Source organism: Canis lupus, chromosome 15, assembly GCF_011100685.1.
Source record: "Canis lupus familiaris isolate Mischka breed German Shepherd chromosome 15, alternate assembly UU_Cfam_GSD_1.0, whole genome shotgun sequence".
In the NCBI taxonomy this organism is placed as follows: Eukaryota; Metazoa; Chordata; class Mammalia; order Carnivora; family Canidae; genus Canis; species Canis lupus.
Genome location: NC_049236.1, coordinates 2920782 through 3160577, shown reverse-complemented (window position 1 = coordinate 3160577; position 239796 = coordinate 2920782). Strand labels below are relative to the sequence as shown.

Genomic DNA, 239796 nt, shown 5'->3' with positions numbered 1-239796 from the left:
GGGGTGTCCTGATTGAGTGGAGACTGGCAGTGGAGGTGGTGATAGAATTTACCCAACACAGAACAAAGGAGAAGTTTATCAATACACTGCAAAGAAGCAGTGGGCAGGCCAGCAAAGGAAAGACTGTCTGCCACAAGGCAGCGGTGAGGGGCCTCGGAGACAGGACAGAGTGAGGAAGTATTTTCCCTTTTTTGGTAACCTTAGGAACTGTGCCCAGTTTTTATTTATTCATGAGACACACAGAGTGAGAGGCAGAGACACAGGCAGAGGGAGAAGCAGGCTCCCTGTGGGGAGCCCAATGTGGGACTCGATCCCAGGACCCCGGGGTCACGCCCTGAGCCAAAGGCAGACGCTCAACCACTGAGCCACCCAGGCGCCCTGGAACTGTGCCTGGTTGTAAATGGTCAGTTAGGGCCTATGGCTATTTAGAGATGGGTCGCTTCATGAGCCTGTTTGCATTGCCTGTCGGCGTTGAGCTCCGGGGCCGCTGTGGGCTTGCTCTACAGTCACAAAAGAAGGGAAGGGTTGCAGAAAGGGTGGGGGATGACAGCCAGGCTCTTGGCTTGGGTAACAGGGTTGGTGGTGGGAGCACTACAATCAGAATTGAGACTTAGCAAGGAAAGGGCAGTTTGGGGACAGTGGAAGAAGGGTGGCATGTTCGGTCTTGCAAGTATTTTTTAAGTGCCCTTGGGACACCCTGGCAAGACGGCCAGAGGAAGGTCTGGAGCCTCGGATAGAGCTGAGAGCAGTCAGCGTGCACAGGCTCTGGTCTGACACTTTTAGGGAGACCCTTGCAAGCCACAGACCTGGGTTTCCTTTTCCAGCTCATACGCTGTGCTGTGGAGTTGAAAGTCACTCCTAAATGCAGCTGTTAAGCCCCGACGCACCTGTCCTCACATCCTGGTTTGGACTGGGTGGCAGACTGACTCCAGATGGGAGAAGCCAAACAGCCTCTTCCAAGGAAGTGCCCAGTGTGGCTTCACAGGCAGCAGGGCCTTTCAAGGCAGCCACGGGGCCAAGGTCCAAGCAGGTCAGCCTGAGGGGGTGCTTCTGGGGGAGCTCTGTTGGCTCCTGAAGGGCCCTCCTGTCCCACTGTCCATTTGAAGATGCAGTTTAGGGGCGCCTGGGAGGCTTAGTCACCTAAGGGTCTGCCTTAGGCTCAGGTCATGATCTGGGGTCTTGGGTTCGAGCCCCACATTGGGCTCCCTGCTCAGCAGGGAGCCTGCTTCTCCATCTCCCTCTGCCACTCCCTCTGCTTGTGCTCTCTTCCTCTCTTTCAAATAAATAAAATCTTTAAAAAATATATTTTAAAAAACGGAGATGCCGTTTAGTGTACAAACCAGTTTAACTCAAGGTATACCTGTGGACAGCACCAACATGTTTCTGGCAGTGACAGATATATCTCAGTGGAGTTTCCCATGGGTCAAACTAAACATGCAAACACTGAGTACAAAGTGCAAGGGGTAGAAATCACATATCAGTTAAAAAAGAAAAAAAAAAAAAGCCTGCTCATCTTGCAGAACAGGTGTGAGCTAAGGCCTGAGAGCAGATGAGATCATTCAGGGAGGGCTGGTGGCCTGAGAGAGGAGGGCCAGGGAACCCAAGTTCTAGCAGGTAGGCAAAGGAAGGGCAGGGGACAGCCTGACATTTATATACCTATATAGTGGGAATTCAGCGGATGCTTGAAGAATGGATTAATTTGTATTTTCACCTCCATAGGCTATAAAAGGGAAAGGGAAAATATGTATGCCCAAACCAAGCACACAAACACACATTTAGTATCTGAATAACTGAGTAACTAAATTAACTGTAAAACTTGTTTCCGGGGCACCTGGGGGGGCTCAGTCAGTTGAGTGCCTTCATCTCAGGTCATGATCCCAGAGTCCTGGGATGGAGCCCTGCGTGGGCTCCTTGCTCAGCCCAGAGTCTCCTTCTCCCTCTCCCCCTGCCTGTGCTCTCTCTGTCAAGTAAATAAATAAAATCTTAAAAAACAAAAACACCACTTGTTTCCAGTCAGAAAGACCTTACTATGGAAACAATATGACTATGAAGTTATCCCAGGAAAACGTTGGGTCTTACCAGTGAATAAAAGAGAAGCAAATTCAGTTACCTTAAGGTAACCTGATGGGCCCATAAAACTAGAAAAAGCAGAACTAGGCTTCCAAGCACTGAGTGGGTGAGGCTGTGAGACCTGGGGCAAGCACTGGGCACAAATGAGACCAATGCCACCGTGGAGGACAGGCACTTTAATGACATGCTCATCCCGGACTGGGGGGGTCATTGAGTTGCACATAAAAGAAACCCACGGAAGCAAAAATAAAACTCTCATCTTGCTAAGGGAACAGTGATCCCTCAGGAGCCCAAGGAAGCATGTTAGGCCTCAGGAGGATCAGAAACCAGGAACTGAACTGGAACCTGGGAGGCAGAAGGGACTTCCCTCTCCTCGCTGGGCTTCCCTCCTACACCTGCATCTTCTCTCCTTCTCTGCAGATCTTTTTGGCCATGTACCCGTTCACACAACAAATATTGATTTTGTGTATGTGCCCAAACATTACATTTCCGTGTCCAAGGGTACCCGGCAGAGACCGAGTTGCGGTTTGAAATTCTCAGGAGTCTGATTGGCCCAGCTTAGGGACCTCCACTGGGCTGTTGCTGCTGGTTAAGGGGGTTTGGAGGTTTCTGATCTTTTTTTCCACAGGAGGATCCTTCATCTCTAAGTTAGTGAATGTGATTAGATAAATTGGGGAGGGGATACCCCAGGGCAGAGAGACAGCTAGCATTAACCATTAACATACCCAAAACTTCTGACCTCCAGGCCCTGCTTCCAGCCAGAACATCCGGTTAAACTTTTTCCTGCTTCCTCATTCCACATTCTTATCACCTTACAGCCCGTCCTCCACAGAGCAGCCAAACTAATCTTTTATCATGTGCATCAGGCTATATTCTTCCTCTGCTAAAAATAGGCCAAAAACCCCACATACAAAACCCCCAAACCGGAAACACCACCACCATAGCAAAAACCCTCTTTGATTCCTACAGTTGCAATTAAAATAAAATCCCAAATCTGTACCGTGGCCTTCCCTGATCTAGCCCTTGGCCATCTCTCTCTCTTCTACACATGTCCCACTCATCCACTGTGCTATAGGTACGATACACTGGCCTTTTTGCTAGTCTTAGAATATGCCAAATCCAGTTCTACCTCAGGACCTTTGCACTTGCTGCTCCCTCTTGCTCCATTGCTGACTCCACATCATACTGGACTCAAGTGATGTCCTCTCTTCAGAGGGTCTTCCCTGGTCACCTCACCTAAAGTAGTAACACCTACCTCAATGCACATGTAACTGGTGACTCTCTACCTAGTGTTTCAGTTTTTTCTTCATAGGAGTTAATACTTGTTGACATTCTCCTAATTGTTTACTAGCATATTTTCTTCTCTCTTCAGAACATAAGCTCTAGTTGAGCAGGGATCTGCTCTGTCTTGCTCTTTGATATTTTTCCCAGCAGCAAAAAAAATCCTGAATTATTTGGTTTCAGTGATCTGCCTTGTGGGCTTGTAGCTCAGCACTTCGGAGTGAAGGCTCTGAAGCTGGACGGCCTCACTTCCTCCCCGTGTAAACTTGCACCAGCGGTTGAACCTACCGGGGCACCAGGGTCCCCATATGCATAATGAGGAGGATGATAGTCCCCATGGTGTTGAAGAGTGAATTTGTTCACATGCGTGAAAGGCTTACAAAGTGCTTGTCACAGAAATTAGCACTCGGCACGTCCTCATTTATTTTATTCATTATTAATCATTAGTCCAATCATTTGAATTCTTAAAATTCATCTTTAATTGTTCTGCCCTCCGGATCTCATCTTTTATTTTCCTATCTTCATCAGTTTTGTCCGTGTTCTCGGAGATCATCTGAAGTCTGTTTCTGGGATTTAGTAGACCTACTGTGCTCAACCTGGTGTGTGTTGCTTCTGTGAGATTTTTAGTTCAAGAGCCAGTGTTAATCTCCTCCTTCCTTATCTCAGATTATTCCACTTGCAGGATCACTATTTCTAAGTTCATGGTGGACTTTCTGACTGAAATACCAGTCAGGTACTACCTACCTACCTTCTGACCTTCTGTTCCTTGCAACAGGTCTTTTTCTAAGGTAGGTAGCTCTTCTAAATCTTCAGAGAAATGATAGATCACTCTCTCTGCAACTGCAGGATATTTCTTTTTTAAAAATACATTATTTATTGGAGAGAGAGAGAGAGAGAATGAGCAAGTACCAGTAGGGGGAGAGGCAGTGGGAGAGGAAGAAACAGGCTCTCCACTGAGCAAGGAGTCAGACGTGGGGCTTGTTCCCAGGACCCCAGGATCACCACCTGAGCAGAAGGCAGATGCTTAATCAGCTGAGCCACCCAGGTGCCCCAGAATATTTCTTATTTATCCTTATGAAGCATCCTGGTTTGCCTAGATTGAGGCATTTTTCCAGGACACGGGGCCTTCAGTGGTAACACCAGGAAAGTCCCAGACACACCGGCCCAGTAGGTTACCCTACCTGCAGCTGTAGAGAGCATCAAGAAGGAGCTCTGTTGTATCGGTACCGACATTCCTCCAAATCTATTTTACTTATTTATTTATTTACTTACTTATTTTGAGATTTTATTTTTTGAAGTAATCTCTACACCCAGGGTGGGGTTCAAACTCGTGATCCTGAGATCAAGAATTGCACACTCTATGGATGAGCCAGCCAGGTGTCCCCACCCCAACCCCTGTCCCCAATCTTTCAAAAAGGGAGGAAACCTTTTCTAGTACTTGGAACTGCTAATCCCTTTCAAGTAGCATTTAAGCATGCAAAAGTCTCTCAGCAATAAAGGAAAACAATTTCCTTCAACCCTTCAACCTCCAGCAGCCACCCTCTCTCCTTCCATTCACTACTTAAGCAGCAGACCACCCTCACGACGGCCACTCTCCTCCCACTCACTCTTCAAAGCACTGAGATGTGGCTTCCACGTTCTAACCATCGGCTGAGTCTTCTCTTACCAAGGTTACCACGATGTCCTCATCACTTAAAAACCGCTGAATACTTCTTATTCCTTATCAGACACGGCTTCTCTACACATTCTTGCCTGCTGACTGCTCCCCTCTCTCGGCTCTTTCTACTCGGCCTCTGGGATCCCAGCCTCCTGGTTTCTCCTTGCTCTTGCGATGCCTCCCTTCCTGATACAAGCTCCCCTCTCCCAATTGTCCGTGTCCCACAAGCTCTGTTCTAGACCTTTCCCTTCTCACTACGCACCCAGTGGCTTCATGTTCCACAGCTTCAAATACTATCCACACTGATGACTTAGAGATCTCTATCTCCAGCCCAGAATTCTCACTGGGCTCAACCTGAATATCCAGTTCCTTACTACTTTCCATTAGGCTTCTCCGTAGACACTTCAATCTCAAGTCCCAAAGTGAACTCTGCCCAGGGCCCAATCCTGCTCGTCCTCCAGTGCACCAGTGCACTCCATTTTTTTTTTTTTTAAGATTTTATTTGTTTGAGAGAGAGATCACAAGGGGGGTGGGGCAACAGAGGGGGAGGGAGAAGCAGTCTCTCTGCCAAGCAGCTCAATCCCAAGACCCCCAGATCATGACCTGAGCCTAAGGCAGATGCCTAACCGACTGAGCCACCAAGCACCACCAGAACACTCCATCTCAGCCAAAGGAACCACCATCAATCAATTGCTTGGGTGAGAAAGCCTTCTCCCTGGCCCCTTCCCATCCTTCACTATTGATGCTTAAGCAGCCATCAAGTCCTATGAATTCAACCCACTTTACCATCCCCCTGCCTCTTGGCTGTCTCCAACCAATTCATTCTCTGAATTGCACCAGCATCATCTCTCCAGTGAACACACATGATGTTGTTATCTTGGGGTGAAAGGTTTACAGGCCCTTCTCCCCCACCTGGCTCACTCCCATGACTTTCCTGGTGTTTTCTTAGATGCCATTTCCTCAGAAAGCCTTCCCAGATGCCCCTGAACCAGGTCAGGTACAATCGTGTGTGTTTCCTGAACCTCTCTAGAATAGTATTTAGCGCATCCTTGGAAACAGCACGGGAGACTCGAACTCTCTGAAGATAGGAATTATCTCATCCACTGATACATCTCTAGCACCTGGAACAGTAATTAGTAAGCACTCAGTAAGTCTGTTGAACCAACTAACAAACAAAAGTTCCTAATTATAAAGCTCTTATCTATTTGTTAGATTAGGGTCCCAAAGTCCTCTACTTGCCTTCGTGTCAGACCAGTTCCTGCCCCTGAAGAAAGTATTGTGCACCTGAAGAAAAATACAAGTACTTCCATTGGAGAGCTGTCATGAAATAGCTAGAAGCAGCATGATTCAGTGGAAAGAGTCCGACTCCTAAGCAAGGAGACTGGGATGCTGATGTAGGAACGAGTTAGGGGCCGACGGGGTAGGCAGAAAGAGGTAAGGGGAAGTCCCAGAGTCAGGCTCCTACCCATCCCAAGAAAACAGAGATAAGACAGTAAAATCAGAAAAATAAACCTGGCTCACTAGCTCCAAAATGTTAGGGAGTATCCCCCTTTAATGGCTACTAAGTAATCACAGAAATCCCAGATATAAAGAAACGTTATGGAGGAGATACTAACCTGGGAGAAGGGAAGGCCTTGTTTGTGCTCAGGATATTTATAAAGACACATCTTGGGCAGTCCAGCTGGCTCAGCGATTTAGCGCTGCCTTCAGCCCAGGGCCTGATCCTGGAGACCCAGGATCGAGTCCCACATCCAGCTCCCTGCGTGGAGCCTGCTTTTCCCTCTGCCTGTGTCTCTGCCTCTCTCTCTTTCTCTCTCTCTCTCTCTCATGAATAAATAAATAAAATCTTTAAAAAAAAAGAGACACATATTGTTTCTTAGGAGTCCACCAGGTTTGTTCTAAATAGAGATATGATATTTATAAATCTACTTTGATATTGACAAGAAATTTACCAAGTTCCCTGGTCAGTTTCCTATAAAAGACCATAAAATGCCCAGTGGCAAACCCATAGGGACCCCTCTCACTTTTGAGAGCTTTCTCTGTATCTCTGCTTGATAAACTTCTATTGCTTTGCTCACTCTCTGTCGTCCAGGAGATTCATTCTTCATTCTTTGACTCAATGAGACAAGAACAGAGCTCTCCCCTGTGGATGCCAGTCAGCTCTGCTAACTGTTGGTGCTCTTGTGGGTGACCCACTTAACCTTTCTGGGCCTTAATTTCTCCATCTGCAAAATAAGATGGCTAATCTAGATCAGTGATTTTCAGAGTGTGTTCTGCAGGGGGAGAGACCAGAATCAGAGGGTCCAGAGGTCCCTGTGAGCCGCCAAGACTCCAAGCCACTCTGCTTATATCTAGATTGTGTATTAGGAGTTTGGGTAAGGTTTTACTTGGGCGGTGGGAGGAAGGATCCATAGCCACAGCTAGTTTGAAAACAACCGAACCAGATGATTGTTGAATTCTGTGCATCCTTTACATGCTGACATTTAAAACCATCGAAAGTTATGAGTGTCAGTAGCAAGAAGGTAGTTTCTAGGGACGCCTGGGTGGCTCAGGCTCAGGGCGTGATCCCGGGGTCCTGCGATCAAGTCCCACATTGGGCTCCCCATGGGGAGCATGCTTCTCCCTCTGTCTCTTCCTCTCTCTCTTTGTGTCTCTCATGAATAAATAAACAAAATCTTAAAAAAAAAAAAAGAAAAGAAAGAAAAGGTAGATTCTAAAAGCATGTGAAGATTCTGTGAAAGGTTGGAGAGGGTGGGCTGGCCCTTCCAGCTGCTAAGAAATACTGGTTTTCATGCAACTCTACTTCATCGTGTGCTTCTAGGAGGACTCAGAGGTGTTTCTGAATCCACAAAAATAAGTTATATGAAGGTCTTTTCTCCCTCAATCCCCTGGTACTAACGAGGAAGCTCAGGTGGGAGGCATCGGCCTAAATGGTTTCCTTTAAATCTTACATCAGGTGGCCCATCACCCCAAGTCTGGTGACTCAGAGGCTGATGCAGCCTCACACCTGAGAATGCATTGGCCCCAGGACCTGCAAAGATAGGCCCTTCCTTGTGTGGGGGAAGTACTGAGTAGTTAGCGAGTGCCACTGAGGCTATTGCCCATTCAGGCCTGGGGTCCCCTAATATGCACTTGCTTGCTCTGAGGCTCAGTGGGGGACACCCATTGTTTGGTCTATCAGCATCAATCCCACAGCCACCCTCTTAAAAAGTGTTTTCCCCATTGTCCCATTCTTTCTAATCACATTGTTCTTTTTTTAAAGAGTTTATTTTTAATAACCTCTACACCCAACATGGGGCTCAAACTTACAACCCCAAGATCAAGAGTCCCGTCCTCCACCGACTGAGCCCATGAGGCACCCCACTAGTCACGTAGTTCCACAGGGGGTTGCCGTGTTCCTAGGTGACTGGTTCTCCTGCTTCATGCTGTGGGAACAACAGGATCCAGTGCTACCAGGAGTCCTTCCTTGGGATTTTTAAGCTTGCGAGTCAGGTGTACTTCGTTGCAAGGGGACAAAGCTAGAAGATGGGAGATGTGAAGCTTCCAGTGACCATTTGAAGAAAAGTTGTTTGCATGGAGAAAAAAGTGAAGTCAGTATGCACAGAAGAGAAAGGGGCAGAGACGGTGCTGGTCATGTGGGGTCCCTGATGGCAGATGCTCCCGATGCCCAACTATATCTTACCTGCTTACCCCGCTGCTTACCCTACTTCAGAGGGACTCAGCTGTTCAACTTGTCCTTGGGTTCCATGAGCCAATAAATCTTTCTTTATATCTAAATTAATTCAGATTGCCTTTAGTTGCTCACAAATGAACTGACCTCAACTCTACGTTAAGTCACTTAAATAGTGTGAGTCTGTTGCCTCGTTTGTAGAACCTTCTTGAGAGATTTTTGGCAAGGACTAAGGAGATATGTAACTTTGTTAAAACTGTACTAAGTTGAGGCACCCGGGTGGCTCAGTGGCTGCACGTCTGCCTTTGGCTCAGGTCATGATCCCGGGGTCCTGAGATCGAGTCCTGAATCGGGTTCCCAGCAAGGAGCCTGCTTCTCCCTCTGCCTGTGTCTTTGCTTCTCTCTGTGTGTCTCTCATGAATAATAAATAAAATCTTAAAAAAAAAAAAACTGTACTAAGCTATAAATATGTCAGGAGTGACTATGGCATGTCCAATGATAAATATGATGGCAAGTGCTCCCCAGTGGAGTTAGCACTTATCACCCTTGCTCTACAAAAACAACTGTCCTGCTGACTAGAAGGCAGGAACTCCGCAGTGGATACCCACTGCTTGTCTGTCCACTTGCCCTGCCCTTCCAACTCACACACCCTACTTCTGGGAATTGCTTCACCTCTGCTCCATCCATTTGGTTTCCATGGGAACTGCCCTACTCTTTCAAAACTCTGTCCCTAGCCTGGTTGATCAATGGGCCTCAGGATAAGCACCAGATCCAATCTAAGCTAATGAATCCCTTTCCTGGGACTCTTTTTTAAAATTGTGGTAAAATATACATAACATAAAATCTATAATTTTTTAAAAACACTTTATTAGGGAGAGAGAGCAGGGGGAGGGGCAGAGGGAGAGACAGAATCTCAAGCAGATTCCCCAATGAGCATAGAACCCTATGTGGGGCTTGACCCCAAGACTCAGAGATCATGACCTGAGCCAAAACCAAGAGTAGGGCGCTTAACTGACTGAGCCACCTAGGCACCCCTAAAATCTATGATCTTCAATCATTTTCAAGTATATATTGAAATTGAAGTTGGATATTTCACACTGTTGCACAACCCAATCTCCAGAACCTTTTCCTCTTGCAAACTTGCAACTCTATACTCATTAAACAACTCCCCATTTCCTCTGATCTCCAGGCTTTGGCAATCCATTCTACTTTCTATCTCTATTAATTTGACTACTTTAGATCCCTCATATAAGTGGAATCACACGCTATTTGTCCTTCGGTGACTGGCTTATTTTATTTAGCTTAATATCCTCAAGGTTCATCCATGTTGGACCATGTGTCAGAATGTCCTTCCCACTGGGTGTTATACTATATGTTGGCCAATTGAATTTAAATAAAACATTAAAAAAAAGAATTTCCTTCCTTTTTAAGGCTGAATAATATTCCATTGTATGTATATACCACATTTGTTTTATCCATTCATCTGTCCAGGGACATTTGAGGGTTATTTCCATTTTTTTTGGTGACTGTGAATAAGGCTGCTATGAACATGGGTGTACGAAAATCTCTTCAAGACCCTGCTTTCAGTTCTTTTGGATACATACCCAGAAGTGGAATTCTTGGATCATTAGGTGATTCCATTTTTTAAATTTCTTGAGGAACTGCCACCATACTGTTTTCAATAGCAGCTATACCATTTTGCATTCCCATCAACAATGCACAAGGGTTTCAATTTCTCCACATCCTCACCAATGTGTTATTTCCTGATTTTTGATAGGAGTCATCCTGATGGGTGTAATATGTCCCAGCACTTTTGAACTTAGAGAAAGAATCAGCATAACCTCTCCGATGTAAGAGCTCTAAGAGATAAAGCAGCCTTATCTCCCACCATGTAGAAAAAGTCTGCTTGCAAGGAGAGAAGAGACAGGAGTCACCACAGCATCAGATTAGGTAGTATTGGTTACACCTGGGGCTTTTCTGTCCTTGATACTGGTGAGACACCCAAGTAATCCTATCATAAATTCACCTTTTCGCATCCATTAGTTTGGCTTATTTCATTTTTTTAAAGTAGGCTCCATGCTGCATGCCCCAAGGTGGGGCTCAATCTCATGACCCTGAGATCAAGACCTGAGCTGAAATCAAGAGTTGGTTGCTTAACAAACTGAGCCACCCAAGTGCCCCAGAGTTTAGCTTATTGGTAACCATTAGTCTTAACTAAAATAAATATCTTAGAAGGGTTAGATCTTCGGGAATCTTTTTTTCTTTTTCTTTTTCTTGATTCCTTCTTATAAGTAGTTGGGATGTAAATAATTTGTACATTTAAAAAACCTGTGGGTGCCTGGGTGGCTCAGTTAGTTAAGCATCTGCCTTTGGCTCAGGTCATGATCCCAGGGTCCTGGGATAGAACCCTGTATAGAGCTCCCTGTTCAGCAGAGTTTGTTTTTCCCTTTCCCAATCCTCCCTGCTTGTTCTCTCTCTCTCTCTCTCTCTCTCTCTCTCTCTGTCAAATAAATAAATATAATCTTAAAAACAAAAAACAAAAACATTAAACACACACACAGACTTTGGAGGCACCTGCTTAGTTTCAAACCCCAGCTTGCCTAAGGAAAATCACTTCATTCTATTCAGTTTCCTCAGTTGAAAAATAGGGATAATGATGATATTACCTCACAGAGCTGTTGTGAGAACTAAATCAGTTATTACATGTAAAGTACTTAAGACCACTCTGGCACATACTGCTATATAATAAGTATATCCTAATGTTTCATATAAAACCACTGTGGAGGGGCACGTAGCTGGCTCAATGTGAGACTTCATCTTGGGGTTGCGAGTTCAAGCCCCATGTTGGCCAGAGATTACTTAAAAAAACAAAACAACAAAACTGCTACAGGAACACACAGGAGGAGACACCAAGCCTCTAAGAGGTGCCAGTGAGCCTTTGTTTAAGGAGAGGACATAAAATTTGGGCCTTTAAGGATGTATAGGGCTTCACTGGGTAAAAAGTAGCAGAAAACATTTCAGGTGAAGAACAAACACAGTTTAAGGAAATGAACTAAACCATGAAGAAATCATATGCATTAAAAAACAATAGGGGTCCTGGCTGGTTCATTTGATGGAGCATTAGACTCTTGATCTCAGGGTCATGAATTTGAGCCCCACATTGGGTGTAAAGTTTACTTTAAAATTTTTGGGGGGGAGACACCTGGGTGGCTCAGTGGTTGAGCACCTGCCTTCGGCCCAGGGCGTGATCCTAGAGTCCCGGGATCCAGTCCCACATCGGGATCCCTGCATGGAGCCTGCTTCTCCCTCTGCCTGTGTCTCTGCCTCTCTCTCTCTCTCTCTCTCTCTCTCTCTCTCTCTGTCTCTCATGAATAAATAAATAAAATCTTTAAAACAATGTTTTTAAATTAAAAAAAAAACAATAACATCTAATAGGTGGTAGATAATGCAGGAGGCATTCTTTTTAGCCATTAGCACTGTGGACAACCAAACTAATCAGTTTTAAGTCAGAGCTTGACCTGATAACTTCTGGGAACTGACACTACACCATAAACCAACACTTCGGTGGCATTAACAGTTTTTCCACAATGAAGCAAATAAATCCAATTTATACCTATCATTTACGGGGCACTGCCTTGCCAGTAAATGGCAACAACTATGCTGTTTTCCAAAGGACCTCATTTAATCCTTACAATGTTCCCCAGAATGGAGGCAATAACTCCATTTTATATATGAGGAAACTCAGGACGCTTGAGCAATTTTCTCAAGGTCACCAAGGAAGTGTGCTAGATAGGAAAGTGTTCAGCTGCAAGTACAAAGAGCAGATGTTGTTTTTTTCCACACAAAAAAGTGTGCAGGTAAGTGGTCCCAGCCCCTAGCCCAGTTATTCCACAAGGCCACCAAAATACCCATCATCCCTCCCCACCATCTTTAGGGGGTTAGCCCCTGGCCCCAAGCCTCCTTCAGTCTCTATGCCTTCTAATATTCTTTTTAACCTATCTTTAAAAACCTTGCCAGCCTGGGATGCCTGGGTGGCTCAGTGGTTGAGCATCTGCCTTTGCCTCAGGCCATGATCCCAGGGTCTGGGATCGAGTCCCACATCAGGCTCCCCACAGGGAACCTGCTTTCTCCCTCTGCCTGTGTCTCTGCTTCTCTCTGTGTCCTCATGAATAAACAAAATCTTAAAAAAAAATAAAAATCTTTCCAGCCAAGATCTTGTCCAGCTTTACTTTTTGAAATATTTCAGCAGTCAGCTCATACAGCTCACTGATTTCACAGATGGGGATATAGATTTGCCCCCAGCGAGATATCAGAGCTAATTAGTTACAGCAGCCTGGAGTCCAGTGCTCCTTTCCATGACACAAGTGTTTAGTGGAGGCGGCAAAGTGCCCACCAAAATCCGTTCTCCCATTTTATCTTGGTCTGTGACTTGCCTACATTTCTCAGCCTCCTTTGCAGGTAGGTGTGGACGGCCACAGGACTAAGTTCTTGCCAATGAGAAGCATGAAGTAGGGACGCCACTGCGGGCTGCCTTCTGGGTGCCGGTTCCCCTTCCCCTTGGCTGGAACCAGCGGTGATCCAGCCTCGTTCATGCAGGTGATAAAATGACAGTGTCCCCTGGATTGTGGAAAAGCAACATGATATTAGGAACCCATGTCTCTGAGTGGCTGCTTGGAGCACAGCTGTCCCGCAGACCTGGACCACTGGCTTCAGAAATGTTAACTCCCCCTCAAAGTTGCTATGTGAGAAAGAAACAAAGTTCTTTGTCCCTTAAGCCACTTTATTGTTGAGCCTCTTTGTTATAGCAGCTTAGCCTTTTATCCTAACTGATACAACCATGCAGCTTCCTTTGTACATATTCAGAATAGCTTGACAAATGACCAGTTAGCTATCTTTTTAGAAAATGGCCCTAACTGCCCAAGCAGGTGATGATCAAATAATGAAATTCCTTCCTGTGGCTACTATCTCAAGATTTCGTCATCCTGGTTATTTAATGATATTTTAAAAAAGATTTTATTTATTTATTCATGAGGGACACAGAGAGAAGGAGAGGCAGAGAGACACAGGCAGAGGGAGAATCAGGCTCCACGCAGGGAGCCCGATGTGGGACTCGATCCCGGGTCTCCAGGATCAGGCCCTGGGCTGAAGGCGGCGCTAAACCACTGAGCCACCCGGGCTGCCCCTTATTTGATGATTTTAAAACATCTTTATGTAGAGACCCACTTAGCTTCTATGCTTTTGTGTAATTATTTCAACAAGTATTTGACTTTCTAGATGTTGGGGATATATAGACAGGTTACAAGCTTGCCTTCTAGTGTTTTCTGTCGTTTTTAATGTAGTATCTTAAGCAGAAAAAACACTTTGTAGGAACTGAGGCTAAGAATACAGTTACTGACAGTTACAAAGGAACAAACCATGGACCTAGACTATAAATGAACTGTTTCCCTACTTAGCTCTAAAAATCAAGCAATATATTTTGTGGGCTTTTAAGAATGTTTTATTTATTTGAGAGAGAGAGCAAGAGAGCGAAAAAAAAAAAAAAAGAGAGCGAGGGTATGGGCAGGGGGTAGGGGGAGCATAGCAGTGGGAGAGGGACAAGTAGACTCCCCACTGAGCAGGGAGCCCAACTCAGGGCTCAATCCCAGGACCCTGGGATCATGACCCGAGCCTAAGGCAGACATGTAACCGACTGAGCCACCCAGATGCCCCAAGCAAAATATTTTAAAGACGAAGAATCCAGCTCTCTGATTTTCAAAGTATTTCCTACCGTCTTGAAAACAGCATTGCCTGAGCTACAAGAAGTGTAAAGCCTAGTCAGGATTTTTACTTTATATGTCAACTTTATCTCAATAAAACTGGGGCAAAAATTTTTTACTGACAGAGGTAGACGGACCTAAATAGCTTGCTGAGTGTTGGAATTAATTACCAGAGCCATTTAGATAGCACTGCTGTGGCCTGGAGACTCTGAGCACCTGGACCAAAGGGCTCTGCTTGTCTGGGGATTAGCTGAGGCCAGATGGTACAAAATGGCACTCCTCATCCTCCCTCCAGGCTGAACAAATAGCCCAGAGCTGGTCTCCATGGTCCTTCCCAGTTCTCAAATGAGATTTGGAATGAGGTATTTAGTAGTAGTTAACAGAGGGAAGCTGAGATTTGTCCTGACTTTGCCACAACTTGCTCTATGGTTATGGAACAGCCATGTTTTGGGTCTCAATTTCCCCAACTGCACAAAAAGGTGCTGAGGATCCTTCCAGGTCTACATTATGACAATTACTGGGAAGAACTTACACTCAAGAGCAAGGTCATTCAGCAGGCAGCAGGCAGCAGGCAGAGAAGGGGAAATCTACCTCAGTGCAATGCCTCAGACTGGGGTACCAAGCTGATTTCTGGTGAGTGTTCCTCTTCCCTAGGCTCTCTGCTGACGGTGAAGGAATTCCATCTTGCTGAACTTACAGTTTCTAAGAATAGGGGCAGTGGGCACAACCACAGGGCCTTATACTTCGTAGGTACTTCATGAATATTAGGCGCTTGGCTTGTCTCTTTCAGGAAATTCCTGATTTCCAATTGCCATAGAGATAGCAGTGGGTTCAAAGAGAAGGTGCTGCTCCAGGTATTTCAGATGAAAGGATTAAAGGCTTTTTGAGGTAGGATTATTAAAACTAGTTTTTCCTGCTTATCCACCAAAACTTTATTGCTTTAAAATATATTTAGTGGCTGGAGTGAAGAGCGTTTCAGACTAAGGCTCCTCCTAAAATTACAGCCAGCTTCATAGTGCCTCAACTCCAGGCGGCTGCTCACTAGCTGTGGTCCTGTGTGGAGCCCTTTCCCCGCCGGTTAGCGGGAAGAGGAACAGCATCTCCCTCCCAGGAGTATGTGGGAAGGGAAAGAACAGTACAAAGCGCTTGTTTGACTCACAGTTAAGTATTCATCCCCACTTCCAGTGGGAAGATGTGACTTTCTGCTCTGTTAGCTCCTGAAGTAGTTAATAATAATAATAAACAAACAAACAAACAGACAAACCCTGATTGGGAAATGTGTTATGTTTAATACTAGGAACAGCTTGGGGTGGATAGAGACTTGACTTTAGAAAAATTTATTCTTGAAATCCAAAGTCGTTAAAAATGGGTAAAGGTCAATAAAACTCAAGGGGTCCAGGACATACGAGTGGGGAAGGAGGGAGGAGAAGCCACTGCAGTCATATTGAGAAACCGAGTTTTCCAGGTCACGTGGTCCCTTATCTGCAGATTTGGCTCCTAACTCCCGCCCTGGCGTCATGCTGTGCCATGCCACAAATGCCCTCCCCCAACTCATGCACACACTCCCACACACCAACATGGGGGGCAGGTCCTCGGGTTACTTGCTCTTACAGCAATGTCCTTTATTTGCAGCCATTATCACAGCTATAATTCTGTAATTAATTTTTTTTTAAATTCTGTAATTATTTAATCAGTGTGAACTTTCTGGATCACCACTGTATCCACTGAGTCTAGCAATGCACCAAGAACGTGTTAAGTTCTAAGGTATCTGCTGGCTGAATTTGTCAGAGACTGGTTTTGGCCTCAACCCCGGCATCTGAATGAAGTTCAGTATATAAGATAAATGAACCCTGTTGAGGTTAACTGGGGAAGTCTAGGGTAGATGGTTAAGGCCCAAAACAAGAGACCTGACAGATGTGACAGGAGAAATCATGCACATCCAGATATTGCTAACCAGGTTTACCTGTCACAAGGTAAGGGGACATATTAAAGACTGTATGTGCTAAATGCTATATTTTGGGTAATGGAAAATTTGTTCATTTTTGCATTAAAAACAATTAGAGAGTTCTAAAAAACTAGTAAATAATTATTTCGAGAGGAGGGGATAGGGATGGGAGTGAGATTTCTCAATGAACATCTTTTTTTTTTTTTTTTTTTCCAAGATTTATTCATTCATGAGAGACACACAAACAGAAAGAGAGGCAAAGACACAAGCAGAGGGAGAAGCAGGCTCCATGCAGGGAGCCTGACGCGGGGCTCGATCTCGGGTCTCCAGGCCCTAGGCTGAAGGCGGCGCTAAACCGCTGAGCCACCCGGGCTGCCCTTTTTTAAAAATATTTTATTTAGAGGTGCCTGGGTGGCTCAGTTGATTGGGCTTTGGCCCTCCACTCAGGTCATGATCTTAGGGTCCTGGGATGGAGCCCGTGCCAGGCTCCTTGCTGGGTGGGGAGTGTGCTTCACCTTCTGCCTCTGCCCCCGTCTCCCACTCATGATCTTTCTCTCAAATAAATAAAATCATTGGAAGAAAGAAAGATTTTTGGGAGCGAGAGAGCCACCTAGATGCCCCTCAGTGAATGTCTTTTTGTATTATTTTGATTTTTGAAGTATGTAAACTAGTGGAAAAAATTAAACTTTTTTTATTTTTATTTTTTTATTTTTTAAAAGATTTTTATTTATTTGTGATAGTCACAGAGAGAGAGAGAGAATGAGGCAGAGACACAGGCAGAGGGAGAAGCAGGCTCCATGCACCGGGAGCCCGACGTGGGATTCGATCCCGGGTCTCCAGGATCGCGCCCTGGGCCAAAGGCAGGCGCCAAACCGCTGCGCCACCCAGGGATCCCAAATTAAACTTTTTTTAAATTAAACTTTAAAAAAATGTTAGAAGAAAGAAAAAGGTAAAGCTATGGAATTCACACTGTTTAAAAAAGGACAACCAAGTTTGATAGTTCTTTACCCTCTCCTCCTACAGAGAGCTAACCAAGAATTGCTTTTAAAGGTCCAGGAGAGGGGGCTCCTGGTGGCTCAGCGGTTGAGCATCTGCCTTCAGCTCAGGTCGTGATCCCGGGGTCCTGGGATCGAGTCTCACATGGGGCTTACTGCAGGGAGCCTGCTTCTCCCTCTGCCTATGTCCCTGCCTTTCTCTCTGAGTCTCTCATGAATGAATAAATAAAATATTTAAAGGTCCAGGAGAAATGCTCCTTCTTCTATGATCCTCTCCCTCCCCGGCCCTCCCCTCTAAAGTACCATGCTACGCACCTCTTATGACCTTTAGATATTCTTCCCTAGACTGGCTATTTGTAGAGTATGAACAAAGCTCCCTGAAAACAAGAACAGCATCTCATTTTATCTCTGTATTCCCTCTAGCCTCTTACCTAGTAGATTCTGAACAAATAAAATACTACTTGAGTGGGGTTATGGCTTAATGGATACACCGTGTTTGGGGTGATGAAAAAGTGTTGGAAATAGAGGTGATGGTCACAAAGCACTATGGATGTAATTGATGCTGAACTGTAAACATAAAAATACTTAATTTTATGCTAAATGCATACCTACATATACTCAATATTGCTGGAAATCACACATCTCCAATAACCTGTCTTCCAGGAATATAAGAAGTGCTTAGTAAACATTTTCTAAATAATGAACGGACAGCATGATCATATGAAGAATGTGGAGTTTCAGAAAAAGCTATGATATTTTTGTTTTGTGTGTGTGTGTGTGTGTGTTAAGTAGGCTCCACACCCAGCATGGAGCCCAATGCACAGCTTGAACTCACGACCCTAAGATTAAGACCTAAGCTGAGGGGATCCCTGGGTGGTTCAGTGGTTTAGTGCCCGCCTTTGGCCCAGGGTGTGATCCTGGAGTCCCGGGATCAAGTCCCACATCAGGCTGTCTATATGGAGCCTGCTTCTCTCTCTGCCTGTGTATCTGCCTCTCTCTCTCACTGTCTCTCATTAATAAATAAATAAAATCTTAAAAAAAAAAAAAAGACCTAAGCTGAGATCAAGAGTAGGATGCTTAAACGAATGAGCCACCCAAGTGCCCCAAGGCTGTATGTTGACAACAGAGCCTACAGTGTATAAACTAGACATGGAATATACATTGCTTTAAGGACTAAAGAGACTCTTAGGGGCAGCCCTGGTGGCCTAGTGATTTAGCGCCGCTTTTGGCCCAGGGCCTGATCCTGGAGACCCGGGATCGAGTCCCACATCAGGCTCCCTGCACAGAGCCTGCTGCTCCATCTGTCTGTGTTTCTGCCTCTCTGTCTGTTGTAAATAAAAAAATCTTAAAAAATAAAAATAAAATAAAAAATTAAAAAAATAAAGAGACTCTTGGAAACTTTCTTTTTTTTTAATTTAACTTTCAATAAAAATATAGGCTCCTAACTTAATGTAAAGACAGCAGTGAGAGTAATTATCACACAGGAAGAACTCAACAAAATGTCAAAGTCTTTAGTTTTCAAGTGCCATGTCATGACCACGTTCTTCTCTCCTTCTCAGTGGAATTCCAAGAACTGGTGGTTGAGTTCACTTAATCTTCTCGCTGGGGCTGGTCCTTTCCTGCCATTCACCCAAATCCAGAACTCCCGATTTGTGGCCCATAATACTTCAGTCATCTATAAAAGTATCTGGAAATGAGATAATTTTAGCCAGAGTCAGGGACATAAAACTTCTTTTTTAAAGGCTATAGGGAATTCAGGTATTCATTACCAAAAAGATCTTCACAAGTATTAAAAAGTAAAATCTGTGCTTCTTTCAAAAATAGAACTTTAAGGTTAAAAGAAAAAAAATTCCTTCCCCAAATTATCATTAACAGGCACATCAGCCAAACAAGGAGCTAACAAGCCCTGCTGTTTCCATGACAGAGAACATTAAAACTACACCACTGAAGGCAGAAAATGGTGGGCGCTTTCTGCAGAGCACTCCCAAGTCCAGACAGGGACAAAGACATAACCCTCCCTCCTAAACTGGGTCTCTACCTGTGCAAAGGCTACTGGACATGTCTCTTTAAACACTAGATTCCAGCTCTTTCTCATTCTGCCCTAGGGATCCTTTCTCTTTAAGCTCTTTCTCATGGTCTGAAGAAATACTCGGACTTTCTATGGTAGTGACAGCATCCGAGTCCAATCTTCTTCTCTTCTTTAGTCGGTGCAAGTGGGATTTGGATTTTATGTGTGCTAAGACAAAACAAAACAAAAACAACTCATTAGAACTTTCTAGAATCAATCCTAGAAGCATAAAAATTAACTATATAATCCTTTTTTTAAAAAAATAATAACAGGATCAACACATTCACTGGTATAGCTGCTTAGCATTTTTAAAAGAAGGATAAGTTACATGGCCAGCAAGCTACCATGCATTAAGTGTACCCTGCTGGGTGCTTTACATCACTAATCCTCACAGCAATCTTGCAGGACAGTATTATTCAGCTCATTTTTTTTTTTTTCTTCAGCTCATTTTATACAGAAGGAAACTGAAGTTCACTGAGGACTTAGATTCTGTCCAAGTACACACAGTAGGTAAGTACTTTGGCTCATCTATAGCTCAAAAGAGACCAAATTTTCCAGAATCAGAGCTCCAGACTCCATTTTTGTAACAGAACAGAGCTGTTTCAGAGAGATTACCTTTCAACTCAGTCAGCTAAAAAGTTACAAACCCAAATCCTTGTCTATATTGCCAGACAGATGCTCTGTCCCACATCAAACCCAGAGCTGTCCTTTCCTCTTCTTCCCCGCTCACACAGGTGGCCCCTCCTGATCCAACATCCCCTATGCCTAGGCTAGATAAGCCATTTGAATGACTAACCCACAAGGTTCACATTCTTCAAGCACACAATGCTCCAGGCAGATAACAGGAAGCATTCTTCTCTGTTGATCCTTTTTGAGGGTCCACAGAATCAGTAAAGCTGAAAGGCCACTGTTGCCTAATAACGATTTCTGACTTCTCACCCCAAAGAGTGTTCCCACCCTCTGACCAACTCATATTAGCCTCTTTTTACTTATTCTTTTTCAAGGAAATTTTCTTTGGAAGCCTCTAAAGAGAGAGATGACTAGATTAAATGATCTTTGATATATATTTAAAAAAAACAAACATCATTTTAAGGGTTTCACAGCAAAAATAATTTTTAAAAAAGGAAGAGGTTAGAAGAAAAGTTTACTTGGGGGGAAAAAGTCAGCTTTATTCTCCAGCTAGAGCCTAAGGCAAAAAAAAAAAAGGGCTTCTGGCCTGGCTCTCCACGGCAGCAGGAGATGGGAGCAGGGACCTGACAGATGGCACTATAGAAGGGCTCACACAAGCTAAGCTCACAAAGGCTCACAAATGTTGTTTCTTTAAGGCTATCCCTGAAGGACATTCGACAAATCGAACCACTAAGTTTCCTTTAGAAAAAACAATCAGACACTCTCTTTCTCTTCCCCTTTCATCATTATAAACCAGTGACAATCGAGGCTTCTTCTGCCGTTAAGGCAAATCACAGCCATTCCCAGCCTCTGACAATGGAGTTCATTTTGCCAGTGTTACCAGTTAATAGAACTAATCATTCTATTGGTTGGTATGGGGAGAAAATTCTATTTCTAGGAGAATCTCATGAAAGGCAGTACTCTGAACAGAACGATTCCAGCTACTGGGTATCCTACAAGCCCTACTGTGCTCAAAAGGAGTAACCTTTTAAGAAGTCTCCAAATACAGCGTAAACTCAAGACTTGTAGGCCCTGGCCCTTTCTGGGCTTTGACCAGAGGACTACAAGAATCTGACAGGGGGGATCCCTGGGGGATGCTTCAGTGGTTTGACGCCTGCCTTCGGCCCAGGGTGTGGTCCTAGAGTGGTCCAGGATCGAGCCCCACATCGGGCTCCCTGCATGGAGCCTGCTTCTCCCTCTGCCTGCGCCTCTCTCTCTTTGTGTGTCTCTCATGGATAAATAAATAAAATCGAAAGAAAGAAAAGAAAAGAAAAGAAAAGGGAAGGGAAGGGAAGGGAAGGGAAGGGAAGGGAAGGGAAGGGAAGGGAAAAAAGAAAGAAAAGAAAAGAAAAGAAAAGAAAAGAAAAGAAAAGAAAAGAAAAGAAAGAAGGAAGGAAGGAAGGAAGGAAGAAGGAAGGAAGGAAGGAAGGAAGGAAGAAAGAAAGAAAAGAAAGAAAGAAAGAAAGAAGAAAGAAAGAAAGAAAAGAGCCCCTCCCCATCCTCACTACCCTCCTCACTCCCTCCCTCCCTCCCCTCCATCCAGAAAGAAAGAAAAAAGCTGACAGGGGAGTGCAGTGTGACTATGGCAGAGCAGACCCAGGCTCTAAAAGACAGAGAGCCTTAGGTCAGTGCCCATGCTGGTTGGTCAGGAGTACCTTTAAAGACATCACCCTCTGACCACTTTCTCTATATAAGTCTTGCTTTCACAGCTTCTCTCTCTCTTTTTAAAGATTTATTTATTTACTTGAAAGAGGGAGTGTGTGTACGTATGTGGGGGGTAGAGCAGGCAGAGGGAGAGAATTCCCAAGCAGACTTTCCTCTGAGTGCTGAGCTCAATACAAGGGGGTGGAGGTGGTGTGGGGTTTTGCTTGCTGGATCCCAAGACCCTGAGATCATAACCTGAACTGAAACCAAGAGTCGGATGCTTAACCAACTGAGCCACCCAGATGCTCCTGCTCTCACAGGTTCTCTTAATGCTTTTTATCACAACTTTAGCAATCACCACCATTTCAATATATTACATTAAAGATTACCAGAGACCCCACTTTCAAAGAATGTACTCAGGAGGAGTAATTGCACTTCCTCCTCCCCTCTCAGCTGTTTCTGCTTCTCTGGTCTCTTGGGTGAGTTGGCTAGTTTCCCTTACAATCCCACCTCACCTGCACTGAGTTCTAAACATGAGGGGCCAAGAAACTCCTATAAGGTAGGATCAGGAAAGTCAAAGGGGCTCTGGAAACTTAACTACAGACCTGTCAGTATAAAATATCTACTCTAGCTGAAATTGGAGGGCAGATGATCTTCCTTTGAGATTCAGAATATAAAGATAACTCTTCAAAATGGGAACGTTGCCATGAAATGTGAGTACTTAGGGGCTCTTGGAGGAATCTGGCCATCCCTTTACAAGTAAGCAGACTCCAGCATTTAACCTACCGAAGACCTTAAATTTCACAAAGTCACTGTGAGTCACCCTCACAAATGTCTCCGTGCCCCTCCCCAGATCCTACCTGCCCATTCACGGTCCCCAATGATGATTCGATCACAGAGGTCACACATGTGATGACTTCTCCTGTTCTCTGTTTCATTGCATGGCATCTTTACTGGAGCAGCTGCAGGCTGGTGGCCCTGAAAGAACAAGGAGGGGGAGGGGAGAGAAGCAATCAACTCAAAAGAGATTTGGATCTCATTCTCTGATATTAAGGGGAGTGGGATTTTCCCAAGATTCCTTTTTCTCATCCCTGTTCTGGTGGACTACGGACAGATTTTAGCAACAACCTTTCTAAATGTGAAAGCAGAAACACAGCCTCCAGGGATCTAAGGGCAGCCAGCTCTTCTGCTCTATTCCATGGAAAAGAAAGCTTGGTTCCCTGACATGCCAACAAAGGTGCCAGCTAAGGAAAACTCTCTGAAAGCCAGACAACACACAGCACTGTGATTAATAATCACCTGGATGAAACTTTGCACGATTTCAAGAGCAGGTTCAAGAACACACTCTTCCCACTTCGAGACATCAGACACTTCTAAGCCATATACTGGGGGGACTCTGGGACCAGGTCCTAATGATGACAAAGAGAAGTTGTGAGAGGTCAGCCTCAAAGACCCAATCCATTCTGCTCCCAGGAGTCCAAAATCCTCAACGGAAATATATGGGGCCAAAGAATAAACATTCTGATCATGCCATTCATTCTAACCAGAAACATGAACCAAACAACTACATACAATCCAAGAATGATCTAGAAGGTTCACTGATCTGTAGCAAACAAGTCTAGCTGTATAATCCAGAGACCTCCAGAGACAGGATCTTCCAGATCAGTCAAAAAAACAGAACAGAGTAACAGCTCTAGTGACTACTGCGTGCGCAACCATATGAAGACAGCATACCATAGGAGTAAATAAACTAACAGCTCTAAGTAAATGCCTATTCTAAGTTGCCTATGATCTTAACAGTGATACTGCTCTTCTGGCAAGAGAGTTCGCAGCTTTCTTTAGGAGCAGACACTAGTCTCAGGTTTGTATATATCCCTTCAGCAGCACGGCCCTCATGAAACTTGTTGATACCATACCCATGATCAGGGACTGGGAACAGAAGAGTATCAGTCAATGAGCCACTAAATCTGAGAACTTTTAGAAAGAAGCCATGAAATTAAACTAGTTGAGCCCCTTCTTTTAGGAACAAGATCTAGAGGAGTATTCAAGAAACATCTTTTGGTAAATACTTCTGAGTGGAGAGACGACTAGAGACAGCCTAGAATACAGCTACAGGCATTCTGTCCCCTGGATCCAACCCTGTTTTGTCTCTGTTGGTAGCCTCCCCTGTCTATGGACACACTAAATTGCCTTCCACAGCTAGGTCAAGTCAGTTGCCTAAAGGCAAAAAGCATCTCCCCATGGACAAAAACATCAAAGTCCTTAGGATGCCAACGGCTGGCAGGTGCTGGCCTTTTGATTGTGCCAACCACAAGTAAGATTTTTCATAAAATGGACTGGGCCGCACCTGCCACCACACGGAAAGGTGAGACCGGGAGGGTGCAGGCAGCATCCACAGCACACCTGGCCTTGGCTAAGCTCTGCACCTGTTTCCAGGCCACTCTATATTTTCCTTTCCCCTCTGAGTCCTTTGTTGGGCTTCTGTGCCCTGTCTAAGCACCTTTCAACAAGTTCTCGGCTCCCAGCTGCTATTTCTGGCTTGGGTCCAAGGCCAAGTTGGGGCGGGGAAGTCCCCCTGGCTTCTTGCCAGAACCATGTCCCAGCAGACTAGCCCTGGCCAATCACACACGGCTCCTGGTTTACAAGGCAGCTGTGCCTTTCACTCTAGCACCAGGACTGTGCCGGCATACACATGAATGAGGAATGGGCAGATGATGCACTGTGCCATCAATCCCTCCTGACTCAGAGATGGGGGAGTTATTGTGGCTTTACCACAGGAGGAAGTTTCAAATCATTACAAAAAACAGCTTTTGTTGCAGACTAATTGTTAGCCCTGGAGAGAAGAGAAGCTGCATTAGAAATCTATAGTGAATTTCAGTTGATGCAATTCAATTTTGATTTTAGCTGAAGTAGAGAATTCTCCTATTTGACAGGACATGCAGAGAAACCAGGGTGAGTAGAAAGAAGTATAAAGAGCCTCTTGGTGCCAGAACTACCCTGGAGAGGTCTGGCAGAGAGTGAGAGCAGGAGAGAGAAATGCAACAATCCGTGGTCACAACATGGATTGAGGTGTTTCTGTTCAGAGACCCTGAAGAGCAGACAGTGGAGGCCTCAGCTGTCCTGATCTATAACTGAAAGCAGAAGTCTAACAGCAAAAGGCAAACAGGAAGATTCAGAAACATATTTAAAGAGTGCCTATAAGATAAAGTTGGTGTTTCATTTAATCTCCTTTAAATTAATCTCCTTTTAGCTCATAACCAGAAAATTTCTTACCCAAGGCCCAATACCAATGCTGTCTAGCTGAAATTATAGCTACAGGAAACAAGAAGCATGCTATAGAATACATTGCGGGGGGCGGGGGGAGTGGGTAGGGGGACAGGCCTGCTTTCAATACTGCTTATTCAGCTGGCAGATATTTGGCAAGATTTTTAACGTCTTGAAGCCTCCGTTGCCTTATCTGCAAAAATGAAAGAATAGCACCTATCTCACAGGCTTAGTAATATATGTATGGCACCAAATTTACTGTCAAGGACACAGAACAGGGTCAAGTGAAGGAGAATTTCTTTCCCTGTTGCTTAAAAGTGCTGTTCAATTGAAGGCAAACCTGCAGCAACTCTAAAGCACCACATACCTAAATGTGAAGGCAACACTGAGAGAACTGGTGAAGGTTTGGCTTTTTATACTGCTCATGTATCCTAAGAACGATTTTCTTTCTTTAAGCTTTCTTTTGTTGTTAGAAATCTCTACACCCAACATGGGGCCCAAACTCACAACACTGAGATCAAGAGTCACATGCTCTTCTAACTGAGCCAGTCGGGTACCCCAGAACCACTTTAATTAGGAAAGCCTACCTACAGAAATCTGACTGCACTCAAGGTACAAAATTTGAAGCTAAAATCAACCTTGAACACCGACCCTACGACGATGTTGCTGTTATGTTCTTATGTGTTTGTAGCCAACACCCATGTGTTCAACTTCTCATTGGAAAGATTTCATTTGTTTTCTGACACATTACAAAAAAGCATGGTCATTTATGCAGTAGACCCTCTCCCAGATCAGGTCCTCAAAGCTCAGGACAGGTCCAGAAACTAAAGTTCCTTTTCGCGGTGAGTTGAGGACAATCTATACTCTACTGGAAACAAACCCAGGGGTAAGGAAAAACATGAGACTTACTGCTCAAAAACCGATTTTTAACCCATCGGTTTTGCTTCCGGGCATATCTCTTAGTCACTTGTTTCAAAGACTCGATACCTGAAAGACATAGTAGGTCTAGTAACCTCTAAGTTCTGACCCAGGCAAAATGCAAGCCCTCCCAGCCCAGGAAAAGAGAAAATCAGCCATAGCAGCACCCTGGAGTACACTTGGTAGACAAAAATCTCAATTCTGAGCTGAAGGCCACTTGGGACTCTTTGGCCTCAGCTCTTTCTCAGATCATACCAGTAGGTACTCTGCCACCCAAGGATGTCCAAGTCTAGGTAAGATGGAGGAATTCACACCTTTCTTTAGGAGCTGGTTACTAGTCTCTGGTGTGCATTTTCCCTCAGTGACCAGGTACTCGTGAAATTCCTTGAAGCCAATGGATTGGAAGATACCATGTTGATAGTCCTGGCTGGGAATAGGAGAGCATCAGCGATGAGCCACTGCATCTGAGAGCTAGCAGGGGCTTTAGAGAGGATCTAGCTAAGCCACTTCATCTCATAGATGAGAAACTGAGATCCAGAGCAACTACTGTCTCTCTAAATTCTTCCTCCACCCCCCACCCCAACAGTTCCCTGGTTAGTTCCCTTGAAAATGAACTCCTGGGAATGTCTGACATATTAGAAAAGTGCAACTGTAACAAGTACACCAGACCTCCTTGCAACAAGCCTTGCCAACGCCAAGGACAAAGGCTAATAAACAAGTAGGTCCAAAGCCAGTACTCTATTTATGGCCTTTGGGCCATATGCAAGGGAGGGAGAGTAGGTTGAAGAAACGGCCAAATCCTCACCTGTTTTCTGCAACTTTCTTCTGATTATAGCGTCGGTGAAAATCTCTTAGTTCATCCAAGAGCCCAGCAGCTAGCATGTCATCCACCCTCTTATCCAAGCGCTCATCTAGAACTTCAATCACATTAGCCCATCAACCATCTAGTCTGTCATAGGTGCCCACTAGACACTTACACAGTGAGTGAATGGACAGGCTGCCACAAAGAGGAGCATTTATTCAAATGGAAGAAGGCATTTAAAGTCCAAGGATTATAGAATAATTCATATTATATTTGTCATACTTAAGACCAAACTTCAATACAAAACAGCCAAAATGAAGCACATGTCTTATTACATAAAGAGAAAGCAACTACAATTATAGCAACTAAGAAGGACAAATATTTTATTATGGAACATATATTCATTGTTTACTTTAGAGGCAGCTGAGACCCCTGCTTTACCTTTATTTATTCCCATCATATTTGTTACTTTAACTTTGTGTTCTTTTACATTTAAGAACTGACAGATGACACCTTGGACAGGAATAAGAAACATTAATACAAAGCCACCCTAGGTATCTCTTGAACTACTGAGCCAAACAAAGGAGAAAAGCAGAGTCAGGGGTCATAATCATTCAGATGTGGTGGTCAAAAACTTTACTATGATCAAAGGTAGTGGTCAGCTTTATTATGAATCAGATTCCATTATTTTATGCTAAATTGCAATACATGTTTTTATTTACAGAAATTTCATTTAAAAAATTAACTTTTTCTATAAACTTGTACCTGAGATTAATTTAACAGTAATTTTTCACCATTTCAACCATATTCTACATTATCTGCCATTGCTACTTCTCAGCCTGCAGTAACAGTAACCTTTTTTCCTATCTTCCTAGAAAGTTTGTATTTATTAAGGACTCACCACGTGTAACGCACAACTGAGCACTTTGTATGTTCTAATTAATCTAATCCTCAATCCATATATATATATATTACTATTATTATCATTAATTCCATTTTATAGAAGAGAAAATTGGGGCACAGGAAGGTTAACTAATTTGTCTTAAGTGGGTCTCTGATTGCCCTCAAGAGAATGCTCATCATCCTTTCTCTGTGGCCTTACAGCACTTTTTGGCCCAGAATTTATCACAAAGTAGTATCTATCTTTGCTGCCCCACTAGACTGGGAGCTCCTAAAAAGCAGGCACTGTCTCATATTCATCTCTGAAATCCAAGGACTATGCAGCATATCTAGCACTTTATTAGAGATGCTTACTAAATGTTAGCTGGATGAAAAAGTTAGTACTATCACAGGGCATTACCATACTTTACAAAAAAAAAACCCAAAAAATATCATCAGGCTAGCTAATTAACCATCATATCCATTTCTGAGGCCTGCTGCTTCTAGAATAATCAGTGATACAGCCTCCATCTCATCAATCCAGGGAGGCAGACCTCCTTTCACAAAGCCTTCCTTCTCTTTCTCTTCAGACCTTCCCTGGATGGCAGTCTCTTACCCACCCTACCCATTTCATGTTATCCCACCCTTGGTATTTTATCCTAGTGCCAGGGCTACCCTTCTTCCCTTTCCAGACAGATACCTAGGGGAAGGGCACTGTGCCTTACTAAGTTAATGAAGAACAATAATTATAAAATTAATAGCTAACACTTGTTTAGTGCTTATTATGAGCCACTTGTGGTTCTGGGCATCTTATGCGTGTATATATACATATAATCACATATTATAACAAGCTCTATCTCAGATGGACTCTAAGGCATCAAAGGGCTTTTACCTGTCTGGTCAGCATGAAGCCAGAGGATGCAAAGATTAGGGAACTTCAGAGGGCCTCCGAGAGGACCACCACCTTCCTCCGCATGTTGACGATGAAGAAATTCACTATGAGAGATTCCTGTTTCTTCAAACACCTGCAAGCTCCTAAGCCATTTAAGGGGACAGCGGGGGGGAATACCCATAAAAACCATTAGAAAATATTCATTCTCAAATGAGACAAGGAGAAAGGTTATTTATTACAAACACCTCTTTCTCATTTTCACTGATAAGCCCCCAAAGCCATGAAGGCCTGGAGTCACTCCAATCCTATAGCTACCCAGAAAATAGTTCCAAAGAAAATTTTAGATAAAGTAAGACTAATACTATTCTTGTAAACATATATTAATTTTTCTGAACTCAGGTTCAGAAACAACAGGCTTCTTCTACACAAATAGAATGGGACACACTCACCTTCAGGTAAGCAATAAAAGAGCTTATTTGGAAGACTGTTACAAGCCAGCAAGTCCAGTCTTGCTGGAATGTCTTTCCCACAGTACAAAAGTATGTTGTATATCCAGCTCATCAACCTTTTTTTTTTTTTTTTTTAACATAGGTCTAGAATTAATGAAGAGCACTTCTGACTGATTTGGTACTCTACTAGCACAAAGACCACTGAAGAAAGAACTCAGATACTTATTCTTCAGCCACCATCCACTCTGTCTGCCTCTATTAGATTATGCAGGTAATATAACTCTCATACCTACACTACACCACTCTGAGTGGTGGCAACTTATCAGCTTGAAAGTGATCTTTCCCTCCCTGACCCAATTCTACTTCCTGAATCCCTAACACGAGAGTAGAGACCCCCTGTTTCTGTACCAATGCTCACTCAAAGAGGACCTGTGAGGAAAAATTGTAATAGATAATCTCATTTATCTGGAGGTTAGAATATAGTCTCAAACTAAAAGAAAGATGAACAAAGTCCTCCAGTCCTCTCTAAAGAAGAGACTAGAGCTCTTGCTTAGAACCTATTGACTTGGGGTTCCTGGGTGGCTCAGCGGTTGATCATATGCCTTTGGTTGAGGGCGTGATCCAGATCCTGGATCCCAGGATCATGTCCCACATTGGGTTCCTTGCATCGAGCCTGCTTCTCCCTCTGCCTCTGTGTCTCTCATGAATAAACAGAATCTTAAAAAAAAAAAAAAAAAAAAAAAAAGAACCTATTGACTCTTACTAGGACACAATTCTTGGCTCTAGTTTAGAAATAGCAAAATGAGGAGAGGTGATAAAAAAGAACTCATTAATAAAAGGAGAAGATAATAAAGACCAAGCTCTAGAATCACATCATAAAACAATATAAAAATGAATGTTCATCATTAAGTTTCTGTTTTCTAAAAACTTTTGAAAGATCTCTATTAAAATGTTTTAAAATAAATGTTTAGATACTGAAGGTATAAACTTCATTTATCTAGAACATGCATTATCACCCGGGGTGATACTGCTCTCAAGGGGGCAAAAAAACTTAGATATTACAGTGGTATGACCCTCTGAGGGCAATCATACCCAAAGAAATATTATTCTTTAGTACTAAACTTCATGGAGAACAGGGAGGGAGGGAAGTACAATTAGGAAAAAATTTCTAAAAAGGCACTGGGTACATGTAGGGTGGTGGGGGATAATGAAAAAGGATTAAGAAACACTGATCTAAAACATTCATTTAAGTGGACTATTTCACAATCCCTATCAATACCAGGTGGTTCTATAATATTTAATCTGCATAATCAACCATCCTTCATTAGACCCTCTACTTTGCTAGATATGGTATCACTCCCAACACTGCAGAAAAATAAACCTAACACACAAGACTGCGATTTCAAAGCAACCTAAGAGGGATTGGCTCAGTGGTTGAGTGTCTGCCTTTGGCTCAAGGCATAATCCCCGAGTCCCGGGATTGAGTCCTGCATCAGGCTCCCCGCAGGAAGCCTGCTTCTCCCTCTGCCTGTGTCTCTGTGTCTCTCATGAATAAATAAATAAAATCTTAAAAAAAAAACACTAAGAAAACATGACCTTATGAGTTCATTCACCACCTCTTCAAGAAAACCTCCATATGTGAAGATGAGCAGGTCTACGAGACAGGTTCATAAAATCTACCTCCCACTGGGAAAGCTGCTGGGGCAGAACTCAGCATTACACCATCAATTATGAAACTCAAATCACAATGTAAACCAACTGCATGCCAGAAAAAATTTATATGAAAACTGTTATACAAGCAAAGATCAAATAGAAAATGAAGCACAATTACCTAGGCCCTAGGGAAAACTCTATTGTATTATACATTTTAAATTAACAACAAAGTTGGATGCAATTATTTATTGAGGGAGTTGGACTGAGGCAGTACCTCAGGGCCTCATGACCTGTGGGCTGGGAACACACCAATCTCCACTTCCTGCTATTACCAAACCCCTCTCATTACCCAGGTGCACTGAAGAACTGGCTCCCCAACTCCAGAGGGACTCGGCTCAGTAGGCCCAGGCTTTCTTACCTGGCTACTTTGCGCTTGTCATGCGGGTGCAGCTTGGCAGCCATTTCTGGGTCCACTTGGCTTAGGCGTTTGTGGAGTGCATGGCCATCCTCCTTTTCAAGCTCTACCTTCCGGTCAATCACTTTCTCAGTGCCCATCTCCTGGGGCTATTAAAAGAAGGTTTAGAAGTAAATTTAATTCAACGGTTCAACAAGCATTGCAACAGTATATATGCCAGGTGCTTTGCTGGGAGTTAGAAATACAGAACAGAGAGAAATCAGAAGGTCTTGCCATATAGTGAGAGACAGATCATAGAAAATTCCAATACACCGTGGTAGTGTTGTGAGACCACAGCACACAAAGGACTTACTGCTGAGCGAAGTACTCAGGTACCTGCTTCCTTGTCAGAAGTACAAACAGGAACCAGGGCTAACACATCTGTATGAACATATCTAGGAGCCCAGTCTTCTCAGTAAGTGACCAGAGTGGATCAGGATTGCCTGCACAATACAGTTTGCAAAGCCTCCCCCTAGGCAATAGCATCTCCATACGAAAGGTTAGTGTTGGGCATCTCACTGATGTACAGATTGTTACAGCCAGGAAATGCTGAGTCAGACTGATGTACTGTTAACTTACATGGAGATGCTAATTAATTCACAGAGGAGCATTTTTCCCACACACAGCCCCTGCCCTCAGGCCACCCTGCAGGAGCACACTTCACATATGGAGGTGGCATTTGCTTCAGAATATTAAGTAAGAAAATTACACTTGCTGAGTTTAAGAAATAGACAAGAGTCAACTTTCCTCCCACTAAAATTAGCTGGCAAGAAAGAGGACCCATTTCCTCAGTGACTTATAAAGGAACTAAACATACCTTAGTATTGACAAGAACTTTCCAGAGCAGAGACTCAATGTAGTAATTGGTTCCTCCCACGACAATAGGAATTTTGTCTCGGGCAAATATATCTTCAATGTGAATGTTAAGAAAGACATCACAATATTTAATATCAAGAAGAGCATCCTGACTCACTTGGGAAGGAGGATATTAGCAAGAAACCACACTCATTTATTCGTCTGGAGAACAGAGAAGAAAGGGTGGAAACCAAGATGAACTGATACCAGTCTTCACCCTCTCCCATGAGTTCCCAGAAGCATTTCCCATTAGTTCTGGAGGGACTTGCATAAACCAGATACAAACACATGATGGTAATTCCTTTCAGTTCTAGAAGTTTCTAGGCCTCGCTGCTACAATTCAAAGCTTGCTTGGTATTCCAAATCAGTTTAATGAGCACAAGCCCAAGGGCTCTCAGAGAAACAAGTGTCAGCTGCTCAGGAAGCCACCAAGGTGACATCCATTCTGTGACTGCCTTCTACAATAAAATACAAGCTGGTTTCCCTACACCACGGTTCCTAGACTCAGTCAGTCCCCACCATTACATAGTAATACTGCACATTTCAGCCCCACTTGAGACTCCACCAGTAAACTGGGAAGCACAGGTTCTGAAGACAAATAGATCTCAACTACCAGCTCCAACTCTGACAAGTTATTCAGCCTGAGCTTCAGTTTTCTCACCTGTAAAATTCTCTTGAAGTCTAAGGAGCATTAAATGTGATGAGGCATATAAATCCCCTACCATGATGCCCGAAATATTTGCTTTCAATTGAGTAAGCACTGAATTTACTTGAGCCACTATTGTTTTTATATCCCCACTACTTTAAATTCTTCTCTTTAGAATCTCTGTTGAACAGATAATTATCTGCTTTATGGAGGGCTTTGCTTCTGAGGATAATTGATAAAAAGAGACTTTCGACCTAGACAAAGACTGACTCATTTATACCTTTCTTCCCCTTGCCAGCCTGTCTGTGCACCCAGAGATAGATGACCTCTTTTCTATCAGAAGCCCACTAACCCCAGAGAGGCTGGGTGGGGTGGGAAGAAAGCTGTTACAAATCAAGGATCTTAAAGAAGAAACATTGTTTCTTTTGTTTTGTTTTGTTTTAAAAATTTTATTTATTTATTCATGAGAGACAGAGAAGACAGAGACATAGGCAGAGGAAGAAGCAGGCTCCATGCAAGGAGCCCAATGTGGGACTCCATCCCGGAACTCCAGTATCATGCCCTGGACCAAAGGCTCAACCTGGACTCAACTGCTGAGCCACCCAAGTATCCCTTTCTATTTGTTTTTTTAAAAAAGAAATACTGGGGTGTCTGGGTGGCTCAGTTGGTTGAGCATCTGCCTTCAGCTCAGGTCGTGATCCCTGGGTCCTGGGATTGGCCCCTTGTCAGGCTCCCTGCTCACTGGGGAGCCTGCTTCTCTCTCTCTCCCCCACACTTGTGCTCTCTCTGTCTCTCTCAAATAAATAAAATCTTTAAAAAAGAGAGAGAGGGACGCCTGGGTGGCTCAGCGGTTGAGCGTCTGCCTTTGGCTCAGGGCATGATCCCAGGATCTGGGATCAAGTCCCACATCAGGCTCCCTGCATGGAGCCTGCTTCTCCCTCTGCCTGTGTCTCTGCCTCTCTCTCTCTCTCATGAATAAATAAATACATAAAATCTTTAAAAAAAATAAAAATAAAAAAATAAGAGAGAGAGAGAGAGGAAATACTATATTCCCCCTATTAAGTATAAGGAGCATACACAATTACAATAATTATAATAAACATTCAAGTATATACTATGAGTGACAAAGGGAGAAGGACCAAAGAAAGTAAAAAGGGAAGGGGTAAATGGTGAGATGCCAAAGAGAGAGAGTGGAAAAGAGAGAAGGAGAATGGGATAGGAGATATTTGGTGGGAAAAGGTTTAACTTGTTTGCCCAAGCCATGAAACAACTGGACAAAATCCTTCTCTCTGGGCCTCAGTATCTAATACCTTACCTAGCCTGTCAAAACAAGGTTAATTGGATATTTCTTAAGGTACTTTCAGTTTTGACATTCTGATTTTAGATTCTTACCTAAGCTCAAAAATATCCGATCCTGTAAGTGATGATTAAGTCATCCCCTGCTGCCCTCTGAAAACTCCACTTTCTCTAAGTTCTTTCTGAATAACCAAACTGTCTTAAAGCAACAACATACATTCAGTGTTATGTTTTAATTTGTCAAGGGCATTCATATATATTATTTCATCTGATACAACTGTCTCGTATAGCAGGTAGGGCAAGAATTATCTACATTTTAATATCTGCCTATTTGATAGGCAAAAAAAATATGATCTCACTATTTTGATCTGCATGGCCTTAACAGCAAGGATAAAACCCTTTTCTCCATTTACCATCATTTCTATTTCTTCCTTTGTGAATTATTATTACTCAAGCCCTTTAAGAATTTTTCATATTGGGGATCCCTGGGTGGCGCAGCGGTTTGGCGCCTGCCTTTGGCCCAGGGCGCGATCCTGGAGACCCGGGATCGAATCCCACATCAGGCTCCCAGTGCATGGAGCCTGCTTCTCCCTCTGTCTGTGTCTCTGCCTCTCTCTCTCTCTCTCTCTGTGACTATCATAAATAAATAAAAAAAAAAATTAAAAAAAAAAAAAAAGAATTTTTCATATTGATTCATATGAGTTCTTCATATATTAAGGATATGAACTATTCACTTTTCCTAGGTTACAAGTATTTTTCCTCTGGCTTATAGTCTGTTTTTTAATTTTGTTTATAGCAGGCTAATTTTTTAAAAATTATAAAATATTTAATATACACAAAAGAACATCCATACATTATGAAGCCTAATAATAAACACTCATGAACTCAAGGTAAGAAAAGGAATATTATTAATTCTTTTGAAGCTTCTTTTTTTTTAAATTTTTTTTTTATTTATTTATGATAGTCACAGAGAGAGAGAGAGAGAGGCAGAGACATAGGCAGAGGGAGTAGCAGGCTCCATGCACCAGGAGCCTGATGTGGGATTCAATCCCAGGTCTCCAGGATCACGCCCTGGGCCAAAGGCAGGCACCAAACCGCTGTGCCACCCAGGGATCCCTCTTTTGAAGCTTCTTGTGTATTCATTCCCACTCCAACCCCCTACACTTCCCCTCTCTGCAGGGAAACCTGAGATTCGCTATCCTGAATTGTTTGGTTTTCTTGTTATCATTCCATTGCTTTTCTTTATGTTATTCCTTATGTATATATAACCCCCTAAAAAATACATTGGTTAGTTTTGCTTGCTTTTTAACTTTTATAATAAATGGTATGAGTGTATATGCATCCTTCTAGAATTTCTCATATTTTATAATGTTTCTGAAATTCTCCCACATTAATTGCTGCACGCAGCTACAATGTATTCACTTTCACTGCTGAAAAAGCACTTTTATGAACAAAGCAAATTTTACACATTCTTCTGTAAGTAAGAATCTAGGTGTTTGTTTTTGCCATTAAGAGCAATGCTGCTATGAATGAGATCTACCATCTATCTCCAGTTATACTCGTGGCAAGGTTACTCTAGGGTGGACACACATTCTTGCCAATACAAATTCTTAATTCGTACATACTCAAAGCTAGCTACTTTCCTTTAAAGAATCCTCTTTTTTTTTTTTTAATTTATTTATGATAGTCACACACAGAGATAGAGAGGCAAAGACACAAGCAGAGGGAAAAGCAGGCTCCATGCACCGGGAGCCCGACGTGGGATTCGATCCCGGGTCTCCAGGATCATGCCCTGGGCCAAAGGCAGGAGCCAAACCGCTGCAACACCCAGGGATCCCTTCCTTTAAAAACGGAGAAGGTGGTACCTGGGTGGTATAGTTGGTTGAGCACCTGACACTTGGTTTTGACTCAGGTCATGATCTCAGGGTCCTAGGATGGAGCCCCACATCAGGCAGGGAGTCTGCTTGAGATTCTTGCTATCTCTCCCTTTGCCCCTCCCACTTGTGCTCTAATAAATAAATCTTAAAAAAAAAAAAAAAAGGTTATATGGAAGGATGGTGGTGATGGTTGCACTATAATGTGAATGTATTCAACACAACTGAAATGTACATTTTAAAATGGTTAAGTGGTAGGCAGCCTGGGTGGCTCAGCGGTTTAGCGCTGCCTTCGGCCCAGGGCCTGATCCTGGAGACCCAGGATCGAGTCCCACGTCGGGCTTCCTGCATGGAACCTGCTTCTCCCTCTGCCTGTGTCTCTGCCTCTCTCTCTCGCTGTCTCTCATGAATAAATAAATAAAATCTTGGAAAAATAGGGGATCCCTGGGTGATTCAGTGGTTTAGCACCTGCCTTTGGCCCAGGGCGTGATCCTGGAGTCCTAGGATTGAGTCCCGCGTCAGGCTCCCGGCGGAGAGCCTGCTTCTCCCTCTGCCTGTGTCTCTGCCTCTCTCTCTCTCTCTCTCTATCATGAATAAATAAATAAATTAATCTTAAAAAAAAAAAGAAAATCTTGAAAAAATAAAATAATATAAAATAAAATAGTTAAGTGGTAAATTCTGTATTTTAACATAGTAAAATAAAGAAAAACTGAGTTTAAAAATCCATTTAAAAACCCTTTACCAAAAAAAAAAAAAACTTTTCCCTACTCTAAATCATAGAACTACTCAATTCTATATTATCCCATTTGTTTCAAAGTTTCATTAAAAATACACGTATTTAACTCTGAGATCCATCTGCAATGTCATATATGAGATTGTGATTTTATTTTTTCCCAAAAAATTAGCTATTCCAGGAATAATTATTAACTACTATATTATTTCTCTACTGTTTCAAATGCCATCTTTTTAAAAAATATTTTATTTATTTATTCATGAGAGACACATAGAGAGAGAGAGGCAGAGACACAGGCAGAGGAAGAAGCAGGCTCCAAGCAGGAAGCCCAATGTGAGATTCGATCCCAGGACTTCAGGATCACGCCCTGAGCCAAACGCAGATGCTCAACCGCTGAGCCACCCCGGCGTTCCTCAAATGCCACCTTGATCATTAGGTAAATATATATATCCATTTGAATTTGTACCTGAGTTTTCTATTCTGTGTCATATATTTATCTAGTATAAGTTCCATGTTATTATAACTATTATGAATTTTCCTTATATTTTAATATCTGGCAGTCCAATTTTTTTTTTTTTTTTTAAGTAATCTCTAACCCAATGTGGGGCTTGGACTCACAACCTGGAAATTAAGAGTTGCATGCTCTACCAACAGAGCCAGCCAGGCACCCCACCTGGAAGTCTGGACAATTAAAATATAAGGACAGTCTCCCTTATAGTATTCTTTTTTCAAAATTTATTGGTGTTGAAACTAACACTATATGTTAACTGTACTGGAATTAATTTTAAAATAAACAAGGGGCACCTTGGGTGGCTCAGCTGGTTAAGCATCCGACTCTTGATCTCAGCTCAGGTCTTCAATACAGGGTTGTAAGTTCAAGTCTCATGTTGGGCTCCATGCTGGGTATAGAGCCTAATCAATCAATCAAAGATCACTGATCATAGGAAAAAAAATTTTTTTTTATTGTTTTGCAGTCCTCACCCAACAATCCCTATTCAATTCTAAATGTAAGTAACTCCATTATATCTATAAATTGATTTTGCATCCCCATTTAAAGGATGAGAAACTGGAACTGAGTGGGGTAAATGCTCTACTCAATAAAATTCACTTGGTCCAAAGGTTCTGGAACTAGAGAACAGATTTTCTAATTCCTAAATCAGTGCTGTCTTCACTAAAACTGCTTCTGAAATTGTAATATGTATATGAATCACCTGGGACTCTTGTGAAATGTAGATTCTGATTCAGTAGTTTTGGAGTGAGGCCCAAATTCAGCATTTCTAATAAGCACCTAAGGGATGGCTGATGCTGCAGTCTGATGACTCTGAGAAGCAAGAGCATTCTATTTTTGATCCATATAGTTCTGATGGGGGTGCTATCTATTGGTTGTTATGTCTTGGGTGCCCCTGGTTTTAAGAAACTCACTGAAAAGAAAACTTCTCTTGGCTTGGGCTGCCTTGTACCCACCAAATCTAGTTGCTCTTTCATAAGGATATTAGAGCTGTTGCTTTGTTCCTGAAGTCCACAACTGTGTAATTTGTCACGAGAGGATCCACAAAGCTGATCATGTGGTGCTGGCACATTCTCTGCTCTTGGGCAGTAACCTTGTTCGTGATGATGTCCAGGCCTTCATAAACCTAGGGAGGGGAAAGAAAATTAGCATGAGAAAGTAAGTCACCTGCCTCCATAAAACGCAAACTTCATAAGTAGCAATGGTGATCTGTTCCTCCCTCTAGCCAAACACGGGACTGACCCAAAGCACCAGAATAGATGTGTTTCTAAGCACATGTGTTGAGAGAATAGCAGACCTACAAACACCCAAGATAAAGGAAGCAAAAGAAAACAGAACACTGGCTTTCTTATCAAACAGTGGCTATTAGCTTAGACTTAAAGATAAAAAGTGTATGTAAATCAATGGTCAAGTAAGAACTAATTCCGCAGGATTAACTGGACGTTCTTTAGGTTCTGTAAGCATTTAAAAATGGGCAGGTTGTTTTATTTATTTTACTTATCACAAGTCTCCAGAAAGGTAACATTTGCATTGCTCATAGTTCTACTTCAAATGCTTAGATATTTCTTGGATTTAAATGGCTCTGAAAGATTTTTAGAATCTTGGCTCCATTTGTAGAGAAGTGGCCTATTTACAAAGATACATATAAAACACACACAGACACACTTTGAAGTCAGAACCCCTAATACTGCTGTACTCTAATGGAAACATTGTGATCTAACCAAATTACTGCTTCAGGGGGTCAGCACATACAGTCTAAATACTCAAAGGCAATATCCTGTCTGTAAGCTCTTGATCTGCCAATTCAACTAAAAAGTTCAAATGTACTTTTTCTAAATGCAAGGTCTCAGATGGAGAACAGATCTGAAAATACTAGTTTGAAAATAGGGATGAATGCTTTGAGATTAAATGTTCTCTCTGTAATCACTGATTCTACAGGGAGCATTGAATGAACAAATAATAAGTTCCATAGAGCCCACAAAGATGTTAAAAGCATTTTTTATCTCACATTTCCCTTTACTTACATGGGTGTCGATTAAGTACAGTACAGTATAATGGTTTAGGAGGAAGGACGCTGGCGCCAGGCTGCCTCAGATCAATTCCTAGCTCTGCCACTTACCAGTTATTTGTACTTGTGGAGTAGTCAGTTACTAACCTCTCTCTGCCTCAATCCCTCATCAGTAAAATGAGGATAACAGTATCTATCTCATGGGGTTGTTGTGTGGATTAAGTGAGTTAATACACGTAAAAGCACTTCGTTTTTCCCTAACACTTTGTATATGATATACAGGGTCATTATATTACTACCTATATTACAACCACTACTACTACTATCACAATGCAAGAGAAATGGGAAGTAAGTTTAGTGTCACTAGCACTCTGAAGCTTCTGTGCTCTTAACTACTGAGGTTGTTTACCCAACAAGGATATACGCTATCTTCAAGGAACAAAAAAAATGTTAATTAGTAAACCCCCCCCCCCCCCCCCCCCCCGCACAGAAGAAATATAAAGAGCCATAGGAAAGAACCAGCTCTGTCTTTAATTCACAACAGACATCCATTCTTACACCTGAATACTGATGGAATCTTAAATCATCGGGTGTGCTTTTCTGTGTATCTTGAACAAGATGGCCTTCTGACATCAGAAGGTGCCACAGCATATACTATACACAGCAGTCTTCTGCATGAATTAAGAAAACTATAGGAGGGACAGGAGTTAATAACTCTGTGTTCTGTGTTCTTCTCCCTCTTCCCCACAAACTTTAGAAAACTATAGGAGGGACAGGAGTTAATAACTCTGTGTTCTGTGTTCTTCTCCCTCTTCCCCACAACCCTGTAAATGGATTCTCATTTTTAACACTGAGATTAATGTTAAGGAAAGGCATAGTTGTACATGCACAATTATCACCCCCACCTCCAAAAAAGCCAAAATGTAAACATATATAGATAAATTTTCATCCTGAGTCCTGCCTTTATGTGTATGTTCTAGAACTCCTTTTTTAAAAAAAAATTTTAAGCTTTTATTTATTTATTTATTTATTTATTTATTTATTTATTTAAAGATTTTATTTATTTATTCATGAGACACACAGAGAGAGAGGCAGAGACACAGGCAGAGGTAGAAGCAGGCTCCATGCAGGGAGCCTGATGTGGGACTCGATCCTGGGACTCCAGGGTCACGAACTGGTCCAAAGGCAGGCATTCAACTGCTGAGCCACCCAGGCGTCCCTGTTCTAGAACTCCTTAAAATGGTAAGTTTATTTTATTTATTTTTTATTTTTATTTTTTGTTTAAACAAAAACATCAACAAATACTAAAGGCAACCCCAGAACGAGGCTCACCTTATTTATTAAAGGAAGTGGTCTGTTGTACTGTTTATGGTATATATAAATGTCAACAAATATCAGAAAGAAACGAGTATTAGTGATTTAAGGAAAGTAGATGTCTTGCTTATAGAGTTAACAAACTAAAAACTGTAAATCACACAAAAGTACATCTTGGTTACCAGTGTAAATTGTCATCTTTGAGTGATTTGTCAACTTTTCATTTCCTGTACCACTAGATTAAAAGAAACTGGGCATAAAGACATAGGTGATACTAACTGGATATCTGATGATAAAAGGATTATTTTTAGGTATCAGTTTTATGGTTATGTTTTTTTAAAAAAAAGGAGTCCTTAACTTTGAGGTATACAACATATTGAGGTACAAATGAATGAAAGTATACCTTTTTTTAAAAAAAGAAATTAGAGCTGATCCAAAGTTACATCTATAACAACGTTGCTTCAGTCTTCCATTCTAATATGACTTCTTTCAACAATTACAGTTGAGCTTACAAATAACTGTGTAACTTGTGACCACAGCTACTGTGTATTTTTTCATTTTACCCATGAATAAATTTTTAACAAGCAAGAAGGCAAGGGTAGATGAAGGGCATATGTAAAGTACATCTATATGTGCATTGCATGAGAGAAAGAATGATGCTGAAAAGATATTTGTTAATAATGACATGAGAATTATGATCACTGGGGCACCTGGCTGGTTCAGCTAATTGAGTGACCGACTCTGAATTTTGGCTCAGGTCATCATGATCTCAGGGTCCTGGGATCGAGCCCTGCTTTGGGTTCTGGACTCTGTAGGGATTCTGCTTGAGGGTTTTTTAAAATTTTATTTTTTACATTTTTTAAAAGATTTTACTTATTATTTGAGAGAAAGCACGAGCAGGGGGAGGGGCAGAGGGAGAAGCAGGCTCACCACTGAGCAAGGAACCCAATGTGGCTCAATCCAAGGACCCTGGGATGATGACCTGAGCTAAAGGCAGACACTTAGCCAACTGAGCCACCCCAGTGCCCCTCTGCTTGAGGATTCTATCCTTCCCTCTTCCTTTGCCCCTCCCCTGCTTGCACATACTCTCTCTCGCTCTCACATAAATAAATAAATAAATTTAAAAAAAATTTTAAGTTTATTTGCTGCTTTTAACAACAGGAAAAAAAAAAGTATATCATGACTGGGATCTGGGTTCCAGTAACAGGGTAGGAGGGGCAGACTAATAACTGAAACAAGATTGGCCAAGTGTTCTTAACTGCTGAAGGGAGGTGAGACACACAGCAGTTCAACTGGTATTCACTCTACTTTTTTATATGTTGGAAAATTTCCCTAACAAAAAGTTTCTTTTAAAAAATGTGGATGCAGGCACCTGATCAGGTCACAATCTGAGCCCTCTCCCTTTGTCTGCTGTCCCTCCTGCTGTGCTCTGTCAAATAAATGAATAAAATCTTTAAAAAATAATAACAATAGTAATAATAAATAATAATAAAAAAATGGGTACAGAATTTCAGTTTGGGCTGAAAAAGTTCTGAAGATGGAGGGTGATGAAGTTTGCAGAACAATATGAATATGCTTAACATATGGCAAAACAGTAAATTTTATGTCATGTATATTTTACAATAACAAAAAACTTGGATGACAGATTTTTTGGTAGAATGACAAACCAGTGAATATTAGCAATGAAGTGAAATTTTCAAAAATTTGAAATTTTCAATTCTTTTAAATATGTACCTAGAAGTGGAATTGCTAGATCATACCATAACTTTTAAAATTATTGAGAAGACTGGTAATGTTCTATTTCTTGAACTGAGTTTTGGTTACACAGGGATTTTCACTTTTTTGATAACTTACTGAATTGTACAGTTATGAATTATGCATTTTTAAAGATTTTATTTTTAAGTAATCTCTACACCCAACATGGGGCTTGAACCTATATTTCCAAGATCGAGAGCTGTACCCTCCACCAACTGAACCAGCAAGAAGCCCCAAGAATTATGCATTTTAAGACATATATTATTTACCAATTAAAATCATACCACCCAGCCAAAAAGCAAAAACACAACACATTTTACACATTTGTACTAAGGATAAATATCTAATCAAATTTAGAAACCAATCAATTTTGTAAATGTCACATTTGGCCCATACAGATATTTATATTATAAATCCCACAACTGTGCTTATTTTATTACCTGCCCAGAAAACATCATCCTACCAGAGTAAGTTAGGTTTGTAGCTGATTGCCTTATATTTCACCTATTTTCCAGCTTCAATTATAGTTGCAGTGAGACTCTACCTATAGAATAGACAGCCCTGGGTGCTAGGAAGAACTTAAAGGATCTGTTACCTTCCAAAGGCAGCAGGTCACTCTGTTCCATTTCCTATTCTCCTAGAGGACACCTATGATCTGTGGACATAGAAATGACTGGATAAAATGCTTCTCTCTGTACAATTCAGATTTTGTCAATATTAAGGGAGTTCTGGTCTCTTTGTGAGGTCTGATAACTGAAATACTCTGAAAAATTACAAGTTTAACCTACTTAGCCAATTATCAACATAATTGACTGATCTTAGCAAACATTTATTGAGAGTCTACTATGTGCCAGGTATTCTGCAAGATGTTAGGGCATGCAAAGATTTAAAAAGGGTCCCTGTCCTCAAGGAGTCCAGGCTAGCAAGAGATACAGATACAAATAACTATACTACAAAGAGATAAACAGTATAAAACTTTCTGAGACATTAAAGTTTGACTGTAACCATCTTCTATAAATCTCATAAGCACTAACCATTTAATGAATGTTCTAGGTATTTATCTGTACTAGAAGGAAATATGCTTCTGTCTCACTTCTAATCAGAGTTTATTTCCAGATTGAAAATGTCTTGGGAAAAGGCCACAAAACTAAAATAACCCGAACTCTCCAAACCAACAAAGCTAAAGTGCCCAGAGGCGCTAATGAAGGTGAGTAAAATTTACAGCAGAGACCTAGAGGAAAACCAGCAGAATCGAGAGGTGTGTTATCAACTGAAAGTAAATTGTCCCCTAGGGGACATTTGGCAATGTCTAGAAATATTTTTGGCTGTCACAACTGCGGGAGTGGACGTGCTGCTGTTATCTAGTGGGTAGGTCAGGGATGCTGCTAAACATACTACAATGCAAGGACAACTCCCCCCTCTCCCCATACACACACACAACAAAAAAATTATCCAGCTCAAAAATGTCAATAATCCTGAGGATAAACCCTGATCCAAAGAAATTTTACCTTGGAGAAACTCCCCAAAATCTTTAAGTGTACTGCTAAAGATCCTACTCATTTAAGTCTCCATCCCTTTAGTCTGTTATTCTGTAGGGTAGTCCTACTGAGTATGTTCATCAGCAAGATCCTGAGCACTAGGCAGATCATGGAGCTCTGAGTGCAGATTGATTCCCCAACAGTGCTGTCTACAAGCATGAGGAAAAGCTGCCCCCCCTCCCTTGTTTGTTTTTCTTTCCTTCTTTCTTTGGACTTCATTTCCTTCCTAATCCAAATTAGATCCTGAAGTCCTTCAATCACTTTCTTGCCTCTATGGATTGCATATGCTTTGAAAACCACAATCATGGATTATGAATCAGTACAATCACCCTACCTTCTCTGCTGGCTGCCCCTGTACTGCTCCATGGATACCACTCTCTGAGATCACTAATGAACCCTGGCTGCCAAATCAACACTTTTCTACTAAACTTTCAAAACACATGATGGAAAAAGCAACAATCTGATACTACTAGTCTCTCTCCATAATCCATTCTCCTTTGGAGTTTCAATGGCAGCAATCTCTCCCACTTTTCTTCCAATCTCACTGGCCCTTCCTCAGTTTCCTTACTGAAGCCAACCCCTGATCTGTTAGCAATATCTTTCATGGTAACAATATTGAGAAATGGCTGTCTTTAGGGCATCTACCTGTCATTCCTATACTATGAACTGTCTGACACTCATGGCTTCTATAACCATTTTTGTGCTAACTCCTAAAATCCATATCTGCAATCTAGTTCTCTCTTGATGCCAGACCTGTATATTTAACTGCCTAGTGGACATTTTCATCATCAATGAGAGGCATATAATATAGTGAAGTTGTTAACAGTAAGGACTCTGGAGCCAGGTTGCCTGGATTTAAGTCCTGGCTCCACTATTACTGGCTATGTAACCTTGGACAAGTTATTTAACCTCTCTGTGCCTCAGATTTCTTACTTATAAAGTGAGGATAATCTTAAAGCTAACCTCAAAAGGTTATGGTTAGAATTAAATAATTAATATGAGCAAAGCATATGGAATAGGGCCTGCCTTTTGGAAGCAGTCAATAAATGTTAGCTATCATCCTTAGCAGCAGCAGCAACATCACCCCAGACACCTGTAACCTGATATATCCAAAACTGAACTCCTTATTGTCCCAGTCATACTTGAGTGAACCATGAGATAATCAAACCAAAACCCTCGAAGTGATCCTAGTACCTCTGTATCCATCTCTCTCCCCACATTTCCAATCTCTCACTTTTATCCAAACTAGTTCCTAAAATGCTCACTATCATCACACCAATTGAAGGCTTTATGACTTCCCAACCAGACTGCTCATTCCATCGGGTTCCTCACTGATCTTTCTATCCTCACAGTATAAGTCCTCCAATTTATGTCCACACCCAGGCAGCTCAGCAGGCTCCCTGCATGGAGGCTGCTTCTCCCTCTGCCTCTGTCTCTGCCTCTCTCTCTCTCTCTCTCTCTCATGAATAAATAAAATCTTAAAAAATTTCACACCCTATGAAATTATGTTGGCTTCCACTTTAACAATGAGGGAATGAAAACTTAGACATGTTAGGTAACCTGACCAAAGTCACACAGCAAGTTAGCAGCAGAGGCAAACTTTGAATCCACATCTTCTGACTTCGTATTGTTCTCTTCCCACCATGTTGCTAATCTCTGTTCTATACACATTAGCTCTGTGACTTTGGGGAAGTGAGCTTTCTTTCCTGGAACCTCAAGTTCCTCATTCCCAACATCCTCTTTAATTCTAACAGTCCAAACTTCAGAAAAAAAGACTTTTGGCATGGAAGCTAAAAGGAAAAAAAAATTTTAAAGGATGTTGACACACACCAGAAAGTTGATTTTCCTTTCTGATTAAAGGAGTTTGGATTTGATTATTCAACTGAAGAGAAAGGACAGAGTAGGGAAAAGGTCAACCTCTTGCCTAACTTTTCTTTCTTAATAAAAAGATGACTTTTTAAAAATTTTACACTTTATTAAGAAAGAATGAGCAAGCTACAGGAACATTGTATCAGGCAACTACTCCTTTTAGCTTTGTTTGGCAGACGTTCAACTGCAGGCATACTGACTAAATCAGATAGACTAAGATGCTCAGAAAGTGGGAGAAAGTCGGTCTGGTGAGAGGAGTGCTTTGGAATTTGCAGTGCAGATCATGACTTTTCTTCTTCCAATGGCTATCTGTATATAAGAAAAAAAGGTGGGTGGGGGGAACACCTGGCTGGCTTAGTCAATGGAGCATGGGACTCTTGATCCCAAGGTTGTAAGTTCGAGTCCCATGTAGGGTGTAGAGATTACTTAAAAATTAAATCTTAAAAAAAAAAAAAAAAAAAAGGGAAAGGGACTAGAATCTTAATATAAAGCCATGCTTCTCAAACTAAGAGGCGCATACATAGTAAGTATGCATTCCTGGAGAGCATCAATCTAACTAAATGGTAAAAAGAATTTGAAACATTTTTATATCTAAATAAATACAGACAGGGGATCCCTGGGTGGCTCAGCGGTTTCCCGCCTGCCTTTGGCCCAGGGCGCGATCCTGGAGTCCCGGGATCGAGTCCTGAGTCGGACTCCCAGCATGGAGCCTGCTTCTCCCTCTCCTCTGCCTGTGTCTCTGCCTCTCTCTCTCTTTCTCTATGTCTATCATAAATAAATAAAAATAAATTAAAATAAATAAATAAATAAATACAGACAGACAGATCAGGGTAGAGAATGCAAAACTGGCACATAATGGGGCAGCCAGGGTGGCTCAGCGGTTTAGCACTGCCTTCATCCCAGGGCCTGATCCTGGAGACCCGGGAACGAGGCCCATGTCCGGCTCCCTTCATGGAGCTTGCTTCTGCCTCTGCCTGTGTCTCTGCCTCTCTCTTTCTCTCTCCCTCTCTGTGTCTCTTATTAATAAATGAATAAAATCTTTTTAAAAAATGGCACATAACTTTTAAGTTAAAGCCTGAGAAACTCTGCAATGGAGAGCCTCTGCAGTGGCTGCTTAGAGGTCCACCTGTAAACTCTGGGGAAGCATGGATTTAAGGAAATTCAGAGATCATCCACCTAGTCCAATCACCTGAAATTTTATACTTGAGAATATGGAGGCTCAGAAAGCTTCCCTAGACATATAACTGACTGGCAGTAGAGATACAACTAAAGCCTGGATACTCTGCTTATAGCACAAGCTGTTTCTGCTGTCTCTTACCAGTAGAATTTTTATCCCCATTTGACTCTGATCTGTTTGCTTGCTTGAAGTAATAAACTCTTATTAAGGTGAAATTAAATTCCAGAAACCGAGGAGAAGACTGCTTCCATTCAGTGAACCCCCTCATGGTTCTGAAAAGTAAATGATAAGAATACTAAAAATAACTAAAAAGACAATGCCATGTGACTATAATGCTGGGACAGAAACAAGGGCTCTTTTAAGAAAATAAAATTATTAATAAAGTTCCTCTCATGGCCACTTTTATAGCCTCAATATTGGCCCACTTTTGAGGGTTTCAATAACATTTTACTTAAGATCCTTATGATAGGGGATCCCTGGGTGGCGCAGCGGTTTGGCGCCTGCCTTTGGCCCAGGGCGCGATCTTGGAGACCCGGGATCGAATCCCACATCGGGCTCCCGGTGCATGGAGCCTGCTTCTCCCTCTGCCTATGTCTCTGCCTCTCTCTCTCTCTCTCTCTCTCTCTGTGACTATCATAAATAAATAAAAATTTAAAAAAAAATAGAAAAAAAAGATCCTTATGATAGAGTATATATTATTTGGAGGTCTATGTCTAAGTTAGGGAGAGGCAATAAAGTATAATGGAGCTATGCCTGGGTTCAAATTCTGGCTTTACTATCCAACTTCATTTTGCAGTTAATTAAGTATTTAATTTTTCGTTGTGTCTCGTTTTCTAATCTATAAAATGGGGATGATAATAGCACCTACACTCCTCACTGGGTTATTCTGAAGATTAGAGTTAATATAGGTGAAATATTTAGAAGAGTAGCAGGCAAACTGTAAGCACTATATAAGGCTTGGTATTACCTATATTTAACTGGTGGTAGTTAAACAAGACTTTCCTTGGTTCTTCTAGGTGAGACCCCTTGCTAGGGTTTGAAAGAAGAGAACCACAAAATGCCAGAACTAAAAGGAGCTTTAGACACTGTGACAGACAGACACCATATGACCCACAGAGCCTATCTGGACCTTAATAGAAAAAAGCTGCCCATCCCTGATCTAATCTAATCAGTTCCCCTCCCTAATATACCCAAAGAGGAAACTAAAGCCCAGAGAGGACAGTACCTTGTCCCAGGTTATAGATACAGTGAGTTAGTGGCAAAGCTAGGACTAAAACCCAGTTTTCCCAGTAAATAAAACTGTCTACCAGGCTCAAGAGGCTAAATGAAGACCTCAGAATAAGACTGTAAATTATGAAGAATATCAGCACCTGAAAAGTTAGGCAAATCATCTAATTCTAATCAATAGACACTTACCAAATACTATAAATCTGTTTTTTTCATGCTCTCCAGGTGACTGGAATGTGCACTTGAGAGTGAGAACCAATGTTGTAAGTATTGTGTGAGGCACTAGCAAGATGTAAACCCCAGAAAAGGAGAGTAAAGTTGCTGATTGGGTAGCTGGGTAGCTACCAGCCTGGACAATGCAGAATCCCATACTTCAGCTGCAGTTACATTATGTATAGGGGACTGCAAGGGAAGAGCAACAGACACAGCAAAGGCAAAGAGGCCTTGGGTATACCTTCATTTACGCTAGAGCATCAACATTTTTTACACACATCTGTAAGTTCCAATAGTTCAATAAATTATAAATCTATTATATCATTCTCATCATTTTTTTTTTTACATTCTCATCTTTTAAAGCAAGTTCTACACCCAACGTGAGGCTCAAAGTCACAACCCAAGATCAAGAGTCACAGGCTTTACCAACTGAGACAGCCAGACACCGCTATAGCATTCTCTAAAAGAATATTAAATTTTTATACTCCTAAAACGTATATAAGAATATACAAATTTAAAACATTTATATTGGGACACCTGGATGGCTTGGTGGTTTAGTGTCTCAGAGTGTGATCCCTCTGACTCAGAGTGTGATCCCGGTGAGGGAATCTAGTCCATCTCGCTCCCTGTGGGGAGCCTGTTTCTCCCTCATTCTGTGACTCTGCCTCTTTCTGTGTTCCTATCATGAATAAATAAATAAAAATCTTCAAAAAAAATATAACATTTATATGACAAAAAAAGTCATATAAATCAAAAGACAGATGACCAACTGAAAAAATACTTCCAACACATGAGACTGCACCAAGGATTAAAACTTACAATACAGGGATCCCTGGGTGGCGCAGCGGTTTAGCACCTGCCGTTGGCCCAGGGCGCGATCCTGGAGACCCGGGAAAGAATCCCACCTCGGGCTCCTGGTGCATGGAGCCTGCTTCTCCCTCTGCCTGTGTCTCTGCCTCTCTCTCTCTGTGACTATCATAAAAAAAAAAAAAAAAAAAAACTTACAATACATAAAACCTCTTAGAAATCAATAAACACAAAATGAAAAATTAAAAGGAGTATATAGGGGACACCTGGGTGGCTCAGCGGTTTAGTGCCTGCCTTTGGCCCAGGGCATGATCCTGGAGTCCCAGGATCAAGTCCCACATCGGGCTCCCTGCATGGAGCCTGCTTCTCTCCCTGCCTAGGTGTCTGCCTCTCTCATGAATAAATAAATAAAATCTTAAAAAAAAAAAAAAAAGAAAAGGATTATATAGAAGTAGACACAACACAGGACATTCAAAAAAGAAAAACACAAATAGCTAATGCACCCTTGAAAAGACAACCTAAGAAATGAAATTAAGATGAAATTCACTTCTCATTTACCAAACTGACAACAACAAAAAGATAGGTAATACATAGAATTGCAAGAGTGAAGGAAAACAGACTTACCACTGGTACAAACTTTCTTGAAAGCAGTCTGGCAATACATATCAAAATGTAATGTGCAGGGGCACCTTGGGTAGCTCAGTTGGTTAAGCATCTGACTTTGGCTCTGGTCCTGGGATAGAGCCCTTGTGGGGCTCCCTGCTCAGTGGGGAGTCTACTTGTCTCTTTTGCCCCTCCCCCTGTTTGTGTGCTCTCTTGCACTCTTCCTCAAATAAAATCTTTAAAAAAATAAAAATGAGCACAGGACTTAAATAGGTATTTCTCCAAAGATATACAAATGGCCACTAGGAAAACGTAAATCAAAACTCTAAAACCATACCATACCATTTTTACACCTACTAGGATGGCTATATTAAGGAAACAAAAACAAAAAAAAAGGAAAATGATAAACATTGGAGAAGAGGTAAAGAAATTGGTACCCTTATATATCACTGGTAAGAATGTAAAATAGGGGGCACCTGGGTGGCTCAGTAGTTGAATGTCTGCCTTCGGCTAAGGTCGGGATTCTGAGGTCCTAGGATAGAGTCCCACATTAGGCTCCCCACAGGGAGCCTGCTTCTCCCTCTGCTTGTGTCTCTGCCCCTCTCTCTCTGTCTCTCATGAATAAATAAATAAAATCTTTTAAAAAAGAAAGAATGTAAAATAGTATAGCCATTGTGTAAAAACAGTTTGGCAATTCCCTAAAAAGTTAGACACAGAATTATCATATGACCCAACAATTCTACTCCTATATATGCCCAAAATAAATGAAAACAGATAAACAAGTAGATGTACATGTTCAGAGCAACACTATTTATAACAGCCTAAGGTTCTAATGCCCATCAACAGATGGGACAAATTGTGATCTATACATACAATGGAAAATTACTCAACCATAAAAAGAAATAAAGTACCAATACATGCCTACAATAAATGTGAGAGAAGCCAGACACAAAGGTCACAAATTATATGATTCCATTTATATGAAATATCCAGAATAGGTACAATCCCTAGAGACAGAAAGCAAACTAGTGGTTGCCAGGGGCTTGGGATGGGGGGGGGGGGGGGGCGGAGAATGGGGGGAATGAGGGGAATGAAGGAGTAAATGCTTAGAGAAATGCAGAATAAATGCTTAATGGGGATAGGGTTTTCTTTTGGGGTAGTGGAAATATTTTGGAACTAGAAAGAGGTAGTGGTTGTACCACCATGAACATACTAAATGCCACTGAATCACTTCGCCTTTTTTTTTTTTTTTTAAAGATTGTATTTATTCATTTGAGAGCGAGACAGAGTATAAGCAGGGGGTGCCGCAGGGTGGGTGGGTGGAGGGGAAGCAGGCTACCCCCTGAGCAGGGCCCCAATGCAGGGCTCCACACGACCCCGGGATCATGACCTGAGCTGAAGGCAGACACTTAACCAACTGAGCCATTCAGGTGCTCCTGGATTGTTCTACTTTAAAGATTTTAAGTAATCTCTACACCCAACATGGGGCTCAAACTAATAACCTTGAAATCAGCAGTCGCATGCACTACTGATCAAGCCAACCAGATACTCCTGAATCCTTCACCTTAAAATGGCCGATGCTGGAGCACCTGGGGGCTCACTCAGTTAAGCATCTGCCTTCAACTCAGGTCATGATCCTAGCATCCTGGAATTGAGCCCCTCATCAGGCTCCCTGCTCAGCTTGGAGTCTGCTTCTCCCTCTCCCTCGCTCTCTCTCAAATAAATAAATGAATCTTTATAAAAATAAAGTGGCTGATGTTATGTGAATTTCATCTCAGTAGGAAAAACAATATAAAATAAGTATAACCTCTAATAATCTTAGAAAATTGGAAGAAGGGAGAAAAAAAGGTGCTATGTGCATCTTTTTTATCCAGTGTTTCCATCCTACGAATTTAACTTTTTTTTTTTTTTTAAGGCAGGGAGATTTCTTTTCTTTCTTTCTTTTTTTTTTTTTAAAGATTTTATTTATTCATGAGACACACACAAAGAGAGGCAGAGACACAGGCAAAGGGAGAAACAGGCTCCATGCAGGGAGCACAACATGGGACTCAATCCTGGGACTCCAGGATCACGCTCTGAGCCAAAGGCAGAGGCTCAACCACTGAGCAACCCAGGTGTCCCCCTAGGCATTTATCCTGGAGAGAGAATCACACAGTTCAAATAGATGTATGTGTGAAGATGTTCATCTCAGCATCATTTATTATAGCAAAAAACAACCCTCTAAATGTCCTTCAGTAGAAATCTAGCTAATTACGATATGCCTATAAAATAGACTACACAGGGATTAAAAACAACAAAGCAGAAAGTTGGAGAGCTTACACTATCCAATTCTAAGACTTATTATAAAGCCACAGTAATCAAGACAATGCAATATTGGCAAAAGACTAGACACAGATCAATGGAACAAAATGTAGCCCAGAAATAGACCTGCACAAACATAAACTAGCTTTTGACAAAAGTACGAATGCAATTTAATGGAGAAAGGATAGCCTCTCTAAAACAGTGTTGGCATAACTGGACATCTATATCTCATACCTTATACAAAAATTAATTCAAACCAGCTCACAGACCTAAATGTAAAATGCAACATAAATGTAAACTGCAGTATAAAACTTTTCTTTTTTGGGGCAGCCCCCGTGGCTCAGCGGTTTAGTGCCACCTTCAGTCCACGGCATGATCCTGGAGACCTGGGATCGAGTCTCACATCAGGCTCACTGCATGGAGCTTGCTTCTCCCTCTGCCTGTTTCTCTCTCTCTTTCTCTCTGATCCTAATAAATAAAAAATCTTAAAAAAAAAAAAAAAAAAACAGAAAAAAAAACTTTTTAAAAATAAAACTTCTTTTAAAAAAATGGTGAAAAAATCTGCATGACCTTGGGTTTGGCAAATTTAGGATAGGAAACCAAAGACACAATCCATAAAAGAAAAAAACCGATAAATTGGACTTTATGAAAACTTAAAACTTTTGTTCCGTGAAAGACACTGTGAAGGAAATGAAGAAAAAAAAAAAAAAAAAAAACACAGAGCAGAAGATATTTGCAGGGGATCCCTGGGTGGCGCAGAGGTTTAGCGCCTGCCTTTGGCCCAGGGCGCGATCCTGGAGACCCGGGATCGAATCCCACGTCGGGCTCCCGGTGCATGGAGCCTGTTTCTCCCTCTGCCTGTGTCTCTGCCTCTCTCTCTCTCTCTCTCTCTGTGTGACCATCATAAATAAATAAAAATAAAAAAAAAATTAAAAAAAAGAAGAAGATATTTGCAAATAACATATCTGAGGGCAGCCCGGGTGGCTCAGCAGTTTAGCGCCTGCCTTTGGCCCAGGGCATGATCCTGGAGACCTGGGATCGAGTCCCATGTTGGGCTCCCTGCATGGAGCCTGCTTCTCCGCCTCTCTCTATGTGTCTCTCATGAATAAATAAAATCTTAAAAAAATAATAATAATAACGTAACTGGTAAAGGATTTGTATCGAGGATATATAAAGAACTCTTAAAAGTCAAGAATGAGACAAACACACCCCCAAAAGATCCAACAGACACTTCAAAGATACACAGATGGCAAATAAGCATATGAAAAGATGCTCAACATCATTAGCCTTTAGAGAAATGTAAATTGACCACCATGAGATACCAGTACACACCTATCAGAATTGCTTTAAAAAAAAAAAAAAAAAAAAAAGAGTACCAAATCCTGGAGAGAATGCAGAGGAACAGAAATTCTCATTCACTGAATAGCCATTTTGGAAAAACTTTATAGTTTTTAAAGTTAAATCATCAGCACATGAATGTCTACAGCAGCAAAAAGTGCTAAAAACTGGAAACCCCCCCAAAAAAAATTAAAAAAAAAAAAAAAAAAAACAACACTGGAAACCCCGATTGTCCTCTCATTGGTGAATGGGCATACTACAGTACATCCAAACAATGGCAGGACACTCAGCAATAAAGATTAATGGACTCATGCAACAACATGGGAGAATTTAAAATGTACTTTGCTAGTGAAAAAGTCAGTTCCCAACGGGTGCATATTGTATGACTCCATGTACATTACATTCTGGAAAAGGCAAAACCATGGGGATGGAAAACAGTGGTTGCTGAAAGTTGAGGCAGGTAGAAAAGAGCTGACTACAGAGGCCACACAAGGCAATTTTTAGAGTGATGGAGCTGTTCACTTTGGTACTGTACTGGTAGACACCTGACTCTGTATTTGTCAAAACCCATAAAAACATACTCAACAAAGAATGCACTTTACTGTATGCAATTCTTAAAAAAATAACCAGAATGTCTGGGGAACCCAGGATAGAATGCAGACTGCAACAAATGAATCTACCTGTATTACAAATGTATATGGCATAACCTCACCAAAGGTCAGTGGAGGGGAAAAAAGCTTACCTAAGTAACTGTAATTGTTACATTGTTATGACTGGATACTCTAAGGCTAATATGAACAAAATGACTGCACACAATTATACCTAGTTGGTAAATCTGTTTCTCACACAAGTAACTAATGAAACTACAATACAGGTTGCACATATAAGTAAATATACACAATGAGAGCCAAACTTCTTACTCTCTGAGAAAGAAGTCACAAATAGGCAAGGAAGGGAACACTAAAATGAGAATAATTTTCTGAAATGCCAGAATAGAGTCAGAGATATTATAAGCCCATGGATGCCAGAAATGCCAGAATAGAGTCAGAGATATCCATATAAGCCCATGTTTATTTTCACATATATGCAGATACAGATATAAACATAGATACTATGTATACATGGAATAAGTGTGCATATTCATGTCCTAGCTTTTTCCACTGAAGGGACAAGAAGCAATGATATCCCAGTTGCAACAAGCATACCCAGCATCCAGATTTTGGTTCCTAAATACCATTCACCAAAACCCAAAATAAAGCAAAATAAACAAACAAAAAGACATTCACCAATTAAAAACAAAACAAAACAAAAACCAGGGCTCCTTGGAGAAATGGCTGATTCTGGGGTGGGGCAGGACAAATACAAGCTGAGAGCGTCTTGTAGTTCCAGAAAGAAAGTGCTAAAAAACAAAGATGGGAGCATGCCAAAAGGACACAAGAGTTAATGTGAAAGAGCACCCAATAATCAAAGTTTGAAATAATTTGAGCAATAAAATAAATAACATAGTATTGAACTATAACCCAAAGAATATCCATATGGATATAAGTAAATGATGTAAATAGTGAAGAAAGGACAAATTATTCCAGAATAATTATAATTCATAAATGTAGAAGGAATAAAGGAAATTATCATAGTAATTGCAGCAGGAATAATGCACTGATAAATGCTAAAATTAGTGAGTGAAACTTTAAGACACTGGATATCTACACTGTCTCAAAGTATCTCCCCTAAAATACTTATTAATCATTGGAGATGCTTTTAATGTTTGTCCACACATTCTTTGATATCCCTCCCTCCAGGATATAAAGGTTAAATCCCCTCCCCTTCAAAATTGGCTGGACTTAGCAACTCATTTTTTTTTTCCTCTCAAAGATTTTGTTTATTCATTTGACAGAGACAAAGAGAGCACAAGCAGGGGGAGCTGCAGGCAGAGGGAGAAGCCGGCTCCCCTCAGAGCAGGGAGCCCGATGTGAAGCTCAATTCTGGGATCCTGGGATCCTGCCTGACCTGAGCCAAAGGCAGACATTTAACTGACTGAGCCACCCAGGGCCCCTAACAACTCATTTCTAACAAACAGAGTATAGAAAAGGACTTTACAGTGGCAAAATCTGGCAGACACAACCCAAATCAAATGATCAAGATTAATTAACATCACCAGAATTAAGTCATGTTGACATCATACCCTGATACAATGTAATGAAAAGGGTACTTCACCTCTGTGCTGTGCTTTCCTAAAATCTGTAATGCCAGTGTAATAATGAGAAACCATTAGACAAACTCAAATTAAGTAACATTCTACAGAATATCTGACCAGTACCCTTCAAAAGTATCAAAGTCATATACTGGAAAAGCCTGAGAAACTTACAGATTGGAGAAGCCCAAGGATACAAGATGACTAAAGGCAATGTGGGACCCTAGATGGGATCCTGAAACAGAAGATATTAGTAGAAAAACTGATGAAATCCAAACAAATCTACAGTTAACAATACTATACCTATGTCAATTTATTAATTTTGACAAACGTACCAAGATGATAGAAGCTGCTAATTTTATTTTATTTTTTTTAATTTTTATTTATTTATGATAGTCACACAGAGAGAGAGAGACACAGGCAGAGGGAGAAGCAGGCTCCATGCACCGGGAGCCCGACGTGGGATTCGATCCCGGGTCTCCAGGATCGCGCCCTGGGCCAAAGGCAGGCGCCAAACCACTGTGCCACCCAGGGATCCCTAATTTTATTTTTTTTAAAGATCTTATTTATTTATTTATTATTTATTCATGAGAGATAAAGAGAGAAGCAGAGGGAGAAGCAGACTCCACACAATGAACCCAATGTGGGACTCAATCCCGAGACTCCGGGATCATGCCCTGAGGCAAACAAAGGCAAACACTCAACCGCTGAGCCACCCAGGCATCCCTAAGATGCTAATTTTAGAAGCTAGGTGAAGGATATACAAGAACTTTCTGTACTATCTTTGAAACTCTTGTATAAATCTATAATACTTCAACAATTACTATTACAATTACCTCCTCCCCAGTTTTTACAACCAAAAATGTCTCCAGAAATTGCAAATGTGCCCTGGGGGGGGGCAAAATGACCCCAGATTGAGACCACTGATGTACATACATTAACACATAAAGATATCCATAACATATTGTTGGGGGGGGAGCGGATACAGAATAATATGAAATGTAAACAAATAATAATAATATGAAATATGAGTCAATTTATGTAAAAACATACACACGTGGATGAACCTTGAGGACATTATGCTAAGTAAAATAAGCCAGTCACAAAAGAGACAGATATTGTATGATTCTACTTATGTGCGGTACTTAAGAACAGTCAAAATCATAGACATAGAAAGTAGAATGGTGGTTACCAAGGGCTGGGAAAAAGGAGGAACGGGGAGGTATTGTTTAATGAGTATAGAGTTTCAATTTTACAAGACGAAAAGAATTACGGACATAAAAAAAAAAGAATTATGGACGTAGATGGTGATGATGGTTACAACGGCATTACAAATGTATTTAATACCACTGAACTGTACACTTAAAAATGGTTAAGATAGAAGTGCCTGGCTGGCTCAGTCAGTACAGCATGTAACTCTTGATTTCAGGGTCTGAATTTGAGCCTAACATCAGCTGTAGAGTTCACTTTAAAAAATGGTTAAGGTGGTAAATTTTATGTGTATTTTACCAAAATAAAATCGGAGGAAAAAAAACACGTAAACAGATGTTCATAAATACACAGACAAATGTGTGAAAGAATGTACACCAACATGTTAAAATGTTTATCTCTGGATGCTAAGACTATGGTGATATTTCCTTTGTACTTTTCTGTGTTAATTTGCATTTTTTTCAGGAAGCATGTCTTTCTTTCTTTTTTTTTTTTTTCATGTCTTTCTTTCTAAACATCAAAAGGCTTTGTTCTCTATCATTTTTTCTCATAAAAACTTCCATTTCGGGATCCCTGGGTGGCGCAGCGGTTTAGCGCCTGCCTTTGGCCCAGGGCGCGATCCTGGAGACCCGGGATCGAGTCCCACGTCGGGCTCCCGGTGCATGGAGCCTGCTTCTCCCTCTGCCTGTGTCTCTGCCTCTCTCTCTCTCTCTCTCTGTGTGTGTGTGTGACTATCATAAATAAAAATAAATAAATAAATAAATAAAAATTAAAAAAATAAAAATGTTAAAAAAATAAAAAAACTTCCATTTCAATAACCAAAATCCTATTGATTCTGTCTCCAAAATGTCAAAATGGTTCCTCTTCTTCTCAGCCACAGTTCAACTCCAGCCCCTCTCACCCAGGCCAATGTAACTGAATCCTAAGCTGTTTATCCCTCTCTAACCCATTCTCTAACCAGAGTTACCCAATGAAACACATTTACTAACACTCCCATAGTTAACACACACACACACACACCCGCATTCCTTTCAAAGGCCTCTACAGTTTGTTCACAGGGTCCTTTATTTTTAGTTTCACCTCCTACTACTGTCCCTCAAGTATCCTCTATACCAGATAATTGCTGGTCACTCCTTGAAAACACACCATACACTTTTATTTTTCCATTACTTTGTTCATGCTATTCTTTTGTCAGGCAGGAATAGTCTTCCTCCTCTGCCAAATAAAATGTATACAGTGGTACAGAGGAAAAACTGGGATGCAGAATGAATGGACAAATAAGTAAGAGGAGGTGGAGGAAAAAAGCATAGAATAGTACAGAGGTGAGGGTTCAAGAAAGTAATTTTCTGTAGGGCTGAGATAATAGTGCCTACCTCACAAGGCGGTGGTGAAGGGATTAAATGAGATAATACGTGTCAAACTTTTAGAACAGTACCTGGCATATATACTATTATTGTTTTCTATGCTGTTATTATGATGACGAGGATTATTCATGGTATAATGGTTAACAGCTTGAACTCTGGATGCCACAATGAGGAAGGGGCAGAACCAGTGCCCCAAAGGTAAGTAATGAGGCAAACAGGACTCCAGTTTGATTCAAATTTATCTAAAAAATTCAAACTACACAAGAAAACAAAACCAATTTGGTTAAGCCACATACAAGTACATACAAATCACATAGGGCAATTCCTGTATATCCCAAATAACATTTACCCCTTGAACGTATATTCCCTTTATTTTTTAAAGATTATTTATTTATTTATTCATGAGACACAGAGAGAGAGAGAGAGAGGCAGAGAGAGAAGCAGGCTCCATGCAGGGAGCCTGGTGTGGGACTCGATCCCGGAACTCCAGGATCACGCCCTGGGCTGAAGGCAGTGCTAAACCACTGAGCCACCTGGGCTCCCCCAAATATATTCCTTTTAAAGAAGAGCTGTGGGATCCCTGGGTGGCGCAGCGGTTTAGTGCCTGCCTTTGGCCCAGGGCATGATCCTGGAGACCCGGGATCGAATCCCACGTCGGGCTCCCGGTGCATGGAGCCTGCTTCTCCCTCTGCCTGTGTCTCTGCCTCTCTCTCTCTCTCACTGTGTGGCTATCATAAATAAATAAAATAAAATAAAAAATTTAAAAAAAATAATAAAATAAAAAATAAAGAAGAGCTGTTTCAACACCCTGCCCCAGGCACTGAAGCATCAGAGCACCATCTTCTCCTCACACATGTGAACCTACAAGTCCCATCTGTGCTCTCCTATGGTTTCTCATTTGGCCAGTAGTGACTTCTCTTTCCTCACATAACATAGGATGTTTGATTCCACAGTTCTTTCCACAGCTGCGAGAAAGTGAATATACACATATATGAATAACCCACCCAGGCTTATTACCATAGCCTAAGGAAAACTAAACTCAGTGACAATGGAGGTGAACTAAGAGATCTAGAAATTCATAGTTTTTTTAAATATTTTATTTATTCATGAGAAACACAGAGAGAGAGGCAAGGCAGAGACACAGGCAGAGGGAGAAGCAGGCTCCATGGAGGAAGCCTGATGTAGGACTCAATCCCCGGACTCCAGAATCACACGCTGAGCCAAAGGCAGATGCTCAACCACTGAGCCACCCAGGCGTCCCGAAACCCATAGATTTTTTAGATGAGTCAAAAATTTTGAGATTTCCTTCTTAGCCTCTTGTCGGCCTCAGTCTTTTTTTTTTTTTTTTTTTTTTAAGATCTCCTCTGTCAGTCATGGCAAATAGCCTCCAGATAGCTCCCATCTCTCCTGGTTAACAAGGTTTTTATGACTTTTATTTCATGTCCTAGTAAGCCACTGTGATCCACTCTCCCATCTCTCCTTTCATATCCCTCCCCCAAGCATCCCAGATCTCCCTTGAGCACTATCAGACAAACAAACAGTCCTTTGGTTTATATATTAATTAATTAATTAGATACTGCTGCTAAATTATATCCCAAAGCAGACAAAAAGAACCCAGAACTCCACATCTATTAGATGACACATAGCCTGCTCATAGCCAGACTGCCAAAAATCATTTGCTTCTCCTCTTGTAGGTTTAGACAAACACAAAGGGAACTGTGCTCCTATGTATGACTACTGCTTCTCCACAGGACTTGAAGAACTAAGGCATTAGAGATACTTCCTCTCTATAAACCCAAATAGAACACTTTGTTTATTTTTCTCTTGGCATATAGTTGGCAGTCTGTATTTCCAGGCAGTCATTGTACATCTTTTGGCAAGTGCCTTCATGTTTCTCAGTACAATGTTTCATCCAATGACTGAAGGCAATGCATTGTACCTTGAATTTACATGCCAAGAAAAAGACTCAGACTGAAAAGAAGACCTTCAGTATCATCTTCCTGCAATATATCAGACACTACACAGGAGTCACAAGACCCAGATCCAATTCCCAGGTGTACCAGTGTCTTGCATTGCGATCTCTAGCTTGCTCTTTAATCTTCTGGGCCTCAGTTTTTCCATCCTGGAAAACAGGGATTGCATTACCTGTCCCTCCTTAAATTTAGACTCTTACTGCTAACAATAGTTTCTATAATTTGTGAAATTGGGGTTTGGAAAAACTCAGAAAATTATTATTTTTTTAAAGATTGTATTTATTTATTCATGAGACACACACACAGAGGCAGAGACATAGGCAGAGGGAGAAGTAGGCTTCCTCTGGGGAGCCCATGTGGGACTCAATTCCAGGACCCCGGGATCATGACCTCAGCTGAAGGCAGACGCTCAACCACTGAGCCACCCAGGTGCCCCAAACTCAAATTAAATATTTGTATTTAATTTCTCACATTTGTCACAACTGCCATGCAGAAATTCAAAGCAGAATCCAGCAAGAGTCCCTAAACAAGTAATTCCTCAGAAAGTGTTTCTGATATCCCACTCAACAAATTAAGTGCTTGAGAATGGGAAGCAAGAAGCCAGGCAGGACCTTCGGATGCCACATGGCTACAAGAGCAAGTCATTATCTATCAGGCTCCATGACAATGTATTCACCCTAGACATCCTACCCTTAATACTCCACTGTGATTTTCCCTCAAAGAAGCTACCTCAATATTTAAAGCACTTACTTATTCAATGTTTACAAAAATAATCACTTTCCCTGGATGGGAACTGCCTCAACAGGGCTTGCCTTGAAATCACCCTACAGTCAAGGTAAGACAAAGATATAACAAAACAAGTACAAAGTGCAAGACAATTTAAGATTTAAAACAGTGTTTTATGAACTAGGGGTGGTGGAAGGGGAGGAGGGCAGGGGGTGGGGGTGAATGGGTGACAGGCACTGAGGGGGGCACTTGATGGGATGAGCACTGGGTGTTATTCTGTATGTTGGTAAACTGAACACCAATAAAAAATAAATTTATTTAAAAAATAATAATAAAACAGTGTTTTAGAATCCCTTTTGAGTTACTAATACACTTATGAAATACAAAATTCTGGACATCACCCAAAAGGGATTATTAAAATGCAAATACTTTTTTTAAAAGATCGACCTGGAACCTTGAAAGAACTAATTATCACACTTTGCATTTGGTCACTCCTTGTGTGGCTGTACAACAAAGTTTACTGCTCCAAGTAGGCTCTCCACAAGGCCAAGTTTCCCCTTTGTTTCAGTACACATTCTCTCCAGGTATCATTAAATTACTGACATTAAATATTTCTCTTAGCTGCAGCAAGTTTTATTCTCCTAAGCAATGCATCATGTAGCCACATTCACACTATGAATATTCACACTATGATTCACAATATGAATCCTAAAATACATTTTATATCCTACTCAAAATGTAGCACTCCTGTGAAAGAAGAGTCATACATATTAAATTAAGAAATACTCTCTAATGCCTGAACACTACTGCTCCTGCCCCATCTAAAGGGCAAGGCTTTGTGGGGATAAGGCAGCAAGCATGGAAAGTAAACACATATATTCAACTCCAGGTTTGCTACTTACTGGAAGACCTTACTGCAAAGCCTGTTTCCTTACCTGTGAAATGACAATATCTACCTTACAAGGTTGTTGTGAAAATAAAAAGCATCTGTAACTATTTTATAAACAAATTTGCTCTACAAATTTATTATTATCATTCTGCCTCTGTATTTATTCGAAATGGTTTCAAGGAGCTGGTAATACAACATTAAGAATGTCATTTTGTACACGTGAAACTAATATAACGCGTGTCATCCACTATACTTCAATTCTTTTTTTAAATGTCATTTTGTTCACATGGTTACCAAAAATTTTGAGTTAACCTCAAGTCAATGAAAAGCACCATCTCGCTCCTTCGGATAAAAAACAAGCAAAGCAGGTTAACAGGCATGTAAGCAAAGGTAGAAATGAAGAACTGTGTACAACCACATAAATGGGGCATAAGTACTTTATATCATTATTTGGACTGAAAACTAAAATCAAAGGTCAAAGTTTTCCAATGGAGACCAAGAGGTCAAATAGCCATGGTATAATCAAAACTAAACACAATCCATAGCCAGTTCAGAAAGCTCAATGATCTTCAAAGTGTTTTCCTACATTAATTCTCAAGGCATCCCTAAGATGAAAGAAATTTAAGTCTCTGAGTGCCTGGGTAGCTCACTGGTTGAGCCTCTGCCTTGGGCCCAGGGTGTGATCCTGGAGTCCTGGGATCGAGTCCCAAGTCAGGCTCCCCTGCTTCTCCCTCTGCCTGTGTGTCTGCCTCTCTCTCTCTGTCTCTCATGAATAAATAAATAAAAACTTAAAAAAAAAAAATTAAGTCTCATATTCCAGTTACTTACATAACCACAGGAAAAATCTGAATGGATCAAGATCTTTCTTCCTTCCTTTCCTTCCTTCCTTTCCTTCCTTCCTTCCTTTCCTTTCCTTTCCTTCCTTCCTTCCTTCCTTCCTTCCTTCCTTCCTTCCTTCCTTCCTTCCTTCCTTCCTTCCTTTCTTTCCTTCCTTCCTTTCCTTCCTTCCCTTCTTTCTTTCCTTCTTTCTTTCCTTCTTTCTTTCCTTCTTTCCTTCTTTCCTTCTTTCTTTCTTTCTTTCTTTCTTTCTTTCTTTCTTTCTTTCTTTCTTTCTTTCTTTCTTTCTTTCTTTCTTTTTTTTTTTTTTTTAGATTTTAAAGCAGAGAGAGAAGCAGGCTCCATGCAGGGAGCCCAATGTGGGACTCGATCCCAGGACTGGGATCATGCCCTGGGCTGAAGGCGGCGCTAAACCGCTGAGGCACCCAGGCTACCCTGGATCAAGATTTCAATAAGGCAAGTCAACAAATCTTTCATCAAATGTTAAGTAAGGTCCACCATATCACCAGTATGGCACAGTGTCCCACTGCCATGACCTATTTTACAGCCAACAAAACCTCTAGCAACCTCAACCTTATAGTACACAAACTACAAGTAAAGAAACACTTCTGAGAAATGAATAATAGCTATTACAACACTGTATACAACACTCATGATCAGAACCCACTAACTTACTTAAAAATAAATGTAAAACTAAGATGATTTACTGAGAACACTCTCCTGACATGGACGATATTTGGTATATGAGGAAAATGGGGAACAGGGAATAGTGGTGTGTTATTTTAAATAGGATGATCGGAGAAGGCCTCAGTAAGGTGACATGTGAATAAAGAAAGTGAGCCACATGGTTAAACAAGTTCCACCAGGCAAAGGTAGTAAGTGCAAGAATCCTGAAGCAGGGTCACATCTGTGGCACTCTCCACCCACCCAGTAGACTTTCCCCTTGAATGTCCTGCTGCCACTCCCACTGTGCTCTACAAAATCTTCCTGATGTCCAGGCTCACTATACTCTCCCAGGCATGTAAACCTGAATCCCAAGTCACATTGTGTGTATTCTTTCAGGAATCAGTGACCAACTCACTTTAACATAATAATACCTTCGAAAATATTACATCTTGGGGCGCCTGGGTGGCTCAGTCACTTAAGTGTCTGACTCTTGATTTCACCTCAGGTCATGATCTCAGGGTCCTGGGATCAAGCACCACAGTGGGCTCCGCACTCAGTGAGCAGTCTACTTGAGATTCTCTCTCTCCCTCCCACCCCCACTCAAGAGTGTGTGCTCTCTTTCTCAAATAAATAAGTCTTTAAAAAAAAAAAGTTACGGGGACAGCCCAGGTAGCTCAGCGGTTTAGCGCCGCCTTCAGTCCAGGCGGGATCCTGGAGACCCGGGATCGAGTCCCACATCAGGCTCCCTGCATGGAGCCTGCTTCTCCCTCTGCCTCTCTCTCTCTCTCTCTCATAAATAAATAAAAATCTTAAAAAAAAAAGTTACATCTTTCCCTTCCCCTGCATTCCTAACACCCACTCCCAAATCCAATTCATTATGCATACTGTTCACAAAGGAATGCTTCTTACAGTCTTCATCACATTACTCATCCCCGATTCCATCCACAGTATCTACAATACCTAATGAACACCCTTCTTTTACTACCCTACATACACACTATGCCCACTTCACCTTCTAAATCTTCATTTGTGTTCCTTTCACATAACGCCTTTTCCTTCTCTCTTATCCGTCCAAACTTCTCACCCATCTTTCAAGTCCCTTTTCAGAGAGCTTTCCATGACTGACTACACCAGTCTTCACTGATTTCTCCCATCTCAGAAATTGTATGGCTTGCTATAAAATCTGACTTGTAGGGCAGCCTGGGTGGCTCAGCGGTTTAGTGCCTGCCTTCGGCCCAGGGCATAATCCTGGAGTCCCAGGATCGAGTCCCACGTCGGGCTCCCTGCATGGAGCCTGCTTCTCCCTCTGCCTGTGTCTCTGCCTCTCTCTCTCTCTCTCTCTCTCTGTGTGTCTCATTAATAAGTAAGTAAAATCTTAAAAAAAAAAAAAAAAAAAGAGGGATCCCTGGGTGGCTCAGTGGTTTAGCACCCGCCTTTGGGCCTGGGCATGATCCTGGAGTCCTGGGATCAAATCCCACATCGGGCTTCCTGCATGGAGCCTGCTTCTCCCTCTGTCTTTGTCTCTGCCTCTCAATCTCTCACTCTCTGTCTCTCATGAATAAATAAAATCTTTTAAAAATTTTAAAAATTAAAAAAAAAAAAAAAAACTAATAAAGGTAGAAACCATGCCGCGGAGGTTTACAGGGTGTATAGCGTGAGGGGAAGGAATGCCCCTCCTCGCTTTAATACCCATCAGGTAGGTGCCGGACTCAGGGTCAGGCATTTCATATCAAGCACCTATATACTCTGTAAAAACCCATTAACTGAAAACTATCTTTAACAAATAGGGTTCCTCCATCAACGAGTTACCCAAAATGTCACCCACTCTCACCGCGAGCACAAATGCACCCAGGTGCTGCGGGTACTACACTCCCTTCTCGGCTTCCCTCTAACTCAAGGAAGAGGACAAAGCGGCCTGACTCCCAGCGGCCAACAGGTTAAACATCTCAATAAACCATTTACCAAGTGCCTGGCCCTGGCCTTCCTCAGGACCCTGCTCTTCATTTGAAAACTCCTGCTCTCACCTATCGAGCCCCAAGCCCTGTGAAGGAGGTGGCATTCCCCTTCCCACTTTACAGAGGCGCTTAAGCTCACGTGGCCGGCGGCAGATTCGGAACTAGAACGCAGGTCTCCTGAACATCCATGCACCCTGTTCCATTTCCCGCACGAGTCACTCACAGATGGGCCCCGACTGACACCCGCGTCGCCGAGTACCCTAAACAGCAAAAGCTCTGCAATGATTTTCATTCAACAGGTTACTTCCTGGACGCCCGTCAGCCTTGTAGGTTCAAGCGCCACCTCCTCGCGTACTCGCTCTGCGCCACGGGGAACGCCGGTCCCTCTCCCTAGGCGAATTCCCTCAAGCCGTCAACGGAGACAGTTACCTTCCAACAGCAACGTCGTGAGGCGTGAGGGGGAGGAGGGCTGACTCGATCGCCGGGCACTACGTCTGGCACATGGTGGGCATCTCCAGTCATGACGGGTTCCCTTCACTTAACCACTCCGCCCCACAAGCCTCGGGGTTCACCCACTCCCACCAGGCGACAGGGCATCCGCTCGACCTGAGGCGCCCGCAAATGGCCTCCGGGTTCCTCAGGCCCGGCGCTCGCCGCACCGTCATACCTGCATGGAGTCGGCGCTGACGATTTCGCCGCCGAGCCGCTGGCCTAGCTGCAACGCCAGGGTGGATTTGCCGGTGCCGGTGGCCCCGAGAATCACTACGAGAGGCAGCGTCCGCGGCAAGCCCCGGAGCCCAGAGCCCACAGAAACCGCTCGTGCAGCCGCCGCCGCCGCCATCTTGAAGACATCTGCGCTTGCGCGGAGCAGCTGTCCCCATGGCAACCGATAGTGCGCCGGCGCATCCCTAAGGCTCTGTGGGGGAGGGGAGGAGAGGCGAGGTGGGGGGAGCGAGACCTAGGTTTCCAAACTTGAGAGATTCCCGACTAGCTGGTGTCAGAGCCTCAGCTGTCACCTCTCTCTCTCTCTCTCTCTCTCTGTGAAGCAACTAATAATCAATGTATTCAAAAGATTGATTTTTTTCTTAAGATTTTATTTATTTATTCATGAGAGACAGAGAGAGAGAGAGAGGTAGAGACCCAGGCAGAGGGAGAAGCAGGCTCCATGCAGGGAGCCCGATGCGGGACTCGATCCCAGGTCTCCAGGATCACGCCCTGGGCTGAAGGCAGGGGCTACACCGCTGAGCCACCTGGGCTGCCCGAAAAGATTTTTAAGCTATGTCCTCTTAAATGCGGAACGGCAATTCTATCTCAAATCACTCTCAGTTCTTTTCTTCATGCCATTAATTACAATATAAAATTATATACTGATTTCTTGTGCATTGTCTGACTTCCGCCCCAGGCTGGTAGTTCCATAAAGGCAAGGAACAGGTTCTACCCAGCCATTGCTGAATCTCCAGTGCCTAGCAGAGCGTCTGATGGGGAAAAGACACCCAATAATTGTTAAACGGAGAGGAGAATGGTTTCCCTACCTAGCGCTGGAGCCAGTGAGCTAGAGGCGTGGTGTTTTCCAGGATCAGATCTGCCCAGTTCTCAGGCAAGGGCAGCCGCTCTAATGTTTTTATCCCAAAACGCAAACCCAGACATAATCAGAAGGCAGGACAAAATCTTCCATCTCTTTAGTGAAAGGATGCAAGAGATGGGTTGAGAACAGAGAAAAGTAAACAACCCTCAAAATAAGAGGGAAAATAAGGAAGGCAGAAAGGATAAAGGAGTGGTAACCCTCAGATTAAAGTACAGATCAGAGGCCTGAAATTCAGGAAACCCCACAACCTTTAAGAAAGGGCTTTGAAATCAGAGACCTGGGTTCAAATCCTAGATCTGCTACTTATCAGCTGCTGCATGACCTCACATAATTAACTTTACCTCTTAGCCTCACTTTTATCATTAATACCTCTCAGGATCGTCATAAGGATAAAATTCAAAAAAAGTACCTGTAGGGCACCTGGGTGGCTCAGTGGTTGAGCATCTGCCTTTGGCTCAGGGCGTGATCCCGGGATCCCACATCAGGTTCCCTGCATGGAGCCTGCTTCTCCCTCTGCCTATGTCTCTGCCTTTCTCTGTGTCTCTCATGAATAAATAAAATCTTAAAAAAAAAAAAAATAGTACCTGCTACAATACACTAGCACAGAACGACTACCATTTGTTGAACACGTATTATTATAATGGTAACACCCCATCTGCCTCCCTAAAGAGGTAAGAACAGCAGCCTAAGGGCAGAGAAATCTTCAGTACTGTGTAAAAGTACCCAAACATCTATTCTAGTAACCCCTTGTTAGCCAATTTAAGGGTTAATTTATTTCTCCCTGAGATTACTTGGCTGTGCCCAGCTCTCAGGTCATATCACCAGGATCCCTTGGGCCAGAGGAATTACCGCTGGAAGTTTAGAGCATATGTAGGCCTGCCTGGAATAACTGCCAATACATTTCTCAATCGCTTGGATCACTGCTGGCATAATGGCCACTTCTGCAGCCTGAACCTTGTAGCCACATGTATTGTTTGGAGTACATCAGAACCCAGAGTACCCTGTACCTCCTTTTCTCAATCCAGTCTGCTTTGATCAAAAGCCTGTTCTCGCCAATTTGTGGTACCCGCCTGGGGCTGGTTTTAAAATCAAGATGTGTGGCCATATATTGGCAGACACTCTCACATGATGGTTGTTAACTGTAGAGCCTTTGCCTGGAGACTTTCAGAGGGTACGGTTACCATGACAACCACTAGAAAGATGGCAGGCAGGAGAAATGATGCAAATAAAGCAAAAGGGAGCTAATTTCATGATGACAATCTGACCATGACAGAGTATGCTCACTCACAGATAGGAAAGCACTGTCCAAGTCATGACCAGGTGACTGTTACTAGAGAGAGCAAAAAAGAGGGGAGTGGAATTTACCACTGAGAGACCCAAAGAGGGAGAAGCTGGTTACCAAGGCAACTGGGGAGAAAGGAATGAAAAAATGGGGCTTCACCACAGCAGCAGAAAATTGCTTCTAGCCAAGCAACACGGGACTGTTGCTATAGAAACAAAGAGAACAGGGATCCTATAGACCATGGGGAGAATTATCACTGAAATGCTGAGCAGGAAAGACTCCTAAATCAGAATGGAGCCCATGGTCCAAAACAAGTCGGAGAAGTGAGAAAAACATCGTACCATTTCCATTTGTTTTAATTCTACCAATCCTGCCAAAAGAGAATGGGACCATATTTTTTAAATACCTTTAGGCTATTTCATTTGTACCTGTTTGTCTCCTAATGGTCTTCTGAACTCTAAATTATACTAATAGTTCCATTCAAGATAATTTGTAACTTGAAATCCTAATTGGTGAGTTTAAATTCAAGGGAAAATTGGGAAATGGAAGACTATGATCAAGAATTAATAAGAATTTATTTTAAAACAATATAAAACTCTCAGATGGGAAGCTTTTCAGGGCAATAAGGAGACAAAAGTTGAAAAAAATTGTTGAGAAAGATATTTGGAGGCACCTGGGTGGCTCAGTTGGTTGAGTGTCCCACTCTTGATTTCAGCTTATGTGATGATCTCAGGGTTGTGGGTTCAAGCCCCAGATCAGGTTCCTTGTTCAGCAGGGAGTCTGCTGGAGATTCTCCGTGACCCTCCCACCTTCCCTCCCTCTCTCTCTCTCTCAAATAAATAAATAAATCATAAGAAAAAAAAGAAAAGAAAGCTATTTGTAGTCATGCCCAGATATTAGCCCTGACCTCACTTCCCGCCCGCTTTTTAAGATTTTATTTATTTATTCATTCGTGAAACAAACACACACACACACACACACACACACACACACACACACACAGAGGCAGAGACACAGGCAGAGGCAGAAGCAGGCTCCATGCAGGGAGCCCGATGTGAGACTTGATCCCGGGTCTTCGGGATCATGCCCTGAGCCAAAGGCAGGCGCCAAACCGCTGAGCCACCCAGGGATCCCCCCACTTCCCCTTTTGTGAAGCCAAATAGCAAACAGCTTTCAGTTATTCTGAAAGATAACTCAAGAAGAAAGGGAGTCTTTTACTTAAATTGTATATCTAGAGGTGGAAGATGAAGAAGCCCATTTCCCATACTCCACTGCTTATAGATTATTCGGGGTAAAGAAATTCTAATTGAAAAGGCAAAAATGCTGAGACAACTTCAGTTTCAGAAGAACATATCTAAAATGTAAGAATAAGGAACTAGGGATATTCAAATTACTTGGAGGGTAATAATCCTTGGTCTCCCCTACTAAAGTCCCCAGCCAGCCACCTCATCATTATCCCCCGTGTGTGCATGTGTTGTACGGTGTCTGTCTGTAGGACGGATGTATAGTCAGGCTGGACAACCTCTGCACCTGCCTCACCTTCTTTAGAAAATTGAGAGCAAAAAAAGAAAAAGAAAAAGAAAAGAAAATTGAGAGCATGGGACACCTGGGGGGCTCAGCAGTTAAGCATCTGCCTTCAGCCCAGGGCATGATCCTGGAATCCTGGGCTCGAGTCCTGCATCAGGCTCTCTGCATGGAGCCTGCTTCTCCCTCTGCCTGTGTCTTTGCCTCTCTGTGTCTCACATGAATAAATAAATAAAATCTTAAAAAAAAATTGAGAGCAATACAGGGGGTGAAATAGGCATGGGAGCACGTCAAAAAAAGAGAAAGAGGGAAGTGCAGAGAGGCAAAGGTGATATCTGGGTGATAACCCAGTGTTCATTCTATTATTTCCTGTCCTCTATTTTAAATAATTTATATTTAAAAATTTTAGGGGCGCCTGGGTGGCTCAGTGGTTGAACGTCTGCCTTTGGCTCAAGTTGTGATTCCGGGGTCCTGGAATCGAGTCCCGCAGGATTCCCTGCAGGGAGTCTGCTTCTTCCTCTCCTGCTCCCCCAACTTGTGCTCTCTCTATCAAATAAATAAATCTCTGTCAAATAAATAAATAAAATCTTTTTTTTTTTAGATTTTATTTATTCATGAGAGACACACAGAGAGAGGCAGAGACAGACAGAGGGAGAAGCAGGGCCCCTGTGGGGAGCCCGATCCGGGACTCGATCCCAGGATCCCAGGATCATGACCTGAGCCAAAAGCAGATGCTCAACCACTGAGCCACCCAGGTGCCCCAGTAAATAAAATCTTTTTTAAAATGTTTAAAATATTTTTAGAAAAAAGGAGTATAGGGAGAAGGCTAAAGGTGAAGCCATTAGAGTGGAAGGGCCATCCACAGTGAAGCATCCAGAAAGCTCAAATGTTCAACATGGAAATCTAGAGGATGTTTTGATAGGACAGGAGGAGGAACATGCCACGGGAGGTCTGAAGCATGTTTCCCAGGCAAGAGAAGAAAGTTGAATTGAAGACAAACACTAGCTTTTTATGCAACCCTAGGTGCCTTTGCAGCCTGACCCCCATACTAATTACATATTCCAAATAGAATATATCCTGTGGGATTATCTCATGGTAAACTCGGAGCCTGCATCGATCTCCTAGGGCTGCCATAACACATTACCACAAACTGTGGGGCTTAAAACAACAGAAGTTTATTCTCCCACAGTTCTGGACCTCAGAAGCCCCAAATCCAGGGCTTGGCAGGGCCCCAGTCCCAAGCTTCCCTCTATGGAAGGATGCTTCGAGTGCCTCTTCTGGCTTCGAGTGGTTGCTGGCATCCCTTGGTTTGTGGCAGCATGACTCCAGTTCTGTCTCTGTCTTCAAATGGCCGTCTTCTCTGTGTGTGCCTCTGTCCAAATTTTTCCCTCCCTGGGACACCAGTCACTGGATTAGAATCCACCTTAATCCAGTATGACATCATCTTGATGACATCTGCAAATATCCTATTTCCAAATAAGGTCACATTCATGGGTTCTGGATAGACATGAGTTGGGTGAGGGACAAAATATGACCCAGCAGAGTGCCTGGGAGTAATCAGAATACTTTTTCATTGGTTGCTGTTTCCATTGGCGATTTGTCGATTCAAATTTGGGAGCTCAGAATTGCTCAAAACAAGTGAAGCTCCCCTCTCAAGGGAGTGGAGCTCATCATGTTATATGGTTTGTGTTACGCCCAAAGTAAAGTTATAGGGTTTTCTCCAGAGTCCATCAGAATGTTCTCAGAGGGAGCTCACTTCCCGTCTTCTCAGCTGTCTAAGAGGGCCTGCACACCCACAGCGAAGCCCTGAAGGCTATAAGGTCAGAGTGGGGGTCCTCTGTGTCCCTGTCCCTTCCCTTTCTCATGGCATGGCATGGCTGGTTGGGCCTTCATCATCTTTATATCCTCATGAGTCTCAAATCTGTACCTTCACTGCAAACCCCTTCCTAAAGCTTTAGTATCACATCCTCAACTTCCTGTTGGGTGCTCTGTTTTGTATGACCCCATCACCTCAAACCTCACGGTGTCCCAAACCACAGCCAGTTTCCTCCCCTGACTTCCCTATTTCAAAGGATCTCTGAGGATGTTTGCCAACCCAAGGGTCCTCTTAGAAATCCAGCTCAACTCCTGTTTTGCAAAAAATGAGACACCCAGAAGACAGCACATCAAACTGGATTCTTCCCCATTCCCAGATTCCATACAAACCTTCCCAGTTCCCCCATCCCGCACCCAAACTATTCCCTCAGCCTAGAATACCTTCCTCTTCTCCACTTAGCTAGATGCTGCAGGGACTTCTAGTTCCAGTTACAGTCACACTATCCCCAACAAGAACTTTCTTAATGACTCCAAACAAAGTGCTCTCTTCCCCTTTGAGGCTTGTAGCCCTTGCCTGAGACATATAGTGTCTTATCTCGTGATTGTGTTCACACGCTTATAAACTTCCACGAGGAACCTAGCTTCATATATCACTGCTCTCACGCTGTGGCGGGCACCATGCTAAGTGTTTTACATATAATTACCTGCTTAATCTTTACAACAGTGCTATGTGGTAGGTATTAATATTATACCCATTTCAGGGAAGGAAACTACTAGGACTCAGGGAGGTTGAGTGATTTGCCCAACGTCACACAGGTAGTAACTCCAAGTCCCCATTCTTTTTTTTTTTTTTAATTAATGAGAGACACACAGAGAGAGGCAGAGACACAGGCAGAGGGAGAAGCAGGCTCCATGCAGGGAGCCCGACTTGGGACTCGATCCCAGGACTCCAGGATCACACCCTGGGCCAAAGGTAGACACTCAACTGCTGAGCCACCCAAGGATCCCCAAAATCCCCGTTCTTAACCATTATACTATGCCATCAAACCACCTTCTGTGGCTATTCTTCTTTAATCTCCAAAGGACCTGGCCCCAACTTCTCATTCCAAAGTTCTTCTAAGTGTGACCTCAGGATTCCCCTCCCTGCTTGCTTGTAGATTCCTGGCTCTGACCTACTGTATCAGGTTGGGGCGGGTAGATTCTCAATGCACACTCATGTTTAAGAGTCACTGCCTGAACAAAACAGGCATTTGAAAAAAAAAACAAAAACAAACAAACAAAAAAAAAAACCAGGCATTTGAGGGTTTAACTGGCTAAATGGGATCAGTTGACTCTGGCTCAGTTTGACGTTACCACACTGCCCAGTAAGGACACATGGAAGGCCCATCCATGCAACACCATCACAGACTCATGGCTCCTGCCTGCTGTGGGTCATGGGATGCTGTGGGCCAGCCAGAAGCTCAGGTCGTGCCCACCATTCCCCCTGTGCCCTAGCTCGGGCTCCCCAGATGACTAAGTACTCATGCTCAGAAGATTCCTTATTTCACCAACCACTTCTATCACTTTTCAAATATGACTAATCTGTATTAGCAAGGTGTGGCTTGCTACATGGTTTGAATTACACTAATCATTTACTGAGCACTTACTATTGCTCATAACAACCCCACAACACCCCAGCTATTATTTAGAGCTGTTTTACAGAGAAGGTAATAATTTGCCCAAGGTGGTGGCAAAGGTGCAGCTGGGAAATGTGGAGCCAGATTTGGAACTCAGATCTGCTGGGTGTGGGAGACCAGTTATCCATACCACCTCTCACAAGTTTAAAGGCAATCCAACACTTCCTGGGCACCTACCGGGCCCCTGGCACTGGGGCTAATTATTTAATAATAACTCATCTGATTAGTGACTTTAAGAACATATTTACATTTCCCGGTCCAAAGAATGGAAACGTGAATACAGTTGATCCCTTTGGCAGTAGTTCCAAATAAAGACATTAATAAGAGCTGCCCACCAGGCTTAAAGTAGAAATGCTCACACCCCGCTGGAGCTTCGCTGACACATTTAGACACCTCGCCTCTCCTCCCCAGTCACCCACTCATCAATCATCTTCCAACTTGCTAGCTTATCCTCAGAAAGGAACTTCTTTCTCACTCCCTCCTATCACCTTCCAGAGCAATAAAGTCATCCCCATCCTCTCCTCCTCCTTCCAAAAGTGAGTATTCTGGAATATCCTCATCCCGGGAGCACTTTAGACAAATTCAGCACATCTAAAATAGTTCAACCTGTCTCAGTGCCCCCAAAATAGCTTCCCACAGGGGTGGGAATTAGCACACGCATTGGTCTTTTATTGTTTAACCTTTCTTTCCTACACTAAGGGTGGCTTTGCAGCTGACCCTTATTGTCCATACGTGTGTCCTGGAGTCGGGTTCGTGGTTCCTTAGGTGTACTCTTCCGAGTCAAATCTAATTTGTAGGAATTGTTCTCCGAAATCCAGGAATAAACTCCCTGACTATTTTCAGACAAAGATAGAGGTAGGAGTCTGTAAGAAATGAGCTAGGAAGGAGCTTAAAATACTTCACATTCCAGAAACACCCTCCCTTCCCCCCAGGAGATGGCTTTATTCCCACTCCTTTCTCAGCAGAGTTGGACGAGGAGGAGCTGAAGCTTGGAGACAGCCGGCTGGCACTAGCAGGTGTGGGCTTAGACAAATGATTTCAATGTCTCTGAGCTTCAGTTTGCTCATCTGTGAAATGGGGCCGATGCCACCCGGTTCTCTAGGTTATCATGAGAATTAAGATACGTAAAACAATTAACACCAGTACCCCTACCTAGGAGTCCCTACTATTTTACCGAGGGCCTAGGGATTCATCCCAGACTAGGAAAGGGAGAGAAGTCCTACGTGTTCATCTCTTGATAAATGGCTGGGGATGGGGATGACTTTATTGCTCTGGAAGGTGATAGGAGGGAGTGAGAAAGAAGAAGGAGGAGTATCCTGGGCACAGAGTGACTAGCACTAGAAGAGGGAATTGGGAGTTTTCAGATTCCCAGCAATGCACATCTCTACACTAGGTTTGGTGACTGAGAGAGGTAGTGGGGATGGAGTGGAAAGCTTACCTGCCGGGAGAATGGGTTTGGGACTCTGATTTTGTTCTGGGACCTTGAGCAAAAATCCGCTCTGGTCCCTGTGGCAGAGGTGGTGTACTTACACAGTGTGATGAGGCTCCCTCTGCCAACGTGAGGGCTTTAGGGTAGCTTTTGGACTCTACTCAGGCTCCCCGATGACAGAGGGAGAACAGGCAGGCGTTACCAACCAAGTCTGAGCTGTAAGGAAGAATTGGCTGAGGCAAAGTGGCCTCCCTCCGCCATGATGCTCATGGCCTTTCCCAACAGCAACTGTTGGCCTGTCCCAGTCCCAGAGGGGCCTCTCTGGCCTAACCAGGACTGACCCACCCAGCCCACAGACGTGGCCCAGTGACTGGTCATGGAACATTGGCTCCACTTCATCCCAATAAGTGGCCGGCACCATGGTCCCGAGGAGGGACGATTGCAACAGGCAGTTAAGTGCTGGAATTTCATGCTTACCTCCTCCACACACCCCATGCTAACAAAGGCTGGCATTACTAGGCCGTGATGAAGACCTGTGGCTGTGGAGATAGGCAAAAGGGGGTTTCAATCCTAACTCATTTACTAGTGGAGTAACTTTGGGCTGTTTTGTTTTCACTCTTAGAACCTCAGTCTCGGGGAACCTGGATGGTTCAGCATCTGCCTTCGGCTCAGGGCATGATCCTGGGGTCCTATGATGAAGCCCCATGTCAAGGTCCCTGCTCAGTAGGGAGTCTGCTTCTCCCTTTCCCCTTGCCCCTCCTCACTGCTATGCTCACACTCTCTCTTTCTCTCTCTCAAATAAATAAATATCTAAAAAAAAAAAAAGAGGTCTACTACTTCATTAATACCTGCCAACCTCCTGTGTAGTAGTGTTTATCCCCATTTTATGACAAGGAAACTAGGGGTCAGAGAGGTAAAGCTAAAAGGCACAGAAGAAGTTAAGTAGTGGAACTGGGATTTCAAACCTTCTGAAGTACAAATTCAGCACTCTGTGCAATTCACAAAAGAATTTCATGTTCACCAAGTACACAACCTACATTGTTTAGACATGTCTGAAATGGCATTTCAGGAACCCAAAGTGGAATGACCTGGTTGGCAACATGGTTAGAAAAATGCAACCCTCCGGATCACTGGTGGTTACCCTGAAATAGTTTTCCTTGGCTTAGGGGGACTTGGCATAAGGTGCCCCCACTCTGACATGTTTGAGGAATCTTTTATTAGAAGTCCCAGAAGGCAACATTTTAAAATCAGGCAATTGATAATCACAACAAATTCAAAATTTCAGGTAAACTTGCCTTTCAAAATAAATCAGACTCTTGCAACATGAGAATTGCCCAAGAGTTTTTTTCTTGTACAAAAACAACACCACTTTGCAAAAGGCATACAAAAATACAGTATTAAAAAAAAAAAAACCCACAAATAAAACAAACCATTGCTCCCAATCTAAGACCCAACAGCAGCTTATAAAACACAAGCTATTCGGGTGATACATCAGTAACCTACATCCCACCTGTTCTCCAAAGACAGTTCCAGAAGTCAGTTGGCTCCCGAAAACCATACTCCAGAAGGTAGAGAGGTTTTTTCCAAACTTCCGCTGGGGTTCTCCGAGGCGAGGAAGCAACCTCAGAAACAGACCATTGTGCCTAAGTTTGGAAGTAGCAGCTGGCTCTCCAGACCCCCCAAGAGTGCTCCACCATCCTCCCCTCCTCCACTTATAAAACCACAGCCAGTAGGCACCTGCTGCCCTGGGCAGAGTTCTGGAGGGGCTGATCTTTCTTCCAGGCCAGGCTTAGGGGCTGCTGAGCTTGGCCCATAGGACACCTGTTGGGTTGGATGCCTTTCCAGACTGGAGGCGGCACCTGGAATCCACTTGGAGGTACCAGGTTCACCTGGGGCAAAATCCATGGTCAGCTAAGCAGAGCTTCTGGAAGCTCCTTTAAAACCCACCAGGAAACCAGTCCACCTTCTGGAGCCCTGGATGAGTCCCAGCAACTCTCCTAGCAAGAACTCCAGTAAGGCCCAGACTCTGGGAAAGAGATCTGACTCATGTCAGGCTGGCAAGGGGCCAGAGGGTGGCTGCAAAGCCAGCAAGCAAGCTCCTTGGAGTTGCCCTAGAAGGACAGCCTGCATGGTTCTAGTAGAACTTCAAACTTACCAGTCAGGTTCTGAGATGAGAGGGAAGTGGGAAAGAGGAAGTGGTATAGTTCTCCCTCTGAGGTGCCTGACATCTGCCTGGAGGAAAGATTCCAAACTGGAAAACACCTGGGCAGATAACAAGTTCACAGCCAGGACTCCAAGCCTTCCCCAGGCCACAGTCTAGTAGGACCCATTTCCCAGTGTCTTGGGGAAATATTTCTGACCTTGGGAAAGGGGTGCTGGAGAGCCCATTGCATAACAAAGGCAGAAGGAAACAAAAAAGTCCCTTGTGAGGACAGAATGCTTTCTCCCTCAGAGGAAAGGGCCCAGAGGGCTTCAGGAGACAAAGAATTTAGAGGTCAAGCTCTTTTAAATGTTCTCAAGGTCGCAGCATTGAGAGTGGGAGGAGGGGTGTTGGCTAACATCATTATATATATATTAAAGGTTTCCAACTCCTCAGCTACTGTAAAGTGTCTGTCAGTGAGGTAACGGTCCATGTTGATCAAGTCTGTGAGCTTGTCTTCACCCCAGATAGCTCGTGTGTCTCCTGGAAAGAAGAGCCTCAGGGAGGACGTCCGGGCCCAGCTGTCCTAGCGTCACCCCAGAGACACCAGCGGGAGCATCCTTTCCCAGCCTCAAGCTCATCCGGAGTGTGAGATTTCATGCAGGCTGGAGCCCCCCGACAACGTCCACCACCTGTTGCATAGCATCTGTCAGGCTTTTCTTCCGAGCTAGTGAGCTAGGCCGACCCCAAGTCTCCTCGGTCAGCTGCCTGCCTGAGAAGCCAAAGGCGCCAGAGAAGACCCAGTGCTCCTGGGAGTCAGGGAGGAGGGAGAGCTGGGTTTCAGGGTTCCCAAGAACGCGAGCCCTGCCTTGGAGGGCATGCCCTGCCTCCCCTAAGGCCGCACCACCTTCTGGAATGTACAGTTCCGACTGTCCCTCCATAATCCAAATGTGCAAATTACTAAGGGGGAGAAGGAAGGTTAGAAAATAAACTCAGGTCTCTGTAAGACAGAGCAGTCAGGCTTTTTGGTCACCTAGTAGCCACTGAGGTAGGCAATTCTCTTCTGCAGTTGCTGCTGCCGGCATCGGAGCTGCCTTTTTTCCGTGGCCATCCTCTTCTCGGCCCCCACCAGGGCTTGCAAGTACTCCAAGGCCTTGCTCAGGATCACCACCTTGGGGGCCTTGGAGCAGCTGGCCAGGGTGGGGACCTGGTCCCTCAAGGCCAGGAACCTAGAACGGAGGTCATTCCGCCTTTTGCGCTCCAGGAAGTTGTGGTTCTTCCTCTTGGTCACATCCTCGGTGTCAGAACTGCCAGGTTTGGGGTGGCAGGACTGGGGAGCCTCGCTTTCTACGGGGGGGCGACTCACAGTCTCTTCATCCACTTCTTCCTTTTCCTCTGGGGCGTCTCTCTCCAGAGCCTCTTCTTGGGGACCTCTCTCTGGAGCCCCCCCTTGGGAACAGCTTTCTGGAGGAAAGCGGGCGGCGTAGTTGTGCTGTTGCTGGTGGATGGAGATGTGGAAGTGCTTCATGCAGGGGTCCAAAGGGTCCGCCCGCACCGTGATGGTGACCGGCTTCCGTACACCCAGGGACTGTCTCTTCTCCACTGTCACGACGTCTATTTCTTCACCCTCTGTCCAAGAAGAGAGATCCAGAGAAGAAACACACCCCATGAGAAACACACACCCGCACACGCACACACACACACCCTATGCTGGGGCTTGGGAAAGGAGATGACATTTCGCTCACTTAGTTATAAACGGATCCAAGTGAGGAGCAAGACAACGGATTCATTTGTAACGGGGTAAGGGCAGCGGGAAGGAAAGAAGGGGGAAGAAGCAAGAAGGAAAATATTCTCCAATTTCCTTTTGCACAGCAAGGCTTAGATAAGAACAAAAGGCAGACCCAAGCCAACAGCCCCCAGTCCGCCCAGGAGCTCCCCTCCCCCACGGAGGGGATGGAGAGAAAGAGCTACCGGCCTGGGACAAAGTTTAGCTGTAAAGATCTTCCCCCGTCGGGCTCTTTCATGCCCCATCAGAATTGTAAATGAGGGGTCTGTGGGCAGAGCTGCCCTTTGTTCCGGCCCAGCACAGTCTGCACTTGGGGAATTGTTACTTTTCACAAGTTATAAATCCTATTATTCCCCTACCTCTCTATTCTGCTATCCTTTCAGCTGAGGACTCCGAGAAGGGAGGGCAACAAGCCATCCCTCCTCACCCACGGGGGTGGGGGACGGGTCTCCCTCAGGAGCATTTTGCTCCTGGTTTCAATGGGTTTCTAGTCATCCATCATTTATAGGTCGCCTGCCCCACCCCCTTCCCTGGACCAGAAGGGGGTTGGATTTTGCAATCGCCTGTCTGCAAAAGCTGCTGGAACTTCACAAAGATACAAGCGACCATTTCCTAGCGACCTGTGCCGGGGGAGGGGGAGGGGCAGGGAACTGAGCAGCAACAGAACGTCCTGGTGGGAGGGCCAAGACACCAGAGGCCTGGGGACGCCTGGAAATGCCCCCCGTCATCCCTTGGCTCAAAGGTGTCTCAGGCTACTCAACCCCGGAGAGGGGCGGTTAGGGGAAAGCCTTCCTGATTCGCACATATTGCAGCCCCCACATAGAAGGAGGCCACCCGAATGCATCGCGGCCTGACCACAGAAGCGCCCAGTTCTGGGCCTCTTTTGCATATCAGGATGGTTGAGCCCCTTTGTCAGGAAGGCTTCCATTGTGTGGACAATCGCATTATTTCTCCATTAATAAAACCTGACCATTCAGCCCTCCTGACCACGAGGCCCGGGATTGGCTGGCTGAGCTGTGTTTGGAATGCCGTCTCACCCGGCCCCTGGCCCCCATTGGCTGAGCCCCGCCGTCAGTCACTCTCCCCGCCCCCCCCCCTCATTGTTTGCAATCTGTTGCATTTTGTTCTGGGCCATGTGGCCTGTGAGTGAACCAGGAGCTTGCGAACAGGTTCAGGTTAAAGGGCAAGTCAGAAAATGATTCAGGAGGCTTCCCCACATCCCAAACCTTTTAATAGTTCAGTGTTAAAACCTCATAGCCCGTAAGGTTCTGCCTAAGGAAGCAATAACGGAAGATACCATTCTTTTCAGAGATGGTCTAACTCTACCCAGACAAGGAAATGGCCTCAGCTGGATAATCAAGTTCAACCCTCTCGTGTGCAGAAGGGGAAACTGAGATCCAGATCAGCCATGTCCGCATATCACCTTTGTAATGTTCTGGATCTCAAACTAAAGATCTCCAAACTCCCCCAAACAATGCTCTTTGCACTCTACCACTCCACCAAGCTTTTGTAGAGATACATCTTTATTGGTTTCTTGATCTCAAAACTCCCGTTGCAGCCATTAAACAAACACAAGCTCTTGGTGTTGAAAGCAGGCAGGTTAAAAATGACCTTAACACAGTGGACCGAAAAAATTGACTTTTAATTTCTTGTTATCCTTATTTTTCCCCTCAAGTGTATGACAACTTCCATACCCACTCCCAGTTCCCTCTCAAACAGTCACGTAAAAGTGATTCTTAAAAGCTACGGTGAGTTTTCTAGGTCCTGATTTACCTGATGCTAGTCAGTGGCACGCTATTAAAGCACCCTCTCCGGTCTCTCTCATGGGTAGAGATTTAAGAGGCTAGGCTAAGAACGACATAGTTTGGTGGCACAGGATGCTCAAAGTCGGCCCTTAGGTTTAAATTTGCATCCAAGGGTGGAGGAGGAGGCTGGAGTTTCAGATCTGGGACCCCAGCATCTGGCTCAGAGCTTGGTACCAAGTAGGGACCAGTGAACATTTGTTGAATGCAAGGAAGCCGCTACACAGAACCACAGGTCAAATTAGGAAGGTACTAGAGGTTGCTCTTCCTACTCGGGCCAAAGCAACAAAGCAAGATGTAGCCCTTTTCGGATAAGCTACCATGAAGACCCTGGAAACATGGAGGAAATGCCTGGTTGCAAATGGACCCTTGGGCCAAAGAAGATGGGGCTCACTTCTGGTGATTTCCCGTTTCTAAGCCTCAGTTTTTCCAGCTGTTAATGGGGAGCGTTCGTTGCTCTGCTGCCTGTCTGGTGGGTGATTGTGTGGGGCACTGGTGGTAAAGGGTGGGAGGTGCAAGTGTGTGTGTGTGGGGGGGGCATTATTGTAATTTTAAAGCAAAGCAGACAGGAAACTAGATTTTTCAGAGGGCGAAGGCTCTGGTTTTGCACAAAAGGCTCCTCAGCTTCCTCTCTCCCTGGGGGAGTGTGAGCTTCCCCCCGGAAAGTGGCAGCAACAAAAAACTTCAAGCTTGGAATGACCCTTAAGGGACCCCTTCCAGCCTCCGAAGGCCAGAAATCCCCTACAGTCCAATCCTAGGATCGTCCTCTCTAAGCGCTAAGCCTCACCCCGTCTCCCTTGTCCCCTGGGGCTCCGATCATCATCCAAAGGACGCTGGCTCCCACGCCACTTCTTCAAACTGTTTACTAACACACCCACGTGCCAGACAGACACCGCTGGGGGCTACACCGGCAGCTTCAGCCAGAGAAAAGGGGAGGTGGCCGAAGGGCTTGCGAAGACCCAATGCCAGACCTCAGACAGCGGCAGAGTTTTGGCCACCCTTGGGGTGCCCCCCTCTTGGATGGCCCGGGGCGGTCCTTACCCGAGTCGCTTGGGCTCTCGGACCCCGAGCAGGCCTGGGTCTTGGGCTCGCCCAGCGGGCAGGGGGCAGCGGGAGCCGGGTTGCCGGCTTCGAGGCTGGGAGCGCAGTCCGGGGCGGCGGGCGCCTTGGGCGGGTTCCCCCGGGGGGCGCCGGCGGCGAGCCGGTCGCTCACCGCTCTCTCCAGCCGCTCCCGGGCGGAGAAGCCGCTCCACATGCAGTCACGACGGATGATGGAGGCGTAGTTCCTGCCCCAAGCTTTCGAATGGCCCCGGGACTCCGCCTCTTCCCCGGCGCCCCCTCCGGGCCACGGCTCCGGGGGACCAACGCCAGGGGCTGCGTCCCCGGCGCCTGGACCCGAGCCCCAGGGCGGCGACGTGGGGGGCGACGGCACCAGCTCGAATTTCTTCCAGATGTCCTCACTGGGCGCCGTGGAGCGGTAGAAATCCTCCCCGCAGTCATAGTCGTAGAAATAGTGCTGGTACGAGTCGAAGTCCATGTCCGCTCCCTGCGGGAGGGAAGGGGGACCGGCTGACGGGGGTGCGGGCCGGCCCGGGAGGCGCCCCCGGGTCCCCCGGCACGGCCGGCCGCGCTCTCGTCCCTCCCCGACCTCCCGGCGGGCAGCCCGCGCCCTTCCCTCGCGTCCGGGGCGGCGTGCCCGGGGCAGCGGCTCGCGGCGCGCGGACGGGGCTGCGGGGAGCGAGTTCAAAGCAAACTTTGCCAGCGCCGCCCGGAGCGCAGCTCCCAGGGCCCGGCCGGGCCGGGCGGGGGCGCTCGGAGCCCGGGACGCAGCCCGCAGCCCGCCCCGGGGCCGCCCGCCACCTGGAGCGGACCGGCTCCCCGCCGGCTCGGGGCAGCCCGGCAGCCCGCACACAGGCACATGCGCGCCCCCGAGCGCGCGGCCCGCACCCTAGAGCGCGCCCCCCCGCGCGCGCCCCCGCCCTCGCCCGCGCACCGCGGCCCGGACGCTCCCGGGATCGGCGCGGGAGCGCGAGATGCAGGCGCATTGTTTCCGGCCGCCTTATATCTGGTCGTGCGCCGCGGGCTCGGGAGCGGGGGCGGGGCCTACGGGACAGGCCACGCCCCCGACCCGCCCCCGCCACGCCCCCCGCCAGACCCGCGCCCGACAGGTGGGGGCGGTCGAGGGTCGGTCCAGCCGGCTGCTCGGTTCCCTGGACCCCCAGCCCGGAGGGGGTGCACGCTGGGTGGCGCGGGGCAGGCCGCGAGCTGACACAGTTCAGGGTCGTCTAGCGAAGGCGTGACTCTTAGCTGGGCCGGGACGGTCCCAGCACGCAACCTAAAACCTCACCCTTTGCCCACCCCGGGCTGGGGAATGGGGCTACTCCCTGCCCCGCCCCTCGAGCCCGTGGGCGGGCTTATTTCAGGTGCTCCTGCAGGGCGGTCGGCGTGAAGGTGGGGGGCCCGGTGCACCTTCACCGCGCCACCTGGCGGCCCGCCGCCCTGAACTGGCGCTGGTCCCGGGTATCCATCCTCTTTATCACCTGTTGGCCCGTTAATTCACTGCGGTTGGTGCAAACCCGGACCTCGGAGAAGCGAGGTAGGAAGATGCTGGACTTCGGAGCGTCAGATTTAACCTTCCTGAACTTCAGTTTCATCTATAAAATAAAGGGATGGTAATACTTACCTTATAGGGTTGCTGCGAGCGTTTCTTTAACAAGATAGCGAAGGTACTAGGCCAAGAAGAGAGGCAAGTAAAACTAACTTAGCCCCTGGTGTGCTGGTGGTAAGGAGAATTTTTCCCCGGAATCTACGTGTGGGCTACTCTCCCCTCACACCACACACACACAAAATAGCTCTGTAGGAACTGTAGTACTAGAGGAAAGAAAATGGGGTTTGGAGTCAAGAAACTTCATTGCAGCCTTCGTTTTGCTATTTGCTAGCTATAGGGCCAAGTCGCCCAAAGCTTCTGTTTGCTTATCTGTAAAATGGGACCATTGCTTGCAGTTGCATGTGTGGCCAAGATAATAGACATAGAAGCCCTTTGCGTCATCCATCTTCTATGTCTTCAGTGGGAGAAGAAAAGCCAAACTATATGGTCATTCTGTTTAGGCCAAGTAATTTGGGATAGCAGCCAATACATATAGAATGTTCTACATGGCATTCAAAGTCTGGTCGCTGTCTACAGTCAGCAACCAGATTGCCTGCTCTCTTTTCCTCCCACTCCTGTGGTCTAAGAACACCCAAGTACTCACTGTTGGCATCCAGGCATAGGGAAATGAGAAGTGCAAGCGGTTCATTGTGGTTGGAGCATCCAAAAGTGTGAGTTGGGAGAAAAGGCAGGGAGGATGACACCATCAGTCTTGAATATATTGGGTCTAAAATGCATGTGGGACATCTTTGAAGGCAGCAAGTCGTTCTCACTAGCTTGGGAACCTCAGTGCCTAGAACAGCTTCTGGCAGATATTTGTGGACTCAGTGAGTGATTCAGCCAACCAGAGTTTACTGAGACAGGCTGTGTGCTCTGCTTTGTGCTGAATGAAGGTGCAGGTCAGAAAGGTTCTAGGTTTGGTTGCAGTCCTAAAGCAGAAGGCTTGGAACTGCCTTTTGGTAACTTCCTCTCTGGTCCACAGATGTCTGAGATGGTTGCAGTACCAGTCAGGATGCTTGGTTATACATGACAGAAACCAAACCTAGATAAATTTAAGCATGAAATAACATTATTGGAAGGATTTGGGATATAGAAACCACAAGGGGCTGGGATTCTATGCTTGGAAAATGGATCTTTTTTCTCTTTTTAGATGAAAGTTCTTACTCAACAGCCCTTCCCCATGATTCATTTTTCTTTTTAACTTTAAGACTTTTATTTTTTTCTAAGATGTTATCTATTTATTCATGAGAGACACAGAAGAGAGAGAGAGAGAGAGAGAGAGAGAGAAGCAGACACAGGCAGAGGGAGAAGCAGGCTCCATGCAAGGAGCCTGATATGGGACTCGATCCTGGATCCCGGGATCATGCTCTGAGCCAAAGGCAGATGCTCACCCACTGAGCGTCCCTCCATGATTCACTGTAGTTGGTGATATCTAGGGGCACCCATGAGGTGACCCCACCTCAAGAACTAAGATAAAGGAAATTGTCTCTGAGAGTTGGGTTGCTCCTTCACTTTGCACACTTCTTTTGTGGGGGGAGGAATCAAACCATTTTATTGAGGGGCTTTGGGGAAAGGTCAAAGGGAAGGAGGGCAAGGAGATCCGATGTCCCCAGCCCAGCTGAGATCTTACCTTTCCAGCTTCATGGTGGCTGAAAGATGTACACTTTGGTTAATGTCTGTCTTCCTTACTAGACTTTAAGCTTAATGAGGGCAGGGACAAATGTCAGTCTTATTGGCCACTGTAACTCCAGGGCTTAGAGCCTAGCACATCATGGGTGCTTTATAAAGGTGTTGCCTGTTTGACTGGATATAAGCTTCTAATGCTGTGAGGTAGAGATGTGCCAACCTACCTGATGGAGAGAGAGTAACTGTCAGGCCCAGTCTAGACTGTAACCTGAATAAAAGGTACTGTTTTTTAAAGATTTTATTTATTTATTTGACAGGGAGAGGGAGAGCAAGCACAAGCAGATGGAGTGGCAGATGGAGAGGGAGAAGCAGACTCCCCGCTGAGCAGGGAGCCCGACATGGGGCTTGATCCCAGGACCCTGGGATCATTGACCTGAGCCAAAGGCAGACACTTAACCGACTGAGCCACCCAGGCACCTCAAAGGTGTTTTTAAAAATATTTTATTTATTTGAAAGAGAGAGAGAGCGAGCAAGCCGGAGTGGGGGCATTGACAGAGGGAGAGGGAGAAACAGACTCTCCGCTGAGCATAGAGCCCAATATGGGGCTTGATACGGGGGGTTTCCATCCAGAACCCCAAGATCATGACGTGGGCTGAAGGCAGACTCTTAATCGATTGAGCCACCCAGGCACCTCCTGAGTAAAGGTATTAAAGCAGCTGAAGAAAGAAGGTGCCAGTGAGGAGCAGTGTGGATAGCCAATGAAGCAGAGAGCAATGAGTTGTCAAGGCAAGCACCAGAGTGTCTATCTGGGGACAAAGATGCTGGTCCAGGAACAAGGGAGATGGAGGCCTCATTCTTTGAAATCTTACCCAGTTCACCCCCCCCCCCCGCCCCGCCCCACCTCACTTGTGCTTTGGATCACCAAGCAACCTGCTAAAAATCACTCTATTCCCTATGTAGATCCGCCCACTGGGAGAGAATGCACTCACCAGTGAACAAGAAGATCTATCTAGTTGGCTTCGAAGCCCTGCTTCCCCTTATAAATTAATGAATTGGCATCTGATTTGAAATATTGGTCTCATGAGCCTGGTTAATGTGTGTCTGTTCCATAGAGATGCTCCTGCTTTTAGGGCTAACAGCTTTGTTTTCTGAGGTGATATCCGGACCCAGGCTGGTGATATGAATTCTCCAAGATAACAAATGCTACCCTAGGGACATTCAATTTTTTACTTTATTTTTCTTAAAACATTTTAAATCAAACTAGTACGTGTACACGGTCTTAAAAAAATCAAATAGGTGGGTGATAAGGTTAAAAAAAAAAAAGGCAGTCTTCTGCCCTGCCCTCACCACCCCTGATTCGCAGTCTCCAAAGGCAACTACTCTTTTAGCTGTTTTTTATTCCTAATATTTACTTCCATATTTTGACCAATATGATCTATTTTTTCCTGATTTTTAAATTCCTATTGACATTCTACAATAGAAGATGTAGCTCTTGTATTTCCCCTCCCACCTCCACATACTTGGCCTTCCCTTATTCTCCAGTTAGATTTTTAAATATTAAATATTTACAGTATTTTGACTATGTGACTATGGAGCACCTATGACTACATTTCCTTTCTTGCACATTTTTTTTCAGAGTTAAATTGTTTCATTTTTTTCTTTTGTGCAGATTTCTCTTTACATATTATGAATTCGACCCTACACATTTTTTACTTGAGCTACAAAGATCACTTCATGTGGTCAAACCCATCCAGTAATCAATCTATCAGTTCCATTTTTTTCTTGGAAACTTACCTCTTAGAACCCTTTAGCTTCCTGTTCTAATCTGAATTTACTGGTTGAGTCTAGGCCTACTTCACAATTTTTATTCAGCAACTTCCCTTCACCATTATCCTGGAAATCCCCTTTGCTTCTCTCCTGTGTTGGCTTCCCTGTTTTCTGGTACTCATTGCTTTCTCTCTCTCTTTTTTTTTTTTTAATTTTTATTTATTTATGATAGTCACAGAGAGAGAGAGAGAGAGAGAGAGAGAGAGATGCAGAGACATAGGCAGAGGGAGAAGCAGGCTCCATGCACCGGGAGCCCGACGTGGGATTCGATCCCGGGTCTCCAGGATCGCGCCCTGGGCCAAAGGCAGGCGCTAAACCGCTGTGCCACCCAGGGATCCCTGCTTTTTCTTTCTTGATTTACTTCCTCACGTTGTTGGAACACACCCTACTGCAGCTGCCTGAGAAAAGGTCCTTGGGAAGTAAAATTTTTGAGACTTTGCATTTCTGAAATTGTCTTCACTATACCTTCGTCTTTGGTTTTGATAGTATGGTTGGGTATAGAATACCAAACTAGAAATAATTTTCCCTCAAAAATTTAAATGTACTGCTTTCCTGTTTCTTAGCAACCAGTGTTGCCATCGAGGTTGAGATCATTCGAAATTTATTTTTACGTAATTTCTACACGCAATGTGGGGCTTGAACTCACAAACCCAAGATCAAGAATCACATACATGCTCTTCTGACTGAGCCACTAGGCACCCAAGGTTGATATCATTTGAAATGTAAACCTTTACAGATGGCTTGTTTCTCTCTCTGGAGGCTTTTAGGGTACACTCTTCGTCTCTGACAGTCTAAATTTTTTCACTGATATGCCTTGGTGTGGGTCTGTCGTATAATAAACCGGTTGATTGGCCCTTGTCTCCAGTCCCTGGAAAGTAGCCTCTAAATCCTTGGAATTTGCCAAGCAATAGGACTTTGTTTATTATTCATAATGGGCCCTGATAGTTTTTGCTAATGGATTACTCATGGTGGGCCTCCAGATAGTTTAAGATATGTTAAATTAGATAAGTTGGATAGCCAGATAGTTAAGAGACCCAAGATAGTAATTGACAAGCAAGAAAGGCCAACCATGTAATTAAAGGGTTGGGGCTTTGGGTCAAGTGATATCAGTCTGACCTCTGGGAAGGGGAAAGGGGGCTGGAGACCAAGTTCAATCACATTCAACCAGTCTTATTTACCTAATGGAAGCCCAATAAAAACTAGACACTGAAGTTCAGGTGAACTTTCCTGGTTAACAATGCTTTGTATATGTTATTACACACACATGCATTGGGAGGGTGACTCATTCTGACTCCACAGGAAGAAGACATTGGAAGTTTCACGTTTGGGACCCTCCAAGACCTTGTCTCTTCTTTTTGCTAGTCCTGATTTGTATCCTGTTGCTACAATAAATCTATAACCATTAGTATACCATTTTCCTAAGATCTATGAGTTGTTCTAGTGAGTTATCAAACCTGAAACGGTAGTGGGAACCCATAAATTTGTAGCCAGTTGCTCACGAGTGTTGGTGGCCTGGGAAACCCTGAGCTTGCAGCTGCTGTCTCAAATGAGGGCAGTCTTATGGAGAACCGTGCCTGTGAAGTTTGGCCTAACTCTGAAAGTTAGTGTCAGAATTGCATTGCAGGATCTTTTTGCATTTTTTGCCATAAGCTTTTTAATCTGAAAACCCATTTGCTCTGTAATTACATATATTTTTTCTATAATTATATATATAACATATATAATTATATATAATTTATAGTATATATTTATATATTTTATTACATATAATATATATTTAATTATATATATATTTAGATTTCATTTATTTATTTGACAGAAAGATAGAGACCACAAGCAGGGTGAGCAGCAGACAGAGGGAGAGGAAGAAGCAGGCTCCCTGAGGAGCAGGAAGCCCTATGCAGGGCTTGATCCCAGGGCGCCAGGATTAAGAACTGAGCCAAAGGCAGATGCTCAACCGACTGAGCCACCCAGGCACCTCTTTAATTATATTTTTGAAAAATTTCCCCCTTCCACTTTTTCCTTCTCTTTCTGAAACTCCTGCTACCGTTTTCTTATCTTGTCTCTCATTTCTATCTCTGTGTGTTTCATTTCACCTTTTGGGAGATTTCCTAAACTTCCAATCCTTCTATTGATTTAAAAAAAAAAAAAAACAAAAAACCTTGATGTCATGCCTGGGTGGCTCAGTGGTTGAGCGTCTGCTTTTAGATCAGGGTGTGATCCTAGAGTCCCAGGATCTAGTCCCACGTCGGGCTCCCTGCATGGAGCCTGCTTCTCCCTCTGCCTGTGTTTCTGCCTCTCTCTCTTTCTCTCTGCCTCTCATGAATAAATAAATAAAAACTTAAATAAATAAATAAAATCTTTTTAAAAATCTAAAAAATTTGACTATTACATATTTTTAAATTTTTTTGTTAAAGATTTATTTATTTATTTATTTATTTATTTATTTATTTATTTATTTAGAGGGGCAGAGGGTGAGAATCCCAAGCAGACTCCCCTGAGCATAGAGCCCAATGCAGGGCTCCATCCCATGACCCTGAGATCATGATCTGAGCCAAAATCAAGAGTTGGACACAACCAACTGAGCCACCCAGGTGCCCCTCTTGGGCATATTCCAGTAGCAGAATTGCTGGGTCATATGGCAACTTTATGTTTAACTTTTTGAGGAACTGCCAAACTGTTTTCCACGGTGGCTGCACCATTTTACCTTCTTATCTGGTAAAGCATAAGGTGACAATTTTTCCTCATTCTTACCAACACTTGTTATTTTCAGTTATTATTATTATAGCCATCTTCATGGGTGTGAAGTAGTATTTCATTGTGGTTTTGATTTACATTCCTCTAACAACTAATAATATTGAGCATCTTTTTCATGTGTTTATTGGCCATTAGTATATCTTCTTTCCAGAATGTCTATTCAAATCCTTTACCTATTTTTTCTTTTCTTTTTTCTTTAAGATTTTATTTATTTATTCATGAGAGATACACAGAGAGAGAAAGAGAGAGAGAGAGAGAGGCAGAGACACAGGCAGAGGGAGAAGCAGGCTTCATGCAGGGAGCCCGACGTGGGACTTGACCCCAGGTGTCTAGGATCACACCCTGGGCTGAAGGCAGCACTAAACCGCTGAGCCACCCGGGCTGCCCCCATTTTTTTCTTTTAAAGAGAGAGAGAGAATGAGGGATGGGGGACAGAGAGAATTTCAAGCAGGTTCCACACCCAAGCACAGAGCCCAACAAAGGGCTTCATCTCATGACCCTGAGATCATGACCTGAACTGAAATCAAGAGCTAGATACTTAATCAATTAAGCCACCCAGGAGCCCCCCACCCTTGGCCCATTTTTAAAATCAGGTTATCTTTTTTGTCATTGAGTGTAAGAGGTCCTTAGAGTGTCTTGGATTCTAGACCATTATCAGATACATGATTTGCAAATATTTTCTCCCATTCTGTGAATTGTGTTTTCACTGTCTTCACAATGTCCTTTAAAGCACAAGTTTTTAATTTGATGAAATTAATCTATTTTCTCTTTTGCTGCTGTACTTTTTGGCATCATACCTAAGAATCCATTGCTAAATCCAAGGTTATGTAGATTTACTCCTGTTTTCTCCCAAGAGTTTTATAGTTTTAGCTCTTACATTTAGGTCTGTGATCCATTTGAGTTCATTTTGTTTATGGTGTGAGGCAGGGGTCCAGATTCTCCCATTTCTTTATTTCTTTTCTTTTATATGCAACCATCACCACTAATTGTAGAACATTTTCATCATCCCCAAAGGAAACCCTGTGATCATTAAAATACAGTCATTCCCTTCCTTGGTGAGTTTATACTTTTTCCCCCCAATCCACTTACTACTATTTTAATGAAGTTTCAGGACTGAGTCAAGATAAACACGTGTGATCAATCCTCATGTTTAGCCAGAAATCTCCTCTTCCTTACAAGCTGCAACAACTCTCACTTTCATTAGGCAGATTCCTGAGCCAGATGCTCTGAGAGAGTTTTCTGGAGAAAGGAAATTGGATCTGAACCTTAGAGATGTCTAGAATTCCAGGTGAAGTTAAGGAGATAAAGGTGAGAGAGGTTGAGAAGGGAGAGTTGGGGAGAAGGTAGGGGAAGGAAGGAGAGGAAAGACCTTGGCACCAGCACCGGAAGAATTTAATCAGATAAAAATCTGGTTTCTTATCCCTTGTCTGTGGCTCTATTACCTCTGCTTGAGTTTCAATGAAAAGCAGTCCTTTTCTTAGAACCCTAAGGAATGTGGCCTTATTTTGAGTGTGGTGAGAAAATGGTTCTGGAGATTTGGGACCTCACTCTGCAAGCCATCCTGGGGAGCGGGCCAGGCCTAAAATGACAAGAGCAGCTTTCAAGTAGAAAGAGAAGTAGGCTGAATATAAAATTTCTCTGTTTGCAAGCTGTGTCACACCAAGTCAGCTGGTACTGACACTCAGTTTTCTCATCCATAAGATGCCCTATCTAGCAGCATTACTGGAGAAATAAGATACTACAAGGTATCCCTCACTTTTTGAAAGTATATTTGTATTTGTTTTTGCTAACAGAAAGAAATCAGAAGAGGATTTAGTTTTTTTTTAAGTCTCTACTGTACTAATATAAATTTTTGATAAAAGCAAAGAGTATAATGTGAACTTTCAGAACATGGGGATTATTTTCACTTTATGCTAGTTGGGCTTATGAAGGATTTCATAGCTACCCTCAACTTTCAGATAGCAGGAGAAACCTGTATTTACAGTGTTTAGCAAAGTGCATGGCCCAGAGGAGAATTTTTAAAAGATCAGCTTTCTTCTCTTTCCTTCTTTGGCAATTTAAGGTAAACAACACAGATGAGTTCTCAACCAAGGGCTTGAGTGCCTGAGCTTGGGCTGAAGATATGAGCAATGAAAATTATAGGAGATTTGTGAGTGGAAAAGTGACAGATACAGCTATGCTTTGGAAAGATCACTTCGGGAAGAAGAGAGACCAAGCATAATGCAAGAGAGGGAGTCCTGAGCCCCAGCTCTATATCTAAGTGACTCTATTTTCTCATGTGCCCAACACATATGTTTCCCTGTCGGCTATGAGTTATGTGAAAGCTTACTTCCTCATGCAAACAGAAAAAGCAGTTCGCCTCCTTAGAGATAGACCTGATGGAGGGTGTTCTCCAAACTTGAATGAAGCGCTAGTGTACTAGCTGCCACCTGGGGGATGAGCTGGGACTTGGGAAAAACTCTAGAGACTGTGATAATGGCTGAAGCCCAAAGGGCCTCCCTGGTGCTACCTCTCAGAGAAGAGGGATGCCAAGTGTCTAGTGCTTGAGGACAATTTTGAAACCATATGGACCCCCATTAGGAAACTTTTCCCATGAGGGACGATCAGCCTCATCCACACCCTCTGGGCCATGAACTCTGGATACAGGTAGGAGAGAATCACCTAGAATGACTCTTCTGTCCACTAGAGGGAAACCCAGGCTAGAGATGGGGAATCCTGTGTGTAGGAGCCCTGAGGCTGGAGGAAGGCCTGGAGCTGCTGGCGTGGGGACCTGGGTGACCTTGGCTCAATGTTGCACTGGAGTCAGCAAGTATCCGCTCTTGAGATCCAATTGTTGCACTTACGGGAATCCTGTGAGCTGGTTGTTAAACACGGTCATTAAATTAAATTCTGGGCAGCCTGGGTGGCTCAGCGGTTTGGCGCCACCTTCAGCCCAGGGCGTGACCCTGGAGTCCAGGGATCGAGTCCCATGTGGGGCTTCCTGTGTGGAGCCTGCTTCTCCCTCTCCCTGTGTCTCTGCCTCTCTGTCTCAATCTGTGTCTCTCAGGAATAAATAAAATCTTAAAAAAAAAAAAAAGAATTAAAGTCTATAAATTGACACTTATATTAAAAACAAAAGTAGTAAAGACTCCAAACTCATCATTGCTTACTGGTTTTCCTATCATCTATCAGATCTGTTATGGTGTGTTACTGTCCAGTTTCAACTGCAGTAGCTTGATATTGACCATGGTGGAATATTTGCTCCATGGAAACTCGCAAATGCTACAAATCGGGGTACCCACCCCCCATCGTGTGCCAGTTGCTAAATATTTGCCAGGACATCACTGCCCAGCCTCTCCCACATCAGGCCTTGTGGGGAGGAGATGGGCTTTTCCGGTGGGCTTGCCAACACAGATACACTCAGAGGTGTCCCCATGAATGAAACACCTGATTTCAGCAGGCAGAGAAGGGGTACAGTGGCAGAAAGTTGTGTTGTGGTGGCTGCTGGGCCCGGAGCTCCTCACCCAGTCTCAGCCCAGTCTTTGTGCAGGGTTCCCCCTCCACCTAAAACCTGTTTATGCTTTAGTGCTCAGGCTGGCCTTTCTGTCTGCAGAGAAACAAAGTGAGTTTCTTTCTTCTTTTTATTTTTTTTTAAGATTTTATTTATTTATTCATGATAGAGAGAGAGGCAGAGACACAGGTAGAGGGAGAAGCAGGCTCCATGCAGGGAGCCCGATGTCACCTCGATCCTGGGTCTCCAAGATCATGCCCTGGGCCTGAAGGCAGGGGCTCAACGGCTGAGCCACCCAGGGATCCCGACGAAGTGAGTTTCTAGATCATCCAGCACTAGAAAGCATTCCCCATCAGATGGGGAGCTGCCTGAGGGCCAGGGAAACACCCACCCTGGTTGGTGTCCCCAGGACAGGTGCAGGTCCCTGGGCCGGAACCTTGGAGCGGTTTCGCGCAGCCCCGCAGCAGCACCAAGTCTAGACCCGCTGGAGTCCAATAGATCCGGGCTCCGCTACCCCGTCGCCAGGCGGCCTGAGGACAGAGGCCTTTGACCAACCTGGTCTGCAGGCTCCTCACCTGTGAAATAGGGATGAGAGCAATCATCCCGCTGGGCTCCCGTGAAGATCGCATGAGACTATCCATGCAAAGGCCTCCGCCCCTGACTCAGTCACCTGGAAGGTGCTCCGCGGCGCAGGAGCTATTGTTCCCACCGGACTTGCAGAGGGACGGCGTGGGGGGCAGGATTTAAATTGGCTCCGAGCGTGTCAAGGAGGGAGGGCGGGCCAAGGCCGGACCAGGAGGCACCAAACCCGTGGTGGCGCGGGGGGTGGACTGGGGGCCTGCAAACCGGCCCTGCGGCCTGGACGCCAAGCCCTGGCTGCGGGGCAAGGGGGGCAAGGGCGCCTCCTCCGTGCCCCCATCCCCCCGGCTCCCGGGCTGGGACTTCGGGGGCGGGAGGGCCGGCAGCCGGACGTCGAAGGCCCGGGCTGTGCGCAGGAAGCGGCGGCCCGGCTGTCCCGGAGCCTCAAAGCGGCGGAAGGGAGGGGGCGGCGGCACCTGCATTGTGCGAGCCCCGCTCCCCGCTGGCCCGCCCGGCCCCCCGGCGCGCGGTCCCGGCGTGGGCGCAGGGCCAGGGGGTAACCCGGCACACACGAGAGCTGCGCCTGCCTTCATGTCTCTATGCATCCTCGGTTATTAAGCTGGGGCAGGAGCTGGGGCGCAAAAACAGGCCAGGGTCCCAAGCAGCCGGAGGACTGGGCTGGAATCCTGGCTCCTTCCCTCCCTAGCTGTGTAACTGGGGCAAATTACTCGACCCAGCACGGGCCTCAGCATGCAGACGGTGGCATTAAGTGAGTTGCATGTGATGCATTTGGTGTATTAAGTGTAGGAATTTTTTTTTTTTTTTTTTAAGATTTTACTTTTAAGTAATCTCTCTGCCCAGTGTGGGGTTTGAACTGAGCTCAAGAGTCGCATCATCTTCCTATGAAGCCAGCCAGGTGCCCCCAAGTGTAGGATTTTTTTTTTAAAGATAATTTTTATTATTGCAGAAGATCATTTCAAGAGCAGTGTGGAGGACACACTTGGAGGGGCCCAGAGTTGCATGCTGGAGGCTGAACGCTGGTTTCAAAATTTTTTAAAAACTGATTGCTAACATTTAAACTTGTGAGATTTTTACTGAAACTCAGATTTTTGGCTTCTTTAAAAAAGACTGAAGGTCTGGAGAGCTTGTGTGTTTCCTTCTTTCTTTTCTTTTCTTTTTTTTTTTTTTGAAACTTGTGTTTCATAAGCTGTTATTGTATTATGCTAGAGGCAGTCTCGTTTTTTTTATAGTGTATTTTTGTATTCCTTTTGCAAAGTGGTGTTAATTATTGCACCAGAAGGGGGAAAAAAAACCTCTTGGGCAATCCCCCTGTTGCAAAGGTCTGCAAGACAAGTTTATTTTGAAAGGCAGATATTGTATTTAAGCTGTGATTATTGATTGTCAGATTTTAAAATGCTGCCTCCCGGAACATGTTCTTCTAAAAGAGTTCTCAGGGACACCTGGGTGGCTCATCGGTTGAGCGTCTGCCTTTGGCTTAGGGTGTGATCTGGGGGTCTGGGATTGAGTCCCACATCGGGCTCCTTGTGGAGAGCCTGCTTCTCCCTCTGCCTATGTCTCTGCCTCTCTCTCTCTCTCTCTCTCTCTCTCTCTCTCTGTGTGTGTGTGTCTCATGAGTAAATAAATAAATCAATCTTAAAAAAAAAATTCTCAAACATATCGGAATGAGGCAGTTTATGCCTTTGGAGTCCCCTGAAGCAAGGAAAAGATCTGACTTTCCCCAGCTGGGCTAGAGGCCAGAAGTGATGGGGTGCAAGATGTGGAGACCTCAGCAGGAAGTAGGGTATAGATGGAGAGGAGGTGCAGAAATGTTGGGATGTGGGGTGCAGAGGAGGAAAAGGAGACAAAGCCTGGGCGAATGGGTAGGAGGAAGACCCATTCATTGACCTGAGGGTCCAGAGGAGAAGAATGAGCTCCGTTTAGCCATGTGGGGTCTGAGAGTCTGGGTCAGTGATGAGAGTGGGATATAGGGGGTCTGGTGCTCAGGAGAAAGAGTTGCCTTCGGAGGCACAGTTGGTGACACAAGAGGCCTGTATGTGGAGAGAGTGAGAGGCCCAGGATGGCCCCTGAGGACCTGTTAACATAAGGGATTCAGGATGCTTAAGGGACTAGAAGGATGTTAAAGGAAAAGGAGAGGAGCCTGGAAGACTCTGCAAATGCCTCCCCAGGTGGCCTTGGCCTCTGTCCTGCAGGACTGGCCCCCTCCTCAAGACCTCCTTGCACAGGTAGACTGAGGAATAGGTGGGGAGGGGGTTTCTGACTGGAGCCTGTGATAGGCCCCCATAGTGGGCAAGGGGGGGGGGGGGCCAGACTCCAGTCTGGTTCAGGACATCTAAGCATCCCTCATAAGTTCCCTCCTTCCCCCAGGGTCACTTGATGGGCCTCTGGGGCACTATTGGGAAGATTTGCTCAGAGGAGGAGGGCACCTGGGCCTCACTGGCCAGAGAATAAGCAAACAGGGCACCCAGAACATTCTCCTCAGCTACAGGGCCATTGGAAGACAGGAGGTACCTGGAGCTGCCTGCCACATGGTAGGATACTTGCAAGTCACGCTAGGTCACCCCTTGTGACCAGCAGGTATTATGATGGTCACTGATAGAGGCCAGCAATCTTTCTTGGAAGCCTGAGGTCTGGGCTGGGGCACATGGCTGAACTTGGAACAATGAACAGACTCTTAACATGTGCCAGATACCATCATACACGTTTTGTCTAGTCTTCATAAAAACTCCATGAAGGAAATAAACATTTCCCCATTCTGCAGAAGGAAAAAACCCGAGGCTCAGAAGCCCTCATAAATAACATGCCAGGGACACGCTGCTCGTGAGAGGCCAAGTTGGGAGGACAGGCTGGAGCACGGGCTCTGTCCCTGTAGTTTCTCCGGGGGTGACCCCACCTCTGCAATGGCCTCTCAACCTCCCTGGTGTTCGAGCTCTGCCCTGGGTGTCCTCTTAGGCTTTACCCTTGCCCTCACACTCAAACAAAAAGTGATCACCAAATCCTGTCGATCATACCCCCTCTATAGATCTGGCATCCGTCCCCTTCCCTCCGGTCCTGGGTGACTGCCCAGCATCAGCCTCACAATCTCCCACCCTATGACATCAGCCTCCTCCTAGGTCCCCCTGACTTCCAGCTCCCCTTCCCACCCTGAGCTCCTCACCCACACCAGCAGCCCAAGGGCTTTTGTCATCGTCCTTCTTAAAACTTGCCAATGATGTCCTGTTGCCCTCTAGATAAAGTCCAAATTCCCAAGCAGGACATCAAGTCCTGTGGGCTCTGGTCACCAACCTTGCCAGCCTGATGCTTACTGTTCCCTGGTCTGTTCCAGTGAAATAAGATGCTAGCTCACTTGCCTCCGGGCCTCTGTTCCCAGTGCCAACCTGGCCTACCCCAATCTCCCTCATCTATCTCTGGATCCTGGTGCTTGAAGTCCTGGCCACCCTTGAAGGCCTAGATGCATGGAGAGTCTGTTAGCAAAGTCTAGTGTGCCTTGGATTAAAGTTCTTTGTGTCCCTGTCTCTCTTTCCTGAGCGATGTGAGCTTCTGTGCATCCCATCTCAGGGCCCAGCAATTACCTGAGCCAGTGGGGGAGATTCTGTAAGCATGAGGTGGGAGCACCTTAGCCTCCATCTCCCGTCCCTCTGTTCTGGCTCAGGGCTGACCTGGATCCACTCCAGTGACAGTAGCAGCTCCAGGTCTAGCCTCCTGGCTCAGACTCATATCTGATTCTCATTCTGACCTGCTTCAAGCTGTAGCTCCGGCTCATGTCTAACACCAGCTTTGGCTCAATATCCAGGACTAATATGGGCTTAGTCTATGGCATTGGGTCCAAACTCACAACCCATTCATCTGTTTCCTACCCCACCCCCTTTAAAATTTTTTCTTTCTTTTTTTAAAAAAAACTATTATTTTTAAAAATTTTTTTAAGTAAACTCTATCCCCAATGTGGGGCTCAAACTCATGACCCTGAGATCAAGAGCTGCATGCTCTACCAACTGAGCCAGGCAGGTGCCCCATGTTTCCTACCTTCCCAATCCCCAGCTCCACTTTTCTGGGCTGAGGTCTCCTACCTCAGTTACAGGTTTGCCCTGCATTCCTATGAAACCTCTCATAAGCTGAAATGGCATAAAGAAGCAAGTGCCATTAATTTATATGGAAAAAAATCTTCAGCATTCCCAGACCCCGAAAGTAGCCTCTGTTAGGCTTTTCTGATATGCTTTTCGATACGTTATGACACGTCTTGCTAATGGGTGTGCAAGATAAATCGAGAGAAAGCACAGATGCCTACAGACACAGTTCAGATCTCTGGTGGCTTGATGCTGGGATGCTGAGCGTGGTTCCCGGGGAAGGAGTCTGGCAATGCCACTCTCACTGTCAGGGGTGCGTACTCCTTCTATGACAGCTTGACGCAAAACAAGCACTGGGTGCTCTTTTTGCCATTCGCTATCTTTTTTAAAAAAGCGAAAATCCTCTTCAGATTTCTTCAGTTAGCAAAAAAAGGTACTAATATAGGTCTTTTGTAAAAGCAAAAATCGTGTTTAATGCAAACTTTTGAAAAGCAGGGGGTATCTGTACCTCCAGTGAGAAGGGAGAGAGATGGCAAAAAGACCAGAATAGAGCCCCACGTGGCCTATCTGCTGCTGGGATCACTCCTGCCCTGGAGCTGCCTCGCTGTGGCACCCCAACCTAAGCTGGGGGCCCTGGCGCTGTAGGGACAGAGTCCCAGGTTCAGTGTAAGACCTTACCACTTACTGGCTGTGAGGCTTTGAGCACCAACGTGGGCCCCAATTCTCTTTATCTATAAACTGGGATGACAGATGATGTGCAGATGATAGGAGACAATGCTGTGGAGGTCTAGACATGGCACCTGGCACCGAGTAGATGTCAATAACCGCCAGGGCCTTTCCTCTCCACTGGTTCCCCAGGTCCACTGGATCAGCTCCCACAGGCACCCTGCACATTCCACAGTGCCCATTGCATAAGGGCTATCCTGCCACTATGACATTCGTGGGCCTGGCACAGCCTTGCTTCCAGGCTTCTGGCTAGGGCTGTTGTCCCTAGGGCATCTTGGACAGTGGGGGCAGAGCCAGGGCACCATACTGGATCCCCTGCCCAGAACTCCATGTCCCTGACGTCAGGGGCAAACATGGGTCCATAGGGTACTGGGGGAAAGGCTAGTCTTCCTTCTTTGCTGTGGACTGAATATATGTATTTGGGTTGGGGAGGTAGGGGCACTCCCTTCTCCTCTCTGATTGCCTCCTGAGCTCTGTCCATCAAAGCTCAGAAGGCAAGGGTTCCTATGGATGAAGGAACCTGGGGGGTCCTATACCTCAAACACAGGAACCAACATCAAAGGGGGTCTGGGTATGATGTGTAAATAGGTAAGTGAATGTGTAGGGATGGATGTATTTGTGGCATGCTGTATGGTAAGAATAGGTGTGTTAGCGTATCATGTGTAACATGTATATGTCTGTGTGTGATATGTGCAGGTCTGTAAGTGATGTGGGTAGTTGGAGGGCTGTATCTACACGTAGCATGTGTGTCGTGTGTACATGTGACTTTTGTGTGTGAATTCCTGTATGCGGGGCAATAGATGTAGATCTGGGTACCTGGTGTGAGCAACGTGTGTTGGTGGGTCTATTTGACGTGTGTGTCAAATAGAATAGAATAGGGGGAGTGTGAACTGGAGAGCTCTGTTAGGGAGTGGGGGGGTGCTGGTGCATTTAGGATTCCCTGCTGAACTCTCTGAGGTGGCCCGGCCAAGGTCACTTGTCTACTTGCTGCAAGAGCAGAGAAGGGCAACAAGGTCAGCGTCAAGGGGGTTGGGTCTATTCTCTAGAGAGCCAGACGCTCCTCTCCCAGCTGATTATCTTGCCCTGATGTCTGAAAAAAAAAAAAAAAAAAAAAAAAAAAAAAAAAAAAAAAAGCCAGAGAAATAAACACAACCTTTGGAAGTCCTGGTGATGTGTCTGGGGAGGATGCTACAGCTGGTAGTTCATGTGGCAATATCCTGCCTTTGACCAGCAGTGGAGGCTCGTGAGGCCAATGGCCTTGTGGCCACTGCTGGCTCCTCAATGATTACTTCAGTACTGCAGCCCCACTCCAGAACTTCCAGAGTCTTCCTGCCAAATCTCTGTCCATCGAAGCTTACAAGGCACAGGTTCCTAAGGCTAAAACAACTCTGCCCTCCAAACACAGGAACCACACAACCTGGGTGTGATGTATAAGTGAGTGACCGTGAGTATCTGTGGCATGGTGTGCCACAGTTGCAAATTGGCATCTCTTGGAACTCCAGGCCTGGGAAGGAAAGTCAAAGGACTTCTAAAGCCAAGCCACACCTAGGCTGTTAATCTCTGGAGAAAACTAATTTTAACACAGGTTGGCTCCTCCCCACCACACCTCCAGGTGTGTCTCTTTCCTCAGAATGAGCCACAACTCCCCCCACCCCCCAAAAATGACTTAGATGATGTGATCTTGTCTGTATTTTTCCATTACTCCCCAAGGTGCACTCCATGCTGGAGACACCTTGAACCGCTTGCATTTCCAAGAATACGCTCTGCAGCCTGGCTAACTGATTCATCCCCCAAAATTCAAGTGAAGTGTTGGGTCCTTTGGGTACTTTCTGAGGTTGAAACGACTAGTGGACCCCTAATATCCATTATTCTGCTTGCCCTCAGTCATACAACCCTGATTTTCAGCTGGGCCCATGGGCTGGCTCAGAGCAAAAACGGTATTTGTCAGAATTCTTTATGGCTAGGTGTGACTCTGTGACGAAGTGCTTGGTCAATAGCTTCTGGGCAGAAGTATTTTGTACAATTTCCAGGAACTATTTATAAAGGGAGAGTGTGCTCTTTTTCACATCTTCCTTCTTCCAACTGACTGGAACGCAAATGCGATGACCAGAGCTTCAGCAGCTATGCCGGCCAATGAGAAGCAAGCACCATGTTCAGGATGACAGGACAGTGGAACGGAAAGCACCGGGCTCTGCTCTGATGATCACGGAGCTACCACACCAGCTCTGGACTGAGTATTTCCAGGTGACGTGGTCGTGATTTGTGGCTTTTGTACCAACAGCCAAACCCAGACCTAACTGATCCACTTTCCTGGTATCAGCTCTCTCTGCCAACACACTCCATTCCACTCGCCTAGCTCTATCTGCTCGCCTGACTCTGAGCTCACGAGGGCAGGGTCCACATCATCTATCAAGCCCGGTGCCGAACAAACTAGAAAATATCGGTTGTGTTAAGGACGGTGTGAAATACACAGGCAGGCATTCAGACTGGGTGAAGCTGCAGACCGGGAAGTTGTTGGTACAGAGTCACTGATGGGGTGGGAGAAGATGGGGTAAGGAGAACAGAAGGTCAAGGGAAGAGGTCCTCAGAGCTCTGACATCTAAGGTCATACCAAGGAGGAGAAGCCCTGGGACGAGGCTGAGAAGAGCTGACCTGGGTCGGTACCAGATGACCTGGGTCACCTCTGCCCAAAGTTAAGGGCGCCGGTGTTGTAGGAAAAGCAGTGATCAAGGGCTCAGGGTTCCAGAGTCCAGGACAGGGTTCCGCCCTGGCTCTGCCATTCTCTCTGCCCTTGAGCAAGTCAACTAACTTTTCCTGGGCCTCAGTTTCCTTATCTGTAGACAGCAGGATAATAAAGAACTTCCCTCATGGGGCTGTTGTAAAGTTAAAATTAGAGAATTCACATAAACCACCCCGCACAGTGCTTGGCGTAGAGTGAGTAGCTAACAAATGTGGGTGATTATGATTTTTGTTATTATAGTCTTTCTTGCATTCATTAACTCACTTTAACAAACAAGCTTTAGGCATTCCTCCACATGTGCCCAGGGCTTCAGCCAAAATGTATTTCCTGCTATTTCCTAACACTTCGCATGTTCCCTCACCCCCTTTGGCTTCACACATGCTGTTTGCTCTGCCTCAAGTGCCCTTCACTCCTCATCTACCTGGTAAACTTGCCCTTCGGGCCTCTGCTAATAGCTCATATCCTTAAGGGACTTGTTGAGACCGCCAACGCCGGGTTAGATGCCTCCTCTGGGCTTGCACATGACCAGGGCCATCTCGTTGCATTATCTCTAGTGAGCGACCAGTTATGACTGGCAGGCCCCTGGCGTTGTGCAACGTGGCAGCTGTGCCCATATCACTCCTCTGTTTACCTTTAGCATAATTTTTTTCTTTATCAGACTTCTACTGTAATGATTTATTTACCTGTTGATCTCTCCCTCTAGACTCTGAACTCCTCGAGGACTGCCCGACACCGAGTCAGGGCTCAGAGAATGGTCATCCTGTATCCTGGGGTTCCCAATCTGGCTGGGGAGACAGAATGAACAAACATGAAACGTGTCAAGAACTGAGCATGCCCCTGTGCGTTTCAGATAGGGGCTTTCCCGGGGTGGGCGAACAGAGCCCTGAGAATGCAGTGGTCAGAGCAGGGGACAGGAGCTCAGATGGAAAGCATGAGTATATACTGGGAAACCAAATGCCCTACATTTCTGGATTGTTCTTCTCGGGCATGGGAAGAATTCTAGGGCTCCCCCTCCCACGATTTGGGAGGACAAATGTAATGTCTTACAAGGACATTACATATCCAAGAGGGACTAGGATAGGCTGATGCTCTTGGCCAGGCCCTTTGTTATGCTGGGTCACAGCCCGAAGCAAGATGAGGTACCCAGAGGGTCTGACATTGCCCCAAAACACAATATGAGCTACCTCCACCATGCACAGGGACCAGATTATGGGGCTTTTAGGAAAGTGTTTCTCCTCCTCAACATGGATTTAGACTAAGTTGCTGCTGAGAAGAAACACTTGTGTTTTGTAGGAGTGTGTATGTGTTTGATCTGCATTTAACCACTCTCCTGCCGTTCCCACTCACCTCAAAAGGCCAAATCTGAACAATGAGGAGGAGGCATAGCTCGTCACTTCTCACCGGTGGCAAGATTTTAAAGAGACGGGAGACTGAGGGTCAAAATTTCCAAGCCCATCCTGGGCTGTTTGGTGAAGGCTATTTGCCTGAGCCCTTCCATGTTTCTGCTGAAATATTTTTTTTTTTTTAAAGATTTTATTTATTTGACAGAGAGAGAGAGCGAGAGAGAGAAAGAGAGCACAAGCAGGGGGAGCTTGCGGGCAGAGGCAGAAGCAGGCTCCCAGTCGGGCAAGCTCTATACTTTATTCCCCTTCAGGGAAGGTCCTCTTCCTCCCATGACTGCTCCGGAGCCTCCCACCCTGCAGGACTCCTCCCTAGCCCTGGGATCATGACCTGAGCCAAAGGCAGATGCTTAACCAACTGAGCCACCCAGGTGCCCCTGTAATATTCTTTTAGACTGAATAACTCAGACTTTGGGAAGTGTTCTGCTAAGTGTTTCTTATCCTGTTGATCCTGTCCCATGTGGCTTAGGGGGTGAGGTTTCCTGAACAGAGCCTAATGGAGATTTTTGTCCAGGAGAGAATTGAAAAGGTGGTCTCTTTCAGTGGGTGTAAGGGAAGGAAGATCTGAGACAAGAGAATAAAGTTAGGAACTCAGTGTACTCACGAGGGGACATCCTGTTAACAGGTTTTGGTTGTTTTTCCCTTGGGCAGTCATGTGACATGCAGAATTTAAAATGATCTCTTCTAGTTGTATTTCCCCACAGGAATTCCTGCCCCTTCAGTGAAGTCTGTCACATGTATGTGGACCTTGCCTTCATGGCAGCCCTTGGAGTGAGCATATCCAGCAGGGGGCTAGGGAGGAGTCCTGCAGGGTGGGAGGCTCCGGAGCAGTCATGGGAGGAAGAGGACCTTCCCTGAAGGGGAATAAAGTATAGAGCAGCCCATCATAAAGGACAATGCAGTCAGGGTACAGGTCAGGGCTTTGAGTAAAGGCTTAGGGTGAACCCTTGGAATGACTTCTGGGGACTGAGGGAGCTTCAAGCCCAACTCCTGGCCAGGGCAGAGGGTGGGGTGAAGTCTCGGGAGTGAGGTGGGGAAAGGTGAGGGTGGAAGCCCCTCAGTCAGTCCCAGCCCGTTGTGGCCGGTTTTCCCACAAGGTGCTGGGCTATGAGCTGCGCCTGTGTGTTGTCACTGCTCTCTGCTCCTTGGGAACGTCCTTGAGAGTGAGCAGGATGGTTTGTGGCCAGGTGAGGACACTTCCACATGCTCCCATCCCCATCCTTCACCTCTCATTTCTTACTGATGGGGAGAGAAGTCCTTAGAAAGCTCAGGGAAAGCCACTACCACCTTCACTTTGGCCCTATTAGAAGGAGGGAGCAAAGCTGAAAGTCTCCAGAAAGGAGTGGGGTGAGGAGAGAGGCTTAAGAACTTGCTACTTTCCCTTCTAAGGTCTCTTGCTCCCACCCAACATAAACCCCAGCGCCTGGAGTTCAGAGGAGAAATCAGTTTCCTGCCTGGGGTTTAGAATACAGTCTAGGGGCACCTGGGTGGGTCAGTGGTTGAGCATCTGCCTTTGGCTCAGGGCGTGATCCTGAAGTCCTGGGATTGAGTTCTGCATTGGGCTCCCCGCAGGGAGCCTGCTTCTCCCTCTTCCTGTGTCTCTGCTTCTCTCTGTATCTCTCATGAATAAATAAATAAAATCTGAAAAAAAAAAAAAAAAAGATTACAGTCCAGCCCAGCCCCAAAGTCCAGCTCAAAGCCTAGAACCCAGAGCCCAAACAAGCCCAGCCCAGTTCCAAAGTCCCACACTAAAGCCCAGAACCCAGAACTCAGACCACAGAGATCAGAACTCACTCAGTTCAGGCCCAAAATCTAGCCAGAGCTATAAAGACCAGAGCTCAGAACTTAGAACCAAGTCTTGGACCAGGAACCCAGTTCACAGCCTAGAACCCAGAGCCAGAGGGCTGGAAGCCCAGAAACTAGAATTCAGAGTAAAGCTAGGTCCAAAGTCTGGAGCACAGAGCAGCCCGGAGTCCAGTGAGAAGCTACCCAAAAGGGGCACCTGGGTGGCTCAGTCGGTTGAGTGTCTGCCTTTGACTCAGATCATGATCCCAGGATCCTGGGATCGAGCCCTGCATTGAGCTCCCTGCTCAGTGGGGGCCTTCTTCTCCCTCTCCCTAGGCTGCTCCCCCTGCTTATACTCTGTCAAATAAATTTAAAAAAATATTTTTTTTTTAAAGAAGTAGGACATCTGGTGGCTCAGCGGTTGAGTGTCTGCCTTGGGTCAGGGTGTGATCCCAGGATCCAGGATCGAGTCCCTCATTGGGCTCCCTGCATGGAGCCTGCTTCTCCCTCTGCCTTTGTCTCTGCCTCTCTCTCTCTCTCTCTCTCTCTCTCTCTCTCTGTGTGTGTCTCTCATGAATAAATAAACAAAATCTTAAAAAAAAAAAAAAAAAAAAAAGGAAGCAGCAGCAGCTACCCAAAAGCCTAGAACCCAACACAGACCCATCTTAGCTCCAGGACACAGACCCCAGCCTAACGGGGGGCTTAGAACCCCACACCCAGCCCAGATCCTAGCAGACCCTGATGTTCTTCCTAGTGGCAGCACCAAAGGGAGAGATCAAGATTGCAAGGTGAGAAGGAGGAATTCCGGATTCCAACCCTACTCCTGGCAGGAGAGGACGAGGAGATGCTGTTGCGTGGTGACAGGTGGAGTGTTCTGTGGGCTAAGAGGCCCTGCGCTGGGAGGTCCATCCTGGGGACTCAGATACCAGGCAAAACAGGGCCCGGGGCTTTCTCGGCAAGGATAACCCTTCAGAATCCCAATGGGATAGGAAGCAGAGCCACTGCTGCTGACTTGCTGTGTGACTTTGAGCAAGTCCCTTCCCTCCTCTGATCTTACTGTCCCAGAAAGGAAGTCAGGAAGTGTTTAACTTAGACCCACAGACCCAGAAACATAGAAGAAGGGCCATTACAGATACCCCTTTCATTCATTTCATCTTTCATTCATCAAATATTTATTGAACACGTATAAAAAGTTGATGTTAAACAGGGGGATGAAATGGTCAGATTTGTTTTTATCTGTCATTGAAGATTGGATTAGAGAGGGCCCATTAGGGCATTGTTGCGACAGTCCAGGAGTTGGCAAGTGGCAATGCCATCCTTATAAAGTACAGACCTGGTCGTTTTACTCCTCTGCTCAGAATCCTTGTAATGGTTCCCCACTGTCTTCAGGATGAGGATCCAAGGCCTCTTCCCATCTTTTCAGTTTCAGGCCTTATCAATTTCCCATCCAGCAAATGCCCAGCCCCGGCTCATTTCTTCTACAACCACCATCCTCCATCACTCTTCCATCTGTGGTGTTCCCTTTGCCTGGCATGCCCTTTCCTATCTCAGGAACTCTTATTTATCCTTCAGGATTTGGCTCCATCATCACCTCCTCTGTGAAGCCTTCCCGGACTTTCATCCCTCAATCTGGTATTTTCAAGTCTGTGCCTTCTGACAGATGTCCATTAAGCCCTTGGCCCATTTTGTAACTTAGTCTGCTTATGTTTGTCCCCATGACTAGATGTGACTCCCTCAAATGACAAGATCATCCATGCCTCATCCACCTCTGTGTTGCCGGGGGTGGGGGGCCCAGAATAGGCTCAGTGAACCACTGACAAGCCTACTCTAATACTACCTCCAAGTAGCTTTCATTTAAAAAAAAACAAAAAACTTTTTAAAAATTTTAAGTAAACTCTACACTACACATGGGGCTTTAACTCATGACCCTGAGACCAAGAGTTGCCATTCTACCAACTAACCCAGCCAGGCACCCCTAAATAATTTTTAAAATTTAAGGCCCTGGGGTGCCTGGGTGGCTCAACTGGTTGAGTGACCACTCTTGATTTTGGCTTGGACCATGATCTCAGGGTTGTGGGATTGAGCCCTGTGTTGGGCTCCATGCTCAGCATGGAGTCTTCTGGAGATTCTCTTTCTCTCCCTCTCCCTCTGCTCCTCTCCCTGTGCTTTCTCTCTCTCTCTCAAATAAATAAAGTCTTTTAAAAAAAATTAAGGCCCTCATGCTTTAAGTATTTATATTTATTTATTTATTTATTTATTCATTTATTTATTAATTAATTATTCATGATTGAGGGAAGGAGCAGAGGGAGAGTGATAAACAGACTCTCTCCAATGAGTGGGGAGTCCTACCTGACCGAGGTCTCGATCCCAGGACCCCGGGATCACTACTCGAGCCGAAGTCAGTCAGACAGGTTACCATGAGTCTGAAGGTAGCCACCAAAAGCCAGTTCTCCATATGCCATAGTGAAAGCAGAAACAGCCATTACTTGGTGTTAGGTTGTCCAATCTGCTTTTTTGTGCAGATGGTAAAAGAAGGCCTAGAGGTGGGGCAGGACCTAGGGCTTCCCAAGGCAGGCTCTGCTTCTGCCGTGCTGGCCTTAGTCCGGCAAGTTACTTACTCTGAGAATCTTACTGAGAGAGTCAAAGCCAGCAAACCAAAGCAGGGCCTCCACGCAGGAACGTGGTGTGAGCATAAGGAGAGCCAGAGCAGAGTCCTAACCAGCCAGGAAGGGCAAGGTATTGCTCTGTCTTCAGCCCCTACCCCATCTTTGGAGGCCAGACTCTAAGCTTCTGCTCAGAGAGCACTTTGCTTGATTTGCAAATCCTGAGGTTACCTGGTAGGTGGGTCCAACCACTGGGGCCATCTCAGCACTATGCCATGCCCTCAGATGGTATAGCTCTCAGCTCAGAAAGGCTCTCTGGCCTACTCAACTTCTTCTACTCCTTCATACCTCTCCTTGCCAGAGTCCTCTTGAAGAGTAGGGATGTCTCTTCTGGGAAGAATCTTCAAGTGACGGGAGTCCAGGATGAGAAGATCCAGGGATGCTGGCTGGTTGGTTGGGAGAGGCACTGGGGGTCCCAGGGAATCTCTGGGCCCTCTCCAGTGCCCCTCACCTTCTGACACCTGAGGCTCAGAAGTCAGACCCATCACCTAGCCTGGTCTGAAAGTGCAGGATAGGGGGCCTCCCCATGGAGTAGTCTGGAGCCTCTTGTGGTCAGATGGATCGGTCTTGAGGCCTCTCTTCTCCTACAATTGCCCAAACAACATCCAGGCAGGAACTAGCAGCCTCCCTGGTGCCTTCAAGGGCCCTCAGACACTTCCTACCCAAAGGACTCTCCTGGGACTATCAAGAGTCCCTCCTTCCTACTCTCTGCCCTGCCTCCTCCCCACAAGACAAACAATAGGGGCTACATGGAGAGCGGCCTGGGACATCCCCATCAGCTGCTGTTTTAGGGAACACTTGCTCCAGGGCCCGCTCAGTCCTTACCTCTAGCTATTCCCTGGCCTCAGAGCACCACCCCCCAGAATGTAAACTTACTAGTGGCTCTTGAGCTAAGTATATTTTAAAGTCCGGGCTGATCTCTTTTTTCCAGAAGTCAGGGTGGTGAGTCTGCTGAGTAGCCACTGAAGAGATCTTCCATTGTAGAAGTAGAAGCTATCATACTTGACAACTCCTTCCCTTGGCACCACAACCTCAACAGCTCCACCTGGCAATCATGGCCTGATAGCATCCAGTAGTGGTAGAAACACCACCTTGTATAACCAGACAGAAACCTAGCCTCTAGCTACAAACGGCAAAATCTCTCCCCTCTGACTGAAGTGGTCTTGCTTAGTGAGGTTTTGCCAAGGGTACTAATAAGGGTAATCACCACCACCATCACCATCCTTTTAAAAGTGCTCGCTCTGTGCCAAGCACTATTTTAAACACCCCACTTAATCCTCATTCCAACCCTATAAGATAGGTACGATTATTATTCCTATTTGACAGTTGGGGAAGGTGAGGTCTAGAGATTTGGTAATTTGCCTAAGAGTAAACTGTCATGGTAGAGATACGAAGCCAGGTAACCTGTCCCTGGGATCTCTGCACTTAACTCTGCTGCTCTGCCTTCCAAGAAACTCTGGGGACCTGCTGGCCTCCCCCAAACATTCTCAGGGGATTATGCTAGGGCATACAAGAAGCCGATTGGGCTGGACATGATGCCCATGAGGGCACAGACAGGTGGAGAGCCACAAGGAGGGGGATGCTCTGAAATTCAGTTGCCCTAGCCTGTGAGGTCGGGCTAGACTCAAAAGTGGTCAAGGACAGCTGGGAGGGTAGTCCTACCAGAATGGGGAGCTGTCTGTCTGCCCTTTAGGGAGAAGCGCTTGTCCTCACTGCTGTCCTAGATGGAAAGAATGTTGCTATGATCAATGGGCCCAGGCCTCTGCTCCAGGCTCCTGAGGCTAGTAAAGCCCTCTGCTCATCATGGACAAGAGCCTCAGCACAGCCCCTTGGACTCCAGGCCTGGTGGTGTGGGGGCAGAGGGGAAAGGAGAGTGGCCAAGAGGGCCAATGGAGACACGTGGTCAAGATTGGAGGACATCTCTAAGTGACAAGTCTATAACCACACTCCTCACCATCAGAAGGGGCCTCACTCTGGGTTTATAAAACTAGTCCTTCCCCTCTCTTGGCCTCAGGTTCATCATCTATAAAATGGGGAGGGATAAAAACTACCTCAACTACCCCCCCGCCCAGTGGTGTTGTGAGGAGTAAATGAGATGGTGTTACACAAAGCACTTAGCATGGTGCTTGCCTGGCATACAGTGGGTGCTCAATAATTGGGAGCTTTTGTATTAAGGGTGCTCTGCTTCTATTGCTGGTGAATGTCTCTGGAGGAATGTTGTGGGGCTCTGTTCCCATCGACAGTATGGATGGTGGAGTTGAAGTTGCAAGGAGCAGCCTGCATCTAAACTTAGGGAGAGAAAGCAGCGAGCAACAGAAACAGCATTCAAAATAATTTCTACAGGCTGGAATGAGCAAGATGACATTGTCCTTCTGGGAGCTTCAAGACATTCACACAAAGCCGAGGATGGGAGAGACCTGACTTGACCCCAGCTCTGGTGAAAGGGTCTGAATGATTTAGTTGATCACAACCTGATGGGAACTAATCATGGGAGAGAAAGGCTCTGGAGCCCTGCAGTCTTAGGCTGCATTAACAGTGTGTCACGTCCAGACTGGGGGAAATAATAGGCCTATTGTGCTGGCGTGGTCAGGCCATATCTGGAATCTTGCATTGCTACACTGACAGGCTGGAATCAGGCCAGGAGGGGGACCAGCCCAGCTTCGGCTCCCAGGTACTTGTCCTAAGCACTTCCTGTGCATTTTTTTGGTTTCATACCCCAAGCAACCCTACTAGGTAGTCACCATTAATATCTCCACTTTACATATGGGGAGGGTAACTGAGCTGCTCAGGACCCACCACACAACTAGTAAATGAAGGAGCCTGGGGCTTTTCCAAATGGGCTCCTCTTGTGCTTGTACCGGAGGAAGACAGAGCATGCATCACTGAACACATATTTATTAGGTTCCTACTAGGAGTCAGGTCCCAGCTAGTCTGTGGGGACAGCAGTGAAATAGATGTGGTCCTGTCTTCCTGGAGTTCATGGTGGTAGGGGAGAGGGGGGGGGATGGAAATCACTGGCGTGGTGATATGGGAGTAAAGGATTTAGGGCTGGAGGGATCACAGACTAATACAGCCGACTCAAGCCCAGAGAAGGGAAGAGACAGAAGGGCAACACACCGCTTGCGTGGAGCCATGGGGGCCAGTATGCAGCTGCTGCACCCTGGCCTTCTCTGCTCAGCAGTGACCAAGAGCTGTGTGCCAAAATGGGAGCAGCTAGGGCACGTGAGGAGGCTTGGTGTGGCCATCCTGGGGTAGCCAGATCTCATCTCTCCTCCCTGAGATCGGAAATCTTAAGAAAGAAAAAAGGAGCCGGAAGCTGAGCAATCACAGGAACAGGGCTGAGTGGCCTTTGAGAATCCCAGCAGCCCCTTCGCTAATTAGAACAAAAGGGCCCCCACCTGGCCTCTTGAGTGTCTGGGAAGCCCGGGATGATGCTGGCATGAGGGACCCCCGGGGTGGTAGAAAAGCATATTTTAAGGATCTGGGTCTGGCGTCTGTTCCAGACTAATGCCCACCTTCTTTCAAGGGTTAGATTGCTCAGTCCTCTCTTTTTCAAATCTTTCCTTGATTGTTGCAAACCAGAGGGCCCCCGCAGCTCTGGGTCTCCCTGGGCTTTTAGTTGGGGAGATACATATAACCCCATTTAGCCTTCTGGTCTTTTTTTTTTTTCTGAGAGGGACAGAGCAGGGCTGTTAAGAGAAAGAAGGCTCTGGAAACGGGCAAAACCTGCCAGGCCTGGCTCTGCTGCATAACAGCTGGTTCACTTCTCTTAAGTTTGCATTTCCTCAGCTATAAAATGGGGATGATGGTCCCACACTCAGGTCGTTGCCGGGAGGACCGAATGAGATCACGTCAAGCATGGAGGAAAGCATAAAGCCCCCCCATAACAGGCCACTGTGATTACCACGGTGTACAGTGGCTGTGGCCCCGTCTCCTCCCCACACCTGGGAGCACCCCTGCCAGCAGGGGCAGCCTGCCTCGTCGGTCCCCCCATCGCCCAGAGGAGCCAGTGTTGGAAAGGGGGACGGGGGTCTCGGGGGATGACAGAGGGCCAGGGGCACTGGGAGTGCCGGCCTGCATCCTCCCTGCAGGCCTGGAGGCCAGGGGGGCTCCCGCTCCCCAAGGGGGCGTGTGGAGGGGTGGAGGGGGCGGTCAGGGCCTGGGCTGCAGGCCAGCCTCGGGGAGAACTCACTCCGGGGGACCTCGGGCAGCTCCCCTCCAGCCTTAGGCCTCAGTTTCCTCGCGCGCGTCAGATGAGCGTCCGGGTCTCCTCCCGGGGCCGCGGGGAGCAAGCTCAGCCGGATGCGGCTTTTGAGAACGTGGCCGTAGCGGCGGAGCTGCCGGGAGCTCGGCGGGCGGAGGGCGGCGCGGGGCTCAGAGATTGGCTGCGGGCGGGGCGGCGCGGGATTGGCCTGGGAGGCCCGGGCGAGCCTTTAAGAGGCGCGAGGGGCGCGCCGGGGAGCGTGCGCCTCGCCCGCCCGCCGGGGTAGCAGCGCGCGGCCGAGCGGCGGCCACGACGGGAGCCCGGGCGGCGCGGAGGCCGGCGGAGCGGAGGAGCGACCCGGCGTCCCGGTCCCGGTCCCGGTCCCGGGCGGCGGGGCCCGCGGGTCATGGCCAAGGGAGAGGGCGCCGAGAGCGGCTCCGCGGCGGGGCTGCTGCCCACCGGCATCCTCCCAGCCGCCGAACGGCCGGCGCAGGTCAAGGTGAGCCCCCCCGGCCCCCCCGGCCCCCCCGGCCCCGGGCGGAGGGCTGGGGGTGAGGGCGAGCCGAGGCGGGGACGTCTGGGGTACAGGCTCGGTTCCGGGACGCCCGGGGCGGGCGGGGTGGGGGGCGGTGTCCTGGGGACGGGGGCTGATGCTGATGGAGGTTTGGGGGCCCCGCGCCCCCTTTTGCGCACCCCCTACCCCGCCCCTCCGCCGGGCGGCCCAGCCAGAAGCTTCACGTGGTGTCTGGCTCTTTGAATCGTTTTTGCGTTCTTCCGTGATGAGTGGCTTAGGTTTGCTGCCCTGGAAGCCAGAAAGACCTCCGAGCCCCGGGGAAATCCCGTTAGTTCCCCAACTCGCAGCCCCTGCTCCCCACCCCCACAGGCCCACGCTCGCGGCTCGGCTCTGCGGTGAGCCGTGAGCGCCGCTCAAGTTCATTCATAAGAACCGGAGCCACTTCCGAGGCATTCCGAGGTGGGAGTGTGGGTGTTGGCGCTTGCGCGGGTACTTTGTGCCTCCTGACCTTAGACCCCGTCCCCAGCTCCCTTGGAACTCATGAAGGACCACACGAAGCCTGGCGGCTCCAGGGGGTGTGGGTCTCAGGCAGGAGAGAACTGCCTTTTCCTTTTGGTTTTATTAACTGATCCTTGCAAAGAGCCAGGGTGAGCAGTTAGGCTCCTACCTCATCTGAGTAATCTCCACTTTCCCTGGGCAACCTCAGTCTTCCTAGTGCCCCACCCAGATAGGGACCGGCACCCAGAGGCCGCTCCTCCCCTCTCCAAGGTTCCCTAGGAGCTGGAGATGGGGGACAGACAGCAAGAGGGAGGGTAGGACAGCTCCTGGGTTTGCCTGAAGCTCTGGCTGTCTACAGGGGCCACGGTGGCTCAGGGACAGATGAAGGAACAGCTGTGCCCGCAGCCAGCTGGGCTGGGCCCCTACAGCTCTCTAGAGTCCTCACCCAGTAGGCAGGTGGGTCTCGGCCTCTGAACTAGGGCGGGAGCAAGGGCTGGGCTTAGGCGGCTCTTGGCAAGAGGATTTTCAGGTTGTGGCGGTTGGTGCTGGGTGGGGACGAGTCCACTGCTGGCGCATGCTCCCCCCTGCAACTTGACAGGAGCATGGCTGAGACCCTGGGGGAGTCTTTTAGGGATGGCGGGCTGCTAAATTAACTCAGAATCTGGGAGTGGGGTGGCTTAGGGGCAACTTCCTCAGTATGGAAGTTTCCTAAGACAGAGAATACCTTTCTTTTCTTGTGGGAAGTGAGATCTCTGGGTGGGAACAGGGCAAGGCAGTCTTGTTCCTCCTGGCAGAGTTGGCTGGAGGGATGGTCCCGCCTTTAGAACATTCTAGGTTGGAAGCCAGGATCTTGGGTCTTTTTTCATCCTTTCCTCTTCTTCCCAGAAGGAACCGAAGAAGAAACAACAGTTGTCCATTTGTAACAAGCTTTGCTATGCAGTTGGAGGAGCCCCCTACCAGGTGACGGGCTGTGCCCTGGGGTTCTTCCTGCAGATCTACCTGTTGGATGTGGCTCAGGTAAGTTGGCTGAGCCTGCCAGGGCTCCTCCACCATCCTGAGGTGGGAAGGACTAGGGACTTGGGGTAGGTTCATTCAGTTTTCCTCATCTGTGAAATGGGACTGGAACCCTTACTTTGCTGCCTCTCAGAGTCAGCAGTGGGTGAGAAATAAGAAGGCTTTGGAAAGTATCCAGCAGAGAAATCTGTCTGCCCCAGGAATCTTAGGTGGTGAGGTCAGGCAACTTCTCCTTGCCTGGCAGGAGCAACAGAGCCTGGAGGGGTAGGTGGTGGCGTGAGGGAGAATGGAGCCTGCTGGTGACACTGTTCTAAGAAGAGACTGGTACACCATGGTACACCATGTCTCCATTTGGACAACAGTCAGATGGCCCAACTCAGGGGTTGCTAGATGTCACCAGGCTTAACTCACCTTCACCTAAGAAGCAGAAGCATAGCAGGGGGCAGAGGGGCCCCCCAGGGCTGGGCTCAGGCAAGGTGCACAGTACACAGGGTCTTTGACTGGGAGAGGTACTTAGGGTGAAGCAGGGCTCCTCTGTGTTTTGAGAAGCTTTGGCCAGGAGTATAGCATCCTGAGAATTCATCTTGCTTGGATGGGAGAGAGGGAAGCTCCCCAGCGGTGGATCTTAGGGCCGCACGCCGCACTGGCTGGCTTTTCTGTGTAGCATCTGACTCTGCAAGCAAAGCACCTTAGTTGTATCCATTTCCAGGTGGGGACCGCTGAGCCGCAGCAAGGGCAAGTAGCCTCATTCAAGCAGCTTGTTTTTGAGCAGATCCCACGGGCTGGGGTCCTAAGTGGGGTACAAACACGAGGAAGCTGCAAAGTGTAGAGCTGTTGTCAGGAGTGGGAGGGTAGGGAAAGTCAGATGGGGAAGCTACGGTGTGGGGAGGCCGCTAGCTTCCTGACTTCCTGGGGCAAAAGCAGTAAGAGCTGTGATGGATATAAGGAAGAGTGTTCTCCTTTGGAGAAGCTGTCTCTTTGGGCCTAAAAGTTTGAGTGGATAGTGACCGGCCACTTTTTAAAAGCATCTAAAGATTCCTCTTTGCACAGCCAAGACAGACCTTAACCCGTAAGACAGGGATTTGAACTCCAGTCCTATAAGCTAGAGATCCTAACTCCCATTGTACAGATGGGGAAATTGAGGCCCACTGTGGTCACCCAGCATATGCCCATTCTGACAGCAGGTGGCTGGAGCTTGGGGCTGTGAGAGCGAAGCATGGAAAGGATTCTGGATTCATTCGAATGGGTGGGAGTGTTTTCAAGGGCAGTGGAAGGGAGGACATATGGGAGCAGATCTGGGAAAACTTCTGAGGCACACAGTGCTACTGACTGCTATCAGAGAACTGTTATTATCGCTATTAACAGGCAAGTGAGGATGCTTAAGGCCTGGGTGAGAGCAGCACAGAGGCCCAAGGGCCTGGCTGAGACGGGGAGGGGGCCCCCCTGCTTTTGCCTACCTTTGAGGGTTGAGATGAGTAGAAGGATGAAGGGGTCATCTTGTACCTGTTCCCCATTCCAGGTGGAACCTTTCTTTGCCTCCATCATCCTATTTGTGGGCCGAGCGTGGGATGCCTTCACAGACCCCCTGGTGGGCTTCTGCATTAGCAAATCTTCCTGGACCCGCCTGGGCCGCCTCATGCCCTGGTGAGTAGAAGAGACGCCTTCCAGGTGGCAGAAGGCAGGGCTTCCAGCACGTCTACTAATTCTCGATTCTTCCATCTGGCTTGTCACAGACTGGGGGGTGAGGAGAAGAAATGATGCAAAAACCAGTGTTGAAACCCTGGCTGAGGCCTCAGTTGCCCCAGGCCCGGGCACTGGGATGCCCTGCCAATTCATTCCCAGGCTGGCCAAACCACTCACCCGAGCAGCCTCCCCTCCACCAGGCCCCATTGCTCCCCGAGGTCCGTTCCCTTCGGTGAAGCTGGCATTCTAACTTCTCCCATTCAGTCATTTCCCATGGTGGCAGAGACAGTGCTGCATAGTGGTGGAGGGGTTGCCCTCTGCAGCCAGCCTGCCTCAGTCTCACCAGCCGCAGCTGTGCAACCTTGGGCAAGTCACTTAACATCTCTGAGCCTCAAGTTTCTTCATCTGCGAAATGGAGCTAATAATTATGCCTATCACATGGGTTTAAGGTGAGGATTACATTTTTTTTTTGACACGTAAAGGACTTAGAACAGTGCTTGGCATGTAGTAAGTAGTATGTAATCGGACGCTGTTTCAGAGTGGCTCCCGGTAGGGCAGGGGCGGAGGGCAATGCCCAGAATGGGACAGCAGACCATAACCTCTGGCCCATCGGATGATGTAAACTACCCTTTCCCTTGATGCGGAGCCTACGCTCCCTCTGCAGCCTCAGGCTATAGGGCAAGGTGGGGGGAGGTCGCACCACAGAAGAGACAGCCGAGGGAGACACAGGGGCAGGCTGACAGGCTGGAGCTCTGGTTCCCTCCAGGACATCCTGCCTGCTGGGGGGAGGGGGTGGACATGCCCCTTTCATCTCCAGCCCATCCAGGCTCAAGTGGGCGCCTTCCTGCCCCAGGGGTGCCCATACCTGGTCTCCGGCCTTCAAAGCTCTTCCCACAGCCCCCCTCTACCCCCACAACTTCCTTTCCCACGAGGCCCCCCTCCCACCACAATCCCGCCAGCTTCTGGCTAAGGCCCAAAGTGGGGCCTTTGATCCAGGCTTCACTGCAGGGGGGGGCAGTGGGAAGGTGGCAGGCGGGGCATGGGGGGTGCGGTGACAGGAAGGCAGGGAAGCCTGCCTTACCTGGCCAGGCTGCCCAGGTAGGAGCCAGCGGCAAGTCTCTGGCCAGGGCCTGAGGCCCTGGCAGCCGGTGGGAGGTGGGGCCAGGCTGCCACATCTCCTCATGAGGCCCAGCCAATGGGAGGCGGCTACCCTAGACAGCCCCTTGCGGTGGCGGCAGCCGCTGGGTTACTTCCAGTCACATTCAGTTTCTCAGCCCAGAGGAGAGAAGGAGTGACGAAGGCTGACGGAAGGAGCCCTTGTTCTCTGAGGAGACACGTGGAGTCAAGAGGGAGGAGGAGGGCGGGGAGGGAGAGCGGAGGAGGCCCTCGCTGTGGAAAGTAGGGTCTGAGGGCCTCACGCTAGGCAGGTGTGGCAGCCAGCTTGGTGCAGCTGCTGGGGGCCCTCCAGGCTAGTTTTGGACTTTGCAACAATGTCTGTGTGCATGTCTTCACCTGTCTGGGTGGTAAGTCCCACTGGTACCTCCTGACTGGTACCTCCACCCCGGTGTCTGAGTGCACGCTGGGTCTCCCGTGGATGGAGGGGCTGCCGTGTAGGGTGTGGGGCCTCTGCCTGCGCATGCCACAATAAGGGCCTAGGTCCCTCAGGCCTGGGACCCGGCACCTTCTTTGAGCATAGGAAGAGGCTGGGCCTCTCAGGGTTTATCAGCCCCCATGGCCCGCTTTCCTTCCAGGCCTCAGAGCAGCCTCTGCCCCCAGCGAGCATTTAAATCTACGCTTCAGACCAGGAAGACTTTGACAGACACTTTCCCTGGAGTTCCCAAAGCCACCTGGCGAGAGGCAGGGTGTCCCCAGGCTCCCGTGGGCAGGCAAGTGGGGATGGCGCAGGGCTGGGCCTGAGGTCTGATTCCCTGGCTGTGGACCTGTGCTCTCCTGCTGAGCTTTCCTGGCGCGATCATCACAGCAAGTACTTACTGTGTCCCAAGCACTGTTCTACACTTTAATATCAACTCAAAAGTACTTCCACTCTAGGAAATAGAACCAGAGTCCTTCCAGCGGCTGGTAAGGCCTTCCATGACCGGGTACCCTGTGTCCTCCAACCCCGGGCCCTAATCCCATCTCCTATGCTCACTCCACTCCAGCCCCAGTGGCCTCCCTGCTACTCCTCAGACCTGCCTGAGCACCTCTGTGCTGACTCTTCTTGCACGGCACACTTCGGCCTCAGACAACTGCAAGGCCAACTGTCTCCTCTCAGTCAAGTCTTGGCACAGATGTCGGCTCCTCAGAGCTCCCCCGTCTACCCTGTTATCAATTGTAGCCTCATACTCCTAATCCCCTTGAGCCTGCTTTCTTTTCTTTGTAGCCCTTAATCACCTTCTAATGTGTTAAAGAACTTTAAAAAAAATTGTGGTAAAATATACATAACATAAATTTTGCCATTTCAACCATTTTTTTTTTAAAAGATGCATTTGTTTATTTGAGAGAGAGTGCGGGGGAGGGACAGAGGGAGAGGCTGAGCACAGAGCCTGTTGCAGGGGCTCCATCCCAGGATCCTAAGATCATCACCTGAACCGAAATCAAGAATCGGCCACTTAACCAACTGAGCCACCCAGGCACCCTGCCATTTTTTGTAACCATTTTTTTTTTAAGATTTTATTTTTATTTATGTGTGTGTGTGAGAGAGAGTACGAGTGAGGCAAGTGAGAGGTAGAGAGAGAGGGAGACCAACGCAGGGCTTCATCCCAGTATGGACAGAGATCGTGACCTGAGCCAAAGGCAGACACTTAACCGACTGAGCCACCCAGGCGCCCCGATCATTTTTAACTTACTATTTAGAGTCATTGAGTATATTCTCATTGTTGTGCAGCCATCACCACCATCCATCTCCACACCTTCTTCATCTTCCCAAACTGAAACTCTGTACCCGGAAAAAATACCTCCCCACACCTCCTTCCGCACAGTGCCTGGAAACCACCATTCTACTCTCGGTTTCTGAATTCAACTGATGTAGGTATCCTGTAGGTGGGATCATGTAATACTGGTCCCTCCATGACTGGCTTATTTCACTTAGCGTAATGCCTCAAGGTTCATCTGTGTTGTAAAATGTGTCAGCCTTTCATTCCTTTTTAAGGCTGAACCATTTATAGATAACTTTTTAGTTATGTCTATTTTTCATTTGCCAACTAGAATATGAGTTCCACTGGAGCGATAACTTCTGTTTCATTCACTGATCCATCCTGAGTCATAAGAATATCGTTAAGAATAGTGCTTAGCACATAGCCAGCACTTGAATATTTCTTGAGTACATATTGAATATAATTAGGTGCTATTACTATTCTCTCACTCTGTTTTAAGAATCTTATTTATTTATTTGGGAGAAAGAGAAAGGGAGAGGGAGAGCACAGAGGGAGAAGCCGGCTCCCCATTGAGCAGGGAGCCCAATGTAGGGCTTGATCCCAGGACCGATCATGACCTGAGCTGAAGACAGATACCTAGGCGACTGAGCCACCCAGGCACCCCTACTATTACCCCCCCCCCTTTTTAAGTTGTATTTATTTATTCATGAGAGACACACAGAGAGAGGCAGAGACAAGGGCAGAAGGAGAAACAGGCTCCCTGAGGGAAGCCTGATGCAGGACTTGATCCCAGGACACTGGGACCAAGCCCTGAGCCAAAGGCAGACGCTCAACCACGGAGCCACCCAGGTGTCCCCCTACTATTCTCTATTTACAGATGAGAAAATGAGCCTCAGAGAAGTTAAATAACTTGCTCAAGACCAAGTTATCTATAGTTATTGGTAGAGCCAGAATTGGATTCCTGAACTATGGCTCCGAAGGCCTTTCTTTTAGCGACTGCTCTCTGCTGCCTTTCTATGCTGATGACCTGAAGTCAGTCCATCCTGATGTCTAACCACATTTGCAATGGTGTGAGATGCACCAGTGGGAAGGCAGACATTCCCCCTCCCTTATGTGATTTCATTAGGCCTGGTCCTTCACCTGGAGTTGGCCTCTGCTACCCATGTGTGTGCCACGGTATGTGTGTGTGTGTGTGTGTGTGTGCGCACGCGTGCGCGCACACACACATATAAGAATACCAGTGTTGGGGTTGCTCCTGCTTCCTGCCTCCCTGCCCTGCCACCTGAGGTTTAGCTGTCATCCTCCAGTCCCCCAGCCCATAGGAAGCTCCCGCCCATGGAGCCCTCTCCATGGAGGCAGACGTAGGCAAGACTCAGTGTCTGACCTCATGCTCCATGCTCAGGATTTCGGTCCAGGGGCCCTGTTGCTGTCTGGGCTCCAGGCTTGGCCATCAGCCTCCACCCAGAGACCCTGGGGTGGGTGTATTGGAGTGGAGGGTGGGGGGAGGAATCTCCTTCCTCGGCAGGCACCCTGTGGGAATACAGAGCAGTCCAGGCTAACCCCAGATCCTGGGGTTTGGCCTCCAGCCCCCACTCAGACCCTCCCTTTCCCCAGGATCATCTTCTCCACACCCCTGGCCATCATTGCTTACTTCCTCATCTGGTTCGTGCCTGATTTCCCACGGGGCCAGGCCCTGTGGTACCTGCTTTTCTACTGCCTGTTTGAAACGCTGGTCACGGTGAGTGTGGGCCCCTCCCCTGGGTGCCAGTGGGGAGGCATGAGGGTGGTCCCAGGGCCTGTAGGGTTGGTGCAGGAAGCCACATGGGCTTGTCCATCATCTGACTGGCTGACGGCCTCTCTTCCATGCCAGTGTTTCCACGTTCCCTACTCAGCTCTCACGATGTTCATCAGCACAGAGCAGAGTGAGCGGGATTCCGCTACTGCATATCGTAAGTCTCCCTCCAGTCCCGCTGGCCCCTCCGCCAGGGACCCTGACCTTCGTGCCACATTTCTTCCCTTGCTGGGAGTGGGTTTGAAGCCATCTCAAATATAACTTGATCCCTTTATCACTCTGGTGAGAACAGGGAGGCGCAGGGATGCCAGAGGTCAGGCCAAGTCTAGGCCAAGGTGCTGGGTGCCCCACCATGTACCACCACCATGTACCTACCCTCCTGGAGTGGCTCCCATCACCGGGGGCCACACCTGGGTATCTGTCCACCTGACCTTCCTCCCTGGAGGCCTACAAGCCACGAAGCCCCTCCAAAGGACCTCTTTACTGTTCAGGGATGACTGTGGAGGTGCTGGGCACAGTGTTGGGCACAGCGATCCAGGGGCAAATCGTGGGCCAAGCAGACACGCCTTGCCTCCAGGACCCCAGTGACTCTGCACTGGCCATGGAAGGTGCCAATCACACACAGAGCACCACATCACTCAAAGAAACGGTGAGGCCCTTGGTTGTGCGGGGATTTGGGGAGATGACGCACAGAGGGGTGGTTTGTCATCATCCTCAACCTTGTAAATGTTTATTTAATGTTGGGCCGTTGATCTACAAACTATTAATACGCCCACTTTCCAGATGAGGAACCTGTAGCATAGAAAGTCTAAATAATTTGGCCAGGGTCATAAAACTAGTTATTTACAGAACCCAGATTTGGGGGAATTTGAGTGGTGGCCTCTCACACTCCACAGCCTGGCTTCTTAACATTCTGTTCCTCTGGACTTTGCTGTCGGAACAGCAGCCGGCCCAGGATGATTCTCCCGTTTCATGGGTGGAGACAGTGAGGCTCCACAGAAGGGACTGGCCTGTGGAACTGCCGAGAGCTGGGATGAGATCACGCTGACTGTCTGTCACCTTTATCCTCTTTGTAGCAAAACGCATACCTGCTGGCAGCAGGGGTCATTGCCTCCATCTATGTCATCTGTGCTGTCATCCTAACCCTGGGTGTGCGGGAGCAGAGAGGTGAGGGGCCCCTGGGGAGCGGTGTAGGCCCTAGCACCGCATGCCTTTTCCCTCTGCCTGGGCCTCAGGCTTTGAGAGGGGCCTCTGCTCCTTCCTCACTGTCCCCTCTGGCCTCTAGAACCCTATGAGACTCAGCAGGCTGAGCCGATGTCCTTTTTTCGGGGCCTGCGGCTGGTCATGAGCCATGGCCCATACGTCAAGCTTATTGCTGGCTTCCTCTTCACCTCCCTGGCTTTTATGGTGAGTGGGGGGGGGGGGGGGCTCCGACATGCTCAGCCTGAGAGTAGGGCGGGTACAAGAGGGGTGGGCTAAAACATGGACTCGGGATGTGACAACGCCTGAGGGACAGATGGAACGGGGTTGGGGTGAGCAGAGGTCCCAGGAGCATGGGGAAACATGGGCACTGACATCACCTCTTTCCTTGCATTTCCTTCCCCCCTACCCTGCCCGTCTCCCAGCTGGTGGAGGGGAACTTCGCCTTGTTTTGCACCTACACCTTGGGCTTCCGAAATGAATTCCAGAATCTGCTCCTGGCCATCATGGTGTGTGTGGGACCCTGAGGGTGGGTAGGCAGCCTGGGCTTCCAGATGGTTCTTTGGATAGTCAGAGGATGTTTCCCAGACTGGCTACGGTGAGGAGGGAGGAGTCTCAGAATCACTGGTTGGATCTGACCTCCAATTGCTTAGGCAAGACTGAAAGATATTCCAGTAGGAAACATAGCAAAAGCTAAGGCATGGAGGCCAGGAACTTAGAGATTTTGTGCTCGGTCGTGCTCAGAGAAAGTAGGAGAAGCGACTGGAACTAGCTCTCAGCTCCCCTGGGGAGCCATCAAAGGTGACACTGCCTAGATGGTGTCATCTGGCGGCTCTCAGGCAAGGCTAGGGGTATCTTTGAGTGCCTGGGAAGGGCAGCAGGGGTTCATGACTAATCCCGTTCCCTCACCCCACTGTGTATCCACAGCTCTCGGCCACATTCACCATTCCCATCTGGCAGTGGTTTCTAACCCGATTTGGCAAGAAGACGGCTGTATACGTTGGGATCTCAGTGAGTGGGGCTGAAGGGGTACGGCCCCGGCTGGGTTGCGTGTCGCTGGTGGGCGTCTCCAGGCTGACTCATCTCCCGTACCCACCCCTTCCACTAGTCAGCAGTGCCATTTCTCATCTTGGTGGCCTTCATGGAGAGTAACCTGATTGTCACCTATGTGGTAGCTGTGGCAGCTGGCATCAGTGTAGCAGCGGCCTTCTTACTACCCTGGTGAGTATACAGGCCCACCTGGCTATGTTCCCCAGCCCCCTGCCTCCTCCCTACTTCTGAAGCTCCTTGCAGGGAATTCTGCAAGGAGCAGAATTCACAGGCTTCTCCTGCAGACCATTCTGTGGGTCCGTGTAGGGGGCAGGATAGGTCTTTCCTATACAGTTCTACAGGTTGTGAACTGTGCAAAAAGACCTGATTAATCAAGGTGTGACATGGGGGGCTTAAGTCTGGTCTGTGCTCTGTTCACCAAGCTGCAAACCTAGAGTGGGGCTCTACCTTGGAGGAAGCGGCCTTCTTATTACCATGAAGTTGCCGTGTCTTCACAGAGCTGTGCACCCTGGGGCTACAGAGTCCCAGAGGGCTACCTCTTCTAACTGACACAGAGATGCCACACGGGCTAGTGGGGGCCCCGGGGTGGGGGTGGGGGGTCCTCATGGCTGCCACCACTCTGCAGGTCCATGCTGCCTGATGTCATTGACGACTTCCACTTGAAGCAGCCCCAGTCTCACGGCACTGAGCCCATCTTCTTCTCCTTCTATGTCTTTTTCACCAAGTTTGCTTCCGGAGTCTCACTGGGCATCTCCACCCTGAGTCTTGAGTGAGTGGGGGGGGGGGGGGTCCTGGGGCAGCGCGGGGCGGGGCGAGCCCTGGGTGTCCTGCCCTCACCACTCCCCTGACCACTGGGTCCCACAGCTTCGCCGGGTACCAGACCCGTGGCTGCTCACAGCCGGCACGTGTCAAGTTCACCCTGAAGTTGCTGGTGACCATAGCTCCCATAGTCCTCATCCTGCTAGGCCTGCTGCTCTTCAAGCTGTACCCCATTGACGAGGAGAAGCGGCGGCAGAACAAGAAGGCCCTGCAGGCTCTGAGGTGAGAGCGGGGAGACAGAGGAGGGGGCTTCGTCCAGCCTAAGCCCTCCACTACTGCCTCTTGGGGCCAAGTCCTGGCTTACCTCCTGCACACCTTCCCTCGAGGGCCCCTCCTCACTCCCCTGCCCACTGCTGATCCATGGTAATGGCAGCTGACCTCTCTCGGATACTCAGCTGCATGCCAGGCAGTGTGCTGGGTGGTCTTACATTTATTCATTCAACAAACACTTACTGGAAACCTACTATGTGCCAGGCACTGCTCCAGTGAGACCAACAGAATCCCTGCCCTCATGGAATTTACATTTTGGGGAATGTGCACTCACGTTCTCTTACAGTCCTTCCACAACCCGAGGTGTCAGGAGGGTCCTACGATTCCCACTCTGCAGATAAAGAAATCGAGCCTTAGCCCAGAAGAGTGACTGGCCCAGCTGATAGGGAGGAGAACTGGGCTTTGAGCCCTGGCATTGTCACTCCAGAGCTTGTATTCTTCACAGCTCTCTTGGCATGCAGGACCTCAGGTGTGGCCTGAGTCTGCCTTTCTGGAGACCGGGAGGCATGGTGAAGTGAATCATGCCAGACCATCAGCCAGCCCAGGTCAAAGCATAGTCTTGGGGCTTGTGGTGCAGACAAACCAACTGGCAGTTTCTGAGTGAGAGAGGGAGTGAGCAAACTGAATACATCCTATAGGTTAGACTCCCCTGACAGCCGGCTAAGACTGTTGGGCCAGGGGCCTGTGAGGAACAAGGCAGCAGGGGACAGGGGAGGGGTAAGGATGCTTTTTCCAACCCATCTCCTCTGGTTCTTGCAGGGAAGAGGCCAGCAGCTCCGGCTGCTCTGACACAGACTCTACAGAGCTGGCCAGCATCCTCTAGGGCCTGCTGTGTTGCCCGAAGCCACTACCCACAGGGCCTGGGTACCAGACCACAGGAGAAATCAGGGCCTGCTTGCCTGTTTGCTGATTAGCTGGTCTCCAGGTGCCAGAAAGGGAGCCAAAAGACTCGAGAGTAAGTGGCCCAGGATACCTCCTGTGCCTACCATGGGGAGGGCTGTTCATACAGCCACCTGCCTCATGTCTGCCTGCCCACGGGGCCAAGCCCAGGGGCTGCTACTGTGAATATGCCAAGGACTGATGGGGCCTAGCCCAGAACACTAATGTAGAAACGTTTTATACAGAGACTAATTAATAACTTAATGACCATGTACATAGCAATGTGTGTGTATGTATGTGTCTGTGAGCTATTAATGTTATTAATTTTCATAAAAGCTGAAAACCAGAGGTGCTTGCTTCTGTCTTTGCCCTGAGAACCCTGTGTGCCAAGACAGGAAAGTAAGCGGCAGGTGCCCTGGGGAGCAAGAGTGTGTCTGGAGGTGTGATAAGAGCATCAGCTAACATTTACTAAACACCTATCTGTATCAGGCACAGTGCGGAGGCTTTATAGTTCCCTCTGCTAGTGTTCAAATTTAATCATTGAAACCGTCTTGGTCTGTCAGGACTACTCCACTTTTTTTTTTTTTTTTTTAATTCTTCTTATTTTTTTAAGGAGGCTCCACACCTAGCACAGGGCTTGAACTCATGACCCTGAGATCAAGACCTGAGCTGAGATCATGAGTTGGGTGATCAACCCACTGAGCCCCTCCCCTCCACCCCAGGCGCCCCAGGACTATTCCACTTTAAAGTTGAGGAAACCGAGCTCCAGTGTAGAGGGGGACCTGGCTAAGGTCGCACGGCTAAGAGCTGCCGAACTGGAATCCCCACCCCAGGTCTGTGACACTCCACCCTTCTGCTCCCCTGAATCTGAGTGACCCACTGACTGGCAGACGGCCGCTCTGCCCAGGCCTGCGTGCTGTTTCCTGGCCCATGCATGCTCAAGCGTGTGGAGCTGGCACATCCTCTATGTGACTGGGGCTGGGTGAGGTCCTAGAGACCTGTGATTCTTTGCCCACAGCTGTTAATGATGGTGTTGGAAGCTGAGAATGTACCTGGCTGGGTGGGTGGGTGTGGGCTGAGGAGGGAGTCTTGCCACTGGTGTGCTGGTGAAAACCCAGCGCTGGCGGGGAGGAGGTTGCTGGGGAAGACCTTTGTGTATAGCACTTGTCCATCTGCATGGTGTAATTGCTTCCACTATAGCCAATTTCAAGTTACCAGTGGTTGTACTCGGGCCAAATTCCTGAAAATTTGACAGTTGGCTCTCACAAGCTGGTAGGAGCTTGCCCCGGCACATTACTGGGTCTCACACACTTAGGCCAAGCTCCAAATATTGGGAAAGCGAAGCTGGCAGGATCAGGGGCTATGGGTCCAACTTCCCTATTTTACAGCTGGATAAATGGAGGGCAGAGAAGAGAAGTGCATAGACTATTCAGCCGTGGTTTTTACTCTGGGTATAGGGCTCCATTTTCGCTCTAAAGTTCTACCAAAGTATTTTCATAAATTTATCAAGTGTCACCAACAGGCACGGTTTAGGCATAATTCCCCTATGAGGTAAGTACATCATCATCCCTGTTTCACAGATAAAGAAACTGAGGCACAGAAAAGGAACTTGTCCAAGGTCATCAGGCAGTAAGTGGAGGAGCTGATGTTTGAACCTGAGCTGTCTGGCTACAGGACCGGTGGTCTTACTCACTACTTTAGGCCATTATGTGAACCAGTAGTCTGTCACCACCAAGCCAGGTTCTGTTGCCTTTACAGCTGCCATCTCAGGGTCAGGCTGCCTGGGCTGGGCAGGAGCCCTGGGCTCTGGGCTGGCCTTTGTAGCTGGAATACTCAGGAGCTCAGATAATGTTTGCAGAGGCCCACTCCTACCTCCCCCTCCCTCTACTCCAATAACCATGCAATCCTGTCTTTAAAAAATAAAAATTTTAAATTTCCTAAGCCACTCAGTCTTGCTTCTTTCCCATCCCTATAGTCACTTACTAGGTCTCTCACCGGATGATCATACCAGCATCCTTGCTGGTCTCTATCTCTGATTTGATCTCCTGACATTCCTCTGCAAACTCTCCAAGATAACCAAAGTAGCCCTATTTAGAAACCCTTCGATGAGTCCCCATTACCTTCAGGAGGAAGTCTCAGACCCCTGCCAATCTCCCTATTCCCACAGGTCACCTGCCCAGCCCTGGAATATACCTCTGGCCCCTGGTCCATCTGGCAGACACTGCTCCAATGTGCCTTGTTTCCAGAATGCCTCTCTAAAGCCATTCCTGCCCCTGTGTTCTTTGGGGATAGCTCTTGAGAGGCCATGCTTCCTCCACTGTAGTTTCCTATACTGAGCCCAGGGCCAGGCACAGTGGGCTGGGATAGGGTGGGGCTCATGCTGCAGAGTTTTTAAACATGAGCTAGAACAAGAAGGCTTTGTGAGCCACTCCCAACTGGCACTGACCCACCATGAAGCTTCTCTCTCCTCAGTTTCCCCCAACTGTACAATGGGGATTTGTAATGGAACACCCTCTCTTCAGTTTCATACTCACAGAAAATTGTTCTCCTCAAAGATCCCCTGCCTATTTCTGGGGGGAAGATATGGTAGGGGGTGGGATGGGTAGGAATACAACCTGGGATCCCAGAAACTCCTTGGGTTGCTGGTGACTCCATGTGCCTTCTGGGCAGCTCATACCTATTCCTCCTTTGGGAGAAGTGCCATCCTGACCTCCTCTATGCTTGAATCCAGCATTACTACAAAAACCCCGCCTCCCTCTTGAATCTGACCTGCTGTCCCCAGCCGCCAATCGCACCCTCCACCGGGACTCCTGCTAAAGAACAGGTGTGGCTTTGGCTCCACCTGCTGGAAGAAGGGAGCAATACCTTTCAACGTTGCAAAGAAGGAACTCCCGACCTGTCATTGACATTGACTCTAGGAGGTTGGCTATCCACTTGGGAAACAAATATTTATTTGTATTGGGCCTTTTTTTTTTTTAATTTTTATTTATCTATGATAGTCACATCAGAGAGAGAGAGACAGAGGCAGAGACACAGGCAGATGGAGAAGCAGGCAGGCTCCATGCACCGGGAGCCCGACGTGGGATTCAATCCCAGGTCTCCAGGATCGCGCCCTGGGCCAAAGGCAGGTGCTAAACCGCTGAGCCACCCAGGGATCCCATGTATTGGGCCTTCTCTATGTCATGTATTAGCTAGGCTCTGAGGATAGAGGGGTGGATAAAATAGAACTTACATGCTCAGTGAGGACCAACGACAAATATATGGGCAAATAAATAAGATAGTTTGGGATTGTAATAAGCACCATGAAAGAAGCAGGGTGATAATGTGGAGAATTGGTGTGGAGACTATTTTTTTAAAAAGATTTTAATTTATCATTTTTTAAAGATTGTATTTATTTATTTATTTGAGAGAGAAGAATGAGAGAGGGAGAGCACGAAAGGGAGGAGTCTCAGAGGGAGAAGAAGGGCTCCATCCTGGAACTCCAGGATCATGACCTGAGTTGAAGGCAGACACTCAACTGACTGAGCTACCCAGATGCCCCTAAAGATTTTATTTTTATTTCGTTTATTTATTTTTAAAGATTGTATTTATTTATTCAGGAGAGGCACAGAGAGAGAGGCAGAGACACAAGCAGAGGGAGAAGCAGGTTCCATGCAGGGAGCCCGATGTGGGACTCCATCCCAGGACTCCGGGATCACACTCAACCGCTGAGCCACCCAGGGACGTTCAACCACTCCTTGTGTGGAGCCTGCTTCTCCCTCTGCCTGTGTCTCTGCCTCTCTCTCTCTCTCTCTGTCTGTCATGAATAAATAAATAAAATCTTTAAAATAAATAAATAAACTCTGTACCCAACATAGGGCTTGAATTTATAATCCCAAGATCCAGAGTCACATGCTCTACCAACTAAGCCAGGCACCCCTGTGGAAACTATTTTAAATTGAGTGCTCAGGAAATAATATTCTGAAAAAAATGTCTTTTGACTTGAATCACAAAGGAGGAGAATTAGCAGATTCAAAGAGCTTGGGGGGAAATACTGTAGATAGAGGAATCAGCTAGTGCAAAGACTCCAGGATAGGAAAGAGCTTCATGTATTTGGAATATTGAAAGGAACAAAGTGTAGCGAATGAGCGGGCAGGTGGTATGAGGTGAGTTTGGAGAGGTCTACAGGAACTAAACCATCCAGGGCCCTGTAGTAGCCCACAGTAAAAGTTTGAGTTTTATTTTGAGAAAAGCCAAAAAGCCAATTGACAAGTTTTAAGTAGGGAAGCCATATGATAGATCAAGAGTTTAGAAAGACCATATCATCTGCTTTGTGGAGAAAATACTGAAGAAAGTGAAAGTGGAAACAGGGTGACCAACATAGTGGGTGCTCTCAAAACATTTCTTTCTTTCTCCTTCCTTACTACCTTCCTACCCTCCCTCCCTCCCTTCATTTTCTTTTTCTTTCTCTTTCTTTCTTTTTTCCTTTTTTCCTTTCTTCCTTTCTTTCTTTCTCTTGAGAGAAAGAGAACACATGCATGTGTGTGCATGTGTGTGCATGTGTGCACGCAGGGGAGGGACAGAGGGAGAGGGAGAGGGAGAAGAGAAGCAGACTTCCTGCCGACCACGGAGCCTGATCCAGTGACCCTGAGATCACGATCTGAGCTGAAATCAAGAGTCTAACACTCAACTGACTGAGCCACCCAGGCACCTCTCTTCTAATGTTTCTAGGCAATGAAAAGTACCAGATGGGTAAGTGGCAGTGCAAATGGAAAGAATATGGATTTGACAGCTGGCTGGCCTGGATAATAGAGAGAAGGAAGGAGGGAGAAGGAGAGAAAAAAGGAAGGGAGAGGAGGAGACGGAAATGAAAATGATGCCGAGATTTCTAACTTAGAAAACTGGTACCTCAACTCAGTAGCACAGGGAGCAGGGGAGGAGGAGCAAGCTAGAGGGACAGAACAATTCATTTGTTACCTGTTGGTATCATTTTTACATAAATAAAGCACTTAGAAATTCCATTAAGTCAAGAACAAGAATACACACTTTCTCCAATATCATTATATAACCTTTATTTGGAGGTATTAGCTGATGGAATTAGATAAGAAAAAGAAATAAGGGGCAGCCCGGGTGGCTCAGCGGTTTAGCTCCTGCCTTTGGCCCAGGGCGTGATCCTGGAGACCCAGGATTGAGTCCCACATCGGGCTCCCTGTGTGGAGCCTGCTTCTCCCTCTGCCTGTGTCTCTGCCCCTCTCTCTCTTTCTGTGTCTCTCATGAATAAAAAAATAAAACCTTTTAAAAATAATAAAAATAAAATAGCTAAAAGTATGTAAAATTTAAAATTCTCTTTCTTAATCATACTAGTCACACTTTAAGTCCTTAATAGCTACATCTGATTAGTGGCTACTGTATTAGTGTTGTTATAGAACAAGTAGATCATTACAGAAAGTTCTATTGTTCAGTACTGAGTTAGAAGGTATGGTGAAAGAGAAGACCACATTTACGAGAGCAACAAAATACCTATGAATGAATAGGAAAGAAATAATTCTTTGTCAAACCACATGAATTAGTTTGTGGTCATGAGCCCCCTGTCTGGACCTCTCTGTATTACAGGAATAGCCAAAGTAACATCTCTTTGCAAATCTTCCCCGACTCTTCTGAGTCAGAGTTTCCTCCAGTCTCCCCCGGGGAAAAATATAGTTGATCTTCACTATTTGAAGGTTCTGTATCTGCAAATTTTCCTACTTGCTAAAATTTATTTTTAACTCCAGGGAGGGAGGCAGGACAGGGAGGGGGGAAGAAAGAAGTAGTATGCCAGAGGAGGCAGAGAGCGAGGGAAAGCTTAGGTCTGGGTGTTTTGAATTAGATTCAGACCTTCCCCTTTCCTTCAGGGCAGCTGGGCAGAGCTGAGTGTGCCTCACATCTCCAGGGCAATCAAGGAAGTCCCTGATTGCTGTGGCCTAAGGCCCTTTCCGGGGTGAGGCCCAAGCCCTAAAGAGGCCAAGCCCAGAATGAACTCTGATTGCTCATCATCCATGAAATTGCCTTCTGTCTGGCAGAGATCCTGCTGAAACTGGCCTAGAGGGGGTAGACTGGGCACCCACTTCTGGGTGATCTAACAGTGGGCTGGATGGCTTGTGGGGGAGGCTGGAATGTCCTGCAGGTGACCTAGGGCCAATGAAGCAGGGAGGGGGCAGGACTATCTGCTTTAACAGTAGTTTAAGAGATGGGGAATGAGACCTAGAATCTCTCTGATTCTTGTTTCCCACTATAGTCACAGCAGTCTCTCACCAGTACCTTCCCCTTTAGGACTCCCATGTAGCCTCAAATGAGGTCTATACTGGGGATGGCAGGGGAATCGCCTAGCCTGGCCCCCAGGCTCAGAGATGGCAAAGAAGTTGCATAAGGTCACATAGCCAGCCAGAAGCAGAAGCAAGATGGACTTATTAGAAGGGGTGGGAATTTTACTCTATCCTTTGGGGTTCTTCTGGCTGGTCTAAGAATTAAATTGACATGAGAGATTAACAGGAGAAAAACAAATATAATTCATACTTATGGGATCTCATAGAAATATGAATCTCAGAGAATTGACCAAAGCAGGCAGCTTTTATACTTTTTAGACAAAGAAACATAAACCTGTGAAGAATTGGCAGGACAAAGAAAACTTATGTTTGGGAGCTTCAGTTAGTAAGGAATTCTAAACAGAATTTGGGCTGGGTAGTAAAATAGTAAAAGTAACAAGGTGTGTTTATATAGGCTGTGGCCCTGAATTCCCATCTCTGGTGATAAGAATGTCTCTTTACTTCCTGGTAATCTTTCACATAAGAGATTTATTTCCTGCCCTTATGAGTACAAAGGAGGGTCAGAGTGTCCTTTTTGCACTGACTGTTTCTTAAATAAATTTAATTCAAAATAATCAGTATGCCAAAGTAGCATATTTTGGGGCAGGCCTGCTCAGAGTTATTTTTGTTTTCCCACCAAATTGTCAGTTTCTTGAGGACCAACACTAAAAAAAAAAAAAAAAAAAAAAAAAAGATTTAATTTATTTGAGAGAGAGAGAGAAAGCGTGCTTGCAAGTGGAAGGAAGGGCAAAGGGAGAGGGAAAAGAAAAGAATCTCGAACAGACCCCACTGAGCATGGAATCCTCAGTTGTGTTCAATCTCACAACCCTGAGACCATGACCTGAGCTGAAACTAAGAGCTGGGCACTTAACTGACTGCACCACCAAGGCGCCCTAACAACCAATATTCTTGCTCTGTGTCCTTGCCTGCCCTTCCATTTCCAACAGGGCCCAGACTCCAGAGCTAGTTCCCCAGCGGTCTAGGGCTGCCAGCAGACAGGCTAGGTCATCTCTAATAACAGTAGGGGCAATTCAGTGTGTGGGAGGAGCTGTTCCACTCACTGCTATTTCTTAAAGGGGCCCAGCAACAGAGGCCACAAGAGACCTAGGTTGTCTAATCCAACCCCCACCTGTTGGATGCCCTCTACAATATCCCTGCCTTGTGGCCCGCTGGCAGCCTTCTGTTTTCACACATTACCATTGGCTTACTGTTTCAAATCTGCCTGTTTCATTTCTGGAGTAAGTTGTAAAAAAGATCTTCATCTCCAATGGAAACTATGTCCCTGTGGCTTGCCCCCACAGATTCTGGATCTGCCCTTTGTCATTTGCACAAAACATGCCCTCCCTCTATTCCAACTTAGACCTGCAGGGAGTTGAAGATAGACTCGTGTCCCCAGAAATGGATTCAAGTCTTGGTTTCATTCTAGTTATATTTGATTTAATTTCCTGTAAAAAGTGTGTATCTATTTTGCTTTTCTTTTTTTTTCTATTTTGCTTTTCTAATTAAAAAAGAAACTCCTTAAATTAAAGCTTTGTATTAAAGTATAATTTCATATAGGAAAATGGACAAATTCTAATTGTATTGCTCAATTTTCCCATACACTCATATAACCTCTACCCAGTTCAAGATATAAAACATTTCTATCTCCCTGGAAGGTTCCCTCTGCCCTGTTCAATCAAAATCCAATCCCTCAGAAGTAACTGCTATTTTTATTTCTATCATCATAGATTAGTTTTGCTTATTCTTAAACTTCTTATGAAGGGAATCATATAGTATGTATTCTTTTGTTTCTGGATTCTTTGTCTTAGCACAATGTTTTTGAGATTCATCTAGGTTGTTCTGTGTATTACCTTTTTTTTTTCATTTTGACTATTGCTGGTAAAATTCCATTTTATGAATATCTCACAAATTGTTGTATTCTCCTTTTGTATATTTGGATTTTGCCCAATTGTTGGCTGTTATGAATAAAGTTGCTTGTACAAGTATTCTGACCACCATTTGAACTAATCTTTCTCGGGTACATGTCTGGATTCTGGATGTAGAATTGGTAGATCACAGTATAGGTTTATATTTGAAACTGCCAAATAGCAACATGTGAGAGTTCCAATTACTCCACATCTTCAGCAATCCTTGATAATGACAGTACTTTAAAAAGTCATTCTGCTGAATATATTAACTATATTCTGGTTTTAGTTTGCATATTTTAGATGAGATACTATTTTAGGCACTCTTTCATATATTTATTGGCCACTTGAATGTGTTCTTTTGTGAAATACTTGTTTATATCTTTTGTTCATTTTTTAATTGAATGGGGTTTTTTTGTATTGGTTTGTGGGAGATCTTTGTATGTTCTGGATACTTTGTCAGTCTATACCTTTCCTAGTTGTTTTCTTTTTTTTCTTAACATTTTATCTATTCATGAGAGACACACAGAGAGAGGCAGAGACACAGGCAGAGGGAGAAGCAGGCTCCCCACAAGGAGCCTGATGTGGGACTTGATCCCAGGACCCCGGGATAACAACCCAAGCCAAAGGCAGCCACACAGGGATCCCCCTCCTAGTGCTTTCTTAGTGAAAGCTTTTGATGATCAGATATTTTAAAATTTTAATTAAGAAAAATTTATGAGTTTTTTAATGGTTTCATGCATTTTGTGGTCCGATTAAGAAATCTTATCTACCCTAATTTATTTATTTATTTACTTATTTATTTTAAAGATTTTATTTATTTATTCATGAGAGACACAGAGAGAGAGGCAGAGACACAGGCAGAGGGAGAATCAGGCTCCACTCAGGGAGCCTGATGCAGGACTCGATCCCGGGTCTGCAGGATCACGCCCTGGGCCGAAGGCAGGGGCTAAACCGCTGAGCCACCCAGGGATCCCCTTATCTACCTTAATTTAAAAGAAATTCTCCTATGTTTTTATTTCGAAGTTTGTTGAAATTTTAATGTTTCAGTCTATGATCCACCTAAAATTAATTTTTGTTATAGTTTTTTTTAAAGATTTATTTATTTATTTATGATAGACAGAGAGAGAGAGAGAGAGAGAGAGAGAGAGAGAGGCAGAGACACAAGCAGAGGGAGAAGCAGGCTCCATGTCTGGAGCCTGATGCGGGACTCGATCCCGGGACTCCAGGATCGCGCCCTGGGCCAAAGGCAGGCGCCAAACCGCTGAGCCACCCAGGGATTCCCCAATTGTTTTTTTTTTATAAGATTTATTTATTTATTTATTCAGAGAGAGCGAAGAGAGAGGCAGAGACACAGGCAGAGGGAGAAGCAGGCTCCATGCAGGAAGCCGGATGTGGGACTCGATCCTGGGTCTCCAGGATCACACCCCGGGCTGCAGGCGGCGCTAAACCGCTGCACCACCAGGGCTGCCCAATTTTTGTTAAGTTTTAAGTCAAGGGCCCAAGTTCTTTTCTCTCCACAAAATCTAATTGTTCCAGCATTGTTTATTAAAAGATCATTCTAAAAAATAAAAGATCAAAAAAAAAAGAAAAAAAATAAAAAAATAAAAAATAAAAAATAAAAGATCATTCTTCCCCTATTTAATTAGAGTGACACTTCTGATATATATCAAAGAGAGTATATATACTCTCTTTGTCTATGGTTGATCCCAAAATGCCTTATATTAATTAATTACTATAGCTTTATAGTAAATCTTGAAATCTGATAATGTAAGTTCTCCAACTTTCTTCATCAAGAACTGTGGATACTCTAGATCCTTTGATTATCATGTAAATCTTAGAATTAGCTTACATGCACACACACACACATGCACACACACAGCTTGTTGGAATTTTGATTGGATTGCATTGAACCCATAGTCCAATTTTGAAAAAATTGACATCTTAACAGTACTGAGTCTTTCAATTCATGAACACGGAATATCTATTTACTGAGGTCACCTTTAATTTCTCAAGAATGTTTTGTAGTGGGCAGCCCTGGTGGCCCAGGGTTTAACGCTGCCTTCAGTCCAGGGCCTGATCCTGGGGACCCAGGATCCAGTCCTGCATTGGGCTCCCTGCATGGAGCCTGCTTCTTCTGCCTGTGTCTCTGCCTCTCTGTGTGTGTGTCTGTCATGAATAAATAAATAAAATCTTTTAAAAAAAGAATATTTTGTAGTTTTCAGTGTCTAGGTCTTAAGCATCTTTCAATAGATTTATCCCTAGGTATTTGATATTTTCCATGCAGTTATACATGGTATCATTTTGTAACAATTGTCCAATTGTATCTTGCCAGTATATAGAAATACATTTTTTAAAATATTTTATTTATTTATTCATAAGAGACACACACAGAGAGAGGCAGAGGCACAGGCAGTGGGAGAAGCAGGCTCCACTCAGGGAGCCTGATTCGGGACTCGATCCTGGGACTCCGGGACCACACCCTGGGCCGAAGGTAGGCACTAAACCGCTGAGCCACTCAGGGATCCCTAGAAATACATTTTTAAAAACATTTTATTTATTCATTTGAGAGAGAGACAGAGAGACTGCATACATGAGCATGAGTAGGGGGAGGGGCAGAGGGAGGAGAAGCAGACTCCCTGCTGAGTGGGGAGCCTGACTAGCAGCTGGATCCCAGGACCCTGACACTTAACCAACTAAGCCACCCAGGCGTCCCTAGAAATACATTTGTTTGTATGTTGACCTTGTATCCAGTAGTCTCATCAAATTCATTAATTCTATGAAACTTCTACATATGTATTTTTTTAAAACCTTTTTAAAGAAAGATTTTACTAATTTATTTGAAAGAGAGAGAGAGCACGAGCAGGAGGAGGGACAGAAAAAATAAATAAATAAATAAATAAATAAATAAATAAATAAATAAATAAATAAATAAAATAAAATAAAATAAAATAAAATAAAATAAAGGAGGAGGGGCAGAGGGAGAAGACTCCTGCCGAGCAGAGAGCCTGATTTGGGGTTTGATCCCAGGGCTCTGAGATCATGACCTGAGCAGAAGGCAGATGCTCAAATGACTGAGCCACCCAGGCACCCTGAGATTTCTACATATTTAACTTAAAAACATTTTCATTGATCTTAAAGTTAAAGCTAGTATTTTGGGGCACCTGGGTGGCTCAATCAGTTAATAAGCTCTCCTATCCCCTACCCTCCCACCCTCAAGATCTCTCTCTCTCTCTCTCTCTCAAAAAAAAGTTAAAGCTAGTATTTTGATTATTAGTAATTTTTTTTTGTAGACAGGAATGGGGAAGTGAGGTTTTATTTTTATTTATTTTTTTAAGTGGGGGAGAGGGAGAGAGAGAATGTTAAACAGGCTCCACACCCAGCACAGAGCCAGACATGAGGCTTGAGTGCACAATCCTGAGATCATAACCTGAGCCAAAATCAAAAGTCAGATGCTTAACTGACTGAGCCACCCAGGAGCCCCAGTATTTTTATTATTTTTAAGTATTCCATTCTTTGACCATTACCACTTTTCTTTGTGGCTCACTCTATTTGGTATTCAGAATCTAGTAACTTTTCAACTTCTTCAGGATCCAGCCCATTGACCCTACTACCTTTTTGTTACCCTTTACCTTGTCTATTTATCTACCTTAGGGTCCATGGTCTCATTATTATCATTTTCCTGCCCCCTTTCTACTGTATAGAACTTGCCTATTTCAATCCAAATCTCTTCTTGTCTTTACTTCCTGCTTTGGTTGATGCCCCCTATTAGACAAAATGTCCCTTTTTTTAAAATTAATTTTTAAAGATTTTATTTATTTATTTGAGAGAAAGAGAGAGCACAAGAGGAGTGAGGAGCAGAAAGAGAAGCAGACTCCCAGCTGAGCAGGGAGCCTGAGGTTGGGCCCAATCATGACCTGAGCTGAAGGCAGGCGTTTAACTGACTGAACCACCCAGGTGTCCCAAAATGTCCCTTTTCAATTTAATCTAATTTAGTATTGAAATGGTTTACCATAAAGAATGTCAAATATAGGGATCCCTGGATGGCGCAGCGGTTTGGCGCCTGCCTTTGGCCCAGGGCGCGATCCTGGAGACCCCGGATCGAATCCCACGTCGGGCTCCCGGTGCATGGAGCCTGCTTCTCCCTCTGCCTGTGTCTCTGCCTCTCTCTCTCTCTGTGACTATCACAAATAAATAAATAAATACCTTAAAAAAAAATTTAAGAATGTCAAATATACAAACAAATAGAGAGAACAGTACAATGCATCCCCATATATCTATTACCTGGATGCAGCATTTAATAATATTGAATTTGGTTTATCTATCCCCTTTCCCCCAAGTGCTTTATCCCTCTTTCTCTTTTTCATCTTTCCTTGCAGGAGTATTTTATTTATCTTTTTTAAAGATCTTGTTTATTTATTAATGAAAGACAGAGAGAGAGAGAGAGAGAGAGAGAGACAGAGACATAGGTAGAGAGAGAAGCAGGCTCCATGCAGGGAGCCCGATGTGGGACTCGATCCTCGGTGTCCAGGATCACACCCCGGGCTGAAGGCGGCGCTAAACCGCTAAGCCACTGGGGCTGCCCTCAAAAGTATTTTAAAACAAATCACAGGGGCAACCCCGGTGGCTTAGCGGTTTAGCGCCGCCTTCAGCCCGGGGTGTGATGCTGGACACCTAGGATAGAATCCCACATCGGGCTCCCTGCATGGAGCCTGCTTCTACCTCTGCCACTCCCCTCTGCCACTCTCTCTCTCTCATTCTCAATCTCTGTGTCTCTAAAAAAAATAATAAGTAAAAATAAATATATATATATATTTAAAAAGAATAATCAACTGTTTAAAAATAAATAAATAAAACAAATCACAGATACCGTGTCATTTCACTCCTACATACTTCAGTGCATCTCTTAAAGACATGGGCCATTTTCTCACATAATCATGATGCCATGACCATACTTAACAAAATTTAAAATCATTGTTTGGTGTCATTTAAAATCCAGTCCATAATTAAACTTTCTCTCATGTCTCCAATATGCCTTATTACACTGGGTTGGTCCAAATTTGGATCCACACAAGGTCCACACATTACATTTTGTTGTTGTGCCCTTTCAATCTTTTTAATCTCTAGCAATCCTCCCCCTCCCTTTATTTTTCATTCTGCTGACTTATTCCAGAAACCAGCTCAATTGTCCTCAAAAATGTTTCACATTCTGGATTTACTCTCTTTTATAACAAATCTTTTGTAATTTGCCCTTTACTGTCCTGAAATGAAATTCAGAAATAATGTAACTAGTGTATTAGTTAGGGCCTGGCAGGAAACAGATGGCACACTCAAGCTGAGTCCAATTGAAGCCAGTTTAATGAAGGGATTATTGGAAAAGATGTGGACAAAGTTAAGGGAACCAACAAGGAATGAGGAGAGATCTGTCTGTTATCCATAGGTCTGAAGGGCTAAGACGAGGGAGTAGTATTTCCCTTTGGCTGAACTCAACAGGAAGCCACTGGGCAACAGAGCTGATTGATACCATTCATTAAAGTCTGCCTCCTGGGGCAGGATTGCTTGCTTCCAGAAGAGCAGAGAGTGGATCAGGTCTGGAGTGGCAAATGGAGAATATCCTTCACACCAATCTACACACATCATTTCAAAATAATGAATTTAATTCCCTGTATTATAGGGAGAAATAATAGGAAACTGGTGCAAAAAAGTATTATATATTTGAACATGTACAAATTATGCACAACTTCACCAGAAGCCCTAATGTAATCATCAGATGCTTGCAGCCATTCCTAGAATCACTATGCCTGCCAAAGCTGCAAATGCAGACGGATCCAAGAGAACTGGACTGGAATCTCGAATACAGAGAGCAGCTGTGTGGTTGATTTTTTTGAACAAGACAAAGCACCCTCTTCCATCAATTAATTACATGGAAGTGGTGTTCCTGGGGAACTCAGTATATATTAAAACCATACAAAAAAATAAAAAAAATAAAAAAATAAAACCATACAAAAAATACTCTGGGTTTACATGGACAATAGAGTTAGGCTCTAGGTTGAGATAAATAATAAATATATTTTCCATCAAATGAGTGTCTGATAGGACATTTGATAACTGTGTTGAATGTGGGACAATTTCTGATGTGCGGGATTGTCTTGTGCATTGCAGGATGCCTAGGGGCCCTGGTCCCATACACTAAAGCCTTGTAGTGGTTCCCACCCTAACCATCATGCCACCAGCAATTTTCCAAATTATCCTCTACTGGGTGGATCATCCCAGTGGAAAATCATTGGCTTATGTAATCTGCTCTGGTCTCTCAGATTTAAATATACTGATACCTTCCAAACTATTCATTCAGCCTCATCCTCTCGCCTGAATGCACACTTGTAAATTCAATTTCTCTTTGATGTCTCTATTTACATCAGTAACTGATATCTCAAAATTTACATGTTGAAACCAAAATCTTGAATCTACTCCCCAACACAGGTACCCCCACCTTCTTCCTCTCCCAGATTTACTTCAGTTTTGTAAGTGACAATTTAATTCTCCTAGTTGTTCGGACCCAAAATATTCAAATCATCCCTGACACTTCTTTTTTTCTCATGCTCCATCCACCAGTCAAGTCAGTTGGCTCTGCCCTCAAATTATATTCCAATCTGATCACTTTTTACCACTGCTACCAGCACCATCAACACCACCTTGGTCCAAGCCATCATCATCTCTCTGAACCATTACAACAGCCTCCAAAATGGTCTCCCTGCTTCCACCCTACTATTTTCTATCTGTAACACGGCAGCCAGTGGGATCGTTTTAAAAATATGAATTAGATTGTCTCTTGCCTCTACTCAAAACCCTGCAAGATTGTTAGGGAAATTGGGATATCCAGTGTCTCTGTGTGTCCAAATTTCCTTTTATAAGGACACCAGTCACATTGGATGAAGGCCCACACTTTCCACTCATTTTAACTTAATCATCTCTTTTTTTCTCCAAATACAGTCACATTCTGTGGTACTGGGAGTTGGGCTTCAATATATAAATTTTGGAGGAACACAATTCAGCTCATAACAACATCTTTATTTATATGAGAGATATTTGTATCATGTTAAGGGGAACAGTAATGTTATTCGAAAGTTAAATATGTGTAGAAGAACATATATGAATTGCAAAAAGGTGGCCGCTACCAGATTGTCAGCTCAGCACCATTCTCACTACCTTCTATGATTTCCTCTATATTTTGGGAGCTAGAAGCCTCAAAACTACATTTCCCAGTTTCCCTTGATGGCAGGGTTCTAGGTTATGTCCTGAAAATAAAAAGTGCTCATGTGAGTTTGGAAGGCAAAAGGAAAGGAGAAGCCATTATTATCCTATCAGTGGTGAACAGTCCCAGGCTTTGGCAGACAGAAGACAGGTTTGGGGTGCAGCTTTAGGAATCAACCACTTTGGTGTCTCTGGTAGTTGAGATCATTGATGTTGCTTCCTTGTGATTCTACATTTCCTGATTTCCTAAATATTAGCAGACATTTTCGGCTCCAGGATTCTTTGGAAAATATGTCTCAAAGTCTTACATTATCATAACTAAACTCTCCTTCTCTCCCTCAGGCACGGAGGCCCACCTGGGCAGGCCAAGTTGGAGTAGACTTGTTCCCCAACCAGGAGCAGAGGCAGGGAGCTCCTTCCTCATTAGATTTCATAATATCAAAAAAAAAAAAAAATTTCATAATATCCTCAGGGCTTTGGTTCTAACACATTCTCCAAGGAAACTCTGTAATAGGTGGTTGGTTGCGCGACGTTTAGGGTGATGGACCAAACATTGAACTTAGGATCAGAAGACATTAGCTCTAGGCCCAGCCTTACTGTGTAATTGCAACACGGCCTTGGGCAATACCCTTGACTTCTTGGATCTTAGTTTCCCCACATATAAAATAGGAGAAAGGAGAAGAAGAAAACAAAGATGAATAATAGGTAATATTTGCATACTGCTTTCTGTGTTCCGGTCATTATTGCTGAGGATTTTTCTTATAATCACTTGTTTAATCATCACAAAAATCATACGAGAAAGGTACTATTTCTATCTTACAATTGGGAAAAAGGATATGAATAAACTTGCCCCGGTCACCCAGGAAGTCTGTGTCCTTGTTGGGGTTTTGGCCATTAAACTATTGGCCTCTTGTTACATGGAAATATGTGATAAATCATAATTGATTTATAGTTTTTGTTGTTTGAAAATGCCTGGTTTGGGATGTGGGGCCCTCTCTCCAAAGTTCTCTGGACGCCTTAAATAAAGTATGAATTTGCTGGATCCAGGAACTAAAGACTTCAGCAATCTCTATTTCTTCTTCACATATGTCATTCGTCCTCTCTCTCAACATCATTGCTCAGCTTTCTATTCCACATAGCAGGCAGAAGAAGGCCAGGACGCAGCTCAAGCACACTTCTCCTCTGTTCAAGAGATCTTCCCAGACTGAATACAATACCTCCTGATTCTAATTACAGATTTCCCTGAGAAAGAGGGGAGAGAGAGAGAGAGAGAAAGAGAGAGAGAGAGAGAGAGATCCTACTAGCCCAGCTACAATCAGGATGTGACTGAGCACAAACTTGGTTATATCGGGCTGCCCACTCAGGGGCAGGTGGCAGCACCGCAGGGGGTGGTACTTCAGCTCTCTTGACCACAGAGATATTTACATCCTATATCATATTTTTCACTGGCTGAGAGACAGTAATGTGTCTCTCTCCTATGAGAAAACCTCTTCCTACTCCAGGCTTGGCAGCCAGCCTCAACCTTCCAGGGACAGCTTGGCTGTGGTGGAAAGAGCCCTATATGCAATCGGAAGTCCTGGGACAGGATTGACTTCCAGGCCACCATTACTAGCTGTGTGACTTCAGGCAAGTTATATAACCTCCCTAAGCCTCTGTGTATTCATTTCAGAAAAATCAGAAAATGCAAACAATTGTTAACTAGAAAAAGAAAACCACACTCTTTGTCCCTTCTTTCTTTCACCAGACTCCTTTTTATGTAACGGGCACAAGCACAGACTGGAGAAGTCTAAGGGTTTAGTTTCAAAGCTTTGGCAGGGCCTTTGTGTTTTTGTGTAGAAAAGGGAGAAGCTATTAAGAGGTACCTGATTCTTCAATAGGCCTGCTCATTATTCCCAGCAGGCTTAAGAGAACATAGTTTGGAAGGCAAGGATCAAAGAAAGAAACAAAACTGTTCTGCATTGCAAATAGAAGTCCTCACTTCATTGTGAGAGAGGCAGTTTCACAAATTATGGGAGTAGAGGGAGTGAGGTAGCCAAGGCAGGAACGATTAGTGAAACCCAAGAGTGGAGAATTGTATAAACCTCCAGGGGAAGGTAGGTGAGGAAATGTTATATAGGGCAGGTACAAGAAGGGTGGGTTTCTCCTTCCTGTTCTGACACAGCTAGTGGCAGCAGGGTTGTCTCTATCCCACAGGACCTCTTAGGGGAAGTTAAGAAATGGTGTGCCTCTCTGAGCGGATGTAGCCCTGCGCCAGTGTGCAGCGTTTGGTGAGTGGGGCACGGGCTGGGTCCCTTATGTCCTAAATGATCTCTAAGTCTACGTACGCTCAGTGGCCCTGAGTGCCAGCCCTCATTGTAGACCTGGCTGTGAGGAATAGCTACTGAGAGGAATAGACCCAAACAGAGACAGAACAAAGATGAGTCACACCTGATATAGGATGAGAGGAGGAAAGGCCAAGCACACAGGTTTTATATGTAGCCCAGATCCCTACCTTCTGAAATTACTTAGAATTGCCTCTAACCTCCAATTCCAAACCCTCTGGACGAAATCCACAGACTCCTTGATTTACTCCTGTGAATTCCCAGGGATTATGTTCTCATGTTATCCCTCTGTGTTCCAAGCTTCACCAAAACTACTCATACCAAGCATTTGTTTGAGTAGTAGGTGTTACAGAAGATTAGGGTGCTGGGGAGCGAGAAGATGAAGGAAGTGTTTACACTGAAGTGACATACACTTAACTTTGCATAAGGAAAATTCCAATGTTGATTTTCTTTTCAGTCATTTCTTTACTTAGTGTTAAAAAGAAATCAATTTAATGACTAAAGAGGTTTCTTTCTTTTACAGATTTATTTATTTATTTATTTATTTATTTATTTATTTATTTATTTATTAAGAAAGAGAGAGAGAGAGAGAGCAGGGGAGGGGCAGAGGGAGAAGGAGAGAGAATCTGAAGCTGACTCCTCTCTGAGTGAAGAGCCAGACTCAAGGCTCCATCTCAGGAACTTGACTCTGAGATGAGATCATGAACTGAGCCAAAACCAAGAGACCAATGCTCACTAACTGAGCCACCCAGGCACCCCCAGCTTCCAAGTTTTTCATTGTTTCTGTTTAAGATATTATCTCACACAACACTGGAATCTCTGAGACCCAATCCAGATTCCTGAGGGAGGGACCGTGTCCCAGCTCAGGTCAGATCTCCATCATTGGCTGCAGCCAGAAAAGTGAGATCACACGGTACCAACCATACCAGCCCTTCTGTAATCAGAAGGGGGGCCCAGGAAGGGTGCAGTTCTCAGACAAGGGAAAATTAATTGAGCCACTCAGGTGCCCAGGACTAAGGAGTTTTAATTGTTTGTTTGTTTGCTTTGCTTTTAATCTTTGACCAAATATATGTTTGCAGCTACATTAAGAAGTTAAAAATTAATTGGTTGATTAGTAAATTATACTACTGGATAAATATAAAGATTGCAAAGTGGAAAAAAAATAAACTCATGAAAAAAATTATTTTCAGTTAATCTGCCATTCTCACTGACATCTTTTTTTTTTTTTTTTTTTAAGATTTTATTTATTTATTCATGAGAGACACAAGCACAGGGAGAAGCAGGCTCCATGCAGGGAGCCCAACGTGGGACTCGATTCTAGGTCTCCAGGGTCACAGCCTGGGCTGAAGGCAGTGCTAAACCGCTGAGCCACCCGGGCTGTCCAGAAGCATAGAATTTTAAGTAAAGTTAGAAGGAAAGTGATTTTTTAGTCAGATTGAAAACTTGAGTTGTTACCTTGACAACCACATTGCTGGGAAGTGTGGAATATTCTCATATCTAGTAGTCAGGAATATATTGATCTTAAATTAACTTGATCTTTATTTTTTTTTAATTTTTTTTAAATTTATTCATGAAAACAGAGAGAGAGAGAGACAGAGACAGAGACACAGGCAGAGGGAGAAGCCAGCTCCATGCAGGGAGCCCGATGTGGAACTCGATCCCTGGACTCCAGGATCACATCCTGGGCCAACAGAGGTGCTAAACCGCTGAGCATCCCTAGCTTGATCTTTAAATAGAAAGTAATGAGGGATGCCTGGGGGGCTCAGTCAGTTAAGTGTCTGCCTTCAGCTCAGGTCGTGATCCCAGGGCTCTGAGATCAAGCCCGGAGTGAAGGAGTTCCCTGCTCAGCAGGAGTCTGCCCCTCCCTTCCCCTTCATGCTCTCTCTCTCTCTCTCTCTCTCTCTCTCTCTCTCACACACACACACACACACACACACATTCTCTCTCTCTCAAATAAATAAATAAAATCTTTAAAAATAAATAAATAAATAGAAAGTAATGAAATTTTTTTTATTTGCCACTCCCTGAAGTATGGAAGAGAGACAGTTGGGATTTGTAGGGTCTGAGGATCATATAGTTTTATGGGGGCTTTTTTTATGGGGTGCTTTTTATTTTTTTTATTTTTTTTAAATATACATGGTAATTTCACAGGACTTGATTTGTTGCTTTTTTTTCCTTAATTTTTATTTATTTATGATAGTCACAGAGAGAGAGAGAGAGGCAGAGACACAGGCAGAGGGAGAAGCAGGCTCCATGCACCGGGAGCCCGACGTGGGATTCGATCCTGGGTCTCCAGGATCGCGCCCTGGGCCAAAGGCAGGCGCTAAACCGCTGCGCCACCTAGGGATCCCTATGGGGTACTTTTTAAATGGTGGTTCTTAAACACTTAAAAATTATTATTATTAAAGATGTAACTCAGTAAGACTTCACTGTCCTGCTTTGGAGATGATGAAGCAGAAAGGTGCAACACATGAGAAGTACTAACACTCTTTTACTTTCTGCAATTTTGTCTCAAGATACAGCTACCTAAGTCAATGCATATCCAGAGTGTTTTGATCATCCATGACTTGCAGGCAGAGAGCAAAGCAAAGGGTCTCACTTTTAGTTCAGTTTATTTAGTAAGAGAGAGAATCTCTCTCTTACTAGAGTCAGAGAGTGAGTCTCTCTCTTACTAGAGTCAGAGAGTGTACTATGTTCCAAGAAGTTCAAATACATCCTGCCAGGACTTTTGTGAATCTCAGTTCTTATGTTAGATGGTAAAGAGGCTGGCCAAGTAGAGCTAACTTCTACAAACTGGTCTGTTGCTGTTCTGTGGAGAAGAGATGATTAGGCTGATATATAATAGTTTCATAGTTAAGATATTTTAGGATTACCTTTTTGGGTGGGATCTCATGGAGGTCCACACAGATGGCAATTTCCCAGGATTCTTCAGTAGGGCAAAAAGCAGTTAAAGCTAAGTTAAAGGTGTGGCTGTTGAGTGACTTAGAATGAGTAGGAGAAGGTTTCTCAGGGGGTAAGCAAAAGAGGTCCCAAGGACACAGCATTTATTGCTCTTTTCTCCCAGCTCCTCATGTTACATCTCCTACATCTCCTTTTTTTGGGAGCTGTCACAAAGCTTGGGAAAAGGGGTCATAACCTTGTTTGCAAAAGGTGTGGTTCCTTTTAAGAAAAAGAGTATGTAAGTATGAATACAAAATTAGACCCTTGGAAGGGTCTCATGAAAGGAAGGGGGTCCTAAATCTTAAGCTTTATTAGCTTCATGGTAAGTGTGCCTCTCTACCTGAGATTTATTTTTTAAATTTTTTTTTTTTTAATTTATTTATGATAGGCACACAGTGAGAGAGAGAGAGGCAGAGACACAGGCAGAGGGAGAAGCAGGCTCCATACACCGGGAGCCTGACGTGGGATTTGATCCTGGGTCTCCAGGATCGCGCCCTGGGCCAAAGGCAGGCGCTAAACCGCTGCGCCACACAGGGATCCCTCTACCTGAGATTTAGAAAATCTTTTTCTGCTCACTCTATTTCTGGCCATTGGTCTGTCTGAAAGGCATCATGGAAAAGGATCAAAATCCACCATATTCATTCCTGCTGCGTGATGGTGTAGCATCAGGGCAGCAACCCTGGGTCATCACAGGTATCAGCCTTTCACTAGCTCATCAAAGGTCAGGTTTGTAATGAGAGAAGCAAGTAGAACAGCAGGAATCTATCTGGAAAACATCAGGTTATTATGACTATTTTTCCAACATTATCATGCTGATTGCTCAGAGGTTGTTTTTACTGGCTGCTCAATGAAGTATGGGCAAGAGCCAAGATGATTAGGCCAAACTTTGCTATTTATAACTTCCTGTAGCAGCAACACCTCCCTTCTTCTTCTTCTTTTTTTTTTTTTAATTTGTTAGGAATGGAACATCACATCATTTTTATGAAATGGGCCCTGGCTTTCTACAGTGTGGCCAGGGATGACACAAGAGGCTAAGTTTTCCAGATGTCTTTTACATTAGCCCATAACTATATATCTAATGGGATCCGATTTATATTTTGGAAAATTTCCCTCTGGCTATTGAGTGGAGAACTGATAATGGGGGCAAGAGTGAAAACAGGCAGATGAGTTAGGGGGATATTACAGTAGGCTAGGCAACAGATGATGGGAAGTTTAGACTTGGTAGGGCTTCAGTGAAGAGGTTGGATTCTTGAAAAAAAAATTTTTTTTTAAGTAGGCTCCACAGGCATGTAGCTCAACGAGGGGCTTGAACTCACAACCCTGAGATGAAGACCTGCGGTGAGATCAAGAGTTGGATACTTAACTGACTAAGCTACCTGGGCTCCCCTTGAAATCTTTTGAAAGGAGAGTCAACAAGACTCCACAGGCATGTAGCTCAACGAGGGGCTTGAACTCACAACCCTGAGATGAAGACCTGCGGTGAGATCAAGAGTTGGATACTTAACTGACTAAGCTACCTGGGCTCCCCTTGAAATCTTTTGAAAGGAGAGTCAACAAGACTGCTAATGAATTGGAGTGGGATGAGGGCTGGGGGATGGGAAGAAAAAGAGGATTTACAGTTGTTTCTTAAGGTTTTGGCCTGAATACTAGATAAAATTTCAGAAAAGGGAAAGATGGGGTAAGTGCAGGTTTCGAAAAAAAAGAATCAATTCTCTTTTGATCATGAAATTGACCAAATCAAACTCCATAGACCAGGGGATACATATTCTAAACAATGCAAAGTTTCTTTTCTTTTTTTAATTTTTTAATTTTTATTTATTTATGATAGTCACACACACACACACACACACACAGAGAGAGAGAGAGAGAGAGGCAGAGACATAGGCAGAGGGAGAAGCAGGCTCCATGCACCGGGAGCCCGACGTGGGATTCGATCCCAGGTCTCCAGGATCGCGCCCTGGGCCAAAGGCAGGCGCTAAACCGCTGCGCCACCCAGGGATCCCCAATGCAAATTTTCAATCACTGAAATATCCATCCATTAAAACACAACTCTACAAATACCAATGCAAAATTTATATTTATATAAATAATTGTTGTTTCTTTTAGCCTGACATGGAGAAGTCAGTATTATCGCCAGGTCAGCATAACCAAATTCCACTTCCTCTAGGGACTTTCAAGATTAAAAAAAAAATAAATATAAGAAGTAAAACTCAAATGACAACCATGTTTGCAGGGCAAACACTGGTAATCTAAAAGGCAAGTCTCAAGGTCTAATTATCAGCAACAAATACTTCTGAAAGAGAATCTTGTTAAAGGAGGAAAGTCTTCTATGTGCCTTCTCATTAATTAATTAACTAGTTAATGAATGTAATAATCTCACGTGCAAATAAAAAATGTACACAACTTCTTCCAAAAGGAGAAACCCATGTCCAGTTATGGCATTCATTCCTTCCCTGCTTGCATTCATGCATTTAACAAACATATAATAAATGTCTATTATATACCAGGTACAGTGCTAGGTTGTGGGAACATAATTATGAACAAAACATCCTCCCTGTCCCTATGGAGTTTGCAGTCTAGTCTAGTGAAGGAGATGGAAAAGTAAACACACAGGGACTCCCAACTTCAGCTATCTGAAACATTACAAAAACTGAAAGCATTCGTGTAATAAACACCTAGAAACCTGACTAAAATTTAAGGAAACTCATAACTGAATTGGTAAGATGAAAGAGAAATCTCCAGGGTCCAAAGTAGAAAGAGAGCTGAAAACCAGAGTGGTAAGAAGAGCAGATGATGTAGCTACCCTAGGGAGGAGTTAATCCCAATAATCAAAAGTAGTCTAGGATCGGGATCCCTGGATGGCGCAGAGGTTTAGCGCCTGCCTTTGGCCCAGGGCGTGATCCTGGAGACCTGGGATCGAGTCCCACGTCGGGCTCCCGGTGCATGGAGCCTGCTTCTCCCTCTGCCTATGTCTCTGCCTCTCTCTCTCTGTGTGACTATCATAAATAATAAAAATTAAAAAAAAAAGTAGTCTAGGATCTATTCAGTGTGGCAGGGCACTATACAAGGGCATGAACACCTGGAGTTGAGAATCACTGGGTGATACCTTGAAGGCTGCCTACCACAACCCACCTAGCAAAGCACTAGATCAACTGACTGCTGTCCAATGACAAAAGAATGTGGATGGGTAGGGGAGGAGAGAAGTCATAAATGTCATAATCGGCTCCATAAGTGAGGACTGTTGTCTCTATTTGTATTTCCTTCCTTGCTGTGTCATGTATATTTTTTCTCTTTATTGAGGTATAACTTTGTGAGATAACAGAATATATGTATATATATTTATTCATATTTATATATATTCATATACCCCTGGTTCCTGGCACAGAGCTCTTAAAACCCTCCTAATTTCCTCAGTGATAAGAACACTAGGAACATCTTTTGTTCTAGCATTTTGTCTTTAACCCAAGTCCTGACACAAAGTTCCCAAATCCCCTGGAATTTCCTGGGTAATAGCAGTGTATTTTGTTCCAGTGAGGTAACTCTGATGGGCTCCTGGCTGGCAGCTGGTCATCAGAAAAACCAAGTCATGATTAGAAGCTTGGAATTTTCACCAGTAAGGAGAGAGGGACTAGGAATGGAGTTTCTAATTGATCATGCCTATGCCAGAAAGCCTCCATAAAAATCCCAATAGTTTAGGGTTCAGAGAGCTTCCAGGATGGTGAACTTGTGGAGGTGTGGGAAGAATGGTGTGCCCAGAGAGGGCATGGAAGCTCCATACTCCTTCCCATATAACTTACCCCACACATCTCTTCCATCTGGATGTTCATCTGTGTCCTTTACCATGCATTTTATAATAAACTATTGCACACTAAGAAATACTTTTCCCTGAGGCCTGTGAGCTGCTCTAGGAAAAAATTTTAAAGATTTTATTTATATATTCTGAGAGACACAGAGAGAGAAAGAAGCAGAGACATAGAGGGAGAAGCAAGCTCCCTACAGGGAGCCTGATGGAGGACTCCATCCCAGGATCCTGGGATCATGACTCCAGCCAAAGGCAGACGCTCAACAGCTGAGCTCCACAGGTTCCTGAACTGCTCTAAAAAATTAATCGGACCTGAGGATAGGGTCATGGGAACCTTTGATTTACAGCCAGTTGATTAGAAGCACAAGTGACAGCCTGGGTTTTGCAATTGGCATCTGAAATAAGGGTGTAAGAGGTCGTGCTATAGGACTGAGCCCTTTATCTGTGGGACCTGACACTATTTTCAGGTAGAGAGCATCAAAATGGAGTTAAATTGTAGGATGCTCAGCTAGTGTTACAAACAACAATAACAACAACAACAACTAAAACAACAACAACAACAAATACCCATCTGATGTCAGAAGTGCTATGAGTGTGCTAATCATGTGAGAGTAAAGGGGAAACACAGGAGGAAGATGGGGTTTTTCCTTCTTTTTTTTTTTTTTAATTTTTATTTATTTATGATAGTCACACACACACATAGAGAGAGAGAGAGAGAGAGAGAGGCAGGCAGAGACACAGGCAGAGGGAGAAGCAGGCTCCATGCACCGGGAGCCCGATGTGGGATTCGATCCAGGGTCTCCAGAATCATGCCCTGAGCCAAAGGCAGGCGCTAAACCGCTGCGCACCCAGGGATCCCGGGTTTTTCCTTCTTTAACTTACATACAGTAATATACAGAACGTTGGATATATTTAAAAGTAGTTATCCTTCTCTTCCCTATTCCCTTCCTCTAGAATTATGTATGGTGTTGGTTGGCAATGTTTAAATCTGTCATTTTGTCCACAAGTTTCAAAGTACAGAGGGGGCTCTTGATGGAACCAGGGAAGGAATGGATGCCATAACTGGACATGGGTTGTATCCTTTTGGAAGGAGTTGAGTGTGTTTTTTTGCTTACATGTGAGATAATTATATTATGTTAGGCAGAAGCATTTAAAAAATTGTGTACGGTATGAAAAAAAGTGGGAGGACGTTGCTTGGCAACCCATGGTTGGAATGCAAGGACATCTGTTGTTTTTCTCTATCAGCATTCTAGCTCCTTCTTTTGGAGAGTGTCTCCTCCCCCACTACTTGATCGGTTGGTGGGCTGTCAGTCATGGTTCTCTACCCTTCCCTAGACAGAGGATGGCATCAAATCCCAACTAGGCCACTGGGAAGTCTTTCTCTGGAAGAATATTTTAGTGAGAGGCAGGAGGACAGAAAACTCTTAGAGCTGATTCCTTCTGGGGCAGCACCTTCAATAGGCTATTACCTACATATCCAGAACTGACCTGATTCCTGAATATCTTGATACTCGGTTCCCCAGATTGTCTTTTGATTTTGTGAATTTTCATATCTTCTTTCAATAAGTTCCTTTATGTTCCCCCTTAAGTTAACCAGAGTTAGTCTCTGTTGTTTGTAGACAAAAACTTTAATTAGAAGTTGATGCCTTAGCATTAAGTTCAATTAGGAGGGACCCATAGCAAAAGGACACTAAACTCTAAAAGAATCGTATAGATTGAAAGAGAACCCCCAACTGAGATATTTAGTGATCTTTTTCAACACATACAAAGAGCAATTTTCTCCCCAGACTACCTCCATAATATCTGGATAGGAATGGCTCCAGGAAGAGTACCAGTAATTACTGATACATTGTATTCAGAACCACTACCTAGGGAACAGCCTTATAGGTTTTGCACTACAAAAATCTGCAGGGAGTGCCATTCACATAGACTATGAAATGAATGGTGCCCTTGGTGCAGTGACCTGGTACTCCCCTCTCATGGTCCTTGTTGTTGGACTTGGCTTTTGTGCCAGCTTCATGCTGGCCCCTTCTCGAATTTTCCCTCAAGTGCACAACTGAGCTTCCTTGCAATCAGTCGGGCCCTACCAATCCATCGGATGGCATTCAGATGTGTCTGAATCAAATAGTGGACAGAAATCAATACTTTGTTTCTCAGAAGGTTCCTAAGAAATCAATGGATATACTGAATATTCGAGCCCCCTCCCTCTCACTCATATATTGAAGCCCTAACCCTCCTCACTCCACCCCGCCCGCCCCCCCCCCCCCCATGGCTATATTTGGACATAGAGCCTTTAAGAAAGTAATTAAGGTTAAATGAGGTCAGGAGGATGGGTTTCTGACCTGTTAGGATTAGTGTCCTTATCAGAAGAGTACTAGCATTCTCTCTCTCTCTCTCTCTCTCTCTCTTCCTCTCTAAGAGCGTGCACTGAGGAAAGGCCATGTGAGGACGTAGCAAAAAGGTGGCTGTCTGCAAGCCAAGAAGAGAGTCTCAACGGAAACCGAATCAGTTGGCACCTTCAACTTAGACATTTCAGCCTCCAGAACTGTGAGAAAATTAATTTGTTTTTCAAGCCACCCGATCTATGGTATTTTGTTAAAGCAGCCTGAGTTGACTAAGCTTTAAATAGATATGTGGAGGAGCACCTGGGTGGCTCAGTGGTTGAGTGTCTGCCTTAGGCTCTGGTCATGGACCCGGAGTCCTGGGATCAAGTCCCACATCAGGCTCCCTGTAGGGAGCCTGCTTCTCCCTCTGCCTGTGTCTCTGCCTCTGTGTGTGTGTGTGTCTCTCATGAATAAATAAATAAAATCTTTACAAAAATAAATAAGTAGATATGTGGAGGTGGAGAGAAGAGCATTAATGAACTTCACTCATGAGAAGCACTGACTCACAACCGTATCCCACCTAGCCACCTTGCTATATAAAGAAGTTAAAATGAATTGTCTTTTTTGTTATGGGGGAGAACAGATGAATGAAAACCATGGGAGAGAATAAATAGAACTAACTCTTTCTACGTTTTATGTTTTCTTTAACATATCCATAAATGCCTTATCACTTATAGAAAAGTAATTTCTCATCACCATCATCAACATACACACACACGTGCGCGTGCATTAAAATAGAAATAAATTAATGATTAGGGAAATACAAATTGAAACCACAATGAAATACCACTTCATACCTACTAGGATTGCCATAATAAAAAAGACAGACAGTAACAAGCATTAGAGAGAATGTTGGAAATTGGAACCCTGATACATTGTTGGTAGGACTACAAAATGATACAGCTTCTGCTGAAAATAGTTTAGCAGTTGCTCAAAACATTAAATATAGAGTTGCCATATGACCCAGAAATTTTACTCACAGGTATATACCCAGAAAATTGAGAACGTACATTCATGCAAAAACTTGTACACAAATATTCTTAGTAGCACTATTCATAGTAGTCAGAAAGTGGAAACTCAAATGTCCATCACTTGATGAATACATAAAACACAATATATCCATAAATGAAATAGTATTCATGCATAAAATGAGTGAAGTAATGATATATGATGCAACATGGATAAATCTTAAAAACATTGTGCTTAGTGAAAGAAGCCAGACACAAAAGGCCATGTACTGTAGATTGTAGATTCCATTTATATGAAATGCACAGAACATAAAAATCTATAGAGACAGAGAATAGATCAATGGCTGTCAGCTGCTGAGTGGGGGCCATGGGGAATAATAACTGCTAAAAGGTATGGAGCTTCTTTTTGAGGCGATGGAAATGTTCTGGAATTAATGGTGAAGGTTGCAAGACCTGATAAATATATTTAAAACTACTGAATTGTGTATATTTAGAAGAGTGAATTTTATAGCATGTGAATTATATCTTAATTAAGAAAATGAAAAAGAGGGGCACATGGGTGATACAGTCAGTTGAGCATCCAACTATTGGTTTCGGCTTGGGTTGTGATCTCAGGGATGTGGGATCCAGCCCTGACCGGAGCTGGGCTCCAGGCTCAGCATGGAGTCTGCTTGGGATTCTCTCTCCCTCGCTCTCTGCCCCTCCCCCTATGTGCTCACTTGCTCTCTCTCAAATAAATAAGTCTTAAAAAAAAAGAATGAAAGAAAACCAAAAGGGATAGCAAGTTGACTTCTATGGTATACCTTAGACAATCAGCCATCTGGTAACACCATTCAACTTTGCATTTCCTACAAAAATGTTAAGAAGAAATTACTCAGGGAACAAGGAAAAAGAGTTTATTATAAATTATGAAACATTAATTTTTTTTAAACTTTTATTTATTTATGATAGTCACACAGGGAGAGAGAGAGAGAGGCAGAGACATAGGCAGAGGGAGAAGCAGGCTCCGTGCACCGGGAGCCTGACGTGGGATTCGATCCTGGGTCTCCAGGATCACGCCCTGGGCCAAAGGCAGGCGCCAAACCGCTGCGCCACCCAGGGATCCCGAAACATTAGTTTAAAAAATCTATATTGGATAGAAGGCTAATTGTAAATGCAATATATGAAGCTGCCTATGATTTTTGCTGTAGCTTTCTTGTCCTGGATTGCAATTCTCTTCTATTCCCAAATAAATCCTCATTGATACTGGTTAAAAAAAAAAAGAAAAGAAAAGAAAAAAAAAAGAGAAAGCTTTACAAAATGCAAACCATACCTAAATATATAATACAGAAAGTTAAAGATTCCTATATCCTGCTGTATGAGTTAATGTATGCTAGCCTTTTTTTTTAAAGATTTTACTTATTTATTCATAGAGACAGAGAGAGGGGCAGAGACACAGGCAGAGGGAGAAGCAGGCATCATACAGAGAGCCCAACGCGGGACCCGATCCCGGGTCTCCAGGATCATGCCCTGGACTGTAGGCGGCGCTAAACCGCTGCGCCACCGGGGCTGCCCTATGCTAGCCTTTTGACAAACCCTGACATCTCAGATGCCTAATAAAATAAGTTATTTTTTCCTTCTGATCACTAAACTGCTCTCTTCTAAACAATGATTCAGGGGCCTAAACTCTTATCATCTTGAGTCTCCATGTTGAACACAGACCTTTCAGAGTTGCCATAGAAGGAGAAAGAGCATGGAGAATTGCCAATTCTATTGGCCAGATCTTAGGCATATGGCCATTCCTTTCTGCAAGGGTGGCTGAATGATGTAAGCTAATGAATGCCCACGAGGAAGAGGTAAGATATTTGTTGAATTATTTACCAATCTCTGACACATGCCCCCATGGATACCTCTGTCAACAGTTTAGAGCAAAGTCCTCCAATTTCTTTTGTATGTATGTATATAGGTATTAATATACAATAGTAGTTTTTTTTTTTAAAGATTTTATTCTTTTAAATAATCTCTACCCCCAATGCGGGGCTTGACTTGTAACCCTGAGATAAAGAGTCTCATGCTCTACTGACTGAGCCAACCAGATGCCCCTATAATGGTACTTCTAAATGAAAATGGAATCATACTATGCATATTGGATATTATGCATGGGTAGGTGCATTCAGATATAACTTACACTTACTTCACTGCCATCCATATACATTCAGAATTTGAATACACAGATTCAAATGTTGGTAACCTCAAACAAACATCACACACTATTATTCAGATGTTTTTCAAGTTGTCTCAGATGCTACCCGGCATACTCTTTCAACATGCTAGCCTGTGTGGATGGCTAATCCCAAGTAAGACTTGAATGAGGGGTTCACAGTTTTTATTGAGGTTCATTTCCTATGCAATTGCCTTATTTACTGCTTTAAAAGAAAACTAGCATGCTGGTTTTTTATATTATCTGTTATTTTTATTTTAACCTCAGATGCAGTTTATCATTTTCCTCATTTCATGGCACATTATCATCATTGGTCCATGCAATGTTCCTCATATATATTAATATCCCCTTTCATTCCACAATCCACACTTCCTTGCCTACTCCATAGACAACCACTATAATATGTTTGATACGTATCTTCGTGTTTGTGTTCTCACAAAAAAGATACTGTTTTGTGCCCATATATTTTACATTTGAATAAGTGGTTTGTATTTATAACTTATTCTGACTTGCTAAAACCAAAACTGTATATCTGATCCATTGCTCCCAACTGCTATATAGTACTCTTTGGTGTACATTCACTACATTTTATGTATTTACTTTTCAGATGACAGAAATTCAGATTGTCTCCACTCCTCTGCACCACAAATAATGCTTCAATGAATATTCTAGTTCATGATCCCTTATGGACTTGTGTGGGAATCTCATTGAGATACAGACTTGGGAGCAGATTTGCTGGGTCAACATACACTATTGAACTATGTGCCACCATATTACACTCTAGAATAGTTGCATTTTTCTTTATTTTCATCATAAAGAGTCCCTATTTCGTCAACAAACCTCACCATTATGTCCCTAATTTTTGCTATCTGATTAAATGTAAAGCAATATCTCATTATTAATTTATATTTCTCTGATTATAATTTAGTGGTTTTTTTTAAAGATTTTATTTATTTATTCACGAGACAGAGAGAGAGAGAGAGAGAGAGGCAGAGACACAGGCAGAGGGAGAAGCAGGCTCCATGCACCGGGGGCCCGACGTGGGATTCGATCCCGGGTCTCCAGGATCGCGCCCTGGGCCAAAGGTAGGCGCCAAACGGTTGCACCAACCAGGGATCCCTAGATAAAAATATCTTATTGGCATTAGACATTGATAGTACCTTTTCTCATTCTGTCGTCTGTCTTTTCACTTGCCCACATAGTCCTTCAGTAAACCAAAGGTTTTAATTTTAATATAATGTAATCCATTCAAGTTATACTTTTTGGAGTAAAATTTTTTCTCCCTGCCCTTAGGTTACAAAATATCTTCCCACTTTTTTCCTATTAAATTCATAATTTTACCTTTTATGTTTAGGTCTTTTTAAAAAAGATTTTATTTATTTATTTATTCATGAGAGACACAGAGAGAGAGAGGCAGAGACAGACAGAGGAAGAAGTTGGCTCCCTGGGACTCCAGGATCACACCCTAGGCCAAAGGCCGAGCTAAACCACTGAGCCACCCAGGCGTCCCTTACGTTTAGGTCTTTAACCCATTGGGAGCTCACTGTTTTATGTAGTAGTGTTTTCTCTGCATAAGGAGCCAATTTATCAAACACTATCTACTAAACAATCCAATTAGTCTTTGAGCCAATTTTGATGTATTGCCTCACGGTTCCAAGTATATCCTTTATTGCCTGTTCAACTAAAATTAAGATGATCCCTTTAAATATTTCTCCCTTGCCACCTGGCATGATGTTAAGCTTTGTCATTAGAGGATGCTGGAGGGACATTGGAGGAAATGGAGGTTTTTCTTCTTTCTGATTCATCCTCTTGACAGGCTCCTGCAGTATGCAGTCTCTGTGGTGCTGGGCTTGCAGGACATGGTTCCTATGGTGTGCAGTGGTCTGCAGTATCCAATATCTAGCAGCTTCCTCTGGCAACCTCTTGGGTACATTTCCAGCAAATTTCACTGGTGTGGCACCTTAGCATCCAGTAAAGAGGCTCCCTCTTCAACCTATTCTGGGTCTCAGGCTGGAGGGTAAGGAAGACTTCTTTGGTTATCCTCTCTTGCCCTAGAGGTAATAGCTGCTCCTTGCATCTGAGATTCTTGTATTCTTTAGAGCTCTCTTTATTTCTTATTATTCAATGTCCTGTTACTTTCGTCCCCTGTTATAGTTAATAGTTCTTTACACTAAATTTTTCCTGTTTGTGCTCATTTCAGCAGCATATATACTAAACTTTTCCAGTTCAAATTATTATGTGGTTTCTGTCCCTTGGTTGGACTGATACAGTCATCTCGTTGATTTGTGCTATATTTTTGTCATATATTCAATTTCTATATTTATACATGGGTCTATCTCTGAGATCTCTCTTTTGTTTTTTTTTCTCTCTTTTTTTTTTCTCTTTTGTTATATTGGCTTATTGGTCTAACTTAATCTTAAATGAGATAATAGTTGCAAAGTACCTGGCCATTACCTAGCACATAGTAGGTATTCATTAAATAGTAGCTTTATTGATCATGGTAGAGACTGTCCATCTTTGCTCTCAGAGAGTACCTGCTTAAGATCAATAATCTGCTGTTAGTTTAATTATATGGGCTCGATAAGGGAGGCAACCCTAGTAGGGGAGAAGAGCCTGTTTCTTAGTTCAATCAATTTATGAATGAATAAAAATCCAGAAACCACTGAATTTTTCTAACTTTAAGCCACTGCTTTAGTCACCATCCATAGCTTACATTCACACAAGCATGCATTCTTGGTTAGGTTTACCCTATAATTTAAAACAATTTTGGACATAATTGGGTCACCTGGCTGGCTCAGTCTGCAGAGCACATGACTCTTGATGTTTGGGTTATAAGTTCAAGTCCCATGTTGGGTGTAGAAATTAGTTAAAAATAAAATATTAGGGGCACCTGATGGCTCAGTCAGTTAAATATCTGCCTTTGGTTCAGGTCCTGGGATTGAGCCCTGCTCAGTAGGGTATCTGCTTCTTCCTCTGCCTCTCCTGCTCATGCTCACTCACTCTCTCTCTCTCTCAAATAAATAAATAAATAAATAAACTTTAAAAAAATTGTACATATATAAATATTACATATAAACTTATTTTTGAAAGAAAACTTATTTTTGAAAAATAAAATAAAATCTTTGAATTTTTATGGACATAATTAATAAGCATAAACCTCTACAATGCAGCCTTATATAGGAATTCCAGTAAACGTTCCAAGTATACACATCACTTTTTTTTTTTTAAACAGGCTCCGTGCCCAGTTGCAGCCCAGTGTGGGGCTTGAACTCAAAACCCTGATATTAAGACCTGAGCTGAGATCAAGAGTCAGATGTTTAACCAACTGAGCCGCTCAGGCACCCCAGTACTTTGTTTCTTTTATATTTTTGTTTCAAAAGGGATGGTTCTCTCACCAATTAAATATAACTGAGTTATAAAAAAATCTAGACAACAGAAAAACATCTCCTATTCTTGGAAGGGAATACTTAAAATGTCCAGTCTCCCAAAACAAATACATTTTTTAAAAGATTTTATTTATTTATTCGTGAGAGACACAGAGAGAGGCAGACATAGGCAAAGGGGGAAGCAGGCTCCCCACAAGAAGCCTGATACGGGACTTGATCCCAGACCCCGAGATCATATCCTGAGCCAAAGGCAGATGCTCAACACTAAGCCACCCAGGCATCCCAAGATAAATGCATTTAGTACAATTTTAATTATAAGCTTAATAACTTTTTAAAAAGATTTTATTCTTAAATAATCTTTACACTCAACATGGAGCTCAAACTTACAACCCTGAGATCAAGAGTCACCCGCTCCACCAATTGAGCCAATCAGGAGCCCCAGTAACTTTTTTTAAATGCACAAATAATCTTTAAGTTGATTTTGTAGATAGTCTCTAGGGATGAACATGATTAATTCCTTCTCTCTCTAGTGTTATCCTTCCCCTTGAATCTAGAATGGATTTAATGACTCACTTAATCAACATAAAGCTGACTTGATTAATCAGTAGAATGCAGAGGAAATATTGTTCTGGGACTTCCTCCTATCATAAGAAACATTATAGCTTTCATTTGGAATCTTAGAATGTTTTTTCCTAAGATAGTCCCTCCCAGAACCCCAGACATCATAGTGTGAGAATCCCAAGCCCTGTGTATGGGCTAACTGTAGGCACTCTGATTGACAGTCTCAACTAAGCTCCCAGCAGAGAGCCAGCAATCATTTCCAGTTAAGGTGAATTAATCAGCTTGGATATCCAGCCCAGTCAAGCCTTCATATGGCTCCGGTCTCAGCTACCGTCTGATAGTAATCACATGAGACCCCTCAAGTGAGGACTGCACAGCTAAGCCCAGTTAGCCCACCAAAGTATAAAAGATAATAAATTACTGTCTTAATTAATAAGTTTTGGTGTGGTTTTCTATTAATTAATAGATAACTAGAACAGAAACTGATACCAGAAGTATTAAGCTACTGTGACAAAAACCTAAGCCACGTGGCAGTGGTTTGGAACTAGAAGTGGAAGGACTTCAAGGAGGCTGTTAGTGACAATTTGAAGGAAAGAAAGGAAACTGTCACTGAAGGCTGGAGAAAGGCAACTCCCCTTATGCAGTAGTAAAGTATTCAGAAGAATGTCACTTGGGGGCTCCTGGGTGGCTCAGTAGGTTAAGCACCTGACTCAGTTTCAGCTCTAGTCATTATATCAGGGTTGTGAGATCAAGCTCCACATACAGTTCTGCACTGAGCGTGGAGCCTACCTGAAATTCTCTCTCTCCCTCTCCCCCTCTGCTCATCCCCCACCCTGCTCTCAGACGTGCTCACTCTCTCACTCTCAAAATAAATAAGTAGATAAATAAATAAGAATGTCACCTGTGATAAAACACAAAATAGAAAACACATTTAATGTATGGGTGAATTTGGCTAAGGAGATCTCTAGGTAGAATGTTCTAAGTGCTAACTGCTTTCTTTTAGCTGTTTAAGATAAGGTACAGGAAGAGAGAAGCTAAAAAGGGGACTGTTTATAGCTTTGAAGAATTCAGAGGGTATGTGAAAATCTCAGGACAGCCTTTCTAGTCATCAAAAGTTTCTCAAAGGAAGAATATTTTTAAGATAAAGATGGAGTTGGGACACCTGGGTGGCTCAGCGGTTGAGCACCTGCCTTTGGCCCAGGGTGTGATCCTGGAGTCCCAGTATCGAGTCCCACATTGGGCTCTCTGTATGGAGCCTGCTTCTCTCTCTGCTTCTCTCTCTGCTTCTCTCTCTGTGTCTCTCATTAATAAATAAATAAAATCTTAAAAAAAAAAGATAAAGATGGAGTTGAGAGTGTAGTTTTAAGACTTTTTGTTAAGACTTTAGAAAGTTTTAAGTGCATGTTTCATAGATTCTCTCAAGTAAATGAAGTGGCTTCTAAGAATGGTAAAATACCTCTTACTGGGGGCACCTGGCTGGCTCAGTCAGGAGCACACAATTCTTGGTCTTGAAGTTGTGAGTTTGAGTCTCACATTGGGCATAGAGATAACATAAATAAATATTAAATTAAAAAAATCAATCAATCAAATGCCCCTTACTCTTTTTCTTACCAGACAAGAGAACTTTTAAGAATCTCAAGGTTGTTGAGGCACCTGGATGGTTCAATTGGTTGAAACTCTGACTCTTGATTTCATCTCAGGTCATGATCTCCAGGTCATGGGATCTGGCCCCCAATGGTCTCTGAGCTCATTGCAGTCTGCTTGAGATCCTCTCCCTCTACCCCACCTACAGAGTGCACACGCACTCTCTCTAAAATAAATAAAATAAATCCTAAAAAAAACTCAAGGGTGTTTTTCTTCTAGTATACTGAATCTCAGACCAAGGTAGAAAAGGGCCTTTCTTTCTTTCTTTTAAAAATTCTATTTATTTATTTGACAGAGAGAGAAAGAAAGAGAGAGAGAGCACAAGCAAGGGGAGCAGGAGAGGAGACACAGGCTCCCCACTGAGCAGGGAGCCCAATGCAGGTCTCCATCCCAGGCTACAGGATCATGACCGGAGCCAAAGGCAGACACCTAACTGACTGAGCCACCCAGAAGCCCCAGAAAGGGGCCTTTCTTGAAGAAATCTTAAGTGTGGCTTTTGAGAACCCAAATAAAATTCACAGAAAACATAAAAAATTAAGACAACTACACTGTAGAAGCACCATCAGCTTCAAGAGAAAAAGGCAATTCAACTGAAGAGAGCCCTGGAAACTCCCAACTTTCTATGGGCAACAAGCAGTCTGTGAAGGCTACACAGCAGCAAATATGAGTCACTTCCTTTTTAAAATTTTGATTCCAGTATAATTAGCATACAGTGTTATATTAATGTCAGGTATACAATATAGTGATTCAACAATTCCATATATCACCCAGTAGAATATGAGCCACTGCTTATGAGAAAGTAAGATGAGAGGTGCCTGAGTGGCTCAGTCAGTTAAGTATCTACCTTTGGTTCAGTTCATGATCCTAGGATCCTGGGATTGAGCCTTGAGTCAGCTCCCTGTTTAGCTGGGAGTCTGTTTCTCCCTCTTCCTCTGCCCTTCCCCACTGCTCACACTCCCTCTCTCTTTCAAATGAATAAAGTCTTAAAAAAAAAAAAAAAAAGAAGAAGAAGAAGAAAGGAAGGATGACTCAAAGTAAAGAATCACGAGTCCACAAAGCAGAGCTCAGAGCCACAAAGAATCATTCCAGGGAGCAAGACTGGGTCACAATCAAGGACATAGAAACATGCTCATGGCTGGGGTTTTAGAATTGCTATGAAACACTGACTGTATACTATCCACCCCCTCACCTCTTTTAACCAGGAATGTTTATTGCAATTATCCTAACCCCATAACACTAATGTATACTGTTTGTATTGCAGGCAACCAGATTATTCATTTCACAGGTCTCCAGATCAAAAGGAACCACATCCAAGGAGCCACATCTAAAGAGTCTCATCTATAACTAGACCTCATTTAGATGACGAAGTCCTGTACTTTAAGCTGACACTCATAATGTGATGAGACTGTGGGAGTCCTGGCAAGAGGTTGGATATATTTTGCATACTCGATGGATGTGAATTATGTTGGCTAGAGGAGGAGCTGTGGTAAATAGTCTTTACATATGTTACATCATCAGTCTCTGTTGTATCTGTAGTATGTCTTCTTTTTCACTTCAAAATTATTTGTGCCTTTTCTTCATCATTTTACCAGAGTTTTTTCTATTTTATTACTTTTCTCAAAGAATCAACTTTTGGCTATGCCAATCTTTTTTTAATCACACGTATTTTTTTTCTGCTTTACATTTAGTTTCTCCTCTTATTTTTATATTCCATTATTTCTACTTCTTTGGATAAGTTCTGTCGTTCTTTGTCTAACTTCTTGAATTTAACACTTAGCTTTTTATTTATTTATTTAAAAAATTAGGGGGACACTTGGGTGGCTCAGCGGTTGAACGCATCTGCCTTTGGCTCAGGTCATGATCCCGGGGCCCAGAGATCAAGTCCCGCATCGGGCTCCCCATAGGGAACCTGCTTCTTCCTCAGCCTATGTCTCTGTTTTTCTCGGTGTCTCTCACGAATACATAAATAAAACCTTTAAAAAAAACTTTATTTTTTATTTTTTTTAAAGAGTTTATTTATGTATTCGTGAGAGACACCGAGAGAGGCAGAGACATAGGCAGAGGGAGAAGCAGGCTCCATGCAGGGAGCCCAACGTGGGACTTGATCCCAGGACTCCAGGGTCACGCCCTGAGCCAAAGGCAGATGCTCAATCGCTGAGCCACCCAGGTGTACCTAAAAAAACTTTTTAAAGAGATTTTATTTTTAAGCAATCTCTACACCCCGTATGGGGCTTGAGCTCACAACCCCAAGATCAAGAGTCAGTTGTGTGTTCTATAGACTGAGCCAGCCAAGCACCCCAACACTCTGCTTTTTAAATAATTGATTTATCTTCTAATATGAGCACTCAAGGTTATGCATTAAGCACACCTCACAAGTTTTAATATATCATATTTTTAAGTCAGTTCTAAGTATTTTCTGATTTCCTACATACTGCCTTATTCGACTAGTTTAGTAGTATGTTTTATATTTCCAAACATACAGAATATTTTAAGGTGTTGCTATTATTGTCCTCCAATTATGAGGTAGACACACAATATGGTAAGTAAAATACTGATTCTTTGGTATTTGAGATTTGTCTTCAACAAAGGTAGAGAGCATGGTCTAGGGTATGGACAATATTTGTAAAAGCTCCATGGAAATGCTTGATGAAAACATATACTCTCTAATATTGTGTAAATATTCCTAAATAAAAATGTACTAAATAAAACCTTAAAAAAACCCAAACTACTGTTTCTTAGTCTGGGATCCCTGTCATAATTATATGCCATCTGTGATGTCTCTTGCACAGTGTAATCTAGTTTTTTTATTCTTTGTTAATAGGATTTGAAGTATTTGCAAATTTTATGGAATAGACAGTATGCTTGATTTTTAACTATAAATCTATGGAGTTTTACACCTAATAGTTCATCAGTATTTTAAGATGCTGGTATTTGATATCCTCTTTTTTTTTATATCCTCTTTATATGCACAAATTGGTTACAATTTTTTAAGCTAGAAAGTCATTGCAAAGTTGTTGAGAAAATTATTACAGCCATAAAATTATTATAGCCATGTAACTTTTAGAGATTTTTAAAACTTAGAATTATATACAAATTGTTCATAGTGTCTATGTTCTGATTATCAAAAAATAATAAAATACTAATTATGAAAAAGTAAATGTTAGCATAAAAACAGACTGAGTTCAGACATGTGTACATGAAGATTTTGGGAATGACAAATTGGTATTTTATTTTATTTTTAAAAATATTTTATTTATTTATTCATGAGAGACACACACAGAGAGAGAGAGAGGCAGAGACACAGGCAGAGGGAGAAGCAGGCTCCATGCAGGGAGCCCAATGTGGGACTCCATCCTGGGTCTCCAAGATCAGGCCCTGGGCTGAAGGTGGCGCTAAACTGCTAAGCCACCGGGGCTGCCCACAAATTGGTATTTTAATTCAGTGGGGAAGGTGTGGTTTATTTAATAAATTTAATAAATAGGCAGAAGACATGAACAGACATTTCTCCAAAGAAGACATACACATGGCCAACAATCACATGAAAAAAATTCTCCACATCACTTGGCATTGGGGAAATACAAATCAAAACCGCAATGAGATACCACCTCACACCAGTGAGAATGGCTAAAATGAACAAGACAGGAAACAACAAAATGTTAGAGAGGATGTAGAGAAAGGGGAACCCTCTTGCACTGTTGATAGGAATGCAAGCTGGTACAGCCACTCTGAAAAACAGTGTGGAAGTTCTTAAAGAAGTTAAAAATAGAGATACCCTATGACCCAGCAATTGCACTACTGGATATTTACCCCAAAGATACTCATGTACTGGGCAGCCCGGGAGGCTCAGTGGTTTAGTGCCGCCTTCAGCGCAGGGTGTGACCTGGAGACCCGGGATCGAGTCCCACGTCAGGCTCCCTGCATGGAGCCTGCTTCTCCCTCTGCCTGTGTCTCTGCCTCTCTCTGTCTCTCATGAATAAATAAATAAAATCTTTAAAAAAAAAAAAAAAGATACTGATGTACTGAAATGCTGGGACACCTGCACCCCTATGTTCATAGCAGCAATGTCCACAATAGCCCAACTATGGAAGAAGCTACAATGTCCTTTGACAGATGAATGAATAAAGAAGATGTGGTGTGGGCAGCCCGGGTGGCTCAGCGGTTTAGCGCCACCTTCAGCCTAGGGTCTGATCCTGGAGACCTGGATCGAGTCCCACGTCAGTTTCCCTGCATGGAGCCTGCTTCTGCCTGTGTCTCTGCCTCTCTCTCTGTGTCTCTCATGAATAAATAAATAAAATCTTAAAAAAAGAAAGATGTGATGTATATACACAATGAAATATTACTCAGCCATCAGAAAAGATGAATACCCGCCATTTGCTTCAATGTGGATGGGCTGGAGGGTATTATGCTAAGTGAAATAAGTCAGTTGGAGAAGGACAATCATCATATGGTTTAATGCATATGTGGAACATAAATAGTGTAAGGGATTATAAGGGAAAGGAGAGAAACTGAGTGGGAAAAATTGGAGATGGAGACAAACCATGAGATACTCCTAACTCTGGGAAACAAACAAAGGATTGCGGAAGGGGAGGTGGGTGAGGGGATGCAGTAATGGGTGACGGGCACTGAGGAGGGCACATGATGGGATGAGCACTGGGTGTTACACTATATGTCAGCAAATTGAATTTAAATTAAAAAAAAGAGAAATTGACCTAGCTACCTCAAATACTTTGGAAAAAATTAAAAGGCAAACAAAAACCTTCACATTAAAAAAAGGAAAAAAATAAATTTAATAAATGGCACTAACACAATTAACTATCCACCAGAAAGAAAATAAGATGGGACTCCCAAACTCACTACTGTCAGAAATAAATTCTGGGTGCATTAAAGTTTAAAGGTTAAAAAGTTAAAATTTTAAAATAATATTTTGGAGTCTAAACATATAATTTAAGATTTAGAAAGACCTTTTAAATAAGAGAAAAGCTCAGAAGATCAAGGAAAAGTTAGGTTTATTTGACCTCATAGAAATCCATTTTTTTATAAGGAAAAAGACAATGAACTCAAAGAATGAATTGGAAAAATGTTTGCAATGCATGGAATTGAAAAGGGATTAATACCTGTAATATACAACAAGTCTCTAACTTTTAAAAAGACAATTCAACTATCTGCAGCAATGGGGGCTATAGTTCATCCCATTCACCTTTCTCTTCTAAGTTTTCCTTTAATAAGAGAGGCCTGGAAGAACCATAGAAGAGGAGCTGCTTTCCAAGATGTGTGGAAGTCCTGAGCAGTCCAAGGGATGGACTGTATGCATGATCTCTTAGATTTACCTTCAGAAAAGAATTGCTGTGAAGAGTATAGGTGCGGACATCTGCCAACTGTCATACTGTTGGGATTTGCTACAGCATTCATGCCAAGGCACACTCTCCCTGGATCAGTCCCAGCTGATGACTAAGCCCAGAGAGCATACTGAAGCTGGTCTATTTCTCCCTCGTGTGGGGCTGTAATGGGAAATTAGCCTGACAAGTCTTTGTCAGAGCTGCCCTGCACTCTGAAGCATTTTCTTCCCAATCTTTCTGTTATACTTCTCAGTCCTCCATCATGGTCTGAAGATTCTCCCTATTTATTCCTGCTTCCTCTCATCTTTATCTTTCACAGGAATTGCCTCCTTGAACTTCTGATTCCATCCTTGGTTTGTGAGAGGACTCAAATTTATACTGCTCCTAAATTTGGGGGTGATTCACTATGTAGCAATAGATAATGAAACAGCTTTGTATGGGTGTTGCCATAACAAAAGCCTAAAACATTGGCATTAGCTTTGGAACTGCATGGCAGAGGGCTAGAAGGGCCTTGAGGCTACCCGGTTGCTAACTAAATTTTCTTATGAGAAAAGAAGGATGATTCAGAGGGTGGAACCAAGAGCCCAGATACTGGAGCCAAAAACCACAGTGAACAAGAATGTGTCTCAGGCAATTGGACTACTAAGCTCTAATCAACATATATCAACATATGCTTATTGGATGAAATCCATTTTCCCTCTTTTTTTTTTTTTTTGAGAGAGTGTGTGTGTGTGCTCACACATGAGCAAGGAGGGGAAGAAGGAGAAGGAAAGAGAGAATCTTAAGCAGTTTCCACCCTCAGTGTGAAGCTGGACATGGAACTGAATCTCACAACCCTGAGATCATGACCAGAGCCAAAATTATGAGTTGGCTGCTTAACCAACTGAGCTATCCAGGCGCCCCCTGGCTTCTCTTCCAACTGACTAAGAATGTAGCTCCTCAGGAGCTCTGGCTAACCCTTTTCTTGTCTCATTCTATATTTCTTCAATCCTAACATTCCTAAATCTATACCTTCTGGCCAGAATTGGGTCTTCTAAACTCTAGTTCTGTGTGTCTAGTTGCATATTCAGGAAATCCTAGATCCCTCAAACTAAGCATGTCCAAAACAGAATTCATCACTTTTCCCCATCAAATTTACTCTTCACCAGTGTTCCCAGTCTCTACTGGGAAATACCATCTACTCAACTGCTCAAGCTTGAAAACCAACAGCCTACTTGGCTACTCATTCTCTCTTACACACACTCCCATAGACAATCAATCAGTAGCTTCTGTAATTTCTACCTTTTAGATCACTTACTTTCAAATATGTTCATTTCTTTCCTTTTTAAAGATTTTATTTGAGAGAGAGAGAGAGAGAGCATGAGCAGGGAGGAGAGGGAGAAGCAGTCTCCCCGCTGAGCAGGGAGCCCAACGTGGAGCTCAATCCCAGGACTGCAATCATGACCAGAGCCAAAGGCAGACGCTTAACCAACTGAGCCACCCAGGTGCACCTGTCCATTTCTTTTCATCTACTGCCGCCATTGTGGTCTAAGTCATCATTATCCCCTTGCCTGGATTTCTGTATCAGTCCCCCAACTAACTCTATCTCACTAGCCTCCTTGCATCTGCTTTGGCTCTCCATGCTATGGCCAGCATGTTCCTGTTCAAAACCAAATAGGACCACACACGTCCGTAGTTTAAAGGCTTTCAATGATCTCCTGTGCTCTTGGAAGATATTACAAAACCCTTAATTTAGCTCGTATGACTTTGCATGATCTGGACCCTGCTATCTCTTTCACCTCAATCTCATATCACTTCCCTTTATTTTCTGTGGTCAGTCACACTGATCTTTTCTCCATTATTTGAACCTGCCAAGATTATCCCACCTTTGGGCCTTCACACTTTCTCTCTGCTCAAACAGGTCTTCTCTATTCTCTCTGTCTTGCTAACTCTTACTCATCCTTCAAGTCTCAGATTAAACAACATTTCCTCAGGGCAGCCTGCCCTAATACGCCCAGATTAGGTCAGCTCACAGTCTTGTACATTTCCTTAACCTTCTGAACTTCTCTTATGCAGCACTTTGCTTCTGATTCTTGTAATTATTTAGTAGATTGTTTCATGTCTTCCCTACTAGGCTCCATGATGACAGACTGTACCTGTTTTATTCACCATTGTGTCCACAGTGCTCAGTAGCACCTGGCACGTAGTTAGATGTGCACTAAATATCTCTGGACTGGCTGACATCAAGGAAGGCCGAAGTAGCACTGGCCTTTGGGCACAGGCTAATATTGCCTAAGGCTACGCTCCCTAGCCCTTTCCTCTCTTAAAGGAAATTGTAAGGGCTAGGAGAAATGAAGTTCTAGGTGGCTTCATGCACTGTCTAGTACAAATATGAAATTGTGATACGCATCACAATTTTACTTACTAGAGTGGAAAATTAGGAAAAATTCAACAGCCCTAAACATCCAACAATATGGGGCAGCCCGGGGGGCTCAGCGGTATAGCGCCACCTTCAGCCCAGGGTGTGTGTGATCCTGGAGTCCAGGGATTGAATCCCAAATCAGGCTCCCTGCATGGAGCCTGCTTCTCCCTATGCCTGTCTCTGAGCCTCTCTCTCTCTCTGTGTCTCTCATGCATAAATAAATAAAATCTTTAAAAAAATATATGGGAATGGCTTCGTACATTACACCAGTGTTTTCAAAATATTGTCTAATATACCTAATCCTTATTTTTCAAATAGAACCTGACATGGGGGGGTCCCAATATGTAAAATGCATTAAAAAATGAGACTATTCTAGTTGAATGGGGAACAGGGCAGAGTTTAATTACTCTCTTAGGCCACCCTAGCTTTACCTGTCTCTTCCCCTCCATTTTTGTTCTTCCTCCCCTAAGTCTTGAAGGCTTTCCAATTCCTGGTTCTATTCTCTTTTAAAGCCAGGACATCGTTTCCTTTTAGGCTTCCATGAGGCACTCCCAAATGCTTTATTGTGTTGTTGTTAGGCTGGCTCAAGTTGGTTCTCAGTTACTTGTAATTAAAACAAAAACAAAAATAAAAACCCTTAAATAATACTGTTTCAGCTTGAGATTCACTTATGTAATGGAAAGAATTGGATTTGGAGTCATAAACATTTCAAATCTAGGTCCTGACCTTGAGCAAGTTAGCTATATTCAATTCAGTTTTATCATCTGCAAAGGGGAGTATACTTAACTTTTGCAAATTGTTTTTAAAACCCAATACTAATATATTAAAAGATCATTCGTTGAGCAGACTTTCAACAAATGTTAAATAAATAAGATTAAAGTCTTTAGAAGTCGCTCCTACTCTGTCCAGCTTGAAGGAGTGGATAACTATTCAATGCAGCCTAAATTAGCAAGGCTGCCATCTTGTGGCGATTTGCTGACACACTGTCCAATGTTATTTAGCACATTTGAAGCAAAATGTTCAAGAACCTAAAGCTAAATAAAAGGATGGCAGACACACCAGAGAAACACTGAAATGAAGATAATAATTAAAGACATGAGACAAGGGTAACTTGTCAGTGGAAAGAACAAGAAATAAGAACCTAAGAATGAACTTTAAGGAACTGTCACACGCAGCAGAGAAGTTAGAGAAAGGGACAGAAAGAAACGACTGATGAAGGAAAAGAAGTAAGTTTAGTTCCGTGTAACACTCAAGCTAGGGTTGAAAGACATAGATATATATCTATAGATATAGATATTTATGTGGATATCTAACCTGTTATCTTTTTTCCCCCAAACTTCAAAAGCCTTTTTTTTTTTTTTTTTTTATGATAGTCACACACAGAGAGAGCGAGAGAGAGAGAGAGAGGCAGAGACACAGGCAGAGGGAGAAGCAGGCTCCATGCACTGGGAGCCCGACGTGGGACTCGATCCTGGGTCTCCAGGATCGCGCCCTGGGCCAAAGGCAGGCGCCAAACCGCTGCGCCACCCAGGGATCCCAAAAGCCATTAACTAAAGCCAGCTGACACCATAATTTTTTTTGACACCATAATTTTTATAATACCATTACCGCAGGCCATACAAATGTTACCTCTGTCTCTTAAGTCAATGCTTCACTTTTCTTATACACCTTATTACAGTATGCTACTAATAAAAGTTTTAAAAACTTTTTAGAAATTATGAGGCTATTGCATTGTTAGGGGTTATCACTACTGCACATATCACCAGGAATGTGGTGCTCTTTGAGCCCTGATCCAGTTCCAGAATCTTATGCTGAGAATCTGCCTTCTAGGGTCACTTCTACTACCAAATCTTTTAGATTTAATTTCCCCCAAAAAAGAGAAGTCTGAGACAAGGGCTTGCAAACAGATAGTTTATTTTCAGGGGTGATCCCAAGGAACAGAAGTCAGAGACTAGGAAGGGTAAAACAGGCAAAACAGGAAAGCCAAGCCAAGGATGATTGATCCAGAAGGTCGTTGCTTGGTTCTACTAGAGATATTCTGAAGCACTGTAGAACGTGTCTCATAATTGTCCAACCAGGGAGGGAAGAGGGAATATTTATTCACCAGCTCCTGTCCTTCATTGATCAAAGGTCTCCCAATTGCTGGTTAACTCCTTTGCACTCTCAAGTTGGCACTTTCAGGTTGATGAATGTATCTAAATAACTGTGCAAGTTCCCACGGACATCCCATGAGGTCAATTCCATGAAAGAAGCCCTGGGGCAGAAAGTGAGATACCTGGAGAAAGCAGTGGAAGCTGTGGATTGTCAGGTCACACCTGCAAGCACTTGGCAGCCACAGTAGTGGCTGGAGTAGAGATACAACATTGGGCACAAAAGGTGCCCAATACATGGCATGGCCATAAGTGAGAGACAATACCTTGTGAGATTGAAGCTCTATAGGAAGCATTGTAAATTGTAAACTGGTAAGCAAGCATGCAATAGCATTTTACTTAGAACCAAAATAGATGGAACCCAAGAAGAAAGGGTAAACATGGAGTGGTAATTCTGTTCTACCTGACTATTAAATGTTGATCTTCAGGTCTCTGTAATTTTGAGCATGGCTCTTCACAAGTACTATTACCCAAGGGAGGAATGCTTCCACCAGAGGACATAAAAATAGTTCCACTGGATTGTAAACTAAGGCTGCCATTTGCCAATTTGGGCTTGGCTAGGTAAGAGATTACCCCCAAAATGTTAATTCAATAGTGTTCTAGAGCCAGTTCATACAGGTTTGCAGAAGTTGACCGTGTATATGTGTTAGTTTCCTCCTGTTGCTATAACAAATTACCACAAGTTTAGTGGCTTAACACAAATTTATCATAGTTCTGAAGACCAAAAATCTGAAGTGGGTCTTATAAGGCTAAAATCAAGGTATTAGCACAGATGTGTTCCTACCAGAAGCTCTGAGAAAAATTGATTGCACACCTTTTCCAGCTTCTAGAGGCTGCCTATATTCCTTGGTTGTATCACTAAGACTGTTTTCATTCATTTCATTCACATCTCTTTTTCTAATGCTGACATCCTGCTTCCTTCTTTCCTTATAAGGTTCCATGTTGATTGTATTGGGCCTACCGGGATAATCTCCCTATCTGAATATCCTTAATTTCATCACATCTGCAAATCCCTTTGTCATATAAGATAGTATATTCACAGATTTCAGAGATTAGGATGTGGTCATCTTTGGACAGCCATTATTCCATATACCACAGTGCCTTTTTCTCAACTCTACATTCAGTGACATTGTTAGTTTAAAATTGGCCACAGTGGGAGTATTTACACTACAGAAATTGGCAAATGCTACAAATCAGGGCTCGGAGAGTCTATTGTTAAACTTTATTTGCAGATCTTGGATTATGATGGTTGGCTGGGGTGAATGAGCCTATTATCAAGGCAAAAGAGAACTGTCACTATGCAATAGGAAGACAGGATTATGGATATAACCCAAGGAGTACTTAGAGGTCCTCCTACTCCTGCCATATTTAGCGCAGAAAGTTATGGTAATATTTTACAAGCAGGACAGGTAAGATCTCCCATCCCTCAAGGGAAAAGTTTTGGTCACTTACAGAAAACTCATAGTCCTAGGGCACTTGGGTGGCTCAGTTGGTTAAGCATGTGACTCTTGATTGCAGCTCAGGTCTTGATATCAGAGTAATGAATTCAACCCCTGTAGTGGGTTTAACTTAAAAAAAAGAAAGAAAGGGACACCTGTGTGCCTCAGCAGTTGACCATCTACCCTTTGGCTCAGGGCATGATCCTGGGATCTGGGATTGAGTCCCATATCTGGCTCCCTGCATGGAGCCTGCTTCTCCCTCTGCTTGTGTCTCTGTTTCTGTGTGTGTGTGTGTGTGTGTGTGTCACAAATAAATAAAATCTTAAAAAAAAAAAGAAAGAAAAATTCAGCCCCAACTACAAGCTATATAATTATATTCTAGTTCATGCAATGTAGTGGAAGTGATACATACCACTTCTTGATCAGATCCCCCCCCTTTTTTTTTATCATCACATCTGCATGTGGGCCGAAGGCAGTCACTCAACCGCTGAGCTACCCAGGGATCCCTGATCAGATCCTTTTAAGACAGTAGCATGCTCCCTTCATGCCTTCTTTCTTTTCCAATCACTGTGACCCTGATGAACTGAGGTGCTGGTTGAAGACAGATAATATGTAATGGATATGTAGTCATGAAGTCAAAAGTATCAATTAAGGCCTTGTGATTAGTATAGGAAGATTCCTTGCCATGTCAGTTCAATAGTTACACATTGTTTTTTTGTTTTTTAAAGATTTTATTTATTTATTCATGAGAGACACACACAGAGAGAGAGGCAGAGACACAGGCAGAGGGAGAAGCAGGATCCATGCAGGGAGCCCGATGTGGGACTCCATCCGGGGACTCGATCCTGAGACTCCAGGATCATGCCCTGGGCCAAAGGCAGGTGCTAAACCAATAGTTACATACTGTATCTAATTTTCTTCTCCTTCCCCAGCAACATATACCAGCAACATATACAGGATGTGGTATGTTGTGTTGGTTGGCTTTAAAGATCAGCCCAGGCTGAGGAATACTGAGGAAGCATCATTATGGAACTGGTAGAGACATTATTTGGAAATCTTGGACTTGGATGAAGTAACTGATGAGAGTTTTGTCAATTTATTTTTCTGGGTAGGGGGGTGAGTACAGTGATGACAATTTAGGTTATTAGAGGGGTTTTAGTTTTGTTTTAGTGAGGAGTTTTGTTTTGTTTCATTTTTTGAAGTGTAAGCATAGAAAGAAGGGTATAGGGACGCCTGGGTGGCTCAGCGGTTGAGGGCCTGCCTTTGGCTCAGAGCGTGATCCCAGAGTCCCTGGATCGAGTCCTGCATCAGGCTCCCTGCATGGAGCCTGCTTCTCCCTCTGCCTGTGTCCCTGCCTCTCTCTGTGTCTCTCATGAATAAATAAATCTTAAAAAAAAAAAAAAGAAAGAAAGAAGGGTATATGTTGATATTGAGCCATTCCAGGGATTATTATGGATTATTATCTATCATTCCTATTGGACACTCAGCATCTGCAACCCCTTTACATATTTGGGTAACATCCTAAACAAAGAGAGAGTGCACCATACAGTAGCTTACATCAAATCCGACAATGCTCACTATCATTTTCCTAGGGTTGCAGATCCAGCCGATCCCACTCTCTTTAGTTTGGATTCCCTGAGATAGGTGACTTGGGGTAGGGAGAAAAGCCAGTAAAGTGTTCATTAATGAGTGGGTTACTGCTGTGTGCAACTGGGGTTTGGCCCTTCTGGGTAACCTCAGAAATACTGTGAAATGTGCACCTTGAAAATGTCCCTTTGAGGGATAAGGAGGCTGAAATACTCGTTGATCATTAGTTCTGGCTATGAAACAGAAAGCTGGGTATCCTCAGAAAACCAGCTTTCCAATTTCAGATGCTGTACCTCCTCTTCCTCTTTCCTTAAACATGACGTGATGGCTTGGACTACAACAGCCAACTTGCTACTCTAAAGATAAGTCTAACTGAATCACAGAGATATCAGCTGATTTTACTGAGCCAGGAAAACTGCCTACCTCCATTCTTCTTGGGAAAAATATGCTCTATCTAGTCTTACTTGCACCGAAGGGCACAGACCCAGACTTTGAATCAAAAGGTAACAACGTAAAGAAGCAAACACTGTGGGCAGTAGCAGCAGTGGCTTGGTAGAACCATCCAATATGATGACACTTCAGACCTTATTTTGCTTTCTGGTGGCCTTCACCAGTAACAAAGACAATAGACTCTATGTATTGAATAATAATTGTCACTACTCAATTGTATGACCTGTTTTACAAATTCTCTCCTTCATATGGGATATGCATCTTCAAGACGGGTGTTAATATCCTTCTTTGAGGTTAACTGACTTGACTCCGATCACACAGTAAGTGGCAGAATGGGACTCAAGTTCAGGTCCAAGTGACATCAAAACCAGATGTGAACCACTATGTTATATTGCCAATATTTCCTTTGCTGACTTGTAATTTTTGGACTGAGACCCTAGATCAGGCTGGAGCCTGCGGCCCTACTGTAGGAGAGGAAGAAATATGGGCTCACAGAGATTGTTGTGTCATCAGCCCCTTCTGGCAGGGGGATACAGGATCTGCTCAAATGCAGACAGGCTTTGAGCCAGGCTGCACAGATACAGGCGATCCTCTGAGCCAGGCTGGGAAACGCTCCAGATGAATCGCCAGACTTCTGTGTCTGAAACTCAGAGAGATAAGGAAGAATTTTGGGTGGCACCCTCAGAGACAAAGCGATTCTGCAGGTTTAGAATGTGCCGAAATCTAGGCAAAATACAAAAGTGGCAAAATACAAGAAGGGAATTGTGTGAGAATCAATCAACTCTCTGTTGGCGATTCTGGTTGCAAAATGATTCTGCACTCCTTTCTCTTCCCGAGCTGGATTCTGAAGTCCAAGGTGCAAAATCCTCAAACCCTGACCCCGTCTTCTTGCCACCTTCCACAGACCCATGCTCCAAGTCTCAGAGCCATCTTGGCCCCTCTTACTCTTTTCATTTCGTCACATTTTCCCCTAAATATCTACTGAGAATCAATTTTGTGCCAGGGAGGCAAAGACTCTAACCTCAAGTTACTTACAGGGAAAGAAAACATTAAGACAAGTGTACAGATGATTATTTAATTAGGACTGTGATACCTGCCACAAAGGGAAAAGTAGTATTCAGTGGGAGTGTATAATTGGGGAACTAGATCTAATCTGAAAGATCATATTCAGATCATCCCTCTGCCATTTGTCTTTCTCCTGTCATCTTCCTCTTTATAACAATGGCATCTCTGCTGCATCCTCATGTTATAGACTTGATTCAGACCCTTGCTACCTCTGTACCCGTTTTCTAAGAGAAACCCCTGCCTCTTTCCCCCCAACCCCACTCAAGCCCATGCTCTACCCTGCAGTTAGAGTTATATTTCTAAAATGTAATCTGACCAGCTCCTCCTTGATTTCACATTAAGGTTTTACGTCTCTTGTCTGGCACTGCTTACTCAACCTCTTTCTCTTCAGCCTTATCTCCTATTCTTCTCCTATAGGATCCTCTCACCGCAGTTAGTCAGATTGTACCTCCACTACTGTTCACTCATGTTTGCCTTTCAAAGTTCTCCCTACCCATCACAGCCCAGGAAATGACTATTCTGAATTCAAGGTACTCATTGGGCATGTGTCTGATGAGAGCCCACCACGGATGAGAAACTGGGCAAGATCAGAGGAAAAGGGTGGAAGCCAAGAGTCAGAGTTCCAATGACTGCCCCAGATGGCAACACCTGTTTCCATGACAGATTGTAAGCTCCATGAGGACAGTGACAGAGTTTGACTTGTCCACTCATATACTATTTGTACAAAGTAGAATGGGGCCTAGCACAGAGGAAGAACTCAGTATTTTTTTCTCAGTGTATAAATAAATGAATGAAAAATAAAAATGAATAAGTAAAAGGCTCTTAAACTGCCTCCCACTGGAGTTAGATTCCTTAAGAGATCAGAAGTTCCTTAGGGGTGGGGACTGTGACTTACTCATATGTGCACTCTATAAAGAAGCACTTTACAATGTGGTTTCATATAGGTTACTGCTTCTGTTTCTCAGTCCAACCCCACAAGTTATTTTTTTTTAAAGATTTTATTTATTTATTCATGAAAGACACAGAAAGAGACGGGCAGAGACACAGGCAGAGGGAGAAGCAGGCTCCCTGCAGGGAGCCTGATGTGGGACTCGATCCCAGGTCTCCAGGATCACGCCCTGGGCCAAAGGCAGGCATTAAACTGCTGAGCCACCCAGGGATCCCCTAACTCCACAAGTCTTATCCCTATTTTCTTCCTTTCTTTCTTCTCTTTCCTATTTCCTCCTCTCTTTCCCCTTTCTCTGGGATACATGTCTAGGCACTTCCTGTCTCTAAATTCTTTTTTTTAAAGATTTTATTTATTTATTCATGAGACACACACAGAGAGAGAGAGAAGCAGAGACACAGGCAGAGGGAGAAGCAGGCTCCATGCAGGGAGTCTGATGTGGGACTCGATCCCAGAACGCCAGGATCACACCCTGGGCTGAAGGCAGGTGTTCAACCGCTGAGCCACCCAGAGATTCCCCCTTGTCTCTAAATTCAAAAAGATACTTAGGACTAAATGTATAACTGATTACAGTGAGGGTCAAGAAGGACACTTTGCCATAGGCTTCACATACATGAAGCACTCAAATATAACCATTTGATGTTATGTGTGAGCGAAGTTAAAGTTTTTGTGCTGCACATGTGTGTGAGAGACATAGAGTTTTTGTTAAATGTAAATATTTAAAATATACATTTTTTTGTACCATATTTTATTGCGGTCATTTTTCTTTTAACACGAAAGCCATAAAATTAAAAAGTGGCCCAGGTTCAGCCAAGTCAGGTAACCTGGCCAGTCTAACCCCCAGTAAAGTGCCCAAGGCAGGAATGGAACCCAGGATGTCTCCCCATCCAGAGGCATCACTGTGCGCAAAGTGTAGCAAACGTTATTTTGGTATGGCCTACGGCAGGGGTTAAATTCATGGGGTTTCATCAGGCAGGTGTGTTCCCTTCAAAGTCCCAAGTTGCTCTGTAACTCTGGCAAGTAATTCAGCTTCCTCGTTTGAAAACTGGAGGCCCCACTGGTACCTACCACAGAGAGTTCCTATTAAGGATCACATGAACATGTTCTTGAAGCGTCAGCACAGGCCTGGCACGTTGTCAACACGCAGTAAATGGTAGCTGTCATTATAAGAACCGTATTTGTTGAACGAGTGACTTTGGCACGTAACGCCTGCATTCAACGCGAAGCTTGGAGCTGTCATAGAAGCTCAGCTGAAGGAGTGGGAACACTGGCACTCGCCAATTTTTTTTCTGGAAATAAATCTTTGTGGGAGGCTAATCGCCGGTTGGAAAGTGTGAGCCTTGAGGGAACAAAGCTCTGATCCGAGGCCCCGGCGGCACGGAAGCGAAGTCTCTCTCCCCCGCGGGCCGGACTGAGTGCCAGGCGGCAGGGCACCCCCCCTCCCCGCGCCACCCCAGCCCCCCGCCTCGGCGAGGAGGCCCCACAAACTGGGTTTTAGCGGAGTGGAGGTGGAGCGGGATCTTCTCTAATTCCGCTCATCTTATTCTCGGGGACCACACCCAGCGCGCGGCGAGGAAGGGCTCCGAAACCGCGGGGCGGAGGCTTCCGAGCGGCCCCAGACCTGACCATCTATGGTCACAGCGCGCACGGAACAAACAGGAAGTGGGGCGAGCCTCCACCTTCCCGACCCGGGGGGCCCGGCGCGCGGCGCGAAGGCGGCCACGCCCGGAAACCCAGGGCTGGGCCCCCACGCCAGCCTCGGCAGGTACCGCCAGAACACGGTCCGGAACAACGGCCGCCCCAGGTCCCAACCGGGAAACTGAGGCACGCACGCCCAACGAGGCGGAGCTGCGCCCCTATCTCCTCGGCGAGTAGACGACTGCCCGGGATCCCCGCCCCCCGGGAATCGGCCTCCTCGTCCCTCCAATACCCCTTCCAGTCGGCTGGGCGAAGGCACCGGCCTCGGCCACGGCCACGGCCACCGCGACCACAGCGATAGGAGCGCTAATTAGCCACTCACCTGTCCTCCCTCCGCGGAGGTGGAGCCTCGCCGGCGACTCCGGCCCTTCATTGGCCCGGGCGACTGGGCCCCGCCAGGCGGCGGAGAGGCGTGGCCTATCCTGGAGCGCGCTCCCCGGCCGCTCGCGCCCTGGGGGCGGGGCTCTCCGCCAAGGGCCCCCGGGCGGGCGAGGATTCTCCCTTCCGGGCGTGGAGAATAGGGGGCGGAGCCGCGAGCGGGGCGGCCAGACTTCCTCCCGGGTCTCTCCTCCACCTCGGCGTCTCGGCGGCCGGCCGTTTCCGGTGGGGGCGCCGCGCCCAGTGAGGGCCCGGAAGTGGGTCGCGCGAAGATTGCTGGGCGGTTCTTGCCGGAAGTGGAGAGCGGCTGCTCGCAGTCGGGAGGTGAGGCGGAACTCTGAGGTGAGGGGACGCGGCCGGGTGGGGACTGGGGTCCGCTCCGCGGCCCACCGGCCCGTGGCTTTGTTGACGGCCCGTCCGGCCTGTGCGCGTGTGGTGGGCCCTACTGAAGGGGCCGGAGAGGAGGCCCTCGGGCCGACCCGGGATCCTGGGCGCGGTCTCTTGAGGTGGGGCCAGGGTGACCAACTGAGCCGGGCTCTTCTGGGGAGGCTCCTCCGCTGTGAAATCCTGTCAGCCTCGGCGGGGCCCGATTCCTAACGTGCCCAGACGTAGGCATTCCTGAGGAACCCGCGATACCTTAGAGTCTTCCCTGTCCCCCCCCCCCCCCCATCTCATCCCCATTGCACGGAGGGGTAAATTGATCCCCCGGAGCGTAGAAGCTGGTCTGGGATCTTAACAGCGAGTAGGGACACAGTTGGAATCCAGACCTCAATTCCTTAGATCATTAGTTCCAGATCCTCCCCACGACTATTTCCCAGGAACCTCTCTCTCCACCTCTGAGTGGTCTTCCGGTCGGTGTCGTCTCGCTGGCAGCTGCAGGTTAAAGACCTCCCGCTGCGTGGTTTGAGGGTGGTGGTGGTGGTGTTTGTTTTGTTTTCTGTTTACTGCAACCTGTTTGGGATCCCTGGGGAGTTTTTCAAAAGAGAGTGGGACAGGTCTTTGTATTTGCAGCCAGGTAGCCTCTCCTTCCTCCAGGTCTGTCGCTCCAGTTCGGAAAGGCTTAGTTAACTTTTTGGAAGGTGTTGCTGCGTGCTTCTAGACCTGAAATCCGCTGGCTCAGGTTTGGGCTGGCCCCACTGCTAAGTACCTGTAGCCCTAGATGCATTATTTAGCTTCCTTGAGCCTCATTTTTTTCCTCGTCTTTTAAGCGGAGATCTCTGCTTACCCCCCGCAGGATTAAATTCAGTGTAACAAATTCTGTTTATTCCGTCAGGCGCCGCCATACCCAGGGAATGCAGTTTTGAAACCAAACAGGCCAGCCCCTGCCCCCATGGAGCTAACAGTTGTTGCAGGGCCGTTTGAGAAGTAATGATAAATGTGATGAGTGTTCGGAAGAACAGGGTACTATGGAAATATATGACGGGGGGCGGGGGTGGGGTGGGGGGAGCCTCAGGAAAATCCCTTCTGCGGAGCAGAATTTAAGATGGATTTTGAAGGATAAATAACAATAAGCTTGATGAGAAGAGGAGAAGCTTTTAAGGCAGAGGTTAGTATTAGAACTTAGTAGGGAAGCTCTTTGTAGGGTTCCTTGTTCAAGTGAAAAACGGGACAGCTCAGCACATTATTTTCTCATTCACCCACTCGTTCCCAGCGCCCTTCATATGTTTGAGGCACATATTGAATGAGGCACTTGGCCCTGGTGGCAAGGAATACAATTGTTACCGTGGGGGGGGGGGTGTTGCGGGTAGACAAGTGAATCAGGGACAGCTAACCCTGTCATAATGCCCTGTATGAGCCCCGCGCTGTGTGAGAAGAGAGGAGGAGCACCTGAGCCAGGTGTCTAAGCTTTGAGGAGGAAATGGAGGATAAGTCTTGCAGGACTGACTTAACCATACGGTGAATCTGGAAAAGGTATTTACAGGCAAAGAGTGCAAGGGCCTGGGGACCTGGTGGTGGGGAAGCCCATGGCTAGCTCAGCATGTGACTGAAATTCCAGTAATGCGTGGAGAAGTGGAGGAAGTGGCAAGTGGTGGGTCAAATATGAAGGCCCTTGTAAATCATGCTGAGTAATGCGGCTCTTATGCCGAACGCTATGAGGGTGCTTTGAAGGGTTTTATGTAGGAACATGATGTGGTCAGATGTATGTGTTAGAACCTTCAGTTTGTCCATTGAGAAGCGATGTGATGGTGAAGTGGACCAGGGTTGGGAAGCTTTTGCCGCAGTCGTGGCTTGAACTAAGACCATGATAGTGGGGAGGAGAGGAGGGATCAGATTTGAACAGTATTTAAAAGATGGAATAAAAAAAAAAAAAAAAGATGGAATCCATAGAATTGGGAGGCTAATTATTTGTGGAAATGAAGAAATAGGAATACTCTAGGATGAATGCCTGGTTTTCTGGCTTAGGGAACTGGATGGTAGCATTCACTAAGGTAGGTAATGTGAGAGGAGAGGGGTAAGTTGGGGAGGTGGCATGGAAAGAAAATGAATTTGGGGCATATTTAATATGAGGTGTTTGCAGCACACCCAGGTGAAGATGTCTGGTAAGGTATCCCAGCTAGAGGAAACAGCACGAGCAAAGGTGTGGAGGCCAGAAAGGGCTTATATTCTGTGAAGTACCTGGAGTATTATTAGAGTTTGCCTGGAGTTTGCAGCAGAAGTTAAGACCAGAAAAAATGATAGATGGCTGCCAACTTGGGAAGGGCTTTTGATACCTTGTTTGAATGTGTTTGGATTTTATTCTGTGTTTGGCAGTTTGCTTATTGTTTGAGTTGTGTTGGTCTAGCTCAAAGAAATTTCTGGGGACGCCTGGGTGGCTCAGCGGTTGAGCATCTGCCTTTGGCTCAGGGCGTGATCCCAGAGTCCCTGGATCGAGTCCCACCTCGGGCTCCCTGCATGGAGCCTGCTTCTCCCTCTGCCTATGTCTCTGCCTCTCTCTCTCTCTCTCTGTCTGTCTCTCTCATGAATAAATAAATAAAATCTTTAAAAAAAGAAAAAGACATTTCTGTGAAATTTCCCACCTTTTTTCTTCTCAAGAGATACTTCATCAATCAGGTGGACATAATTTATGTCTGAGAATAGTTTTAATAAAACGGTAGCGGTGAAAGTACTTTGTCAAGTACAGCCTGTCATGCAAACCAAAACTGGTGGTACTGTTAAATTTCAGTGAGTGTATTTTTGCTCTGAGAAGGTTAGCTGTGTGTGTGTGTGTGTGTGTGTGTGTTTTAAGTATTTATTTATTCATGAGAGGGCTGGGGCAGAGGGAGAAGCAGGCTCCATGCAGGAAGCTCAATGTGGGACTTGATCCCGGGACTCCAGGATCACGCCCTGAGCCAAAGGCAGATGCTCAACCGCTGGCTGAGCCACCCAGGTGTCCGGAAGGTTAGCTGTTAATTTGTAAAATGCTTTGTTTCCGATTTGAGGAGTGATTTTTTTTCTCACCCCCTTTTCTTCATTATACATACATATGTTTAGTTGCAATTATTTTTTTTAACCAGGAACTAAGCCTTCAAAAAGGGACTTTCTCCTTTCAGTTTTCTCTGAAGAATTGTGAGTCAAAGATGCATTTTACTTAAGTGAGCAAATGCAAAGTGTTATTGGAGGTTGGACCCTCAGGTTGGAAATTTAATCCTGAGATATGAAATTGGAGGATCCTCAAGCCATATCTTACCCAGTCCTTTTTTTTTTTTTTTTACTTTCTATTAACCTGGCTTTCATACTTAAACTTCACTTTCTCTACCATAACCAGGCTAATCTTTTAAAGAGAACCATTTTTGTCTTCTTATCCTAATCTGGCTTCGTATTCCCAAAGAATCAAGTCTAAACTCCATTGTCCAGTTTACAAAACTCTCCACAATCGGACTCTTAACCTTAATTTTCATTAGATGATGCAGAGTGACATTCTAATTTAGACAGTCTTAAACTATTACATTAGCATTTTATTTATACCTCATGCACTTCCCTTTTGTTCCGTATTATACTAGAACACGGTTTCTTAACCTTGGCACAACTAACATTTAGGCTGGATGATTCTTCACTGTAGCGTTGTCCTACCTGTACATTGTAGGATTATAGCAGTATCTCTGGCCTCTTACCCATCAGATGTCAGTAGTACTCGCTCAGTTGTACCTACCAAAAATGTCTCCAGACATTGCCCAGTGTGTCTCCTGGAGGGCAGAATTGCCTCTGATTAAGAACCACTGCATTAGAAAGTATTGTAACTATGATTGTGCAGTGTCTTCTCTCTCCAAAGAAATTTTTTAGGGGAGGCTTCATGGACATGCTTAGCACACGGTATGCACATGATAAGCACTGGGTATCCTGTAGTGAGTGAATCATTTTTTATTGAGGCATCATGAATGATCGTTTATTCAAGGAACTTCTGGGTGGTACTTGAAGGACTTGCCTTTTTGGTTTTCCTCAGAGGATGTGATCTTGATAGAGAAATGCCTCTGATAGGCACTCACTACAAGAAAGCTTTGGGTTAGTTAACAGTGCAAGTCAGCAGATATATATCCCTTATACTGGGGATATAGAAATTCCTATTATGTTCAGGTTGCCTGCATTTAGACAGCTTGGTTTAATGAATAGGAGTTACCATTTATTTCAAATTGCTTATAGTTTATGATGTTGGTACTCAGTGTTCATTTTTATCAAGTTGTTAGAGTTGAATCGTCTTCAAATTAATGCAACTACAACATTCACCATGGAATTATTTTTTTTTGATATACCATTATGTAAACTTAATAAAGAGAATCCGAACTCTCAAAATATTTCTTAGCTATTATAAAGCTTTGTTTGCCTGTATTACCAGACCTGTAGTGTTAAACTTTTCCATTTGACTGGAAAATATAGTTGAGAGGTTTCATGGAAGGAGTGAGCTTGTTTTTTTTGTTTTGTTTTGTTTTGTTTGTTCTTGGGTTTTTTTGGATTTTGTTTATTTTGTTTTGTTTTGTTTTTTGGTTTTTTCCTGCAGAGATCATTTAAAATTCCTATACTTAAGTTTAATTATAGACCCACAGTCACATATCTTTTCATATCTCTAGCTGTAGCTGAATCATGGATAGGGACAACCAGCATCCTTGGATCTATCTTTATGCAGCTACCCAGCTGAAATCAGCCAGTGCACTTTTTCCTTATACAATGTAAAAGGTGCCTGCTTTTATCCAGTTAATCTTCATAACATTCCTTAAATATGAGAGGAGAACTCATGGTCACGCAAAGTTGTTTACTTGCCCTGACCATCGAAACAGCTAGTTCCTGAGTCTGACTTCAGTTTACAAACCCTAACTAGCTTTACTCACTCCTGGAATTTCAGATAGGAGACAGAACTGGAGACAAGTGCTGATACTGGATTGGATTCTCTCTACAAGATAGGCCTTTCTCTTTTAATCTAAACCTCAGATGGCAGTGACTCAGACACTAAATGTCATTGGTTCCCTCAGTGAAACCAAATGCGTGGGGAAGAACAGTGGCTCCTGATTTGGGTTAGATTTAGATGACATCTTTACTGAGGCAAAGTGGTATCTATTCTTTGGTTTCTGGGTTAAAACAGCCAATTCGTGTCTCCTGTTAGCATGCCTAGGTTTTGTTTTGTGGCATATTAGAGCCTCGTGATGAGAACTTGGCTCTAATTCTATATTGTTAGGAGTAGAACTAACCAATGCCTTATAACTTAGTGGTGCCTTAGGAGAGAGATCCAGGTCAAGCTGTTTTTTGTTTTGTTTCATTAGAAAGAAACTATCTATGTTAAAGAAAATTTGGGAAAAAAAAAAAAAAAAGAAAGAAAATTTGGAAAATGGGTCAATTGTCCAAAACCCCATGTGACAAATACTGTAAATTTTATGTTCTCTTCGAGTCTTTTTCCATGGTGCATTTAGCTATTCCCCTATACGTAGATGTCTAAGTTTGTTTTGTTGTTTGTTAAGTAGGCTCCACTGGGCACCTGCGTGGCTCAGTCAGTTGGGCATCTATCTGACTCTTGATTTCAGCTCAGGTCATGATCTCTAGCTAATGAGATGGAGCCCTATGTTGGGTTCCACGCTCAGCAGAGTCTGCTTAAGATTCTCTCTCCCTTTCCCTCTGCCCCTCGTCCAGTGTGTATTCTCAAATAAGTAAATAAATAAAATATTTTAAAAAATAAATAAAGTAGGCTCCACACCCAGCATGGAGCCCAACAACACAGGGCTTGAACTCAAGACCTCAGCTGAAATCAGGAGTCGGACGCTTAACTGAGCCACCCAGGAGCCCCAGAAGAAGTCTAAGTTAACATTGCAGTGAACCTCTGCCTATAACTTTTCCCACATTTTATTATTTTCTTAGGATAACATCTCAGGAACTGAATTACAAAGTCAAGGCCAAATAAAGTATTCTGAAGCAGACCAGTTGGGCTATCATAGTTTCACTATCATAGTGTATGAGCTGACTTGTATAGCTGCTTTTCAGTTTTAGTTAAGTGTATGACTTAGAGGAAAAACTACCAGACAAAGTAGAAGACATTTTAAGCATAGCAACTTCCAACTCAAGTAGACACTCATACTCCTGGCTTCAGTGCCTGGTGAGATGAGACAAGAACTGCAGGAGTAACCTGGTTCCATTTACTTCTGAACAACTTCCTTGAATAAGCAGAAGGAATTGGATTGTATGAATTGTTAGAATGATGAGACTTTGATGCAACTTTGGCAGGAATCACTAACCATTTCTTGATTTTTCTTGGTTTCAGACCACAAAAAAATTGCTGGGGAATCAACCTCATAGTTTTTTGTTTTTTTTTTTTTTTTGCTCTGTGTGATATCCCTCCAAGAAGCCTATCCATTCTTATGACTTGATATATTTCTTTGCCAATAACTTGCAGACATTGAGCTCCAGCCTTGCTCTTTCCCCAAGCTTTATTTCTGAATACTTACACTTAGAAGTTTCATCTCCTCTTCAGACTCTGCTTATCCAAAACTGACCTCATCTTCTTGTCTTAATACGTGCCAGAAACCTGTTTCTGCCTATAGTGTCATCATTCTGTAACGCCCCTGGGTTTGCATTTCGAGTCATCTTTGACTCCCTTCTCTGAGTGCCACAGTACTCAATAGTCAGTACCACACAGTTAGTACTTGTTCTGTGTTTAATGCACACTTGTTTTGTATGACCTTCAAGGGCAGTACCAGGATCAGTGGGTGGAAGTTGCAGGGAAGCAGATTTTGCCTCCATATAAGGAAGAACTTTTAAATACTTAGAGCTGTCTGAATGGAATGGGCTGCCTCCAGAAGTCTCTGATTCTCTACACTGAAGGTGTTTGAACAGCGGTTACCTGACTAATTGCTGAGAATGTTGAAAAGATTGTTCTGGCATCAGATGGTGTTTTTACAAGGTGATTTCTAGAATCCTCTTAATCCTGAGAGCCAGTGATTCGATGAAAAGTAGCTTTGTTTTTCCTACTAGATTCCCCTGGGACAGGAAAATTATTTTACCATTCTTTTATATTCCTACTTAATTCAGGTGCTGGTCACTTACTTAAAACTGATTATTTGTAGGTTAATTGATTCTTTTCCTTTGGTTTCTTCATCTGGCTGGACACTAAATGTTGTGGATTTTTTTTCCTTTGAAATATAAAAAATATTTTTTCAGCAGCCCTCTTATTTTACAGCTGAACAGCAGCATTTCAACCTTAGACCCTAATAGCTTCCTACTTCATGTTCTGTTTATCAGATAGTACCTGTAAAAATTTTGCTTTCATCATATAATTCGTTTACTCAGAATGCTTAAACGGCTTCACATTTATCATAACATCAGATTCTAATACTGCCTGGCCTTCCGTGCCTTTAATAACCTAGTCTGGCTTGCTTATCCAACCTTATTTTCATGATACTCGATGCTCTCTGCAGATTAATTTACAGTTTATGTACGTAGCCTCCTTATTCTCTCCTCCTTGCTTCTGATTGCTCTGGAGTATCTTCCCTTTTTTCTTTACTTTCCCATCAAGATGCCCACGTTCCTCCTAAAACCAGACTGTCTCAACTGATTTCTTCTCAACCCTCAGAGCATATAGTCATTTATATTGTATCATTCAGAACCATACAACATTCTTCAAAGGAAAGACTCCAGGATATAGGCTGATACTATAACTTTTCCTAATCTAAGTGGAATTAGGAAAAGTTCTCTTCCAAATCTCTAACAGAACTTTTAAAAAATGTAGTCATTGGTGTTTTTACTCCATTGACATTTTCATTTGTGTTGGCCTTCCAATAAGAATGAAAATTTTTGGAGGGCAGGGGCCATGTGTCTTCTATGTCTTCAGTAGCTGCTAAGTATAATGGTAAGCACTTTGATTTTATGAGCATCTTCTGTGTGCCAGCTTGTTCTAGGTGCTGTGAATTGGTGGGGCTGGATGTGGGGAGAAGAATGGATAAATTTCCATCCTCTTGGAGCCTGTCTTCTAGCACATCACAGGCAGTGATAACATTTTACATTTGAACTGCATGTTAAGGCACCCAGAGTAACTCATCTCCTTTGATCCTTCCACCTCTGTGTGCTAGAAGGAGAGGCTTTTTAAAGGTCCTGAGTTAATAACAGTGAATACATGGCAGAGTTGAGACTCAAAGTGTGGCCTCCTAAATCCTTGTTTTTTCCTTAGACTTCTGTAGTTAGGACTGCCTCTCTTTCTGAAAGGTTTATGATGAATGCTTAAATAGTTAGGAATCTGTACATACATTTATGAAGGCTTACCCTTGGTTCTTGGTTATTGTCGATCAGAAATGACAAAGAACAAGTTCAAGCAGAGTTACAGTTTTCTACTCCGGCATTCTAAATTCTTGTGGAAAAGCCTTACTTTAAACATTTGCCTTCCAAATATGTGTCATTTAGCCTATGAAAAATATTGGCCTCCAAGGAGGAAATTGAAAGCAGGGAAATTAAAAGCTGCTAAAAATGTAACTAAAGACACCATGAAGAGGCCTTGAACCCACAGCACTATGCTCAGCAAGTAGTCAGGGCTAGATGCTGTGATGAACCACATAGTCACTTAATTGCTTAAAACTAAGACATGTGGAGTGGTGGGAAGAGCCTCAGTCCAGGATTCAGAAAATTTGTGCCTGTAGCCTAGGTTCTCCACTCAGTGGTTGTTCCATATCTGGCAGGCTTTTTAACTTCTGTGAGTTTCTTCATTTTAACATGGGGATCGGTATCTTCATAGATCCCATAGAATTATTATATTATATAATCTAGTAAGCCAAGGCTATTTTCTTTATGGTACTTGGTTTGAAGATCTCTATATCAGTGTGTGTTGTGCCCAAGAAGGTAGCATGCATTTGACAGATGGGGATATTTGTAAGATCCTGCAGACAGACAAAGAGGAAAAAAAGAAAGAAAGGAAAAAAAATCTCCCCAGATTTGTCAGGGAGAGGAGACAGCCAGACTTGAGGAAAGAGAGGGCAATAGACCCTTACTAGCCTACTGTATTTATAGTACCTACTACATTTATAGTACTAGAAATTCAAAGACAAGAAAGAGTCTGTCCCTTAGGATGTCTGGTTGCCTATTAACTATTAAATAAATGATTTTAAGCCGTTATATTAAATGTGTGGTAGAGATAAGTGCACAGTGTTGTGGGAGCACAAACTGGAAATGCTTCTTGGGGAGGTGGTACCCTAGCTGAGCCTTAAAAGGCAGTAAGAGTTCTAGAGAGGGAGCAGATTGGGAAGGAAACGCATACCAAACTGGACAAGCTTCCTATAGAAGGTAACACTTTAGCTGAGTCTTAAAAAGTAGGAGATATGAGACAGAACAACCACCAAGCGGAATAGATAGCATGAAGGCTCAGAAGTGAGAGAAAACGTGATTCTTTCTGGAAAATGCAGGTAGTCCTGGGTTGCTGTAGTGTGTTTAGGAAGGGTGTGGCAAGAGGTAAAACTGGAGCAGAGTGATAGGAGATAACGCAGCACCAGATTATAGAAACCCTCCTTTGGACTTTACCCTGAATACCCTGGGGTGGGGGAGTACTGAATGATATTTAATAAAAGACTATCATAATTACATTTGCATTTGAAAAAGATTGTGGTGGTAATAGGAGAATGAATAAACAAGGTGTATTACTATAATTAGGGGAGACTAGCAAGGAAGTTATTGCAGTAATCTAGGCAAAGTCCTGAAGACCTGATTTTTGACAATCAGGATGAAGCAAGGGGGCATCTATTCATGAGATAAGCAGGTAGAGCCTATATATTTTGATGACTGGCTAGATTTGGGGGGAGTAAGGAAGAAGATAGTTTAGTTAACGCTTATGGAATCCTTGCTGTTTTTCACTACCGAGTCTGGTAGTATATGTATAGTTGACCCTTGAACAACATGGGGGTCAGGAGTGCTAAGCCCTCCAATGCAGTTGAAAATCTGCATTTTACTTTTGACTCCCCCCAAATTTACTAATAATGTACTGTTGACTGAAAACTTACTGATAACAAACAGTTGATTAACACATATTTGTATATGTATTATATACTGTATTCTTAAAATAAGCTAGAGAAAAGAAGATGTTATTCAGAAAATCAAAGGAAGGGACACCTGCATTGCTCAGTTGCTTAAGCGTCTGCCCTTGGCTTGGGTCATGATCTCAGGGTCCTGGGTTCAAGTCCCACTTCAGGCTCCTTGCTCAGTGGGGAGCCTGCTTCTCCCTCTGCCTGCCACTCCCCCTGCTTGTTCTCTCTGTCTCTCTCTCTCTCTCTCTCTCTCAAAGAAATGAATAAAATCTTTAAAAAAATCAAAAGAGAAAATACATTTATAATATTGTATTGTACAAAATTCATATGTAAATGGATCTGCACAGTTCAAACTTGTGTTGTTCAAGGGTCGAATGTATTTCCCCTTTATTCTGACTTAGGCCCTTTGGATTTTGTACTGTTGTTTCCATCATACCGATAAGGAAGCTGAGGCTCAGAAAGTTCGATAACGCTCATAGTCACAGTGCCAATGAGTACTGTTATTCAAACCCCTAAACTCCCTGACTTCTCTTAAGACCATGCTCTTAACCACTATACTTTTTTTTTAAAGATGTTATTATTTTATAGGCAGAAGGAGAGGCAGGCTCCCCCTGGAGAGCTCGGTAGGGGACTCGATCCTGGGACCCCAGGATCATGCCCTGAGCCAAAGGCAGATGCTCAACCACTGAGCCACCCAGGTGGCCTTAACCACTATCCTTTGCTGCCTAATAGTTCCCGGGTTACTATCTTGGTCTACCAGGTGATTGATAGTGCTGGATTACTGAGACACCAAGGGAGGTGTGGGAAGATGAGTTCTGTTTTGGACACTTTAGTTTGAGATGCTTTTGGAATATCCAGTTAGGGATGTCTAGGAGGAAGCTGGTTCTAAAATTATAAATTCCAGAAGCATGGCTTGAGTTGGATATGCTACTCTGGGAGTCATTCGTCTCTAGGTGATCGTGCCACTCCAGAAGCAGGCAGGATGGTACGGTGATAATGGTAGCTGAAGGCTAGGGAGTGGACACGACCATCTGGAGAACGGGAATATGTGTATAGGGATGGAGAATAAGACAAGGTGTGTCTTTTGGTCCCTTCAGTTCTGGATTTTCTTTTTTTTTTTTTTTTTAATTTTTTTTATTTTTTATTTATGATAGGCACACAGTGAGAGAGAGAGAGAGAGGCAGAGACATAGGCAGAGGGAGAAGCAGGCTCCATGCACCGGGAGCCCGACGTGGGATTCGATCCCGGGTCTCCAGGATCACGCCCTGGGCCAAAGGCAGGCGCTAAACTGCTGCGCCACCCAGGGATCCCAAGTCGGATTTTCTTTTCCAAAACATCTCAAGTGTCACCCTGCCTCTACTTAAAAACAAAAAAACTAAGTACTGTTCTCCTGTTTGGTTAATGGTAGATTGAGATTACTGTAAATGATAGCCATATTATCCTTTTATATTCTGTTTAAGTTAGACAGCAGAACTGTAGCTTGCTTAGCAATTTAAAGCTTACAAGTACAAGTGAAATACAGGGGGGAAGGATGCAAAATCTCATAACCTCTATTACTAAGCTTTTAAGATAGGTAAGTATTCACCAACCCTGGCAGCCATTAGAGACACTTGTACTCATATTTTCCATGTTAACACTGGCCAACCTATAGTATCCATTGCATATGAAGGAATGTGTTTTTTAACAGAATGGGTGGTATCTTTTCTCTTTTTTAAGATTTTATTTTTAACAGGGCACCTAGGTGCCTTAGTTGTTTAAATGTCTGACTCTTGATTTTGGCTCAGGGTCATGAGATCAAACCCTGTATCAGGCTCTACACTGAGCATGGAGCCTACTTAGGATTCTCTGTGTCCCTCTGCTTCCTGCTCCTACCCCACCCCCTGCTGCTTGGGAACATTCTCTCTCTCTCTCTCTCTCTCTCTCTCTCTCTCTCTATTTTATTTTTTTTAAGATTTTATTTATTTATTCAGAGAGACAGAGAGAGAGAGGCAGAGACACAGGCAGAGGGAGAAGCAGGCATCATACAGAGAGCCTGACGTGGGACTCGATCCAGGGTCTCCAGGATCACACACTGGGCTGCAGGCGGCGCTAAACCGCTGCGCCACCAGGGCTACCCTCTCTCTCTCTTCAAAGGAAGGGGGAAAAAGATTTTATTTTTAAGTAATCTCTATACCCAGTGTGGAGCTTGAACTCACAACCCTGAATTAAGAGTTGTACACCCTGGAATGGGTGGTATCTATTAATGGAAGATAGTTTAGGAGTTTATTGCATTTCTTGTCTTTTCCCCTGGGATTTATAGACTGTGGTGAATTGTATATGAGTATCTTCCTGGGCAGTTTCCAGAATGGTCAGTAATTTGGGTACTTGGGTGATGATGGTATAATGTAAGGGAGAATATATTGGTTGCTTCTAGTCTGCTCCATTTGTGAGCAGAGCAGAGACTTGGAGGCTTCTGCTACTTCACCAGGCCAGGCAATGAAAAGTTTTATTTGGTTCACATTTTCACCTTTTTCTCTGATTCTCTTTTAAATGACATTCTTGGGGTGCCTAGCTGACTCAGTCAGAAGAGTATCCGACTCTTGATCCTCAGGGTTGTGAGTTTGAGCCCCACATTAGGTGTAGAGATTACTTAAATAACTTTAAAAAGAAATCTCTTGTAAGTCACTGGGCCCAGAGAGACCAGAGCCTATACACAGAAAAGCATGAACAGGGAGGGCACCTGGGCGGCTTAGTCAGTTAAACAACTGCCTTAGGCTTGGGTCATGATCTCAAGGTCCTAGGATCAAGTTCCACATCGGTCTCCCTGCTGAGCGAGGAGTCTGCTTCTCCCTCTCCCTCTGCTACTCCCCCTGCTGTGCTCTCTCAAATAAATAAATAATCTTAAAAATCTCCCTCTGCCCCTCCCCCTATCCCCTCTCATGCTCTCTCTCTCAAATAAATAAATATTTTTTAAAATATATATTTTCAGGGACACCTGGGTGGCTCAGTGGTTAAGCGTCTGCCTTCAGCTCAGGGCATGATCCTGGGGTCCCAGACTCGATCCGGGATCATGCCCAGAGCCGAAGGCAGACGCTCAACCACTGAGCCACCCAGACGTCCCTCATTGAGTGATTTTTTTTAATCATTTATGGTCTCAAACATTTCATGTGGATGTATATTGAAAACATTATTATTTACGTGTATAGTATAGACAACTTTCAGAACACTTTTTCTTTGGAGTTTTGGGATGCTGTGCTTCAGGTTCATTAACTTCATAAATATTTACTGAATACCTTCTTGCCAAGTAGTGGTCTAAATGGTAGAGTATAATAGGGAGCAAGCCAGAGAAGTTCCTTTCTCTGGTAGAGCTTGCTTTCTTTAGGATTTAGACAGTGAGTGAGACTAATTTGAGATAAATTAATACTTGTAAAAGATCTGAAAGAAAGCTCTTCTGGATGCATCTGTCTTCCGTACTACAAGTCCAGATCATACCCATCTTCATTTGTGAAGCCTGGTTCAAATGGCAGCATGTCCATGCTATCCTTACCTGACTCTTTCAGCTGATACACTCTTCTTCCTGAAATTGTTACTCTGTCTGCAACTTTATTACCTTAACATTTTTTTCTGTTTGTAGTTGTTGGTGTACATGTCCAGTACCCACTATTAGACTAAGTTTTTGAGGGCAGAATAAATATCCTAGGGACGCCTGGGTGGCTCAGAGGTTGAGGGTCTGCCTTCAGCCCAGGGCATGATCCCTGGGGTCCTGGGATCGAGTTCCACGTTGGGCTCTCCCCGCAGGGAGCCTGCTTTTCTCCGTCTGTCTGTGTCTCTGCCTCTCTCTCTCTTTGTCTCTTATGAATAAATAAATAAAATCTTAAAAAAAAAAAAAAAAGAATATCCTATTCAATTTGGTTTGGAGCATTCCATATGTAGGCAGCAGGATGTTGTAGGAAAAAACACTGAACTTAGAGCCAGAAGATTAAACTTGAGTGCTGGCTTTCTTGTTAATTAATTAGCTGTGTGACTGTAGGCAAGTCATTTAACTTCGCTGTAATTAAGTTTCCTCTCTCTGCAGACTGTAGTAATTAACCTCCCATTCCTGAATAGTTGTTGGGAGGCACAAATTGAGATCATATATGTGACTGTACTTTGTAAATTCTAAATTCTGGCACAGATATTTGGTGATGTCATAGTAGATATCCAGTAAGAATTTGAATGAGTAAAAGTTTGCTTTCAGTGAACACTTTTTTCTGGGTAGCTCTCTTGTTTAATGAGGTCTTCATGATTTTGCAAATATGTTAGTCTGTTTTTCATCTTGTTTTATTTGTTAACTGATTCTGTTCCTCAAAATTAGCATCCTCCTCGCCCCATGAGTATTCTGTTATTTCTTAAGTGCTATGTACTATTAAAATAACAAGTGACATACGATCTCTTTCAGCAGGTGGTACATTATGGCCGACATGCAAAAGCTGGTGGAAAGATTGGAGAGGGCAGTGGGCCGCCTGGAGGCAGTATCCCATGCTTCTGACATGCACTGTGGGTATGGAGACAGCGCTCCAAAAGGTAAGCAGTATCTAGCACAGCAGAATACTTTGAAGACTCAGTGTCTTGGCCTGAAATCGTTCTACCACAGTGTATTCTCTCCTTTGGAGTTAACTTCCCAAAATGCTTAATCTGCTAAGTTCATCGCCTGTGAACAGATCAGGGAGGAAGTGACTTATGCAGGGAGGCCTGTGGTTATTTTAACATAAGAACTTCCTGCTTGTGTGATACTTCCTGTTCTTTATCAAAACGACTCTAGCATAAGTTGAGTGACAAGTGATACTAAAATTTCCTCTGGCCAAATGATTGGCAAATTAGCCATTTTGCATACGCACTAAATGAATTGTAGGATGTTAGAGCTAAAAGGGAGCTCAGGGGATTTTTTTTTTTTTTCATTTTCATTTTATAGATTAAAGGAAATTAAGCTCAGAGAGGAAAAGGAACCTAGTCAGGGTCACACAACCAGTTAATGGTGGTACTGGAACTAGCACTCAGCTTTCTGGACTCATGTTCCAGTATTCTGTTTACTGTATTACCTTTCTTTTCTGCTTTCATGTGGAAGTGCTTTTTAACAGATCATCTTACTGGTGCATGACTGATTCTCTGTGGTATGTCTTTCTTTAGCAGGAGCAGCTCCATATGTGCAAGCATTTGACTCACTCCTTGCTGGTCCTGTGGCAGAGTACCTGAAGATCAGTAAAGAGATTGGGGGAGATGTGCAAAAACATGTAAGGATGTTTTGGCCCTTTTTCCCCCTCTTTTAAGGACTGGTGGCTGTCTTCAAATCCTACTCCTTCTGATTTAAGAGCCCCTTGAGAGGCTCCTGGCTCCTTCTCTGTTACTTTAACTGAGGGGCTCACTCCAGGCACTGGAGCAGTTCCTCAAATTTTTCCAGGCCCTCTGCTTTTTATCATATTTTCTGTGTGGACTTTTATACTGATAACTGTTTGGTGCATAAACTATGGCTTGGAGGTCATCTGGAAGGTTCGGTTAAGCATCCAACTCTTTTTTTTTTTTTTTTTTAAGATTTATCTATTTATTTATGATAGACATAGAGAGAAAGAGAGGCAGAGACACAGGAGGAGGGAGAAGCAGGCTCCATGCCGGGAGCCTGACGTGGGACTCTATTCCAGGACTCCAGGATCATGCCCTGGGCCAAAGGCAGGCGCCAAACCACTGAGCCACCCAGGGATCCCCCTAAGCATCCAACTCTTGATTTCGGCTCAGGTCATGATCTCAGGGTCTCGTGATCAAGCCCTGCATCAGGCTCCATGTTTAGCAAGGAGTCTGTTGGAGAGTCTTCCTCTCCCCCACCCCCTGTATGCACACTCTAAATAAATAATCAACTTAAAAAAAATTATATATATATATATATATGTATATAAGATGGCTTGGTTCATCTTTATAGTGAGAACATTCTACTATTCTGATCCCAACATGTTATATAACCAAGCCTAGGGTGGCTTATTCAAAGGAGTCATAGTCATGACTTAGCATTTATAAAACTAGGCATGATAGTTATTAGTTATGCTAATATGAGTTATTTTCACACTTAGCTCACAGCAAGAATGTGAAGTAGGCAGTGACAGGTGCCTCTCCACCCACCTTGCTTCATGTGCTACCACCTACATTGTCACCACCCCCACACTCAAATATATATTCTGAATCTCTCTTTAGGATCCAAAATCTTCCTGCTGGTTCTCTGAGTGGTCCTCTGTAAGCAGTAACCATGTTTAGGATCTTCTTGACCCTTCAGTAAGACTGGTTGCTTGATCTTTGGAAGATCTATTTTGAGCTTTCATATGCCATCTGTTGGCAGTGGTGTTAGCTCTAGTGAGTGGGACTGGAACTTAGATACAAGAGTGAGGGCTTGCATTTTTATTTTATACAGGGTGTAACATTTGCAAAGATTTAAAAACATGTATCACTTTGTATGTTCTCAAAATGCAAATCTAAAAAAAATAGGTTACCTTATTTGAATTTTTGTATTAGAGAGTACTTATAGCCTTATGTTTCTTAAACTCTGTTGACTATGACTGTCAGTAAGAAATATGTATTTGTGGGATCCCTGGGTGGCGCAGCGGTTTGGCGCCTGCCTTTGGCCCAGGGCGCGATCCTGGAGACCCGGGATCGAATCCCACGTCGGGCTCCCGGTGCATGGAGCCTGCTTCTCCCTCTGCCTGTGTCTCTGCCTCTCTCTCTGTGACTATCATAAATAAATAAAAATTAAAAAAGAAATTGAAAAAAAAAGAAATATGTATTTGTAACTGTCATAAGTTTCACAAAGCAATGCTTAACCTACTTGCACTGCACTCTTTTTTTTTTTTAATCTGTGAATGGGTTATGACCCAAACTTTGAGAAATAGCTTTAACCTAAAGGAGTAAATACCTTGAGAATTTAGGCATAAATTTGGCCTTTGCCTTTACTTCTGCCTCAGGTTTTTTTGGGAGGAAAAAAAGAGCTTTTTTGGTAATGAGAGATGGGGGGTTTTTTAGTGCACTTTGTATGACACTGCATGTACATTTGCTAACTGATTGCATCTAAGGCTAACCCTGATTATCTTCATTTCCTGGATATATATCCCTGATTAGTTGCAACAGGAACAGTGGTATATGTCATTCTGCTGTCACTCCCTGGAATCTGGAGTACCTGAGGAAAGCAGCATGAAGTGCCTGGGTTGCTACCAGAGTACGTGGAAGTGGAGGTTTCAGGTTATTCTTATCAGGACCCTCTCCGACTATGTGTTGCTGATAAGCAATTCTCCTTTCTGGCAGGCGGAGATGGTCCACACAGGTCTGAAGTTGGAGCGAGCTCTCTTGGTTACAGCGTCTCAGTGTCAGCAGCCAGCAGGCGTAAGTTCACCACTAATCGGTTTCCTTGTGGTTTGAATTGAGAGGTTTCTGCTCAGGACAAGTTGAGAGGTTTATGCTAAGTATCACAACATACTAAAACACACCTTCCAGGCTCATGTACGTTCACACCAAGTCCCAGAAATAGACATAAAATGCATGAGAACGTGCCAGTGAGTATTTATTGGACTCTGCTGGTTTGGGGTTTTTTGTTTGTTCCTTTTTTTTTTTTTTTTTTTTTTTTTTTGCTTTTTTCTTCTGTCATTTTACTTAGGACCATGGTTACTCCTGGACTTGGTGCTTCTCTCAGTAGACAGCCTTTTTTAACCTCTTGGCGGAGGCCAAATTCATCATGGCCCTTTAGGTCATAGAGAATGGTTCTCTTGCTTCACTGTGACTGGGCTTTAGTAGTGCAGCTGTGGAGATCCTAAAACCCCTAAGGTATTGCTTCTCCCCTTGTCCTTCTGTGGTTGGGATCTCCCTTATGTTTACTTCTACTTAAAAATTTTATGCTGTATAGGTATGGAAATCAATTAGAGAAAACAGGTTTCTCCTGGAGATTTTAGTTTTGTTCTGTTTGTTCTTTCTGCATTTGGTTTTCCTAGGCAGAGTTAATAAAATGCTGTGAATGCTGTTTTAAAACCTCTGGACCTTCAGCATGCCTAAATAATGTAAAAATAATATAATGTTAAATATATTAGACTCTAATTCTTAATTGGTCTTGAATGGTTAGAGCATTTTGTCTAAATCTTTTCTCCAAACCCACACTTTCCATAAAAATCAGGCAGCTGAGACACTGTTAATATTTCCTGTGCTTTAGACTAAGGGTTGATAAACTACAGTCTCCAGGCCAGATCTGGTCTGCCATCTATTTTGTAAATGAAAGATTTTTGGAATACGGCCATGCCCATTCTTTCAAGTATTGTCTACTGCTGCTTCATGAACTATAATGGCAGAGTTGAGAAATTGCAGCAGACTGAAATATTTACTGCGTGGCTCTTTAGAGAAAATTTGCCGACTCCTGCTTTAGACTGTTTTCATGCTAAGGTCTGAGAATTGAGATGTTCAGGAAACTGAGCTGGAAGGACAAAGCATGGAAACACAAGATTTGTCCATTTTGCTGAGCTGCCTGTTCAAATGCCAAGCCCCCTAATTGCATTTGATTCAGCAGATCTCTATTCAGCAGCTGCTACATACTAGCAATGTATTGAGGGCTATAAGGATTATAAAAGAGGGCTGAGACAAAGCTCTTGTCTTTGAAAAATTAATGAGAAATTTAAAAAAACCTACTCACATGGGTCCATTAATAGTTTGTGCTAATGTGTGATAAGGTGCCAGAATTGGTTATGCAGACAGTAGACACTGTAAGAGGCCAGTGGGGCTGAAGCTGGAGGGCTGTTCCTCATGGGAAGAGAAGAGACCATCCTGAGTTAAGGCTCAGAAATGAGCTAGTATCTCTTATTAGTGGGACAGAAAAGAGACAAGTGGCTAAAATGGTAGAATTTTATGGTGTAGCTGGAGCATGGGTCCTGATCATTGAAGAGCCACTAAATCTACCCTGAGGAGAGTGAGATGATGAACAATAGTTTAGCTATAGGAATCTGTGCAGGATTGAATACAGAGTTTATTTGGGTGTTCATTATAGCCCATAAAGAATTCTTACCCATAGGATCAGAATTGACCAACACATAAAGTTTTTGGAGAAAGACTAACCTGAATCTTTTCCTGCATCTTTCCCTAGAATAAACTTTCTGACTTGTTGGCACCCATCTCAGAGCAGATCCAAGAAGTGATAACCTACCGGGAGAAGAACCGAGGCAGCAAGTTGTTCAATCACCTGTCAGCTGTCAGCGAAAGTATCCAGGCCCTGGGTTGGGTAGCTATGGTGAGCAATGCAGCTTCTATGGAAGGGAAGGGATGGAATGAAAGAGGTCAGGAGATAAGGCTGGAGAGGCTCTGAGTCACTAAAGGTTTCTCTTTTCTCTAGGCTCCCAAGCCCGGTCCCTATGTGAAAGAAATGAATGATGCTGCCATGTTTTACACAAACCGAGTCCTCAAGGAGTACAAAGATGTGTAAGTCCAGCTTTTTCTCAAGGGGTAAAGGACAAGTCAGGTGGTTACTTGCTGGAGTAGCACTTTGGGGTTAAGGCTGTTGCGTTGGTTCTGTACCCTAGGGCTGCTTTCTGGAAAGTTTGATAGATACTGGTGCATAGAGGCTGCATTTGTAAGCAGGAAGTGTTTCAGCTTTCACTTCTGCTTTTTCTCCAGGGTTTGTAGAGTCCCTTTTAGTCTTCTAATCCTTACCCTTGCTGGTTGAGGAGGTTTTACAAATGCCCTTTAATTTGCCTGTTTGAACACGATGGATTTTGTTCCTTTGTTGAGAATTTCTAAGTGGCTCCTTGACAAAAGGTTCAGTAATATTTACTAGGAAATTACCCTGACTATTCATATAGTCAGGTAAAGTGAGAGGAAGGCTATGTTGGCAAAGCACAGGTATCAAGTAAGCAGGAGGATGCGGGGGTGGGTCATTGTATGTCTAACCACATATGTTGGCCAGTCCTAACTGACTTCTCCATTGTTAGTTTTGAGCTGGAATGACTGTAGGCAGCTATCACTCAGCTGCATAATTACCCACACCCTTCCTTTCTTCCATCAATCAGTAGTCAACCAACATTTGTTGAGTAACTACTTTGAAGGAATAGCCTTCATGTCTGTGATATATGTCTCAGAACACCAGGCATTTCCTTGATCCTTCCTGCAACCTAAAGTTAAGCATTGCAGTGTTTTGATTTACACCACTATTAAACTCCACACCTTAGAGTTGAGCAAATGAGGTCTTATCCTAAATAGCCATAAAGTCTTCCAGCTAATATGTAAGAGGAGGGCAGCCCTGGTGGCTCAGTGGTTTAGCGCTGCCTGCAGCCCAGGGTGTGATCCTGGAGACCCAGGATCGAGTCCCACATCAGGCCCCCTGCATGGAGCCTGCTTCTCCCTCTGCCTGTGTCTCTACTTCTCTCTCTCCTCTCTGTGTATTCTCATGAATAAATTAAAAAAAATATGTAAGAGGAGAGACTTGAACCATAGTGCAGTACTCTCTCTATAACCAAATAATGATTATTTCTTCCACAGAAGTTTTAAATTTTTGGTGGGAGGGGCATATTTTGACATAAGGCATTGTGCTATAAGGCAGTTGAGTTTCTTAAAGTCCTGGAGTTCCACAGTGATGTCCGAGGGACCTTCTCCAGCATAGCTTCATGCACAGAATTTTATTAGTTTTAGTTTTATTAGTTTTGTATATTATGTTCTGCCTAAGGTCTACGTAGAAAAAATGATTTTGCTATATTACAAAAAGTTTGAGGAATACTGCTATAAGAAATAGAAAGAGGAGTGCCTGGGTGGTTCAGTCATTTAAGCATCTGCCTTCAGCTCAGGTCCTGATCCCAAGGTCCTGGGATCGAGCCTCGCATTGGGCTCTCTGCTCAGTGGGGAGCCTGCTTCTCCCTCTTCGTCTGCCTACTTGTGCGTACTCTCTCTGTCAAATAAAGTCTTTTTTTAAGAAAGAGATAAAATCTGCAGTTCTTGTCCTAATGTATTTTAGTCTAATTAGGTTAACAGAATAGGTTAAAAAGAATAGTAAAGCACAATTATGATAGGAAAGCTAGCATTGAGCAGAGCCATACCACAGCCAGGAGGGTACAAGCTCACAGATAGGAGGGGCTCTGAAATCCCTATTGTAATATACCCTGGCTGTCTGTGATGCGTTCTTCTTTAATTCTCCCAGCGATAAGAAGCATGTGGATTGGGTCAAAGCTTACTTGAGTATATGGACAGAGCTACAGGCTTACATTAAGGAGTTCCATACCACCGGACTGGCCTGGAGCAAAACGGTTAGTAAGTCTTTCCTCCCTCTTTCTGTCCCTCCAAGACAGGGTCCACAAGTTTCTTAGACTTCATTGCTACCAAGGTCCAAGAAAGAATGCTTGTCTTTTCAGTGAAGAGTAGAAAGAGGAGAGAGTATAGAAAGCAAGGGTCAGAGAAATACTCAGTTTTAGTACACATGGGTCAAAGACCATGATTGGGCTGGAGGGGAGTCAGAAGAATGAGTTACATTATCCCAACCCTCCGGAAGATTAAAAATAGGAATATAAGACCCCTGAGTACAAATCACCAAACTAAATGCTATGCTTAAGATATAGATTACAGAGTAAAAGGGAGAGTGAGTCTCACTGGAAGAGATTGTACTTTTAACAGGTGTACTCTGCTCTGAGACTTTTTTCAAGAATAGAACAGTGAGAAGTGAGAGAAACAGGGATGCTAGCAAACAGCAAAGCTTAAACAGAGTACGTGTAATGTGTAGAATAAATACAGATTGGTCAGCTACAGATTGGTCAGCTCTGGCTTCAGTAAGGAGAAAGTCAGATTTTTTGGAGAAAAGGCTGGAAGGGAAGGTTGATTGCGACTTTTAGACAATGATAAGTGATAAAAACCAGTCATAGGTATTTGAGCAAGAGTGATAATGATCAGACTTGTCCTTAAGAGAGTTCTCAGTTTATAGGTTAGGGATAAGGGCTCGTGGTCAGACAATGGAAGTGCTCTTGTGCTGGGGGCTGGTACAAAAGAATTTGCAGAAGCAAGGAGTTTGATGAAATTGAGGGGGTTGGAAGACTTAAGATTGAATAGTCAAGCTGGGATGGTGACATCTTTTACTGAAATAGGAAGAAGGGGGTGATTGTACAGGTAGACAAGCAGGCAGGAGAGGACATCAGTCTTGGACTCGTTGAGGCTGAGGTACTGATGGCACACTAAGTCAATTTACAGAAATGTGGGTTAGAGCTGGAGTTGGGTAGAGGCCATAGGAATGATACAAAAGCCTCAAAATGGAACTGGGTAGGATCCTTGGGAAAGGATGAGAGAGGGAATAAAGCCAAGTTGGATGTGGATAGAGAGCATGAATCATAGCATCAAAGGCTACGATGGGTACCCCATGTCCCTGAATACATGTAGGGCTCTATTGGGAATGGTACAGAGGGGAGAAGAGGATGGCTGTTACCTGCGTTTTATTGTTCCAGGGGCCTGTGGCACAAGAATTGAGTGGATTGCCATCTGGACCCTCTGCTGGATCGGGTCCTCCTCCTCCCCCACCAGGCCCCCCTCCCCCACCAGTCCCCACCAGTTCAGGCTCAGATGAGTCTGCTTCCCGCTCAGCACTGTTTGCGCAGATTAATCAGGGGGAGAGCATCACACATGGTAAGTGAATACTTTAGCAAGAAGAGTTGGTACAAAAAGTTGTTTGGGCCAGATCTTATCAACTAGAGACCTGACGGTCTGAACCAGAACCCTGGTATGTATATGGGAGAATTCATTTGGGGTGTCTCTGTCCTTCAGGTTTGCCCAAAGGGACATCAAAGCTGGCTTAAATGGAAATTGAAATGGGTGATTATAGTTGGGGGGAAGCCCTCTGCCCCATAGGAAAGTTATTTAGTATTAAGTGGCATATGTAGAGTACCCTGTTGAACCAAGGCGTGATGCTGGCAGTTTACCCTAGAGCCTTTTCTGTTACCACATGGTCTCTTTGGGAAGTCTTTTTGGTGTGGAGGGTTGGGGGGGGGGTGGGGACGGTTCACTACTTCAGAGGATGTCTGTTAGTTGTGGACATTTTGCATAAGATTCACCAATGTTGGCTTATAGAAAGTAGACATCCTTGTACACAGCAAGTAGGACATTTAAGTGATACAGCTCTCTTCTAGGAATCTACCTGTAAACACATCTAAAATAAAGACCAAGTGTTACATAGTATTACTTGTGGTAGCTAAAAAATGGTATAACAACATATATATATCCAGCAGCCTAGATACCCAGTAAGAGAAATGGCTAACTGTGGTATATCCTCCTAGTGAGATATACTATGCAGCCATGAAGTCTTTCTACAGTGAATCATGCGGTGTTTAAGAAGAAATCTAGTATTTATACTACAGCCACAAGGAGTGGTGGAGCTGAAAGGGCCAGTCAGTATTGGTTATACAGATTGGGCCATAATCAAAAGCAAAAAGTGTATCAGCCTGCAGCAGGTGATTATGGAATCTTTTCCTTAAAAAGGAAAAAAAAAAACCTTTTTAGAAACTGTAGATTAACATGAGAAAATTTTAAAATATTAACTGGTTTAAACCAAACTTGTTAACAGTGTGTATGGTTAAACCAAATACAAAACTCTATCAGTAGGAAAACTCATGGAATGCGATTTCAAACGCAAACACTGTCTAGGGGGCATGGTAGGTCAGCTGTGGGTGAGGTTTCTTTCCTTTTACCAAATTTTCTTTACTATCACGTATTACTTTTTCTTCTGTTGCTTTAAAAACTGTATTTGATGAATATATATTTGGTATGTGTTTTTCAAGATCTTTTTCTGTGCATTCACATACCATTCCTTTCATACACACACATTCCTTTTTTTTTTTTTTTTAAATGGAACTGTTTAAATGAACCTTGAGTTGGAGGGGAAATTCTTAGACTTTCTCCAAAAACTGCTCATGAAAGAACACCTTAAAAGGCCTTAGCTTTTGGCTTGAAAGTTTTAAGGCAGTTTAACTTCTGAGAGCAGAAGTTAGTTACTGCTTCAGCCTAAAGCCGTGGTATGAAGGAGAGGCACAAGGTAGCTGTTGTTCCTACAGCCCTGAAACATGTATCTGATGACATGAAGACTCACAAGAACCCCGCCCTGAAGGCTCAGAGTGGTCCAGTACGAAGTGGCCCCAAACCGTTCTCTGCACCTAAACCAGGAGTCAGCCCATCCCCCAAGCCAACCGCAAAGAAGGAGCCAGCTGTACTTGAACTAGAGGGCAAGAAGTGGAGAGTGGTGAGTTAAAAATACCAGGACTGAGGGAACAAGAAGTGGGGACAGGGGCTTTAAACAGCACAGCCAAATGAGTTCAGGGTTCTGACTTAAGATTATAGGAACGAAAGATTGGGACAATTTGTGTTGGGGGATAGTGTGTAGATTGCATGAGATTCCTTAAAAGGGGTATCTCTTTAACAGGAAAATCAGGAAAATGTTTCCAACCTCGTGATTGATGACACAGAGCTGAAGCAGGTGGCTTACATATACAAATGTGTCAACACAACATTGCAAATCAAGGGCAAAATAAACTCCATTACAGTAGGTGAGTTTTAATCACTGTCTTGGCAGGCTTTGTCCTAGAGTCTGAGAGGGCTGGAACTTACCTACCTATTCCTAAAGATTCTTAAATTTATTATAGTAGTTTCCTTTAAAGTTACACTGTTGATAGGGCACCTGGGTGGCTCAGTTAAACATCTGACTCTTGATTTCAGCTAGGACCTGATCTCGGGGTGGCGAGTTCAATCCTCGTGAAAAAGTTATACTGTTGATCTGCTCCCTTTCTCCTAGATAACTGTAAGAAACTCGGTCTGGTGTTCGATGACGTCGTGGGCATTGTGGAGATAATCAATAGTAGGGATGTCAAAGTTCAGGTAACTTGATATCTTGGCTCCTTCCTTTGGTCCCTGAGGAATTAATTGAAAGACACGGCTGACCCACAGATGTTGCTATGGTGGGAATCTGATTCTACTGAGTCTGTAAGCTGAGCTGCTTTGGTGGCATGAAAGGAGTTGGCTCTTACATTGAGGCCTTTCCAGCACCCATCCCAGCTCACCTCTACTCTAGTATCTAGTATCTGCCGTATACCTGTGAGCTTTTCATGTAGTTGCTGAATCACATGAAACAGTGAAAGCTTGTTCCTGAAGCTTACTGTTGCTCTCCTCTGCTGCTGGGACTCAGGTGCTTGTTTTCTCTGCAGGTAATGGGTAAAGTGCCAACCATTTCCATCAACAAAACAGATGGCTGCCATGTTTACCTGAGCAAGAATTCCCTGGATTGCGAAATAGTCAGTGCCAAATCTTCTGAGATGAATGTCCTCATTCCTACTGAAGGCGGTGACTATGTAAGTCCCTTGATCTCTTTGGTGGTGTGATCTAAAAACAGGAGGGACTAAGATTTCTCGTTATGGCCATTCTGCACTGAGTCGGTCCAGCCTCACATCTCACGCACCCATGAATGTGAGACAACCTCATGAAGGAGCGCTCCAAAGGAAGCTTTTCCTTTCTTAGGTTGAGCCAGATGCTCAGGGTAGTAAAAAAGACTGGGGTTGAGTCATAGCCCCCTGTTGGACTGGTGCCGTGAAGCCATATCATACTTATCTGTGCCTCACAGGTTTGTCCAAGATCACTGATCCTGGAACAATAGGAAACAGACTCAAACCTGTCCCTCTGGCTTTGGGGCCTTTGTTCTCATTCCTACACCACACTGCTCCTTTGTTAGGTCAGTGGCAGGGGAGGTGGGTAGTACGAGATGTTGGGTTTTGCTCTCACTACATCCTCCTTGCTCTAAGAGTTTAGTGGAAGCAGGCATTGGGAGGAAAGTGTAAGATTGAACCCCGACTTGTTTTTGTAGCTTCGATTTAAATGTGTTTTTTTATTTGCAGAATGAATTCCCAGTCCCTGAGCAGTTCAAGACCCTATGGAATGGGCAGAAGTTGGTCACCACAGTGACAGAAATTGCTGGATAAGCGAAGTGCCACTGGGTTCTTTGCCCTCCCCCTCACACCATGGGATAAATCTATCAGGACGGTTCTTTTCTAGATTTCCTTTACCTTTCTGCTCTTAAACTGCTTCTCTGCTCTGAGAAGCCCAGCTACCTGCCTTCACTGAAATATACCTCAGGCTGAGATTTGGGGCGGGAGAGCAGGTCAGCTGATCTTCTGTAGGAAGGTACGGCTTTTCCCTATCACCCCAACCACACCGCCAGTCCATTCTTAGGGAACCGCACACCAGGACTGGTGTGTTTTAGCTTTCAGCCTTTGGGGTTATTTGACCAACAAACAGTCTTTCCGGAAGAATAAAGCAGTCCCCAGGGATTAACAGATCAGAATGTTCACACAACTTCATCTTTTTCTAACACTGAGCATGAAGGTAGCAGAGGCTGGTGTGATTCTAGGCTGTTCTTCTAACCAAACTAATTTTTTCACTGCTGACCAGTGAGGCAGGGGTTGCACTGGACCAAAGGCTGAAGCTTGGCCATCTAGCATTCCAAGCAACATGGTTTCTTCTAAGCATTCCTTTTATTCTGTATTCCACCCTGGGTGGGCCTGAACCTGGGAGTGCAGGTTCTCCTGTATCAGCTGCTGGCAGTGCCCTGCACCCAGGCCAGTTAAAGGAGTCTTGGCCCCTTCCTTTCACTGGGGTCCCTGCCCAGCACCTTCCTATAGAGACAACTTAAAAAAAAAAAAAAAAAGAGGAAAACCCACCATTCCGAGGAATCTGGAATTCCTTCCTCCTTCCGTGCTAGGTGCCTGTCCACCTTCATTGCCTCCTTTGCCCTGTCATGCTCAACTGCTTTTGGTTTCTGTCCGGGCACCTGATCAAAGGACTAAAGTCTCCACTGCAGCCTGGTCTTAGGTCTTACATAAGAATCTCGCACAGCACTGCTGATGTAAATTACAGTTTTTCTCTCTAGGACACTTACCAAAATATGCAACTCTTTTGGTGGGAAGAGAGATTGTCCTGTTGACTTCTACCCATTTCCTGAGGCCTGTGGAAATAAACCTTTATGTACTTAAAGTTATACAGAAAATAGAATAAAATTAATACCAAACTTGCTTAGTATTTACCTATGATGTTTACTGTATAGAGATGTTAAGAATTTTTTCTTTTTAAAGTAAACTCTACCTCTAACTTGGGGCTCAGAACTTACAGCCAACCCCGGGATCAAGAGTCGCATGCTCTACTGACCGAGCCGGTCCGGTGCCGAGAGGTGTATTGATTGAAAAGAAAAAGGCCACCAGGGATAAGAAACTATTCTTTATTTTAGACAACATCATAAAATTTTTTTCACATCCCCCCACTTATTAGCCTTAATCCTCATCTTTTTGTTGAGAAATAAAGCTTGAGGAGGTGAGGGAAAATCATAAAGGGTAAACTTAGCAGCACTAACAAGATGCTTCCCTCCAGCACAGCAGTGGGCCCACACTGGCATTCCGCAGAACAGTCTTCCAGAAAGTGCTGATAGGTTTTCTCAGGTGGGGGAGTAGAGGCTAAGATTTCCATGCTCTAATAGTGTCAGCAAACAGTAGATAAAGGTTAGTTTTCTTTATTGTAACTGGAATTCTCAATCTTTAGTATCCTAATGTGAACTGATCTCCAATAGGAGAAAAGGAATGTGCAATACTCCGAAGCTTTTTGAACAAATAATCTTTTTTTTTTTTCATTAAATACATCAGAAGTAGTTTAGAGTGTACTATAAATACAGTCTTTGGAGATGGGAGTTAGAAAGCCTGATTTCTTCCCATCATCTGCTAAAACCAGCAGCGGAGTGATTCTAGAATGCAGACCACTGGCCACACTGAGAAGGGGACAGGTTAATCAAGGATGGAGTGAAAGGGACCAGCTGCGTCCTCACTTTCCATTTCTGCTTGCTCAACTGAAGTATAGCTGACATACAGTTGTACATTTTTCTTCACTCCCCTAAGTTAAGCAAGATGTACCCCCCACCCCTGTGCCCCTACTTTAAGTAATCCAATTGGGCACTACTTCCCCTCTTTTGTGACAGAGCAACTAAGTCATCACTACCTGAAGAGACCAAAAGAGTGCTGCTGAGACAAAGATGATGGCCCAGCAGGACGGGCCAAACGCTGCACACCACAGAAGACCACATATTGTGCAAAGGGCAACGTCAAATACTGCAGAAACACTCTCTAAGCAATACTTTCACAAGCACTGGTTCTATCTCTACCAGCAAAACCGAGAAAGCATTTATGGTCACAACCCTGGATACTGGCCGCCTCTTGGGTTTGAAATGTGGCAAGGCTTTCCTGGAAAAGGTGTCTGCCCCTAGACTCTAACTGTTTCAGCCTCATCTGGGCACAGTTCTGACACTGATCTGCAGCGGACTCGGTTTTCCTAAGACAGCCTGACCACATCAAGGGGTTGTAAAATAATCTCCATGCATGGTTATTAACTAATTAAACTTGCATTCAACACCATATGCTAATAGGATGAAGCAAAGGATAAGATCTGAATCTTAGATCTTTCTGAGCAGGGCATGTTAGGTGATAACTAGAGGGAAGGATTAGTTGCAAGCTGGATGGGAGCTCAGGCTTAGGCATGAGGGGAATGGTCTCCTACTGGTTTAGAAGCGCTCGGGGCTCCCTGAGCTCTGGTGTAGACTATAAGGGTTTTACTCAAGGAAGGGTATGATGTGGGCATAAAACCATTCCTGAGACAGTTGAAGATGGTCCCCTTCTACAGCCAGGAACACTAGCTGTCCTGCATTATCCATTTCCTTTAGCCCCAGGCGGTCCTGCAGAGACAAAGACCATAATTAATCAAGAGCCTTAATGAAAAGTTTCACAGTTAAAAAAGTAAAGAAACAGGATGTTCATTTGGGATACATGCTCAAAAGTGTAGTCTTTCCCTCAGTAGTAAAATTGAGGTGTATTGTTGAAAGTACCAAAAAGGATGCCTCCCAGTTTGCTTCCTGAGCATTCAAAACATATATTTAATTGAGATTGTTGTCTACAGAGTTCTATATTCTGCTTTCTGGAAAGTTTCCTAAAGCTTCTGGAGGACCACTTATGTGGGTGGGCCAGCCACCAACAAAACTGGCTCAAAATGTCAGTCAAGTGAGACTGAGCCAAAGACAGGAAAGCGTTAGCTTAAAATGTACCCAGCCCTTCGGTAACTCAGACGCTTTTCGCATCCTGCAGTTGAAAAAGGCCTTCCGGGCAGTGCCACACGACAAATACGGCTGGGAGGACGTGCAGTGACGGCCCCGGAGCACTGCTTCTGCTGCAGCTACTGATGGTTTGACTTTCACGATAGGGACGTTCTTAGTTGTAATTTCCCAAACTCAAAAGACCCCCCCCCCCACCCCCAGCTTCCCTATCCTTTGATCACACCCAAGCTGGGGCACCAAGAGAGGAGACAACTCGGCCTGCAAAGTTAATCGGAGGAATTCCAGTAGAAGGCAAGTGGTGCAGAGAGCACTCGCGCCCTTGGGGCCAGGGTCCACCTCCAGTATATATTCCTTAGAGTGTGGAAGGCCCCAGAACTAGAGGTAGGGGAATGGTGCACCCTCTGCTTGAGAAACAGAGCCTGCTGTGTTTCCTCTTCAGGCTCCTGCAGGGGGAGCTCCCCTCCTCAGTGCTCTAATTTAAAAACAGAACCTCACATCCACTCGTGTTTTAAAGTTAACACCTTGGGCAGCCCCAGTGGCGCAGCAGTTTAGCACCACCTGCGGCCCAAGGTGTGATCCTGGAAACTTGGGATTGAGTCCAGCGTCGGGCTCTCTGCATGGAGCCCGCTTCTCCCTCTGCCCGTGTCTCTGCCTCTTCTGTCTCTCATGGATAAATGAATAAAATAAATAATAATAATAATAATAATAAAGTTAACACCTCTCCCATGTTCTCACGATGCGCGGGGGCTGCTTGGACTTGCAGTGTGCACATCAGCAAAGGAAGCCAGTTCGAACCCTTTCTATCAGGAGGAGGAAACTGGAGATGATGCGACCTTTGTACATACTTGGAAACCATGAGGTACAGGTCCTGCGTCCTTCAGGGTGTACGTTTCTGTAAACCAGCGCTGGCCTAACAGCACCCTCACCAGCCTCACCCGTAGCAGGCACAAGCCAGACGCCTCTGTGCACCTACTGCTCAGGGGTGCACAGGACGGGCAGCTGCAGGAACCAGGAGCTGAGTAAGACAGCACCTCGCTCCCCTCTGGTTACCTGTGTGTACAGAGCGGTCTCCTGCAAGGGAATGGTTTCCTTGGCTTGGCCACTTCTGTAGAATCCAAACCACTGCAGGAGAAGGAGCAAGAAGGAAGATGATCACACACACCGCACACACGCAGTGTTAAGCTAGGACTGGCCGGCACCTAAGACTACCACCCAAAGTATCAAAAAGCTGCAGCAAAGAGTAAAAATAGAGTTAGGTCTTGAGTCATGTCTTTTGAAGGGTGGATCCTGATGGGATGAGTTAATCTTTCCAAAGAGCTTTCCAATTCCCCGGAATTCCGGTTTCCTACAATTATCGAGCACCTACGCTGTGAAAACCCTTGTGCTAAATTTGACATTTGAAGGTGAATATATATATATGGGTCCCTGTTTTCTACAGCTCCGGTCTAGTGAGGCACGGAAACAACCGTTGGGCACAGGGATCAACCAACTTTTCTGTGAAGGCCAGATACAAAATATTTTAGCCTTTAAGGGCCACATGGGTGCAATTACCCAGTGCCCGCCATTCCAAACAAAAGCAGCCATGGAACAAGATTTTTAAAATGGACATGGCTTAAAAAAAAAAAAAGTAAAAATGAATATGGCTGTTTTGCCAAGAAATTCTGTTTATGGACATTGAAATTTGGATTTATATAATTTTTATGTCATCAGATATTCTTCTGATTTTTTTTCCTAACCATGAAAAAAATGGTTCACAGGCCATGCAAAGGTGGATGGCAGGGTGGATCTGGCCGGCAGGCTGCAGTTTGCTAGTCCCTGGTGGCTAGACATAAAAGAGGGAGCAAACTCTGCTTGGAACAGCGATAGCATCCTGGATGGAAGAAGTGACTGTGGCGCTTGGCCTTGCGAGATGAGCAGGAGCTTGTCAGGTGGAGCCCACGGAAGGGCACTCCAGAGGCTGAGAAGCATGAACAAAGACACGTAAGAAAAAATTTGTGCTAAGCCCAGGGCATTTCAACAAGTACAACATGGCTTTGGGCGCAGTGTATGGAGTCGCTAATGAAGGAAGCTTAGGTTGGAAAGACAGGTCAAGGCAGGCCTTGAATGCCAACCTCAGGGATTTCTAGACTTTGGGCTCCTGGTCTGGGTCCCAGGTCCCCTTGGAAAATGTAAAAGTTACAGACCCTTCCTCAGAGAATGCAACTACATACTCTTGCAAATAATTTCGGGTGGTGGGGGAATAATACCCCCCAGTGTCTCATTTGTAGACCTCGGGTGAAGAAGCCCTGCTCTACACAAAGGTGGTGGAAGGGACTGAAGGATTTTCCCCAGCAGGTGGCTCTATCTTAATGCCATCTACTCCTTGGGTCTCTGGGCGTGGCCCGCCGACACAGCATCTCACCTCAGAGTCCACAGGATCCACAATGGAATCGTTGAGAAATTTCACCATCACAAACTTCTTCAAGGCCATCAGGTTTCTCTTGTAGGACTCATTGACGCCCTGGGGGAAAAGCCAGGTTCCAGCAGGGATGCTAAAGCCTGCCCAGCGCTCCGGCCTCCCCAGCCCTGGGCCACCGGATTTCCTCCCCGTGATCAAGGGCCACTCTCCAGCTTCCCGCCCAGAATATACCTTGTACAGGCCTTTCTCACCGTCCTAGCTGACTGGCAATGCCCCCACCTACCACAGCACTCAGATGCCACCATGAGTTCGTCACCACACTCCCTGGGCATCCGTCACAAAGGTTAAAGGCCACCGAGAAAGCCAAGGCACAAGGAGAAACTACACATTCTCGGTGGTTCTGCGAGGCTGTTCTGTTTCTTCCCCGCTAGCCCTCAAATTTTGTTTTAAAAAACAAAAACCTGGGCAGCCCCAATGGCTTAGCGGTTTAGTGCTGCCTTCAGCCCAGGGTGTGATTCTGGAGACCCGGGATCGAGTCCCACGTCGGGCTCCCTGCATGGAGCCTGATTCTCCCTCTGCCTGTCTCTCTCTCTCTCTGTCTCTAATAAATAATTTAAAATAAATTAATTAATTTAAAAAAATAAAAAACAAAAACCTCTAGGCAGGCACAGTACAAATTGAGCCACGGAGTTTACCAGAATCTCCCAAACCAAGCTTGTGCCTGGGCCATACTCGGTGCCCTCTGCAGTCTCTCTTCTAAGTAAATCTCACTTCTGAGAAAATCGGACCCCCAAGGGACCCACTAGGAAGGCCTCCCTCAGTGAGGACAGCAGCAGTGCTGGTCCACCGAGGCCAGCGGCACCCGACTGAGCTTCCCTGCTGCTTCACAAGGAAAGGAAAAGGACTCGGGGGGAGAGCCAGATGAATGGCAGCCTTCCTGAAAGAACTGCCGCTCAGAAGCACAGCCTCCGAGAGCAGACCTTGTGCCTCCCAGTCTGTCCAGGGCGTTCTGGGCGAACGCTCACGGCCCACCTGTCTAATGCCCCCAAAGCGAACCGAATGCAGCGCCGAGGCACCGGGGCTGGGTGCTTACCCGCTCCTGATTAATATCGGCCAGGAAGATGCTGTGGTTGCGGTACGTGTCCTCCTTTATGGGGTCGTGCCAGTACTCTGCTTGCACCAGGCTGCGGGGAGGAGGAGGAACGAGTGAAGGCAGCCCAGCCCGCGGCAGGCAGGACACAGGGGTGGGGGGTGCACGGCCGACTGTGTACCCGGTGACTTCAGAAGGACCGAGAGCAGGGCCACCGGGGCACAGGCCCTGCCCCGAAATACAGCAGAGGGGACTTCCACTCATGAAACGGTTCAGTAACACATACCCGAGGCGTGGAAGTGCTACTTAGCTCCGGACCCGGGCCCACCGGTTTGGGAAAAGGACTGATTTTTTTAAAATGTGATGAACCCTTTTTTTTTTTTTTTTAAGATTTTATCTATTTGAGAGAGAGAGGGCATGTGCACAGGGGCAGGGGGAGGGGCAGAGGCAGAAGCACACACACCCCACCCCCCACCCCCTGGGGCAGGGGCCTGATGTGGGGCTCGATCCCAGGACCCCAGGATCATGACCTGAGCTGAAGAACACGGGTGCTAACCGGCTGAGTCAGCCGGGCACCCCTGAACTGCCCATTTGTAAAATACTGACAGCAGCCCTGCTCTGGTCCTTGCATCGTAGCGCTGCGGCTCCCCGGTCTCCCTCAGCAGCAACCCGCAGGACCTGCCTGCACACGGCAGATGCGTGGCGGGAGGCCTCCGCCGGGTGCCAGGGGCCAAGCCGGGGATGCCGGGCAAGCTGGGAAGTCGGCGGGCACTGAGGGAGGGGCGGGACTTCAGCTGTGAGCAGAAGGGAGGGCAGCACGGTTAGGCGACCGCAGGAAGACACTTCGGGAGTGGGTGGCCAACAGTGTCACCTGCTCAGAAGCGGGGAGTTCAGGGCGCCCACGCGCTCACATGGGAGGCCCATCGAAGTTCCTCCAAAAAATGTTAAGTGTGGGCAGCCCGGGTGGCTCAGTGGTTTAGCACCTGCCTTCGGCCCAGGGCGTGATCCTGGGGTCCTGGGATCGAGTCCCGCATTGGGCTCCCTGCATGGAGCCTGCTTCTCCCTCTCTCTGCCTGTGTCTCTGCCTCTCTCTCTCTCTCTGTGTCTCTCATGAGTAAATAAAATACCTGGAGAAAAAAAAAATTTAAGTGAATAAATACAAAGGTCTCTGGATGTTGCCAGCCCGGGTTCCGGAGCCCAGGGGCTGACAAAGGCAGGCAGTCGTCACCGGTCACTCTTCTGCGTGAAAGGGAACCAGCTGAGAAGGGGCACCGGGCAGAAGCCCGGGGCACAGGGCGGCCAAGGGACCTGGGGATGAGCAGTAGCCGCACGTGCTGCACGAGGCGGAGGAGCCGGGGAGACCCAGAGAGCAATCCTGGGCTGTTCTTCTCTCCTTGTCGCCCTGGGAAGGGCCAAGGTCAGAGGTCAAGTGACCCTCGCAAAACCACATAGGCGTATTGCGGGGGGGCCTGGGGGGCTCAGCTGGTTAAGCGGCAGGCTCTTGGCTTTGGCTCAGGCGGTGATCTCAGGGTCGTGGGATCGAGCCCCGCGTCGGGCTCCAGGCTCAGCAGAGTCAGCCTGAGGATTCTCTCTCGGACCCCCCCACCCTGCTCGCTCACGTGCGCATGCGTTCTCTAAATAACTTAAAACAATCTTTTTTAAAAAAACCTACATAGTCATAGACAAGGTGGGATGGGAGCCTAAATCTGCCCAAGTCCACACTCTTTCCAACGCAGCCCACTCAAGAGGCAGTCACCCCCCAGACACGGAGCTGTTGCCCGAGGCCTGCTCTAGCCACTGTGGGGTGGAGAGGGGCACTTACCAGACCCTGGGCCTATCCTATGCACTGACATACAGTAGCCTATTTAATCCTGACAAGAATTCCATGGGGCAGCACTATTACCAGCCTCCTGTTTACAAACGAGGCAGCGATACCCAGAGTGCTTATGCAGCTTGCCCTGGGTCTACAGTGGGGAGGTAACGGAGCCAGAAGGGCCTGCATGCAGCCCACGCCCATGCAGCCTGGAGATGCGGACAACACCACTTGGTAACCGCACAGACCTGGCCTCCAATCACCGGTCTTCGCCTCTTGGAGCCGGACTCTTTACAGGGTTGTCATGAAAATTAAATAACTGTAAAGCTTGGGCGCCTGGGCGGCTCAGCTGGTTAAGCGTCTGCCTTCAGCTCAGGTCATGGTCCCAGGGTCCTGGGATGGAGCCTCGTGTGGGGCTCCCTGCTCAGCGAGGAGTCCGCCTCTCCCTCTGCCTCCCCTGCTCGTGCTGTCAAATAAATAAAATCTTAAAAAAAAACAAAACACAGAACTGTAAAGCTCACTAAGGTGTCCACTCATGGCACAAATTCCACAAAAGGTGGTGCTCTCAGACCTGCCACCTGCTCGGTGTCCCCCCACCCCCACCACCGCTCTAAGTCCAGCAGCCAGGACCCTCTGCACAGGGAGATGCTGGTCCAAGTCCTGACGCCAGAGGAACAAGAGCCTGAAGCAGAGGAAAGGAAAGCAGAAGCAGAAGTGTTGAGGAGATGGCCAAGCCCTAAGGAATTCTAATCTAAATCACAAGACAATTTTTGGTAGAATCTGACAACCTGATTTGATTTTATTTTATTTGACAAACTAATTTTAAACTCCAGATGAAACAATAAAAGTCCAAGACCAGCCAAGACTTAAAGAAGAGCTGGGTACAAGTTGCTATAGTAACTAAAGCAGTGTGCGTGCAGGGTGGAGAGAGACAGATAAATGAGTGGAACAGAACAGCAGCCCAGAAAGAGACTCAAGCATAGAAAACCCCAGGTAGATGAAAACATGAGAATCAAAACAAAACCTTAAAAAAAAAAAAAAATCAGACGAAAATATGGGATAGGAATAGCTTTGTGCTTCAGTCCTAAGGATGATGAAGTGGCCTGAATCCAAATTAGAAGCTGCTGCATCTGATGCTGGTGGTAAGACACTGTGAATGTACTTAAGGCCCCTGAACTGCACACTTAAAACAAAATGGCAAATTTTGTTTTATATATAACATATATATGTTTTACCGCAACATAAAAAAATTAATAATGTAGAATGGCCAAACCAATTAATTATATGCTCTAAGTGACAGAATTATATGGCATATGAATTAGATCTCAATAGAACCATCTAAAAAAAAAAATCTGCTGTACCAAATGAAGACACTATAGGGCATCTTGGTGGCTCAGTGGTTGAGGGTCTGCCTTTGGCTCAGGGTGTGATCCCGGAGTCCTAGGATCAAGTCCTGCATCGGGCTCCCCACAGGGAGCCTGCTTCTCTGTCTGCCTGTGTCTCTGCTTCTCTCTCTGTGTCTCATGAATAAATAAAATCTTCAGGAAAAAAAAAAAAAGACGACACCATAAATAAGACTAAAAGATAAGCCACAGGCTAAGAGAAGTGTAATATATGTAACAAAGAAAAGGCTTAATAATAATATATATGCATGTGTGTGTATATAATACTTAAAATCAGCAAGAAAGGGGGAGACTCAGTGGCTCAGTGGTTGCTCAGTGGGTGGCTCAGTGGTTTAGCGCCTGCCTTTGGCTCAGGGTGTGATCCTGGAGTCCTGGGATCGAGTCCCACATCGGGCTCCCTGCATGGAGCCTGCTTCTCCCTCTGCCTGTGTCTCTGCGTCTCTCTGTCTCCCATGAATAAATAAATAAAATCTTAAAAAAAATAAATCAGTAAGAAAAAGACAGCACCCAGCAGAAAAACAGGCGAAGACTAGAATAGGCAATTCACAGAGAAGAGAGACCTGAGTAGCCAACAAACAGGAACAGATGTTCAAGCTGCCTAAGAGGACGCGCGGGTTGGAATGTGGAACCTTCCCACATGCATCTCTGACTGGCAGACGTGCAACAGGCACAGGATTAAAAGACTGGGGAAAGCAGGAATGCTCGCACTCTGTTGGTGGGAACAGAAACCAGCACATCCACCTTGGCAATCCGGAGTCAAGTCTAAAGTGCACACACTCATCACTGTAATCACAGCAGTTAACATGCACCGTCTACGAAGTACCGTTCTCAGCGCTCTACACTTATTGACTCATTTAACCTTCTCTACAAGCCAGGACATAGAATTTGTTCTACTTTACAGATGATGAAACTAAGGCACTGAGGTTAAGGAGCATTCCCCAAATTACCCCATAAATAACTGCGAGTCCACAGTCGTGAATTCCACTAGTAGATAAATTCTTGTTCCTTGGGATTGTTAGGTAATAGAAAATACGTATTATGAGGGGTGCCTGGGGGGTCTCAGCGGTTGAGTGTCTGCCTTTGGCTCAGGGAGTGATCCCGGGGTTCCGGGATCGAGTCCTGCATCAGGCTCCTTGCAGGGAGCCTGCTTCTCCCTCTGCCTGTATCTCTGCTTCTGTGTCTCTCATGAATAAAATAAGATCTTTTAAAGAGAAAAGAAAATACATATAATGAATGGTCTCCAGCCCTGGTTCCTGGCAGAGAGCTCCTAAAACCCTTGTAATTTCCTAAGAGGTAAGAATATGAGGAACAGGGCAGCCCAGGTGGCTCAGCGGTTTAGTGCTGCCTCCAGCCCAGGGCCTGATCCTGGAGACCCTGGATTGAGTCCCACGTCAGGCTCCCTGCGTGGAGCCTGCTCCTCCCTCTGCCTGTGTCTCTCTTTCTGTGTCTCTAATACATAAATAAAATCTTAAAAAAAAAAAAAAAAAGAATACGAGGAACATCTTTTGTTCTGTGGAGGTGGCCGCGGGTGGGCTCCTGGGTGGCTCCTGAATGGAGCAGCTCACCAGAAAGACCAAGCCTCCACCTGAAGCTCGGAATTTTCTGCCCTGCTTCCTATGCTCCAGAGAGTGGAGGGGGGTTAGAAGTGGAGTTAGTGACTGATCATGGTTACATGAAGAAGCCTCCATAAAATCCCAATAGTAGGGGTTCAGAGAGCTTCCAGGTTGGCAGACACACCCACATTAGAAGGGTGTGCACCCCACCTCCTGCACTCGGGACCCTCCCAGACCTCACCAATGTATCTCTTCAATCTGGCTGTTCCTCTGTGTCTTTAAAAAAAAAAAAAAAATGTATTTATTTACTTGAGAGAAACAGCAACAGTGAGAGGGGAAGGAGCAGAGGGAGAGGGAGAAGCAGGTTCCCCGCTGAGCAGAGCCTGATGGGGGGGGCTGTATCCCAGGACTCTGAGATCATAACCTGAGCCAATGCTTAACGGGCTGAACCACGGAGGAGGTGCCCTTCATCTGTGTCCTTTATCACACCCTTCAACAAACTGGTAAACATGTTTCCTTGAGTTCGGTGAGATGCTCCAGCAAATCAGTCATCAGAGGTTGTGGGGTAACCTGGACACATACCACTGGCGACAGGCATGTGGGGAGAGGGCAGGCTTGCAGGACTGGGCACTTAATCTGTGGGATCTGATGCCCTCTCCAGGTACGCAGTGTCAGACTGAGAAATTGTAGGACACCCAGCTGGTGTCACAGAGAATTCCTTGGTGTGGGGAAAACCTCCACACATTTGGAGTGTCCTGTGTGAGTACGGTAGCAGCGTAAGAGTAAAGCTGACATGCGGGAACACACACTGGGCTTTCCAACACAAGGATGCTCCCTCGGGGTACCTGGGGGGCTCAGTCAGTTAGGCATCCGCCTTCGGCTCAGGTCATGATCCCAGGGTCCTGGGATGGAGCCCCACATCGAGCTCCCTGCCTGGCAGGGAGCCGGCTTCTCCCTCTGCTCCTCCACCCTGCTCATGCACTTGCACGCTCTCTAATAAATAAATAAAATCTTAAAAAGAAAAGGATGTTCCCTCAAAGTTGTTTGTTACAATGAGAAACTAGAAATGCCAAAATGTTTGCAATATGGAAATCAATACACTGTGATGAAGTCAGAATACAGAATGCCACGTAGCAGTCAAGAGGAATGAACTAGATGTATATATAACATGTTATTAAACAAATATTATTGAGTGAAAAACTCATGTGCAGAATGAAGTGCCCACGATATCTGTTACATAACATTTAAAAAAAAAATTTATTTGTTTATTCATGAGAGACACACAGAGAGAGGCAGAGACACAGGCAGAGGGAAAAGCAGGCTCCCTGCGGGGACCCTGATGGGGGACTCGACCCTAGAGCCCCGGGGTCACGTCCTGAGCCCAAGACAGATGCTCAACCACTGAGCCACCCAGATGCCCCTATTATATAACATTTTAAATATACAAAATAAGGCTATGTATGAAGGATATATATGTATTTAAATATAATTTTTTTTTTCTTAATGGGCAGAAAGGATCTAATACTCTAATTTCTTGACAGTGGTTGTCACTATGGAGGGAGGGCAGGGAATGGAACCTGGCAGAGATATGTAGAATTCAGTATTATCTGAAATGTTTCTGTTCTTAAAATATTGGAGGCAAATATGGCAAAATATTAATTTCAGGTCTTAGATGATGTCACTCTCTAGACTTTTCTGAACCGCTGAAACGTGCCTAAGTGGATGCCTCAGTACTTCCAGAAAGGGAAGTGGCAAGTTGAGGGCGGAGGTGTGATGAGAGTGGGACACCTGTGGATAAGCACACGGTGGGAGCCTCGGGGCCGCAGGGCTGAGGGCCACCTGGGAGGACAGGGCTGGCACAGGGGAAGAGGAGAGGCCAAGGCCAGAGCGACGCTGCAGCACCCGCCGCGGCTGGCATGGGTGCCATGGGCAGGGTTATGAAGGAGGAAACCGAAGGGAGGAGAAACCCAGGAAGGGCCACCAGCAGCTCAAAGCGGAACCAGAGGGCGGATTTCACACCCACGAAGCGAGAGAGAACAGTCCCACTCACCATCCTCACTGCTGCCCCCACCGAGCCAGGGGCGGGGGCTCGAGGAGACCCTCCTCACAGGCTTCCCAGGGACTAGATCAAACTTGCTTTGTTAAGGTTGAATGATCTGAACAGGGCAGAAGACTTCGGGGGTCTCTGCTGAAATCAAAATTAACTCTCCCCTGGCTGGAAACCACACCCTTCCGGGGCCCCCCTTCTGGTCACAGGGGCAGGCACAGTTGTACCATGTGGTCTCACTTTTCTGGCCGCAGCCAGTGATGGAGATCTGACCTGAGCTGGGACACGGTCCCTCCCCCAGGAATCTGGATCGGGCCTTAGAGATTCCAGCACCCCGCTCCCCAGATAATATCCTAAGCAGAGATCATGAAAAACTTGGAAGCTGGGGGTACCTGGGTGGCTCAGTTGGTTGAGTGTCAAACTCTAGATTTCGGTTCAGGTCATGATCTCGGGGGTTATGGGATGGACCCCAAGGTGGGCTCTATGCTCAGCAGGGAGTCTGCTTGAGGAGTCTCTCTCCCTCTGCCCCTCCTCTGCTCCTGCAGGTGCGTGCACTCTCTTTCTCTTCAAAATAAATAAATAAATCTTTAAAAACAGAACAACAACAACAAAAAAAACAAATTTGGAACCTGGGCAAGGCCACCTTTTACCACGTGGGTGGCCGGAGAGGCTGGTGTGCACAGACACAGAGGCAGCAGCAGAGCCAGCTGGAGAGATGGACCCAGCTCTCGGTGGCTCCCATTTCTTGATTCCCTCTGAAACCTTGGGCACCAAAAGACTATGAATTTATTTAAAATTTTACTCAGGGGACAGCCCCGGTGGCTGAGCAGTTTAACACCGCCTTCAGTCCAGGGCATGATCCTGGAGACCCAGGATTGAGTCCCACGTCGGGCTCCCTGCATGGAGCCTGCTTCTCCCTCTGCCTGTGTCTCTGCCTCTCTTTCTATATATATATCTCTCCGTGTCTCTCATGAATAAATAAATAAAATCTTTAGAAAAATAAAATAAAATAAAATTTTACTTTGGTTTGCTTTGGTTATTGTCCTGCAGCCAGAACCCTCCCTGGTACAAAGGACAGCCGAGGACCATCCTGCTGGAACGCGGTCTCCTTCTGTCCCTTTCTGCCCTCACCACCCACTTCCCGCCTCTGCTGGGGCCACCCGCTTCTTTAAGTCTCATGTTGGCCATCTGCTAAAAAGAGATATACATAGAAATACAAAGAAATTTCAAAAAAGAAAAAGGAACTCCATGAAATTAGAAAAGTATCAATCTGTAATTGAGCCACTGGGAACTCAGACAGCATTTCCCAGGGAAACCGTGGTATAAATGCTGAGCTGTATCCTGGCTCGTTCAGCTACGATGCTCTGAAAAGTATCTCGGGGTGCCAAGCATCTGCCTTCGGCTCAGGTCATGATCCCGAGGTCCTGGGATCGAGCCCCGCATCGGGCCCCCTGCTCTGCGGGGAGCCTGCCTCTCCCTCTCCCTCTTCCCTGCTCATGTTCTCACTATCTCTGTCTCTCAAATAAATAAAATCTTTAAAAAAGGGAAAAAAAAGTATCTCAGGTCCTTCCAGTTCCTTCCACCTCACTGTGGCCGCCCCAGTGTCCACGCCATCATCACCTCTTACCAAGACACTGCGGCAGCCTGTGCTTTTCCTCGACCCACTTTCCAATCCCTCTCCACAAGGCAGTGGAGACCTTCCAAACACAGAAATCAGGCCATATTATTCCCTGGCTTCAAACCTCCCGAACTACCGATGTGACCTGCACGTCCTTGCTGGTAGAGCCCCGTCAACTCCTATCTATCACTCAACCTGTCATCAGAGCCTAGAACAAGCCAAACGTGTCTGAGGATCAGGCCTTGGGGCCTACTGTTCCCTTGGCCTGATGGCTCTCTCCTTAGTCCTCCCACCTCTTCATCCTTCAGACCCCTGCGTGAAGACCACTTCTCCGAAGGCCATTCTGTCCAGAAGAGGCACCTCCTCCTCTCCTCAGCGTGCTGCTCACTCCCACCACGGTCTAGCACCATGAGGTGACCCAGGGCCTCTGTTTACTTGGCACTCCTCTTTTCCCACTGCTACGTTCCTTCAGGAGCGCAGGGAGCCTGTCTTCTTCTCCGCTGCATCTGACACACATGATGAAATTATGAATGAAGGGGTGCCTGGGTGGCTCAGTGGTTAAGTGCCTGCCTTGGGCTCAGGGCTTGATCCTGGGGTCCCGGGATCGAGTCCCACGTCGGGCTCCCCACAGGGAGCCTGCCTCTCTGTGCGTCTCTCATGAATGAATAAATAAAATCTTTTAAAAAATTATGAATGAAATACTTTAGAGCTGCAACTAAAAATAGCAAACAAAACCCCTGTAATGCTTATAAACAAAGGAAACAGGAAGCTCAAGTTGAATAAATATTTTAAACACAGCACCACTAGTGGCTGACAGCCCAACCTGCCTACTTAGTAGGAACTGAGGATGCTAGGGGTGAGGACGAGGTTCAAAGCCACATCGGGCCACACGGTGGGCCCACAGCCCACACCCGTCCAGAAAGAGGGTCATTCTGTGTGTGTGTGTGTGTGTGTGTGTGTGTGCACGCACCTGAAGAGGCCTTTATTTTGCCTTCACGTGTGGCTGCTACTTATAGGTTTGGCGCAGAACTCTAGGATGGAAATCACTTTCCCTTCTTCCGTGGCTGTTAGGAACAGACCTGTGGGCGGCCTCCCTGGGGTCTACTCTCTAGGGTGCTGTTCCGAAGGCTCCCAGGAGTGTGCCCCAGGGTGAGGATTTTCTCATTCCCTGCCCTGACCACTCAATGAGCCCTTTCAATCTGGAAACACGTCCTGTCCTGTCGTTCTGAGAAACTTCCTTGCGTTGGCTTCTCAGCCAACTCCAATCCAGCCTTCTCCTCCGGGCTCTTTTCGGAGCTCCTCTCCGGCAGATCTGGGGCTTCCAAAGGGGTTCCTTTAATTTTATCAGTTCTCTCCCCTTTTATAAACTTCTTTGAGTTTTTGTTCTAATTTCTAGTAGGAGATTTCCTCAAGTTTATATTCCCATATCGCTCACCTGTTATTTACTTTGGTCATCTTATTTTTAATTGCCAGGAGCTCTCTTACTCTCCGATTGTTGGTTTTATTCACATTCTTTTCTGGTGTGACAGATGCAATTGCTCATCTCTAAAGATAATTTAAATGTAGGCTTTTTCTTTTTTTAAGGTTTTCTTTGGCTCCTTGAATTGCCGTCCTTTCCTTCCAAGTGGCTTTTGACTTTTTATTGGTTTCAGTCTGTTTTTCATGCTAGAAGCTTCCCTCAGACGTCTGGCTGGGCATGCCTGGCCCATAGTTCATATGGAAGCGAGGTGCTACAAAGCTGACGGGAGGCTCCTCATGCGACAACAGAGCTTACCTCCTGGGGGCGTCACCTCACAGTGGTCCACAGGAATCCTGATTTCTTGGAGGACTCTGAAACATCAACCTGTAGATCTTTTCTCTGGGGCCAGTCAGGTTTTCCAGAGACGGGTCCACCAAATATCAGCCTAGCAGGTACTAGGCCTCATTGCTCTCATTCTGGGAGCTGAGTGGGAGGAAAGCAGAGTGGGAGGGAACGGGGTTTCAAAGTGGTGTCTCACCACCATCCTGTGCTTGGTATCTCAGTCTGCTAATTCTCTAGCTAAATTGCTCCGGAGAATAAATTTTGCTTCTCTTGTCACAGTGAGGAACAGTCATTTGGATGTGCACTTACGGGAACTGGGAGTTTGATCATTCCTTATATAGAAATGATTCTTTTTTTTTTTTCCAACAAAAAGTCCTGTTTTTAGCTCCATGCACTTATCTCTACCTTCCAAAGGATCTTATGCATCTAATTCCTGGCCCTCTCTGGAGCTATAAAAAGTGAATCTGCTTCCTTCTTGTCAGTGCATCCTTCTACAGACATAAAGGTTTCAGCTTTTTCTGCTCTGCTGAAAGTTATCATTTATTCATCCACTTTCTATCTTTCAAAGACATGTTGACGTCTTTTATGGTCTCCTCTCTCTACTATTCTCTTGGCCCTTGTGGGTTTATCACTTCTTATTATTTTGCTACCAGGTTATTGCTACAGTTTAAGGAGGAAGTGAAGATAAACACGTCAACCTACCACTTTTAATCAGTACTTAGATGTTACCGTCTCCCTCCCACCCACGACTGCTCATTTATAGTCACTAATAATTCTGAGGGCCAGGGGCTGTGTTTGGTTCACAAAAGAAACACAAAGAAAGAAAAGGATGAATTTTTCTGAAGCATCTGGAAAGATAAGAATACTGAGTAAAGAATTAAAAAAAAATGGAGGCGCCTGGGTGTCTCAGTCAGTAGAGCATGCAAATTTTGATCTTGGGGTCCTAAGTTCAAACCCCACACTAGGTATAGAGCTTACTTTAAAAAATAAAATTCTTAGTTTCCTTCACTGACCATCAAGTGGCTCTACTGGGGCTTCCAAAGGGGTTCCTTTGTGGGCAGCTTTGTGGCCCTGCGCATGGCCAATGGGTAAGAAAGGAAGAAAGTTCCAGCTGCAGGTTGCTTCCATGTATGAGTCACTGGCAAGACTGAACCTAGGAAGATGGCTTCAAGGAAGTGCTGTGATGAAGAACTGTTATTAGACAGGAACGATATGCTTGGAAAACCCATAGGCTAGCTGCTGTAGCCATACTAGTGGATCCCAAATCTCAGTAATCATCTACTCCAGACCCATGGAATCCAAATCAAATCTCTGAGCCCAGGGATAGAGCACCAGGATCCATTTCCAATGAATTTCCCAGAGGTTCTGATGTAGAATTTAAGTTTGGAAACAACTGAAAAGAACACACGCCAAAAGTAATACTGTACATGTGTGTGTTTGGATATTTTTAGAGGAAGGTCAAGAGGAGCAAAGGGAGAGAGAGAATCTTAAACCCAGAGATTCCAATGAGGGGCTCAATCTCACGACCTGAGCCAAAATCAAAAGTCGGATGCTTTAACCAACTGAGCCACCAAAGCGCCCTGTGATTCTGTATATTTTTAAATATCTGAACACATCTGAATGTTGGGACTAATGATGTAGGAGGGTAACCTCTCACTGGTAACAACCCAAAGAATCTGTCCTCCAAATATGCACAGTAATTCCTTAGGCTTGGTACTTTCTAAAGGCTCTTTTGTTTGTTTGTTTTTTTTAAAGATGGAAACTTATTCTGTTGTAATTATATTCTGTATTTTTTTTAAAGTACCCTCAAAACCAAAACAAAACCTTCTAGGGGCGCCTGGGTGGCTTAGTCAGTTACGCATCTGCCTTTGGCTCAGGTCATAATCTCATGGTCCTGGGACAGCGGAGCCCCACATCAGGTTCTCAGATCAGCGGGGAGCCTGCTTCTCCTTCTCCCTCAGCCCCTCCCCCTGCTCATGCACTCTCTCTCTCTCTCTCTCTCTCTCACATTCTCTCTCTCTCATAGATAAATAAAATCTTAAAAAAAAAAACCCTCCCTGTCTTTTTAAAATTAGGCTTCTCTAGACAGCACAGAGGTATTTACAAAAAGCCTCTCATGTGAGTATCCGTGGCCTGGAATCACTGCTGGAGAGAAAGTCAGCATATTTTCACACAGTGACAGTTCTGCATCCTTTTCAGCCAACCATACGTACCGTTCTTGAATAGCTTTGTTGTAAGCCCCAGCATTCAGTGTTTTTCTGATCAAGTCACAGATGTGAGAGCTCTCCCCTGGGCACCGAGGGAGTCCATAAACACCTAGAGCAGCAGAAGACAAAATCCATTCATCCCTTCAATAGTTGTGTATCAAATACCTACTATGTACAAGGCACTGTGAGGAACAGCTGCCTCTGGTCTCATTCATTTATTCTTCAAGAAAATAATGGGCTGAGAAGCCACACCATGCCCGGTTTCCTCCTAGTGCTCCTACACTCTTTTCTGCCCAAGGCCTTGGCACCAGCTCTTCCCTGGGAGATGTGCTTCTCTCTGCTTCAGTGGTTGCACTCATTTCAGCTCTCAGGTCTTAGCCTAGGGAGGTCACATCTGACAACCCTAATTCAAGTGGTATCCACCCCCCTTCCCTCCCCTCCCTCAGTTACACCTTCCATCCTATCCTCATCATCCTCAGCAATATTTTCAGGGGTACCAGGCATAGTTCAAAGCATATATTGCCAGTAATTCATTTAATCCTCACAGCCACCAAGTGGAGTAGAAATCAGTATTTGCTCCATATTGCAGATAAGAAACTTCAAAACAGAGAGGTTAAATACTTTGTCCAAGATTCAACAGTAAGTATAGAGACAAGATATAAACATAGGTAGCTTGGCTCCAGAGCCCACATCTTTCTTTTTCTTTTTTTTTTAAAGTAGGCTCCACTCCCAGTGTGGAGCCCAACAGGGGACTTGAACTCACAACCCTAAGATCAAGACCCTGAGAGAGAACAAGAGTCAGATGTTCAACCAACTGAGCCACTAAGGCACCCCCAGAGTCCATATCTATTCTGTCCTTCAAGTATTATCCTGTTTTTTTCTTTAAATATGCTCCAGGCCCAGCGTAGAGCCCAATGCAGGGCTTAAACTCACCACCCTGAGTTCATCTTGAGCTGAGATCAAGAGTCGGATGCTTAGCCAACTGAGCCCCCCAGGTGCCTCATACCCTATTTTTTTCTTGATCATAGTTCCCACTATCTGTATTTATTAACTTGCTTCATCGTCTATTTCCTAAATCCCCTCACTAGAATGGAAGTTTCCTGAAGACAGGGATCTTGTCTGTCTTATTTATAGATTTTCAGTAAATATTTGTTGATTGAATGAGTGAATGATAAAGTTCTTTTTATCAACTTGCATTTGAATAATACTTGTGTTTTTAAAAAAGTATTTTTCTACTTATTATCTCACTTCATCCTCTGAAAAATTCCCAAAAGATGGGCAGGGGCTTCTATCACTTTCCCTTAGCTGCAAAAGGGACCTAAGGGGGACACCTGGGTGGCTCAGTGGTTGAGCGTCTGCCTTCAGCTCAGGTTGTGATCCTGGGTCGGGGGATCGAGTCCTGCATTGGGCTCCCTGCATGGAGCCTGCTTCTCCCTCTGCTATGTCTCTGCCTCTCTCTCTGTGTGTCTCTCATGAATAAATAAAATCTTTTTTAAAAAATAAAAATAAAATAAAAAGGACCTAAGGTACTAAATTACTTGCCCATCAGCAACAGTTAGCTGAGTGGATCAATTTCTTGATTATCAGGAGAACCCTTCTGCCCCTACCCCATGCCAGCTGATAGCTATATCCATGAAAACAGAGATAAAGTTCTATCCCAAAGACACATCCTTCCCCAAAAGTGTATTATTCTGCCTAAAAAGAAGACTTACTATTTTTCAAAGGATTTAATTTCCACTTTTACTTTACAAACAAAAAAGCTTACATGCTATCATTTGCCTGAGCATAGATTCAATAGGACATCACCAATGTCAGAAAACAGGAAAGGCAGGGCACCTGGGTGGCTCACTCAGTTAAGCATCTGCCTTCAGCTCAGGTCATGATCCCAGAGTCCTGGGATCAAGCCCTGTGTGGGGCTCCCTGCTGAGCGGGGACTATGCCTCTCCTTCTCCCTCTGCCCCGCCCCCACTCATGCACGCTTTCTTTCTCTCTCTTTCAAATAAATAAATAAAAATATTAAAAGAAAAAAGAAAAGAAAGAGAACAGGAAAGGCTGTTGGCCTTCCCTGACTCAACCCCTACCTGCCAAGAAGCTGCAACCATTTCACCTCACCTCCACATCAAGCTGGAGAGAAGCAGACAGCAACCTACTGATTTCACCTGTGTTCTTGGCAGCAGCCAAGAACTAGATAGTCTTCTAGTCTAGAGACTCTAGAATCCGGAGTCTCTTCCTATTTCTTTAATTCTGGCTACTTTGTTATAAGCTGGGAAAACAGGATTTTCCAAGGATCACTGGCTTTTTGTACAAATAGAGCTACTGGAATGTTTTTAAATCAAGTTACGTGGATTAGAACAGAGAAAAAAAGGAGGCAAGGAGGCCAAAGTTACCTTGATGTTGTCCCCCAATCGAGATTAGATTGATCATGGGAGGTGATGGGCATCTCTGAGCCACTGCCCTCCTGTGGGAAAAAAAATTATCAGCTGACTGTCAGATAAAAATGTATCATCAACAACCAACTTCCCAGATTAAGCTACTTCATCCTCTGTGATTCCCCAAAGCCATGGGATGTCAGGATTTCCCCCAATATGGCCAAACACAAATCCTTCTTCTTTCATAGAAAATAAATTAAGTTCTGGGCAGCCGAGGTGGCTCAGTGGTTTAGCGCTGCCTTCAGCCAGGGCCTGATCCTGGAGATCCAGGATCGAGTCCCACATTGGGCTCCCTGCATGGAGCCTGCTTCTCCCTCTGCCTGTGTCTCTGCCTCTCTCTCTCTCTCTCTCTCTCTCTCTGTCTCTCATGAATAAATAAAATCTTAAAAAAAAAAAAAAAAAAGAAATTAAGTTCCATAAAGCTTTTCACATGGAGACATTTTAGAATAGCTTTCCTTCCAAGATAGATGAAGAGCTCAAAAGAATTCGAGGAATGGATCTATCTGAATAAAAGAAAAAAATGAATTCCATGTAAGTGATACAACAAGAAAGGGACTTACAGAAATTGGCCTCCCTGAGAGAATCCCATAGCATTGTAGCCTTGATGCAATTTAGGATCCTTAGCAAGAATCTGACACACAGTTGTTACTTGGGAATTGACATTCAAGAAGAAGCTGTTCTCCACATCCTAAAAGAGAAGCCACAGAGAAAGGACGGGATGAAAACCATGCATCTTCCCTAAGAGGCCAAACCTGGTTAGGTTGGAATTCCCAGTAGCTCCCACTACTCAAGAGCTAAAGTATCATTGTATGATCCGCTGCTAAAAATGCAAGGCAAAGTATTTGAATAGTACATTCTATGGGGCGCGTGGGTGGTTAAGTGTCTGCCTTCAGCTCAGGCCATGATCTCAGGTGCTGGGCTCCCTGCTCAGTGGGCAGTCTGCTTCTCCTTCTCCCTCTGCCCCTCCCACTATTTATGCATGCACACGCTCTCTGTCTCTCTCTTAAATAAATAAATAAAATCTTTTAAAAAAATAGTACATTGTATGAAATCAGTCAGCAAACCTTCAAAGGGTCAAAACTGTGAAAGGCCTTACCTCCATCAGGGTCTTCCCAATCTCTAAAGATAAGACGTAAATTCCAGGTATTTTCTCCTCAACCATTTTTTTAATAGCTCCCATGCTTAAGGGATTACAACAGCTGTCTCCTAGACAACAAAGACAACAGTGGATACTCGTGAACCAAAATATTACACATTTTTTTAAAGTTCTATGCTTCAGGGGCACCTGGGTGGCTCAATGGTTGAGTATCTGCCTTTGGCTCAGGTCGTGATCCCGGAGCCCTGGGATCAATCAAGTCCCGCACCAGACTCCACACAGAGAGCCTGCTTCTCCCTCTGCCTATGTTTCTGCCTCTCTCTCCCCCTGTGTCTCTCATGAATAAATAAATAAAATCTTTAAAAATAGGGGATCCCTGGGTGGCTCAGCGGCTTGGCGCCTGCCTTTGGCCTAGGGCGTGATCCTGGAGTCCCGGGATCAGGTCCCACATCAGGCTTCCTGCATGGAGCCTGCTTCTCTCTCTGCCTGTGTCTCTGCCTCTTTCTCCCTCTATGTCTATCATGAATAAATGAATAAAATCTTTAAAAAAAAATCTTTAAAAATAAAGTGAAAGTTCTATGTTCCAAAGGGCATTATTAAGAACATGAAACATACATAATGGGAAAAAATATTTGCAAAATACATATCCAATATGGGTAAACCCATATTTATACCAAGGATATACAAAGAACTCTTACAACTCGACAAGAAGTTAATCTAATTAAAAAATGGAAAAAGAATTTCAACAGACCTCTCTCCAGAAAAGATATACAGATGGCCAACAAGCACATGAAAACATGCCCAACATCACTGGTCATTAAGATAATGAAAATCAAAACTTAAATGAGAGACTATTTCATACTTACTAGGATGGCTTTAATAAAAAAAATTTTTTTAATTAAAAAATGGAAAGTAACATGTATTAATAGGGATGTAGAGAAACAGGAACCCTTGTACATTGCTGGTGGGAATGTAATATGATGCAACCAACCACTGTGACAAGTTTGGTGGTTCTTCAAAAAAAGGTAAACCTAACAATTACCATATGACACAGCAATTTCACCTCTAGATACCTACCCCACATAAATTAAAACATGCCCAACAGAAACTTGTACATTAATGTTTATGGCAGCATTATTCATAAGAGCTAAAGGGTGGAAATGACCCAAATGTCCATCAAGGAGTAAGTGGATAAACTGTGGTATATACATAGTGGAATATTATTCAGCCATAAAAAAAGAATGAAACACTCAGGTGCTACAATATGGATGAACTTAAGAAACATTATTGTAAGTGAAATATGCCAAACACACAAAAAAAATCACATAATGTATGATTACCTTCATCCAGAATAGGCAAACCTATAGAGGCAGAAAGCAGATTGGACATTTCTACAGGGTATTGGGAGTGCGGAATAGAGTAATTACTTAAGGAGTATCCCAGGTGTTTCCTGGGGTAATGAAAAAGTTCTGAAATTGGAGAGAATTGGTGGTTGTACAACACTGTGAATACACTAAATCCCACTAATTATATATTTTAATATGGTTAACCAATCATATGTTGAGTTCCACCCCAATTTAAAAAAAGAACATTTTTTGCTTGGCTCATGTTTATCAAGTAATAACAAACTTCAAAAGCCCACACAATATAATTGGGACACCAGATTCACAATTGAAAAATAAGCAGAGGTGCACATTATGCTCCCTTATCATCTGGAACACTTGGGGTTAACAGACTCAAAAGCACTTAAGAGTCAGACTCAAAAAAAAAAAAAAAAAAAAGGGTCAGACTCAAGGCTAGGACCAGAGAAAGGCAAGTGAAGCACCTGGGACACCAAAATTGAGGTCCGTGCAAGCGCTGACCCTAAACTTCTACAAACTGGAGACAGAATGCCGTCTTAAATTTTGCACCATGGGGGCCTCCTTGCCTCATCCCACTCCCAGCCCTGCTTCCTGTTCCATGGAACCAAACTTAAAAATGGGAAGCAAAGAGAAATAGGCTGAGGTCATTTCCCATTCTGAGCTTAATCATCACATTTCGAACCTAAGGGGAACCTGAAGAATTCATTTTTGAAAGAAAAGCTAAGGCTTAGAGCATCTTCTTATTTCTCCGGTAGTGACTTAACTCTGCTGCAATAGCCCCAGGGCCCAGCACAGAGCTCTGTCTAGATTTGTGGACTCAAATTTCTCTCTCTCTCTCTCTCTTTTTTTTTTTTTCTAATTTCTCTTTGAACGGTGTTCTTTAACAAAACTGTCATCCTCTTCATGCTCCGCAAACTGCCTTTATTAGGGTCATTAGTGGTCTTCACATTGCTAAACCCAATGACCCGTTCTCAGCTGACCCACTGATAAAACTCTATATAACTGATTACTCCCTCTGTATGGACTGGCCTTCCTGGACGTTACACTCTCCAGATGTCCCTCCACCATCACTGTCTCCTCAGCTAGCTCCACCTCATCTCCTCAACCTCCACATGTTGGAGGGCTCAATCTTCAGATCTCTTCCCTCCTGTGTACACTCAAGCCCATGATCCTGCCCAGTCTTGGGGCTTTAAACGTCAGCCATATGTTGAAGGCCCCCAACCTAAATCTCCAACCTGTGTATCTGTCCTGGACTCTGAACTCCAAACGCCCCTCCAATGTCTCCTGGATGTCTTAACAGGCATCTCACATCTAGAAAGTCCCAAAGCAGGCTCTTGATCTCCCCACCCCAAATTTGCTGACCCTGCAGACTTCCCCATTTGGGTATAATGACAACTTCAACCTTCTACTTGTCCAGCCCTAAACCCATGGGAATCATCCTTGGCTCCTTTCTCTCTCTCTCATCCTGAATCTAATGCATTAACAAATTCCGTTCGTTCTGCCTTCAGAAGATACTCACACTTTGACCACTTCTCAGCATCTCCTCTTTTACTATACTATTTCATGTCACCACCATCTCTTGTTTAAATTGCTAGAATAGCTTCCTAACTTGTCTCCCTGCAAATGTCTGTAACCCACTGTAGTCTTTTTTTTTTTTTTTTTTTTTTAAGTAGGCTCCACACTGGGCTTGGAGCCCAACGCGGGGCTTGATCTCACTACCCTGAGATGAAGACCAGAGCTGATATCAAGAGTCAGATGCTTAAGGAACTGAGCCACCCAGGTTTCCCCAATCCATTCTTTTTTTTTTTTTTTAAACATTTTTTTTTCATTTATTTATGATAGTCACAGAGAGAGAGAGAGAGAGAGAGAGAGAGGCAGAGACACGGGTAGAGGGAGAAGCAGGCTCCATGCACAGGGAGCCTGACGTGGGATTCGATCCCGGGTCTCCAGGATCGCGCCCTGGGCCAAAGGCAGGCGCTAAACCACTGCGCCACCCAGGGATCCCCCATTCTTAATATAGCAACCAGACGGGGATTCCCTGGGTGGCTCAGTGGTTTGGGCCTGCCTTTGGTCCAGGGCATGATCCTGGAGTCCCCGGATCTAGTCCCGCATCGGGCTCCCGGCATGGAGCCTGCTTCTCCCTCTGCCTCTCTTTCTCTCTGTGTCTATCATGAATAAATAAATAAAATCTTTAAAAAAAAAATATAGCAACCAGACTGGTGCTTTTAAAATGTAAGTTATAAAAAAAAAAAAATGTAAGTTATATCAGGTCACTCATGTGCTCAAAACGCCTCAAGGACTACCCAGCCATCTCTTTGTAGCCAACTCCGTTGGCAGGCCCAACGTTGGCACCCCCCTAACCTAAACCCCTATTTTTTTCTCCTTGCTCATTCAGTTCCAGCCCCACGGACCTAAATGTTGTTTCTTCAACATATCAGACATATTTCCACCTCCCGGCCTTTGCATTTACTGTTCCTTCTACCAACTATCCACATGGCATCTTCCCTCACCCACTTCACATCTCCGCACAGATGTCACTTTCTCAATGAATCCTTTCCTGACCTTGCTTATAAAACTGCAAGCCCCCACCTCCCATATGTAGCCCCCTCCCTGCTTTATTTTTCTCCATTGCACTTATCACCATTTTACTTTAAGACCTGTCATTTTGGGGATCCCTGGGTGGCTCAGCGGTTGAGCACCGCCTTCGGCCCAGGGCGTGATCCTTGGAGTCCCAGGATCGAGTCCCACATCGGGCTCCCTGCATGGAGCCTGCCTCTCCCTCTGTGTCTTTCAAGAATAAATAAATAAAGTCTTAAAAAAAAAAAACCAGAGACCCGCCATTTTTTAATAGTCTGTCTCCCCCACCCCGGCCTCCACCCCCCGGGGGGAGTAAGTTCCGAAAGAGCAAAAAATTTGCTCTGTTGGTTGTCGTACCATCTCGTAGGTGCTCAATAAAGACGCGTTAAATGTAAAAAAAAAAAAAAAAAAAAAAAAAGAACCCTAGGTGCCTAACAAATCTCCGTTCAAGGGAGGATGTCCGTCCGGGTCCCGCAGCCTCCGCCGCCGCCGCACCCGGACGCCCCGGCCCTGAGGATTCCCCGCGAACAGCCCGAACCCCCCAGCGCGACGCACGGCTCCCGGCGAGCCCTCCCGAAAGCCAGTCCCCGCTCCCGTCTCCCCCTTCCACCGCAGAGCAGCCCCCCCAAATCCTGCAGACGCCGGGCCAGCCGGGGGCCGCGCGACCACGGCCCTCGCCCGGCACGCCCGCGCCCTGCAGACGCGAACCCAGGTCGGGGCGAGCGGGGCAGGCGCCAGGCCCCTCCGACCCCGCCGCTCTCGCTCACCCATCCCATGCCAGATCACCAGCGGCAGCGGCGCGGCCGGGTCCAGACGCCAGGGCGCCCGGGCAGCGCCGGACCCCGGCAGGAGGGCGACGGCCAGGAGCCACAGGCAGCTGGGCGACGCCATCTTGGCCCGATCACGTGACCGCCGCCGCGGCACCCCCCCCCCCCCCCCCCGCGGCCGGGCCTGGCCTCGGCGCCCGCGGGGGCCGCCCGTCCGCGCCTCGCCTCCCGCCGCGCTCCTGCCCCACCGAGGCGCGGGTTGCGTCGGCGCATCCTCGCCGCGGCCTCCGGCCTCCTGACAGCGCTGGACGCCCTTCTCCCCACTTTACAGGTCTGGACACTGAGGCAGCCGAGAATGTGAGACAGGTGCAAAGTTGGCAGGGCTAGCAAGTTGCTGGCAGGTGTTGCGCAGCCCCTGCGCTGTAGCGCCTTGGAGAGAAACATGCTCCGTGCAAGGAAGGTAGGAAGGGGGCATCCGGCTCCCTATTAGAAAATGAAGGGGGTAGCCCGAGTGGGGCAGCGGGTTAGCGCCTGCTTCCGGCCCAGGGCGTGATCCTGGGGACCCGGGGTTGAGTCCCCCATCGGGCTCCCTGCATGGAGCCTGCTTCTCCCTCTGCCTGTGTCTCTGCCTCTCTCTCTGTGTGTCTCATGAATAAATAAGATCTTTAAAAAGACAAAAAATAAATAAATGCCTAGACATACGTGGGGCACCTGGGTGGCTCAGTAAGTGAGCATCTGTCTTTGGCTCAGGGCGTGACCCAAGGGTCCTGGGATCGAGTCCCACTTCGGGCTCCCTGATTGGAGCCGCTTCTCTCTCTGCCTGTGTCTCTGCTCCCCCCACCCGTATCTATCATGAATGAATAAATAAAATCTTTAAAAAGAAAAGAAAATGGAAGGAGAGAGGTCATTTCCAGCCAGCGCTACGAATGACCTGGTGTGGGGTATTTGTCTTGGATGTGAAGGAAATGTGGGATTTCAACAGGCAGAGATGAAATGCAGGAGGACTGGAATGAGCCAAGACGGAGAGGTGGACAGGAATGGGATGTTTTGCAAGAAAGGGCAGGGCTTCTAGACTGACACGAATATCTGTTGGATTTTTATTATTTTTTAAAGTTTTTATTTATTTATTAATGAGACACAGAAAGAGAGAGGGGCAGAGACACAGGCAGAGAGAGAAGCAGGCTTCATGCAGGGAGCCCGACGTGGGACTCGATCCCAGGACCCCAGGATCACGCCCTGGGCCAAAGGCAGACAGACGCTCAACCGCTGAGCCCGCCAGGTGCCCATCTGTTGGATGTTTAAACCACAGCTGCTTTCTGGCTTAACCTCAGAGCTGAATGAGCAGGAGCCTCTCCTTCACCGTTTCTCCCTTTTGCATCACCCCCCCCCCCTTTAATCCACTTCATGTTCTATTGCCCAATTCGTTATCTAAATCCATTTTCATCTTCTCAATTCCCCATTCACAATATTTTTTTCCGAGAATTATCCGAATAGTCATACATAATTTGGCAAGTAAATTAGGATGTATCCACCACCATACAATGGAATGCAGTGAGGTGAATTTTATAAAGGATAAGATAGACTTTTATATAGCTACATGAAAAAGTCCTCTGTACAGGGTAAAGGAAAAAGTGGTTGCACACCCACCTGAAGCCCTTTTTATCTGATGCTGTTGGGCCTGGTGGTTGGTTGTTACTTGATAAAAATACATAGAAATGCAGAATTGTAAAGCATTATACAGTATACAGTTGTGTTTATTTTTTTAATGTAATTTAAAAAAAAGTAACTTTAAGATATAAGCCACTCTGTTTTCCTTAAATTTAAGACTTGGGGGGGGGGGGTGGAAAGACTTGTGAATGTAAATTGCTTCATCAATCTTTTGAAATAGCCTCAGGCTTTTTCTGTGATTATGGGGCCACTGGCTGAAGTGTTTCTTAGATGATTTGTACTTCTTGCCTTTAACAAATCACCCATCATTTTTTTCAATGCTTCTTTAAAATGGGGCATTAACTGGAGGGCACTGGTAAAGCAATCTGAATGCAAAGTTCTTCTAGACGTGTGTAGTTCTTACAATCACAGAATTCTCATCAATACCTAACTTAGAAGTTTTCACCACTTTGCTTTCTTTTTTTAAAAAGATTTTGTTTATTCATGAGAGAGACACACACACACACACAGGCAGAGGGAGAAGCAGGCTCCATGCAGGGAGCCCAACATGGGATTTGATCCCTAGACTCCAGGATCACGCCCTGGGCTAAAAGCAGGTGCTAAACCTCTGAGCCACCCAGGAGTCCCTCATCATTTTGCTTTTAACTAGTCTTTCCAAAGCATTCAACTTAGTTTTCATAGAAACATCTTTTTATGCTTACATTTTCAAAAATTTAATTAAATTACAATAGCAAATTTCACTGATATAAGAAAGTGGAATAAACCCAGCTGATATTTGGAAGTCAGGTAGCTCAACTGGCAAGAACAGATCTACCCCAAAGCTCTCAACAATAGCCTCCCTGAGCACCTGTGTGGCTCATTCAGTTAAGCATATGCCTTCAGCTCAGGTCATGATCCCAGGGTTCTGGGATCAAAGCCCTGCATTGGGCTCTCACCCTGCTTAAGCAAAAAGTCTGCTTCTCCCTCTGCCTGCACCTCCCCCTGCTTGTGTTTTCTCTCTCTCTCTGTCAAATAAATAAATAAAATCTACAAATTAAAAAAGTAGCCTCCTAAAAAAAAATAAATAAAAAATAAAAACATAAAAAAGTAGACTCCTAACCCTGTTTAGCATCCTGGGGGCATTGGTAAGTACGTTTTAAAGTTTTTTTTTTTTTTCTTAAGTAATCTACACCCAATGTGGGGCTTGAACTCATGACCCTGAGATCAAGAGTCAAATGCTTCACCAACTGAGCCAACCAGGTGCCCCTTTATTAGATTGGGAGAATAGATTAGGAACAAAGAAAGTTACTATTTATTTTTGCAAAAAGTATATATGTTACAGTGATGGTTGCATTTGTACCACTCTATGTTTATTAAAAATCATTGGATCAGTGACGCCTGAGTAGCTCAGCGGTTGAGCTTCTACCTTCCACTCAGGTCCTGATCCCGGGTCTGAGGATTGAGTCCCACATTGGGCTCCCTTCGAGGTGCCTGCTTCTTCCTCTGCCTATGTCTCTGCTTCTCTCTATGTGTCTCTCATGAATAAATAAATAAAATCTTTTTAAAAATCATTGGATCAGGGATCCCTGGGTGGCACAGCGGTTTAGCGCCTGCCTTTGGCCCAGGGTGCGATCCTGGAGACCCGGGATCGAATCCCACATCGGGTTCCCGGTGCATGGAGCCTGCTTCTCCCTCTGCCTATGTCTCTGCCATTCTCTCTCTCTCTCTCTCTGTGTGACTATCATAAATAAATTAAAAAAATTTTTTTTTAAATCATTGGATCATACACATGAAATGGGTGAATTTTATTGTATGTAAAACCTACCATAATAAAGCTGTTCTTAAAACATCTATTCACAAAAAAAATTAAAAAAAAACATCTATTCACGTATGTCTAGATTTTTCACTGAATTTCTAATTTTCACTGAATTGCTAAAGCGCTGGCAAGGCAACAGAGTTTTCACTATTCACTTTTGGGAGGGGAGGAACGCTTCACCAATTCGTGAGTCATTGTGCAGGGGCCATGCTAATCTCCGTATTGTTCCAATTTTAGCATATGTGCTACAGAAGTAAGCACCACGTTTTACCTTTTTTTTTTTTTTAATGTGTATTTATTTATTTATTTGAGAGAGAGGGAGAGAACACACGTGCATGCTAGCAGGGGAAGAGGAAGGAGAGAAGCAGACTCTGTGCTGAGCATGGAACCTGACTCGGGACTTGATCTCACAATTGAGATCATGACCTGAGCTGAAACCAAGAGTCAGCCGCTTCACTGAGCTATCCAGGTGCCCCACCACTTTTGACTTTTTATACATAAGTATGGCTTGAATTTTTACAACAAAAGATACATAACTTTTATTTTCTCCCCGCCCCCCCCCCCGGTTTTATTGATATAATTGACATACGACACAGCATTAGCTTAAGGTGTACATCATAATGGTTTGATAGAGATACCTTAACTTTTATAGTCAGAAAAAAAATAAGATGTACATACATCAAAGATATAATTAAAAAGTGTATAATGTATATATACATCAAAAATTATTATACTGTTTGGGACGCCTGGGTGGCTCAGCGGTTGAGTGTCTGCCTTTGGGCCAGGACATGGTCCCAGGATCGAGTCCCACCTTGAGCTCCCTGCATGGAGCCTGCTTCTCCCTCTATGTCTCTGCCTCTCTCCCTGTGTCTCTCATGAATAAATAAATAAATAAAATCTCTTTAAAAATTATTATACTTTTTGATTAAGATAACGAAATAAAGCTTTCTCATAGGCTCTGTTTCCGCCAATACCTAAGAAAGTTAAAATTTCATCCACAGGGAACAAAGGGCCACAACTCAGTATCTTAAATGTCAACAGTGAAAGAAAGAAATAGAATATTCTGGTCTGGAGTAAATTAAGGCTTCCAGTCCTGCCTCCATTCCATCAAAATCCATATTGCTAGGTTCACAAAATCTTTGGAATCAATACATACATATGCACGTCTATTCCAAGAGAGAAGAGAATTAAGTAGTGTCTTTATCTTCAACCTCTTCTCTCCAGAGAAGTGAAAATGACTATCCAGGAGAAGGTGCAATGAGAAGTGGAGAGCAGGCTAGGTGTTTTAGGTGGCTGTGATGAGTGCAGGAGAGCTAATACTTAATTGAGAGAGAGGGTTCCAAGGACTGAGGCTCTTTCATGTTGGAATGGGATACAACAACCTCTAGTAGAGTGAACTCTGAAACAGACTTCTAAAATTTCAGAAAACATGGAAGACATAGAGGAATGTAGGTATTCTAATAAAGGGTGCCTACCGTTGCCCCTGAGTTCTGCCCTCCTCTCTTTCAGACAAGCTTATAAATCATAGAAAAAGTGCAGGGCAGCCCCGGTGGCGCAGCGGTTTAGCGCCGCCTGCAGCCCAGGGCGTGATCCTGAAGCCCCGGGATTGAGTCCCACGTCAGGCTCTCTGCATGGAGCCTGCTTCTCCCTCTGCCTCTCTCTCTCTCTCTCTGTCTCTCTCTCTCTCTCCATCTCTATGAATAAATAAATTTTAAAAAAAGGAAAGAAAAAGTGCATACGGCATAAAATAACAGCCTTCAAGCTGCAGTTCATTAGGAAAACCAAGTTGGTTTCAGATAAAGTGGCAAGGGGACCCCTGGGTGGCGCAGCGGTTTGGCGCCTGCCTTTGGCCCAGGGCGCGATCCTGGAGACCCGGGATCGAATCCCACGTCGGGCTTCCGGTGCATGGAGCCTGCTTCTCCCTCTGCCTGTGTCTCTGCCTCTCTCTCTCTCTCTCTCTCTCTCTCTGTCTCTGTGACTATTATATATAAATAAAAAATTTAAAAAAAAAACAGATAAAGTGGCAAGGAATTTAGGAGGCAAGGAGAGAAATCAAAGGCGTTCACCCCAAGTGCTTTGAATTCTAGGATAACCTACGAAGAAAATGAGCTCGATTAAGAACTCAAAAATAGGGCAGCCCCGGTGGTGCAGCGGTTTAGCGCCTCCTGCAGCCCAGGGCATGATCCTGGAGTCGCGGGATCGAGTCCCACGTCAGGCTCTCTGCGTGGAGCCTGCTTCTCCCTCTGCCTGTGCCTCTGCCTCTCTCTCTCTCTGCATCTCTATGAATAAATAAAGTCTTAAAAAATATATATATAAAAAAGAACTCAAAAATGAAAATAATAATAAGTAAATAATTTTAAAAACTCAAAAATGAGATAAACAACTGAAAGAGATGAATAGAGAAATTGCACATCCAACAAAGCCAAGACCGAAACAATATCATTATAGAGCTAATAAATACATCAAAAAAGCAAGGAGTAGAGTAGACATGGCTGTAAATGGAATTATTAATGTGGAAAGATGGCTTGAAATAATCACAATAAAGGCAAATGAAAACCACAAAGAGATTAAAACGATCATCCCCGACCCAAACACTTTTTAATCAAATAGTTCAAAGTATCCATGTAGAAAGGCACCAATAGAGTTCTTACTTCCTCTGGATTTGGTTTTAGGAGGAACCATTCAGTAAGAGACAAGTAGAATTCTTCCAATTTAAGTCAACACCAGATTGTTATTTTAATAAACAGCCTCTGAAGCTTATTAATATTGTAACAGTAAGTGAGAACTTACAGAGCCTGAAATTCAGTGTGACCTCAAAGAGTACTGAAAGTTAGTAAGATACATATCCATTCCCTGAACAGACAAGGAACAGTGGGAACATGGAGTAGAACCTGAATTGCTCATAGGTTTCAGTTGTGTGTTGTTATTATTATTATTGCACACAAGAAATGAAACTGCTTTATGTAAATGAAAATTTTTTAATTAGGTTGCTTGCTATTATCTTAAAGATTTTACTTATTTACCTGACACAGAAAGAGAAAGAGCACAAGAAGGGGGAGCGGCAGGCAGAGGGATAAGGAGAAGCAGGCTCCCCACAGATCAGGGAGCCCGATGCGGGGCTTGATCCCAGGCCCCTGGGGTCATGACTTGAGCCAAAGGACTCAAAGCATTTAGCTGAATGAGCCACTCAAGGCACCCCAAGTTGCCTGCTATTAAAAACACATCATACGTATTAATAATCCAGATTTAGAACATACTGGCTTTTCAATAAAATGAACAGAGAATTTACCAAGTGGCCACTTACAGTGAATTCTCTCAGACTGAGAAATAACCGATTTCCATTATTTGAGCCATGAAAAAAGATCACGATACCATTACCTGATGGCAGCAATGGATAAAAGTAATACCGAGATTTCTTGGTTTGGGGACACCTGCCTGGCTCAGCCCATAAAGCATGCAACTCTTGAGGGATCTTGGGGTTGTGAGTTCAAGCCCCATGTCGGGTGAAGAGATTACTTAAAAAAAAAAAAAAAAAAAAAAGGGCACCTGGGTGGCTCAGTTGGGCATCTGCCTTTGGCTCAGGCTCCCTGCTCAGTGGGGAGTTTGGCTCTCCCTTGCCCTTTGCCCCTCCTCACCCCTTGTGTTTGTTTTCTCTCTCAGATGAATAAATGAAATCTTAAAAAAAATTTTATTGGTCTATTAACTATTGGGAGCTACAAAAATGATTCATAAAAATGAAAAAGTTTTATTAGACATGCTGTCTACGTTAGAAAACTTTTGAGAAAAATGCTTTCTTCTTGCCCAATGGAAAGGAATATCATCCCTTTTTTTTTTCTTTGTAACATTGAGACAACTTTTAAAGCTTTTGATATTTCTTATCAGATACAGACACACACACAATGTTGAAATTCTAAGAAAGGCATGAAAAAGAAAATAAGGCCTTTCTTCCTCCCCATTTATTAGATTTTACTCCCTAGAGGCAATTCTGTTAGCATTTTCTGCTGTTTCATTTTCCTGATATTTATCATGATTTCTTCAATCAGTTTAATTTATTGGTTTGTTGATTTTAAACTGTATCTCTCCACAGTAAAAGATAAAGAAATTAACAAATTTCCCCTTCTTTTACTTCTCTCCACCTCTAAATTTTTATTACTTATTGTAAATATAACATTTATATTATTTTTGTTACTAAATTAAATACTAAATTAATTTGTATATAGATTGACTAAAAATAAAACACCAAAACCCAACACTTACCATATTATAATTCTACAAATATTAACAGGAGAACCAAGTAGTGTGATTAGACCTTTCATGATGAAAATATATTCCCAGGTCATTAAAACTTTGCAACTCACAAGGGAGCCTTCCATGTATCAGGACCTTATGGATCTTTTATTTTTTCTCCAAGTTTTTTTTTTCTCCCAAGCTTTTTAAATTTTGTCTGGTCTTGTCTTACACTTCTATTACTTAAATCCTACATGGTCCTCTTTGTTAGATGGTATCTAACAAAGGGGTATATCTATTGATGTGAAGTGTTGGTGGGTTCAGGAGTAAACGTTTAAGAAAAAATTCTTGAGACATCTTCAGTGCAAAAAAGGTGGTTTTATTGAAGCATGGGGACAGGACCTCTGGGCAGAAGAGAGTTGCACTGGGATTTATGAAGAGTGACTGATTATGTCCTTTTAAGTTGGGAGTGCCTTAGGGATAGCCTAAGTCTCTAAGGAATTTGTTTGTTGTTTTAAGATTTTATTTATTTATTCATTAGAGACACAGAGATAGGCAGAGACACAGGCAGAGGGAGAAGCAGGCTCCCTGTGGGGAACCCGATGCGGGACTCAATCTCAGGGCCCTGGGATTATGACCTGAGCCAAAGGCAGACACTCAACCACTGAGCCACCCAGGAGTCCCCTATCTGTAATTTTTAAGGGGTTTCTGACATCCTACTGAGTTCTGAATGGCCATTTTTATCACTGTTTTTGAACATGACAATCCTACCTAGGACGAGTACTAGGGCCCAAATGCATGTGTTTTAACACAACTTTGGAAATACAACCTATGCAATTATTTGCCGCATTCTTAGGATCTGTCCTCAGCCTGTACAGTCCCGTTTTAGCAAGAATCCTGATAAATCAGTTTGGCAAGAATTCCATTGATATCTTTAAAAAAATTCCATTGATATCTGATCACCATTGATACTTAATCAATGGTGATCATTGATTCCACACCCTTGATGTCTAAGTTCTTGGCCTACTTTTAGCTAGAATCCTGTTAGACAAGTTTATAAAGGAGCCCCAGGTGCCATGGCTGGCTCAGTCAGAGACTCTTGATCTCAGGATAAAGTTTGAGCCCCATGTTGGATATAGAGATTACTCAAAAATAAAATTTTTTTAAAGATTTTATTTACTTATTCATGAAAGACAGAGAGAGAGGCAGAGATACAGCAGAAGGAGAAGTAGACTCCATGCAGGAAGCCCAACGTGGGACTCAATCCTAGGACCCCGGCTTCACACCCTGAGCCAAAAGCAGGTGCTCAACTGCTGAGCCACTTAAGTATCCCTCAAAAATAAAATCTTAAGAAAATAAAAAGAATAAAGAATCTCCTTATTCCTGAGTTCTCTTAATAATTTTCACTCCATTGACTCTGTTCCCACTTTCCCCCACCCCCACTTTGCACATTGCTTTTAAATCACCAGCTGTCTTTCCTGTATTTGGAGTTCAGCTCAGTTTTACTGAAGCCTTTCTGCTCTATTGCAATAGTACTGAATGAAATCTGCCTTTACTGATTTTAACTAATGTCTGGCTCTATTGCTCCTTAACAATTCTGGGTTCAAATAATTATTCCCTCAAAACTTTGAAGACATTCATTACTAATGATGACAAGTCTCATTCCTTTATGGAGAAATTGCTTTGTTTGCTTGCTTTTTTTTATTTTGTGGATGCCTGGTTGCCCACTCATATTCCTATAGGGAGAGCTAGCCCGAGTTTTCTCTGCCTGTGTGTTTTTTCAATAGACCTATCCCTTAACCTTGAATTCTATGTGAACAGGAGGTATGCATCATTATCATCAGGCAGGCTTCCTCAGAAGTTTCCTGGGGAGTAGGCAGGCCGTCCAAGGACCTCTATAACTAACTCCATCATGAAGGTGGAGTACACAACATGAATCACCCCAGAATAAAGCTGTTGTTCCCCCACCCACACTACCTTTTATGCAGATCTGATCTGCTTTTTTTTTGAGCCTAAATATTCCCTCCAGGAGCCTGCTCCAGGCAAATCCTCAATGTCTTCAGAAAACATCTAGGCTGTGATTAGCAGATAGACCTTTAAAAGGAAGCAGTTAGGTTCCTCCTTTTGTGGATTGTCTTCTTTTGCCAGA

General features: G+C 44.8%; 6 protein-coding genes and 1 pseudogene across 41 annotated transcripts; 2 read left to right on the top strand and 5 right to left on the bottom strand.

Annotated features, from left to right (window-relative positions):
- Nucleotides 1-18765: 18765 nt before the first annotated feature.
- TRIT1 (tRNA isopentenyltransferase 1) lies at nt 18766-76553 on the bottom strand. Of its 5 annotated transcripts, none has more exons than XM_038557779.1 (13): nt 76405-76553; nt 75760-75871; nt 37964-38104; nt 31884-31982; nt 31031-31176; nt 28511-28653; nt 26743-26854; nt 26252-26364; nt 25929-26006; nt 23055-23164; nt 22616-22733; nt 19413-19610; nt 18766-19061 (listed from the first exon to the last, which is right to left on the bottom strand). In XM_038557779.1, the coding sequence occupies exons 2-12, from the start codon at nt 75805-75807 to the stop codon at nt 19441-19443; spliced, it is 1278 nt and encodes a 425-aa protein (XP_038413707.1). In that variant the 5' UTR covers nt 75808-75871; nt 76405-76553; the 3' UTR covers nt 18766-19061; nt 19413-19440. The 5 variants fall into 5 exon arrangements, 4 of the variants coding, with proteins under 4 accessions (XP_038413707.1, XP_038413705.1, XP_038413704.1 ...); XM_038557777.1 differs by lacking the exons at nt 75760-75871; nt 76405-76553 and adding exons at nt 46781-46911; nt 65606-65722; XM_038557776.1 differs by lacking the exons at nt 75760-75871; nt 76405-76553 and adding an exon at nt 65606-65805.
- On the bottom strand, nt 75447-176301 carry MYCL (MYCL proto-oncogene, bHLH transcription factor). 21 transcript variants are annotated; one of them, XM_038557784.1, is made up of 11 exons: nt 176171-176289; nt 122491-122547; nt 118470-118615; nt 113987-114263; nt 112941-113319; nt 112240-112392; nt 101135-101236; nt 83229-83666; nt 82518-82631; nt 81019-81523; nt 75447-78018 (listed from the first exon to the last, which is right to left on the bottom strand). In XM_038557784.1, the coding sequence occupies exons 8-11, from the start codon at nt 83271-83273 to the stop codon at nt 77423-77425; spliced, it is 1260 nt and encodes a 419-aa protein (XP_038413712.1). In that variant the 5' UTR covers nt 83274-83666; nt 101135-101236; nt 112240-112392; nt 112941-113319; nt 113987-114263; nt 118470-118615; nt 122491-122547; nt 176171-176289; the 3' UTR covers nt 75447-77422. The 21 variants fall into 21 exon arrangements, with proteins under 21 accessions (XP_038413712.1, XP_038413710.1, XP_038413711.1 ...); XM_038557782.1 differs by lacking the exon at nt 118470-118615; XM_038557783.1 differs by lacking the exons at nt 118470-118615; nt 122491-122547 and having other exon boundaries at nt 112941-113345; nt 176171-176301.
- MFSD2A (major facilitator superfamily domain containing 2A) lies at nt 110849-123443 on the top strand. 3 transcript variants are annotated; one of them, XM_038557763.1, is made up of 14 exons: nt 110849-111002; nt 112401-112532; nt 114049-114173; nt 118700-118823; nt 118956-119034; nt 119369-119526; nt 119954-120044; nt 120163-120284; nt 120503-120586; nt 121005-121088; nt 121186-121298; nt 121753-121896; nt 121992-122168; nt 122976-123443. In XM_038557763.1, exons 1-14 carry the CDS (start codon nt 110910-110912, stop codon nt 123037-123039), a joined length of 1590 nt encoding a protein of 529 aa, XP_038413691.1. In that variant the 5' UTR covers nt 110849-110909; the 3' UTR covers nt 123040-123443. The 3 variants fall into 3 exon arrangements, with proteins under 3 accessions (XP_038413691.1, XP_038413692.1, XP_038413693.1); XM_038557764.1 differs by having other exon boundaries at nt 110860-111002; nt 112404-112532; XM_038557765.1 differs by lacking the exons at nt 110849-111002; nt 112401-112532; nt 114049-114173 and adding an exon at nt 117920-118261.
- Nucleotides 168411-191112, bottom strand: LOC119869301 (translation initiation factor IF-2-like). Its single transcript, XM_038557626.1, has 4 exons — nt 191089-191112; nt 175219-176819; nt 170116-170231; nt 168411-168788 (listed from the first exon to the last, which is right to left on the bottom strand). Exons 1-2 carry the CDS (start codon nt 191110-191112, stop codon nt 176007-176009), a joined length of 837 nt encoding a protein of 278 aa, XP_038413554.1. The 3' UTR covers nt 168411-168788; nt 170116-170231; nt 175219-176006.
- On the top strand, nt 176359-203729 carry CAP1 (cyclase associated actin cytoskeleton regulatory protein 1). Of its 10 annotated transcripts, none has more exons than XM_038557775.1 (13): nt 176359-176550; nt 191104-191225; nt 191832-191932; nt 193980-194057; nt 195796-195939; nt 196042-196127; nt 197836-197941; nt 199124-199301; nt 200723-200907; nt 201088-201211; nt 201457-201539; nt 201866-202009; nt 202550-203729. In XM_038557775.1, exons 2-13 carry the CDS (start codon nt 191114-191116, stop codon nt 202631-202633), a joined length of 1425 nt encoding a protein of 474 aa, XP_038413703.1. In that variant the 5' UTR covers nt 176359-176550; nt 191104-191113; the 3' UTR covers nt 202634-203729. The 10 variants fall into 10 exon arrangements, with proteins under 10 accessions (XP_038413703.1, XP_038413701.1, XP_038413702.1 ...); XM_038557773.1 differs by having other exon boundaries at nt 191101-191225; XM_038557774.1 differs by having other exon boundaries at nt 176359-176568.
- A 483-nt stretch (nt 203730-204212) lies between these two features.
- Nucleotides 204213-230096, bottom strand: PPT1 (palmitoyl-protein thioesterase 1). The gene is given in 9 exon segments (NM_001010944.1): nt 204213-205422; nt 206848-206919; nt 208199-208297; nt 209289-209379; nt 221734-221836; nt 224115-224185; nt 224717-224844; nt 225253-225362; nt 229958-230096. Coding segments are annotated over 9 exon segments (921 nt in total). The 5' UTR covers nt 230082-230096; the 3' UTR covers nt 204213-205299.
- A 3484-nt stretch (nt 230097-233580) lies between these two features.
- LOC119869476 lies at nt 233581-233681 on the bottom strand (annotated as a pseudogene).
- Nucleotides 233682-239796: the final 6115 nt, after the last annotated feature.

What these genes read in the sequence shown, in the direction of transcription:
- TRIT1 (XM_038557776.1), bottom strand. Translation starts at nt 65,779, where the DNA reads ATGGCGGCGGCGGCGGCTGCACGAGCGGTTTCTGTGGGCTCTGGGCTC. An exon ending in TCAGCGCCGACTCCATGCAG is followed by an intron (nt 38,105 to 65,605) that starts GTATGACGGTGC and finishes TCCCCTCCCTAG; the next exon opens with GTTTATGAAGGCCTGGACAT. An exon ending in AAGTTCTTGTCAATACTAAG is followed by an intron (nt 31,177 to 31,883) that starts GTATGTTTAGTT and finishes TTCTTTTAATAG; the next exon opens with CCCCAGGAGATGGGCACTGA.
- MYCL (XM_038557780.1), bottom strand. Translation starts at nt 92,965, where the DNA reads ATGGATAGTCTCATGCGATCTTCACGGGAGCCCAGCGGGATGATTGCT. An exon ending in CTCTCATCCCTATTTCACAG is followed by an intron (nt 82,632 to 92,899) that starts GTGAGGAGCCTG and finishes TTTATTTTATAG; the next exon opens with ATGAAACTGAAGTTCAGGAA. An exon ending in GTGAATTAACGGGCCAACAG is followed by an intron (nt 81,524 to 82,517) that starts GTGATAAAGAGG and finishes TCCCTCCCGCAG; the next exon opens with GGAGCGGACATGGACTTCGA.
- MFSD2A (XM_038557763.1), top strand. Translation starts at nt 110,910, where the DNA reads ATGGCCAAGGGAGAGGGCGCCGAGAGCGGCTCCGCGGCGGGGCTGCTG. An exon ending in CTGGGCCGCCTCATGCCCTG is followed by an intron (nt 114,174 to 118,699) that starts GTGAGTAGAAGA and finishes CCCTTTCCCCAG; the next exon opens with GATCATCTTCTCCACACCCC. An exon ending in TCACCTCCCTGGCTTTTATG is followed by an intron (nt 120,285 to 120,502) that starts GTGAGTGGGGGG and finishes CCCGTCTCCCAG; the next exon opens with CTGGTGGAGGGGAACTTCGC.
- LOC119869301 (XM_038557626.1), bottom strand. Translation starts at nt 191,112, where the DNA reads ATGTACCACCTGCTGAAAGAGATC. An exon ending in ACCACCTGCTGAAAGAGATC is followed by an intron (nt 176,820 to 191,088) that starts GTATGTCACTTG and finishes TGGGCACGTTAG; the next exon opens with GAATCGGGCCCCGCCGAGGC.
- CAP1 (XM_038557770.1), top strand. Translation starts at nt 191,114, where the DNA reads ATGGCCGACATGCAAAAGCTGGTGGAAAGATTGGAGAGGGCAGTGGGC. An exon ending in AGTGTCAGCAGCCAGCAGGC is followed by an intron (nt 194,058 to 195,795) that starts GTAAGTTCACCA and finishes ATCTTTCCCTAG; the next exon opens with AATAAACTTTCTGACTTGTT. An exon ending in CCCTGGGTTGGGTAGCTATG is followed by an intron (nt 195,940 to 196,041) that starts GTGAGCAATGCA and finishes TCTTTTCTCTAG; the next exon opens with GCTCCCAAGCCCGGTCCCTA.